Source organism: Melopsittacus undulatus, chromosome 2, assembly GCF_012275295.1.
Source record: "Melopsittacus undulatus isolate bMelUnd1 chromosome 2, bMelUnd1.mat.Z, whole genome shotgun sequence".
Taxonomy (NCBI): Eukaryota; Metazoa; Chordata; class Aves; order Psittaciformes; family Psittaculidae; genus Melopsittacus; species Melopsittacus undulatus.
Window position 1 is genome coordinate 28,379,286 of NC_047528.1, and position 288,358 is coordinate 28,667,643.

The 288,358-nt window shown below is 39.9% G+C and overlaps 4 protein-coding genes across 9 annotated transcripts; 3 read left to right on the forward strand and 1 right to left on the reverse strand.

The window, feature by feature from the left end:
* The first annotated feature begins 11,974 nt into the window (after window positions 1-11,974).
* Window positions 11,975-39,494, forward strand: HTR2A (5-hydroxytryptamine receptor 2A). Its single transcript, XM_005147668.3, has 3 exons — window positions 11,975-12,560; window positions 17,374-17,574; window positions 38,501-39,494. The coding sequence occupies exons 1-3, from the start codon at window positions 12,146-12,148 to the stop codon at window positions 39,298-39,300; spliced, it is 1,416 nt and encodes a 471-aa protein (XP_005147725.1). The 5' UTR covers window positions 11,975-12,145; the 3' UTR covers window positions 39,301-39,494.
* Window positions 39,495-55,428: 15,934 nt separating this feature from the next.
* Window positions 55,429-67,786, forward strand: ESD (esterase D). Of its 2 annotated transcripts, none has more exons than XM_031047716.2 (9): window positions 55,429-55,678; window positions 57,212-57,287; window positions 58,184-58,272; window positions 59,153-59,251; window positions 61,868-61,992; window positions 62,629-62,748; window positions 64,405-64,503; window positions 66,359-66,526; window positions 67,561-67,786. In XM_031047716.2, the coding sequence occupies exons 1-9, from the start codon at window positions 55,642-55,644 to the stop codon at window positions 67,639-67,641; spliced, it is 894 nt and encodes a 297-aa protein (XP_030903576.1). In that variant the 5' UTR covers window positions 55,429-55,641; the 3' UTR covers window positions 67,642-67,786. The 2 variants fall into 2 exon arrangements, with proteins under 2 accessions (XP_030903576.1, XP_005147726.1); XM_005147669.3 differs by lacking the exon at window positions 55,429-55,678 and adding an exon at window positions 55,889-56,089.
* A 3,302-nt stretch (window positions 67,787-71,088) lies between these two features.
* Window positions 71,089-186,400, reverse strand: LRCH1 (leucine rich repeats and calponin homology domain containing 1). 5 transcript variants are annotated; one of them, XR_004080369.2, is made up of 21 exons: window positions 186,030-186,400; window positions 133,430-133,574; window positions 130,829-130,955; window positions 125,035-125,140; window positions 124,408-124,544; window positions 123,768-123,895; window positions 121,694-121,778; window positions 117,676-117,781; window positions 116,375-116,487; window positions 114,671-114,738; window positions 113,576-113,662; window positions 111,119-111,208; window positions 110,971-111,007; window positions 110,173-110,286; window positions 107,944-107,991; window positions 106,480-106,552; window positions 94,593-94,702; window positions 91,806-91,943; window positions 89,930-90,007; window positions 82,288-82,545; window positions 73,525-73,641 (listed from the first exon to the last, which is right to left on the reverse strand). XR_004080369.2 is itself a non-coding variant. In XM_031047714.2 (20 exons), the coding sequence occupies exons 1-20, from the start codon at window positions 186,265-186,267 to the stop codon at window positions 73,528-73,530; spliced, it is 2,142 nt and encodes a 713-aa protein (XP_030903574.2). In that variant the 5' UTR covers window positions 186,268-186,400; the 3' UTR covers window positions 71,089-73,527. The 5 variants fall into 5 exon arrangements, 2 of the variants coding, with proteins under 2 accessions (XP_030903574.2, XP_030903575.2); XM_031047714.2 differs by lacking the exon at window positions 82,288-82,545 and having other exon boundaries at window positions 71,089-73,641; XR_004080370.2 differs by lacking the exon at window positions 111,119-111,208.
* A 73,503-nt stretch (window positions 186,401-259,903) lies between these two features.
* RUBCNL (rubicon like autophagy enhancer) lies at window positions 259,904-280,230 on the forward strand. Its single transcript, XM_034060123.1, has 16 exons — window positions 259,904-259,988; window positions 260,561-260,672; window positions 262,762-262,870; window positions 264,933-265,601; window positions 269,033-269,118; window positions 271,694-271,901; window positions 272,731-272,835; window positions 274,383-274,425; window positions 274,820-274,952; window positions 275,450-275,595; window positions 276,311-276,375; window positions 277,446-277,684; window positions 278,154-278,215; window positions 278,900-279,053; window positions 279,165-279,255; window positions 279,748-280,230. Exons 2-16 carry the CDS (start codon window positions 260,601-260,603, stop codon window positions 279,858-279,860), a joined length of 2,295 nt encoding a protein of 764 aa, XP_033916014.1. The 5' UTR covers window positions 259,904-259,988; window positions 260,561-260,600; the 3' UTR covers window positions 279,861-280,230.
* The last annotated feature ends 8,128 nt before the right edge of the window (window positions 280,231-288,358 follow it).

Below are 288,358 nucleotides of genomic sequence, written 5' to 3' on the forward strand. Positions count from 1 at the left end.
GGACCTGGCTCAGATGAGCTATTTCCCTCCCACACCTGGAAAAAGGCTGAAGTGAAGACAGAAGATTTTCAATTTACATTCATTTACCAGTGGTTTCAAAGATGCTGTACTCCACTGCCAAGCTTTCCTTTTCTTAGTCCAAACAGGGGCATGGGTCTAAGTTACTTGGAGAAGTTTTTCTTTATGCAGCATGCCTGAAAAACACATGGAGGTAAGGTAGTCTAAGAAATACTGAAGAATAAAAAGGGAATTAAAATCAGGACTTGACAGTATATGAAAGCCAAGAAAGGATTAAAACATTAAAGAGAGCCCTCTAGTAGCCTAAAGACTTTTGGACAAAGATATGATCTTTTTTTTTTTTTTATTTTGTGAGTTTTTGCATTTGAAGTAACAAACTTCAAACTATGGATGTGGAAAAGAGTCATTGCTGGGCTTACAAATGAATCTAACTGACCACTGGAGATAGAAGTTTTTGTCAAAGAAAGACTCATCTGACTCTGCATACCTGATACCTGACTCTTATGAATCTTCATACCATAACAGGATAGATAGATAGATAGATAGATAGATAGATGGATAGATAGACCTATCTTCCTATCCTCCACATTTTTCCTTTCACCAATCAATCAAATCCTTCTCTATTATCCTGTGTACCACTCCTGTTCTGCAGGTCCTGCTCCTGGTATCTCTCCTCCTCATCACCCTGAACATCTGCTTTCACATCTGAATTAAAAATGCTTTCCTCTTTGTCCATGCCTCTACTCACCATGTGAGAGCTGTAGTACAGGTCCTAGTTAGTTACTGGAGCACTGGGGCTATCACCACCCTGTATCTGTCAGCATGTTCCACAGAATGCTGTCACCCTGGGGGGCTCTCCTGGGTGCCTACCATAGATCCATCAATCCATCCATCCATCCACCCACGCACACATCCATCCATCCATTCATCCATCCATCCCATGGGCAGTCCAAGGGTGCCCATACATCCTCCCTGCCCTTGCTGCAGCAGCACTGATAATCTTCATGAAGCATTCCACTGATGGTATTCCATGAGGACATGTGCGGAACAGCTGCCAAGGCTACATAATATGCTATCAGCCATCTTCATGAGGGATATGTATGCTGTGGGAAGGATACTGATCTGCCCTAGTCCTATGCCTACAGATAAACACCTTCCCTGCACATCTCTCAGGACTTTATCACAGATAGAATCATATAATAAAATCATAGAATAGTTAGGGTTGGAAAGGACCTTAAGATCATCTAGTTCCAACCCTCCTGCCATGGGCAGGGACACCTCACACTAAACCATATCACCCACGGCTCTGTCCAACCTAGACTTGATCACCACCAGGGATGGAGCATTTGCCACTTCCTTGGGTAACCCATTCCAGTGCCTCACCACCCTTACAGTAAAAAACTTCTTCCTTATATCCAATCTAAACATCCCCTGTTTAAGTTTTAACCCATTACCCTTTGTCCTACCACTACAGTCCCTAATGAATAGTCCCTCTCCAGCATCCCTATAGACCCCCTTCAGATACTGGAAGGTTGCTATGAGGTCTCCATGCAGCCTTCTCTTCTCCAGCCTCAACAGCCCCAACTTTCTCAGCCTCTCTTCATATGGGAGATGCTCCAGTCCCCTGATCATCCTCATGGCCCTCCTCCGCACTTGTTCCAACAGTTCCATGTCCTTTTTATGTTGAGGACACCAGAACTGCACACAATACTCCAAATGAGGTCTCATGAGAGCAGAGTAGAGGGGCAGGATCATCTCCTTCGACCTGCTGGTCACGCTCCTTTTGATGCAGCCCAGAATACAGTTGGCTTTCTGGGCTATGAGCACGCACTGAAGCTGGCTCATGTTCATTTTCTCATTGACCAACACCCCCAAGTCCTTCTCTGCAGGGCTGCTCTGAATCTCTTCTCTGCCCAACCTGTAGCTGTGCCTGGGGTTGCTCCGACCCAGGTGTAGGGGTGCACTTGGCTTGGTTAAACTTCATGAGGCTTGGTTAAACGTCATAAGGTTGGCATCAGCCCACCTCACAAGCATGGCAAGATAACCAGAGCAGATAAGCAGTTTAACTGAGAGGTGTGCAAGAGGTTGATCTATGCATTAATTAAGTGACTCTGTGTGTATTACAGAAAGTGAAGTGCCTATATTGTATTAATAGGCATTATAAAAACTTGTGATAGGCCGAAAGGCAATAACTTTTACCATTCAACATTCTAATACTGTTCATGGTAATGTTATGCCTTCATTCCTGCTTCTCATCAACAGCTTTCAAGGAAGGATCATTAAGAAGGCATATTCCAGTACAAGACAGACATCAAGCTCAGTTCATTTAAAAGATATATTTCAATACAGCTAGTTTAACATTCAGATCAGAAGTGCCCTCAGGGATTTCTGTGCCTGACCCACAAATCTTTGATGCTCAGCATTAGACTGTGTTTATACAATACCAATGTGTAAGATATGGAGATGCCCAGTGAGTGTGGATTTCCCTAAAAGACTGTATGTGCTTCTTTTATTGAACTCCATAATACAGTAGTGTTCAGCCATAAAGTGTGGGAGGGTATAGACTGCAATACACAAAGTGATCAGATTCTCCACTTGTATTCCATATTACAGTATGTGCATCCCTGGTAGAAAGTGATAGAAAACTTGATATTTGGATCCTTGGTGGACTCAAAAATGAGTAGGAAGAAAATGAAAGCAAAAATGTTTACAGAGATATCAGACTCCACTGGAAAAAATACTTATCTTTCAGTAATATTCCACTTGTTTCCTTAAGTGATTCAGTGCTTTAAATAAACGGTTTTGATTGCTTTAAGTATTCTAAAGAAAAACATCTGGATTCCAGTTATATTGAGGAGCTAGAGCACAAATAAAGCGGTGTCTATCAAACTAGGTAAATAGTAAGAGCTTCTTTTATAAATCAAGTTGTAAGTTTTTGTGATCTCCCGAAGACATTCATGGCAGAATTTTACAGGCTCTGTAGAGAGTACCTATTCACAGAAGTACTTATGTCCAAACAAGAAGGTGGGAATAAGTTGTACCGCTAAGCCAAAAGGATGCTACATTTCCTCTGCAACACCTTAAATCATAGTAAAATTATTCTGAAAGAAATACAGCATTTGAAACATTGGAAGTAACAGCAAAGTCTCAGCACAGTCTGTTAAGCTGAGTCATTAGTTCAAACAGGATTTGCAGATCTGTCTCAGCTTTCACTGTTTTTAGAACTAGATGCTCTGAAGATACAATTTGTAGCTTGGTATGTGAACTGCCACCTTACATGACATTATTAAAGGGTGGCATATAGCACATCAGCCCAGTGAATGAGTGCCCCTAAATTTACTCCCACCAAATTACAAAATCATAGAATAGTTAGGGTTGGAAAGGACCTTAAGATCATCTAGTTCCAACACCCCTGCCATGGGCAGGGACACCTCACACTAAACCCTGTCACCCAAGGCTCTGTCCAACCTGGCCTTGAACACTGCCATGGATGGAGCATTCACAACTTCCTTGGGCAACCTATTCCAGTGCCTCACCACCCTCACAGTAAAGAATTTCTTCCTTATATCCAATCTAAACATCCCCTGTTTAAGTTTCAACCCGTTACCCCTTGTCCTACCACTACAGTCCCTAATGAAGAGTCCCTCTCCAGCATCCTTATAGGCCCCCTTCAGATACTGGAAGGCTGCTATGAGGTCTCCACGCAGCCTTTTCTCCAGGCTGAACAGCCCCAGCTTTCTCAGCCTGTCTTCAATGGGAGGTATTCCAGCCCCTAATAATCCTCATGGACCTCCTCTGTATTTGCCCCAACAGTTCCATATCCTTTTTATGTTGAGGACACCAGAACTGCACACAATGCCTTAGTTTTCCTGCCCCTTCAACAGAAGGTGCTTCATTGACTATCAATGGAAAGACTCAATTGCTTTTCCATTAAGGCAACTGTTTTTCTGTTCACTTACAATTCAGGTAAACATCTATCTTAAGCAGGCAGACTCAATCCCAGGCTTTAATGCTAACTTACACTGCTGACAAGCCACAGTCACAGTATCATGACTAATATTTAAGTATTCAGCCAGTATGTCTGTGTATGACTATGTCTGCATAAAGACAACAACTTTGCCTAATTTCACACAAAATTAGACCTACTAGGGACTGTTCTTCACAGAAGTCCTGCATGCATCTATTAAAGCCATTCTAATCAGTTAAATATAATTAAACAAAACTTGATAGCAAAAATCTTAGCTTTGCCAAGGAGGAATAACTGGGTATTTCTAGAAATATAGCACAAATTCAATAACAGACATTCATATTCACACTAATTCATGCACTGCATAATGTTTTCCACTTTGGTGGTTATGAATTACATACTGTAACTCAACAAGTTGGTAAATGTGCTAGCCCACAAGAAGAGGGGTAACAGCAGTCACCTGCAAATTTTAATAGAGAGCAGTAACAAATTGCATCTATATTTATTTTTTTTTCAGTGTCATCACTTCAGAGCTGCAGCTGTTTGGTTCTGACAGATTCCAAGACCAAGACAGGCATGCAGAGACAAAATATTTGTGATCTTAACTCTTGCCGGCTTGGCAGCTCTCTACTTATTTCACAGAATCCCAGAATCCCAAGGGTTGGAAGGGACCTCAAAAGATCATCTAGTCCAACCCCCCTGCAAGAGCAGGGTAACCTAGAGTACATCACACAGGAACTTGTCCAGGCGGGCCTTGAATATCTCCAATGTAGGAGACTTCTGGTAGTGTCTGCCATATCCTAATGAATCCAGGAGCTTCTGGGGATATGGGAAGTACAAACATGTTTGGGCTATTCTCTCCATCAGGTAAAGCTACTAAACCAGCAAAGGTGACCCACCTCTTTGGATTCAGTATTGATTTATTTTTTTTCTTTAAATGCTCTCCATCCATCAATGTCCAAGAGGAAATGTAACAAGGTCCTCATGAATTCAGCATACTCCGGCATTTCTGCTTATGTGCTACCACAGGGACAGGAGAAAAAGGAAAAAAAAAGCCCAGAGAAATATGGACGAATCCTTGCCCGGAACACACTAAAAAAAATTGAAAACAGCTTTTGGTTTCCTTTTGTAGTGTCATACTGACCTTGAGAGGGGAAAAAAACAAACTAATTGGAATCTGCAGGATATAAAATGACAAGTAAGCATCAGCAGTGAATGTAGGAAAAAAAAATAAAAGCTTTTTTATCTGTTACAAAGCAATGGAAGTTACTGAAAGAGGGAAAAGGAAGGAAGGATGAAGGGCACCCACCTTCTTCTGCAGTGTCTATCACCTGAGAAGAGGCTAAACCAACTTTTAACAAACAGAAGTGTAAGCCCCACAGATGATGGTGGCTTGGCATTAAGATCCCACAATGCCACCTTCACAATAGGGTGTATGGTTTTCATCACATTGTTTCACTGGGTAACAGCTAAGGCTTCCAGTGATGAGCAGCAATACTGAGTTAATACTGAGCAGCAAGTTCGCAAGTTCATCTTTATGCAGAAAACTGAAGCAAACCAAGAGGAAAATGCTCACCTCTGCTTGGCAGTTTAAATTGAGTAAAAAATTAGTGGAAGAGACTCTGGTACTAATGCTGGAATATAGAGCTTTATGTCCTGGGATTTGCACTGGTGTGTGTCCGGATGAAATAAAATTTTACCTGCAGAGGAACTGTCCAATTTGTAACTCAGATGATCAGAGCACAGCATATTATTGTCTCAGAACAAGCCAACCTGCCAGCATCTTCCTACCACAGCTGAAATTAGAATATCTAAAGCCAAACATGTTTTAGTAAATTGAATGTTTGCAGAGGCCTATGGTGATCAAAAATACATTGTCAAGTGTATAAAAAGTTAATAGTTAATAGCTGAAAGACATTAAGAACCTGTCTCTTCAGGTTTCACTAAAATAAAGCTAAACTAAAAACAGATTTTTAAAGATGTTTCTTTAAATAAAGGTGCAGAATTCCTCCTTAAATCATCAGAGGCCATTCATTGCTTCAGCACAAAGCTTACCAGACACTCCCCAGCAGTTTCGCCTCCAACAGGAAATAAAGTTTCCATAGAATCCACTTTTTATGCAAGAAACAATTAGTTTTGCCCAAAGCATTCAGGTTTCCTCTGGGAAAAATCAAAACAAAATATTTCCTTCGCTACACGAGCTTGACCCAAATCAAACATTTCAGTTTATTTTTTATCTGAACAATAATATTTTATTTCAACTCAGTTCAACTTCAAACTGCCTCTGGGCTTGCTGCTACGGTGGATATCAATTGTCCTGGAGAATAAGGCAATAAGACAATTTGCACCTCAGCCAGTTAGCTGGCTCAAAAGAAAACATTTTTAATCCAACAAAATGTTTAGATACTTCCAAACTGAATTTCTTCAGAACATTTCCTTCCATTAAAAAAAAAATTGCTATGGGAAAATAAGCGTTTAAATAGTCAAAATTGCATACAAGAAAAAAAAAATCTATCTCTAATTTCCAGCCAACTAATCAATACATCAGTTTTGTACCATAGCAATTCCACTGAACTCCACTGGAATCACACACTGGAATCGTATCAACCTAAAAGGCATTGCAAGTGCAATGTTACTCATCTCAGCGGCACCTTTAAGCAGATAAAGATGTGCCGTACATAGCTCTAGGCTCCCTCTCAAATTTACCTCCTTCTTGGGACTGTGATATGCAATATCCTGAAAGAAGAGTGTGGTCAGAAAGGAAGACTCTATAAAAAATCACCAGGAATACTGCATATCTTAAAAAAACTCATGGATGAATGAGACAGTCAGGGTTTTAAAAGTAAGGGATAAACCACAGCTACACCTGGGATAGCGAAGAGACTGAAACTAGCATTTGCATTGGGATAGACATGAAAGATTGGAGATTTTCAGTTACTTTTAGAATTACAGAATGTTTTGTATTGGAAGGGACCTTAAAGATCATCCCATTCCAACCCCTCTGGCATGGGCAGGGGCATCTTCCATTAGACCAAGTTTCTCAAAGCCCTGTCCAAACTGGCCTTGAGCACTGCCAGGGATGGGGCAGCAACAGCTTCTGTGGGAAACCTGTTCCAGTGCCTCACCATCCCCACAGCTTCAGTGTGCTCTCGCAGCCCAGAAAGCCAACCATATCCTGGGCTGCATCAAAAGGAGCATGACCAGCAGGTTGAAGGAGGTGATCCTGCCCCTCTACTCTGCTCTCGTGAGACCTCACTTGGAGTATTGTGTGCAGTTCTGGTGTCCTCAACATAAAAAGGACATGGAACTGTTGGAACAAGTCCAGAGGAGGGTCACGAGGATGATCGGGGGACTGGAGCACCTCTTGTATGAGGACAGGCTGAGAAAGTTGGGTCTGTTGAGGCTGGAGAAGAGAAGGCTGCATGGAGACCTCATAGCAGCCTTCCAGTATCTGAAGGGGGCCTATAGGGATGCTGGAGAGGGACTGTTCATTAGAGACTGTAGTGGTAGGACAAGGTGTAACGGGTTGAAACTTAAACAGGGGATGTTTAGATTGGATATAAGGAAGAAATTCTTTACTGTGAGGGTGGTGAGGCACTGGAATGGGTTGCCCAAGGAACTTGTGAATGCTCCATCCCTGGCAGTGTTCAAGACCAGGTTGGACAAAGCCTTGGGTGATATGGTTTAGTGTGAGGTGTCCCTGCCCATGGCAGGGGGGTTGGAACTTGATGATCTTGAGGTCCTTTCCAACCCAAACCATTCTATGATTCTGTGATCATCACATGTGGACAGCAAGGTTGAGGGATGCTGCTTCTAAGTGAATATCAGAAAGTTCATGTCAGCCTGTTTTCACACCGCTGCAATGGCATAGGTCAAGAAAATTGAAAGATCCAGAATGAGCTCAGCTGTGGAGCGTGCACTGAAAAGAGAGCATTGCTATTTAGTTATTTGTTCCAGACTGTAATAACTAGCCTCTGATTCACGTCTTGAGGCATCACAGAATTAACTGCTCCAACAGCCCCTGATAAATGTAAACAGACATGCCACATAAAAGTAGTCTTGACCACAGAACAAATTACGCGTATTCCACTTGCCTCAGTTTCAGATGTCAGAGTGAACAATTAACCTCTGTAGTTTATGCATTTACTGATTAAGGAATTCACTTAAAACATCAAGGAGGGCATTGGCAAACTCAGAAACTAGCAATTTTTATACCTGAAATAACCCTGAGAATACCAAACTTGAGTTATGTAAACTAGGTTTTTTACTGCTCCTCTTTCAGATGAAATTGTTGAAAAGCAGCATTTCCAGGAAGCAGTTATGTGCACCATACCAAGCATAAAACCCCTGCCCAATAGGACAGATTAATGACTTACAACTTTTCCAATCAGAGCTAGGGAACAGAGGCAGGGCTCTCATGAACCTCACATGTTGGTGTCTTCCAGAAATTAAAAAGTAGACTGTTTCCATGCCAGCTGTGCTTCTAAAGAATGCTTTATGTCTAACACAGTCCACATTATTGCCATTTTAAGCTAAGATTTCACTTCTCTGTCTGGGACAGATTGCAGCTGCCTGTTTTTAGTGCAGACACACTGCCTGGGTCACAATGTGTGAGGCTCTGCTGCTATCAGAGTGCAAACTTGCTTGTTTAAAAATAGAATATCAGGGGACCTACAGTTTTCCAGAGGTACTCACCTTTAGCAAAAGCAATCATCAAGGCTGGCTTTAGACATTGCTTTTAGTTAAAATGAAAAAAAATCCTGAGATAAATAATACATTATTCTTGTGCTCAGTAACATATCCAACATGCTTTGCTAGAAGATATTGTAAGATCATGGATAGGTTTCTGACACAACGGGCTACACAAAAGTGGTTTCTGACTCCTCCATGATTCATGTACCAACGTAAAAAGGACATTTAATCTACCTGTGCCTCAGTTTCACAGATGTCAAATTGTTTTCAGGGCGGTCAAAGTATTGTTCAGAAGGCACTCAAACCTTGTGGAGATGTGTCTACAGCTAGACCAAAGGAAATGGTGCAGTACCTATCTGAAGAGCTTATGACTGTACCTGCAAAGGTTTTAAACAAGGCAACATTCAGCCTATTTGCAATTACATTTTATGCTCTTGATGTCCAGAGTAGAGCTGTAGTCTTAAATGAGTCATTGGAGCAGAGAAAGGAGTGAAAAGTCATGCCATTGCAATAAAGGCGAGATGAAGCTACTCTGTAAGGAACAGGAAGGTCCTTTACACATCTGCTTCAGGTCTATAGGGAGCTAGATGTGAAATCAGGATTCATAAACCTTTCACACACAAACTATTTCTTAGAGTGTTCATTCCAGAAAGCATAAGACTGGGTCCTAAACCTCCATCCCATCCTTGGAGTGGCAGAAAGATGCAAACAGCCTTGCTTGGTGAAACTGCACTTTGCTGGCAGCTACAACCTCCGACCCACAGTTTGGATATTCACCTGCAAAAAAAGTACCTCCCACCCAAGACTGTTACTTTAGAGTTGTTAGAGGCCAGGGGAGCCACCTGAGTAAATAACAGGACACCTGGATTCCTCACAAAGGATTATAACCTAACCAAGGTGTCTTGTGCCTTGTTTTGCACAGTAGCCATGTCTGACAGAAGCAGAGCCCAACTCCTGCAGCACATCTGCACTCTCACGTCAATTGCATCTTCACAGGGACAGCTGATGAACCCTCTGGAGCATGGATGCAAAGCTGACTTTGTGAATACAGTAACCCATTTGATTGTCTTATTAAAAGAGAGAGGGAAACGGTCTCTTCTGGCTTCTGGGCAGGACTGCCAGGGCTGGAGTATTTCTTGCTAAACTCAGCACTATCAGCCTTTTTTTAACAGCTTGTGTTGCCTGATAGTCTTCTGGCTTCTCCTAAGGGACTGGGACTCATTTCCAACTCCCATGTGGGGATCAGTAGAAGCTACTGCCTGGCTGCTCCATCCTGCTGTAACTGTTGGTCTGCACTCAGCTGGGTGCAAAACTGACTCCAAAGAACCTTACTGTGAAAAGCTTTCTGTAATAGTGCCTTAATGATCTGGATGTTCTTTGGTGGGTGCTCCAAGACTCACTTTTATAAGGTTTTGACCCCTCAAGAGATTAGTACATGTCAGCTGAGCTGTAGTAACTCTTCCTGGGTTTGCACACCCCTGGGATCCCCATGGGTTAGTGGTGCTGCACACAGAGCTGAGCTATGGGTGCACGCTGCAGCTCCTGTGAGCACTTCAGGACCCACCAGTGCCCAGTGACACTTGCACCTCCCTGAACTCTCACTGCAAACTGCCTGAGCCTGCCTGTGTAAATCCATTGCTCTCTACATGATGTAAATGTGCAATATATTTCAGGATGATCAAGGGGGCAGCAGCCCCACTCAGCCGACATATTGACAACCATAAACCTCAAAAAAAAACCTGGCAGTAGGTTTTGTGTAAGGTGGCAAATTGAAGAGGTGGCTACTTCTTCATCCATGTCCTGGCAGCAGATGTAAGAGGCAGAAACGGTGGATGGCTGTTTCGCCCTCTGCTTTTGGTTTACTGAACTGCTTCATCTAGGACACTTGCTTGGGACAGGCTGCTAGGGTTAACTGTTACACCCACCTCCCGGAAAATGAGTGTGACATCAGAGTGACTTAATTTTTTATAAATATCCCTTGACAATTTGATTAACATGTCAGCACAGACCTGGAGTTAAAACGGAAGGGGATTAAATATTACTCTTTCCTTTACAGGCTGGCATAATTCCCCTTCTACATGTAAAACTTCGCACTTAACATTTTTCACTAGTATCTACCATCGCAAGCATTAGATTTTGTCTCTTTTAATCCTGCATTCTGTAAAACACTGTAATTGCATGTGTTTGCGAGCCACCCTCTGCAAATGGAAGTGTGCACTGAAGAAGTATGCAAGCAGAGGACCCCAGAAATACACACTGCAAAAGCTGCTAGTTTACCAAAAAGACCCTCTTCGGTCTGCCCTCCCCTGCCCTCCCCTGCCGTTGCTACCTTGCAATGTATGACATCCAGACAGTGGGAGGTCTGACAAACCGAACAAGGCAGTGAGCAAGAAATTCCATTCCTGTTGAAATCAGTAATTCCTCTGTGCAGGCTGCTTTCGTGTGTGTGTGTGCTTTTGTGTCACTTCGAGAAGGACTCTGATATTATTATTACTTTAAATATAGCTTGCCCTGGGGCGGGGAAATGCACAAGGAAGGAGTCGGCAAGCAGCCTATCTCTCAGAAGAAAAGAGCAAGCCTCACAGCACAGGAACTGGCTTCACTCAAGTGTGCAGTTTAGAAGTCAAAAAAACTATTCCAAATACCACCATCTTGGAGGAGACTGAAGAAAAAGGACACAAAACTGGCTAAACACAGTGAAGAACATGGTAAATCAGGGTACAAAGTGCACCTAACCGCAGTCTGAGAGTGGGCTCTGAAGTACAATGTAAGTCTTCCTTAAATTGTATTTTTTTATCATAGTATCTAGTTGTTTAATTTCAATTCTGAAACAAGGCTGGGCCAAAAGGTACGATTAGCTATAAAGATCAGAATGTGTAATCTCTGATATGAGGCTGAAAATGATACTGAAATACAAAAGAAGTCAGAGACTTATGACCATATTATGGAAGATGAACTATAAATAAGAGCATATCTAATTATTTCAAGAGAAAGATGCTGGATGGAATCTTTAATCAACTTTCTTAATAGGGAAGTGAGCGCTCTGCTGTTTTGTATGGCAAGCTATTTTAATACTGCTGTGTTTAAAACTGGGTGATTACAGTTACCAATAGCAATAAGATGTAGCTCCAGAGGGGAGTCCTAGTGGCTGCAAAAGTTTTCGTTTCTTATTTCTCCAACATTTTTGCTCTCTGAAGCCTCAAGTCCACAATTTCTGTCCCACAGCTTGGTTTTGCTTTTCAGCTGGATTTTCAATGTATGCCAACAATGGACTTCCTATGGAACTGAGAACAAAATATTTCAGCTTTTGGAGTAATTCTGGTATGTTTTTCTACATCATGCTAGTGGCAGAAGATTGTGCTCCTTCAACTTCTGGCATGGACAGCTGAGGAATATAAAGCCTGATGGTGGCAAGGGGTGAAAATTTCCTGTTTTCCACTATTTACCTCACCAGTCTCAGACTTAGCAATGGATATTCTTCCTGATGAGGAGAGCTCTATGAACCCAACTACGAATTCCCTAATACAAATAAATCATGAGAGAAGACTCTACAGAAATGTTTACGGAGCTGGAGAGATTAATATATCACATCTCTTTAACTTGACTGTGGACTCTGAAAACCTAACCAATCTTTCTTGTGAAAGCAACGTGAGTCCATCGTGCCACCCTTCCCTGTTTCAGCTTTCACAGAAAAACTGGCCAGCTTTGCTGACAGTGATAGTGATTGTTTTAACCATTGCTGGAAATATTCTTGTCATCATGGCTGTGTCACTGGAGAAAAAACTACAGAACGCCACTAACTATTTTCTAATGTCACTCGCAATAGCTGATATGCTGCTGGGTTTCCTTGTCATGCCTGTGTCAATGTTAACCATACTTTATGGTGAGTATTAGCTGTGTAACCTACTGCACGTTTTGAGAAGCTTTAAACATTGCATGCACATGTTGTTATTACTTCATTCTCTCACAACAAAATACTGTAATCACTCCATAAAAGCTGAAATATATGTAATTAGTTAATGAATGCAAGAATAGGTGAAGTATTTGTATCTTTTCCTACTTTATATTTCTAGTTACAGGCATTTTAAAGACAGTCCAGAACATTAGTTTATTACTCAGATGTTCTTCTATTCTTTTAGTTTTAACCCTAGCTCATAATTTTCAATATTCCTAATGAGAATGTGGGTTCCTGCCAGTTACTTTGCTCTGCAAATATGCACAGAAGCACTAATAACTAGCTTTAGATTCAAAGTAGGCAACCCCTTCAATTTGTTTAAATGAAGTAATACAAATGTAAATAATTCTCTTAACACCAACATCCTGCTTAGACATTTACTTAGCAGCAAATGCTGGAATAAATATTGTAGGAGTTTAAAAAATGGATGGGAATTAATTCTGTCTAATTTTTAGTAACATTTACAACTGCAAAGCTATGATTTCTTAAGAGAAGTTATTTAAGAATTAAGTGAATAATGACTCACAGTTCATACCCTTGCAGGTGATTAATAGCAGATCTTCCTTCTCATTTTCACCAAAATTACTTGCAGCAGAGCTCACACAGAGAAAAGCAGCAGCTTATGTGTTCAGTGCCAACACTGCCAGGCTGTTATAATCCCTAAACTTAGAGAAACGAGTTTTCCAGTGCCACAACTGAATTGCTACAGTTCAAGGAGAAGCCAGACAACACCAGGAGGAAAGTGAGGTTGTTTACAAAGCTTTCTATTGCCTCACGGTTTTGGAACTAACAGTCCACACATGAGCCTGTGACTTGAGAGATTTCATCCAGAAAACTGGAAGTTTATTTCCCAGTTTCAGTATTCCTACACAGATTGCCCTCAGTAGCATTTGCAAACTGCATTTTGCATTAGTGATTCAAAATTGTTGCGATTTATTGTATGACTGATGCATTTATCTTTGTTGGGAAAAACTGCATAAAACAGAGCTGCGGGAGCAGAAATCGTCCGATGTGTGAGATGAGCAAACCTTTTAAAATCCTCTGTGATTCCCTGCGACATGCAACAGGGACTCCTGCTGGCCAAGCTCTGTGCCGTGGAAAAGATCCCCCAAAATCCGCGGCTAGGAAGTGATTCAGGTCGGGAAGCAGGATTTCCTGCACACGGTGAAGATGAAACTGTTGTGGAGTAATGCTGCTTTCCCCTCTTTTGCAATCACTGGTGTGGAGGAGCGGCAGGCACCTAAAGCCGTGGGGGAGGGGGTGTGTTATCTTTGCTTTTTCCCTTTCAAGGTCAAGCAGAAGAGGTCTATGCAGGGTAACTTGGGGTGAGAAATCATCTGGTGGTGCACGCAGGTACCAGAAGAATCACCTCATCACATTGCACCATCAACCTCCAAGGATAACCAGAGGTGGCACAGAGTGAAACCTCCCTTTACACAGGACCATTTGCTCAACCTCAGCCACCCAGCCTCAGCCAGGTCACTTATGTTGACAGCCCAAACTGGGGGTCTTTGCACATACCTTGCTCTGATGAGGCACCTCCAAGGCAGCGAAACGAAGGTGCTCCACCACCCATTCTCCAGCCCATTGAAGGGTGATTGTAACTGTTTTTCTCAGAATCACAGAATCCCAAGGGTTGGAAGGGACCTCAAAAGATCATCTAGTCCAACCCCCCTGCAAGAGCAGGGTAACCTAGAGTACATCACACAGGAACTTGTCCAGGCAGGCCTTGAATAGAGAGATTATTGAAGAGAGATTATTTTCTTCTTGAGAGCTTTACAGCTGTTGTGGGCAATTCCTGTTCATCTGCCCAGCTACATCAGCCATGTGCCTGTCCCAGCCTGCAACCTTTGGGCCAGGAAGAAGGCTTCTCCATCCACTCAGCACCAGCATCCTTTGCTGGAAAAAGACACTCAGCACATGCTACCAAGCTGGATGTGTCAACAGAGCAGAAAACTCACAAAGATGAACAACAGTGCTGGTTCCCACCCAAAAACACATAGGCTGCTGGATTCCTGTTCTGCTGCCTCAGAGGCTCATCCCACATTGTGGAGAGGCAGCAACAGCATGGAGCAGCTATTAGGATTATTGGCAGATGATGCATAACCCCTTGCTATAGTGGAAGGACCAGTCATTTCAGAGGACTCCTGTCCACCCCAGTTCTGATGATGTGCTTTGCATAAAGTTCTCAGATGATGTGCTTTGCATAAAGCAGACAGTTGCTCCTCAGCAATTGCCCATGCCTACAGACTCTCTTCTTTCCTCATAGCAGTTCCTTAGCCTTTCACTCAAAACAGTTTTCTTGCACTTCCTGTTACCAACAGAGCAGCAGCCCAGACATCTTGACCAGCTTGGCTGGTTTGCCTCCTCACTTGAAAGGCCTTGTGAGAAAACATTTCTCGTCTCCTGGCTGCTATCTCGCTGCATCAGGAAGAAAATCTTATCTCATCCTAGGGACTACCTGCCCTCCCTATCAGTCTCTCAATGTGAAAATGAAGAGGTGCACAAACATCACTTCCTTATCCCTTGGATGTTACTGCCTCATATGAGCTCCTGGACTGCATGAGGTCCCGTGGACCATATGAAATCATGGAACTTGACCTGCCTACCCAATCTTTAAATTGCAGCCAGTTTTATTTTGTCTTCTTTCCCCATGGGTATATTAAGGGGTGAATTTGACAGTGGCCAAAGCATGGCACAAGGCAGAGGTGCCCTGTGCCATGCTCCACATAAAAAGTCCACATAATGTGTGCCACATAAAATGGGTGCTGTGTTACCCCTGCTCCATCCATGTTTAAAGCAAGGACAAGACATCTAGAAGGATATGACAGATTTGGTCCCAAAGGCCACTGAAGCAAAAGAACAGATGCACGTTGTCAAGTGTAAAAATACTTCATCGCTTTTCCCTGTGAAAACTGTCCTGTCCTGACAGAGAAAAGACATGCCCCTGAAAGCCAGCCTCCACATAACACAATCCAGAGACCAGATTCCCCACTGGAAGATCAGAAAACAAGATAAAACATACCCATAAATATTGTATGGCTTGTCAAGGTCAGTTCATATTACAGCAAGTCCAAGAGCACCAAGAAATAGGTCTCCTCAGTGCTTACTGAGACTAAATTTAATTAGGCACAGGCCTAGCTCCTCTGCCTTTTCTTCTGTTCCTGATATTGCAAATCTTGTACTGCATCTCCAAAGGGGTCAGGCAGTCCCAAAAATACTTGTGTGTTCTCGTAATACCAGGTTTGGCATTGCCCAATGCTGCACAGTCATGGACAGCTTGAGTAATATACTCTAAATTAAATCACCACAAGATAAGGACACGTATAACTGTAAAACTTGCTCCAAGGAGAGTTCTTACCCATTCCCTGAAGGACTATGAAGGTCCTGGAGGGCTTTGTTTAGCCTGGGTCTGCTGCTAGCAACTTGTGTAGTGAATAGCGTGTGAGCTTCCACAGCTTTCCAAAAGCTCCAAGCTGGAAGAGGTTACAAGCACTCAGAGGTACTGGCTCAGAATCACCAACAATCATCCGAATCCCCGAAGAGGAAGTCAAATGAGCAAACAACATTCAGTGAGGATAAATGCAAAAATAACAACTTAGGAAAACGATAGCAAACCAACTACAGCTGGGGAAATTTGCCCAGCCTTCAGGAATGCTGAACAGGATCATAAGCTAAGCATGCATCAGTAGTATGATATTTTTATACAAAAGGCACTCATCATTCCAGGTTTTGTAAGTAAGAACATTCCCTACAAGACCTGTGAAGTAATCTTGTATTTCACTTCGCAGCTGTGAGGCCTTTGCAAGAGTATCGAGACCTGTTTTGGTCACTGAATGATAAGCAAGATATGGATAAATTAAATAGATTCCAGGGCAGAGAAACAAGAAGCACAAAAGTTTTAAAAGCGCTGTCTGTAAGCAAAAGATAAAGGAATTGGCTTTGCTTAGTCTGTATGAGTTAAAAACTCAAACAACTAGGCAAGACACGATAGCCATCTTCCAATAGTTTCTGGAAAGGAGAGCCATCAATTATTCTTCATGGAAAGAACAAGGATAAGGGGGAGGCTTAATTTGCAGCAAGGAAGATAGATGTTGGATATTGGTAAACATTAATGAGTTTGCTTTGGATTGGTCTGTCTGGAGGAGTCTATCAATATTCATTGATAGAGAGCATGTCCTTATTCAAGTATGTGGTAGTTGCCTAAAAACAGGAGAGATAAATATCACTGGTATATGACAAAATACATTTCTTTCTTCAGCTGCCACTAAATTTAAAGTTTCAGGTTCAGAATTTAGGCAGCTGTGCATATCAGCAGGTGTTAATAATGCAGTAATTACATGGATAAAAAGTCCTAAAAACAAATTTGAGAACTTACAGAACTTACAGGTTTACAGTTGCAAAATTGCTTCTCTTTCCATAGATTTGCTGCCAGAGATGGTTAACTAGAAGCTTAGATGCCAGAGATGGATCAAGCACTAGTGTTATGCAAATAGAATTAAAAAGAAACAAACTTACACTGCCTGTAGCCTGGGAAAGGAGGAGAGTTAATCCTAAAACCTACGGAGTTAGAAGGTTGCAAGCAAATAAAAAAGGCATCTTAAAACAGTGTCAGGCAGCTTCTATTGAACGCATCATTTACTACTATCTCCTCCTAGAAGGATACATGCAATAAGACATATGTGTCACAGCAAAAGATGTATACCACATTCTTAGCTCGTGTCAACTTTCTCTTGTGCAGGATACACATGGCCTCTGCCTACAAAGCTCTGTGCTATCTGGATCTACTTGGACGTACTTTTCTCCACTGCCTCCATCATGCACCTCTGTGCCATCTCACTGGATCGCTATATTGCCATTCGAAACCCCATCCATCACAGCCGGTTTAACTCAAGAACTAAGGCTTTTGCAAAAATAATTGCTGTTTGGACCATATCAGTTGGTAAGTGAGGCAATATTTCAGCATGTAATTGCAGATTTCTGGCCTTTGAGAGGATGTGACATATACGCTGCAATCTAAAACTGTATTCTCTGCCTGCAATATTTTGCGTGCCACAATCTAAGTGCTGTAACGTAGTAATTATGCAATGGAAATCAACAGTTGGACATGGAGGAGAATATTTATTAGTGATAGGACTACTGAGTTCAGGTTTGTTGCAAAGATGTGTTTATTTCCCATACTGATCATCACCTTAACATCTAAAAAGAAAACAATTATCTCAGCTTTAAAAAAATATTTTCCTGGTTTATGTAAGTCTGTTGTTCCCAATTTCTCATAGTTTCCTTAGACATGTTTCTTAAGGGCAGATCTTTTCTGCCTTTCTTGGTGTGTATGATGGGGTATTTATATATCCTGTTTAGCAGTCAATAGACACTCTGTGTACACTGTAAATAAGAGGAGTTTCTCCACAGGACAGTTCAGAGTTACAGCCTAAAATAGTTGCCCTGAATGATTCACTGGATAAATCTCTTTTTTGCACTAGCAAAATCCAGAGGCTCAAAACTAGGCATAGGAATGTCGCTGATTCATTCCCACGGTGACAGCACCCTGGGTCCAGAGCAGTCTCACGGCACCAGGAATTTCCTGCCTCCCTCCCTCTCTCCCCCCTCCCCAGCACTGGCATCTCACTTATTCAGAAGTAGGAAAAAATCACTCTTTTGCTGAGTGTTGCCTGCAATTAAAGGTAATTAGCCGCTTCCCTGGCTAATACACATTATTTCAAGTGGTAACTGTAATCCATTACTGTTCTTCTGAGGGGAAAGAGGAGATGATGCCTAACACTTCTGCCTGCCTATGTCTCTGTATTGTCTCCTGGCCTTCCACTTGATCCTGACTCACAGGCTGAGAAAAAAACAGTCTAAGATTATTATGACTTTAAATAGCTGTATCTTCTGCCGCACAGCAAGAAATAGTGGGAGCCCTCTCACAACAAGAGGACAGTTCTGCATCCTCTAAGACCTGGTGAGGTTCAGCAGGATCACATGTGGCCCTGGGGTACATTCAGCTGATCAGATATAGATGTCTAGCACAGGCCGTGTGAACTCCACCCTAAAAATACCTATCTTTCAACTAAAAAGGAAGGCTAAAGCAACTCAGATGTGAATGTATTCATTTAAATTAGATGAATCATACCTTATATGTCTACCGTCACATTTTCATCAATCCACTAGAAAACTCTGTCCAGTTTTTCCAACTTTGGACACTGCTAAGTGCAAGTATTTTCAGTGCATTCTCCATCTAACATAAAAAGGGCAAGTATTCCTTTAATTTGTACACACTGTGCTTTTCTGTATTTGTGTGTGGTGCCTGTGGTTAGTGTGTGTTGAACTACTGTTCTTTAAACACAACTAAATTCACAGAATGACCATCCGAGGGGCAAACCAGTGATCCATGCCACTCAGCATCGTTCCTCAGATAAGGGCTCACTGCTAGAGCATCTGAATTAGCTCACTATAGAAATGAATCCAGAAAAAAAATATTATTTAAGCCCTATTAGTTACAGCATGGATTATGTCCTGTAGCAGGAGGATTTAGTTCTTTGATATCTTGCTATTAAATTTCAGAAGTTAGGACTATTCTTTGCAGTAGTAACTAATAACAACTTGCCTTTTGTAAAAACACTTTTTCTGTTCTCTGGAGAATTTTCTTATAACAGTGATCAGATGAACTGCAGATGTTATTTGTTATCACTATGGCAAGTGATAGGAACATGGTCCCTATTTATATAACTCTGAAAAATATAGTTCCTTATTTTATTGAAAAGCACTGATGTGTGTCATGACTTAAGAGGACAGAGCCCCGCTCCACTGCAGCTGAAGAAGGACACATGTAAGAGAACATTGGATAGGGAAAATAAGTGGGCTGATAGGGTAAACTCCATCTCATTCACACATCAACTGTCATCCAAACAGTGAGCAGGTAAACAGACATAAATGAATGCAGGCAAGCACACTGAGATGTGCAGGAATGAAGTGGTGCTGGGCTGGTTTGCTAGTCCCATGGAAGCAAGGGGAATGGGGAGAAAAGCTGAAAGAAGATGGGTCAGTTCCCAGCCTGGGAGCTGCATCTTGAAAGCAAATGTGATGTGCTCCAGAGGACAAATAGGGAAGCAAACGCACAGCAAGCTGTAAGGAAGCTGCTGAGCTAGTCACAGCCAGGCTGAATTGAATTTACACCATGGAATATTGCTATACTAATAAAATAAAGAAAAATACCAGTATTATAAGGAACCTTGATAGATACCAGATCACCCACGCAACTTGCTGTCAGTCAGTCTTCAACCCTGTCCTGATCTCCTACCATCCGACTCAGAATAGGCAGGAAATGGTTTATGAAAAGTGAGGTGTTTTCTATGACATTTATAAATAGGAAATGTTTTCTGAGCTGAGAGGTGCTCTGTGTATCATTTACCAGTCTCCAGGCTCTCAACGCTACTTAGAGTGGCAGGGGTATAAATTATTTAACTCTTTGCATTTTCCCATAGCTATAGCTGGCGCGGGCAGAGCCAGTGTCTGGCACAACACTCTCCACAGCACACATCGTGGCTGCCATCTCATTGACAAATTCAGAGAGGGGAATTGTTTGTTAAGGTTTTGCCTTCCAGCATCAGTTAGATAGCCTTTGGCTTCCCCTTGCTCCTGCAGTCTGCAGCTGAGCTGGTACCCTGTCAACTGTCATGGTGTATGAGATGGAGGGTAAAAAGCAAGAGAAAGAAAGGAAGGACATTATGTTGCCCTATGTAGAGGCTTATTTTAACAGGTGGAGAGGGGGGAACCTTCTGATCAGAGACCCTCAATAGCTCCCTCAGTGTCAAAGTCCTTAGTCCATCCTCTTATATAGCCCCCTTCAATGATTGTTTTACCAGCCTGAATCCAAATCTATTTAGGCTCTGCACAGCAGTATCCCATGCTGTCATGGTTTAATCCCAAACAGCAACTAAGTATCCCATATTTGCTCACTCACTCAACTACCCCATCCCTGTGGGATGGAGAGGAGAATTGGAAAAGGTAAAACCTGTTGGTTGAGATAAGAGCAATTTAATATTTGAAATAAATTTAATAAGAATAAGGACAAGAAAATAAGGATAAGAATAAAGAGAGGAATAAAAAACAAGATAAAAAAGCCAAGTGATGCACAAGAATTTGTTCTCCACCCCACTGACTAAAGTCCATCTCATGCCTGAATAGTGATCGGCTCCTCATGGCCCTCACCCCAGCAGTGTGCCCAGGCAGCCAAGAAGGCCAACGGTATCCTGGCCTGTGATACAGGATACAGTAGTGTGGCCAGCAGGGCCAGAGCAGGGATCATTCACCTGTACTGGCACTGGTGAGGCTACACCTCGAATCCTGTGTTCAGTTCTGGGCCCCTCACTACAAGAGAGACATTGAGGTGCTGGAGAGGGTCCAGAGAAGGGCAACGAAGCTGGTGAAGGGTCTGGAGAGCAAGTCTGATGAGGAACGGCTGAAGGAACTGGGGCTGTTTGATCTGGAGAAGAGAAGGCTCAGGGGGGACCTTATCGCTCTTTATAACTGCCTGAAAGGAGGATTGAGCTTGGAGCTGGATGGTCTCTTATCCCACGTAACAAGCAACAGAAAAAGAGGAAACAGCCTCAAGCTGCACCAGGGGAGGTTTAGACTGGATATTGGGAAAAATTTATTCACTGAAAGGGTGCTCAGGCATTGGAACAAGCTGCCCAGGGGAGTGGTAGAGTTACTGCCCCTGAAAGTGCTCAAAAACTGTGTAGATGAGGCACTTAGTGATATGGTTTAGTGGTGGACTTGGCAGCCCTGGGGTAGCAGTTGGGTTTGATGATCTTAAAGGTCTTTTCCAATCTATTTGATTCTACAATTCTACCCCCCCCCCCCCCCCCCCCCTTATATATTGAGCATGATGTTCTATACTATGGAATATCCCTTTGGCCCACTTGGGTCAGCTGTCCTGGCTGTCCTCCCTCCCAGCTTCCTGTGCCCCTCCTCACTGGCAGAGGATGAGAGACTGAAAAGTCCTTGGTCAGAGTAAACACTGCTTAGTAACAACTAAAACATTGGTGTGTTATCAGCATTATTTCCATATTAAATCCAAAACACAGCACTGTGCCAGCTACCAAGAAGTAAATTAACTCTGTCCCAGATGAAACCAGGACATGTGCCCAGGTCATCTTTTACTTTTCTCTGAATCTTTTCTAGTGCTTCTACATACACAGGTGGCCAGACCACAACATTCAGGAGATGGACACACCATGAACTCATGTGGTGTGGTAATATTTTCTGCTTTGTTATAAATTCCCACTTTAATAAATCCTACCTTTTTTTTAGTCTTTCAGATCATCCCTGCACACTGAGCTCAAGGATGCTCAGCTCAGTGACTCCAAAATCAAGGAATCATAGAATGATTTGGGTTGGAAGTGACCTTTAAAGACCACCTAGTTCCAATGACCTTGCAATGGGCAAGGAATGTTTCACTGGCTCAAGTTGCTCAAAGCCCCATTCTACATGATATAGAACATTTCCAGTGGTGGGGCATCCACAAGTTCTCTGGGTAAACTGTGCCAATGTCTTACCACCCTCACTGAAAAAAACTTTCTTCCTTCTGTCCAACCTAAATCTACCCTCTTTCAGTTGAAGATCATTTTCCTTTGTCCTGTCACTACAGGACTTGATAAAAATTCCCTCTCCATCTTTCTTATAAACCCCTTTTATATATTGGAAGGCCACAGTAAACTCTCCCAGAGCCTTCTCTTCTCCAGACTGAGCAACCCCCAATTCCGTCAGCCTTTCTTCATAGGACAGGTGCTCCAGGCCTCTGACAATTTTTGTGGCACTCCTCTCTTTCCTGAGTAATGACAAACAGTTTTGCATTCCTAAATAGGGTAACCTCCCCCCAGCACTGTACAATTTCATCTGCTACTTGCTATCAATTAGCTGAGATTTATGAGGACCTTTTGCAATTCTGTACAGCCAACAGTCATGTGTTGCCAGCACATTTTATTCAGTGCTAGTGTCCAAGCAAAAAGGTCATGAATGAACTAAACAGCGCTGATGAACACAGAGGGCTGTGGGACACTTCCTTCTACTGCCCTCACTATAGAAACGAACTCTTTAATCGTACCTTTTGTTTTCTGTCTTTTACCCCATTCTTTTACTTCAAGAGGATCTTTCCTCTTCTGCTATTGAGCTTTAATTTCCTGTAAAACAGTGTTGTCAGAGCTTTCTGGAAATCCAGGAACACTTTATCAGCTGTATTACCCCTACCCACCTGCTCACTGACTCCTGCAAATACTTATAGCTGATTTGTGGGACATACAGAAGTTCTCTACATGTTTCCCAATCTACCATGTCTCTTTCATTATGACTTTTAATTTACCTTAATTTACCTAAGTAATAATACTTTCATTCACTAAATTTGTAGTTTTCTTTTATTCACAAAGTTCACAAATTTATTCAGTGAATTTGATAAAAAAAACCAGTCAATCAGTGGTTTTCCTTCTGTTGACTTCACTGACATATATAGTATTTAAAAAACAACATAAACCCCCCACAGATAATTTGTTTTACTTCATTTCTGAAATATTGACTTTCTTGGTTAAAAAAAAAACAAAACCAAACCAAACAAAACCCCTTGTATTACAACATTTGTTTTTGCATTCACTGGAAGAAGAGCATTTAGCCAGCAGCCTTTCTTTCACCAGACCATGTAATGCCACAGGCAATTGGTTTAAAATGGATTCTAATTGCTGTAACAGATCCTAATCGTGTCTTTAATTCTTAAATCATCCAGTACCCAGAGTGACTAGATAATTAGATTATTTGTAGCTGTTGAAGGCAAAAGCCCATTAAACTCGCAAAATTATTCCATTTGTTTTAAAGCACAGAGGTCGTTACTGAAAACAGGTGTAAAAAGCCTATGCATTTCCCATTTCCTCTTCCTAGAAAAAATAAAGTTGAATTTTGAATAGTCTTGCATTGGAATGTATAGAAATGTATCCAGCCTATGCTGAAAAATAAGGGTAAATCACCTCTGAGTGCTAAGTTGGCCTGAGAAACCTACTGCTCTGCAAGTGGCCAAGAATACACCATTCTCTCTTTTAAAAATCCTTGAAAGTGCCGCATAAAATAATTATGAATGTTAAGCCCCTATACCTATCAATCCTCAGTCCTTACTTTTCTCTATTCCTCTGTTAATGGTCCAAGTAATATGAAGTTTGAGGAAGCCCATATCCTCTTAGCTGAGTTTTCTCTTCTTATCATTTCTCACTCAGCCTGCACATCTGTTCACTGCCTTCAGGCAGTCTCTGCTCTCCCCAGTCACTAACTTAGATTTATTCAGTATTTTTCATGCAGAAAAGAAGTCCAGGTGGAACTGGATGAAGCTGGTGAAATACCTCCCACCACATAACTCTTTAAAATGTCTCTATTGCTTTTGAGGCTTCAAAAATTCAGAAATACTGCAGCATGTGAAGCAACATTCTTCAGAGTGCAGGATGTGAAAAGCTACCTCCAGGTGTACAAAACAAGCTCACTGTAACTGAGCCCTCGATAACTTGGCATTGCGAAGCTTTATGGTGAAACAGAGGCTCACAGGCAGCCTGCAGTTTCTCTGCATGACCACTTGCTGTCCTACAGAGTACAAAGGGGCAGGGAAGCAGTTAGGACTGGTAGAGTTCAACTACAGTTGTCTCTGGATTGTGGTTTATTGACAGCTCTGGCCTCCTTCAGCTCACTCCTCCTACTGCCAAGGCCAGCTTTCATTTGAAAGTCCCTTTACTGTTTTCAAAAGGCACAAATTGCCAAGGGGCAGCAGTATGGGAATCCCTGCTCTGGATCCATCTCATCCTACATTTCTTTGAGATGACATACTTATAATTTGCTAGTTCATTCAAGTCTAATTTAGGTATGGCTTGGCATAGGAAAAGACCACTTGTTATACTGTGGAATATACTGCCAAAATACATAAAGTTGCAATTAATTACACACAGCACTGTACTCCAACAATACAGATTTAAAGTTGAGCACCTAAATTTGGAAGTGCTGGAGCTAAACTTGAAATATCTGCTACACCACTCACTTTACCATGTAGTCATTTGCTTCACTTCAATTTCTTTTTTTAAAAACCTGGCTTTGCATTCTTAATGATATTTATAACAATTTTCTTAGTTAACATTCCCTTTTTTTTTAATCATACTTATGAGATATGTCCCAAGAGTGAACGAACTGGGGGATTTCACAGGCAAGCATTGTAGGTTTTTGTGTTTGGGCAATCCCCTGGGACCTTTTCCATTTGTGGATGTTGATGCCACGATAAAAATAAAATTCCATAACTGTGTTGTCAGAAACTGTGTCACAACATATAGATAAATTTGCATTAGCTATAACAAAGGGCCATGGAACAACCTTTCATAAAAGTATGAGAGCTTCATCCCCACCTCACAGATGCAGGATCTCCATTGTTTTATTGTACAGAGACACAATGCATGAGGCTCAGTAGTCAACAATTATGCCAGTACAAAGTTCATTGCCATACTAACAACACTGCCAGCAGCAACAACTAATGACTAAAGAAGAAATTAATGCATAGGTTGTCCAAGGGAAGTTAACATTCAGTGCTGTGACGCACGTTTCTAAGTTGGCTAGCACATGTATTTTGATTATGAAAGATTGCTTAAGATGGTTCCAAGAAAGAGACATAAATATCATATTTACTTTCCTCACTGCTGCAAATTATTCCTGTAATTCCCATATAACAGAATCCTCTGGCTGATTTGTTCTTCCAAGAAGAGTGAACACATTGTCATCCACCGGACCAACACCTTACCACACATACCTCCCTCTCCTAACTGTGAAGCCTAAAACAGCTTGCATTTTGAACTTGTGTGTTGTTTACATTACCTGACAAAGAGGTGTTATTAACTTTACACTTTTCTTTACAAGAAAATGCTTAAAGGAATAGTAATTATTGAACTGCTCTATAAATTCTCCAAATCTAGAAATATGGGTATAAAGAAACAACATTAAAAAATTCCATAAGGCCACATTTCCAAACCAGAGACATTGAACAACGTAGCCTACCTCTGGATGGGGAACAATATATTCTAACAGTACATATGTATTGTCAAATGAAGAATAATAATTGTGTATACATTTACCATTTCCTTTGTGTAATTACCTGATTATCAGAAGGAGATGAAGGCTTTGCCTATTAAAAAGGCTCACCCATTCTGCGAGCACCTCTTTTGCAAGAAATACTCTGCTTTATGGGTAAACACCAAAATGAGTGGACACAACATTAATGTGTGGCTTTTCTTTCTGCTTTGGTTTCATTTTTAAGGGCAAGTTTTAAACAATAAATCTGTATTTTTAGTAGCGGGGCTATGTGGAAAGACCTTGGTTAGTCAAGGTGCTGATGATAGAATTTGTTCATTGTATACTTTTTTTGGCTTTTGGTTTTAACTTTGCTTTGAAGACCATATTCCTCCTGAATCTAATGGCGAAAAAGCATTAGGTGCAATTGGACCAGGCTGGTCTTATTAGCAGGATTGTTTGAATGAATAAGTAACTGTTCATGATCAACCAGTCTCTCTTTGTAAGATACATCAGAGTAAATGGAATGTTTCAAGAAAAAGGCAGTAACAGTACAGTGCCTATTAGAAGTTATTTCTCCTTCCCCTAAATGCTATATTTTAAGCCAGTCATGTACCCAGCACAGCATGCAATACATAAAAGGGTCCAGAATGGATTCCCTGTCCAGAGGTGAAAGGATGACTCTAGATCCTACCATAGAATGCCCTTTTCTGCAGAAAGTGCCATGTGAAGTGCTGCAAAATGCAGGAAGTTCACAGGCTCACTCTGATCTTTACCCAGTAGGTCTCTAGAACTGTACATGCTCAAAAGAGGATCCTATATTGACCAAGAAATTATCTGAGCATCTCTGATCAGAGAAACTGATTTCTGCATAGCAAAAGCTATATGCAGTATAAATGAGCAGAAATGAAGTGAAGTGAACAAGGAATTGTGTTGGGATTTAGAAACTCTTTCATTTGTACACTGTAATTGAATTTAATCACCTCCTAAATTAAAAAAGTGTTGATAAAGTAGCACAGTATCACATAAAGGAAAATGTCAAAAACAAAGACATTTTCATTCTTTTTAAAATTTTGCAGAGCAATTTTACAGCTTCTTTTATGTATTTTAAAGAACTAAATTTTATTGAAGCCAGATTTTGCATTTTATAATGTTAAGAAAGAAAAATGCATCATAGAAATCTGCTTTTAAATTAAAACCTTAGCAGGATTAGCAGGATCATTACAAACTATCACACTCAGGCTTCAATTAACTTTCCCAATGTATTTCCTGGCCCATGTCATTGGATTCATTTCTAAGCAGAAACCCAGCTAATAAGTCTGGGGTTTTGTCAGAGCTGAGACAACATATTCCTAATTACCTAGAACAAATTTAGAAATACCTGTCACCTAATTTTTCCTATGATGTCCTCCAGGCTCATTGATGGAAAACAGACTGTCAAACTCCTATGACATCCTGAAAGCAAGCTGAGGCATCGTGATAAGGGCTCTCTTTTCTGGCTGATCAAAACTGGAGCTGTTTATTTCACAGTATTCAGCCCTGTGTTTATGATGCAAGTAAATCACAACCACTGGGAAGACCTGTTTCCATCTGGTAGAATATAACTTTTATTATGATTTCATATTTAGTCTGAGTTTTGAAATGTCAAGTTGACCACTATTGCTGGGATCACTGTCTGAGATGAACTGTGAGTATCCTGAGATACTGTGTCTCAGGTGCACTGAGTGAACAGCATAACTTTTTCTTTATAAGCATAAAAATGACCAAAAGTTTTAGGTCAAATGTTCCCAGGCTAAAACCAGTGCTGCATACCACTGTAGGAGGTACCCCCAGCATTCAGAGTAGCTGTTTCTTGTTGCTAGGGCAGTTCATGTGTTTATTTTTCATTTTCAAGGTGGCTTCTGACATTTAGCAGAAAGAAAAGCCTAAGGATTATGCTGTAGCACCTTCCTAGACACTTTTTCACCTCTTCTTCAACCCTGTCTTCTTCTAAAAGTGACCAGGGCACTGATTTAACAGAAGAGCAGTTCAGTCAGGGTGAAGGGCATTACCCACTGGTTGGTCAGGGAAGCATAAAGCACAGGATCCTGAATAATAATGTTCAGACCAAAGCAGGTCTCTAACCTGCTTCTCACCTGGTTTTCCTTCAAAATTATCCATTGCATCAGAACATCTACCCCAGTAACTCTCCATCCATTTGTGCGGTTTCCTTGTGTAACTAGTAAGAAGCAGACCATTTGCTTTAACAGCAGACTCTGCAAGCGAGCACAAAAGGAGGCATGGAGAGACAAGACAAGGGTCTGGATTAAAGTGGGATCTGGTCTGAGGTCTAGAAAATCAGGAGGAATTACAGTTTTGGTTGTCTGTGCACTGCAGACTCAGTGCAGAATTGTTGCTAAAACATAATAATAATTAAACAACTTATCTGATGGTTACATTCAGTCTCCTTTCAAACTACACAATGAAGACAAGCAGCACTGCTGGAGCAATCTCAGAGAAATACCAACAGAAATCACTGTTCAGTTTAGTGGAGGATTAAGGCAGAGTTAAGTAAATTATCAGCATTCAACAAATCACATCAAGCAATAATTAAAAGCCTAGAGGTATAAAAACTGGGATAGCAGAGGTTCTTGTGACTTAGATTGCTTCAGGAGCCATCACATTAGTTGCATATGATAATGGAATATCTAAGACTTTCCCATAATTTCTAGCTTATTACTATTTTCTTCCTTTTTTTTTTAAGCATTGCTGTGTATGAGGCATGTATAGCACATAATAAGTTAGCCCTGAGGAGCCTTCAGGAGCTAGAAAGGCAGACTGATGATGTGATTTGGGAAGATCTAGTTACAAATGTATGGTCTTTCTTTCTTTCTTTCTCAAAGTGCAATTATCCCCAGATCTACTCTCCTAGGGGCCTTAACAGTGAACACTGTGAAGCCATCTGACATGGAATACAAAAAGATCCTCTGTGCTAAACAAGAGGAATATCACGAGTGGTTTGAGTTGATCCCTCTTAGAGGGACTTTTCTTTTTTAAAGTAACGCGTTTACCTAAGCCAGTGACAACCATAAATTTGTAACTCCTTTCGAGTAGAAATTAAACCATTGCTACAGGGAACTTAAAAACAGCAATGCAATCTAAACAACATTAACTGAGAACACAGAAAGGAAAACGAGTGTTTCACCTGCTTTTCTGCAGTTTGCTGAGCCACAGAAGCAGCAGGTTTGTCCATCCATGAGCTTTAAATGTGAATGAGTAGCACCTCGTCCCTCTGCACAGAGCTAGGCTGGAGACCTCGGGCACCTCCTGCAATTTTTCAGACTAAATACTCAGCTCTTTATCATAAGGTCAGTCACTTCTAATCACTTGTAATCACCATGGATAAAGTGGTTACACAGCTGTCACCAGCATACATCCCCTGAAGGAGAACATTAAGCCCAGCTCCCTCCTGACTCCCAGTGGATGGCAGGATTGTAGCTGCTGTCTGGTTACCTTGGACTTTGGCTCTGCTCAGCCAGCATCCCCCAGGCAAGCTGCTTCCTTGGCTTCCTGTTCATGTTTAGCCAGACACTGCCTTACTCTCTACTCTTTCCCGACTCAGGGACAGTGATAACTCTCAATCTCACCAAAGATCAGGCTGAGAATAAATTGGTACATAGAAGACACCCGTGCATTCCACTCCTTGTCATATTTCATACTCTTAGATTTGAAAATGCACCTCAGGTTGCAGGCAAGTCTCCCTGACCTTATCTCCTCTGGGCATATCCCCACGAGAATGTTACAGGAATAGCTGGCTTGAGGGAGGGCTACTGAGAAGGAGAAACCTCTTGCCAGATGCAAATCTAACGTAGCCCAGATCACAGCAGAAGACGATATGACATCAGTACAGATCACTGCTATGGAGTGGGGTTTGCCCTTCCCTCTGTGTACCCTCAGCATTGCTATTCTGATGTTAGCTGTCCATGTGCTCTCAGCATCATCTGGAAACCATGGGACTGAGCTAGGCAAAGGAGGAGCAATTCCATTTCAGATGTGGCATGACAATGTGGTGAAAAAAACACCACTGAATCACTCCCATTAACATTTCTTTGTCCCATCTCTAAGGATGGACTAAACTTTCACATGGGGAACACGATGGTACTTTCTCAGGTGGACAAGTTTGCTGTACATGGCACAATGACATGCTCTTGCCTGGAGATCAGGTTGACTGGATTCCTCTGGACTGGTAAAGAGGAAAAGAATTTTAGTCTCTCCCTGTTATTAGCTTTTAACTTCCTGGATATCTTGGAGCTAAACAGCTCTGTCTGGCCTTCTGCTGCAAAAATAAGCACAGATACCTTCTTGCCTCCCTCTTCCTCATTCTAGATGTGCTTATAATGACTTCTATTTGCACAGTAATCTACACAAGGTGAAGAGATTTACATTCTGTGCAAAAGCTGACACATTGAGTTTAGTGCTGGGATCTTTTGACATCGTTCTCCAGGCTTAACATCAGTAAAATATTCAGAATCAGACCACGAGGTCTAACAAAGCACAATAAAAGGGAGATCACTGCATCCATGTAAGTCCTGTGAAAGAATCTGGCATTTGATACACATTATTTCATTCTTTAGCCATATTTTACAAAAAGTTATTTACTGTGCAGTTTGGTATCTCTTCATTAAGAAAAGCTCTGTGCCTCAGCATTATACAAATGCTACAGTAAACAAGCAGCTGGAACACAAATATGCACCACATGAAAGAAAATTTCTGTATAAATTGATGAAGCCTTTCAAATTTCTGAGGTTTCCACTGATCAAGAATCATCATTATATTCTTTCTAGTTGCTGGCTGTAGAGGTGAAGGTTTTAACTGTGGTGGTTCTTTACAGCAAGTCACCAGTATGCTAACTCCAAGCAGAAAGACTTTTACTCCACAAAGACAGAAGCACTGCAGAGCTGCAGTTAAAATGAGGCCACATGCAGTCAAGGGGCAAGGAGGTCATTACCTGGGAATAACTACAAGCACATTAGGAAATAACTAAAAAAAAAAATTTAACAGCCAACCATATCCTGGGCTGCATCAAAAGGAGCATGACCAGCAGGTCGAAGGAGGTGATCCTGCCCCTCTACTCTGCTCTCATGAGACCTCACTTGGAGTATTGTGTGCAGTTCTGGTGTTCTCAACATAAAAAGGACATGGAACTGTTAGAACAAGTCCAGAGGAGGGCCATGAGGCTGATCAGGGGACTGGAGCACCTCCCATATGAAGACAGGCTGAGAAAGTTGGGTCTGTTGAGGCTGGAGCAGAGAAGGCTGCATGGAGACCTCATAGCAGCCTTCCAGGTATCTGAATGGGGCCTACAGGGATGCTGGAGAGGGACTATTCATTACGGACTGTAGTGACAGGACAAGGGGTAATGGATTCAAACTTGAACAGAGGAAGTTTATATTGGATATAGGGAAGAAGTTATTTACTGTGAGTGTGGTGAGGCACTGGAATGGGTTACCCAAAGAAGTTGTGAATGCTCCATCCCTGGTGGTGTTCAAGTCCAGGTTGTACAGAGCCTTGGTTTAGTGTGAGGTGTCCCTGCCCATGGCAGGGGGGTTGGAACTAGATGATCTTAAGGTCCTTTCCAACCCTAATTATTCTATGATTCTATGAATATTCAAATGAGATACCAAGACTAGCTTTGGGAAGTGTGACTTCTTTCCTGCTTATGAAAGACCAGACCTGGCAGCACATCTTTGTCCATCTATTTCTTAACCCCTTGGAGGCCTTCACTCTGCCCACTACAGTTAGCAGAAGGTGAAAGCAGCCTGTTCAAACCTGTGCTGGCACTAAGAGGGATTGATTGCAATAGCAATATTCTCTGTTTCAGTTTGCTGCCTACATGAATGGCATCATCTGAAATCCCCAGTCCCTAAATCCTTTTCCAAATTAAATTTCTTCAGGACATTTATAAATTTTTCTTTCTTTTTTTCCTAGCTATTTGATAAGTGTAGACATCTATATGTTTCTGTTAGTCCCTTTAGTGGGTAGTCATGCTACACAGAGGGATAACAATTTGAGATAGCTGTGAGAAGCCACTAAACACCTTGGCAGAAGCCTTTGCCCAAACCAAAGATAACGCCACTAGCTGAAATGCAAATATAGTGTTAGTGGTGAGGCTCTATTGGAAATTGCTATGCAAAATGTTGTGTCTTCCTCAAATACTCAGAATGATTGGAAAATTGAACAAGGAAAAAAGAAGGACAAGACATGAAGGGCAAAGAACTGCTGTAAACAGACCTGCAGCACTGCTAAGAAAGGGTATTTGAGGTGTGTATAGGCAGGAATAGCACTTGAAGCCAAGAGCAAAGAAACAGATTGCTACTGTTGGATTCTTACTGCCTTGAGGAAATAGGACTGCATGCACATTTTGTAAGTGAACAGGATTATACCAAAGGAATAAGTGACTCCATCAGCAGTTTCCTCTCTCAGCCCACTCTGGAGCCCTGCGTTTCTAAGTAGTTGGGTCAAAAAGGGCATCTGTCCTTTGTTTCTTGCTCTGTCTTTCCTGTAATGTTCTTCTAATTCTATTTAATTTAATTTATTATCACAGTCCTGCAAATTAATTTAAAGAGACATCTCTGTTCTTGTAAGAAACAGGCTTTGGGACTTAGTACATAAATGAGAAACGTATCTGTAAGATGGACTCTTCTGATTTTATTTTTCTAAATTGAAAAAGATGATTTATAGAATTATACTATTATAAATTATCATTTACAATAATTTTCTCACATAAGAATAATTGAATTATATGTTTCCTTAGAGATTTTCTGAGCTGCCAAGAACAAAGCCATTTCAAAATTTATAGAATAATCCAAGTATTACCTCGCACTCCCTAAGTGAATTTAAATATAAAGTTGTTTGCATTAAATAGAACATATGTAACCAAATAAAATGTTCTGAGGGAAAGATACAGAAAACCAGCTCTTTGTGTGCCCTCCCTCAAATAAAAATCTAAATTTGGTGTATAGGTAGTAATAAAGGAAATAGCTAGACCTGCTCTGACTCTAGTCCTGTGAAGATGGCCTCTTGGGATGCAGAAAGGAGACAATGCTCCAGCAGCACTGTGACTCACTTAGCTCTCGAGGAAATCCATCTGAAAGCAGATGTTATTTGGGGATTTGTGAGAAAAAGCTCCTGACCCACTCCTGTCTCCACTAACAACTCTTGTACCAAGAGCTAGGGAAGAGGTTTGTTCTTGTCTCACATGCGAAGAGAAATTCTAGACTAGGAATTTGGGGACACTGCCATGCTGACTAGGAAAGGCAGAAGTTTTTTCACATTTATGCAAAACAGATGTAGCCTCAGATGGTGATTGATGGGTCAGAGGGGATGTTGAAAACCTCTGATCCACCCAGAGCTTTTCAACATCCCCTCTCCCCAGTTGGAAATCTCTGCTTCTGCACTGCTACCCATCAGCAAACTGCATAACGTTGCTATTCGCAATGTGGCTGGCACTATCTGTGCAACAGCAAAATTGTAACAGCAGAATGTTTGTCATGACTGGAAATGGGTCAGTTAGGAAATAACATTTTCAGGTGCATGTAGAAATCAGATAAGTGCTTTCAGGTCTGGGAAAATGGTGACTCCCATAATGATGAATGCCACATGCCAAGCAGAGACATAGAGCCAGACTGAATGGGTATTCTGCAGATTAAGTGAAAGCCCATAAGTAGCTGTCACTAAACTCCAGCTTCTGATATAATGGCCAGACACGTCTGCATCCTTGATACCCAGAGGAGGACATGGTCCATGGTTCCCCCACAAGTGACTTTGTGTGGTTCATGTTCCTAGAGCAAGCAAACATCCACACAGGGCAACATGGTAGCCCAAAGGAATAAATAGTATTTTGTGTGATTATTTCAGTCCAAAATAGTCAAAATAATGTGATGTCCATGTTTCACCTCCAAACAGAATTTTTTATGCAACATGATACAGAGATTATTATAGTCATATATGTGTACGACTCTTTGTTTGAATGTGTAGATGTACCAAAGGAGAATATTGTCTAAATACAGAAAGGCACCAGACACCAGGAATGTGCTTTTCTGAAGAAATCAGACAATATTACCACACTGAAGGAGAGACTGGCCTTCTCCAAGCAGCAATCCTCTCAGATGTCCCCAGTGCCACAGCACATCTCTGTGCAGTGGCCCATGATCTAGCCTATAACATGACTATGTCTGAACCAATGTGGCTTCTAAAACTTGAGCTGGGGAAGTTTTCTTCTTTTTCAGGTGAAAGTGAAGTGAATTTTGTTGGTAAACTGTCATGACATTTCTAAAAGGTATTTTCTATCCCTTGGACTTTTATTAAGGTATACAGTAATGTATTCAAATGGATTGAAATGGATATATGTGACGTGAAAGCTTTTGACAGTCTCTGCTTGAAAGACACTTCACAGAAGGAACTTCGACTTTATCAGTTGACTCTCCCCTCCTCCTCTTCACCTTGCATAGCCCAAGTGTGCCACTCTGCATGGCATATTGTAAATTCTGGCTTTAATTTATTGATAAACTCAGCAGCATAAGGAAGCTGCAAAACCAGTTCACCTGTCCAGTTAAAGTGGTTTTATGGTCCCTGTATATGTCTGAAGATTTGCAAGCCAGCAATGTGTGCCACTAAATCAAACTTTATCAGTTTTACCAGGCTTTTTGAGAGAACAAGAAGGATGCTATCGCTTTACTTCTTAACCTTTGGTGTTTTCAAGAGCCTGTTGTCATTCTCAAGTTGTGCTCAAATGCTTAAGGTTTAATGCAGGATTTATTACTCATCTTTATTGTCTGGGTTCTGTTTTGTGGTTTATTAAAGTCCATAGAGTTTGAAACAGCCACCTGTCTATAAATCAAGCTATATAAATAAACCACCTTCTGCCAGAGGAACATAATATTTAGGGTTTGTCCACAAGGGAAAATGTCCTGAAATGAGTGGGAATGTCTATGGGAAACACAGTGCCTAATGTACCTCCAGTGTTTGAATGAATGCTCCCATTCTGTGCTGAGTGCTTCCTCGTGCCTCAGCTTAGTTTGATTTGGAAGCAGAGTAAGATAAACCATAAAAAAGCACTCAGGGTATATCAAGACTTTTTCCAGACTGACCTTGAGCCAGGGATGTGGAATGGGCAGAGTGCAGAATAGCTCTTCTGTTACAGCCCTGCTGGGTTATTTCCTACAGATCTACTGTTTGCACACAGCTCATTTCCCAAATACCTGCTCATCCCTAGCTGATAGCTCTTTGTGATCGTTTCTTGTGAAGCTCTTGATATTTGAATAAACAGGCACAGCCTTTTGCCTTCTTAAACGTCCACAGTCACCAAGAGCAGAGAGTTGGAAAGCAGAGACAATAAAACAGCAAGAAATTATACATCTGAATCATCAAGGAGAAATCACTCAGCTTCAGCCTTTAAAGAATGAATTCAGTCAGCTGCAATAATGCTAATACAGCATAGACCATAACTTTTTGTTATGTGTCTCTAGGACAAGCTTGATCTTGACCAAACCTGAGTGATGTGTGGGTGACATTCTTGGCCATGTGTGATGCTTCCTAAAAACCCCATCAAAACAATGGACATGGGTTGCACATGCAAGCTCCTTTATTCACAGTTTAAACATGACTGCCTTTGGTCCTTGTGTCCTCTCAGGGATTTACTGTCCTCAAGCTACAGAAGCCAGAAGCTACCTTTTGAAGGTACCTACCTGTTGAAGAGGCACAAACTCTATTCCTTCAGGAAGGGGAGCAATAGGTTTAGTCCCTCTAGCATCATCTGTGAGATCCTCTACATCAGCTGAACTGGGGTGCACACAAAAAGCACATTACAGCTGTCAGTGTTCTCTGCTACCAAACCTGGTACCTCTGGTATTTTCAAACTGTGCACAGGCAAGTAACCCGTGGCTGCAGGGGAAAGATGCATTGAACAGTCATTCAGAAAAACTCACATGAGTAGCAGTGTCTGCCATAGCTCTGCTGTGGATGGCACTTTTGCCCTTGGTAAATGAATGACAAAGAAACATGGAGACTCCAGCTACAAGCTGAAATTCATTTCCATTTTTTAAAGCCAGCAATCTGGATTTAGATGCCAGGCTTCAAAAGCTGCTAACAACAAAACAAAGCAGGTGGGGAACTGCTGCCCTTTGTAATTCAGGTGACTTTCGCTTTTTACTTGAAAAGGATTGCAATTAGACAAAAATATTCCTCTTTCTAATGCTGCTGCTTCTCCTCCCATGCCTCCTGATGTGGCTGAATCATAAGGTCTGTAGTAATGAAAGGCATCTTTTTACTCTGTCACTACCATTGTTTATTTTATCTCTGCAGCTCACGCTAGGTCTTTGAATTAAAAGAAAAACCAGCCCTGCTGTTATCAGTACAGGGCAGACCCATATGGGAAACTTGTGGTATTGCTCTGAGTAGTGTTGTGCCTTCATGCAGCTGAAGTGTAATGCTGGGAGGTGTTGGGTGCCTTCAGTATCATTCAGCTAATTCAAAAAAGAAAGGAAAGGAACTTCAAAGCATTCCCCATTTCCCTGGAGGTGTTTTGCACCCCAGATTATTCAGCTGTGGCTGGGCAATGTGGCTCTGATAGGTGACCTCTCTCTCTCTCTGTGCCATCAGTCAGACTGACTCGGGCCTTTTTAGGCAGCAGCTTTCCTGAAGTCACTGAAAGTTTCCATGAGCCTGACCCACACACACACGGCATGAGTCTGCATCTCACATACTGGGTTCTCATAGACAAGTTCAAGCCTTTAGGGCTTGTGCAGCAGAAACAGGGCAATACCACAAGCTCTCCACCAGCTTCTGCCCTGGGCAGATAAGAGCAGCACTTTTGTAAACCAGTCCAAGGCATTGCTATGACTCAGTTCAAAGCTGTGCAGATAAAATAAGCTACAGTGTTGTTAGGAAAATAAAGGGCAGTGGTGTTAGAAAAATAAAGAGCTTTGCATAAGCTCCAGAAGCACCAAAAAATGAATATTTGAAGAGAATAATATTTTAATATTATTATTATTACTGTTATTGTTTTGTACTGTGACCAGGCTCCATAGCCTCCCTCTAGGACTAGAGCTGTTACGTTGGGCACTAAAATGTGTGAAATGAAAACATAACCCTTAATTTTAGAGGGCTCCCTGCCTAAGAACAAGAGTGGGAAGAACAGAAAAGAAAGGAGACAGAGGGAGGTATGACTGAAATGTTGTTGTTGAGAGCATGAATTTCAGGACTCATCTGTGAACCAGTAAGGATATTCTTGGGTACACAAGAGACAAGGTAGGGCACCGCATCATCCTTACATCATGAGAAATTCTCCCCTCATTATTTTTTCCCATTCAGAAGCTAAACACAGCATCTGGGATTTCTGTTCAGAGATGTCAAGAGAGCTGAAGCTCTCGGGTTATGCTAGTTTTCCACAGGAGTCAGACTCCTAACAGCTTTTATCCCAACGGGGATGCATTATCACTTCCCTGCTTCACAATTTCAATTCTACTGTCTTCACATCATCCTTTTCACTGTGTGAACATTGCGTCTCTTGGAGAGACAGCATCCATCTGGGGGGAGGGAGGAAACAAATACTGAAAAAAACGCGAAATCAACAGCCAAAGAAACAGCAGCTGTTTGATTTTGCTCAGACACTAGCAGCATTTGCAGAAGTCTCTGAGGAAATGGCTGAGTGGGCTTGAATCAATCAGGACAGTCCAAGGAGAATGAACTTCATCACCTGGCCTTGCTGTTCATGACAGGGCAAGGACTCAGCACATGCTTCGGAGGAAGACAAAGTTTGCACACTTGCTGTTGCCTTTGCGGATGTGAAATGACCTTTGCATTCCCTCAGGGTGAACCACATCTCAGGCTGCCTCATATTGGTGTCCTTCAGTGCTTAATTTGTCTCCATTGTTCATCTGACCATTGCCATGGAAAGGGTTTTTTAGCATTTAGACTCTGTCAACTGTAATGAGATCACAGGGAGAAAAGAAAAAGACCTAGTGAAAGATTACTGTCAGACCTAGGACAAAAATTTACCTTCCTTACTAAAATCAGTATTGCACAGCCTTGTCAGAAAGCAGTGCCCAGAACACATTTAATCCCCTTATAACAAACAGCCCAAGACCACTCTTAAACCACCCCACAATGAAAGACATGGTATTGTCTTGATCAAAGTTGATAAAAGCCTTTGTTAATGTGGCAGGAACCAAGGAGCAAGTCTGGATATCATTACAGAGGGGACAAAATCCAGGAATATAAGGAGTTATGCTTTTGTTGCTACCAGGTGTCATGGAGCAGTTGGATGAAAGCAGATGTATTTACCCCTGGCTAAGGTTTCTTTGAAGGAGAGAGGGACTTTAGATTAGAGTAAGTGCAAAATCCCATGTAACTCCAGTGCTGCTCTCCCCCTGCCTTTCTCAGGGACCCTGTAAATATAGTGGTAGCACAAATGCCAGAGGCTAGCAGACCTGAAATTCAGGGTCTGCAAGACCAATGTTACACAAGATATCTTTTCTTAGTGTAGCTCCACCACAATGTCCCAAAAACAGGACTAGCATTGTGCTGCTGATGAAACATAAGATGCAGTATTTTTCCTTCCACTGTGTAAGTTCAGTTTGCTTTGGAATGTCTATCAACTGTGTCTCTATTAGTGTTCATTTGTGTCCTATATTTATTCCTTGAGAAATGATCTGTGTATAGGTAAAACTGTTTTGTTCATTTTTTCCTGGTGATTGGCAATGGTTATTTTTTATTATTGTGTTTAACCTTCTCTTTCTCTAATCTACCTTCAGGTATCTCCATGCCTGTACCTGTCTTTGGACTACAAGATGATTCCAAAGTGTTTAAGAAAGACAGCTGCCTACTTGCAGATGAGAATTTTGTCCTAATAGGCTCTTTTGTGGCATTCTTTATCCCTCTAACAATCATGGTGGTCACCTACTTTTTAACTATCAAGTTGCTGCAGAAGGAAGCTACACTATGCGTGAATGACATTGGCCCAAAGACCAAATTTGCTTCATTTAGCTTCCTCCCTCAGAGTTCTCTGTCCTCAGAGAAACTCTTTCAGCGATCTTTGAGCAGAGATGTGGGAACTTCTGGAAGAAGAACCATGCAATCCATCAGCAATGAGCAGAAGGCTTCCAAGGTTCTTGGCATTGTCTTCTTTCTGTTTGTTGTGATGTGGTGCCCATTTTTCATCACCAATGTGATGGCCGTAATTTGCAAGGAGTCGTGCGATCAAACAGTCGTTGGAGAACTACTTAATGTATTTGTTTGGATTGGCTACCTTTCTTCGGCTGTCAACCCACTCGTATATACATTGTTCAATAAAACCTACCGCTCAGCTTTCTCTCGTTACATTCAGTGTCGCTACAAGGAGGAGAAGAAACCCTTCCAGCTGATTTTAGTGAACACTATCCCAGCACTTGCATATAATTCCAGCCAGCTCCAGCTAGCAAAAATGAAGAGTTTGAAAAATGAGGCAAAAATGATGGCTAAGGACTATTCAATGGTCACGATAGGAATACCTCATTTGGATGGTACCTCCAAGGGAAGTATCAGCCCAGCAAACGAAAAGGTTAGCGGTGTGTGACAGTTGGCAGCTGCCATGACAACCACCATGCACACTCTGTGAGCTTCACCTGGCTGTGAGAAGCTCTAATAGCTGAGGAAAATCAGTCCTGTTCAAGAGACCCACCAAGAACATCACATACTCCTCACATTATCCTGTGTATGAAAAGCAGGGCTGAAATGGTATCAGATGTGCAATTTCTTTTCATACAGTACTTTGGCTGTTTTAAGCACAGGCTTTATTAAACTTATTTTTTTAATATTCTAAAGGATATATTTCTTAAAGAAAAAAAAAATGCAATTTCTTGTATTATAACATGGGCTGTGAAGAAAACCTAAGCTTTTCTTTTTGCAAATGAAAGCTACGCTGTCCTTTGATGTTCTCGCAGAGTAGGCTCCAGCTAGTTTGTGTTGCTACAATGGAACTTTGTTATCATTAAACGAATGAGCACTTTACAGAATTTTAAATAAAATTATAGTTAATTTGCTAATATATATTTAAAATAAATTTTGAAGTAGTAAAGAAAAAGTCTATTAAAATCTGTATAGATTAATGATATGAACATTTTGGTAACAGTGTTTTTATGGCCGTTTTTTTCTTCTGCGTGGCCATTCTGAAATGTCACTGGGATTTCTGCCATTTGCTCTACAGTTCAGAGATAAATTATACTTGAATGATCCTTTGTTTCTACCACCATTTTTAATCTTTATTTCATATCTTGTACTTTATTTCCATTCAAAAAGTTTCAACATTCAGTTTACAATTTGAAACTATTTTTTTCAAAAGTAATTATTTGGCTTGCTTTTGTGTTCCTTCCCACTGGTGTTGACAGGGAAATGATGTGAGAGAAGAGTGGAAAATCAGGGGCAACACTGCTAAATAATTTCAGGCAGGGGTGTTAGAACTAGATGATCTTAAGGTCCTTTCCAACCCTAACTATTCTGTGATTCTATGACTGCAAATCCATGCCTGTGTTTGATTCCAACAGAGTCTGATATAAATAATCTCCGTGGATGCTTTGCTTGAGTAAAGCCTCCAGTAAAATTTGCAGCAGATCCTCTCTCATCATTTCTCTTTGGTTAAAAAAAGCCGTTCTGAAGAATGTCCTTCCAGTTTTGCTTTAGGGTTTGTAGAGCCAGAGTTATTAGAAAACTGTTGGATGCTCAAAATTGTTTTACCTGGTTTTGCTGTTTTGCTCTTACTGTAGATTGCTCAGGAACGGTAGGTAGCTTGCACTATTAGGACTAGCCTTAATAAAATACATATGGGCAAATGGGGCCCACTTGAGAAAGAACACAACTTATAACTGGCACTGTATTTCACCTGCATAACTCCAAGGGCAGAATGCATTACATAAAGAACATCAAACACATTTCTTGAGAGAAATGCCTGGTCATGAAACTGTTTCCTTTCAGGCATCATAGACAATCACATAGAAGCCAGTGGGATGCTGCTGGAGAGCAGAAATATAAATGTTCCATCCACCTGCAAAACCTAAATACAAGCATTTTATTTGTTCCATGAATTTTGCAGCTAAAATTATCAGAAGCAGGATGTATTCCAATTTCAGATTCTGTCCACTCTGAAAAAAATACTGCCTACTCAGAAGCCAAAATCCAGTGCCTTCATCAGCCCTTCTCCTGAAGCTGTTCAGCTTCCATAGACCAATTAAATTTCCACTAAGGCAAAGAAAGAGAGAGACAGAGATAAACTGAATCTGATTACAGCATGCTAGCTGGGGGTCTTTGGGAGAGGAAGATTTCTAGCTTAGACTACTGATCTGTGGTAGAATAGGCCTTAAAATGTGTCTGGGTATTTGGCTGATTTCCAAGAAACTGCTGTTACTGTTCTTATGCCAGTATGCTAACTAAATCTGTCAGTTTTATAAGCCGTTTCGTCCAGTGTGAGATAGGTTAGAGCCACTGTGCACAAGTCATATGGGAGCTTTGCATGCACACTGTGACACTGATTCACACCACAGCCCTCAGCTTCCCCGCCTTGGTCAGCATGTGATGCTATAGCCCCACTGCAGTGATGTGTCATCCATCAGCTTATGCCCAGTTATGGTTTTCCCCCCAAAACTGCTAATTTAGGATGGCCTGATAAAACACGTGGTATAAATGCTGTGGCTTATACAGTCTCTCTGGCTCTGGACATACTTGATCACCCCAGTCCACCTGAACAGCTTCAGCAGAGGCAAAAATGAACTCACTGCTCCTACCTCTCTGTGAATATCTTGCTCCCAAACATTGCTGTGTGAGGGGTGCCCAGAAGTGATTGCACAGAAGGGAGAATCTGATAAATGCAGCTGAGCATGAGAACCACTGTAATAGTAGATATGGGGTTTGAACTAAGGACAATGGCCAGCTCACATAACACATGCCGGCCAGGCAAGGGATGGAGCACTGATGAAACACACATGATGCAGGGCATCCCAAGATACAGGGTATTCAGGTACTTCCTGGTGTCCCCATGCCTCCTCTCCACAACGGGAGTGATGGATTTGATTATCTATCCTTGCGATCAGGCACCTCAGGAAAGAAGGCAGCAGTAACAAAACCAAAGGTCTTTTCATGAGTAGAGGTCTGAGGCTCAGGATCTGCCACCAAACCAGACTGGATTCATGTCATGAATACTGACACAGGATCAAAGGTCTGCAACTGTGTTCAAGGGGAAAGGAAACACAGATGCTTCCACCAGTGGTGGGAACTGCCATTTTTGTGTGCAGTTTGTGCCCACCTTGATGCAAGTGTGTCTGGCCCTGCAAGAGTAAAAAGCCAATGGGATAGACAGCTCAGGTCCTGCTGTCCATTAATGCCATGGAGCAGAGCCTGCCTGCATACAGTGTGGTGTACACGGCACGCTGAACTCCAAAGTTCAGTTCCTCCCCAGACTCCTGAGGGTCTAGTGGCTGGTGTCCTTCACCTGCTTGAGCTTGATAAATTGAGCATTTAAAATTAACTGCTTATGCTCTCTGCTTACCGTCTGCATTTCACCCACATGGAGAAGTAAATCAACCCCCTTGTTTCTTCTTCATTTCACCTTCTGTTCCTTTTTCACAATGTCAAACTGCTCAGGTTGCAAATACTGACAGGGAACATTTCACTACAAAGACGGTTTCAATTACTTGCTTGATGTTTTATTAGAAGATGACTTTGAACAATAACTTTTTTTCCAGCTTATTAAAATAAAACCAATGGTTTGGACCCAAGAGACTTGACAGCATTTCTTTAATTGACAGCTGGAGGTAAGATAACACCTATTTTTGGCTTAGAAGCAGGGATATCTGATGCCTGACATTTTAATTCTGTGAGCACTCCAATAGGTGGTTTTATTGAATGGTCAGCAGATTTTGCCTAAGAAGCCTCTAAAAGCCAGGAATGCATGGCAGATGAAGAACAATATCTCCAGCTCTTTATGGACATCTTAGACAGTTTAGCGAGGCCCGATTCTGCCACCTTGCACCAAAATGTTAACAGTTGTGTGTGGTTTGCCTTACTGAGGATGACAGAAACAGTGTCTGAATTTGTTCTACCCACCATGCCAGATCTGCGGGATGTTGTTCATCAGTAGATAGCAATTAATAGAGTCATTATACTGCAGACAAATGATAAAGTTCAGCTGTTTTAAATAAGATATCCTAGCACCGGGCCCATGCTTGAGATGAGCACTACAGTTTAGTATGACCTGCTCCAGAGCAACAATTTCATCTTTCAAACAAAATGTGTTTTCATTATGCATCAGACTGGAGGGAGACTTTTGTAATTTTCCAGGCAAAAAAAGACATTCACACAGACTAGCTCAGAGGTTAGGGCCTTCCTGTACCTTACAGGAAAAGCATGCTGAGTCAGTCTGCTGTATCTGCATCCAAAAATCCACTTTGTCTGAAAAAAATACTTTAATCAACAATTTTTCAAGTAGAGCAACATTTTATTGCTGTTAAGATTGCATCTGAAAAATGTCCAAAGACATAAAGCTCACCATGTATCTCCTAAACTGGTGTGCATCCTTTACACACTTCAGGGTAAAAAAATCCTTTGTATCTATCCCATCCAGCCAACCATGCACTGTACTTATGTAATTATTGCCAGATGGTGAGATGCATTCTATTTTGAATACCTGAATGTTTGCTTATGTAAATACATAGAGAAAAGCATTTGCTGTATTTTGTAATGTTAATGTAAAATGGTGTTCCAACGCTTTGTTGTTTTGTCAGATCCCACTGCTAGTAAAGCAGATTAAAATATTTAAATACCATCGGTTGTTTTATAAACTGGAGATTTGTCTGAAGTAGTTATTTCATTTGGTTTAATTTCTCCTATATATATTCACAGTACGATGTGTGCCGAAGGCTAAAAGTACTTTAAAGTGTCTTGCTGGACAAAGAGACATACTGCAAAATTTAACTATCTCAGTAAACTGGTCAAAAATGAGCCATTGCAATCATTCTCTTTTTCTAAGGACAGCCATTCTTCTATTGAAAATGTATACCCTTTGGATAAGTACATGTAGCTTAAAACATTTCGGTTTCAGAAACAACATATTTGCAATAGTAATAAGCCAATTAATTTCCCTAAGAAATAGCACTGTAAGATTAAGATTAATAAGGAGCTGGTTTCCAGAGTTTTGGTAGAGGGGGCTACAAGGGCGGCCTGTGTGAGAAGCTGGTAGAAGCTTCCCCCATGTCCGATAGAACCAATGCCAGATGGCTCCAAGATGGATCCACCACTGTCCAAGGGTGAGCCAGTTAGTGACAGTGGTAGAGTCTCTGGGATAATGTATTTAAGAAGGGGGGAAAGTTACTGGGCAACTGGAGCTCAAGAAAGGAGTTAAAATACAAATAAGTGAGAGCAACAGCTCTGTAGACATCAAAGGCAGTGCAAAAGGAGGCTGAAGAGGTGCTTCAGGTGCCAGAGCAGAGATACCCCTGCAGCCTGTGGCCCAGACCATGGAGAGACAGGCTGTGCCCCTGCAGCCCATGGAGGTACACAGTGGAGCAGATCTCTGCCTGCAGACCATGGAGGACCCCACACCAGGGCAGGGTGATGCCTGAAAGAGTCTGTGATCCTGTGGGCAGCCTCCGCTGGAGCAGGCTCTTGTCAGGACCTGTGGTCCCATGGACAGTGGAGCCCATGCTGGAGCAGGTTTGTTGCAGGACTAGTGATCCTGTGAGGGACCCATGCTGGAGCAGTTTGTGAAGAACTGCAGCCCCTGGGAAGGGCCCACGTTAAAGTTTATGACTGTTTATGGGGAAGGTTATCAGGAGGGAGCCCACGCTGGAGCAGGGAAAGAGTGTGAGGAGTCCTCCTCTTGAGGAGGAAGGACCAGCAGATATAGCATGTGATGGACTGACTGTAATCCTCATTCCTCATCCCCCTGCACTGCTGCGGGGGGAGGAGATAGAGAAATTAGGTGTAAAGTTAAGTTGGGGAAGAGCAGAAGAGTGGGCCAAAGGTGATTTTACGATTTATTTCTCATTATTTTACTCTCATATGATTGGTAATAAATTAAACTAATTTCCCCAAGTTGAGTCTGTTTTGTTCATGACTGTAATTGGTGAATTATCTCCCTCTCCTACAAGCCTTTCGTCGTATTTTCCCTTCCCTGTCCAACTGAGGATGGCAGTGATAGAGCATCCAGCCAGGACTCACCACAGCAGCATAGTTAAATAGCACTGCACAGTTGAACAGACATAAATAACACCTGAGTCACAGAACCACAGAGCCATCTAATGGTTGCATTTCCTTTCACAAAGAGTATTAAGATCAGAAAACAAAATGGATTTTGTTACCTTTTTGTTTTCTCCATCTTAAAACTAAAACAAATTTAATCTTCTAACAGATCTTACAGCATACATACTCTTGCTTACAGTTGCAGTGCATATCGAAGTATAGGCTGTTAATAAGAAGTCCTCTCAAAACCCTGCTGTAATCTGAAGATTTCATCAAGATTTATAGTGTGTAGAAAAAAGCATGTAAAGGCATATTTTTCAGAAGTCAACAAAGGGAAACACACTGTTTTAGCTACAGATCTGGGAGGTGAAACATGCCAGACAAGATCCCTGAAAATCCACTCAGTTTTATCTCTGTAGTACTAGACTACTTTACATAGACTCCAAGACATCATCATTTCTTATTCTCTTTGGAAAACTCCTTGCCAGATTTACTTGTTTTGACATACTTTGCACTGATGATTGAGAGAAACTGCATTTAACTTAACCATGTGGCACTTCAAGCCATAAAAGCAAAGACATTTGGAAAAGGAGATTTTTGGTCTTCAGATTTATAGTATAATCTTCCGAGGACACTCTTTGAAATACAGCAAAAAGGTCTCTGGGAATTGCATATAATGCAGTAAAGTTCTCAGAAATACCTGCTGCTTTGACATGTGAGACCTGGCAAACAGGCACAACAATTCAAAATCCTCCTTGACTGAATCATATTCTGTTTGACGTAATTTAATCACAGACATACCATGTTACCTGATCCTGAAAACAGTTCTAACAATGACTTTGAAAGCCATAATTACTTATGTCCAAAGTTATTTAACTACGTAAAAGCTAAACGCTTTTCAGTCTGATTGAAACCTTTTTTATCCAAATTCAGTGTGTGAGTTTACATGTGTAAAGTTACTTGTATTCTTAGTGTTTGCAGGTCAAAGGTGGTTGTGGAGAAAAATTAAGGGTTCATCATGGCCATGCATTGTCATTTTTCAATTGCTGGACTTGTTTTTTTTTTCGTAAAATGTGCAAGATAATGTATTTTAAATATGACTGTTGTACCACCCAGAGTGTGCAGAGAACCAGAGCTGGTATTCTTCCCTTGGGAGATCTTAATATATAAGCAGAAAAACTTTCTCCTTTTTTTGGTTGTTTTTTAATCAGTGTTCACATGGGGATGTTTGGGCATGGTCCCATGTCAGCAGACTTCCTTAAAGTCATGTGTCAGAAAATTTACCTCAAATCAAAATGTCAGTAAAAAGATAATGAAACAAAAGTGAAAACCATACAGGAATTACATAGAAAACATAAACCAGCCTACAGATGTATTCCGTAAAAGGCGTCAGCATGTATGTGCATCAACATGCTGCCTCCTTCTTGGAGGCTCAAGAGAAACTAACCACAAGTTAAGATATTTTTCCATTCCTGCTCTTCCATAAATATTTCTGCAAGTGCATCTGCAATTGATCTAAAAAAAAATCAAGGAGATAATTCGCTAATTTTTAGATCACAATACAAATATTAGTATTTTGTGAGTTTGCTGTTTTCTTTCTAAGTGTTCTGTAGCAATAAAAAGATTGATAGTCTGAAAATCCTTTAACACATCAGCACTTCTCTCAAGAACCCAATAATAAAAATTGTATTCATGCAATCACACAACTGCCGCAGGAAATGGAAGCAAAAAAAACAGTAGTTAAAATGATGGTTGCCGAGTTTCCAAGCAGATTCACGACACACTTATTTTGTAAGGTGTCTGCTGCTGAATAATTTGAAATAACAAAGATGTTTGGGTGATCCCTGTCTCTTTGCAGAAAAAGTAAAAGGGGTGCAAATTGAAAAAAACTCATTTTTCATGGAGTCATTAAGGCTTGGAACTGCTAGGGGTCTGCTATTTAAGTGTCCAGGTCTGAGGCAATTGACCGAGCTTCTAAAGGTAATGGAAAGAGGCAGCCTAAAACGAGCATTTCAGGCAAGTGGAAAGAATTACCCTTTTGAATTGGCTACGGGAGAAAGTCCCAGCCTTCAAATCCCACGAGTATAAAATAGATTAATTCACAACTAACAACAGCTAAAATGTAGCCACAGAATATTGCTTTTCGAAACCAAATACTAGAGGTTGATAGAGTTAAGGCTAAGATGTGGACAGGGGATAAATTTCCCACTACAACAGGACTATTAACAGGCACATTTGGGGTCCTTGAGGGAGAGCATAGCCTATTTGTTGAATGGCTCTTTTGAGCACCTATCACCTGGAGGAAGGCAAAAAGATTGAACAGTGCCATCTTCTGATCTGCCCAAGTAGGTGGGTGATGAAAGATGAGCACACTGTGCCGTTTTAAGTGAGGTTTCACATTACATACTTACATCTAAGAAAAAAAAAGGAAAGAGAAACATTAAACAGATTAATGCAGTCAGTGTCAGACTACATTCATATTTATTTATCTTTACAAAAGGCATCTACTGCTGAGGAAAGCAAAAGAAGCCATTCAGGAGCAGAGCCCAGAACTTAAAGGCATGGGTGAGAGTCCCCTACCTGTATGCCTCTACTTCCCAGTGCTGAGGGAACAGAGGTTACCAGATGACATCTGGGAATCTGCAGTTCTTATTGACATGTAAAAAAAAAAAACCCTCAACCAACAACTTCCTACCAATGCAGTTGAGAGTTCTGTGTTTGAAATGAGTCAGGTTTATTTACTTTGAATAACCAGCAAAAGTAGGAAGCAAAAGCAGGTTAAAAGGCATTTTCTGAGCTGAATTACAGCAGTTGTGAGAACCTGAAAGACTCAAATAAAGATTATCCCAAAGTTCCTCTTTGATACTCCCCCTGAGAATGAAACAGTAGTCATTTGGGAAGCAGCACAGAGGGATCTGAAAATTAATCCAAGGAGGGATATCTGCTTCAGAAATAGGCTTGTGAAAGCAATGAAATATTCAGAACCAAATGAAGGTGGAAAATCTCAGGATTTAGAAGCAGACTAGTCCAGATACTGGTCTGGACTCCACCAAAGTATTTTGAATTGCACGCATAAAGTTATGGATGAAGTTTCCACAGGAACAATACTCAGCATAGCTGGACTTAAGAAATCTGTACCTCTGTTCTCCACATATGAGGTGTAGAAAATACTTTCCTCCCTTCTTATCTTGTAGATAGTGAACTCATCAGGTCAGAAGGTTTGCTTCAGTTTTTTTTTGTACAGTGATTTGCATTGTGGACCTGCTCACTGTCAATGGAAATAAGTTCTTTTCTCATTTTCTTCAATGACCTATATTATCAGTAGTGCAGAACAGCATCTTCCTTCCTTACTGCAACTTGCATTCTTTTACTAAACTCTAAAATATATTTCTGACTTGAAGTCTCTTCACAAAGATCTATTATCCTTCTCTCTTTATCTCTGTTACTGTAGGGAATACAATAATCTTTTTTTCTTTGCTATATATATCTCACATTGCACTCCACCTCATCATCTATGTCATTAATAAGGATACTAAACAGTCTTGTCCTTCGTATTGATCCCTAAGGGGTGTCACTCTGCCAGCTGGACTCTGTACTGGTGATCAATACCCTCTAAGCCCAGCAATCCAGCCAATTTTCCACCCACCTTATTATGACTCATCTTGCTAAAAGAAGACAAGGATACTAAGAGAAGTTGTTGTAAAGCCCTTGCTAAAGCCAAATTGTACAACTTCCACTGCTCTTGCTTTGTTCATTGAGGCAGACTTCTCATCAAAAGGTAATTAGACTGGTCAGGCATGCTGCGCTCTTAGTAAATCCATGTTGGTTATTCCCAATCACCTTTTTGTTCTTTGGTTACCTGGAAATGGCTTATGGGATGATTTGTTCCATTACTTTCCCAGGGATGGTAGTAAGGCTGACCTGCCTTTGCTTTGCTTGATCCTCCTTCCTTTCCTTCTTGAAGGTGGGTGTCACATCTGTTTTTTCCCAAACATCAGTAAGACTTTCTGGATTGTCCTGACCATCAGATTGTCAAGACCGTCATAGAAAATGGTCTCGCAGTAACATTGCAGTAACTCTCTCAACACCATTTTACACATCCCATCTGGTCTCATACACTTGTACATATCCACGAGCTAAGTGCTCCCAAACTTTGTCCTTTGGTCAGAAGCCACTGAGTACCTTGTTCTGTTCTTTGCTGCTTGTCAGTAGCTACCTGAATTCATTGAGCAGTGGGCTTACATTCTCTGTAGCTTTACTTTTGCCGTCAATGAACATAAAGAAACCTTTCGTGTTGCACTTCATACCACTTCTAGTTTCAATCCCAGATGAGCATTGGCTTTCCTAACTCCATCCTTGCATGCTTTAGAGTTATTTCTGTATTCTCCAAAGGCAGCCCATCCCTGCTTCCACTTTCTGTAGGCTTCCTTTTTGCACTTGGCACAGTCTTTTCTTTACCCACGCTAGCCCATGCTCATTCTTTTGCAAAGTGAATGGATTCTTCCTGTGCTTTGAGAAGGCTGTCCTTGAAGATCAACCAACTCCTCTGGGCTATCCTTTGCCTGCTAGGGCGGTCCCTCGTTGGATCCTGCCAACAACCACTATTTGCTCTCCTCAAGTTCAGGGTTCTCACTGCATTTGTTTTGCTCATTTTTAGACATTAATTGTAAAAAAAAAATCCCACATATCAGTGAGTGAAAAATTCTTCCCTTTGAGGTTTATGCTTTTCTGTGATTTCAGCTACTTAGCCTGAATAAAATTAAATGAGGACATTCAGCAGACCACTATCTTTTATTAAAATTCAGATCAATCAAGTTGTTTTGCTATGTCTCTTAGGGCAATATGAACATCTACTTTTACTTTTTCACCTTAAATGATGTCTGAAATCTTCTGACTCTTTGCCTGTACCTCCCCTAAGAACCATACATAATATTGAAATCAATGTTCTTCCTGCTGAGGATCTCATCAGTTGTTCTAAAAGCCATTTAGATATGTTGCCATACTCAATCTTTAATAGCAAAAAAATACTGCCTTTTTCTCAGCATTTTTAAAAGCCATGCTCCTTAAAACAGTACTTTAAATAAAGAGCAGAAGCAACCTAATGTGTTGTAATTTTGCATGACTCATTGTCTTACGTCATTATAGATAACAGATTTAAATAGTCCACACAAGAAGAGTTTATGATACACAATGTAAAGCTTCTATCTGCTATTTTGATCCTAAATTTGACAAATTATTGAATTGTACCCCAAGACCAAGAAAGTCCACTGTACTTCAATTAGTTCAAGGCTTATATAGGGATCAAGAAATCCTAGGAATGCCAGATGGAGATGCTATCTAAATTTATTTCCTCAGACCTACAGAAAAGCCTGTCTCCTGAGGGAAGAAACCATAAGCCTAAACAAATAGCATTTATGTCTTCACTCCTTTATGGGGCCCCCATTAATAAACAAACCCTAATGTTCTACTAAATTATTTATTGGCTGAAATGGAATTTGTGCTTTGGTGTTCTCTAAGTCAGATCTTAAATATTACATTCTTGTCAGCCAGTATCTTTCTTTAGCTGCAATTTTAACTCAAATTTTATTTGGATAGCTGAATGCAAAATATCAGCTTCAAAAGCTCAGTAAATCCAACACAAGGAATTTAATACTGCAAGTGGAAAAGTTACTCAAACAAGCAGACTGTTTGTAAGTTCAAAATCAATCTGTACTAGAAAGACACAGAAAACAAGACATAACAGAAACACCTGTAGTCAATCTACTACCAAAAATAAGCAAGACTTGCTTAATGAAAAGCATTAAGAGGAAAATACTTTCTGTCAGTGTTATCAGATATGTATACCTCACTAAATTTACTATCAGTTGTAATGTGTGCTGAAGTTTGCATTTTTCTGAAATGATAAAGTACTAATAATTCTTACACATTATAGTAATAAAAGAAGCATGCTTGGTTTTTTTCACATGGAATAGTTTTCAGTGCTTTAGCTACTCCAGAGACAATGATTTTTTCAAGAAACACTAACTTTTTCTGATTTCTTATCACAAACAGCTTATTTCTGCAACTGCAGATCTTCTGTGTATGTATTTCCTGCAGCCTCTCTGCAGAGGATTCATGAACATGCTGAACTTCATAGCAGCTCAGAGATGTTGAGACTATTCCAGATCACCAGTGCAGTGCTGCAGTAACACTGACACAAGATATGGCCAAATTAAATAGAAGCCAGGGGAACTATATTGATAAGAATGATGAAAGACAACTGCTGATCTAGAGATCATCTCTGGCCACAGAAGAGATTGTGTAACTTGACCAAAGACGAATTCACAAAGCTGGTGAGAGAAACTTCTCCATTTGCTAATCTCTTTAATCAAATTTGGTTCTTATTACAGACTGTGTATTTTTTCCCATTGAATTAGAAAACTTGTAAAGACCAAAATAAGAGGAGACAGCTAGCATCAGCACCACTGTAACTTGCATTACAGTTCAAGCAAGATCAAAGGACAATACTGTTTACAAAAAAGGTGTATGGACTCAAATGACACACACACAAAGTCTCTAACAAACAAAAAAGAAATAATGAAAGCAAGAAATAGAGCAAAGAAGAAAAAAAAACAAAATAGTATAGGCTGGTAAGTGAGGGTGTGTAGCTGTTAGTCTCTTCCATGGGTTTTGTTGGCTAAGAAGCACCTCTGGCAAGTCATGGAAGAAGTAAGGAACTGCCTCGAAGGGACAGTAAATGACATGACAAGTTGCACCCAGGTGAAATCTTGAGAGTATGGAGTGAAAGAAAAGAAACTTCAGAAGATCTAACTTCCATCTAAGACAAAAGATAACATAGATGGATGTGGTAAAGAAGGGGAAATAGAAAAATAAATCAATAACAATGAAGTGGCAGCACATTCTCCTCCTTCCTGGAAAAAGTTTCTCCTTTGAAATGGTGAAGACGTGAAGCAGATTGTGTCAATACAGTCAGCATGAAATATATGGAGAGATAATACCAGCCATATGTTGCTTGGAATATAATATAAAAATATGTTACCAGCCATATATATTGTTTGGAAATTACTGAAAGCATGGTACAAGACAGTTTAAGACAATTTAGATATATATGCCATTAGAATCATAAATGATTTAATTATGAACAATTATTATAAAGAGCACTGGAAAAGTTATTTACAGAAAAGAACAACATAAAAATAATCTCCTGGCAAAATACAGAGAAGTGTGAATTCAGTGCTCTGAACAAAGTGAAGATGAGAACACACACCAAAAGTGGAGAAAAAACGACTGAAAAGCACTAGCAGTGGAATCCACAGCTATTAGGAAGAAGACTCCCGCAACTATAACACTGGAAAAGTAGGACACAGATGTATGTCCGAGGGAAGGACGATACTGCAAAGGAAATACAAAAGAATTTAGTACAATACAGGTTGCTTTCCTACAATGGGGAAGTTTCTTGCTGGAAGCTTTACAGCAAATGTGTTTGAGTGGGTTGAAGTTAACGGTATGCCTCCCCAAGTACAGAAAGGATGGTGAAAGTGCGGTGAAAAGACAAAAGCTCTCTGACAGAATAAGAAGCCATTTTTACAGATGTCAAAAAAAATCCCAGGTAGATGAGGTGAAATCCTATCTCACCACTGGAGTAGATCAGTGATAAACAGTTGCAAGTACTGTCTGTACAAGGGAACATAGAGGAAGTATTTTGAAGTATGTGTTATACTTGGAATACAACAACAATTTGTAAGGCAAGAGTACATAAGCCAAAAGATTTTCCAAAGTGAGTACACTTTTTTTTTTTTCTTTTAATATCCTCATTTCTACTGGTTGCTCTGCTATACCATGTAAGGAGGAGCCTTTTAATGATGAAAGACAGGAAGCCCATTTCACATCTGTTTTTTTATAGATAATCTGAAATGACAGGCAGAATGATACTAAACTGAAGTCACTGCTGACAGCTGCAGACACTGTCTCAAAGGATACAGAAATGGCATCAAGGTTAAACAAAGGTGCATAACCAAAGATACTAGAAAGATCTATACCACTGCACCAGCTTGGCTCCCTCTACTTTACACTGTCCTGAACACTATCCGAGTGTCTTCCACTTCACACAATCTTACACACAACACATACTAATTTCCATGAAAACAGCTCACTGGATGGCTGCAACACAGTTCTCACATTATTTACCTACATATTTACTTCAGTCATTTTTGACTGAAAAGATTTACAACATAACACTTATATTCTTATGTTGTGGAGATGAGGGGAGGACAGGTAAACTCATCAGCAGGCTGTCAGATGGATCCTTCTGAGTATGACATTGCAATGGGAGCAAATTGGACAGAGGTTATCTAGGAGATGGGGAACACATCAAAATCTACATCAGTGCTGAGGTAGGCAGGTTTTATACCCAAAAACAATTGCAGGTACCATGAAAAATGAGATGTACGTAATGACAGCTAACTATACATAGAGGAGAGAGAAAACAGACTGGCTAAAGCTTAGATCAAGTAACTAACTGGACAGTATCTTGCTAGAGAGTAGGACATGAATTTTGTTACAAAACACACACAGAGATGGAAGGAACAATTTGAAGATAATTTGAAAAATATTAGTGAAGAAACACATTTTAACTAGATTAATGACAAACCTGGTTTGCAAAAGAAAAACTGTGAGAAGAAAGCTTAAACAGCTCAGAGACAGATTATCTGTACTAGCTACATCCAAGTACAGAGGCAGGATAGGAAACCTGTGCAGGAAGGCAGGATGAGCGGCCCAGATCCAGGGTCCAGCAGTCACGGTCCAAATGTATCTGCTGGGGAAGAATAGAAAGTAATAGGGTAACAAAGTGTTGGTACTGCTCCCTGCTAGAAATAGGGATTAAAAATAGATGAATTATTGTCACATCAGCAAAGTAACAGATGATCAGACTGTAAAATGTTACAGGAAAAAATAGTTAATGCTAATGTAGTACATAGTACCAGACTAAAAAGAGAGAGCTTTGCTGAAGGCACTCTTTTGGCAACCAAAGGGCATGCTTATGCGCTTATCAAAAAAACAACCCAAACCATTTAACAGCAGGAAGTGGGAAGAATTTGGGTTATAAATAGGATGAAAGCACTGCCAAATTTCTATTTTATTATCTCCCAAGTGAGGTGTCATGACAAAAACTACTAAACTAGAATTTGGTTTTATTATAAATCCAGAGTCCGTCATCTGGCAGCTGCTATAAAAATGTTGAAGTGCTGATGGGAGTTAAAACATTTAAAATCTAGTGATTCAGTGGTCAAAATTCAAGTCACTTTGACAACTTTTCTCCCCCATTTAGGTCTCAGTGGTTGAGGGAAAAATAATTCTAACAGAAACACTTGGTGTTCTGAAATTTTCAATATTATCAGGTCCTTTGGACTAACTTCTTATTTCTTTATGGTACAGTTTAAGATTTTCTTCTCCAGACCTGGGAAGGTAAACCCTGCAGACCTGAGTCACGGAGGTGCCAAGGCCGCTAGGAGCCATACCTTCCTCCCCCTGCCCCAACCCTAGGCTGGAGAAGTGCCTGAATAGGAGGATAGCAGTGATACAGGGGTAACCAATGTACAGGGGGGTCCAACTAATGTACATGGGGGTAGTACAGAGAGATTGTACATGGGGGTGTACAAGGAGATTAGAGAAATTTGCTTGCTTAAACAGAAGTATTGCCTGCTGTAAATACCTATCATGCCTACTAAACAGTGCCAAGGCACTAACTACTGATAAGGGGAAAATCAGATGCTTGGTTCTACTTATAAGGGGGAGAAGCAGATGCTTGGCTTTACTGATAAGGGGGAGAAGCAGAGGGTTTATGGCTTGGACACCGACCGAACCCTAAGGCCATGCGTGAAGACTAAAAGGTGAAAAGTTTAAGAAGAGGAAGACTCATTTAGTTCATCCTGAAGACCCCTATTCACAGGAGGAAGACTCATTTACTTCATCTTGAGACCCCTGCCCATGACCAGAATGGGCACTGCGCAGGCGCAAAGGACCTTCTAGCTCATTATAATACGAAGCAGGGATAGGTAATAAATATGTATAGGCGTATTGAGCAACCTCATGTCTATGCATACCTTAAGAGAAAAATGTAAAGGGAGAACAACCCTGAGGTGTGCATGCTTTGGAGGAGCTATCCCCATGCACCTCAGCGCTGAATAAAAGCATACCTACTTTACAACTTTAACTAGTTGTGGAGTCTATCCGCGCATCACTTCTAGCTAATGACCTAGCTAATCCTAGCTAATGACCTATCTAATACGAAGCAAGGATATACAGTAAATATGTATAGGCGTATCGAATAACCTAATGCATATGTATACCTTAAGAGAATAAATGTAAAGGGAGAACAACCCTGAGGTGTGCATGCTTTGGAGGAGCTATCCCCATGCACCTCAGCGCTGAATAAAAGCACACCTACTTTACAACTTTAACTAGTTGTGGAGTCTATCCGCGCATCAGCAGCACCTGCGGCCCTCCGGACAAAGCAGCCCTCCCGCTCTCCCCAGCGGATGCGCACTTGAAGCTCAGCGGGGACCGCGGCCCATCAAACACCACGGCGGGCGCCAGCAGCTGCCTCAGGCCCCCGCTGCGGGCTTGGAGGCGGGCCGGAAGCGCGGGGGGACAGGGGGAGGCCCTGCCTGCACAAGGGCCGTCCCCGCGTATGCGTTGGCTGCCGCTTTGTTCTGCTGCTCCTTGCGGTAAGGGAGCAGGGGAAGGAGGAGGTCGCCGGGGCAGCTTGGGGCAGGGAGCTCGGAGGCTGGGGTTTCACGGCTGGGAGAGCGGAGGGCGGTGAGAGGCCCCTGCGGGCCCTCGGGCCCGGGTAGCGGGCGGCCGAGGGGGAGGGACCGCTGCCTGTGGGTGTACCCGCGAACAGAGCGGAGAAAATGGAGGCACAGGAGAGCGCTTTGGTGCGGCGGGCAGGACTGGTTGTGTGGAAACGGGCATGGGCGAGCGGCTCCGGCAGCCCTGGCTCGGTGCTGCCATCGGGATAGGTGTAAGGCTCTTCTGCACTCCTCGACTCCAGCCCTGCGGGGTTGGTAGGAGACAACGAGCAGGCTCGGAGGGCTGCCCGTAGTGCGCGGCGTTTCTTGCACCAAAGAAGTGCTCAGGTATGAGGCAGGGAACGCTTTCATTCTGACATTTGTTACCCTGTCTGAGGGTACCTGGTTTCTCCTCAGGGTTTTCTTGTGTGCTAACCCTTCAGGCCTCTTCCCCTTTCAGCTGCCTATCTGGCCTTACTGGCCATGCAAACCAGCAGCGCCTTCATTTGTGCCAAGCTTCCCGAGTTTCCTGGCAAGTTCGCTATGAGTGTGCTACCAGACCTTTTTGAACTCCCATAACTCTTCATTTGCTTGTGTTTTTAATACTGTTTCCTTTGGAAATAAGCCTTTTGGTTCTCTGTGAGGCCTGTGCTTCTGCCATCCCCCAGGCTTTTAGCGGGGTAATTCTGTCAAAGATGATTACAGGCCTCAGTGTTGTGGTAGTTAGGGGTTGGATACTGGCACACACAGTGAAGGGGAGGTGGGGCAGGTTTGTCTCTTGCAGGGTCATCATGGAAGTAGCAGCCTGGTCACATAAACCAAAACATAATACTGAAAAAAGTACAGCATAAATGGTAGTGATTTTCACTTGGCTTTTCTACAAGGTCTGTGACCTCAAAAGTTAAAAATCTCAACTACAAGAATGTAAAGTGTCCCCCCAACATTTCTTTAACTTCTACCTCTACGCTTTCATTATGTATAATTATACATTAATCTATCTGCCCCATTACTTTAATGCTAGGAAATACATTCAATGCATGTACTATGTCCATTACTATATACTCTGAGGTACCTCCTAATCCACATTCCACTTTCAAGGAATAAACAGATGTACTGTACACTAGACCCAATACTAAACCTGTACACTGACATGGGCAGCTCCAGGCTAACCAGAGCACCTGAAGTTTCTTGTCCAGCAGCAGCATTGGTAGATAAAGAGCGACCTATGGTTACTGCTAAAGTAAAAGTGATAGACAATGTGGATCTGTAGGAAAGCAGACTTTGTAAGTTATGCTTGCAAGAGTTTAGTTCTCCCTCTCATTTCTATGGGGAAATAAAAATTTAATGAGACAGCAGAAAGTGTTTGCAGGTGCTTTAAGTTGTATTCAACTTTTGTGTTCTCATAACTCATGCTAATTCCACAAATATTTTCAAATTTAACTTCACCTTTCTTGGTTTTTTTATTTGCAGTTAAAGCCATGGCACTGAAACAGGTTTCCAGCAACCGGTGCTTTGAGGGCTTCCAGAAGGTCTTTGAGCATGACAGGTAAACACTATAAAAGCAAACTAGATGCTTAGCATGGGGCAGTGAATCCATACTATTGTTCCTGTAAGTGTTCTCAGCCTGAAGGGAGATGGTGTGTTCTCACCAATATCAGTATTTCAGAAAGGAATCCTGTATACTGCTGCTTTGGCTGTGTTCTTTTATTCCCATGTTAATGTTTAACATGTCTAGTATGCTTAGTACTGCAGATATGAGATGGGAAGCCAGTATTTTCACCTTTGAAAATGAAGCTCCATTACTTTGGGTTGTTCTATTTCAAGCACAGAGAGCCACCATGTTTACAAAGTTCCGTTCACTCTACTGGATATTTCAGTTGTGTGCATTTTTGAAAAATGCTGTGGGCAGATAGACACAGTAAATAGATTCTTGTTTGGTGAAGGTGGACAGAAAATCTTCCATTTCTGATCCAAAATAAAAGTCATTATTTGTGCTTAGATAAGACTTTATTGAAAATTTTAGGCTTTAGTGTTAATTGGACAATTAATAAAAAAAATCTGTAGATTTAGCAGATTGAAGACTTATCTTGCTGAGGCATGCTGTCCAGTGTATGTTCTGTAAATACAAATCACTTTCCAATTTAATAGACAAAGCTCAAGTTAAATTCTGCTGGGGTTCTTAATTCAGTTTTCAAACTGCTCCCAGTTAGCAGCACTGCAAAAATGTGGCTTATTTGTAAGTCTCTGTTTTAAGTATGTTCAGAACGAGCTTGAAACCAGGACAGAAAGTTAGCTGTTGTCAGTTCAGGAGGCTAAGGCTGACTTCTAAAATTGCTTTTCACTTTGTTTAACTTAGTAGTTATAATTCACTGAACAAACCTCTCTTTGAACAAAATGCATTGATTCAACTTTCCTCTGACAAGGAATATTTTATTAATACAGTGCAGAGCTAAAATGCAAAATGAAATTTGGAATCTACTTGCCTCCAAAAGCAGAAACCGCAAAGTGTCCTGTGCTGTATTGGCTCTCTGGTAAGTAACATGAATTGTAGCTGCTTCAAGTTATCTTTTTCAAGTTACTAAGCTTAAGCTACTGTGCTACAGTTATTGAAACCCTGATGTAGAGGTACTACAGTCGCAGCTCTTGCAGTCTACAAATGATGGTCTTCTGGAGCACACGTTTACTTTAAGTGTTTTGTGATAAAGATGGATGCAGCTGGCTTCAGGGTTAGCCTGCTGAGATGTGTTCTAAAATGCTCAGTGTTCAAAATGTTCTCCCTTTTTGTTCGAAAATATACATTCTTTTTGTTCTAAAGCATATATATATCTAAGGTTCTCCTGAAAGGCCTTCTGACTGGGACACCTCCTGTTTTTGTTTGTCTGTGACAGACTGCTTAAGTTAACAGGACTGGGAACAAAGTCTAGCCCATGGGAGGCAGCTAAATTGTTCCTCTTGATTTTCGAAAACTTTTCTGTCAAAAACCTCATAGCAGCCTTCCAGTATCTGAAGGGTTTGTACAGGGATACTGGAGAGGAACTCTTCATCAGGGACTATGGTGATAGGATAAGGGCTAACAGGTTCAAACTTAAACAGGGGAGATACAAGTTAAATATAAGTAAGTTGTTCTTTACTGTGAGGGTAGTGAGTCACTGGCACAGGTTGCCCAAGGAAGTTGTGGCTGCCCCATCCCTGCCAGTGTTCAAGGCCAGGTTGGACAGAGCTTGGAGCAGCCTGGTCTATTGGAAGATGTTCCTGCCCATGGAGAGGGGCTGGAACTAGATGAGCTTTAAGGTCCTTTCCAACCCAAACCATTCTATGATTCATTCATTCTGTAATTCATTCTGTGAAAGAGGGTTTTGAAACTGGGGTACTGTGAGCAATGTGTAACCAGTGCTGTTTTTATTTCTCTAGGGTTAACTTGCACAGAACAGAATTTTATAACGAAAGCTGGTTTTCAGCAAGGTGCAGCTGAACATGGCCTTATTGTTGTCGCGCCAGACACAAGCCCACGTAAGTTTTAACAAGAGGCATGGTAACAGTTGTTACACTGAAGTACACTGTCTTCATCCCAAAAGATTGGAGTGCTGCAGTTTACTACAAAGTAGGTTGCCCGTCTGAGTCAAAAAATGACCTCTGCTCTTGTATTGTTTGCTAGGTTATATTGTCTGTGGTATTATCTAGGTATATGTCTTTGTCTTAATAATGTGGTAGTGAAGGTTTGACATTTGAAATTCTTTTATTGTCATGGCACTAAAGCTAGAACAAAGGGGCCATTGAGTTCAGCAGGAATGAGAGGGAAGAAAGGGAAAACAAGGCACGTGCTATCAGAGACAGTAGCCTGCACTTTGTGACTTGCTGAAATTTAAAAAAATCTGCAGAACTGTGTTGTCCCACAAAGATGTAATGTTTACTCCTTGTTGTATTTTGTCTTCTAAAGCTGATAAATACATGCCTTCAGAGGATTCCAATACTTACAGAAGCAAACCAGGAGCCCTTCCCCCCTGCAGCTGCAACAGACTACTGATGAATAGCCTTTTTAAATGATTTGCTGTTATCTCTATAAGACTGAGCTTATGTGTGCTGTCAGAAAACTAAAAAATAGTGGATCTGCAGTTACAGTCTTTTGGGTATTATGTTTAGTATTTGCTGGATTCAGCTGAAGTCTCATGGAGTAATATGGAAATGAAGTTATGTTCTTTCCAGAAAATAGTTTTCCTATGTAGTTTTTGAAGTTCTGTCAGTTCAAAACCCAGAAATATGCATTGGATAATTATATTGGGACTTGTGTTTAGTATTATCTGTGTAGGTTGACTCTCAATGTGCAACTTAATTTGCATAGTCCATTGCTTTATCCATTTTCTTTTAAAACCTTTTTTGCAGCTTCTCTCTTGCCTTTTAGCAGGCAATGATCAGCTTTGCTCTGCTATTTAGATGGATTTCAGTATGTGTTTCGTGTTATGCACTTAGGTTTTAGATCAGAGACCCCAAATGTTCTTAAAGCTGTGAGCTGCCTGGAGGAACAAGTGAAGAGCAGTTCAAATGTAATCACAAATTAAGAGACAGGAGCATATGTAGTGAAAATGCTTGTAAGTGCTTTTTAACTGTGTAGTTAGGACTATGTAAGAATTACGTTCCAGAAGCTAGGAGATGTATCTGGATGGGGAAAAAGGCTGCATGAAAGCTTGGAGTATCTGTCATTACAAATCCTCTGTCAGACCTGATAGACTTTACTTTTCCTTCTTTGTAGGAGTTTGCTTTTCCAGACAGGTGTGCTGACCAGTATTTTGCAATTTCCTGTTAAAATTTACTTTTTCAAGGCTACCCTTAAGTTTCTTTTAGCAGAATCAGCATTGCCTTCATTGCCTGGCAGGACTTTCTGAGTTTGTGTCTACCCCCAAAGGACCAAAGATAGACTTCTGTATATCTAGCATGTTGTGTAAGCATCCCCAGTCCCTGTGACTGCTGGACTGTTAAGTTACAAAAGCACTCGGGTTTCAAGGGCACATCAGTGGAGCAAACTCAGCTTTGATCCTTGTAAAAACCTGATTTCACACTGTGACAGGGTGGCAGGTATTTCTGCACAAATTGTCAGGGATTGTCAAATTACATGTGGGTTTGCAGTGTAATTGACAATAGTGAAAGACCATGTAATTTGGGGTAGCAGAAACTAAGGAGATTTTGGAGAAGGGGAGGCCATTATTTCCTGTCACATCTTGAAATACTGCATTCTGTTCTGCAAACCAAGCTGGTAAATCACAGGCTAATCAAAGGGAGAATAAGAGAGGACTAGATGGGATGTATTGACTTTCAAGGAGACATCTGCAAATTTAGTTTGAAAGCGTAGCCTTGGAAAAGAGGATGCAACCCTGCAGTTAGTCACAGAAGAAATTACTGAAGTTTTATGGGGAAGTTATAGGTGGGAGCAATGAAACAAATTGCAGAAAAGACAGAGTTATATACTTTAAAAATGACAGGAACAGTAAGTGTTATTATGCTGTTGAACCTTAAAAAGGGAGGTGTAACAGACTTTATTTGTAGCACATAAACTGGTCTGGGCACACCATTTGGTGATATATAGTTCTGTCCTTCCGGGGGAAAGAAACAAGTTTCTGGTTTTCAGTTTCTTGTACTTGATAGGATGAGGTCTGTTAACTGAAACAAGCTGATACCACCAACTAATAAGTAACAACTTTTGAGTAAGTTCCTAGGTACATTGGACAAAGCTTTGCAGAACTAGTTGAGGAGAGATCTTTATCTGTTAAGGGATACTGAAACAAGTTGAAAGCTGGGTACATCTATAGATAATATGTAAGTAGCATTTTGAAAGTGTTATTTCAATAAAACTTGCAAATCCTGTATTAACAAATGAAAATCTGAATTATCTTATAGTTGGAGGAGCAGAGTCCTGTTGATTGAGAAACTTGTGTCCAGAGTCTCTCTGATGTTTATGACAGTTTTTCCAGTTGAGGACCAGTTGGATGGGGCTTTGAGCAACCTGGTCTAGTGGAAGGTATCCCTGCCCAGGGCAAGGGGATTAGAACTAAATGAGCTTTAAGGTCCCTTCCAACCCAAACCTTTCTATGATTCTATGAAAGACAGTAACTACAGAAAGAATTTTCATGGTAGGTGGCTGCAATATTGAGGGAGAAGATGAAAGCTGGGATTTTGGCACCGGTGCTGGTTTTTATGTGGATGCCACTGAAGAGCCTTGGAAAACAAACTATAGGATGTATTCCTACATAAAGGATGAGGTAACTTTGCTGCTGGGTTCTCCTAGTGTTGTTGGATAACATAAAGAAGTAATCTCTGCTGTTTCTGAAGCAACCCACTACATTTCACTGCACCACTACTTCAGTTGTATTGCTCATTCAAACTGTTCATACTGTCCTTCTTGGAAAGCTGGGTGGTAGTTTTGTTTTTGGGTTGTTTGTTTTTCTTTAAGTAGGTGTAAAAGGAGACCTTTGAGGTATATATTAGAAAGGTGAGAGTCCAGTTTACATGGAGTTTGTGTGGTCTGGATTAGAACTAAAGATGATGGGAATATAGGGAGCGTATGGGCCATTCTGGTCACTTACAGGAGCACATACATATTTCTGGGTCTATTAAAATAGGACTATTAGGAAATTACCACATCCTGCGTTACAGGGTTATGGTAGATATCTACAGAGATACTTTGAGGTACCTATTGTCAGATGCATTGTTTCATTTTTACAGTCCTGTTTCAAATTGCTTTCAGACCATGATCACAAATGTCAGGCTAGAAACAAAGATGTGCCTTTGCTTTCAATGGCTTTCTGGCACTAAAACACATTAGTTAGTTGTCTGCTTTTTCCTCTAAACGTACTCAAGTTGCTCTAACGTTTTTATTCACTGTTCTTCCTTTACAGCTGCCTAAACTAATAAATGCCAATTTTCCAACTGACCCTGAACGGATGTCTATTTTTGGGCATTCCATGGGAGGACATGGAGCTCTTATTCTTGCTCTGAAGAATCCTGGGAAGTACAAAGTAAGATATAATGTGGCTTTTATGAGGCTTCTAAGGTTTCTAGAGAAGTGAAGAAAAAAATCATAGTACCAACTTGTGTTATACTGTTAAGTGTATAAATAGTTTTAGTTGTGGCAATCCATTGATACCTATTATTAGAATATGGAAAACACTCTGGAGTGTGACTATCAGGCAAAATAAGAAAACCGTTCAAATTTCAAAGTTAAGAAAAGGCCACTTTCTTTTGGATGATGCTACAGCTCTTCCAAACCAATTGTTATATTTAAATGTAAACAGGCTCCTTCTAGCTCTGCCAGTATTGTCTAGAAGTCTGGTTGTGTGCTGTGCTTGATCTTTTCAAATCTTGTTTTGTTCATTCTGGAGCTTTTATTACCAGCAAATCATTATATGTGTGTTTGCTTGGAATTTACTACAGTCTGTTAACTCCAATTGTGTAACTGTTAAACACCCAAACTGTACATGGAAAAGTATCTGAAGGAGATTCTCCCCTTTCCCCCTTGCCCAGTTCTTTCTCCTCCAAAGATTTGCATGTCAGCTTTCCTAAAGATTTATTTTCAGTATGTTGAAGGTATATGAAGTTGTGTTCATCTATATTCTACTTGAACCTAAATCACACATGCTGGAACCGGTTTGCCTTTCCTCACACTCAGGAGGGTTGAGAGAAATTTTGTTGCTGTCTTTGGCAATAAGCTTATGTAAAATGCATTTCTGAGGGCAAATTGGGCATTGGTGTCTGGGAGATGAGGGGCTCTACCTATGTGGATCAATCCTTCCATGGGCTGTCCAGGCCCTGCACTTTTTGGTCAGCTGCTGCAAAAATGGAACTGCATTTTTGAAAATAGCATAACATTTGCTCAGTGTCATTGGCTTGGCATTGTAAGAGAGCTCCATGTAAGATAAAGCTTTATTTTGTCTTACATTTTAATTTTTGGAGCCAGTAGTTCAAAAATGTATATTTTCACTGTTGGCACTTAACTGCTGATTGTATTATCTAAAAGAATGAAACTTTAAATTGAAAATAGCAAAATCCAGGAGAGCTGGCAGTGGCTCAAGTGGTTTATTGCTGTTTCTTGCAAGATATGAGTAGAAATTTTGATGTCCCATGCACAAATCAAAAAGAATGATGTAGGAACAGGTCTTGGACTTCTGACACCAGCATATGAAGTGGTGATCCAAAATGCACTTTTCTTGACCCCTGATCCTGGAGGTATCTGAATTCATGAGACACTGTTGTATGGTTAGACTGGCTGAGCAGCACCATGCCTCAGGCTTTTGTTATGCTCTGCCAAAATACAGTTGAAGATGAAATGGTCCCATTCTGACCATGCTGACACAGCAGTAGAATTGAGATCCTTTTCTGCTGCTTAAGAGAATTCAAGTCAGCACTTCCCAACAAAGAAAATAACGGGGTGTCTAGCTCTGCATTTTGTAGCTTGGCTGATGTGCAAAAAGGAAAGCAAAACTGTAGGCCTAGAGAGAACAAATAAGAGGTAAGTATGGTAATGGTGAGGGTACCTAGCCTGGAGTGTTGAGGGAGTCCTGAGTTCTGACAGTAACTGAAACCATTTTTGGAAAGGCTTTTCATTTGCTTCTTAGTTACCTGAAATCACTCTTCTGAACTCATACAGGTTTTTTTCATATTTTCTTTTTGAATAGTCTGTGTCAGCATTTGCTCCTATCTGCAACCCGATTCAGTGTCAGTGGGGGAAGAAAGCCCTTGGTGGATATCTGGGATCAGACGTAAGCAAGTGGGAGGTATGTGTTGCAACCACAGTCCCTTAATAATACAAGAGTGATCTGATAAATATATCGCAGCAGGAGTCTGGAATAAAACTCTAGTGTGCCCCTGAGCTGGTACTGCTGGCTTACTATACACCTAAGCACGGATAAGCACTGTATGTTTCTAGTGGGTATGAGTTGCTATTTCCTGATGGTGCTTATAACAAATGGAATGAGACAGAAGGCTCTCATCAAATTGACCATATTCCTCCCATTTTTATGAAGCTCTTAAAGTCTGGGCTAAGAAGAATTATGAACAGTCTGAGACTTTCTGTAATGCATGAAAGCAGTGAGATGTTTTAAAGAGAGTTAGGGTACAGCCTGTCTCTCAAAACCTCACTTCTCAATATACAAAACAGCTGGGTTTTGTAGTAGCCTGAAAAGAGGGGCTGCTACAAACTGTGTAGAAACTGATGAATCTCACAGCATCTGCAGGGTCAGTCTGTTGGAGGCAGATAGAAGAGGAGCCCATTGGGTACTTGGAATTTGGTATCCCATGGAACAGGATGAAACCAGATGACACTGGGTGTTAGCTCCAGGGCCTGAATTTTGAAATATAAGTAGTCATTATGAAGGGCTATGATAGAAAAGTGTTTGTGTGCATGTCACTGTGTTATGTGGGCAGCCCTTCAGTATTTTTCTTCTAAGCATAAACATTGCACTGCATTGCTGGAATTAAGTTAGAGGGGATCATCATGATCAGGTATTCTGAATTCCTTGTGAATAAACACAAGCTGCAGCTTAATCCCTTGTAAATTAGATTAAAATACTCTTAGGAAGACATCAAGGTCTGATTAAAGCATTACAGGAATGGAAAGCACTAGCAGCTTTCACAAGTAATAGTTTGTATATTTAGGAAATGCTGGTTAAACTTGTTTACACTTAACATAATGAATTTATTTGGGGAAAAAACCCAAAAGTTTTCTGGCCTCTTAACTTGCTTTGGAGCTCTTCTGCAAATCCAGTCCAGTAGATCAACAGCAGGCACAGGAATAGGTGCCTGCCACCGGCACAGACGTACAATCTCTGATCTCTGTATTTCTGCTTCAAATTGCTAGGTAGGTATGTGGAAGGGTCATTTCATACCATGGCCGCAGTGCTTGGCTGAGTTCAAGCTGCCTTTTCCATTGCAGTGTCATTTCTGGATCTGGTGACATTTTGGAAGCACGGCTCTGATGCCTTGGTGTAGAACTTTGCATTCTGTTGTCTGTTGGTGATATGTCTTGTCCAGTGCCTTAAAACACTTCTCTGCCTTTTTAAGGGATTTTTATTTTGAACATGACAAGCACAGGACCCCACAGGAAACATGTTCCCCACCCACAATTACATTTTGATGCATATGTGTTAACAGTCTTTAATTTATGCTCTGTGTGGCACTTTTTTTTTTTTTCTTAGTTGTACAAAGTTTTCTTGGTCAAATTATCTTGGTAACCTTCAGGTTCAGTGCCTTCTATGAGTGTAGTTGGGTTACACCAATGTTTTGAACTTTAGCTGCCAAAATAGTTCCATCAAGGTGCCAAGTTATTTTGGCAGAATCTGTACAAGCTTATGAATCGGTACTAGATGATATTGGTGGTGTTCTGTATGAATTTAGGCCTGGCCTGGGTGTTCCGTTTGGTCAGACTGCTAGCTTGGTAATTACTTAGCTCATACTTGGCATGACTTTTCAATTGTCTAGAATTTTCTCAATTTTTTGTTCTTCAGAAATGTAATTTGATGTCCTGATCAGTATCACCCAGTACTCTCCATGTGCCATCCTTTTCTTGCAGTCAGCAAATTTAATCCCATCTAATGTATGTGGCTGAATGTTGTTTCTTTTGTATTTCTACAGGCATATGATGCTACACAACTAGTGAAGTCCTATGCAGGCTCTCCCCTGGACATCTTGATTGATCAAGGCAAAGATGACCAGTTCCTATCAGCGGGCCAGTTACTGCCTGATAACTTCATTGCTGCCTGCACAGAGCAGAAAGTCCCAGTAGTCTTTAGACTACAGCAGGCAAGTTGCTTCTCCAGTGCTTGATTGTCACGTTGTTGGTTTGTGATTTTCGGCTCTGTGTGGCAAGTAGTGAAGGGAGTGTCTCTTAACAGGTCATGCTGTCACTTAACCTGTGAGTCTGTGCTACTTGTGCAGAAGAGGGAGACAAGTGACATTTTCTTTAATACATGCTATCTGGGAGTGAATATCCATTACGTTCAGCTGCATTTCACCACTAGGTGGGGTCATGATTTTAGTTTGGAGAAGCTGATCCCTCCGTGGTCACCTGAAGAAGCAGCAGTAGTGCGTTATCATAAGCATCGCAGTCACTGTATGAGCGAAGTGACAGATGTGCTTTTGCTGGATTCCTCACTTGTACTGTGGGTAGTGCGTTCAGCATAAGCCTTTGTGATTTAGGTTGCATGTGTTTGTGTAGATTGGGAAAGGTGGGGAACTGCTTGAAATCTTACATGCATTTAAAGAGCCAGGCGACAGGATTTCTCTTTCCTATGGTGTGGTGTGACCTAGAACAGCACTTGTCTTAGAGCACTCGAGTCTGTGACTGACGACTTCCAGCCTGACCCAGAGGATCCTGATTGTAGAGAGTGAGGGATTGCACCAGAAGAGAAAGTGCTGACAGAGTGGGGTAATTCATAGGTTTGTGTGCCACTATAGCATAGTGCTGGAGCACTAATTCAGGCCTGGGCTGTGTCCTACTTATACCATGTCATTTATGAGTAGGACAACTTTGGTGAGGGGGGACTGTTCTCTCAGACTGTACCTTGCTCTGCAACTGATGCTGTTATCCAGCTCTGATTCACGTGCCCAGATTGGGGCAGGTTAGGGTACTTTCTGTTTCTTCAGCTTCCTAGTATTCTAGGTATTTCACCTGCTAGGTATCCTTGGCATTTTCTATATATAATACAGGTATTTTTGAGTTCTTAAAACACATCAAACCAGGAGATACATTAACTTCCCTAGAAGAGAGCTTAGCATGATTGCTATATCATGAACTATGTGTATTTGCTGATTTCTTTACTGTTTTTTTTTTCTAGGGTTACGATCACAGCTATTTTTTCATTGCTACATTTATTAATGACCACATCAAGCACCATGCAAAATACCTCAATGCTTGAAGCCTCTGGATGTGAGCATCATCTCACCATTGTGGATCAAAGGATAGAGATGCACTAACCAAAAATACTTTGCTGGAGCAGTGTCTGTAAAATGAAGCTCCTCTTGATTGTACTGCTAAGGAAAATAAATCCCCACTTAATTTGCTGTGTGTGCTTTAGAGTAAGTATTTTGAAGGTTTTTGCATGCTTTGAAAAATCCCCCAACACCATGAAGGTGCCTGCTGCATTCCAGGTCAGAATGGAAATGAGCTGATGAGTTAGTTTCAGGTTATGAATGTAGGTGTGCATTTGGGACCTCAAGATGAATAACAGGTGTCCTTCTTCAGCTAATTAAATGCCAGGGTTCACTTCATTGCTTAATGCTGAAGGAAGTCATTAGTGGGACAACCAATGAAGCCACTTAATTAATGTGAAGTGGCTGCTTTGTTTTTCCTCGGCCTGTCTAAACGCATACCAAGGACAGTGTGTGGTGGAGCATACAGACAACAGCTTGCTGTGCAGTGTGGTTTGCTGGCCAGTGTGTTATTAACATCAAATAAATAATCTGAAGAGTATTTCAAGGATGATACTTAAAGACCTCTTAAAAACCATTTGAAGGAAGCAGGCTGTAGTAAAGGAGGGGTTGTTGTTTTCTCCACTTGCCTTTGATTGGTGCTGAGTGCTGTGTTTCTGGCTTTCTTAGACTTAACAGGATTGAAAGGAAACTGATAAATAGATCTGAAGGAAAAAAAAGGCAGTTCTATCTCTAGCTGCTCTCTCATTATGTAGAAGAGTGTGCTTATTTGACAAAAGATAACAGGATTTTTGCAGGCCTGACAGTTGTAGGCCTAAACTAGTTCCCAGTGATAGAATTCTGCCTGGTACCTTGTGTGGGACAAGAACATTGGAATTAAATGATGTTCCAAACCATTCTAACAAACACAGCTTGTTCCAGTGAGCTGTCAACCTCATATTCACACAATTATTTGTAAACTCCACTTGCCCATGTTTCAGTTGAACCTTCATCCTTGCTCAAACCCTGACTCCCTCTTGCCAGAGGAAATTCTAGGATAGCTGTAGGATCAGTTGTTTTTGTAAGCAATGCTGAATGCTTGCCTGTTTCTCTGGCCCCTGCTAGATTGTATTGCAGGGAGGCTGATGCTGGGAACAGCCATTTCTGTTGCTGGTGACAGGCTTAAATTATGTATTGACTTCCACTGGTCTTGCATCTGCCAATTCCTGAAGCAAGCCTAGAAGGCTGGCTGGTGAGACCCTGGCAGATTGCTGAGAGAAGCTGTGGCTGCCCCATCCCGGTCAGTGTTCAAGGCCAGGTTGGACAGGGCTTGGAGCAGCCTGGTCTAGTGGAAGGTGTCCCTGCCCACGGCAGGGGGCTGGAACCGGATGATCTTTAAGGTCCCTTCCAACCCAAACTATTCTGTGAAGATACAGCTGCGTGCATTGCAAGAGTTCTCTGAAATGTTGAATACAAGGTTTCCACACTGGGTTTACAACAGACATTTAACTCCCCCTTTCTTATAAAGCAGGACATTGACATAAAAACTTTAAGCCACAACTGCTGAACATTTAGATATTTCCATTCCCAATGTTTAAATATTTCCATTCCCACAACAGCAAAATGGGCTCAAAGGCTTGTTTCATGTATGGCAGCATCTAGTTGTTCCTTCTCCATCTCACAACCAGGCACTGGCTCCGTTGTGGCTACCAAATGTGTTCCTGGGCAGCAGGTTTGGGCCAAGCACTGGGGACAGAGCAGGGCAGCAGCAGTTGCGGAGTTCAGTTTGGGGCAGGTGTTTCTAACACTAAACATTTCCATTTGTTGTCTACAAACGCACTATTTCTGTTCATTGTAGCTAAGGGAAATGGGCATGCCACTTTTTTCATTTCCTAACAGGAGTCTATGCACCTGTGTGTTACATTAGAGGAGATTAAAAAGCCCATTTAACCCTGTCATTAACTGTAAGTGCTTTTAAACCAGCATTTTAAAGCTGCTGGGTTAATGGTAGGAAGTAGCTTGCCCTTCATGGCGGGGGGAAAGCCCTCTTGTATACTTGATAAATTTATGTGGCATAAGTCTGAGTTTCCCAGCACATTGTGGATGGACTTGGGAAGCTTTGTTACCTGTATCCTTAATTTACAGTTCAGCAGATCCATTACCAAGTCAGCTTCTTCAAGCACCTGCCCAGCTATAATTCTGGAGCTGAAAATACCTGTCACATTGCTTGCTTGGCACTCCTAATGATTAGCTGTTCTCATGCACTATTTGCTTTTGTGGTAAAACTCAATGTTCACAGGCACTGCTGTCTTGCTTCTTGGGAGGGACTGCAGTTGCCTGACGTGTGAGCAGGAGCAGGTTCAGGTGAGGTTCTGACAGGCTTCACAAGTCCAGAACAGCACAAACGCATGCGAAGAGCTGGGGCACATGCAGCAGTTGCTACAGACCCCTGGTGTCACTGCACCACTGTAATGGGAATTGCACGAGGCTGTCAGATCTCCAATATTGGCAGTGCACAAGCCTTAGGTGGACATTATCTTCAGTGAAGACAGCACTAAACACCACTGTAGGATTCCTCCTGCCTAAATTAAAGAATAATAGGATAGTTTGGGGTGGAAAGGACTTTAAAGGGCATCCAGTTCCAAGCCCCCTGCCATGGGCAGGGGTGCCTTCCAGTAGACCAGGTTGCTCCAAGCCCTGTCCAACCTGGCCTTGAACACTGCCAGGATGGGGCAGCCACAGCTTCTCTGGGTAACCTGTGCCAGGGCCTCAACACCCTGTACAGATTCTCACAGAGCAACCAGTCTGTCTTGGCTCTGTATTGCAACAGCCACACAAGCACTTAAAGATCCTCAGCCTTCAAAAGCAAGATCTACCAGGGAGAGTGTTGCAGAAAGAGCTCCTCCTTCCACAATCCACTACCAAAAGTGAGCAAATACAGCCATAAAACCACCTGGTTAAGGTAAAGACACTTTGTTAGAGAAATGAGAAAATACTGAAATCTGCACTTGGATGGGAAGAGGGCTCTGGAGTAGGACCTACAAACAGTAGTTTCTACTGCCCACAGACACTGGGTTCTCTATGCCCAGGTCAGAAAGTGGCACCGTGTTCACTGTTTGGACTCAGTAGACTAAGGAAATCATCAACTTTCATTGGCAAAAGCTATGGAATAATCTCTGCATTTCAGAAGGAGGACAGGGAGGAGAAGCAGCTGCGCCATGGGAAGAAGGAAGCAATGAAAAGAACACCACTTGCACAGTAACAAGAGCAAGAGCAAACTGAAGGTGGAAGCTCCCGTCTGCCTGAGCTGAGCCCACCATGACACCCAGAAGCAAAGGGTAGTTAATGCAACCATCCCCAAGCCCTCATCCATCATTCCCAGGGCTAAGCTCTCCCAGCACCATCTCTCGTACAAGAAACTGTCAGTCAGAGGGGCAGTTGTTAAAAGGTTTCTACAAATAATAGAGTTTAATTGTAGCTACAGTAGAGATCGTCTATATACATTGTGTGTGCTGCTTAGGGTAGTAGAGCTTTGCCATGCATGTTTTATTGCACATACAAATAGGGTACAAAGGTTGATGGAGGTTCTCCTTTCAGCCATACAGGTTAAGACTGCATAAAAAAAGCTGTATTACAAAATATTTAGAGCTCTTTATTTACAGCCAACTTCAAGCAAATACTGAAAGACACTATCAGGAGAAAACAAAAATTTTAATTATGAAAAAAACCAAGATTTGTCAAAATAATAATTACAAAGCTTCATGTTGCCATATATACATTGTAAAAAAATACTCAGGAAACCTGCATTTTATCCCTCAAGATGCAGAAATCAATACTCCTATTTTTTATACTTGATCTGTGAATGCATTTAAAATTTGATAAACTCTGACTTGAAAACTTATTTTCTTTACATTGCTCGTGCTTTTTGACAAAACAGATATTTGTGCAGCTCTGTAAAATATTAAAATACATTTTAATTTAGTGTTAAAGTGCACAGTACATTTTATAGGAAACCATATGCTAGCTGCCAATCAGAAAATTACAGTTGAAGTTAATGTTCCCTCTGTAAAATAAACTCTTTTGCTTTGGTTGAAGTAACTGGATATTCCATGCATAAACTATGCTTTGTTGGCTTTGAGCCCACCTTCCTCCACCTGACACACTGCTGTCACTACATACCCGATTTGTGGTACTAATCACAGAAGTTTGCATTCAAACACTGTATTAACCCTTATAAACCTACTGTTGGAATACTGATGGGTTTAAGCACAGTGTTTCTGTGACAGGTATGCATCACCCTTCCCAAAAGTCTTTATACAATAGTCCTCTCCCCATTCTCTTGCTTAAATATTTAGTCCTCCCACCACCACCCTGATTCTTTTTTATCATTACACATATCCAACTCCCTGCCTGCATTCACCACTGACCCCGAGCTCTTCTCTTCCCCACATTCAGTTTTCCTGCCCCGCCTGCTGAAGTTACATCCCTAAGCTTCTCATAGGAAAGGAAAACAGATGTTCCAGGCATGGCAAGAATGGAACTTCTTGATCTAAAATATGTGATGTTTTAACAAAAAAATGATACTTTGAAGTATTAATAAGAACAAGAACCTTATTTTCTATTGCTGATGTGGGATAAGAGGTCTGATCCCAAAAACATCCACTGCAGAACATTGTGCTTAGTTCTGTGGGGAACTGATGGAGACCATAAGGAGAAGACCTGGATCCAGCAAATAGATGTGGAAGATCAGGTCTTTGAGTCTGCCTTTGGCAATTTTAATAACTTTATCTCCCCTGGAATCTCTGAAGAAAACAAATCAGTTTTGGCTACCTGGTGACTCTTCTCGTTACTGTTCTTGTGCTGTTTCTTACTATTTGTTCTGTAGTGCTGTAGTCTTTAAAAGAAATCAAGTTACAGTGCAAAATCCTATCTCAAGACACATGATCCTAATGCACATTGTTCATTTTCTTGAGGAAAAAGTTAAATGTCTTGTGCATAGTAAAATAAGCGATCAAAAATACTCATTCACATTTACTTTTCAAGTTTACATTTTTCCTTTGTGTTTTTTAAACATTTATATACAACTAGAATGGGTGTGCTCTCAGTTTTAGCCAATTCACTAGTCGGGGGGAAAAGTGCTACTGGAATGTAGGAAACTCAATGGAATGCTGACAAAAATGTTCCACAAATTCAAGAGATCAAGAATGGCATTCCAGCTCGCTGTCTTTTTCAGAAAAGCACCTCTTGTGTTTGCTTTTTTCTCTCTTACGTATTAGAAAGTACAGTTTATGGAGATCTAGAGCTACTGCACACCAAGTAGAATAAAAAATAACTCAATATTTATATTAAAATAAAGTGTTTAACCACAAAAAAGCAGTAATAAAATACAGTTTCCTAATTTACATTTTTGCATCCAAAGGATGAATAACAACTCACTAATAAATAATATTTATATAAATATTTGATGTCTGGATATTTTTAAAAGGCAATCATAGCCTGAAGCAACTGCAGAAAAACCTAAAGTGGTACAAGTCTGATTTACCCTCCCTCCCCATCATGACTACAGTGATTCTTAGGTTAATAGTACAAAGGTATCTTGCTGCAAGACAGCTGTGGACTCCACACATCTGTAAGTGGCAGAGAGGTGACTGTTTCAGTAAGTACTGTACAAAGTGAGCTATAAAAAGCAGTGAAGTGCCAACTTGCTCTAGGAAATGTTTCCGTTTAGTTTCTGGTTTGTCATTGGATGCACAGGTACAGTCTGACAGGTAATTTTGAAATCAATTACAAGAATACTCTTGGAGCACTGGGTTGTTTTCAATGCAGTTTAAAAAGCTGGGCAGTATTTTGACTCTTTGATGGCACAGTGGAGCTGGTAACAGCAGAGAGGAGTTTCATGTGAATAAAGCTTGTTTCGTTGTGGTTACATCTAGCAGTGCTTGAACTGTTATGCTCACTTTTACCAAGCCCTTTTCTTCTAGGATGTGATGTGGCAGGCAGAGCTTCTCCTAGAAAGAGACAAACAAAGAAGTATAGATTAGGATACTTAACACTCACTGCAGAAGGCTTTACATGATCAGGGTTGGAACACAGAGCCCAATAAGCAGGAGCCATTTCCTATTTTTAATTAAAAAAAACTTGTGTGATTTTGACAGAACATCTCTGATTTTGCTCTTGTTATACCTATGAATTAGAGAGAGATCGGGAAATATCCTGGGCCTCAGAAACCACCCTGTTCTGTTCATTACAGTATGAAATCTGCACTATGTGTGAGCATCAGCAAGCACTGAACTGACACCTACAAGGTGAGGTAACATGGTGTTTGCCTGTTATTACATACAAGTTTGGGAGAGATGGCTGGTTTTATCAGTTAAAAAAGGTTCTACCCCTGAGCTCTAGACAGGGAGGACTGGCTCCCAGGGTATGCACCTTGAAAGCCACAAAAGAGTGCATGTAATGTTGTATATTCATGGGGTGAAGCGTTTCATTCTGAGCTACTGGCAGCTTATTTTGAAATATCCAGAAATGAACTTTATTCACTGTAAGGACATGGCAATCATGGCCAGGATGAAGCCTACAGAGGCTGTTCCACCAGAAGACAGTTGAACGGTGAACACTGCATCTCCCACAGGAAACAAGACACCAGTGAATAACTGCAGAAAGCCTCGCTTAGAGAGGTAGCCTTAGGTCACGGTTGGTGCTCTCTTTAAGAGGAGGATTTTCTTGATGTAACTGAGTATTCTTGCTAATGAAATCCATGAAATGATGAAATCAGGCAGGAGGTTTGTAATAGTACATGGGAAGGCTAGAGTACATCACATAAACCACAATTACAGGTGTGAGACTCATTACCACAACACAGAAGCCAAAACTGTCGGTGGGATGACAAAAAAAAATACAGATAGGAAAAAGAACCCCAAATGACACTATTAATCACAAACACATGGCTACAGCATCTGGCTCACCAAGTCCTTAAACTGTGTGTGTCAGGTTGCTTTCTGTTTGAAAAGGCACCATCTGTGATCTAACCTGTTCCTTCCCTGACCATCCTCAGACTGGGATACTGATTCTTTAGAGGATTGTTTTGATATTCTTAGTATTGAATCTCTCAGCTGTTCAATAAACTTTTAGCTTCTGAAACTAATGATGCATTTGAGATTGTATTTTAATTAATTGCTTGTCTTCTACTGAACATTCTTCTTACTTCTGTCATGTCACATAAGGGCCTCTTTATGGAATTCATGGTACTTTTTAACACCTTCTTATACTGATTATATCTGCAATTTAATCTCTTAATCCTAATCTCTTCAACCACCCTTCTCCTGACACTTTTTGTTAAACTCATCCCTTCCCGAACCTCTCAGAATCCTTAAAACTCAATACAATATTCAGGATGATGAAACTGGTACACATAAGAACAATTAAAACAGTTTTTGTCATGTTATACACCTCTTTGACTGATTTTATCTGTTTCCACCACCACTATCCAGCGTTTGCTCCTCCAGTGGGCCACAGCTCCATCAGAACAGTGCCAATATTAAACAACTGCTTTGCTGCTTCTGTTTCAACTTCATTAATGAGCATTTCCTTGATGCACAATCAACACTTCACTTTGCTTAACTCACACCCCAATGAGAGAAAAACTGCAAAACTTGTCTTTAAATTACTAAATCTAAAAAGTGAGCACCAAACTTTCTTCACCATCATGGCATCTTATACTGGTAACTGTAGTTTATGTGTATTGTATGTTTACATTTTATATTTACTACTTAAGATGCTTTAATATTTATTATTTTATAAGATTTTATAATTTACTTTATTTTTTTAAGGTTCATGGTTAGAGCCAAGAACCCCAAATAAATATTGTAGATTCCTTCTGCACACATAGACCCAAAACCCAATTTCTAACAGATAACTTTCAAGGAGGCTGGCTGAGTTCCCTGCTGGACAGCTTACATTTCTCCACATGGAAGATGCTGCAATTCTGGGGATCTGCCAGCACTGGGTTTCCACTTCCACTGAGTTTGTGGATTCTAATTCACATTGACCAACTAGCTGTAGCAAGCTGCCACTCCTGCCTGCTGTCACCTTTGACAGACCTATTTGCCCCATCAGCACAAAGGAACATCCCCATCTTGCAGCCATTCCAGTTGATCACTCACATTCCTATTCCAAACCTACCCTAAATTGCTCATTTAAGTTAAGAGACTGAGTTCTGGAGCTCCTCCCTGTTTGTTCTTCTGAGATATCTGCTTGCAAGCTGTCAGAGATGGTTCTCACCAACTTTTTATCTCTCTGGAAAAAAGGTGTTTTTTCCAGAGAAATATGTAAGTATCTTTTTGGATGCAAACTCTTAAACTGACACCTGATCCTACTGAAATAGCTACAAAAGAAGACATAGTATCAAATAAAAAAAAAAAATAAAAAAAAAAAAAGAAACCAAAATGTATCTACTTCAAATGTACAATTTTTACTAAATTTGTTTTGCCAATCTAATGTCTTGGGACACAGTTTACATAAAAATCTACAATACTTTGATATTAGTGTTTGAAACGTATACAACTGACCTTCTCTTATTATGCTGAAGGTGAAACTTGGTTAGTATTTTATAGTTCTGCAGTTAAAGATATAGCTATGATAAACTTTCCAAAACTGACAATGAGATTTATGCCTTCTCCTAAAATTGACAAGTTTCATCTTAAAGTGTCATAAATCAATATATATCTATCTATATATCTATATCATCTATAGCACTAATCACTATCTTCAAAGCTCTCTAAATGGCTTCCATCAACCCTGCCTCACATGCTTTTCAGATCACATCTTTAGAGCAATATATTTAATTCTTCTCAGACAAATTAAAATCAAATCCTGCCAAGGATGGAATCCAGAACACCCTGCAAATCAGCTTAAGCTTTCTGCACAGCAGCAGCTACACTGGGCCAAGATCCCAGGTATCTCAGTCCTTATGCTGGCTGCTGTTGCTGCAGCACAGTCCACCTTCCATGCTCTTTCTCACTCTCTAACCACTACAACTGCTGTCTGGAAAGCACTGATAGTAGAGCTGGGAAGCTACAAGCCATGAAGATTTCAAAACTTCTCTTAAATCCTGGCATTCTGAGACTATGCCTGACTAACCAAGAGAAGAACACACCATGACTGAGGAGACTCAACCTCACCCACTTCTCAGCTTTGATAAGATTTCTGTCCTGTTCACATTGGTATCAAACCCATAACACTTCAGTATTATCGGACAAATCACCTCTAAAAATACCCATGTTGAAACCATCACCAAGCAAAACCTGGAAAGACAGATAGAACTGGCTACCACTCATCTCAAGACCAGTCTAAAAATCTTTAAAACCAACTGTGGACAGAAGGGCTGCCACTCTTCTCGTAGCAACATGAATCTCTCTCTACTACAAAAATGAAGACCTATACATTAATGTATTTTTTCTCCCCAAGAACACAGAGGAACTTAATTACATGTTGCAAACAAACCACTTTCTACAGACACACAGCCATTTTGAACGGATAAAGATGATTACAAGCTCATCATGAAGGAAAAGAACAAACCCCTTTTGATGGGAAGGAAAGAAAAGGCACAAAAGGAGGCAGCAGCCAGGAGGCCGAGTCACAAAACAACACAGAAAGACAGGACAACAGTTGCACCCACACACACAGACATATCCATGTGCTGGCCAGAGCAAGTTTCTAATCCTGGAACAAAATGCCTAATTTAGACCATGTAGAGGAAAACCAGTAACACACAAGGACACAAATCTCACAAGGATACATGACACATTACACATACACATCCATTTTCTATGACATCAGTTGACTTCAAAGTCAAGATAACTGTTTGAATTGGTTTATGCTAGGGCAAGCAGCTTGGCAATTCACATACAGTATTTATCAAAAAATATAACTGCTGTCATATCACACAGGCAAGTAATAAAATGACCACATCGTGATAATAATAGGGCCCAACTGTATTTCTTAGTAAAAATACAGAAAAATTGAGTTCTACACTTCGGCAAGAGCAATGGCTCCTTCTTCATTGTATTTTTAGAATGTGAAATTTCAGATATACAGAAAAAAAACCAAAACATATATATACACAAAACAATGACATACTGGAATGTGCATTTCTCCAAAGACAAATTATAAAAATAAACCCATGTAATGCCCAGCACAACTTTTGGAGTCAAGTAGTCTGAAAAGTCACTAAAAGAAACATCAGTGCCTTGTGATCAAGCAAACTTATGTCAAATATACAAAACCTGACATTTGTTAGGTCAAGGCCAAACTTGGTTTTTTTTTAAGAGTTAAAGAAACTATAGGAAATATTTACTTTTTCACATATCTAAGACAATTTGCAATTATGCCTTTTTATATACCTTTTCCTTATCCAGTATTCCTGTTGATGTATCCACATGCCCTGAAGTTACCATTTGAAGTACAGAAGAGCAGAAGTAAAGCACAGTAATTCAGGTTATAGGTGTATTTTTTTTCTTTTAATTCCCAATTGAAAGATTAGTGTGTTTTCTGAAGTATATACACTTATGATCAACTTGACAAAGAAAACACCAAAACCAGACCTTCAATACTGCAGCTGCAATTGTGTATTTGGAGTCTTAGCCGGTTAGATGTCTAAATATGTGCATCTTCTGAACATGCAATAAATTGCAATTACTTCTAAAACTGTATCTGCAGAGGGTGGGCTTCAGACCCTTTCACAAATTCTGGCCTTGAATCAGAAAATTTTAAAAGTAAACCATATATTCTGCCAAAATGCCTCACAGTTTCATTCTAACACGCTAAGAAAAACAGTGACAAAAAAACTGCAAGGAATAAAAAACTTAAAGACAGACACACGTGAAACAGTAAGAGAAAATTTATACTTAAAGGGGAAATAACAATTATTCCATAACCTTATACATTCAGTTCTGAGAGATAAAAGTAAAGGACTTAAGTGTGTTTTTCAAAGTAGAATGGGTCACTACCGTAAAATATTTTAATCCTGCTTTTTCTGTATAATGCAGCTTATGTGCTAGAAATGAAGGAAATGGCAAAGGTTCATGAAATCTGCTCTACTGTTTTTCTAAGCCTGCATATATGACTGCTTTCATTTTTTTGTAACAGAAGTAAAATGATGAGTATACTTCTTTTTGTGAAAAACAATTATGTGGCAATTATTAGGAAACTCAGTGTATATGGAGTAGAAAACTGAACTGAGTATTTGCTCAGGTCTAATTTAATCACTATTCACATTAAGAGTAACTTCCAGAAAACTTATTAGGAACACAATAGGATCAATATACAGCTTTCAGCTCTAAAAGCTTGTTAATAAACAAGAAAGAGGCATCTGAAGGACTATTACAGTGCATTACACTGCACTTGAACATATTTATGTTTTCTGGCTCATGGAAAAAGAGACAAATGTTCACATTAAATGCCACTTGTAATCCAGTGCAAGTACATTTTACCTGCATGTATATTCACTAGAAGTTGTATTTATTACTTTATTGCAGCATGGGTAAGATGGCCTCCACAGAATAAAAGAGAAATCTACATGATGGGCACAGTACAGACTGGAGTAGATCAGCTTACAGAGAAATCAGTTTTAAAGTCTCTGATGATCTTTGTGATGGAAAACAATGAATTGGGAAAGAAATGGGGGAGCAAATATAATTCATGTTATCAGTGAATGTATGGGTGAATTAAGATGCATACTGGTTTTAAAACCAAGGTCATCAACTTCATCTTGTGACTAGGGTGTGAGCAGCACCAGTTTTACATAACCAAATGTCTCAGTATTGGGGTTTCCTCAAAGGTGAGGAACCACCTGTCTGTTGAACCGTTGGTTCCCCAAGCACTAAATCCACAGGAATAGCAGCACAAAACCAGGACTCTGAATTCAGCAAAGAACCCAGTAGAGTAGATTAATGAGCTACACAGATGTTTTAGTTTCCACCTCCCAATTTAGTGGGAGCATTACTGGCTTTGGGGATGGGCAGACAGGTATTTTTCACATTTACATTATGTTTTAAATATATTTTGAGGGATTTCACTACATTCACACTTACAGAAATGTAAGGGTATATTTAGTATTCTTTTCCCTGTAAGATTTATGCATATTTGAAAGTGTAATCAATAACAACCTGAAAAAACACAAAACCACCCATGCTTCATGTACGGTAGTAAAGCTGTGCTTGTCACAAGGCAAGTATGTTTGTTTTTCAGAGTCTGGTTCACGATGGTTTCAGCTCCATAACTACAAGTAAGTGCTTGCAGTGTTCCACTTTAATTACTGTATATTGTCATATTGTGAATAGTGAGAAAATGTAATCAGTAGTTCAATTTCTAACCTAATGCTTAGTCTGATAAAACACTCAAAAACACTGAAGACATGAACTTCCATTTCTGCACACTGGAAACGCAAAACACTGATGAACTACCCCTCCCTCCCAAAGATACTAGATACAGTGGATGTTATAAAGTCAGACAGATGAGTACTATAGGACGGTAGCAACAACTTTTCCTACTTAATTTTCTGATTCTGAAAACCTGCTAAAATACACTCACACATGTAGATCAGTACTACATAGGAAGCACACAACACAAACCATTGACATGAGACCTTACAGAACACTTAGAGGAGCAGGAGTAAAATCCTAGCCTTAGAGAAGACATCACTTTTGTCTCAAATACCAACATCTTACAATTAATAGATCCTGAACTGATTCAAGCTTTATGCTACTTTCTCAGTTTCACTGGAAAAGCTCATTAAAACAAGACAACTAAAATCAAGACAAAGATACAGTAAAAGAGGAAGCTTAAATCTCAAGCTCTGACTCTGAGTAAGGAAGTGTTCAGTGTTGGAATCACTGAAATGAGGCACACAGTTAAAAGGCAGGCCTGTGCAGGATGAGAGCACAAATCTATAGCTACAGACTCAACTAACTAGTACCTTTTCCTCAAGCACAGAGAACCTAGAAGCACAGCCTGAACTAATGCCTGTTCACAGAAGACACTCGTTAGAAGAGTTGTTATATGCATGCACTGGAATCTGCTAGGCACTAAACCCTTTAAAAAAATTGGTTTTATCCATAGTCTGAAATGAATTTTTCCATCTTAAAATATGAATCTAATTATACATTTAATCCTTTTTATATATGTATAAATTTGAGCTATAGAAACTAGAAATAGATCTGCATTTAGATATCCTAATAAAATTTTACATGTATCTGTGGAATAGAGGTATTTGCAGTTGGCATTAAATCATAACCATATGGCCGGAATAATCAGTAACATACAAGTCCTTATGCTAGTTATCCTCTTAAAGTCTATAGGTAATTTTATCACTAGGCAGTGAGAAATGAATGAATTTATCTCGCAGTCATGAAGCTGAGGTCCTTTGGTTAGCTAGCCTGAGAATGAATTACAAATTTAGTTAACAGCATCTAGGCCAATATTGTAATGTCAACGTAGGCTTGTATCTGAGGCTCTATAATTTTCAATCAATTTGGATCTCTTATGTTGATAAGGATTAAGACAAAACCAAATTTGTCTCATTCAAGTTTTACAATAGATGAACAGAACACAGGACTGGAAGGGAAATGGAGGTCAACAGTCCAGCACCCTCACCCTCATGCCAAAATGATCCTGAGTAATGTTAAACAAACATTATTCTTTAACACCTTCTAGGACTGAAAATCTGAAGCCTTCCCCAGATGATCTACTTTCCTAGCTGTATTGTCCTTGTTACATTTGTTAGACAAACAAACAAACACTACCTGCATTTTCACAGGTGATGAAACAGTGTAAGATAGTGATGTGACTTGCTTGACATCACACATAAGAATGGCAGATACAGGAATCTAACACCTTATTGTCAAACTATCTTATTGTATTACAATGTACTCCATGATCTTCATCCTTAAACATTCTATAGTCCCCTGCATATTATGGGTTGCTCATATCCATTACTATTTTACAGTCATCTTCGGGGTGTAACATGGCAAGTGTTTAAAAGCAGTTCAACACTGCTTTATGTGGCAGAAGATTATTCTATGGAATCTGGAGGGAAACAAAACATACGTAGGAAAACATAACTACTCCAGTATGGAATTTAATTGGAACAGTAGAGATGACCAACAATCTTAATAGTTACAGTAATCTAATTAATCTAAAGGATTAAAAAAATAATAGCAATAGGAAAGGTAGTTCTCCAAGTGCTCTTAATACAATGTAGGTTGAGATAACTGGCACCAACTCAGAAAATACTATTGCCTGTTGAAGTGCCACCTCAGTTGCTTCACTATCTGCAGCATTCTTGGATTTTCATGAAAAGTAAAGAGGCTCTGTTCTCTTTAGCTTGTAATACACATCTAGCCTACACCCAAAAGTGGGATAAGAGTATCTTTACTGCTTTAACACATTTAATATGTAGTCTAGGCAACATAAAAGAAAACTATAAATAAAGAGGTACATAAATTCTTAAACTAGAGCTAGAGGGGAGAGAAGAGATGGGACTTCCCTTCAAGATGCTACTCCCTCTCTACTATTTCAAGAGATTAATAAAGATATTACAAGGAAGGGAAGCAAGGGAAAGGGAGAAGTTTGCAAGACAAAGGAAGGAAATTAAGTACCTGTAATTTGTCAGAGACAAAGCAGAAAGTTTGTGTGCACATGCGAACAGGTTATGCTGTTAGCAAATTCCAGTGATAAGTTATATACATCAAGACTATAAAAAGTATGTGGAAAAGACAAAAGCCTATTAGATCCCAGGAGCGAAAGGCAGAAGTTGATTGTGGGGTTTTCTCCCCGAGGGCGAGCAGAGTGTCAACAGTCTTTCGAATGTGACGAATATCCGACTGCAGGATGTCATACGGAGAGCAGAGGTCAGCCTATCCCGAAGGGCAGCCATTAGAACAGAAAAAAACAGTGCATAAAATTAAAAAGACAAAAATAGAAAGATATTGATAAATTATCACAATAGTCTAGCATAAACTGTAGGAATAGTTTCTTCCTAGCATTCTTTTAGCCACTAGACATCCAAGATTTCTTTTACCTCCTATAAATAGCGAGGCTATCACATAGTATCAAAATGTTAAGGTAGAAGGGTTCAGGCCTTCAAATCCTGCCAAAATTATGCCCAGATTCACAAGGGTGAGGAGATGCATGTGATACACTTATGCCACTGAGATCTGCATACCTTTGTCCACCTGGGCATTACTCAAATGCTTAAATGGGACCAGTTGTAAAAATCTAACTTAAATAATAGCAAACAGTGGGTTAGAAAGCTGTTAAAAGCACAAGCAGCAGCAGCAATATGAAGACTCAAGAAAAAATACTTTAAGAAATTGTTAGAAGTATGCAAAATTCTCTAACATAACCTAAAACTTGGTATTCAAATACCATCTTAAATGATACCCTGGGATGGAAACTGAAAATGTCAATGTAGCACTAACTATACTTAATTTTAATAGCATTACTAAACTGAAGAATTTAACACTAAATTCCTTAAGTAGCATTTTAAGTTATCAGCAGGTTAGATTCTCAGATATTTTTTTAAAGTTATCAGTGACTTCATGTAGCAATTTAGCTATATAAAATGAAGTGCAAAATGTAATAATGTCAATACATACACAAAATTTTAATTAAAATCAAACCAACCAATAACTAGTACTTTCAAAATGTACTCTTAAGATATACCATTTTACATTGCAAAGAAGGCCTTACTATCAATAAAGATGGTGAATACTTACTGAATAAAATTGTATCGAAGAAAGAAAGAGATCCCCTGTTTCAGAGGAACACTATGTTTCTTTAGTAGCTTTTCAGTCTGACAACACACCCAATAAAAACATGGAAATTCAGATGTCTGGTTTCTGTTAGTGCAAAGTTTCAAGGACTAATTGGCAATAAATTAAACTTTGGAAGGCCCTTCTATTTGGAAGTCAGAACTGGCATTCATACACACTGAAAAAAGTGAAGTGACACTTTTTTTCCTTTTTTTTGCTTACCACAACTGGTTCTAGCATTAATGGGAGCTAAAACCATTGAAATCTTCATTCTGTTTTTGTTAACTTATGCAAGTAGATACACAGAGGGGGAAACCACCCTGCCTAGCAATGACACTGCTACTTTTACAGTCATTTTGCAGAATTTTTTTTAACTCAAGATTCCAATGTAATAATAAACTTCAATGCAACTGTATTGGGCTTATTCTGAAAGGGTGAGAACTCAGAACAAACATGCTGGTCATGTTTAAAAATGGGAGAGGACTAGTACCATATTTGAAAACACAAACTGCTTACCAGAAAAACTAGTTTCAGGGCAAACTACTCAAGACTCTCAATTATAATACATTACACTTTTATCAAAACCATCAATAAACCCAACAAATACTGCATTAGTTTTAAAACAGCATACAATTCCTACTTGTTGCAAATGTATGCCCAAAATAAACATCTAAGATACACTGAAGGTTTGACATTTATTTTTTTAATATAAAAGTAAAACAAGAACTTTTTTTTTGGTCAAAAAAAAAACCCAACCTTCAACCAACTAACAAACCAACAGTCCCTACTACAGTCAAATGGAAAAGGAAGTGATTTCAGAGTGAGAGAATGAGAGCTGGTAACAGGTTGAATTTTTACAGATGCTAAAGAACTTGTTAACCAGGGATTAACCTACCAAGCAGTATAGAGAAGCCAAAGCATACAAAAACAGCCAACACATGCAGAAGAAACTTCCTATGGGAACCACCATTCTGTGTTTAGTGAAATTCAGTGAAACCTGGGGAAGGCTCAGAAAAGTCTTATATTTTCTGTTTATTTTTGTGTGTTCTGTGAAAATGGATAGTTTGGTGTTACACTCACACCTTGTTGAGGAAAATGTTTACATTGTATGTATTTTAATTCTGTAATGTAACTCCAGATTAAACAGAAAAATACGTTTTTTCAGTAATGGTGAACAAGTTTCTACTGAAGTTTATTTTATGGATGCTGTGAAATTAAAATACCAAACTAAAACATGACCTCATGAAATACTGAAAAGCACATGTCCACCACCAAAAGTCTTGATGACAACCAATCAACTACCCATCCCTCACAAGCACTGCCTTTTCTCATTTAGGAGACTCAAATTATTATACATAAGAACTAAAGAGATACATATACTTAAGTTATCACATTTATGGACTGACTTTTTTTCAAGGGCATGATAAAATCATGCAGGCAGAATAAATACAGTAAGACAGAAGTGGAATGACAAAAGCATAACCAGCTTTTTGTGGACACAAAATACCCTCATTCTACATGCTCCTGCAGTGACTGTGGGGAAAGACAGCATTTTGAAACCAATCTCCTCAAATTTTGACTCTGGTAAAAATCTCAAAAGTAAGTTTGCAGAAGTGCATTAAAGAATGAAGTCTGTAGTGCATGTGCTCAAATACAAATGAAAGAAACCTCAGAATTATGCTTTCAGCACTCTAACTGAAAACAAATGAAACCACTTAACTCCATACTGTCGGCCAAACAGCGTGCATTACTGAGTCCAGACTGAAAGGGTGGAGAAAGAAGTCATACCTGATAAAATTTACTGCAACTTCATGGATGTCTCATGATGAAACTATGGAGAAGTAACTGATTATGTGAATTGATCAGAAAACAGGCATAAGTGGTAATGAAAATATACCTTGCATTAAACTGAGAAACATGATTACCAGCTGAACAACTAAGAAGTGGATAGAAGATAAAACACTTGACACTCTGCTTGTTTGCTTCTTTTACGTTGTTCTGTCAGCTTCAGCATACCAAAATCATTTTTTTCTGTTTTACTTATTTAGCAATTCCTACACTAACACAAATCAGACTGATTTTACAGTAATTCTGACTGATATTGCAACATAGTGTACCTAGTTTTCAGGAGCAGGTGAGATGCAGTGATAGCTCCTGTTTGCAGGACTTGGAGGTCACAAGAAGGGGCATAGCCAAGCGTTTTGTAATATGAATAACCATGTGATTGGAGATCCAAAAAAGCCATTTTTTTACCATCACACTCCTTTCTCTTCAGTATGTGTACACCAAGTAGCTCACTGAAAACCTGAGAGATGTTGCAAAAGTCTCTCATTCCCACCTGAGAAATGGCTTTTCCCACTAAATCATGTTGCACCAGTACTGTTATGCTGGAACAGAAAAGCTCAATAAACCTACTGTAACAACCAGCTGTGAAAGATACTATTTTATCACTACCTTTTATCAACAGAAATTGACATTCTAGTATTTCTTTTTGACAAATACTTAGAAGGTTCTATTTTGAATAAGCCATATTTGACCATAATTGAGAACTAGAAGAAATGCAGACCAAAACTGGTAACTTTTTCCTTTCCAGTAACATACTGCACTTACAGCTTCATTTTGGTCCAAATCTCACTTGTAATAAAGTATCATTCAGCCCACCACAAATCAGTTGTGTTTTCCTTCGGACAGGAATATTTAACATTACTGAAATGCATAATAAAAATGCTCTGTAATATGGATTGTGAAGAATAACAGTTACCAAGTTTGAAAGCTAAAGCTTTAAGTTATTGATCTGCAGGTTAAAATGGGAAAGTCTATTTTTTTTTGCTACTAGCATGAATACTGATTTTAATGTGGCAACTGACAAGTTGAAGAAATGCATGTGAATATTCTTGACCTTATTTACATATACTGTTGCTGGGTTTATGAAAGAGCAGTCAAAACCAAAATACTTCCATAACTTTACATACATACTCATGTGATAAAAAAAAAGATCAGGGGAGACTGAGCTATCAATCATCACCTTTGGGATGAGATGTCACTTAGGAAAAGTAAAACTGCATTAGAACTGGTACATTTGATGCTTTGGAGGCCACACTTACAAAGAGAAGTAAATCAAAAAGGTAGATCCATTTTCAAAACCCAGAAAGTGTGAAAGGGTGGGTGTAGTATAGGTGCATTGGGTAAGTATTATAGGTTGTGTCAGTAGCAGGTTCATATGACATTAACAACCTACTCCAGTGAATGGCACCATTCAAGTACTGCTTGTCATTCTGAAAAACACAGCAGGACAGGCACCCCCTTCTTACCACACATCTACTGCCATTTGCTCATTCAATCTGTATTAGCCAAAAGGTAGGAGTGTTTGTCATTCTATTGCTATTATACAGAAGATTAGTCAATTTGACAATTTTAATTAACAGTGTTAAAATGAAATAATCTTTTTTAGGTGACAAAGACTGGGCCTTTTCTATCAGATACCTCCTGAGGGGCACGGCAGACATTTTCTGAATCTTCAAGCTTTCAGATGCCTACCTGCCACCATCCCTTTTTCATATCAAACAAAAACTTTTTTGGGTCTCAAAAAAATGATCATTTACAAAGATCTTTGATTAGGCTCCACAGGAAAAAGTCAGTGTCCAGTTTTGCCACTAGCTGACTGTCCTACAATTCTCATTCTTTTGACAGTCTGCTGCTGTAGTAAGAGCCTTGCTATTTAGTTTCTTATTAAAAGGTCGGAATTGTATGCTTAAAACATTCCTTTTGCATATGATCAGAAGAATCATATGGCCATTAAAGCAATTTCAACATGTCACACATTGTACCAGAATTCTCACCTGGCAGGTAATGGCTTTCAGAATCATCTATGTGTCAGGTCATTATAAAAGAGATGCTCATGTTCTTGAATTTTGTATTTGTGATTTTTTGCCAACTCTCATGACACATATGGATATAGATGCCAACTGCATTTTTTTTTTCCACAATTGGAAGAAGTTTCCCAGGATCATTCTGGGGAAAGCAATTTTGACCCAAGAATTGAATGCCGAAAGCCACAGAAGTAAGAGACCATGCACATCAGCACATCACAGTAACTACATAGCTATTTTTTTTGTTTCATTTTATATTATTCTACAGGATATCATTCTAAACCTGTGGAGTTCAGGAAACAGCATGGAGTCCGTTCCATTCCACAGCTAACTGAAAGAAAAGCAACAGGAACTATGAAAATTTTAAACCCTTAAAGAAAACCAAACAACTGAAAACCAAACCCATGCAGCAGAATTTCAAGTTAATTCTCAGGAAATAAGCATGGACAGAAGTATCACAGAAAAGCCTAACACCTATGGGTGTTGGGATCCAGAAGTGGAACCTATCACTTTCCCATAAGATGCTTAGGGAATAATTCCCTGTGTTCCTCAGGTTTGTCCAAAGACAGTTAGGCAATGTACAATTCATCAGTATGAAGCAACATGAAGCACACCATCTGTAATTCTTTAAAAACTTCAAGAATAGACAGCCAAACCTGCTATCATACAACTTTGTATTCCTAATACATGTTCTTCCAACACACAGCAAAGTTCTACCATCTACCAGCTAGTTCACAACATGAAGAATTTTCACAATACATAGCAAACATACACACTTGCAAAGTACCAACAGCTAATCAAAAAGAACATCCTCAGAGTACTTCAAACCTATCACAAATTTACAAGCCATTCATTTAATGTTTAAGTAAATGCATTTTTGCCCTCAAAAGAAGTTAATGCTTAGATTCATAAGTGTAATTAGGTTATAAGTCAGATCTGGCCTTGTGCTTAAGGTTCTGCACAGCTTAGCAACAAATATACTTTAATAAAATTAAAATAAAATCCTAAAAAAAATAATCTATACTAATTTCAGTAAAAGCATTAAAGATGATGGGTAATAAGTATATAAAAATGTCTATTCACAGAAAACAAAAAGGGATTTTTCCAGAAAGCTGACTGATAGAAATCAAAAATAAGAAACATTTGGAGTAAAGGCTTAGCTTACCCACCTTAAATACAGTGCTGCAAGGATCTTTGGAAATATTTCTATTCTATTTCCATTTCTAAAAGATCTCTTGACAACACAGCTCTTGGCCTTTTTTTTCCCAATAGACTATACCCAGAAAAGTCTGACTTGTATTATAATTCACAGAATAATTCCGGATGCATCAGAGGACAATGAACTCTGGAGCAGCTTAACAAACACTCCATGTCTACAAGACCACAGCACAGAGATTTTGATCATCTTTGAAGTAAATTTTTCCCTTTAACTTGAAATAATTCTAACATAATGAATTACATAATTACAAAGACTAAACCAACCATTACAACTTAGAAGTTAGCCCATTACACTGAATTCTCAAATTTATGAAGAACCGTTCACTGGAGCTGTAAGATAAAAGTCTCCCCCTCAAAATCCCTACAAATAGCAAAACTTATGTTACTTCTGCTGTCTTCAAAATCTGCTAAAATACAACTTTCAGAGAAAGAACTCAAACACGAATTTTTTTCCCAAAGTGAAATCTTGGCATTACCATCTGCTCCCAAGGGGGTGGTTGGGAGATACACACAAGATACCCTTTTGTTTCAGCATTCTTGAAACGCAGACTAAAAAGAACTCAGTCTCTATTATACTGTCATATGTAAGCAACAGCGAAAACACATCATGCAGTTTTCATGTATTCAGACTAAAAAGACCTGGTATAGCAGTTTTACCATCTTTCGAGCGTAATGCCTTTGAAATTAGCTTTTTCTTAATAGGCACTTCTAGCACATAAAGAAGCCTTTGAATTATTCCTGATGCAACTCCAGAATTCAACAGTCATGATATTTTTCCTTATTAATACGAGAATGAATTATATGATGATGCTGCCATCCTTAAATAAAAAACATAAAATGTCAAGCACTGCAATTTCCCCGTTTCCAACTTCTGTAACACTTCTATCCACATTACAGAACCTCATTCCTATATACCTTCCATACTTAACACACAGACAATTGTTTTCTTCACATCACTGCAGCAGTGCTTCAGTACAAGAGATGAGCATGTTATCAGTCACTTTCCCAAGGCATACAATACTTAATATTGAAAAAAAAAAAGGAAAGTCAATAATTAAAAAGCATGAAGCCCATATTCTAAAAGCACCAGGTAAAAATGCAGTTATGTTGTATAAGAAACAAAATTAGTAAACTTTTGCCTAATTACATATTACCTCATTAATTATCTTTTCCATGCCAAAGATAAGGAAGGGATAATACCAAATTACTAATTTAAGAAAAAAGATGCAATTTTTAAGTGCTATGACATAAGCTAGGATTAAATCAAATCATTCAGATAACTTCTTTAAATTACATCTTTATCACTAAAAAACTGTAGTTCATAAAGTTATCCTTCAGAATTTAAAGTAATTCTTGTGTTTTGCATTTTCGATCATCTAGAAATGACAGACTTAAATTACCTCTGGAATTCCCAGTTTTCTACATGCATCCAGAAAGTTTTCCACGTTTCTTCTGCATTTGGCCATGCTAAGTTTAGGCTGTAAAAGCAAATAAAAACAAGTTTATGGCAAAAGAAGTCAAAAACACTGATGAGAACATGAATTTCCGTATTTCTTCTTAAAACAATGCATGAAATTCTGCTCAACTTGTTTCTCTACTACTGTTAAAACATCATGCCTACAAACAAAATCTGAGTACACACACTGTGGATACGATGTGCTTTTACTTAGTTGTTAAAATCACGAGCATGTTTAGGTCACAAGCTAGACATGAATAAAATCCTACTTGTTCACATCTAGCTTGTGAAGTTATAAAACTTTCCTCTTACAATGACTTGTGATAGATAACACTGATTTTCTGGACAGCAAGTAAACTGATGAAGGATTTTGGCATACATTATGGAGAAGCCACTTAACTGTAATTAACAGGCTCTCTAAATTTTTTATGTACCCACAAATGTGTGGGTACACATTTTACATTTATACACACTATAAACATTTTTAATTGCCTCTGAAGAAGAAATCTCCCATTACTGTAGAATTTCATGTACTTCCATAATTTGTCTCACTCTGGACTATTCACTAAATACTGAAATATCATGCTACTAAAAACTCACCAAAAACAACTCATTATTTTACTTTTTCAGTGCAAGTCGTGAAACAATGGTACTTCCCAGAATATCCACTTAAACCAAGAACTCACTATAGTAGCAGGGATTTTAAAGAACTGATTTTCTAGGATAAAGTAATTTGAAGGATGTTTCATGAAAGAGAACACCATCAATATAAAGTTGAAACAAAATTAAAATGGATTTTAAGTATTTGCTTTTTGCTATAGAAAACATCACAAGGTGTTTATAAACAAACAAAAAATCCACAACAAAACTTAAGGTTTTACCCCAAAAATTCAAGTTTGCATATTTTAGCAATGTGGTAATTTTACCAAAGACAGAGGTAAGCTAAAATCAAGGAAGAGCAAAAGAAACTCCATTAGAGTATCTGAGAAAATGTCTTTTTCTTAACATCAGTCTTCTTGGAAGTTCTTATAGATTGCTCAAAAATCCAATGCTATTCTCAGAATTGAGTATCTGGCTGCATATGGCAAATTTCTACCAATGTGTATGTTAAAAAAGAAAAGTCTAAAAACATACAAAACCTCTTCAGAACCAAACTGGTAACAGAAATCCGAAACAATATGTCCAAGAAAGAGACATTCATAAACAGAGAAATCACAAAGAAAATTAAGTTTTGAGACATGAACACACATAGATTACATTGAAACACTTATATCATGAAATAATCAGGTACATAGGTTTGGCAAGCCAACATTAAATCACTACAGCGCATCTTTCTATGCCCTTCTGTTTGGAGATAAAAGGAATAATTTCTACATTTAACCCAAGAGGAAAAACATGCTAATAAACATGCTAATAGGTGTTTTAGTATTGTGACAACAGCTAAGCCAAATATTAATGAAGTTAACCTCATATTTTTTCAATTTACAAAGGGCTAATTTCCTTTTAAAAAGGATTTCCCAGATTAAAACCTTGCAATCACAGAATTCCATACTGTACTGAATAAAATGACTCTTATGACGAAAAAAAATCTGATCTGTTGATAAATCAGAAAGAGGCAGAATAATTTTATTTATAGATGTGTATGCATACACACTCTCTCTATATATACAGTAGATACTTTTTGCCCCTAACAGCAAAGAACAGCCACTGAACAGCAACCTTATTTATATAACCAAATACAATTTGGAAATAAACCAGTAATTTTTAAAAATTTCCTCTCTTCCTCCCCCCACAAATGCAACAAGAAACATCTAACTTACTACTGCTGGTGAAGGTACATGAATACTTGCTACAGACCGCGGACGAACATGATTTACTAAATGGCAGAGAACTACACCATCCATCAGAGCAGACCCCAGGTCTTCAGGCAAACAAATCTTTAGTCTTGTTTCAATGTTCTGCAAATAAAGAACACAAGTGCACTTTAATACAGAAATGGATGAAGTGGAAAAAAAGAAATGGAATATATATTCTCACTTTCTCATATGCTGTAGACACACAGCCAATTTGGGGGTTTTGGTTCACCGAGGACCATACTTTTTTATATAACTAGTTTTAAAAAAAAACAAACAACAACAAACCTAACCTCCTCTACCATATGTTTGTCACTGAATTATGTAAATGTCTTTAAAACAATTAAAGACTTCAAATGCTGCTTTCATAATATGCATTCATTTTTATACATACATATGAAAATATATAAGCACGCAATTAGCCACATTATTGAACTACATGTGGCTCATTCCTTTCACCAGTCCCTCAAGTCTTCTACTTATCCATCTCAAATTTGCTTTATCATTCAGCACTTTGAATCAGAACTATGCTGTGTTAAGCACTGTACAAGCAGAGAGTAAACAGCAATCTTTAACTACTAGCCTAAAAATTACTTAGGAGGCATTAGAGCAATCAGAAATGGAGGTAAAGTAAGGTAAAACATTCAGATTTAAATGAGAAATTCTGGGTAATTGTTAAGCAAAACTGAAGTCTCACTGAATAGAAATATTGCAAAATAAAACACTCAAAATATTCCAGAAAAAAAACCCTATAATAAGATTGTTATATATGATGAGTTTCCTAAATTGTCCTCCAGTCTTGAACACTATACTTAGAGATAACTCTTAGTTTAACTTTCAGGAGATAATTACTTCCATTATCTTAAAACAGATATTTCCTAGTTGAACCTTCTTAATGCCAGTACTCTCTATTAATACATTACCTCAATCTATGCTGGGTGTTTTAGACAAAAATAGATTCTTCTCTTTAGAATCAAAGGAGAGTGTAGGTAGAAAGGCATATCTGAAGGTAACCTGGTCTAACAAATTTGAATTGAGATCAGAGCCTTGGCTAGTTAAGCTCTGGATATCTGCAAGGAAGGAGATCCTACATCATCTCTAAGCAACCTTGCTCAGTGTTTTACCAACCTTATTGCAAAGAATTTTCTCCTTATAGCTACTTGTAATTTATTTCTCTGTAATTTCTGCCACTACATCTCACTCTTTGACTGTGCATCTTTGAAAAGTCTGACTTTGTTTTCCCTATTACTACCTGGGAGGCAGCTATGGACACTCTCTTTTCCACCCTAAAGAAATTCAGCTCTTATTCCTCATACATCCTTTGCTTGTGTACCCTCACCATGAAGTAACCTTCACCAAACCTACTGTGGGATTTCATAATATTTTCCCAGATTTTCTTTTACTAGACACCATAGTCAAGTACTCATATAGTCTCACAAGTGCCAAACAGGGAAGTGCATCATGTGCACTAATATAATGTGTTTTTTTCACCTTGGATTAATTTGTAGATTAGAAATCATCCACACTACAGCAGCAGCCAATTTGTTCCAATTCTCATGTTAAAACCATTAAATGTTTATCCTTTAAGCGACAAAAAAAAAAAATCAACCAGTATTTCTTGCTAGACTGTTGCTCAAGTGTAAGTGGCAAATCATTCTCAAGATAATAGGTGTCTGAAGTGACTAAGGACATATACTAAATCGAATGGAGGAAAAATAATTATGTCTCTGAAGCAAAAAGTTGTATGAAGTGGAGTAATTTCTGTAAAAACACATCATCCTAAAGAAAATGGGGAAATGCATGAAAGAAACCTCAAGGTCCTCACAATATGAAGCTCAGCTGAAGAGGCTGTGCTGAGGGCAACTGTATTTTGTTTTCTAAATAAGGAACCCAAGTACTGTAATAGCTGTTCCTTCTTGTTTAGTGCCACTTGGTTAAGGCTGCAGATTCTATACAGTCTCACTACATTTAAACATACTATGAAACATTTCAAAAGCAAAATATACTAACAGGTATATTTATTCAGTAAGTATAAACTTAACAAGTTATATGCTGTGGGCTATTTTCTCGTGCAGTACCCAGTAAGATGGTCTGGAGGTTACTTCACTCACTGTAGGCCCCAAAATAACAGAGTAAACTTTATTAATTCAGAAAATCTCTGTCTAGCTTCTGTCACCAATCCTTGACTTGTAATCAAGTTTCTCACAAGAGACAATAGAACTTTCATTTGAGGACACAACACTTCAGGGTGAGGGCAAAGGACAGTGCATGGAGCTGAAGATCAATAACAGATTAAATCAGGGTTATTTATAATAGCTAATACTAATGCAAAGTAGAAAAATCTTATTAAGACCCCATGACCATGATGAATAACCTTGTTATACTTTTCACTGTGAGGATTAACTGAACTTATGCCCAAGGCAGTAACTTTGAGGACATTATTTTTAGAAACAGTTATCTGGGGACTTGCTACATACTTGTGTTAATTCTTAAAAGAAATATAAAAAGCTGCACTGATGCTGCTGACTAGAATAAGCTCAAAAGAACTACCTCCTAGTGCAGTTTATTACTGATACTACCATTTTCCTCTCCATTACCAAGAAGTCTGTCTCATCTAATTCCTGCATGTCATCCTGCAGAAGCAGTATTGTCTCATTTAACCTTTTTAATATTCTCATACTTAGACAACTTTCCCAAAGAAAAATTAAAAATACATTGCATTAACACAGATTAATTCTACCAACACTCACGTACCTCGCGTAGCTGTTCCACAAGCTCTCTCTCTTCTCTCATCTGTTCCATTTTCCTTCGAATTGTAAATTGTGGATCTATTGATTCCAAATTTCTTTGTGGTCTTAAGAACACTACGATTTAAAAAAGGAGATTTAGTGCAAAAAACAAAAACCTTGATTTATTAATTTCTAAATTAATCAAAATCCTTAGGCACTGCCTCCAGCAAAAACTAAGGACAGGAAAAGTCTGATCCTGGATTACAATCATAAATGGGCATTTTCTGCATATTGCTCTCAATGGCATTCTGTATTACCAGTGGAGTGGAAAAATTTTCCAACCAAATCCTAATCTTCATGAACAAGTTTTGTCAGGTGATTAAGCACTGACACTGTCCCTGAGAGATTCTGATCTGTACAAAACTTTGTATCTAACATGGCAGGAACACCTCTTCTTCATAGAGCCCTCTCCTACAAGATGCTGAATTGTGTAACAAGCATCTTCCTACACAGGACAAACTGCTTACTAAGTAAGTTTATACTAAAAAAACCAAACAAAACCAAAGAAGCCAACAAACCAACCTCACCCACCAAATAAAAACTAATGTAGGCATGTTTAGACATTGAGTAAAACTACCTATGTTAAAAAGTTGTACTGCAAACATAGCATTGCACAAACTCTTCACAGTACTCCCTCCCACCAATCTTGTGGACTGTATCACTTTGCCCATATATAGCTCCTTGAAATAATTACAGGAAATCTCTGCATATATGCACCTCTATGTTTCCTTTTTATGTGATCAATGACAGTTTTGAATGGTTTGGAAGAACAAGATCATGGATGCTCAGAATGCAACTGTCACCTATTTGTCACTCAAATTATAGGCCAACATGATTGTTATGGAAAACGATACTACCTGAAAGAAGTGTTTTGCATTATTTACTTTCCCACCTCTCCACTGAATGTGACATGAAGCCCTAAGTACCAGTCAGTGGGGTGTAAAGTACAAAGCCTAGAAACCTCTGTTTTTACATACAGCTACTGCTCAGTCTGGATTTTAATGCTATTAAAGAAAGATAATTTATGGGTCAATCTATAACAGGATAGAACAGAGAGCCTTTTGCTTCGTAAAGGGCACATCAGAAAACTGGAAGTGAATGAATTGCCAACAGCACCTACTAGAGAAGTAAAACTAAATTACTTACACTTAACTGTAAGAAAGTTACACATAGGTGTAATCACAGTAATTCTGATGTTCCATTAAAAGCTGTGCCACAACAGTAGTTTTATCTAGGTTGTGCTTTGAGCTGAATTTTAAAAATCTGTCCTCAACAGATCTAACAAAATAAAACATTGAACCCTTGGTAGAGGGATTTCATCTATATTCTGACAAAAAGTAAACTATTAATGAAGTCCCCAAATCAGTTCAGGGTCAATATACAAAAGGGTACCCTCTGACATTTAGAGCAAAGTTTCTGCACGAGAAATACTTTGAAATCTCAGACAAGGCGAGTTACCAGGAATCTCACTCAGCTGTATGCAAGTAGGTTAAGTAACAGAATTAATAATCTAAATTAATTCGTGAGCCAAAGGTACAGACAGACACTACCTATGGCAGTTCAGGCAACAGGCACTAGTTCTTTACCTTATTTACTGAAAAAGAGCTTCAGGCAACAAACTCCTGACATATTCTTAGGCTACTTATCTGAGGTTACACAGGGCTAGTACATGGATCCTCAGACTGGCCTATACACACAGATACTGTTAATGTTGCTGCTTCCTGGTACAGTCTTGGCTTGTGCAAACCCACCTCTTTTCTATGCAGCGTTTAGGAATAGCTCGAGGAATAGAACAGGCAACAGACATTCCCCAAAGGCAGCTTAAATGCAGCTATCCTGCTCTCAACATAAAAGGTATGCTTAGGTATGCCTGGGATGAATACAGGGATGTTGTCCGGTAAGTTAGGGATCATGTTAGGAAAGCTAAGGCCCAATTGGAGCTAAACTTGGCAAGGGATGTTAAAGATAATAGGAAGGGATTTTATAGGTATGTAGCGGCCAAAAAAAAAAAGACTAAGGACAAGGTAGGCCCCCTCTGGAAACTTTCAGGAGAACTGGCTACACAGGACTTGGAGAAGGCTGAGGTTCTGAATGGCTTCTTTGCCTTGGTCTTCACTGGCAAAGGCTCTGACCGCAGCACCCGAGTCTTGGAAGGCGGACACAAGGACTGTGAAAATCTAGACCTTGGGCCCACTGTACATGAGGATCTGGTTCAAGACCATCTTAAGAACCTGAAAGCACACAGGTCCATGGGACCTGATGAAATCCATCCACAGGTCCTGAAGGAGATGGCGAATGAAGTTGCAAAGCCACTGGCCATCATATTTGAAAAATCATGGCAGTCAGGTGAAGTTCCTGATGACTGGAAAAAGGGAAATATAACCCCCATTTTCAAGAAGGGGAGAATGTATGACCTGGGGAATTACAGACCAGTCAGTCTCACCTCTGTGCCTGTCAAAATCTCGGAGCAGATTCTCTTGGAAGGTATGCTAAGGCACACGAAAAACAACAAGGTGCTTGGTGACAGCCAGCACGACTTCACTAAGGGGAAATCCTGCCTGACCAATTTGGTGGCCTTCTATGACGGGGTTACAAAAGTGATGGACAGGGGTGGAGCAGTTGATGTCATCTACCTGGACTTGTGCAAAATGTTCAAACACTGTCCCACACGACATCCTTGTCTCTAAATTGGAGAGACATCAATTTGATAGGTGGACCACTCTGTGGATAAAGAACTGGTTGGATGGTCGCACTCAAAGAGTTGTGGTCAATGGCTCAATGTCCGGCTGGAGACCAGTAACGAGTGGTGTCCCTCAGGGATCGGTGTTGGGACCGGTCTTGTTTAACATCTTTGTCGGTGACATGGACAGTGGGATTGAGTGTTCCCTCAGCAAGTTTGCTGATGACACCAAGCTGTGTGGTTCAGTTGATACGCTGGAGGGAAGGAATGTCATTCAGAGGGACCTTGACACACTTGTGAGGTGGGCTGATGCCAACCTCATGAAGTTTAACCATGACAAGTGCAAGGTCCTACACCTGGGTCGGAGCAATCCCAGGCACAGCTACAGGTTGGGCAAAAAGGAAATTCATGGTAGTCCTGCAGAGAAGGACTTGGGGGTGCTGGTCAATGAGAAAATGAACATGAGCCAGCTTCAGTGTGTGCTCGCAGCCCAGAAAGCCAACCGTATTCTGGGCTGCATCAAAAGGAGCGTGACCAGCAGGTCAAAGGAGGTGATCCTGCCCCTCTACTCTGCTCTTGTGAGTCCTCACCTGGAGTATTGTATGCAGTTCTGGTGTCCTCAACATAAAAAGGACATGGAACTGTTGGAACAAGTCCAGAGGAGGGCCACGAGGATGATCAGGGGACTGGAGCACCTCCCATATGAAGACATGCTGAGAAAGTTGGGGCTGTTCAGCCTGGAGAAGGCTGCATGGGGACCTCATAGCAGCCTTCCAGTATCTGAAGTGGGCCTACAGGGATGCTGGGGAGGGACTATTCATTAGGGACTGTAGTAATAGGACAAGGGGTAACGGCTTGAAACTTAAATAGGGGAGGTTTAGATTGGATATAAGGAATAAATTCTTTACTGTTAGGGTGGTGAGGCACTGGAATGGGTTGCCCAGGGAGGTTGTGAATGCTCCATCCCTGGCAGTGTTCAAGGCCAGGTTGAATGAAGCCTTGGGTGACATGGTTTAGTGTGAGGTGTCCCTGCCTATGGCAGGGGGTTGGAACTAGATGATCTTAAGGTCCTTTCCAACCCTAACTATTCTATGATTCTATGATTTGAATCACATTGTGCCAATTAGCCTCAGTGCCAGAGAAGGGTCTTTACTTCCTACCATATTAAGATACATCTTACGTAACAAACAGCCTCAGGCAACAAACTCTAAACAGAAAGGCAACAGGCCTGATTAAAAGCAGTTTTCTGTTGTAAGAGTGCAAGGTAATAAACAGCAGAATTTGCATTTGGCTTAAGATTTGAATGACATGAAGACATCTACCCCTCCCAAGTGCACAAGCAAACACCAGTCTGTGCTGCTTGTTTCATTTAGAAAAGTAAAACAGTAACAAATCCAGATAAACATAAATCAATTCGTACACTGATAGAAGCAACCTAGCTTTCCGTGTTAGAATATTCATCAGCAAAATGTCAAGTTAGTTTCATACCAACATGAACTAAATTCAGCTTCTCAGCTTACCATTACCACAATTCTTACATTCCATACTCATTTCCTTTATGGAACTGATTCTTCACATATGCTGTCTTTTATGGTTTTATAATCAAGAATACTGTGGCAATAATGAGTACTGTTAATCAACGAACTGAACTAAGAATATGGGTAGTCTAAACTAAATGTTGGCATTTATCATTCAACACTTGTGGGTTTGGTTTCAATCTGATGCTTTTGACAGTTTTACAGCCTTCAAATATCTAAACAGTCTTCTAATTCAGGACAACTGGAAGAACAATGGTCCTATATAAACAAAATACATCTGGCTATCAAATATTTATAAACAGTTTTATTGTCTAGGTTCTGTTTCTTCCATCTAACAATTCATATGCATAAATTATATGCAATATAAGACCCTTATAGCACAAACAGCCAATTTTGCATATTGGTGCCATGACCTAATGGAAATTAAATAATTAAAACAATCATATGGCCTGGACAAAACCAAAACAAAAGTAACAAAGTCCACTAATATACCTGGCCTTCACTATGCAGATTTCTGTTGGACAGAAATCATTATTTTTTTATTAGCTGATTGTTTCAGTTTTGTTTCTTCATAGATTCCTTTTCTAATTCAGTTAGTTAAGCACCTGCAGAAATAACTGCAGATGGGAGTGTGACCAGCGGGTCGAAGGAGGTGACCCTGCTCCTCTACTCTGCTCTCACAAGACCTCACTTGGAATAATGTGTGCAGTTCTGGTGTCCTCAACATAAAAAGGACATGGAACTGTTGGAACAAGTCCAGAGGAGGGCCACGAGGATGATCAGGGGACTGCAAGCACCTCCTGTATGAAGACAGGCTCAGAAAGTTGGGGCTGTTCATCCTGGAGAAGAAAAGGCTGCATGGAGATCTCATAGCAGCCTTCCAGTATCTGAAGGGGGCCTATAAGGATGTTGGAGAGGGACTATTCATTAGGGACTGTAGTGATAGGACAATGGGTAACGGCTTGAAACTTAAACAGGGGAAGTTTAGATTGGATATAAGGAAGAAATGCTTTACTGTTAGGTGATGAGGCACTGGAATGGGTTGCCCAAGGAAGCTGTGAATGCTCCATACCTGGTTGTGTTCAATGCCATGTTGGACAGAGCCTTGGGTGACGTGGTTTAGTCTGACAACCCCGTGCGCATGGCAGGAGGGTTGGAACTAAATGATCTTAAGATCCTTTCCAACCCTAACTTTTCTATGATTCTACATTTCATCAACAGTCAGTCTCTATCAAAAATAATTAAAAAATGCAGAAAAACAGTAGCAAAAATATTTGCTGTTTGAGTACAACATTTATAAATCCCTGAAAATAAAGCAACTAAATAAACCTATACTGGAAATACTTCTTGGAGTGGATATAATGGGAAAAGCTGTTTTGCTGGACTTGAAAGCAGTGACGCTCTTCACTCATTTACTTTTAATATCACATATTTTACAGTAAATTAATGTGCATCCTTTGAGGTATGTAGTCTTACAGTTGTCCCTTCAAGAGTACTGTCCTTCATCCTTAGCCACATTGGGTATTTGCCATATATTCAGGTTTCCAAAACCCACAAAATTAAGTAAATTACATATGGAACACCTACCATTGTCACTGTCTCCTTCAGATGGGATACTGTAGCTAAAGTTGTCCCATGTTTGTGCCTGTGTAAGTGTGTTGAAGGAGATAGGAGGAAGACTGAGGGATGGGTCTGCTGGAGGGGAGTGATAGCCAGTCCAACCATGGACCGGAGTGGGGATAAAAGGGGGCAGCAGCATTTTATATGGCATTAGGATTGTATGGTAATGACGAAGATGTAATTCAAAGGTGATTAATATAAAATGTATCATTTTTGAGAAAGGAATGAAAGATGGTGCAGAACAGAAAGAACGAAAAGTTACATGTTAGTACTTGCAAATCATACATTCTATGTGCAGTTAAGGCTGTTAAGCTTAGCAAGATCACTGTAACCATAGCACTTCACACAACTTGTTTACAACCAAGTGTTAAGAAAATGTACCCATAGATTTTACAGTAGAGCCTGACAAAAACCTTGACTCTGTGATTCAGAAGGTAAATATACCAGCTGGATATATTTATTGTGAATTTTCAGCAATCGTGAAGTTTCAGCAATAAAAAGTTCAGAGAATAAGTATTTCGATATTTTTTTGTAACTACATGGGAAGAACACTTTCTCCCCCAAAGAAAAAAAATAACATATCCATATGACAATATTATTACATTGCAACTTTCTAGTTGATTTTGATAAGTAACATCTACATTAGCCCTTGGATTCTCATTCTGTTGAAACATGTTCTGTAAGTACATGTACTACAGGTGTTTTACATTTGTTATCATTCACTTCATAGTACATGTGGCACTATTATTTCCTCTTGCTGACTCTTGCAGCAGTAAATCCAAACCTACCAGAGCCCAGCACCCTAGGAAATTTCTGGTGGCTGACAGCTTTTAGAGACTTCCAGGGACAAGAACACACATACAATACCTCCAAAGGGTGATCCTACGTTTGCATCGCAAGCCTTGACAAACCTGCACTGTAGACAGTCTTAACACACACAAATTCAGTAATGATGCAGCTGGGCTCCCAAAAGCATGCAAGACTGCACATTTTCACAGAAGCTGCAACAGTCTGGAGACTATTTATCAGATACCTGTAAGTGCATGTCATGCCTACAGTTCATGACAGCCCATCAACTCATCACAGAGCTAAACCTGTACAGCAATACACTTCTTATTCTCCATCCATTCTTCCTTCTCCTCTTCAACGAGTCATGCTAACAGCTCTTATTTATTCCTCAAATCCTTTAGTGGACATTTTTATTCCTTCCTTACCACATCACCTCAACAGTCCTGTCTCCTGTCATGACTGTGGCAAGGATTTCCACGTAAGTTTTCTTCAAACCTCTATTCTACAGGTGTTTCAGAAATGGACACTGACCTCCTCCCTTGCTTCTCTTCATTTTTCAAAGCTTCCCACTGGTTTCCTATTTTTTGACACAATTTAGTATCTCCTCCTCTGCCCCTCACAATGATGTCACACCTTAACAAACTTTTCCTATATCTGATCACAGCGTTTCTTACCAATTCTGCCACAAAAATTATGAACTCTCTCACTTCTTGTTTTCCTATATACATTTCAATGTTTTAACTACTGAATACTACACACAAGCAACATTCATGCTCCTCAAATGAAACTGCAGATTATGAACTACCCCTATTCTAAATGCTAAACCATAACCCTAAATCAATTTAAAATTATGGTGAAGATCAGAAAGCAGCTAAAACAATTTAATATTAGAAGAAAGTCCAAGGTAAAGTTTCAATAAGCACAGAAAGTCCCTATTTTATACAATTCCAAATTAATAATCATAAAGAACTTAATCACACAGACTTTCTCCTTCCCACAATTCTGCAATCTGTGTTAACATGATGATAATTCATATAGTGTCATATAAAACTTCACCTTAAGCTTTTCTTCACATTCAGCTGTTCAAGAGATCGCTCTCTTTAGCCATGTACTTTTTCAAACCCAGTGTACTCCAGGCTATTGGGACACCAGATTAGCTGAACCTAAGAGTCAGCACAACTGAAACTCTAAGCAGACTCAACACTGGGTAACAGAATACAGATTTATGGCAAATGATGTAACAGTCTTTAATTATGGTGGCAGCTAGGATTCTCATTATTTTCCAAAGTACATGGATAATGCAGTTATGGAAGAAAATAAATGGAAGGAATAAATATCCAGAGATTAGAAAAACTCAAAAGTTAGCACTCAAAAGAGGGAAAAGCACTGTCAAGTTCTAATGATCACTGTGTATTCCAGCCAACTTGAAAGACAGTCAGGCAAGCACATCCACTGACACTAACATTATGCTTCAAATCCTCTATAAGTTATCAAAAATGAAGACGCTGGATTCACAAGCAAGATTATGCTAAGTAAACAGTTGCAAGGGAACAACTTTTCACAGTAGAAACTACTTCTTGATTTTGAGTTTTGTCAATGATGCTTCTAGCTTCTGAAGGTATAACTTTTTATTTTGTCTGTATTGCTGTTACCTTGTGTTACCTTGTTATACTTAGGTGTTAGCAAAAATAATCTTGGTTCTACCTTTAGAGTACTTCTAGGGTGGGAGCAGGAGAGGAAGCAATATGCAGCCTCAATGCTCCTCTGTTACAGTGACCTCAAAATGGCCAGAACAAAGGCAAAAAATATTCCGGAGTACTGAAAGATTTATTAGTAAGTGTTCAGGCTTGCAGATCTGATACATTAAAGATAACGTAGCAAGAATTTTTGCAACACTCAGGTTTCAAGAATTAGCACCATTATAAGCACTGTAAGCAATTAACAAATCAAGCACAAAGACTTTACATTCATTAACTATTTTGAGTGATTCCTTTTCAGACAAAAAAAACCACTTCCCAAGGGCAGAACTATAGTTCTACAAGACCTTATTTTTTAATTATTTGTTCTTTTCAACAGTATTTTTTTAAGGTTTTCAAAATTAATGTGACTTTGAGATGCCAAACTCTATTAAAATATTTAAAATATAGGAGCAAATAGTCTGAAAAAAATAAAAAATCCTGTCTCTTTTTCCCTTCCATATAAACATCTGACCCTCAGAAAGCATCTCTCAAGAAGTCAAAAACACATTCATTACCTTTCAAAACATTTCCTTTGGGTACCAAGTTAGCCACCAAATACAAATTTTCCTAATGTTTTGCCTAGCTTTAATATGCAAGAAAAGGATCTTCAGTCCTAAACACATATCAGTATGTACTAACACAGTATGTACTAAAACACAGATGTTTAAGCCTCTGTAGTTTATCCTCTAGAAGCACTTCCATTTCTGTGTGTACTTCAAAAACCTGGAATCCTTACCAGTCTAGAACAGTTTACTTCCACCTTTCCAAGAGAAATAAATAATTATGAAATGATGGGGAGAGAAGGGAGTGGTGTCAAATAAAAAGCAATATTCATTTAAAATAGAGGAAAATAAAACACAGTGAAAATAAACTTTCAAATTTCAGAAAGGTATGGTTGCAGGTATTTTCATTGAAAATTTGCCACTAGTTTTTTCCACAGAGCATGTTGTTCACATTTTAGTTACAATGATGTTCTTTTAATCTTGCACTCTGATTTAAAAGATCCATAGAAGAAATTAGTTCAAATGTAAGATTTAATGAAGTTTTGATGAAGTTAATGAAGAATGAGTTTTAAGGTTTCCCTTAAGGCCACAAAAACTTAAATGAAAACTGCTATTGAAATAAACTATAAATTTATCTGAAAAACTTTCCCAGATCACCAAACTGCTGGGCCTCTAGACCAGATCAGCTCTAGGGCAATAAAGCAGTATATAATTAACATGTACAAATTCAGACAGTGATATGGCTCAAACTCACACAAAACACACAAAGTGTTAAAGGAAATACAGTGAAGAAACTAGAGACAAGGCAAGCAAACCAACTTTAATGGGAAAAACATGCAAGATTCACAAACATGCCAGTATTTTCAGTCATGTACTACTTTTATTTGTAAATTATTCTTACGTGCTAGCAAAAATTATTTTAGTACTATTTTTAGAGTAATTCTAAAGTGGGAGCAGGACAGGGAACAATACGCAGCTTCACCACTCCTTTAGAAAGTTTCATTTTGTTACATTGTGATACACAGATAATATACCATCTTTTTATCTTACGCTGGACCTGAAGTTTTACTATTGCCAATATCCCCTGTCTTACTAGTGTATAAATTTAAGGCAACATGACTGAAATTGGATGCAATGAAGTGAAAGATTGTGCAGTAATGGTTCTAGCTTGGTAACTGTGTAGTGTATTAATGGAAAGGAAAATAAACTCAGATTATCAAGTTTTTTCAACCTGTAGCTGTGACAAGAAGACTCTATAGCATTGGCATACTCAAAACAATTCAAATATATGAATGTGAATTGGTACAAGGCAGAAAATTAACAGATTATAATCAGCTCACTTTGGTATTCAACGACTCAATACACAGCTGCAATATAGATAGGGGAAGAAGCATAGGAGCTGCACACATCTGGTCTTCCAGCATGTGACTTGGAGGATTTGTTGCAAAGGACTGCAACCATTGCAAACCAAAAGATTCACTAGGCTATTTTGCCCTGACCTGTTGTAGTCATTAAGTATAGGACATCTTGGTCTACCAAGATTTGAGAGTGCACATTAAAACAACGCTTGAGCAAGAAGCCACATTCTTGCGTTCTCTCCCACAGTACTGCGTCAAGTCCCTGGATACAGATTTCACTGGCAGCTCAGCAGAATACAACAGAAAGCAGAAGCATGGCATGGGCCTGCTTGCCTTCATACGCCTTTCTAACAGTGTTATTGTGATGTTGCCACTGAACTGTGCAATACTACTCGATGTTTTATTTTTTCCAAATCCTGAAAGGACCCACTGTTAACCCCACACTTCAAAGATTCCAACAAATAACATCTCTAAAGTGTACAGTAATAGAGCCAGAGTAACAGTCCAAGAAAATAAGAAACGTAACTGAACAGCTCTGTCAAACTCTATATCATAACTACATAGGAAATTTAAAATATCCTCTTCATGAAGTAACATTGGTTCAATACCATTTTCTTTACTTTTTAAAACTTAAAAAAAAAAAGTCTATGGGTACAGTTTCTTAAACATTCCAATGTGAAATTGTTGCTATTACTGCCAAGATATTTTGTTATGGGAACTACAAGCCTGTAGTGGTTCACCAAAATTTGATTAAAAGCATTTGTGGTGAATGCGAGAAACCAGAATTACAGTGTTAGGATGCTGAAATATACTGAAAGACTTTCAGTTATTCTTTAGATGTGATCTGAAATGACTTGACAATACTGACTACCTGAGCACAGAAAAGATAAAAACTTGAGTTTAATCCTGCAGCTAATCCTGCTTTTACAGGAACCTGTTATCCAAGCCCTTAAACACATCCATATTTCTGTTGGTGGTGGTTTGTTATTCGGTTGGGTTTTCTTTTAATAAACAGCTGCTTGTTAAACGATTGATGGTTACGCAGATTTAGTGCATTGCAAATTCATTAAACCCAGCTGCTGGCTGAAGTAAACATCTAATCTTCCTATGATGCTTGATCCTTACACAAGCATAAACTACAGAAAAACTCACTGTAATGAACAATTTTCAGAGCAATGCATAAGAAGTTTCCAAACAAACCTAGTGTCCTGGGTTCACATACATTATTCCACAAAATCTAAATTGTATCACTACATACCAATTAAGCAAAAAACTGTATTTCAGTCAGTATGGCAGCACAGATGATACATATGTATGTATGTATAAAATATATATATATCTATACACACATTTTTTAAACATACATACATATAATTTTATCAAAAACCTAACTGATCCATATATAATGTGCCAAATACATGTTACAAATTCAACCTTGATTCAAACCTATAACCTTAAAATATTCTAATCTTCTTCTAACAGTTGCACAGAAAATATTCTATCACTGCCTTCTTAAGGGAAAAAGGCATCTTTAATAAGACAGGTGTATATATATATATATATATATATATACACACACACACAAAGAGTACACACAAATTGGTTCATTTTCTTGCCCACATTACCTGATCGTGGCTTCAAGCCAAAAGGGATTGTGGTGTTTGTAGTAGGAGACATTGTTGGACTTTTATCCTTGTTCTGTGTAATTCAAGAACAGAAATCTAAGTAAGAGTAACATCCAAAATATCTCAGCACAAGAGACTATACAAAATACAAAAGTAAACAATACTGCATGCTATAATTATTCCACCGTAATCTGTTCACAATGTAGCCTCAAACCTATGATAAACTCCCCTTTCTATTGTATCCTGTTCCTTTGCTGGAAAGGATAAGTTTCTGACCAAAAACTTCAAAATATTCTCCCTCACTACAAATAAGCTCAATTATTTCTCAGTTTTCTCCCATGTAATCACTTGGTTCCATCAAATATACATTTCTGTGGCACAGTACATTTAGAAAAACAAAGCAAAAACATGTTTACCCTTAGATACATTAATTTCTTTCACAGAATTAATTACCATTCTGCATGGTATTTTTTCCACACAACACTGAATTTCTGCTAAAGAGCAGAAAACAGGAATTTAAACATACACATCAGAGCAGGACCACCCTTGACCCAGAACTAGGCTGAGTTGCAGCAGGAAGAGCTGAGCAGCAGCACAGAAGAGAAGGTGAGGTACGATAATCATACCATCAATGGTAACATACAAAGGGACCTATTACCATACTCCATAATGGGAACCCTATTAAAAAAATTATTCATTATTTAAAAGTGATCCCTCAAGAAGGCAGGATCTATAGGAGTCCCATCACCAAGACTGGTGGAAAGTGGTTAGGTGCTCATGAATTTGCAAGTTGTTCATACACAGTATGATGTAGGGGGAGAAGCCCTATTTCTGCACAGAACATACGAAGGTAAAAAATCTCCATAAGGAGCTCCCTACACTTTCTCTTTTTGACCTTCTGCTCAGATTTGTACTGTGAAAGTGATAGGATCAATAAAATCAGACTCCTCTCTGAAAACTAATCAAGGACATGGTACAATGTGCACAAAGAAACTGCACTGAAACCACTAGAAACTCTTGTGCAATGAAGAAGAGTCAAAAAAGAGGAAAAATCGCAGAATGGTTTGGGTTGGAAAGGATCTTAAAGATCATTTAGTTCCAACCACCGTTGTTATGGGCAGGAACACCTTCCACTAGACCCAGCTGCTCAAAGCCCCATGCAGCCTGGCTTTGATCACTGCCAGGGATGGGGCAGCCACAGCTTCTCTGGGCAACCTGTGCCAGTGCCTCACCACCCTCACAGTGAAGAATACTAAACTACATAACTCAAACAAGTTTATTGGAAAGTATATTTTATACCCTAGTAAATCTTTAAGATAACAAGCCACAGGCCACATAAGACACATCACCATTACTGATGAGCTCAGTCATATTTTCTGTGATAATCAATTACATGTTTCATTCAGTATATGAACTATTTATACGAAACATATAAGAGGTAAACAAATGTCACCAGTACCTTACCTCATTATGAGAAGTTTGTCCACTTGTATTCCAAACAACTCGATCATTCTGCATATTTCGAAAAGAAGGGGGAAGGGGAGGAGGGGGGAAGGAGAAAAGATTTCAGCAACTATATTAGTGATATATCACAACAGGAGATTTTACTCGTGATACTCAGATACAAATTAATACTTAATTCTTTTTTTTACTGAAATAATATTTGTGAATAATAAACAAGACTTTTAAAATTATTCTCAAAGATTTTTCATTAATGTTTTAGTTTCAATCTTAAGTAATTATAACTGCTTTTATAAGATTTAATGTTTGTTGGTTCAAATGCAGTATCCAATTTTGTTTCAGATTTTTTGGTAATTAAACTATCATCAAGCATTTAATATGCAAATGTTTTTAATATATATTTGAAGAGGGAAGTATTCCATAAATTCATTTTATAACTGCAATATAATATACCTTTTGTTACTACTTCTGTTGTAATTAAATTAGAAACATGTAAGCCACATTAATAAACATGAAATACAATCACTAATTCTGCATCAATCATAAATCAGTAGAAACACACTCTATGTGTACAATGGCATATGTAAAAACAAATCGTAACTCAATTCAAAAGCATTTCCTTAGGGGCATTTTTTTTTAGTAGCTAAAAAATGGAAGCATGAATAAATGACAGTACTTGGAACACTTGGTCCCAACAGTCAAAGAGCTTTCCAAAAATTAGCAAGATGGGATGTAGCATTACACACCATTTTGCTTTATGACCTTTCTTCGCTACTTTTCAAGATTAAAGGAAATTCTTTAGCTTTAGACATCTTTCATAATATTATCTCAACCACTGTATTATCTAGAATAAACAGAAATTTTACTCATCTGATCTCAGCCAGTCTACCTGGGGACTTGCACGCTTGAGCACTCCTGTGCTCAGGGATTATGTTCTTGTTAAATTCCTGCTCTTTATGCCTATATTGCAGGTCTAATCTCTCTCACAGCATGCAGGTCACTAGTCAGAATTTTTAGTTTATGATGGATTTAAGTAACTTAGTAGCACAAGTAGTAACACAAGCATTTACTGTACTACATAGAATGTAGCATTATTAAAAACTGGCTCTTGCAAGAGCAGTTCCCATTTCATGGAACATGCCTAATGATTCTATCTGCACAATACAATCCAGATCAGGATCTGTACAAGTGTTTAAGAAGATTTATTTCTTCCTTTCAAGTGATTCTTAAAAAAATTAATCAGCAGTGTCCCTGTTACATGAAATCAGAGACCACACATATTTTGATAATGGATTAGCTTTATGTGTTAATCTCAGTAATGCAGTAAGAACTGTTCCACAAAGCGTAGCAGCCCCAGCATACGACATAACAAAAGATAAACCGAGTTTTTTTTTAATGTTGTATCTTAAAGAAAAAACAAAGATACATTCAGACTAACAAAATCACAAGGATATTATGGCAACATTTAATACTAGTGATGATTACATAATTATATTTGAAAAGCATCAAATTCAATCTATGTCTGGATAAGGTAGAGCATATTAAGGCACTACCAATACAGAAAAAACATTACGTAATTTTGTTCTCAGAATCTTTGTGCAAGAGCAGTCGCAAAAATCCCTATACAATCAACTTTGAAGTAATAACATATGCATCAAATATTTAAAGTAATTTTTTCATAGTTCCTTTATTTCTAGATCATTCCAAGGTACACAAAACTTAAAATATTTTTGAAACTTTAAAACTGCAATTGCAACCTATATGTTAGCTGTTTGGAATATTAAACACTTTAATGCTGCATGGCACTGCTGTTAACAAAAACATGGCAGTGTACATAGCTACAAGAGTATTCAGGGTCAGTGGGATGATGAATCAGGTAGTTTATTTTGTGGAAAAAATCTAACATTCAGGTGCCTTATTTTTGCAGGGGAATGCAGCCACTGCATCTACTATAGTTTTTATCAGAAGGAAAGAGTCTTCCATGTCTTATTAATTTCATTATATCAGTTTTTTGACCTAAGAGATGGGTCTTAATCAACTTCCCATTTATACCCAAATGTTAAGATTCATGACAAGGCAAAAGACCAAAACCAAACAAAAACTAAACAAAAAAACCACCCCAAAACCAAAACCAATGGGCCTAACCTCACTATTGTCTCCACACACAAATAGACAGAATGCAGTGATCTTTTTGAAATGTTTCTCATTTATTGCATCTGGATACCTCCATACCTGACTCAATGACCATTTTTCACCCTGTTCACAAGGTCTCATTTCAGACTTTGCTTTCTCCATAATCAACTCCCTCCTTCTCTGAAATTCTAGTTCCTCTTCAGCATTTTCTCTCTGTAAGATAAATAGCTCTTTAGACTGTGCATCACTGGAAATAGAACTATATCCTTTTTTGCAAAACATTACCTCAGAAGTATTTCTTACAAATACAGTGATAAAAAGCAAACAAAGTAAGCAGATACTATATATTTGTAGTTCCAGTGCTAACAGTTAGATAACATAATTCTAAACAAAGCAATACATAAAGAACACTTGCTTACAGGGCAGGATACAGATCAAATGATAAGCAGTATATACCACAGTGTAAAACTCCAAATCATACTTTATATACTCGCTATGACTATAGTGACAATGTTCTGGCAAAACACTAATTTTTAGTTTACAAAATATGTTGGGGCCACCTTTAACAAATGCATTGTTTTCCCGCACCAGAAGAGGGAGATAGTGAAGTGGGATGGTAGACAAGTACATATAGCTGAGCAATGAATTGGCTTACATTAAAACACAGGAAGATTAAAAAATCCACTAAGATAAAAAAGCAACTGACAAACCTAGAAAAATGTTATACATACATCTATAAAAATGAAAATGCTATAAAAACGTTAGAGAAGAATTAGTTTTGTCCTCTAGCCTACTAAGCTTTTCCCTTCCCTACTGGCAGATTAATAATAGTTAAAACTGTTGGCTTATTTCCTATCTTCCCCCCAATATTTTGTTATGATACACTCATTAACGTACCTGACCAAGGGAAGACATCTCCATCTGCATTTGACCGCTATGTATAAAGATAAACATATGCAAATATGTAATTCGTTATGTAGAAAATTTAATATGATGAAGCTCACAAATAATTTCTTAAAAAAAAAAAAAGGTAGGAAAAACACACTTTACTGTAGATTCCTGAAATTCTAAAGCTGTTGTTGGTTCCATGGGATACAGATTCACATCACTGCTCTCTGAAATATCCATGCTTAATCTGCAAGGTTTGAAATAGAAACATTGCACTGGGGTATAGCTTTGGTGACTGCTTTGTTCAGTATTTAATTTCAAACAAATGGATATATAAAATACTTTTATAGCCATGGTTTTAACCTGCTCAGTGTTATCTCTCAAGAACTTTTTTAAATGCCTCCTGATGCTTCACTGTCACCAGCTGAATCAAAGCAACAGTAATGCTTTCATCTGCAAAATGTCATCCTGAGCAATGGCTTGTATCAAAACAAAAGGACCTGTTTATTGCCAACAATGATGCCATTATCTAGACGACTGTAGATTTCTATATCCAACTTCTAGCACCCTGTGTTCAAACAGAAGCCACAGCCCTAGTTATATATTCAAATTTAATTACAGTGGATGAAAATTAAGCAGTGCAACAATAAATTCACAACTGGCAATGACCTGAAAGAAAGCAGTGAATATAAGAAAGGGAATGATAGGAATACGAAGCAAATATCTGAAAATACTGAAAGAGATTGAGTCTGAATTATTTTTGCTTTCCAGAACTGAACTCTGTTTGTGTGCACATAGGATATGCAGACGTGGGAAAAAAAAAAAAAAAAATCACATGAAAGCTTTTGTGCCTCTTAAACTAAGGAGCAATGGAAGCATTTTAATTCCTTTGTGGATCTGGATAAGGACACAAAAAATATTCAGTAGGAAAACCAAAATTTTATCACACTACTTTATACAATGCAAGCATATCACAAACTGCCATGTAATCCAGTAATTATAAAGGACATTATTAGGAAATTGTGGCCCAGAGGACTGAAAAAACCTACAGAATTATTTGGCAAGTATTATGACACCTAGGTGTATCTTGCTGGGTAAGCCTGGATGTTAACATACAGGAGACATACATTCGAAACCCTATATACTGATAAATAACTTAAAGACTCAAAATTTAAGGTTAGAAAAAGAAAGTGCAGCCTAGTACTATACAAAAAAAAAATCCAAACAGTAGAACAATAGAGACATGCATGACATGATCAGCCATTTTTAAAAGCCATATTGTGAATTTACTAGTGTTACTAATGAAAGTGCATCTGAATATACATGGAGAAAGATTAATTTTCTGTATTTTATTAAAAAAACTAAATACGTAGAAAATTTTGCAGCAATACCTGGCAAAAGCAAAATGACAATCTGTAAGGTTAACAAGTAATAAACCTCATATGAGGTTCAGAAGCAATGGAATATTATTTCACAGAAGCCACAGGAACTAAAAACCTTTCATGATTTGTATGATTTTTATTAAGCAAAAAAACTTGTGATTCAATTATAGAGTGTAAGATTCAAGAATTTAAGTATTCCTTATATGATTCAAAATAAAGTCAGACAGTTGTTTCTCTAGAAATACCAACAGGAGTGAATTTCTGTCCTCAAAAGTAAAAAGGTCTGCTAGGTGGCAAAGTTGTACCATAACAGGTATTTAAACTAAAGAACAGCATAGTCACAAGATGATCCAGAGAAGGAAGGAAGGAGACACAAGGATACTTAAGGCTGGAAGTGACATGGAGGTTTTTAGCCTTCCAAGAAATGAAGCTGTAAACCAGCTATCTCATAGAAGTAATGAAGAAAAAAGTTTTGAAATTAACTGAATCAGTTTCTGAAGGTAATTACACAAAGAAAAGCAATAGCAAGCATCTGGCCAGAACTACCTACACCACCCCTTTCAGTCCTTTTCAGTAAGACAAGCATTTGTTTTCTATTAGTTATTCCTTTATTTGTTCAAGATCCAGAGTCATATCGCTTGACTTCAACCACTTAAAACAGGCACTTAACTTATAAAACCTCGCCTTGCCTTCTGTAGTCAGGTAAAATCTACAATTTTCTCTAGCTGCCTCTTCCTCTTTTTGATTTCAGAGAGAGACTACAGAAACTCCACCACTAATTCAGGCACCTTCTTTATGTCCTCCACTGAGCTGGGATGAAGCTAGGCTAAAAGACCTTCTCCATTCCCCAAAAATAAATCAAACATGAATAAGTAGAGGAGTGTATAATCCCTAGAAGAAACGTGACAATTTGAGACAAAACTTCAGAAAATCACAGTAGTGTACACAAGATGAATGGCTAACAGATGTCTCTACCTCAAAATTTAGGTTTCTTTCATACCTGAAATCCTTTTTAATTTATTGGGAATCATGTCTAGGTACTCACTGCATTCTAGAGAGAAAATGCAAGACTCCCCCTTAACTATCTAAACACCTCCTGAAAAACACTGGCGTACTAGCAAAGCACTTCATAACTACAGAGAACTTTTAATTATTAGTTAAAGAAGAATTCTAAATTAATTCACAAAGATTTTAAATACATTACATTAAGGCATCAGCTATTGTAAGCATACCTGTTGGGATCTTGTAATAAATCTACTGCTTCTCTTAGTTGCTCTATCATTGCTATATCAATAGTTTGTTCTTCTGATAAACTTATTCTATAACAGAAAACAAAAGCATTCAAAAAAAGAGGTACAACAGCAATTATCAAGGGTAGCCTAAATTTCACTTTGTATCTTCCAAGTGGCATGCAAACAATATAAAGGGGAAAAACAGCCTCTCTGCATACCAGTATGCACTGAATTCATGCAGTTTCTCCTAAAAAACCTCCCCAGTATCTTGTCTTTAACAAAGCTCCCCAACTTAATAAATACTTACAGAAATGTGAACTTACATAACATTCAGCATTCAGTTAAACAGACTGACTTCTAAAATTGAAGATACTGAACCAATATTTGACTCTTAACTGCACTCACTGTGTGTTGTTTTAGCATAACTACTAAATACAATGATTCTTTTAATGGACCAGCATGCTTTCTTTTGCTTTTCAAGAGGTATAATTCTTATAAATCTCCTGTTAGTTCTGTCAATAAGGCTCTTTCAGAAAGGACTTACTCTTCCCTTCCTTCAGTTTTCATTTTTAAATCATATAGGACTCCACTGTCCTGATGAGTGACAACTTCACAGCACACTGTCATATTAAATCCCCTTTTCTCATGTACAAGCCTCAGCAACTGATGCGCAGTTGCTCTGCTCTTGAATTAATGTCTGTAAATTAACAATTGCTTCAGGGTTAAATTATGACAAAATAAGACGGACAACGGAGGGATTTTTTTTACACTTAATTTTTAAAAAGAAGAAAACATTACAAGTTTTTATAAAATCATCTTTTACCAAAGCCATTAACATACCAAATATCAAAATACCTCCTTAAAAACTTGTTGCTACATAGGTAAAAATATTACAGCATTACTGGTACATACAAATTAGTTTTACATAGCATCCACTCTATTCAGCAATAACGTGTAAAACATTGAGCACACATGAAGTGCAAGGCTGTGCTTCTATCATTCCTCCAAGTCTACAAAATTATTAATTGAGAAGGAAATGCCAGTTCTTTGCACATAACACAGCTGATTACTTAGAGACACATAAAAAATACTTACATTTCTTCTGTGTGCCATTGTGTGTCCTCTTCTATTCTCAACAATTCATTACACTCTGCTGCTCTACTCTGCAAGTAGACAGTGATATTGAGAACTGAACTTTGCAATTAGGCAGGCAGGCAGGCAAATACTGCCTTCAGATTCAGCACTGACCTAATTTAAGTAACAGTTTAGGGTGGCTAGTTGAAACAACTCAACAATTCTGCTCCACTCCTCTCTCTACCTCTTTTAAGATACTGATTACAAGATTTTCTATTCGCTGCTCAGATTTTATTGAGGTCAACAGCCCTTACACTCCTTTAACAGTAAAAGAAGTCAAGCAACATGAGAATTCTTTATTCTACATCCCAGATTTTATTTATAGCTTTCTGGTGTATGCAAACAATGCTTCAATTAAGCATGACCCTGAGTCTCCTCCTACTGCATCCAAATTTGTTTACAGAGCGAAGAAATTCCAAATATGCAAACAGTAGCAATTACGTACTTCATCCATAATTAACAGCATTCCCACCTGACAATTTTAACAGCCATGTTTGCCGGGGTTTTTTAAACAAATATGCATGCAAGAATTCATATTAATCAGCCAGTTATAGAGACATAAGAGTTCAAAATGTCCTAACTAATTATGACTATGAAGTGCTACTTTTTACAAAAAGTGACTCTCTTCTATGCTTTCTTTCGAAGCTTTGCAATTTTATTTTCTCTTTCATCTCAGATATACAGGAACACTGAAGTAGTTCAGCTGCCAGTAAAGACAGAATGTCTCTAAATGGATGTACATTTGCACTAGTAAAGAAAAATCAGCAGAAAACAGAGAAGCTTATCCTCTTTTGAGTCATGTGTTTAGTCGCATCAGTCACATCACCCTGCTACATGTGTCACTAAAGAGTGTACTGGCTTCTCTAGCATTCCCCAAAGATGGCCCATTTTCCAGTGCAAATCCTCAGTAGAATGAATAAAGCCATTATTTTTTCTTTTTCTTCTCCTTAGAGGAATGAAGCATATGATTTTTTTCCCACAAGAAAGGCACATTAAAGATGACAAAAACACAGCACTTATTGTAGAAGGTGATCCTCAGTTTCTGGACATAATTATGTAAGCAAGATAAAGCCATATAAATTAGGACTAGCATTTGAAAAACTACAAACTCCCCTAAGCCTAAGTTCCTCTTCTGCACTGCACATTGTACTGATTTTATGTACGGTTTGGTTAACCAGAATTTCAATTCTAGAAGACCCCCTCCACTGTCCCAAAAGACATTCTATTATATGACTTCATGTATACCAAAGAACAAAACAGACTTGGAAATCTGCACAAGAAGGAAAAAGGCCCAAGTTCAAAACCCTCAGAATAAAATGGATGTACACCCTTTTGAAGTCATAGGCTGATGATACCAACCATCATAATGTTAAAGAAAATATCAAAATTAAAAGAAATTAAACTGTTCACTCTGGCAATACCCTTACACTGAAATTCAATACAGTAACTTGTATTTTATGGAACCAGTGTCTGTAACACATTTTAGATGCTATTATCTTATAACAGAGGACATTCCCAAGAGACTAGCCTTCAAATGATTGATTACTGAAAATCAAATGATGAAGTGAGAATAAAGAGGCAGGAAAATATAAAGCATATACATAATATAGTTATTAGATAATTATAATAAAATATTTTATAATAATAAAATTGTCATAAACTTGCCTTAATGTAACTCATAAATTCAGTAGTAAGAGTATCTGATTCATCAAACTGGTCTTCTATTTCTCTTGACTTATCACTGACAATCAAGTGAGAAGATACTTGATGGAATTCCACTAACAATAAAAAAAGATAGAAATGCTGAGCTGAACTAGAAATAATTCTTACTCAACATGATTTAAGTGTACTGAGTAACAGAACTCAAAACCAAAGTCTAAATTCAAAGCATATTAAAAACTTCAAGCAAGTTAATATCTTTGCATTTTACCAAGTGATGCTAACTCATTTTGAACTTGTAATAGATCAATACCCTGGGATCATACAGTTATAGATCAGAAGCACCACAACAAGCATCGATGGAGTCAGTTTTGAACTACACATGTCTTGCCAGTACTGGTGCAATGACACAGCTGGACAGCTGCACAGTGTTACAATACATGCAGATGTGTCAGCCAGTGCCTTGCAGTTTAATGCAATTTCAGTTGCAATGCTGTAACAAGCAAAGAGTTTCTTTGCAGAATTCAAAATGATTCAGAGCCGTTACAGCCAATGCCATACTCTTACTTGCAGAAGTGAGAGGCAGTAGTAATTTTCTCCTGGTTTAAGTAGTCTGATCCTGTAATTTACCTTCTCCAGCTTGCTAATAAACACTGCAGGATGTAATGTTCTTACTATCTCACTTTGTATTAAGTCCAGCTACAGAAATGGACTCTGCTTTTGTACATTGCTAACTCAGAAATGGAGTTACCATTTGATAAGTTATTATACATTGATACTACTGTTTGGGAAGCATGGTTTAAATCAACTCTCACTTTTCTTCCCCCAGTTAGAACCAGAACTTAACTCCTGAAACAAGGTGTAATATGTTCATTGGAATTGCTATGGAAAATTGCCATAAGGATCTTGAGGGTTATGGTATGGTTAAAAATGGTCTAAGTAGTACACTTTTTTTTGCTCTTTTACATGACTGTATATACATGAGCAAAGCTTTTTGGGTAGGTAGGCATTTATTATAAAAGATTTAAATACACAGGGTAGTGAAAATACCTGTTGTTTAACTAGGATATCAGCAAGAAAATTCAATTTAATAAGGCATTTACCCCGTGCAAAATTAAACACTGAAACTTCCAAAGGAAAGTATCAGGGGATAATAAAACAGATTTAATTTAAAGATAATGTTTGTAGACTCCTGAGAGATTGATGCCAATTGGGTTGTGATTTTCACAACTGAATTTACAGTCTTATACATGGAATTATTGTCAGAATTTCTCTGCATTTAATTTCCACTTTCATTACATTCCAACCTTTTCTTGAGTTAGCATGGTGACTTGAATCTTCCTTTACAACATGATCTTCTTCCACAATGTCCGACATTGGTACATTAAAGCTGATAGTGTCTTCATCAGATGGCTAAGAAGAAATAGGAGAAACACTGGTTTCAGCTCAAATCAAGAGGGATAAAAATGTACATATTAGTAAGAGTGCTCACTAAAAGAGTGACAAACTAATATGGGAGAGGATACCAGAGCATCTAACATGACAAAATCCTGTTGTAGAAAGCTGTAGTCTTGCTGAATATATCCTCACAAGAGGCTTGCAAAACAGAGCAATTCACCTATCCTCATTTTCTATCTTCTTCACTGCACTAGTTCTCCCCTTGCAGTGGTATGGGCTGCACTGTGCTGTTCTCTGTGTGCTTTCCTGGGACTGCTGAAAATAGAGGCTCCTTCTAGACACGAATGTCTGTAGACAAACTGAGAATTGTACCACAGCCCTTTTTTCTTTCCCTCCAGGATTCTTCTCCCCTACTTTGCCATGCGGCTTGTTAATTTAATGCCAAAAGCAAGCAAGATTACATTTGTAGGCTAGCTTCTAGTAGAATTATCTTCCTACCTTCATATGTTCATATTCCACAGAGATTTTTTTTTTTAAATCATGAAGTTAAGGTTTGTAATAAAGGACAGAGCAAATCTTTGCTTTTAAAAAACTGTACCCAGATACATGTGGTTATTCCTATTTGCCAAGACTACCCTGGACTTCACACATTTTATAAATGTGGGCCACCCTATATTTTCCTCTTTATGAATAATCTGCATATTATTAACTCTATGAATTCACTGGCTGTATTCTGCTTAGAGAGAAAAAATTCAAAAGGATATTCAAGTATTTGACAAATACCTATCAAAACAATGAAGCTTTATAACGAAGTAAACTAACATTAAATAATAACTTATTTGTCAATTTTAAATTGGTATTTTTAAAATCAATTTTATTTTAAAATGGAATTAACTAATACCTCAAACAAACAAAAAAAAACCCACAACAAACCCCACTCCAAGTATTCTGAGCACAAAAGTCAGTAGCTCTGTTAGATCAGAAATAATGACAATCCAACAGCTTAAAAAAAAAGGTGGGGGGGAAGAGGGGAGACACATGCACAGTATAAATCCACTCCAGCAAGGTTACAGTGAAGTTCTCTCTTTCAGGCTGTATCTCATGTGACATTTAAGCACTAAATTTGGTTATTCTAGATCAAAGAGTCATGTTTTGTTAATTTTGCAACTATCATTGGAAAATAGTACAGTAAAATGTTCTTACACACATTATTGCAAGTTCTGAATACTAAAACTGGCAGAGTAACACATACAGCTTTTCAGAAAATATTTTGGAATGCTGGTGTAAAAAAAGGCACTGGCCATTCAATTTGGAAATAGAAAATCATTTTTTCAACAGGCTATTTCTTACTTTCAGGGTCTACAGAATTCTGAAATTGATTTTCCAGGTGTTTCCTGACAGTACACTATGAAATAGGAACTATCCAAAGCAGCCTACGATAATACAAAACTATTGCACCTTCTTAGGTGAAACTGTATCTCACTCACATGTTTTATTCAGCTAGCAACAGAAGAAAACAGACATACAAGAATCAAAAATACTTAACATTATTCCAACAATGAATTCAGATGACACATTTTTCAAAGAATTTTCATATAAATTGTTGCTGGTTCTGATGTGTCGCTCTTATGGGTAATAAGGCAGGGACACCTTCTGGATTTTAACAAGTACCCTCTTGTTTTAATGAATGTTAAGGGGGGGGAAAAAAAGGCCAAAAGGGAGGTGGAAAATGAATCAAAATGCTACACTTTATCTGAAAATAAGGTACACTACTTTAAAGTAGAATTTGCCTGCAAGTTGCCATGATCAATTTAACAGCAACACTACATGGTATCTTTGACTTGAAATGCCCAAGATGACTACAGCTCTGAAGAATTGACCCTGTAATGACCCTACCAACAAGCCAGTCAGGAACACATGAATTGTTAATTTCTTCAAGTACTATGTCCTACGTGTATGGATCAAGCTAATTAGCAAGCTTCTTTAAAAATACAGTAGCCTTTAAACAAGTGAGTCACTTAAATTCCTGTTTTTAAGTTACACAAATGCAAAATGACTGTATTTTCTGTGAAAGAGCTGAAACCCAACAGCCACTGTCCTTCAGACTAAACTATAATTTCATAGAAACAACAGAATGGCTTGGGTTGGAAGGGACCTTAAAGCTCATCTAGTTTGAACCCCCTGGCATGGGCAGGTACACCTTCTACTAGAGACCAGGTTGCTCAAAGCCCATCCAACCTGGCCCTTGAATACTGCCAGGGATGGGACATCCACAACTTCACAGGGTAACCAGAGTTCAGTGTCCCACTGCCTTCACAGCAGAGATCCTCCTAATATCTAATCTAAATCTCTCCTCGTTCAGTTTAAAATCATTCTCCCTTGTCCTGTCCCTGCATGCCCTTGCAAAACTTCCCTCTCCAGAGTTCAGTGCCCTTTAGGCACTGGAATCTGCTCTAAAGTCTCTCTGGAGCCTTCTTTTCCAGTCTGAACAAGTCCAGTTCCAGCCTGTCTTCATAGAAGAGGTACTACAGCCCTCTAAGCATCTTCATGGCCCTCCTCTGTCTGATGTCTTTATAAGAAAAAGTCCAAAAATGTGTTTAATGATTACTTCATGTCTGATAATTTATCTAGTGTTTAGAATGTAGACTTCTGACTGTAAATAACAATGTATGTGAATCCTTATTCACAACGTGTTAATATTTCTTGCACAATTCTCATGTGTAACATGGTTACTAAAAGTCACATCAGAAGATAGAGTGGTGAATTTACTACTAAATACATTTAGGATTACAGATCTCAGCAGCTATTTTCTCCTTAGTAGTAGAGCAGTAGTCAGGCAGGACGGAATAAGAAAATAGTTCTCATATAAGAAAATCTTTGTGCTAGTAAAAATTTACTGGTTCACTGTTGGTTGTCTTTAAAGCATTTTTTGCAGCATTCCAATTGCTACATTTTGGTTACAGGAAAGATGATCTATTTTCTAAAAATGTTATTAATAGCTAAAGAGGAAGTTCTGGAATAACAGTTTCATTAACAAGCTAACTCAGCTTCAGGAAGTGTAAGGAATGGCAAAACAGTTCTTATGCATCTCTGAATGGACGGCATGCTCTCACAATTAGAGGGAAAGCATTAGATGTCTGCCTGTATATCATTATACTTCATTTTCATCTAGCAATAAACTTGGCCAAATACTTGGAAATCCCTGTGGGGTTCATTTGTTTGGTTTTTCAGTGGTTTTGTATTTGAAAGACTAATGTGTAAGTGGAATCACTTTCAATTTGCTTTTTGATAACTACAAATTCAGTCTCTAAGCTTGATTCTTTCTACATTTGTTCCAAAAGCCACACAATCCATTTTCCTCAAAGGAGGAGAGAAACATCAAAGAATCAGTGTAAAGTTATTTTAAGTAGCAAGAAGCTCATTCTTTTATGAAGTTTCTACACTACAACAAACCACCATAATCACATCACGGAACTTACCAGGGCTGGGCATGCTGAATTCCTGTTAATTTGCAACAGGAAAAAGTCAGCAGACAGAAAACACACGAGAAAAAGCCAGGTACGTAACCTCTATCTACTACTTTGTTAGAAACAGCAGATGTAGATTGTGATTTCATCCTCATTCTCTAGATAATGTAAATTAACCAAACACTATTGTGAATTTTCTCTGTTGGTAGATTGTTGACCATTTTAAACCAAGTACCTCACTGCCCTCTCCAGAAAGCGTACAGACACACACACACACACAAAAATACCTTAGTCTCCTTTTATCTTTGCTTTAGCCATATGTTTGCAAGATATTCATGCCAAGGATGTGGCTGCAACAGTTTTGATGGCCAAAAATGTATCCACATTGTTACCCAAATTAAAATATAGCCAATATAAGGGTTCTGGAAGAGCAGCTGAACATGAAATTCATGCAACTTACCTCTGTTGCTGACAAACGTTTATCACCGTTATCACTACCAACACCTGAATCTGAGTCCTTTTTACTTGGATAGATGTCATCAATGCTAGATGTGAACAAAAATAAATAAATTAAAATCAATAAAAAGCTATTGTAGCATTTACCATTAGAATTTTGTCCTGGTTTCATTTAAAACAAAGCAAAATTCTAACCAGTCTTAACAGGAAAGGGTGAAGTAGCCTAGGATGGTTAAAAACTACAAATTTGAAGTCTAGTGATAGGAAAATTGATCAGATGGAATGGTTGCTTAGCCTCAGGATTAATGAAAATCACAGAATCTGCTATAAGGCTTGCTTTTGTCTATACACTAAGTAAAAGTGCTTAGTTGCTACCTAAGTAGCTCAAGAGTCCAACTGAAGTCATTTAGCCATGGGATAAGCAACTAAAGTAGTTGAACTCAAACTGTAGTCAACTAATATAATTATAACCACTGATGCATTAAAAATTGAACTGCTATCTCCCTGTGGCTTGAAGTAATTGTTAACACAGAAACCTCCTTTTAGTGCTTTAAAATAGAGTTTGAAATTTAGGTTTTTAGAAAATTACACTAACAATGGCAGCTGCTCTCTCTTCTGGTTTCATTACCTAATATGACCTCTACTTGTTTTAAAGTACACTAGTAGATTTAATACTCTCATTAACTAACTTTATATTTTTAAATATGCTTTATTATCACTTCATTTGCAATCCTGAAAGCTTTAGTCCTGAATTCAGATTGAGATGCAGCAATTTAAACAAAGAACTTTGTCAGCTTTTACATAAATAAGATATTTGATTAGTCCTAGTCTTACTTTATCTCTCATCAGTAACTGCCAAGGAATTTTTTGTAGAAATTGCCTATGGAAATTCTAACTATGTTATGTTTTTATTTCAGATGTGTGAAGTTATTCTCTAAAATAAAAGATTTGGTAGTTATTATGTGATACAGCATTAGGTGGTTAGCTACAAACTGGTATATACCCCCTTACCCTAACTTGTATGATCATGTATGAAAAAAATGTCATACAGGACATAAAATTCCTGTCAATTTTCTTGTGTACTAAATGAACAAAACAGAAAACCCACTGGTGTTTCTCAAATGGAAAAACTTACTCTTCAGCCTGAAATCTTCCTAACTTTGGTATTTATCTGACAGAACTTCACAGAGGTGCTTTCAAACATACATGGAGGAAATCAATTTACTTGAAATCTGATCTAGATGACTGAAAGGGAGATTCCATAATAATTCTTTTTTCTTTCTTTTCTTCCCCTGGGTTTTGACAGCAAGATATCTATTTTTATTTATAACAACACTTTGTTTTCTCTCAAAAAAAAAAAAAAAGCATTATCATTCTTTCTCTGATTGGTTACATCAGACTTCCCATGTTAGCAAAGACAGAGCTGGCTAAAAGCTCATTTCCAATTAGCTATGGAGATTCTCATAGAAAGGAATTCTTTCAAATCTAGTTCCTGTCCTTAAACCACAATACAAGATGACATTTTCTAGATACTTGGTGCAGGACATTAAAGATTTCTGTCTTTCACTTTGCTAGCAAATTATCACATTTCTTTTTAAAAGGGTCTCAACATTCATGCAGTTCTCTTTGCTGGATAGATAAGCCTCTGGATGAGTAAAAGTGCTTGAAACAACTGTGTGTCATATAAATCACAAAACAACACAGGAAAATAAAACTTAATGTGCTAATAGACTTACCAGAAATTTCCAACACCTAGTGATACACCTGAATTACTTTGAATATATTCCAGTAGACAATGAGTAAGAGGCTAGATTTAAACCAAGGTTCACTTTTAAGCAATTTCCTAATGTGCTGCTAACTTTAATCAGAACCGGTTGTTAAAAATATTTTGTTACAAATTCTTATAGGTAATTCACAGAATAAGCTATATCACAGCAAAATAAATCTCTGTTAACAAAGTACATTCTAAATAGCACCTAAAAAATTAAAACTCTGGCAGCTAAAGATATAAAAGTATCTTTTCCACTTTATTTATAAATGTTAGATGAAAAAAAACTAAGTGAGATTTTCATACATACCTCTCTTCCACGGGTTGTGGCAAATGCTGTTGTTCTATGGCATTAAGATACAGTGAGTCTGCTGTTTTAATCTGACAGGCCTGTACAGTCAGATATTTGAATATATGCACCTTACCCTTTGTACAAATCTGTTAGACAAACAAAACCAAAATATCCTAAATTTATAACTCAAATGAAAGAAATAACTTATTCCAAATGTCACTTTGTGTAAAACTCCCTGAAAACCAGTTCATATCGTCACAACAGATATCATGTAAAGGAAAATGGATATTTTTTTCCTTTTTTTTTTTTTAATTACTAAGAACTACTTCAATTACCCAATCAGTTATCTGTGCATACCAATATAAATGCCCTCAGAAAGTAAGCCAGAAAACATGAAAAGAATGCACTAAAAAAAAATCCAAGTGAACTTTATACTCAAAAAGAATTATAAGATGTATCGGCCTATTACTAACTGCAGATTGAATAATCATTTTCCAAAATTAGTCAATAATGAATTTATCATGTTCTTTCTACTCAGTGACATGGTTTTCACTAGTGCCCAAGCACCTTCATGATGCATTTCACATGCATTTTTAAATTATTTTTCTGTAACTGCACCCAATATTAAGGCTCAAATTAAATTACAGATATTACTTACTTGTGCTGGTGGAGACTGCAAAGGATTATTCTCAAGCAGTAATACTTGTAACTGCACCATCTTTCTAAAACATACTGGAATTACAAGCACTTTATTGCAGGAAAAGTCAAACTTTACTAAGGGAAGCTGTACAAGTTCTAAAAGTAACAAAAAAGAGAAGGTGTAATATTTGTATTTATTCTTTTTTTTCATAAAATAATATTTTTCAAGAAACGTTTTGCATTCACAAAAATAAAAATGCAGGCAGACATCAACATTTACTTTATACAAGGAAGGGAAAGAGTGTTACTGTTATACAAGATATGATAAATTTTAAAATAAATACTTTGAAATACATTTTTTTCCTGAAGCTCAGTTGACAGTTCTCACCCTGCATTCACAGGTAAGTACTTGTGCAACTTAAAAGGTGCCTAGAATAATAAAGATAACTCATTTAAAAGCTCTCACACACTGTTACTTGGTGAGTACCACTGAATGTTATATTCTGCAGACTCAAACAGAATAAATTTGATCACAAAGAAATTACTTCTTCATCATATTTGTTAACATGATTAAAAAATGCTTTCAAAATGCTAATAAAAAGAGCTACCATAGAGATATTAGGAATTTTCGTATGTTTGCTTTTACCTTGGGGTAAAACTTCGAGGTAATTTCTTCTGACATTTAGTTCTTTTAAAGATTTCAGTTGGCCTATCTGTTGTGGCAAAGCTGTGATTTCATTACAGCTAACATCCTACAGCAAGGGAGTAATAATAGAAAAAAAATGAGGTTTTGGCTCCTAAGTGTTAAATAATACAGATGTAAAATTGTAGCTAATCTGCTATTACTGTTCTAGCATTTTATTAACCTGAAAACATGCAACCATCTAAGTAGTGTCTTCACAATGCAAAACTAGGTACATGAGAAAATGCTTACACATTACTTAAAACCTAGAGTGAATTCATATTTAAAAAAAGTTACTTTTGAAAGTTAATTTAACTTCTATGAAAACATTCAAAACCATTTGCTTAAGATGTTCTACCTTTTTCTTCCCCTTTTATTCATATGAACAACTCAGTAACATGATTATATAACCAAGTATGTTTGGATAAAATATAAAACTGGTAACGTGTGGATCTGATTTTTAAAAAAAACATCCTTGTTCTTCAGAAGGGAATATTTAAACAAAATAAAAGATAAAATGGCAATATCATTCTGTATTTATGCTCAGGAAAGGCATCTATTTTATTGTCATCATCTAGTAGGTCATAAAAAAGTTGGACAGGTCTCGCTTACAACTATACAGATACTCAGTGTATTATTATAAAAGTTATTTATAAACTGCCTAGACAGATTCTAGGTAGGTCTGATTTTGATGACAAAATACAACTAGTTTAATAATCTCAATAAAATTGGAAAACATCCTCATTTCAGCACTCCTAAAGGAGTAACTGCTATAAAATTGAAATTATAGGATCTGGCTATAATGAGCATAATTTCAAGCAAAAAGTTTATACACTCTAGTATTACTCTGATAAATATTACACTTTAACGCAATTGGGAGGAAGAAACTGCTACTAATGTGTACTAAAGATCAACTCATTGAATCAAGTCAATCTAAAATTAGATAGTTTGCAGAGAGCAGCTATCATTTTTGCTGCCAAATGTGAAACCCAATCTGAAATCAAAAGGACAGTGAAATCTCTGCTTACATCCCAGGCAATCTGCAAATTTGAGTACTATCCCAATTATGCTTCCATTTCTGCAATGAAAAAAAAGGAAACTATTTCATAGCATAAGAGTAAGTGGGTTATGCCAAATTTCCCTGAATTGCCCACGTGATGCTTTTAGGACATTCACTCCTACTCTCAATTGTTTCAAATGGATTTCTAGAGATCAGGGGAGGTCCTGGACTACAAACATTCTAAAAGTCAGTCAGCCTTCCAAGTCACCTTTGTGAAAATGGTTGCTCTTGCTCTCATGCTAGGAAAAAGCATTAACTCCTTATCTTCAAGCTTAAAAACTAGCCAACAGAAAAATGGTAGTAAAAGTGAAATGTCATCTGGAAACACTGCTCTTGTATCAAGCAAGATTCTTCTTGTAACAGAATCTCAGGGCTGCCAAAGCTTCCTTCCCTTGTCAAAACAGAGTCAGGAAATTATTTTGGCTTTTAGACAAGGAAATTAAAAATCCCAGTTAATGAGTGTATCTTTTGCCCAAGTTGCTACGAAGTATGGTTAATTGCGGTGATCCCAGATCATTTATTTTTAAAGTTTTACTGTCCTATTTTTAATGTACAGACTTTAAACAACTTCATAATTAGATACTCAATTTTTAGAGCACATAATTTAAAGTCACCTTGTGGCAGAGAAACTTTAGACCAAGTGCACTTACACACACACATCAGAACAAGTCAGAAGAAGAGAATTTTAAAGGAAGTGGAAAAAGCCTGGCAGTGCATAGCCTCAAAACCAAAGTCAACTTACAGGCTTTCAAAACATCCTCAGTACGACTGATTTGTTATGACATCATGTCAGTATTCACAAGATCTCTAGAGACAGTAGTATCCTTCACCCTAGTACACTGCAGTCCAACTTTTTTTATTAGTTTGAATAGCCGTGAAAAAACAAAGGCCTGTAACATTATTTCTAGTTATACTTTTGCTCTTGATCATTACTAGACTTCATGCATGTGTACGTGACCGAGTTTATCTTTCCCATTACTTTGGCACTAATGGGAGCAATACTATCAAATCAAATGTCTAATGGCTTTCAAGATAGTAATTTCTTAAAGGAACTATGCAATCAGGAGTTTGGAACTTCACTTCATGGACATCTGCAGCCAACTGAAGTGCAAACACCTATTCAAATTCTAAAGGGCTAGTGCTTGCTGAGGGTCAGACATCTTGGTTTAATTCTACTTTGTTCTCATCAGTTATGCCATCTCCTGTCATGACAACATAATTTCTCAAGATCAGAGATAGGTAAGGGGTATTTCAGTTCAACATTTCTGTGAAAAATGGTGTAAAACCAAAATTAAAATTATCAACTTTTTTTATTTATGATTATGATTGTTTATGATTCGTCTTAACCAATGAAAGTCAGAATAATATAAATATAAATAATAATGTATTAATGTATTTATTAACACACACAGAAGAATACTTAAACCATCCATGCTGATGTTAGCTTCCTCCTTACATCCATTTTTAAATTTGGGGCTCCTGACTGAGCTGTTATTCCTGAAAATCAGGTGGATTCTGTCACAGCTTGTCACATACAAGCTATACTGAACAGTAAAAAGAAGTTACATGGTGCAAGAGCACATGGTCCTTTTAGGCAACAGAAGGCAGAAGGTCTCACTTGGTCAGCGTGCTAGCCCAGATTAGATGAATAAACTGAAGGACATGAATCCCAGCTGAGAGATTTAAAGGCTTTAAAAATGGGACAGCCGTATCCCAGAGATGGAGAAGGTTGCTACCTGAAAAAGGCAGAAGTGAAATACTGCCTGACAGGATGGAGAACAGAATTTTACTGTACATCTGATAGTTTGGGGTACAATTACTGAGCCATCTCTGCCCAACTACTTTGATGGAAGGTAAGTTTCAGATTATCTTCACACCCGACTTGCACTCATCTTCCCAGCTGATAGTAGAAGTATGATTTAAATTATGCAGCTGCAAATAAGTTTCCCACCCAAATTTTGCAAATAACCATAATACATCTGCAGGGAGAATAATGTATATGTTATTTTGATGCTTGCAAGATAGCTGACAGATCTATATAACCCAAAACTCTTAACATTTAAAAGAATTCATGTCAAAAAGTTAGGTGAAAACAAAAAATAAAATCCATTTGCTACGTACACAGACTTTACTGAATGCAGCTCATGAAACACTTCTGGGAGCTGCAGGGAACATGAGGGTGCTTGGCAAAGTCCTAGTGATACAAGAATTGCCAGCAATCAGATGGTATCTGTTACCTCTCAGGATCAATCCTCTGGGCCAGCCCATGCCAGCACTGCGTATGTACCAATATAGCAGCATGCCCTGCCAGAAGGCTGGGTGACAGTCCTACTAGGAAGCCACATATTATTGAGGTTGGCATAGCTCTCACACAGCTGAATGTTTCATGGAACAACTGCAAAATTACTTAATCCAGGGTGTTTTTTTTGTCTTTCTTCATTTTTAATCATTTTAGAACAATGATGACCTTATTATCTAAACTGTATTGTAACATATATGCCAATACAGATCTTGCCTTTCAATCCTATCACTATTTGCTTCTTCCAATACATCACAGTTTAGTCATTTCCAGCTAAATAATGCAACTTATTTCACTAGAAATGTAGCAAACATTCATGGTGGCATTACACTAAGTTAATAGGTCATCTGAACAGAACCATATCCAATTTAACAAAACCTTGTTATTCACTTCCCTCCCACTCCCTTTTAATCACATGAATCTTCCAGGCCACCAAAGAGAAATATTGCTATAGCCTCTCATTTGAAATATTTTTAGAGCAGAGATTGTTGCTTTTATCATGCCAAAGAGTAACACTGAAATTATACTGTAACTGGAAAGCAGTATGAAAATCCAGTATTCCAGAAGTTAAACATGTGATTTGTTTTAAAAAGCCAAAACAAATCCTATCTCATTTGAACATAACACTGATTTTCAAGCTTTTAACTTTTCAAGTTTTTAACTTCTCAAAATTCTAAAATAAGGATAAGGGCTACTATTAAACTGTATACAAACTCTTACTAACAAACACTTTCAGCAACTACAGTGCAGTTCACTTTCCTGGGAGGATTCAAACTTGAAACTGGAGGGGAAATTAGATATGAAAGCATTTCAGCAGCTCTTTACTGAAAATATTATTACAGACCTCAGTTAATACAAATTAAAAAAGTTATTTTCACCAGACAGAATTCAGGCCAAGTCTTTCAACTATTTCACATGAGCCCCCCGCAAGCTGGGCAGCATTTAAATTAGAAGCAATCAAGCACTACAAGGTTGCAACTGTTGTTTATTATCTATTAATGTTATCCTATCCCCTAAATAAAAATGTGTTTAATACTGCTGACTTTAATTATACATAGACTTGGAACCATAAACTTTTATTGTATCTATCTATCTTAAGCACAGCAGAAACGATGCTACAGCCTAATACTTTTTCTGAAGGTTAAGTAAATCAAAACCATTTCAATAATCTACCTAAACCCATCATGCACACACACAAATTAGAGTGTTTGATAAGATAAATTACTAACACTTACTAAACAAAACAAGCTTGGTAGTCTTTAGCTAAGGTATAAACCAGAAAGGAAATAGTAACTACCTCCCCCCATCCTCATCAATGGCCAGAGTAGTTGTAATAAACAACAGAGGCCTGATACCACAGCAGGCTGTGTACTAAAAAAATACTAGAAGAAAAACAGCCTAAAGAAAGGTCAGCTCAATTTCTGAAACATAACTTATTAGAGAGGCTACTGTTATATAAATAACAACATGATAATCAGGCAATTTCAAAGATGGGCAAGATAAATGCTGTCAATGGAGACATCAGCAGTTGGTAGAAAGTTCATATATAATTGTTTTACTATGCATACACTAGCAGTGTCAAAATGTAGCTTATTTGTCAATTTGTATCTTAAGAGGTCCAGGTGATCAGAAATAATGTAATACACGTCACAGAAAATTCAGTCTCAGCCTACAATATACAAAAGATGGAAGATAAAGGGAGAGAAAGGGAAGCATTCTCTTACACACATGCTCCGTATGCAAATTTCACAAAAACATCTGCAATTAAATTAATTTTAAGCTAAGGTACCAAACATTTTTTGCTTTTTCATATTCTCATTTACTACACAATGTTTTATAGCTAACCTACTGCTTGCAGAAACAGTAGTCATGTGGACAGTATTGAATACAAGAGGAACATAATTTTGTAGATCTGTTTAGATAGGTATTCCAGGAAAGGAAGGTTGAACAACAAAAACAGTGTAATAAAGTGAAAACAGATTGATAAGACCAGTATCAGTAGTGGAACGCAACGTGATAAGCTGATATTAATAACAGAAGGAAAGGAAGAAGAAGAGGGTATCACAGAGGCTGATACAGCTTTACAGAGCTTGATGCCAGAAGTATTAGCTTGATATAGCAAAACAGGGAAGCCAGTGGTAGAGGTGGTGAACTTAGAAGGTGAATTTTGAATGAACCAAGGGCAGTGATGTTATTCAGAAGGGTCCTGAGGAACATAAAGGGAACTATTATTGTGTTATTATTCAACACACTTGAGAAATACAAAACTTAATTTTTTAACCCACATTAATATTAGGCATTTGTTCAAATCTATCTGTAAGTGAATTTTATTGCTTCTAGTTAAATACAAATGAAGTCAAAATAAAAAGTAAAAAAAAAATAAAATATCTGTAACATACCAGTTCCATTAACTGTTTTAGCTGACCTATCTCTTCTGGAAGGGAACCTAGCTTATTGTTACTTGCAATTAAGACTTTTAGAGGAAGACCACACAGGCAAGCTGGCAAAGAAGAAAGTTGATTTCGACTGCAACAAAACAAAACAAAACATTAGAACCACCAGTGGTGTTCTAGTACATACTCACATAAAGTGTGAAAGCTATAAAATTCCTTCATTTCCATGGGTCATGCAGTTAAAATTTAAATTTTCAAATGGCAAGCATTTCAAAAACATTTGCACATCAAAAATACCTGCATTACTGACTAAACAATATTGTGGAATTTACCACTGGAAAAAAAAGTTCATTATATAAGTTTAAGTAGATGTCTTTTTTTCCAACTGAAAAACAAGTTAATAAATTGCCGATAAAATGGTTCTTTTCTCAATTTCGTTAAAGCATGATTGAAGTTTAAGTGATGACATGTGCCATTTTATTCTTCATACTATATTCCGGGGGGGAGAAGAGAGAATGTGAGAAGATTATTTTCATGAAGAAGAGTTGCAAGAAAAGGCAAAATTTGGAAAAAAAGCTTTCAAGTTTTTATTTAGGTTCTCATTCTAGTAACAAGTATTCAGGAAGCCGGAACTTAGAAGATGACAAAGGCAATGACCTTTTGTGATCTCCAGACAATTAAAAATACTTATTTCTCCTGATTTAAGGACCAATTCTGGGAAGAAACTTTAAATCAACAGAATAACACATTAATTGCCGCCTTTCCTAGAATATTAGAAGGTTTTCTTAAAAAACATTTTTTTCTTTTTTATGGTAGTTAGCCTGTAGGAAAGCAATGAACTAGTAACTTAGAGTGACACCCCACTAAGAACCATTTTAACTTCTGTGTGACTGTTAAGGTTTCAAAGAACAAATATGCATGACTGAACTCTGAAAACAGATAGCAAAAATTGTCCTGTGTAATCTCAGGGAGAGTTGCAACACCAAATTGAAACAAAGGGAAACAAAGAAACATAAACAAACAAATAAATATATAAATAATCTAAGTTCCACAAGTGTCAAACCAGTTCTTCAGCTGCCAATCCAGCGGTCTGCTACAAAGCTACATATAAAGACATATATTCATGCTTTTTAATGTTTAACAAAGCGAACTATCATCAGATCACTGTTGCATAAGCCAGGAGATAGACAAGTACCAAATAACAAACCCAGGCTTATTAAAAATGAGAAAACCAACTACTCAGCAGTAGTTGAAAAAAAAAAAAAGAATCAATGGTTATTGTGGAGCCAGGATTCCCCATTCTAGTCTCTTTACAGAAGACCAAGACAAGTTACTTAAAAAAAATAGGTAGAAATATTTTTAAAGTACTGAAGAACTCAAATCAAGAAAGCCTAGAATCTAAAAAAGTTACACTATGCAGATGATCAGACACAAAATAAAGTTATAAACTTTTCTCAAGTTCTACAGAACTCAGAAGTAATCTACCAAGAGATAAGGAACAGCACATAACCAGGGCAAGTGAGAAATAAATCATCACTTGTTTAAAAGAAATCTCTTTAAAAAATGAACATCATTCACCAAAACTCAAGGATTATGTGTATCTCTCTTGGCACCACTTTCTAAATGCTGGTAATAGGCAGAAAAATATGCATTTTAAAGCTGTAATTCTTCTTGCCAAGAAGCAACATGGTTAGAAAGTCAAGGTTGTATTTCCTCCGTCTACATACCACTTACTGTGTTCAAATAACATGGGGGAAAGGCGTAACCAAGAACAGAGGAGATTTTAAACTCAATTAAATGATCTTACTTAGTAAAACTTGAAAAAATTCCTTTTACTTTGATTTACTGTGATATCTGATAACTAACTCTGTAACTATTCTGAGTTTGTGATGATTCACACAATTCCATCACTACATTGAATTCTAATTCACTGGTTCACCACACTAAGTTCTAATTGAGTTAATTCTAACTCAGAAATTTACTAAGATGTTTTATATAAACATAATAATTTAACCCAGTCTTAGGTTCTTTATGTACATCTAAAACATTATTTCAAACTTTCACAATCTATTCCTTATAGGAATAGTGGCAGATACTCAGGACACACTATTCTGTTTCAATTTCTAGAGCCATAAGTACCATTGCAGAGTGGCCAAAACCGCAGTATAGCAACAATAGGGGAAGGCTTGAGAAACATCCTCAGTTGTTTACAAAACTGAGGATCAAGCCTTCATAGCTTGAATTTAGAAGCCCAAGAGACACTTTGCCCCCTCCTCAAACCTCATTGCCAAAGATGAGATTATTATAGTTCCACTATTGCAGTTATTATACACTCTACTGCAAAGAAACTGCTGATGTGACTGGATTCTGAATTTGCTAGAAGAATAAGGGAAAGGAAAAGATTAATATTACTTGGTCTTTCTTTAAAAACTTAGGCTTACATTTTGGCATTTACAATGAGCTGTATCTGCAGACAATGAGTTTTTGCATTACCCTTCCAATAAAATGAAAAATGTAGTCAGTTTTTCCAGAAACACATGAAGTGCAGACAGTAAAAAGCTCTACATATTTGTAAATAAACAAAAAATGTGGCAAAGTTAAACTTACCTCAAATTTAAGTAAGTGAGCATTTGCAAGTTTACTATGGCATCTGGTATAATTTTAATACAATTGTGGTATAGATTTAGTGTTTCCAGTGACACAAAATGGCACAACTCCGTAGGAACCTCTGTTAATCTATTCTTGGATAAATCTGAAAAAAAAGGCAAATTTTTTTAAACATCTAAAATACATACTTTGAAAAGCTATGCTTCTTTATTAAAGAAATAAATGCAATTCTACACTGAGACGGCAAATTAAGTCAGTGATTTTATTATGCAAAATAAAACTATTGCTAACCTTTACAATGAATCAGATTGAGTATAAAAGAGCAAACATTCAATTAAAATTCATTCAGTCTAATAAAAAGCAATTATTTGCAGGATTCAATATGCTGAGGAAATACTTGCAGACAGCGTAAAGCACAGATTGCAAAGCTCGCAGTGTACCCAAAGATACAGTTGATATAGAGCTAGACATCTGCAAATAATGACAGTGGTTAGAGAAAGCAAACAACAAGGATTATATCCTTAATTTCTTTAAATAGATTAAAAGTTTTTTGGGTAACTCTTCAAACTGACCTGTATTTCCTAGATCTCAATCAACTATAAAATAATGTTACCTATAAAAATGGTGAAGACCTTCAGGAATGGATCTAAGTACATACAAGACAACAATGGATGCCAGTTCTAGAAGTGAATGCTTGTACCCACAGAATGAAAGATTTTGATTAGTTACTCATTCTTTCTCATTTTGAGCACACAGACATAAGGAAAATCAGTAGGAAGAAATATTACTGAGCTTTGTTACCTTGCTACCACAATCTGAAAACTGTGGAATCATAATAATTATGTGAGCTCAAGTCATAAAAATAATAATGCATGCCAGCATTCAAATGAATTAACTGGGTTCAAAGACATGTTGAAACAAGTGTGGCAGAACAAGCATCTCTTATCATCATAAACCACAAAACTGCCACCTACTCATACCACCTGACCTGAAAAATGGTCACCTGCTGTATGCAGAAGGAACAGGAATGTACTTAGGCAAAAAAGTAAAACATCTGATCGGAAGGATACAATGAAAGAGTGGAACCTGATGTTCTTACTTCTTCACTGCTGCTATTTTAAAGCTTCTTCACTGATCCTTCAAAGCCTATTTTGAAGCTTACTTTCTTAAATATGTAAAGGGAGAAGCATCCAAAATATAGAATGCATATTACCAGAGCACAAGTGATCTGCATCATCTCTTTAGGGATATAAAGCAATTTTTAGCTTTCATGAACAAACAGGCAGACACCTGAAGATCTTTTTAACTTCTTTGGCAGTTCCGGAATTATCAGTTTGCTGTGCAGAGGCACAGTCTGAGAGCACAACTACTGTGAGTAGGAAGATTTTATCATTTTTATTTTTGTTCGTGTCTCCTGCAATGCAACCTGAAATTCACTGCACTATTCCCTTTGTCAGCTTCCACTTTACTTCATCACATCGCTTTAAAGAAGTTGGTTTCATTATTCCATCCTCTGCCAAAACAACAGCAGTGGCCTGTGAGTGCAGTAACTGAGAACAGCCCTCCTGACACAAACAGCACTGTTGATCAAATTGATCATCTCGACCAAAATTATTCAGTTCTGAGTTACCCTACAACAGCAATGCTTGCACTGCTCTGCTTCATCTTACCAGGCTTTGATGGCAGTTAGATGCAGCATTAACTCAGCTTCTACTTTCCTTCACTTCTGCTATTAAACTAAAGCATTCCCTATTTGACTCAATGTTATTACTGTTTCAATGGGGGGAAAGCTTTTCAATGTTCTTCTGTTTTAGTGCTTTAATCCTCTACTGTTTTCTGTTTATTATGAGAGCACTTGTTTACTAACATGGCATTTGAAAACAATTGCACTTGTTCTCTCTCCTGCTGCCTTCCAAGCTATGCTTATTACCAGATATCAACAGAGGATTGCTATACTATAACATTTTGATCCATTCAGGGTATCTTCATATTTACAGCCCAATTACAAAGAAAACCTTCCCTTTTTTTAAACCACACTTATCTGCAGTGACACTGCCACATTCATACTGCTCTTGCTTTCTCCTTTAAAGGGGAATGAACAGCAAGATCCAGAAGAGTGAACTTTAGGCCCAGGCTGTAGACAACCTGCATGGTGCTGGATGGTACAGGGAAAGTGACACCTCATCTTTCTGATCCTTCTCAAGTGATACATACATCAAAAACTGAGAACACAAAAATGTTACTTCTTCTCAAGCTATTGAAACTGCAGCCTGCCATCTTAGAATCATATAATGGTGTGGGTTGGAAGGGACTTTCGAAAGGTCATCTAGTCCACCCTCCCTGCTGTGAGCAGGGACATCTTCAACTAGTCCAGGTTGCCCAGAACTACATCCAGCCTGACCTTGAATGTCTCCAGGAACGGGCACATCTACCACCTCTATGGGCAACCTTAACTCCAACTTAATGCCTGCTGTCATTTATCTTCTTATTGAATAAAAGGAATTGTTGACACAACATTTGACTTACCCTTAAAAAAATGCTAGTGCCTTAAAGAAGTGGAAAAGCAATTAGATTGACCCTGCTCCTATAACTGAGATTAATGTGACAGTAAAATGCTTTTCTAATTATTTTTTTTATTACTATCCTTTTTTCTCAAGGGCCTTAACTCCGTTAATCTGATGAAGGACAAAACAAAAACCCTGTAAATGATAATAGACAGATTCTTTCCTGTCTTCCTCAGGTGCATGTGCTACAGGATACACTACACACGCAACAAAGGAAGTCAATTATTTGTTACTGTCTAGTTTAAGATCATTTCAACGCTGGCATCTATTGTTTCTTCCTAAATGATAATGATTAAAAACCCACAATACAGTCACAGAATAAGGCAGAGGAATAAAAACTATACTTAGCAGAAAAAGGGGAAGTTTGCTACTAGAGTTTACTGATAAAAGGTATCATTAATAGCAAATCTGAATGTCTTCAAGAAACAACACTGGAACGGAATCTGATATACAGAATGCTCATCACAGTTCTTAACTAGGGGCAGCATTTTTGTTTGTTTGTTTTTTCCAAAAACCAGACTTTCCTGATCAAATGGGAAGAAGAGGTTGGGTTTATTTGATCCTAGAATGAATGGGAGCCTCTGAGCATGATCCAGCTGTGAAGAAAGCATATCAGATTTCATGTGTCTTTGAAAGTTCCATAGAGGAAAGCACATCTTTAGAAATGAAAAAGAAAACAGTCTGCAAAACAATTTTATAATGTACCTTAAAAGTATATACAAACATGTACAGAAACTCCTCAACTTACTGCACCTTACAATTAGTCTGTATATCTTTCTAGTTTACTCAGTTTTTTAAGTTCTAGAATAAAATACAACAGTTAAGGGCTAATGAAACTGCAGAACCTTTTGAAAAGACTGAGGAGAACAGTAGGCATGTATCTTGTTTCTGTCAAAATTCATAAAATTTTCTGGAAAAAAAATTGCAAAGGCTTTCTTGGCCTCATTATTTAGGGAAAAATACAGAAACTAAAATTTTAAACCACTTCTGAAAGTATTTTTAAAATCTAGACATTTGTTGGCAAATCTTTACTTACTACAATTTTTTTCACTCTATACTTTCCAAATCACTAAGCTACACATCCCCCTTGCTTCATTAATTTGAAGAATAATGCTTCAGGGTTATTCATAAAAATTAAGTTACTGATACAGAAATTGAAATGAACAGAAGGATGGACTTTGCTGGTGTTTTAAAGAATTTTTATTAATTTGCTTATAGTACCTAACACAAACAAAATCTAATGAATTAATGAATCTATGGTAGCAGAAATATATTTCATGGTTGTCAAGACAGCATAGGTACTTTTCACCTAAGGTGAAAAATAGGCAATGCAAGCACTAACAAAGGGCCCATACACTGGAGTGAGCTTTTTGTTTTAAATTAAATATACTATTCATTCATTATTTGTGACACCAAGGCATTTTCAAACTACATTTGGCTTTGCTTCATCTTCTTCTGCCAAGAATAAGTGTTAAAACTCAAAAATAAAGTAACAACAAAAAAATAAGCCAGCCAGTTTAGAAAAATATTAGAATCTTGATCTCTAAAAGCATCAGCACAATTCTCGTGTAATGACATGGCTTTTGTATGAGAATTGTTACTATGTTGGAAACTAGACAGGAACTACACAAAATAAGCACTTCCTTAGCTGGGAGGCAACAATAAGAAAGAAAAAACTTCAGACTGGCAAATAAGCATTTAACAGAAGACTCCAAGCATTATTTAAGTGGCTGACACACTACATTGTCAGGGTTCACGCTGCCATCATACCAGTAAATAACTGACCTCATCCTCAGGGCAAAAGCTTTCAATTCCTATAGCTCTGAATTTATCTACCACTGCTGACAGGACTTTTCTGACCTCATGCTTTACAGGCAGATTACCAACTGCCACTATAAATATATGCGTAAGTATAAACCACTGCTACTGCACAACCCAAAATGGCTTTGTCAAAATAACCAGGATAATACTAGAAGTCATATAGTTCTGCTTCTTTCAGTAGTTACCAAGGTGCTCCAATTTTTCTTCCTTCCAGTTATTAATACATTAAATATAAGTTATTATATTTTAAGTAAAAATTTCAAACTTTCATGGAAGAGCTAAACAATTTAAGCCTTTAAGTCAGAACATTCATTAAATAAATATACATATGCACTATTACATCACAATTTTTTTCCAAGAATTCTAATGAAAGCAGATTATCAAAAAGCAGTAATTTACAACTTTCAGATTAGAGAAAAAGTCACTATACATTTATACTTCTAAAGCACTAACCTAAATAGACCAAAGTTGAAATTATGCAAGTAAGAATTTACCCACTATTGAGCAGGAAATTTTGTACATATATATCTGTGTGTGCATATCTGCATTTGAATTGGAGTCCAGAAAGCAAGGAATTGCATGGTAAAAAAGCCACCCAAACAACCTCAGCTCCAGCCCACCAAGTTCCTATTTTTGTCATCTTCAGCACTTACTGAAAAAACATGAATTACATTCTACCTCAAAGATGGTGGTGAACCACTGCACACACTTAGTTTCCTCTATTACGAATCTCTCATTTCAGCCACAGAGATCTTTCCTAAAGCTGTCTACTTTGGAAACCAACACCTGCCACTTCCACAGGGAAAACCCCCATGATGCAATGAAAACAGCAGTCTAAAACCTCTTCCAGCCCACAGACAACACTACCAGAAGGAACAAGCTGAATACAGTGTCAAAGGTTTTTTTTTTCACTATGTTCTCTATTTTAATGGCTTTATTTTTCCTCAGGCTGTGGAGTGAGGACACTATGCTACACATCATTTACCTCGGTGACCTGCTCAAAAAGGAGTTACCTCGTATTTACCATCTGGTAGAAGTAGCACATAAACCAGTTTCTCTGAAGCAGCCCACTTCCCTTCACTATGGATATGATTATTTTTCACACATGACAAACTAAAATACCAGATCTGTTAATTTTTAATTCATTTTTATATGTGAACTGTCTCACATTCTGTAAGAAAATGCTATAAACAGGGAAATGAACAAAAGTTATTTGATCTTTGGGTATATCAAAGACATGTGGGCACAGACATGAAAAAGCTACCTGATGCTAAATTACGGTGACATGGAAAGCCAAGTATTACTCATCTAATCACTTCCCGTTCTGGCTGCCCATCTCCCACAGCTGTCAAGGTTAATCTACCTTATCCACATTATTCATGCAGGTCTCCCACAATGGTTCTTGAAGTCAGCACAACATAATTGCAACAGTTTATCAACACAAATCTGTTTTGTACCATCAAAGCTGACTTACAGTATTGAGCACATCTTTAAACAATGAACTAATCATATGGCCATTACACAGGAGGTACAACATTTGAAAGATGTATTTCAGACTTCTAAGCAAGACAGGAATCTGTGAAAACATTACTAGAGACTGAGGTACCAGGAAAGAAAAACCTGGAATAAACATATTTAATTGTAATAAATAACCAAAATTTGGATGGCTGTTCCCAAATATAGAAAGAAAAAGAACAAACAAACAAAAATAGAAAGGCTTCCTTGCAAAAGCAAAATAAGCACAGTACATACTGTCTCTATTCTTAGAAGACCCAAACAAACTGAAAACCACTTAGCTGGAGCAGCTAGAACTATAGACCTATAAATTTTGTACCAAGATCTCTATCGTATGTAACAGTTCCCATGGCTCTTTTTTAAGTTTAAGACAATGTTTCTCAACCTTCTAATTTTCTTTCCTTCAGAATCAAAGAACCTTGCCTTCTTTGGAGAAGGCAAAACCAACAGATTTTTCAGCCAGTATGCTGCTTGTTGGTCAGGGAGAGGCTGTGTTTGATGGCTAACACATGCAACTTCTTTGTTATTTTACTTGTTTTAACAAGTCACAGTTTAAATCAGGATTTTAATCTGACATCTTTATGAGCGATATCAAATACATACACTGCAAAAAAAAACTGTGGCTGGAAGTAAAACACACACCCACATCCTCTACTTATAAACAATCCAGCATCTGTGACTGGGCAGGCAGAAACCACTTGATATTTGCCGTAATACTTGCTGAGGGACTCGGGTGGGAAGAAGCCAGTAGGCATCGATGGCACTTGCGGGTCAGTTGCAACCACATTTAAACATCCGTGCCACTGGTATGTAACAACTGCATGGCAGTGCATGTTACGAAGGGACAAAAGAATGTTTCCTTCTGGTCTAATTTTCTTTATTTTTGTTTTATTTTTTTTTGGTAAGGACAAAGCCTTCTGAGATGCACAGTGACTAATGCTCACCTATACAGTCTACTGAGTCTGGCCTACAATTCCTGCTCCTGGTGCAGATTCATTTCCATTTCCTTAATCACTGATTTTTCAAACTGCCTTTCAGGAAGCCTGATTTCCACATGCTACGTATTATGGGGATATTTTTCTCTAAGAATCATTTTAAATTGAGTTCTCTGAGGTCTAATGCTGAAGAGCCTACAAGAGCTAATTTATTCAGGCCCAAATAAGACCCATATAGGTAGATAATAAATAAGGAGTTCTATGAAAAGCAGATGAACAGCATTATTTTCCTTTAGTTATCACAGCCTGATGAGTAGAAGAAAAGTGTAGGTTGGATCTATTAGATCTTAGATTTAAGAAGTCCAGTAACTGCAGTGTTACATATAAATATATACACATATACACGCACACACTCTTATTTTAAAATAAAACAGTGTTAAATTACCCTGTCAAAGGAAACTTTGCTATACAAACTGCAAATCTGCTCAAATCAGTGATAAATAACAGTTTGATACACATACTACTGCAACCCAGGTCAGGTTTTGTGAAAAGAGGAATCAAGCCAAAAGCTTCAGAACAAGAGCTTGGGAGATTTGGGGAGTACACCTTCAACTGTGGGAGATTAAAGTGCAAAAGTTTTTATTAAGTACTTCTTGCCCTGTCTTGTTTATCCAGCATACACATTTAAAAAAACCTTTACTACAAGATGAACTGTTCATTTTTAACAGTTTTACATCAATAGGGATGCTGAACCTGCTAATCTTGGACTACCACTGCTATTACTCAATGGCTAAACTTCCACTCATATTGTGAACTCCAAGTCATCAGTTTCAGGTTAGTTCAATTTTGAAGTAATTAATGCACTGCAAAACTCACTAATTACTGAGATTTTTAACTGAACCCTCTTAAATATTCTGACTTAACAACAAATATTATTCAACAGTATCCTCATCAAGTTTGTTACTATACAGGTAAAGTGATCCATTGATAATTCAGCAGATTTTGTCACCTTTCAGGCAATATTAAAAATACTCCTATCAGGACTTTGACTCTTACCAAATGCATTGTCATGACTCAGTATTTGAGTGTTGAATACTGAGTGAGTCATGCCCAGTGAGAATAGGTTCTACCTTCTGAAAGCTGTGGTTTTAATAGAAAAATTGCACAGCATTCTGGTCAAGTTACAATTTCTTTTCTGCAAAAGAAAAGCAACAGTCTTATATTCTTACCTAACTCCCAATTCAGCCTCTTTTTACTCAAAAAAAGGAAGAAAAAAGTCCAAGAGTTCAGAACCACCTCTAAAATTTTTATTCAGATTTCTTCCAAAACTGGCTACTCTTTGTGACTGATGACTTCTCAGCTCTCATGCCTTCTCTCTCTTCCTCTTAAAAAAATCTGGATAGGAAATTCCTTGTTTTAGGAAGAACTCTAAGAGATGCACTAACAAATATACAATTATAAATGCATCTTATTTCTGGGGAAAAAAAGCCAACAAAGAAAGATTCTGATCATCCAGAAATTATGAATCATTTCAACTAGCAACACCTTCTCTGAAGAGATGGCATTACCACATACCCCATGTGCTTCCTATGCTTACTTAATGGAAGTCTCAACTCTGAAGTTTGTTTACTCAAGATTGACACAGATAGCAGAAAATCAACTCTAACAAAAACCTTCTAATGTGGCTTGCCCTGAGTCCTCTGCCAGCACACCTGCAGATATCCTGATGGTGCTAGTTGGAAGACTACATTATCACAAAGTTATATACAGGGTGAGATATTACACAACTGTTGCACTATAAATTACCAGTTGATCTGTTTTCTGTATACAACAGTATTTGATTTCACAGAAAGCTAATTTTAACCGTTGACTGAGAACAAAAATATCTACTGTATGGCATGCTTTTTTAACAAATGGAAAAGGTTAAAGGGTTGGTAAAACTCTATTAACAGGTTAATTTATGCTTTTAAGTCATGCATCTTAAGATTTTAAAATGCCCGAATGTCAGCAAGCTTAAGACATATTCTGTTAAGGTCTGCTATATCATCTCAAGTCTTCTGCCAGGAGAAGTTGTAGATAATGAATTCTTCTACAGCTCTCTCCAATGCCTCACATGCAAGAGGCTTGTTTCTTATTCTGCAGCCTACTTTCTGTATCATCTATCTATAGCAGCCCTCTATCTATATAACCATTCACAATATGTAAGGCTAAGGACGAAGACTGTCCTTTTAATAGTTCCTCCCCTATTTTTTTCCTGTGATATATTCATGAGAACAGTATCTTCTCACAGATATTTTTCTGCAAAACTAATAAACAACCCAGATTCGTCTAGTTTCCTCATTACAGTTTTCCTGACCATGCAAGTATACCTTTCCTGCACCTGTCTCAGTCTCAAGTTATCTGCCTTGGCCATGAATGGGACATAAGTCTCCGTAGGAGGATTAGGTTACACCACTGCCACATGTAACGCCATAAAGGATTTCTAGATCCTGTTAAGATACATCTTCTGATACAGCCTCACGACAAAATAAGATGCTTAAGATTTGTCACAATGGCAGCTTGAACCATCTTTAAATGTGTCATATCCAGGATTTCTTCCTTTACAAGTGATAAACTTCACTTACAGCAGTCACCTCACTTTCTGACTTTTTAAATCTTTAGCTGCCTTTCTTCTGCACTATTCTTCATAGAGCAATGAATACTTCCAACACTAAATAGACCCTGTATGTTGTCATAAGTCTGTGTTCTCACCACAAAGAAATAAAAGTGATTAAGAAACACAAAAACGGCTGAAAAAAAATACCCGTGACATTAGAAAAGTTTGTTTCTATAACAAAGTTTTCTGTCTCAGAAATGTTACCGAAAATTAAAGAAGAAATCAGAGAAGCAACCACCACCAAAAAAAAAAAAAAAAAAAATAAACAAGCTTTTGCTAACAAGAAATCTTTAAGCACCAGCAGTTTCTATTACAGGTTCATAACAGTTAAATGCTATGCAAGCTTAAGCATATCTGGCATTACAACTCTGTTTTATTTCCAAAGAAAAGAGCTACGATGCTTTAGTAAACTAAGTCATTAAACCACCTTTATCCATGGACTATTTGGAAGCATATGCTTATTGCCGTCTGTTACCAAGTTTGCCTAGGTATACTTTTGGAAGCATCTAAAAATCTTGCCCCACTCTCCCCTCCCACTAATATATCAGCCATATCTTAAGCACAAACATAAAAAAATACCCCAGTTATTTATATTTCCCACAAAGCTCTTCTTAGATGTTAAATAAACTTCTAAAATATGAGGCTGTTTAGGCTTATTTTAGGGTTTAGTTTAGTGGTTAATGAACCTCTAAAAAGAGGTGTATTTAAACAAATGTCTTTCACAGCATACAAACTCTTGAAACAATTATGAAGAGATTGAACTTACTTTAATAAAGTATGTGGGCATTACACTTGTGGGACAGTCTTCTGATGTGAAATGATACCAGTCATTTGTCAGCAACTCCCAGTCAATGTCAACAATTCTGAGGTATATACTAGCATTTTCATTTCATGTTGTGTCACTCCCAATGAAACAGAATGCATGGAAACCACCTCAACAGCTACAGAAAGTTCATTTGTTATCCCACTAGCCTTTTTTTTTTTACTAAGAAAGAAGAAAAGCTTCTGTGAGGAGGCAATTTAAATTATGAGTCTAGACACCGTTCCAAGAACATCCAGAGGGATCTTGCCAGGCTTGAGAAATGGGACAGTGCAAACCTCATGAAGTTCAACAAGGCCAAGTGCAAGGTCCTGCACCTGCATCAGGTAAACTGTGTGTGGTTTAGGGGAAACCTGAACAAATTAAGAAAAAAACAAACAAACAACAACAAAAAAAACCCAAACAACAAAAACAAAAAACCCAACCAACAAAAATGCAAACAAAAAGAGATCGCCTTCTACAAGTAAGATTTCATTATTTTAAATAGCTATAAGAAGGCTGGTGTAAGGTATGGGGTTTTTAATCTCTTTATAATTATTATACTTTTTCCTACAGTAGATACTACTATAGTCTAAATACACTAACACTGTTTTTGTTTCCTTTAAAAGAAAGTCAGTTTTAACACAGATATTGACTGCTACAAGAACAGTCTGGAAAAAGACTGGAACAAGAAAACAGAAGGGAGGAAATGTTAATCCTTGCATAATACTACGCTTGTAAACAAACGTGTGGAAAAAAACCTCTCAAAAGCACCATTATCACTAACTCTTTAGCCTAAATATTGTAAATATTATTATTTCACATGTAATATTATACATATTTGTTCGCATGAAAAAACACTCCTTAAGCACAGAAATAATTACTTGAAGTCTCTGTTATAATAAATTTCATTTCTTTTTGGCATATGAACATAAAGCAACTGATAAAGCGTATCACTGAGTTGCCTCAAGCTGCTCCTAGTTGTAGACAAGGGTATTTATTACCAGTGGGAGCAGTCTACATTTTTTAAATTGTTCTTGCATTCTCTGTATACAGATTGTCAAATTTGCATGTGGTAGACTCATGTCATTTCCAGCTGCTCTTTGGTCCTTACTGTTTTGCATCAACATATAACAACCTTCAGTACAGCTTAGTGAAACTTGGCCACTGACCAGCCACAACTAAACACACAAAACCTCTCTCTCAGTCATTAGAAAGTATAACAAATAAGAAATAAAGCCTTTCTTTGACAGCCAACAGCAGCTTTCACAGCCCAATTTGGAGAGCTTAAGGTCTCTTCTAAGCCTTGAAGTTCATTTAAACTAATGAAGCAGTATTGTAAAGTGCCTTTTCTACAAGTCCTTCATCTATTTTAAGTCATATACTGATTTTAAGATTATAATCAAAGCTTTGCAACTGATAAATGAAACCCCAACCAAAAACAAACGACTGAAGTAGGTTGGAAAGGCCAGAATCGTAAAGGATTAACACAGCCTCTCCAAGTCCAATGTGTAGGGCTCACAGGATTTACTTTTCATGCTTACTTTGTAATTGTCTGGAACTCTGATATCTCCCTACCATGCAGGGACACATATGCCAGGGCAAGAGGTTGGGGGTCTTTCATTCCATTCCTGGTCCAAGCAGAATCTGCATTTTGATCTGTAAGTGTCTGCAGATTACAGAACTCCATTTTTCATTTCATACCAGCACTATATTGAGGAATTCCTCTCCAGGACAGTTTTTAACTCATCAGTGATTACCCAAATATTTTCAATAGAGCAACATAGTCCCATTAATATTTTCATAGAACACTGCAAACTATTCTAAGTCTGAAGACAAGGGAAGTTGTCCAAAATATTAACAAATTTCACAAAACTTCACAAATGTGCTATTTTATTCTTCCAGGAACTGCTAAATCATATGCAGATGAAAGTGACTGCCCATATGAACACACTGTACAAAGTTCAGAAGTAGTCGAAAATGCCTTCACTTTAGATCACAATCAGTAGCTGATATACAAGAATGAAAACAAGACTGTTATGGTAGATAGTTTTCAATTCAAACTTCTGGACTTATTGTGCAAGTCCTTTCAAAGTGGTGAGTTCATGAGGGAAAAAATGTTAACTGTGATATTAATAGTAATACTGTAAATACATTTATTCACAGACCATTGAACTGTCTCAGCTGTTGCTCTGAATGCTTAAGCACATAGTCCAAAGCAAATACTTATGGCAAATCAACAACTCAAGAGAAGATGGAAGCTCCTAACACTGCTTAGATTCAGTGAATGCAAAGAAATAACAAAAAAAAAAATACTGCTTTTTAGTTAACACTGAACAAGGAACTTCATAAATTAACACTGTACTATACGATTTATTCCCTATAGAAAACAAACTTCAGCATCCCTACCCTTGCTGGCAGTTTGTTTGAAGTTGTTTAGATACAATACTTATTACAACTGAATCCAGTAGAACAAATTCAAACCATATTGGCATCAAATATGCCCAACCATTTAAATTGCTTTAACTGGGAATCCCCAAAAGAACGTTTTGATTTACTGAATTGTCTGTGTAAAACTGACACTTTAGAGTACTGAAACTAAAAATATCACAGAAATCTAAAACAAATTGTTCTACAGATGTTTAAGAATACAAATTAAAAAATAAACCACACTTCTAAATAATTACAGAAGAAGCTGAATATAACATTGCTTTTTCTTATCATTCCAGCACAGTATGATCTTATAACTGAAAGTTCCCACCTACATCATTTCTAGCAATGTCTTTTACCATTACATTAAAAAGAGTTTATTTATCCACCATGAACTTAGTTATAAAAAAGTGAAAAGTTAGGATTGCCTCAACATTCCCCTATTAGAAACTGTTCAAATTGGTAAGAGGATTTTGTGTGTGCATGCATGGAAGTCAATAAAAGAGCAGATCACTAGGCTATATTCCCCTAGAATAAGAAGAGGAAAAAAAGTGCATTAATTGAATGAGAAGGTGTGATAAAGTTATCAGGGTCAGATCAAAGAGGTTTTAAAATCTTTTCTCTTTCTGAGTGCAGCTTTTAAAATTTATTTTGCAAGCTGTAAAGTAATTCTACCCTGATCAAAGGGAGAACATAAGAGCAGCTGTTCAACTGTAAATATATATATATATATGTACATATGTATATTCTTGGTAAGTCAATAATACTGTTTACATTCTTTAAATAAAATAGTGACAGGCCAGATCATGACCTTGATAAGCACTGCTACTACACAACTGGTAATACTACACTTCTCACAGCTGGAAAGACAAAGACCAAGTGAAACGTTTTCAAATGACACTGAGCAACCAGTGCTACACAGGAAGATGAATGAAGCATGAAAATAAGGCATATACAGGAAGATGAATGAAGCATGAAAATAAGGCATATGGGGGTAGGAGTTTAACTTATCAAATAATGGGACTTAAGGCATGGGAATATAAAGTCTTCATACAACAATGCAGAATATAAGAATAGAATATAAAGTTCCCAGAAAAATTGAAAGCATTGTTAGTCCGTTAGCATTGTTTGCAGTATGCTTAATGTTTTTCTATACCCTTAAAGAGGTATTCAGTAAGAAAAGTTGGATGACATTTTTCCACTCTTTTCCTGAATTTTATGTTGCTTCAGAGGATTGAGCCTTTGAGTTATAATAGAAAGAGCAGCACAGTGCTTAGTATCAATTGTAAAAGTAATTGAAGCATTCAGAAAAGCAAGCAAGGAAGGAAGGAAGCAGGAACAACCATGCCACCAGTAAATCTATGGAGCAGTCTATTACAGAAACTACAAGTAGTTCTAGCAGCTACTGTACTAAAAGAATATGGCCAGAACTAAAAATGTCAAAGAGAAAAAAATAATAAAAAGAGCTTTGGAACGATTTCCATAAAAGATAAGATTGAGTTGTTTAAGATTCTTTAGGCTGGAGATAACCTTGTGGAAAGCATATGAGTGTTAAAGTCAGGACTGGAACCAATATACCCAAACTTTCTGAAAGAAATACCCACTGAGGACTCAAGAACAAAGGCGACACTGCAAAACCTTTTAAATTTGCCACGTGTTCTAGGGAGGTGAGAACACACAGCAAACTAATTGGTACTCTTCCCTAGGCACACACTAGGGGTTCAGATAGGCTGTTGGGCTTCTGCTCTTCTTTTTCATCAGGATATAAAAAGCTCACATGAAATTAAAGCCTGCAAAAATTCAGGGCAATGCTTCTGTTAAAACTGCCAACTGACTGTAGTACATTATGATTACTGACTAAAGTTCATTGATTTACCACAGTATCTTTGCTGCACAACAATGGAAAGCAAAGCTACTCCTTGTCATTTCATTGCACAGATCATACTTTTGCCGTGTCACTATGCCACCTACACTGCAAACCAGGTATACAGCACTTTAAAATTCAATGTCAAAAGTATTTTAAGATTAAAGGAGACATATAGTAACTCAAGACTTTAAACACAATACATTCTGCATGCGTGACAGCTTGATATTTTAAGAGGACAGATAAATGAATGGAACTTCTAATCGAAAACAGTTGCAGCCACTCTTGTCAACGTAACAAATGATCACTTTTGGTTTGAACGGAACATACATGCACTCCTAAAAATAGATTGGAAGAAGACCTTCGTATCATAGCAATATGCTCATTTAATAAGATAATATGCATTATTGTTTTACGGACACATCAATATAAAAAAATGCTACATCCACATACAGAACTATTTACATTCTATGAATATCTAACATCCAGCAATACACGAAATCCTATGCTAAAATTCCCAGTTTTGTGGGACTCCAGCATAGGACTGCAGTTGAGACAAAAAATAGCACTTACTTTGTTCAAACATCTGATTGAGCAGTTGAGGTGCTTTCTCCAAACTTCCCCTTAAATTACCCATGGTAAGGTAAAACATTTTATTCAATTAATTCAGCATTTTCACCTATGATGACCCTGAATCTAATACTTAAGGGAGCACTGGTTTCAAGCACAATGTTGACAGCGAATTTAACAGATGAAAAAACTGAGTTCTTATGAAGAAGGAAAGGTGCATTGATATTATAGTGGCTGCAATGTGACTCTTAGTGACTGTATTTCACCACAACTGCTTTACTACATATATTCACCATTCTGCAAATATGAGAGACCTCAAGTGTAATGATTGTCAGCTGTTTCCTCCGTTAGCTCAACCATTATCATTTTGTCCCATGATGCTCTTCTGAGGGATCATGAGCTTGACAGAAGAAACTGGTTTGGCAGAAGACCACTTGCTAAGTAATTTGGGGTAAAGTCCATCAATGCCCTGCAACAATTTTGACAACAACAAGTGATCAAACTGTAAATGTCACAATAGCCCTATGAAGGCTGATGAATTTTTATAAAGCTTTTCAAGAGCAAAATGTTGGTAAAAAGTTGATTTAAAGCATTAAAATTAAAACCAGTTTTCAGCAAGGTCACCTGCTGACAAGGTCTGAAATTACATAAATTCAATTGTTGCCAAATCAATTTTCAGGTAAAATGCTACCCAGCATGTACCTGTAACATTTATTTTTATACATAATTACTTAGATTGACAGAAGAAAACACCTGGCAGAGTCAAATTAAGTCTACCTGGCACGCAAATTTATCAATCTAGAAAAAATTTTCCAAACCAGATGACAATTGGCTTTTTACTCACAAAACCAAGAGATGTTTAAATAAACTATATCACATATAATGACAAAATGAATAAAATGTTTTATAGAAATAAGTAAATAGTAGGTTTAGGTGAAATACAACCATTTCAAACCCACTTACAAATGTGGCATTATATTAAACAAAGACAAAAAACCGTACCTATCACATCTACATTTTACATAAAATCAGTGACTAATTCAGATTGGAAAGGACCTGGAGTCAACTGATACAACCTCCAGCTTAAAAGTGAGGCCAACTATATCATACTGTATACATCCTTGAGCTAAAGCATTCTGAACACATCCAAGGATGGAGGTATCACACTATCTCTGGGCTACCTGCTCCAATGACTGATTGCCTCACAGCCACTGGAATTTCTCATTATAACTTGTGCTCACGCACCTCTTGTGTGACTGTACACCTCTATCTCTTTGTATCCCACCATTAAGTAGATGGGGACAGCAATAAGATCCCCCACCCTAGTCTTTTCTTCTGAAGTCTGCAGAAACCCCATTCTATCACCACCTTCTCATACATCCTGGACTTAGTATATTTAAAACAAAATAATCACCTAAGCACAGAAATTTAAACAAGAAAAGAACTACAGAATCAGGTAGACTGGAAAAGACCTTTAAGATCATCAAATCCAACCTTTGCCTCAGGACTGCCAAGACCACCACTAAATCATGTCACTAAGGGCCCCATCTACATAGTTTTTTTAACACTTCCAGGGATGGTGATTCTACCCCTTCCCTGGACAGCCTGCTCCAATGCCTGATAACCATCTCTGTGAAGGGATTTTTTTCCTAGTATCTAGTCTAAACCTCCCCTGGTGCAGCTTGAAGCCATTTCCTCTGTCCTGTCACTTGTCACTTGGAAGAAGAGACCAGCTACCCTTTTGCTTCATCCGCCTTCAAGATAGTTGTAGAGAGCAACAAGGTCCCAGACAAAATCCGGATAAAATTAGTATCAGAGAGGGCACCCATACGGCCCATCCTTAGCAAATGGCCTGGATGACAACACTTGGAAAGCCAGAAACATAAGTGTAAACAGTGTTCAACTGGAACACTCAAAACTGTCTTAGAGAATCTATTGTAAAAAAAAAATGGTAACTCTTCAAAAGACAACCCTGAAAAGGACTGAATGGTAACTGAGGCATTACAAAGAGACTTTTGAAACAAAGGAAGAATAAGCTTGAAAAGAAGGACAAACATTCAAGCTTCTTTTATAATGGAGGAGAGGAACCTCCTAATGGCAACAGATCAATTGCCAAAGCCTGACCAGACAATGGAGAAATCAATACACCGGCATGACGACCTCCTCCATGCTGTGGGAGCAGCCTCCCTAGCAGGTGATAAGGGCAGCTGCCTACCAACCAGCACAGTAGTGGTTCAGGATGTAGTGGTTTGAAGGAATCCATGGCTCGGGTGAGCTGCATGGCTTGGGGCAAGAAGATGCATGCTTTACTACTAGCCTGCAGATTAACAGATTGTAGGGAGTAGCCCTCATATAAAGCTGAAACATCCATATCTCCAGGAAGGGGTCTATGCAATTAGGGGAACTCACAGCCCTAGAAGAGCGAGCATTACTTGTAACCCGCACTGCCTTAGTTGTGCCATGCATGCCAATAACTGTTGTGGGAAGAGAGGTTTAGAACTTTTTATGATTAGTTATGAAAAGTTTCTAGATATTCGTAGACATTTCTTAAAATTTTTAATGGTCTGACCCTCCAGTTTATCTGTTCTACTCCCAATATCAGTCCTAAGCATACAGTTCCCTGACTGCTAATCATATAAATAAATCAATAAATTGCTTTTTTGTGGTATAAACTAAATGATCTGAGCAGTTTTCCCCTGCAAGAGTCAACAATATGTGTCTTCAAGTATATGCAACTTTACATTCATTTCTAATGCTCCTTAGCAGTTGTGCATATATAATACAGAACAAACAAGCTTTTTTGTACAGAAAAATAAGACAACATTGCCTTGGAGAAGATTCATTATTGAGCTGCATACATTTAACTCAAAAGATACATCCTTAAACAAGACTTAGGCTGAGGAATACAACCCTAAAGAGGCATTCAGTACCTCTATGAACACCCCAAATTCCTTCACCTCTGAACAAATTCAAAGTGGGCTTCTCCATCAGTTAATTCTTTTACAATCTTATGCTAGCCTGTTTTCTAGTTGAAGATGTCCCTGCTCACTGCAGGGGGGATAGACTAGATAACCTCTAAAGGTCCCTTCCAACCCAAACTATTTATGATTCTGATTTCACAGGATGACATCATAACCAGAATATTCAGAAATGCCACACATGAATGTTAATTAAACAGAAAAAAGGGGAAATATAATGAAAATCACTAGACAACAGCCACGTATCTTTGCTTCGCACTGCTGATTAACAGCTCATAGATACAAATGAAGAAGCAAGCAAGGTTAAAGGCACTTGCATTTTAACAAGTTAGTTCCAAGCTGGTTTTTCAGCTGCAAGTTTTCAGGTTTGCTCAGCACTACTGAGTAAGGCAAAAAAAAAATTTTACCTCTAGGGAAACTACCCACAAGGTCAGGTTTAGACAGAGATACAGGTCTTGCCTTAGCAAGTGCACCTTAATGAAACAGAAATACCTTGTCCTTGCTGCTTTGCCAGCACTGCCTACACAGTTACCATGGTGAAAAAAATCCAAACCCATGTCACTCCTGCTACTATTTTTCTCTCTTAGTTATGAAAACAAAGCCCCAGTCTGGCCAGATTGCTTCAGGTCACCTGAATCAAAATGTCCTTCCCCTGAAGAGCTACCTCATTATACACCTAATATTTTGAGAAAATCATGCACAAAAAAAAAAGCAGTTATGTAGAAAATGATATATCATCCTTAACATCACCTTTTCTCAATTAGCACCTCCAGAAATGGAAACTTGGTGAGGACAGCAAGGCAGACAGTTGCAAAATCCCCATCTCCCAGATCTCACAAGGTTTTATTACTCATAGTCTCCTGTCTCAGAAGTGTCTGGCAGGGAGCAGACAGAGTTCAAAATTATTCCAAAATTCTATGCAAAAACACACTATGACATATATAAAGGAACAAATCCTCAACTAAAGAAAAGACAGTAGATGACCATGTTATTTCAGAAGTAATCAATATTCTTTGGACTTTGTGCTGTATGGTGAATCTTGTAAGCAAAACTAAAGCAGCAGAAGAATAAGCAGCCCAGGTTTACTATTGGCTTTGTATCTTCTGGTTCAAGTACAATGCCCAACCCCACCTCATATGCCATAGAGAGAATGTCTTTGATACATACAGTTTTTTCTCTAGACTCAGAGTCAAAGCCATACTCTGTTAACAAGAAGCTCTCTAATAATTTCTCAGATGCAAAAATTTTAAGTGCACGAGACTTGAATAACAGTCCAACTACCTTCTGAATTCTCTCTTAGTACTTCTAACATTATAATCCTACAAACTCAGCTGTTTCAAAGTGCTTTCAGAAAAGCTTATACCTGTCATATACCTATTTCTAAAAAGGGCTATACCTGTATATACCTATTTCTAACATTAAGACTGAAGGACAGGTGGACAAAAATCATTTAAAGCAAAAATATGGAGGTATTTCCAAGTTTTACATTAGATTGGTTAAACTAAAGAAACAAATAGCCATTGTAAGCTATTAATAGTCTACACATTCAGATTTCTAAATAATTACTGGAGTAAGCAATTAGTTGAGAGAAATCATGAAGTAGTTAATACTGCACAAAAAGTGCAGTATTCAATTTCACAACATATAACTGCTTTGCAAATCTGGAAGAAGCACATAAACTCTAGGTGTGTAAACTAGTAAAATATATATGCAGTATTTTATGCTTTACAGTTGGGGTATGACTTGCACACCAAAAATCTTGACTTTTTCAACCAGTGCAACAGGTTCCCTGCAAACATTGTCTGAATTTAACCAAACAGCCTCAGTGCCAGCACTAGTTAAAAAAACCCCAACTAAACAAAACCCATTCCTTCAAGTGCAAATACAGCTGTACAATGAACATACTTAAGGCTTTGGAATTCTGGGATTTTTGTGAGGTAAAAGAAGTTGATGAAAGTCATGATTTAATTATTTTGTGCTTGACCTCATTCCAAATATAAAGATTCTCATTTCCTGAAGAACGTAATTAAGTTGTGGAACTCTTGTACCACAGCAGAATGAGTTTTATAAACAAAACTGAATAAATTATTAGAAATATATATATATAGTACTGCAAAATTCACAAGCATTTTTAAAACTATGTTAAAAATAGCTGCATGCCAAATATTGAACAAGAATCAAATTCAGTAATAATTTCAATTTTCAGCCCTGGAAGTTAGAGACAAATTGCTCTTGTGAGTTGCAGAAGACACAGTATCCTGGGAAAAAAAAAAACAAACAACATTGAAAAGCAGAAACAAAACCCCTAAGATTTACTGTACAAGCAACTTTTAATGATCATTATACATTGAAAGCAGTCCTGCGGACTAAGACTTCTATTACTGTTATGAACAAATTCTTCAAAATTAATGCCTTAAAAATCTGAGACTATCTGTAGCTATTCTGAAACCATTTTTTTGCAATTCCTTAGAAGTTCCCTGTTTAATCTCCCATTAGACAGAAAAAGTCACAAAGAATCTGTGGTATGCCACAAAACATACCATTTACATCTCACAAAATGATCAAGCCAGTAGTTTCTAGGGTGCCCTATGGGCTGTGGATTTTTTCTTTTTCATTTCTGATGAAAAAATGGTCATGGCTTTGTTTTCATCAAATTTAAATATACTTTTGAAGTTTTGGGGCACAAAAAGTAAAACAAACTATGTTCTAGCAAAATAAAATTCGTATTTTTGTGCAAGTAAACTCTGACTCTGAAATTCCAAGTGAGTCAGACTTTTATTTTGCTAAGTAAAAAGATAACATGATAACAATATGACTATTCCAAAACCACAGGGAATATTACACAAAGGATCACTGTGAGAGGAAAACCGGAGTCACTCATTCATCAGAATTTTAAGTATTTTCGGAGTACAACTGAACAAGCTACAATACACCCACAACATTTATTTTTATGAGGTCATTAGGGTTGCTTGTTCTATTACTGACAGACTTTGCTAACTATTCAAGAAAGTAAATACATTGAAGACACTAAATGTATAATATAGGCAACACACCAAAGGAAACACCAATGGAAACCAAGTTGCCTAATTCTTGGCATTTTGCAACTGTATCTGCAAACACTAAATCCCCAAGACAGATAAGCAAAACCATCAATCACAATCCCTCAGTTACACTAATAGGCTTCCACCTCTATATTAGTCGTACTCACTACATCCATATTTTAGTTGCATTAAGCTATTCAGTAATCTCATCATACAAGCAACATACTTAACTCTAAGGATACAAAATTTTACATCATGTGTTCACATTCTATAGACTCCTAAGTTTCCTTCCATCTAGTAAAACATCACACTTTGGAAACAGGCTTTTTTCTTCCTTTTTTCTGTTTTACAGTTATGAACAACTTTGGAAGATATGACAGGGCCTTAAGGCAATGGTGGTATTGCAATGCTGCGGACTTCCAGAAAAAAAAAAAATCCAAACAAAATCCAACAGCACATTAAAAAAAGCTCCATTATTTCCAAATGTTTGTCCATGAACACACAAGCATAATTTCAGTTTCCCCATATTCTATATGGGATATTTTATATAGCTCTTTGCTTACCTTAAATCCACAAATGCCCTACAACTGAAGCTCAGAAGAACTCATGTCATCGAGAGAAGCTAAAAATTTGTATTTTAAACTCTTCAAAAAGAAGAAAAGAATCCTGGAAATATGTTCCTTCAGCTGACATGGACTCACCTCTCCTGGCTGAACTGAAAACTTAATGCTGTTTTCAGAATAAACCAGCAGCACCTTATTGTCATGCAATGAAATCTAAGCACTGTTTGCATACCTATTAAAAATGCAAATCCTTCTACAAAAAGGGTGGCCAGTGCTATTCAGATATGTGATCAAACTTTGGGTTTACACACCTGCTAGAAGATGAGAAACTCCAGAGGGAAAAATCTAAGGCAAGGCTGAAACTCACAAAGTACATAATCGTGAAGCAGAGTTCATCAAGTGCAATGCAACTGCATGAACTACTGAAGGCCAAATTGCAGTTTATGTAAAAGCATGCTCTGATGAATCCATCCTTTAGGAAGAGAAAAGGGAACAGCTAGAATTGTCCATTGCTGTCAGTGCCAGCAACTAATGCAGCTGTGTGAGAACCTGGTCAAAAGTCAAGTTCATTTTTGTTAAGGTTTTTTTTTCTAAATATGGCAACAAGTGTCAGCTTGACTTTAATTGCCTTTTTTCCTCATTGTCTTTTTGGGCTCTCTTTTCTTCAGCCAGCTGGCCGGATAGCAGTCACTTCCAGGGTTACTGAACCACCCCAGTTTGTCCTCCATCACCTACTTCCTAACATGAGTATTATGTTTTGGTGCTTACAAAACCCAGTGCATCTACTGCTTTATTGCAGATCGCATGGCCTATATATTGGTCTTTTTGAGACTGAAGTATTTTGCATCTTTTACTACTAGTAAATTTTCACACTCTCTCAAACCAAGTTAACAGAAAACAATTGCATTTCTTAACCTAACAACTTTAAATGGTCCAGCAGTCATACAAGAGAAATATTTTAACTGTAGAAGTGGTGGACTACACAATCCCCCCAGCAACACTGAGTTTTTCAAAGTCATTACTAGCAGTTGGTAATATGCCCTTTCATCACCATGCAGGAATCAGGGCAGTTTGCTATAGAAGCTTAAGTAAATGATAATACTTACTGATGGTAAAATTTACCCAAACAACAAAGTTACATCTCAGACAGAACTGTACAATATGTTTAATCTACTTGATACTAACACCGAGATTTTTATCCTCCCACAGATACGAAATAGAATACAACCATCCATCTGCAATGGCTCCAAACAAGTTCTTTGAAAATCGCTGCTTTCAGCTGCAAGTGGCAAATTACTGCAAAACATGCCATAGCTCTTAGAAGCAGTTGCCTTAAATCAGTAAGGTGCAAGGAAGAGGCTCTGTATCTTGGCAGTCAGATATTTCTACAATGCTTATAGATGACATTTACTGTGTCAAATCCATAATAATGTTTTATGTCTTAACTACAGCTGGTAAGACTCACATATCTTGCAAGAGTACTGGGCAAAGTTCTATCAGTTTGTTTATTATGGAATGCTTAAATCTAGAGGAAGCAACCTGGTGCCTCGCATACCATCTAGTCACAGTATGCAACAAAAAAAGTTACTTAATAATTCCAGAGATGACAAAGGAGTTAATCTCTCTCCATTACTGAATGATAACCCAACACTCAGTCAACAAAGAGAAAGTAAACAGTGAAATGGAGCAGGACAGCACTATATTTTAAGCTAGGGAAGGAACAGATGACTAAGAACTAAGTATTCTACGAATTCAGAAACAGCTTTCTAAGAATACTGCTTCACATAAAGCTGATATAAAACAAACTGTCCAGGCTTCTGAGATAAAAATCATGTTGTAGGAAGTCTCCACTTCTGCCATTGTGTTTATTAACGAAACTAATCATGACCATAAATGTACCAGGTAAGTTTTGTTAAAATAAAACAGGAACATAATAAGCAGCAATGCCTTTTGAAATTTACTACTACTACTTCTAAGCACATCCTGTAGTGTGGAGACAAGCTTTTCTCACACAAGGAATATCTCCCATTTTCAGAAATGTTTGCAATGAAATAAATGTATTATTAAATGATCACTGCTATTTTCTCTCCAGAGAAAACCAATTTTCAGAGTTGCCCCTGAAGAATCCATCTATAAAACCATGAAAACCATAACCCTTCCCTCCTCCCCCCCATACCCAACTACATTTTGCAGATTTTACTTCCCCTGAAATAGGCGGCTCTTCATAAATCAGGTGTACAACAGGTTAATCCCTTTGGATAACTGACTTCATTGGCTGGCCTTCTTATGGCGAACAACAAATTGCAAGGAAGACATGCATACCTGGACAGAAAACTTATTACCTGCAGTTTTCATCAGAAAACACGTTTTATATTAACCACATTTCTGGAAACAGCTGGAAAATAAGAACTAGGAATAGAAGTAATACTAAAACAGATTTCTTACCTACTCATGTTTACACATTTACTAGTGTTTATGTTAAAGCACTTTTGCAATAGTTTCTCCTATGCTCTTACCTAAAAATCACTCAACCTTTCCCTCCCACTATTACTTTCTACTTGTTTCTACTAAGTAATTTTACAGCACTAACAGAGGACTACACAAAAATCCTCAAAATACTTGGCCGTTTTGCTAAGTTTTGCTACAGTAACAGTATTTATTCATTGTTACGGAAAGTTGTTAGGACTCTGCACACATTAAAATCCAAAAGTGAAAGTACCCTGACTTTCAAAGGTGATAATCACCCAGAGGGCATATCAAATTCTAGCAGAGTTCAGGGTGTTAACCATTTCCTTAGTACCAGGCCTCCAGCACAGAAAACTTTGGTTTGTGCTGTTGGGTACAATCCTGATACAGAAAACTTGCCTTGAAGGCAGTGTCAAACATTTTAAAGGATCCCCTACAGATTATTTCTCAGGGTGGCCAAACATGGTACACTGAGAGGTTCACAGACTCCCTTCTCCCCTTGCCAGGCCAATAAGAGCTGCTGCTCTATAACAAACCTTTCCAAGCAGCAATGTGGAACAAACAGTAATTTCAAATGGACAGTGACATATGCTATAGATAATATGGCTCACCACAAACAGGTTTTATATTAACAGCAATTCTAGAAACAGCTGGAACATATGGATGAATAGAAGGGAACAGTACCACATTGAACAACAGCACAGATAGGCCCTGTTCCTAAATATCAGGGTTCAGGGAGAAAAAAAAAAAAAAAAAAAAAAAAAAGCCTTCACTAGCATCTCTAATAGCTACCACCCAGAACTTCAGTTCCTCTGCTGTCTATCAGATCTCACCCTGCTTGCTGGCTAGTAGGCAAATGTATTAACCAGTTGCCTGCTTAAATGCAACTGGCCCCTTATATCCCTTCCTTCTCTTATTTCCCCCCCCCATACCTTCCTCACCACTTTGCTTTGATCCTTCTCCTTTCCACCTCTGGCTCTTACCTTAAATATCCCATAACAAATCTGTACAAAATTCTTTTGTTCTGTTCCCAATTACAAAACATTCTATGTGCCTTTATTCTACAGCTCCCCTTCCCCATTCTGCCTGGAATTCCAGAGAGTTTCTTCTAGTGAATCACCTTGGCAGGTTTTGGAACAGGGATAATGGCTTAACTGGTCACCTTTGCTGGTTTTAAGGAGCAGGTGATTCAAACAAATTAAGCTCAGTGCTCCACCTTGTCATTCATTATCTGCCTATCTGAACAGCCATTAGGAGATACCCTTACACAAAAAAAATCTCAAAAAGCAACAAGCTTTTAAGACAGCTTAGTTATTATTTCAATGTTAGCATTTTTGTTGCATTATATCATTCTTTTTTTTTCGTTTAAAAGCATTTAAGCATGATTAAATAAATACATCTGCAATACACTGTAGACATTAAAAATCAAAAATCAGAGGTGAGAAGAAAAAATTAATGACATCTTAATGCAGTTGCAAATTACACTGAGCTGTTAAAACAGCTGGTGGTGAGGAACAATGCTACGCTTTCCCACTATGATACAACCCCCATCTTTCCCCCACTTGTAGTTCCAACCTTTCTTCCATCATTCCCTATTCACTCCAGCACTTGTTCTTATATTTTGCTGACACATTTTATGAGTACTGAGGTACTGGTGTATCCCCCTTTATCACAAGTGCTCTTACCATACATACTCCTCCAGGTAAAAATTACTGTTACGTCTATTTTACAAGACAGGGATTGGAGACAGAGCAACTGACTGATTGAAATTACCTTTTCAAAGATACCACAGATTATTTGCTTCAAGTGCAGGGGGACTTCTATTACCCCTGTCTGACAAGTAAAGCAAAGCCAGAATAATAGTGGAAAAATCAAGATTTGTCTCTTCCCCAGATGTATGTTTTAAGATGACATCTTATTTTCCTAAGGGAAATGTATCAGGTAGAGAGGCTGTAAAGGGATTCAGAGGAACAAAAAAGGTCACAGTAATAGTGTAGACCATAAACTAGTGCCAATATAGACAATTTTGCTATGGCAGACAATATACAAAGTTAGGGAATAAACATCATCCCTGCTTAGCTTTCACTATTAGTTCCAACAGAAAATCTTCACCCCATATTTAGATAAGGCTACAAGTTCTAAGGTAATTATATTTTGTTTGCTATTTCTTTCAGAATTAAAAAGTCATTTGCATTGCTTTAAATGAATGTTTAGCCTTAGGTTATCTATAATTAGTCACAGTGCTTTTCTCTCTGCTTTTCTGATGTGCTCTTAAATAGCAACTGTATTCAGTAATAAAAAAGGCTCAGTTCTACTGTGAATTTAGACATAACACAGAAGAAAAAAAAAAATCACATGCAAAAGGAAGGGCTCATTTAGCCTTGGCTATCAACAACATCCAGAAACTGTTCCTATACTGTGGTTCATCTATTCACTATGGCCAGCCACGGGATACTCATTTGCTATGCTATTTGCAGGTTTTTGTTGTCCTTTTCAACATATGCCTTTGTTTGCTTTTTCCTCTTTCCACAGTGGTCACAGCTTCATTCACCTTCATTTCAGACTACTCCAGAAGGAAACCACAAGTAGTCAGAGACCTTAACATAACCTTCAGGAACCCACCTTCTTTCCTACCGTCCTTTTGCTCAAAACCTTGCAAATTCAGCATCTCAGCTAGCAAAGCACAGAAGTAGCTCAACAAGCCATGAAAAAAAAAAATTAAAAAAAAGAGGTAAGAAAAGGATTTTAAACCTGTTTCCATTTCTCAAAAAGTTTATTGCAAGTATTTCCAAACATACAGTAAAAATACACTCCTAAATTAACACACTCCTCTGTGTACAGTCAAATGAGGTCAAGACAAGAGAGACAGGCTTTTAAAACTACTTCAGAACTTATACAGAATCATAGAACAGTTAAGAGTTGGAAAGGACCTTAAGATCATCTAGTTCCAACACCCCCTGCCATGGACAGGGACACCTCACACTAAACCATGTCACCTAAGGCTTCGTCTAACCTTGCCTTGAACACTGCCAGGGATGGAGCATTCACTGCCTCCCTGGGCAACCCATTCCAGTACCTCACCACCCTAACAGAAAAGAATTTCTTCCTTATATCCAACCTAGACCTCCCCTGTTTAAGTTTTAACCTGTTCCCCCTTGTCCTGTCAATACAGCCCCTAATGAAGAGTCCCTCACCAGCATCCTTATAAGCCCCTTCAGATACTGGAAGGCTGCTATGAGGTCTCCATGCAGCCTTCTCTTCTCCAGGTTGAACAGCCCCAACTTTCTCAGCCTGTCTTCATATAGGAAGTGCTCCAGTCCCCTGATCGTCCTCGTGGCCCTCCTCTGGACTTGTTCCAACAGTTCCATGTCCTTTTTATGTTGAGGACATCAGAACTGCACACAATACTCCAAGTGAGGTCTCACAAAAGCAGAGTAGAGGGGCAGGATCACCTCCTTTGACCTGCTGGTCACACTCCTTTTGATGCAGCCCAGGATATGGTTGGCTTTCTGGGCTGCGAGCACACACTGCCAGCTCATGTTCATTTTCCCATCAATATTAATATCTCCCATATTAAATGGGGAGGTGCCAAGGAGATTTTAATACACTTAAAGAAAGTCAATCAAATAGTTAAATGGCTTACCATCCTGTTTAGCCATAAGAAGATCCTCTATGATACTACTCCAGACAAACATCCTAACAAATATTCTGAGTTTTTTCCTAAGCAATAAAACAAATTAATGTTCTAAACCACATCTGAACAGCGTTTAAGTTTTCTAATCATTGGTTGCTTTTCCACATGTGATAGAATTGCATGACAGGAACAACCTAAATGCATAACATTTAATCACACTAATAAAAATGCTTATGAGCTGTGAAAATAAAATACTCAGAATTACAAAAGAAAAATATGTTGTTCATTTCTTACATAAAAATAGTGTATCATGGTGTAAGATACAATTGCTTCTGATGTCTATAAATACACATATGTAAAAGATCACTGATATGATTCAAAAGCTAGTCACAGCTCAGTACTCTCACAGCAAAGGACAAAAGCTTCTGGTAACACAGAAGAGTTGGACTAACCTGTTTTGTTTGCTTATATTCACTTTGAAAACATTATGTATTTACCGCTATTTAAAAGCCAATCTTGGTTAAATTCATTATAATAAATTAAAGTATCCTCTTCTACTACTGGGCATAATAAAAGTAAACAGATCGTGTGAGTTCTGAAATTCAAACCTCTCTCAAGTCCAGCTAAGATACATATGTAATCTTCAAACTCTAAATATACATAAAAAGTAGCTGTATTTACAGATTCTTAGGTAATTTGGAACTTAAAGAAACAGTAATATTCTAGCAGTTACAACCACCAGTATTCCAGATAAAATTCACTTAACTTCATTTATGCACAAATTACATTCAGTTATTGTAGGGCAACGGGCTACAAAGACAGTCACTGCAGCAAAAGATGTTCCAGATGTTTTAAACCTGACACTACTAAGGACTTGCAGCATTTTTAGGAAGGTTCAATCACCACTGCAGAGACATTTTCAAACCAGTCTTTCACAGGAACTCTCTTTTTGTGAGAGAGACTTCTTTCATCAGTTGTGAAAAATAGGAGTTTTCTGTGATGTTGCTCGTCTGTGGACCATAATGAGCTCGTATTGCCACTTCTCACCTTCAAATTGAGAGATGTTTCTCATTTCTTCGAGAAATTATATGCTTGCTTTCTCATGTACCTGCTTTCCAACAAACTTATCTCATTGGAAGTTCACCTGCAATTCTGCAAGCAGCAAGCCTTGCAAAATTTGCAACTATAATCACCCTTGTAGAGTAAGAAGGAAAAACTGCAGTTTTAGATGAGTCCAGAGAAGCAGACCCACTCAGTGGGTTTAAAGCAAATGTGAGAAGGAATAAAAGTGTATACAGATAAAGCGCTCAAAGTTTTTCAGTCCCCTAAAGAGCAGCACAAATTTTCTGAACCAAGTTTACATTTCAAGTAGCAGTCTGCAGACCTCCTATCACACCAACTTTTCTGTAAAAACTGGGAATTGACATCTTTACTGTTTGCTCCTTTCATAAGAACTTCATTCTTCTACAGCTCTTTAATCCTACCTGAATAAACCTAGTCTCTTTGTATCCACGATTCATCTACCACTTTTATATCCATCTGAGCACAATCTGAAATGGGCAAGACAAGAAAAGTCTTGCTCTTAAACAAACATTTTAATTCTAGAATCTCTGCAGTAGGCAGTCTAAATGTCTTTTGGAAAACAGCTTAACACAGAGTTTGTTTTCTGGCTATTGGTTGTATTTTTTGTAGTTGCAAAGGAAAGAGGATGTTCTTTCAGGAAATCCTCAGGTTTCATGTCAAGGATCCATAAACAGTTTGAGTGGAATAGAACTTTCAAGCTTTTACAATTAATATTTTGCATTTTAGAAACTGCTGTTGCAGAGAAACTGTCCGAAGTGAAAAAATCAGTGCAAGATCTCTTCTGCCTCCAATTCTAACAAATCCAAAAAACTTGCAAAAAGTTCCTCTGATATGAAAGGTTCAGCAACACAAGTCCACAGGGGAAGGTTTTCCATACCTTTGTTTCAGTAAGAATTTATAAGGAATAACTGAGTGAACATTTACACACCCTCAAATGTTACATCATACCTGATACGATTCTTTAATGTTTTGCCTACCTTAATCTACACTGAAGGCTTTTATTTTAATTGCATAACCTATATACATCTTGCTTTTACAAAGCTACAGGCACACCATGGTTATTGCAGTGCTCCCCATTCCTGCAGCTCCAAAACATCAGGACTGTCTAAAGAGACTTAATATATATGTAGCCACCATAGTCAGGGATATACCTGTATCAGCAGTGTATCACTCTGATTCTCTGTAACATTTGTTACACTTTGTTAAATTAAACTCAAAAAGACAGATACTGAATGTTACATAACTAAGGGACAGCCCTGGAAAGTCAGAATTTTTCTCTTGCGTATTCTCTGTCACAAATATACATTATAACTTTAAAACACTGTAGTGATGGTGGAAAAGATGTCACATACTCAAGTGACACTGTTATAAAGCAGAAGAAAAACAACAGTGAATTCATGCTCATGCTTCCTGCTTACTGAAAACAGTGCTGTACTGCTGAAGACTCAACATCACTCTGTATTTAATAAAACATATCACTTCAAAGTGAATGGGTAACAGAAGTTAGCAAAATCAAAGTCTCTTCACACTGAGTAATCTTCCATGTCAACACGTTCACCTATGCCTGAATTTGTATTTTACAAGAGTTGGGCATCTATGCAAAACACTGATTTCATTCACTTCCTTCAGAAGACTTCGTTGGTTGTTTTTTTAAGTAAATGCTGATACAGAAGATCCATCAAATACTTTGCATCTATAATCAATATTCTCCAATTTCCATATTAAGAGACCCTAAGAAAGCATTGATGTTGAAACATCACAATCAATATACCATAATTAAGAGGTATTAAGGGAAAGTATCCATCAGATTGGACAACCTGAGAGAAGACAAGCTACTGCAGCTCCATGCCCGCAGGTCCAACCAGTAGTCAGGTGGAAAATGCATTCCCAGTAGGCAAAAGCACATATATGCATATATACACAACTGGCTACACAGACAATGATGACATACACAACATTCACACAAACACAGGCAGCACTAACAACCTCATTCTTCTCCCTATCTGACTCAACAGGACAGAAGTCTGCTAGGGGGAATATACAGAGATATATATACACACACAGATAAAAATGTGACCATGCAGAAATATTAGTGTAAAAATAATATACTTCCATAACTATGTATTCTGAGTTAACAACCAAGTCCAGAATTAAATATATATGTAACTTATCTGAATAATTCTGCATAAATCACAAGCTGTTTTTAAAACTGATCCTGAAAAGCTCTCATGACTATACTAGAAAGACATTTACTGCTTAAATTATGGACATAAAAAATATTCCTTTTTTTCCTCTCAGCTACAAGAAAATGGATATCCAAACTTTAACTCTATATGCCTGAAGTGTGTATATGCGCATACATAATTCTCCCACATGTCTACGACCAAGTGCTTGAACACCCCTGCAAACGAGAGAATACAATGCACAAAAATCAGGCAATTCTTTATTCAAGTGCATGCTTTTAAGAAACTGCTTTATATAAAACTCTGTAAGCAGTAATTTCAATAGCCAATATAATTTGAAATATTTTGCCTGAATATAATTATGAATCTAAAAACAAACGTGTTTCTATGTGGATAGTTACCCCAGGGAGTAGCTTGTTAAGGAAATATATTCTTATGCCTTAACTATGGCTTTATCTGACAAATAAGTACTGTACCTACCCCACAAAGGCTTAGAAAGCCTATGCTTGAGTAAGATATACCTACATATATATATATATACACACACATACAAATCAAGGATAAAAAGTAACAATGATCTATAAATTAAATTTCCATTAAAGTCTAACAAGCACATATGAAGCACATTCAGTGGTCTCCCCAAAACAAGGAATACTTATCTGACAAGCTTCAGAAATTTTGACTCAACTAGCCCTGGCAAAGTAAGCTTTCACTAGAATAAAAATCCAAGCACAAACAGGCCAATTCATTTATTCTGAAATTAAAATTAGCATTCTGGGAAATATGATTACACAACAACACTTGTCATTTGCTAGAAATATGTAATATTGTAAATCATTGGTCAGAGAAATATTAGGCTGTGGTATCCCACATAAGGTTGTTTTGTCAACTTGAACTAGTTAATCTTTGATTTTCATACTCATCTCATTCACTTAAGGGAAGGTATCAGGTAGGTAATTACAGATCACTCCACACGGAAAAGGTACATAAAAATAGCAAAAGATTTTTCCAGAGAGTCCTAAATTACTAGCTTCTGACACAAGTGAGAAGGTATTTATGTGTGCAATGCAATGTCCTTCAGTTAGGAGCTGAAAGTTACTGCTTGGTATTAAAAATTGTTTTTACAAGTTTCAGTTCCAAGTAACACAGGCCACTGAAAACAAAATAAATTAAAACAAGGTAATGATATGTTTGTTTTGTAGACTTTTATTAAATAACCATTCCAAATTACAGATCCACTGTCTTGCACAACTAAAACAGAGAAGTTCTTAGAGAACCCTCTTTTCAAAAGGTTACACCTCAGAATTTGTTTTTCTGCATAAAGAGGCGGGCTCAATTTTCTTTTCCCTTCATTCTTCCTCAGTGTCAGAGGAAGGCCAGTAGGTATTTGCAGTAAGACTTGAGTCTTCTTCTAATTAACTAGTTTTATTATTGTTAAAAAGAGGTTAGAGCAAAAAAGGGGAGGAAAAAAAAGGGAAGATACATTTCCAAACATATCCTAAGATTTAGCCTTGTCATCTCATCTTACACCTCACATATAGTACAGATGTATTGATTGTGCCATTCCAAGTTAACTACTAAACCAACCGTACAAAACAACAGATACATACTATGTAACTTACAATTTTTTCTCCAAATTAGTAAACTGCTGTAAAAATGGCTAAAAGTGTATCTGTACTTCAGTGTTTACACAGTAGTTTTATCTGAGTCCAAGAGCAAAGGCTTCTTTTGTTTTTAAGAAAAAAAGCTGTCTAAAACCTACCTACTACCATAGTGGAAAACCAGTGGACAGCCCCGAAAACTATTTCAGATGGTGCAGTCAAATGTTACTATATAAACATTTCCTCCAGTTAATTTACTGCCAGGTATACTGACTGACAAACATTTCAAATGAAAACTAAGGAACACTGAGCAATCAATCCCCCAAGGAAAATACTGATATGTTACCAAACTATATAAATGCAATGAAGGATATAAACTAAATTGCTATCCTTGCTGTACTTCCTTTTCCATTCAAACTTACAGCTTACTAGGTTTATAAAGACAACTGAATTTGAATTCAAATGAAACACTATTTAGAAACTAGCTAGTGAGAAAGTGTATCTGCTGCCTGTTCCATTCATCAACTTCTCCATTTATAACATTAAGGTTCTCACTTCTCAGACTGAAATCTACTGCTCAAAGTTTATAGCCTTTCATGGATACTATGACAATAAATTACAATAAATTAAAAAAATAGAAATACTTTTAGACGTTGCATTAATATTTTATGAGGTAGAAAACTATCAGTAACCACATTAAAGAGGAGGAAATTCTATTAACGGAAGAGAGTTTTGAGAGAATTACATTCTAAGACATCACTTGATTAAATGTTACTGCTCTTCAAGTGAATGGTATCATGCAACAACAGAAACAAAATTTCACATAAGAATAATGATGCTGAATAGCCTTCAAGTATTTCATTAGTAAACCATTTGATAATACATAGCTGACTCATAAAAATAGTCTGGTATCATCTTGCCAGAGATTAAAATCTGCAGAACTTATCTGATTAAATTCAGAGAACAGGTTTTAACTGCCTTGCTTTTAACAGCTACAGTTTCTGATGATTTGCTAGAGAAACTAAAGAGAAGAAACCTAAGAAAAACAAGTATTTGTCTTTTATAAGACTCTGTTCCTCCAGTTGGGTGGGGGAGGAGAGGAAAACTTTCACATATTAAAATCATATTGCATGAAGTTACACAGTAGAAACAACGCATACAATGAAAATATATATTGCAGTCAATATAAATATCAAAAGATATTTTTCTAACAATCAGCTACTGGAATATAAGAACAAATTTCCCTCATATTATTTACATTACTGCTGATACAGCACTACAGTTTCCCCAAGACAGTCTGAAAGTAAGAATTAAAATGGAGGCATAGGAGGGTAGACTACATATTAGCTAGTGTGCAAGAATAATTCTTTCAACAGCTCCAAATGCTAATTCACATTGTATAGACACACTACTACAATCACAGTGACACAGACATACTGAAGCTCCTTTAGAAATAAGAGCAGGTGCTGACAGCAGGCTAAATACAGCAGGGTCACAGGAGATCTTGCCAAGAAAACAGGTTGACTAAACCTGGGCTGAGGTTTATGCAGATAAAAGAATACACTAAGCTACCTTACACTGCTATAATGTAGCCCTATAAAGCATCATTTGTTTCTGAAATTCAGAACAAGGAAAATCCCAGATCCATCAGTCAGAAGGGATTTTGCCAGTAACTTCAGTTATGCCTACCTTTCACTCTACCTGCATTTGTGCAACTGACAAATTTAAAAAAAAAAAAAAAAACAAAAAAACAACACTCCAAAAAAAATCCTCCCACTCCCCCCAAAAAACCCAATAAAAACCAAACAAACCAAAACCCACACCTCAACTTACTTTGCTTCACTTGCACATGCAGCTTTTTCTTTACCTATTAAACTGTCTTTATCCCAACCCACAAATTTTCACACTTTTCCAATTCTCTCCTCCATCTCACTGGGAAGGAGTGAAAGAGGAAGCAGCTGCACGAGGCTTATCTGCCTACTGGGGTTAACCTAGAACAGATAAGTAAAACTTACTATCATACCACTTAAACAGTTCAATAATTTTAAAACACAGGCATTCCACAGTTGCAATTAGAACTTAAAGGGGGAGGTGGAGGGAGGAACTAAACAAAACATTATCTCAACCTAAACAAATTTGTCTCCTACTATTATTACTAAGCATTTCAGTCTCAAGTGCTACAAGTTCCTCCTTAATATCTTTCAAATGGAGAACCCCCAATGTACCCAGAATAGTTTAAAATTATAACCAAGACCACCATCTTCTCTTTAAAAGTGTAAAAGTGCTTTCAAAATGCTTTAACCTGATTCCTTTCTTCAGTATTCCCTGCACAGACTAGCAATGAGAATCTGCATTTGGTAATAGATGCAAAGCATGTCAGAATTTATGTCAATACACAACTGGAGCAAAACTCTACAAGTACGTTTACAGGTAAATACATAAGCAGACAAAAGTTCTCTGAACAGTCTATTTTGCATAGATCCAAAGTAAGGTTGTAAACAAAATCTAATCACCTTGGGTATTCTTAAGAAAATGTTGGGAATTCACAACAGGAGAAATACCTGGGAGTTCAAGATAATTGGGAATGCCTCACCTAAACAAAATATGCCTCAGCTGGCAAAAACAGACTGAACAAGTTCATACTTGACACAGCTTTGCACAGGTAGTTGGACTAGATGACCTCCAAGGGTCCTTTCCATCCTGAGTTACCCTATGCTTCCATAAAATTTAGATAAAAAGTTAGAATAAGGCCTTATTATATTAACTGCATATATTAACTGACGCTTGACTTTTTAATTTACAAATACTCAGTTTAAAGAAGCTAGATTTTGGAGTTGTTATATGATCTTAACCATAAGTTTCCAAAGGGAAGAGTTACCACTAAAATCAAATTACATTTGAACCAAAATTATCACATGTGAAAGAAAACCACAGATAAGAGATCCAGAAGAAGTGAACAACACAGCTTTGCCAGACCAGAAATGCAGTTGAAAAGGTATGTTGTAGAAAGATCATAAAATTGTCTAAAGTGGAACCTACACTGCAGTTATTTATAACACTTAAAATAGTATAGGTAAAAATCCAAACCACCTGTTTTTATTGCCTTAGATATGATCACCATATCACCATTGATTTCACCTGGAAATCAATACCACCAATTCATCTTGAACAGTAAGACTGTGTAGCACCAGTTCCTTTTATGTCACTTGACACTTCTGAAGCTGGTCTTTATGTACTGGCTGGCCGTAGCATCAGTACATAAAAAAATCTGATGTCATCTGCATTCCACCAAGGGTGGAGGCAGACAAACACTTTTTCAAAATGAGTTCCCAAGAAATCCACATTTCATAAAACCAAAACATCCTGTTTCTATAAAAAGAATTGTCAAGCAATCTATTCTTGCACAGCTACTCAAGGAAGAATTCTTAATTAAAAAGCAACTTTTCCTGTATTTGACTTAAAACCTTTTGCAACATTAGAAATAACCTTCTTTTTTAAGTCCGTAATTCATATAGCAAAACACCAAAGGAGGCACAAGCGTAAAATTGCTGCAAGGATAAGAAGGCTACTTTGATACCTTTAAAAAAACCCACCGTCATGTGCTACAACTTGTACACTACTGAAACAAATCATATTCTACAATCTCCTAGGAATATATTGCCTACTTGAAGAGCCTTTTTGATTTGTTCATACCAGAAAATCTGTCATTTTGATTTGGCTGCAGAGTGTTAACCTGACATCTACTCAGCGAAACTGACCAATATCCTCAAGGAAGTCCTCTGGTATGGGAATTTTTAAATGCATTTCTTCACAACCCAGTATCAGTTAAGATTTCTGAGAGTCTCCATTCAAGAACACAAAGCCACTGCTGATAAAATCTGCCAGTGATTGATGTCAATGGTGCTACAAGTAACAGCAAGTTCAAGTTATTCATAACTGAAAGACAAAAAAAAAAAAGGTTAAAGTACCAAGAAAAACCCCAAAGAAAACGAAACAAGCAAACAAAAAACCCTATGAGGATTCATGAAATGACAAGATTCAGGATCTCAAATCATATTTCACCGTAGAATCATAGAATAGTTAGGATTGGAAAGGACCTCAAGATCATCTAGTTCCAACCCCTCTGCCATGGGCAGGGACACCTCACACTAAACCATGTCACCCAAGGGTTCATCCAACCTGGCCTTGAACACTGACAGGGATGGAGCATTCACTACCTCCCTGGGCAACCCATTCCAGTACCTCACCACCCTAACAGGAAAGAATTTTTTCCTTATATCCAGTCTAAACCTCTGCTGTTTAAGTTTCAACCCGTTACCCCTTGTCCTATCACTACAGTCCCTAATGAAGAGTCCCTCCCCAGCATCCCTGTAGGCCCCCTTCAGATACTGGAAGGCTGCTATGAGGTCTCCATGCAGCCTTCTCTTCTCCAGCCTCAACAGACCCAACTTTCTCAGCCTGTCTTCATAAGGGAGGTGCTCCAGTCCCCTGATCATCCTCATGGCCCTCCTCTGGACTTGTTCCAACAGTTCCATGTCCTTTTTATGTTGAGGACACCAGAACTGCACACGATACTCCAAGTGAGGTCTCACGAGAGCAGAGTAGAGGGGCAGGATCACCTCCTTCGACCTGCTGGTCATGCTCCTTTTGAGGAATACCAAAGGTTTGTCTGTTCAAGAAGGATTCACAAGCACTTGCAACATTGACTGTGGCAGTGTAAGACAGTAGCAGCCTCAACTCTGCTCTCCACTCCTCTGCTGGTGGTTACCTTCCTAAGAACAGGGACAGCAGAATCACACGACAGCTCCTCCACACCACAATTCAGGGCTTGCCCTGGTAGCTTAAATCCACCTTCATCTCCATTTAGTCTTGTCACCCTACTTAGATGGGCAGTACCATTCAGCAGGAAGCTAAATGGACAACTGCAGTAGCATCTTAAATTAGAGTAATAGGAATTTTCCCTCATTAACCAAAGCTCTTACCTCATTAATAAGAAAGGTAAAACTTAATTTATAAACAACTGCAAAACTGTATCCACTGATACAGGGGAATTTGCTGAAAAAGATCAAATGATCAGAAGTTGAAGGTAAAATACAAAACAGTGTGCATCATTTATTTATTTCCAAAGGAAATGTATAATTAATCATACTATTATCACTAGCATACTTTAAAATCAAGACAGCACATATGAGACATAAATTTCTGATCTAGATACAAAGAGTCAGGGAAATTTATGGCCAGTATTAAGAAGAGGGTCAAACTGTACCAACATGAAAGTCTTAGTGTTAGGGCTAATCGACTACTCCATGCTTCAGTTAAGTGTAAAGAACTGTAAAGAAATGGTAAAGAACAGAAGTGACTATATATTCTTGAGATATTAGACAAATTCCTCTAAAAGAAAGCAGATTCCATTAATAAGGCAAAATACCTTAACAAGCTTGTTGTGCTACTATTTTCTTTACAACACTGCTTCCCAGGGAATAAATTACACTGTTCCACAGGAAAGACACGCAGTGGTTATTCTCACGTAATCCTAATTTAACAAGTTGATCGTAATAACTACCAATAAAATAATATCTTTCTGTGTTATGTCCCCACTTTCACACATCTTGACTCAAGTTCTACCTATCTCATGCATCAAAGGATTAAAAAAACATACTGAAAGGACTGTATTATGCATAGAGCAAGTGATTTTTTTTTTCCTCTATAATGCATTTAATATTTAATACACGGTGACATAACATAAATGCACTAAGACTGAGCACAAAACACCTGTGAGGTTTTCCCAACTGAATCAGTCACAAGCAGAATACCTTCTAACTGCAAGTATTTTTATTTCTCTATGATGAGAACGTTGAAAAAATAAGATGGTTTAGTTAGAAGCAAGGAAGAAAAACTTTTTGAAACAGTCTAATTTCTTCAAATACTTTTAACTGAGAAGGTGACTTATCTCCAGTAAGTAACATATCAAAAATAATTTAATAGCTAATATTCTGTAAAACTATTTGGCTAGAGGGTGCAAGGAAGAAATGTAAGCAGTTTAGATTAGTCAGCCATGAAAACAGGAAACAAAAGATTCTGCTTTAGAGGGATGGCTGTATTTAGGACAACTGGCAAAGTTTCTGATTAATTCAGGTAAGCAAAACTCAACATTCCTGCAGATGGAGCAAGATATGTTACAGGAGCTGATCTGGAATGATTCTTTTACATAAATGTTTTTTATTAACATCTTTTAGAAACAGTAATTTTGGAAGTAGATAGCTCTCAAACATTAGCAGTGATTCATTGGTCTAGCCATCTCAAATTTGTGTGATCACAAGGTTGATTGAAACTCATTTGATTTTGGCATATTTCCAGACTACTGTACAAACAAAACCTTACACTACAAATTTAGAATACAAAAACCCAAAACTGATTTTTCAGGAGATTTTACAACAAATGTTTTATAGACATTTGAGCTATGCCTAGAACAACACTGGTTTCTCATACAGAATTTGTCCATGTTGACTTCACCCACAAAAAGAATGAATATAATTGTCACTTTACACAAATTCTAGTCAGAAAAGTGTGATTTTCCCACAGCACTATTCATTATTCTCATTGATCCAACTTAAAAATCTGGGAAACAGCTAACAAATATGGGAGTGATGTAGAGGGAAGCAATATGCAACCTTTTCGTAAGTCTCCTTTTCAGCCCTTATACTGGTGTAAGATTTTTCAGCTTTAAAGAACTAGCCTCTCAATATTCTCCTGACTGTTCCAAACTCCAAGTTATGTAATCATCCAAATTATCCAGAAATCATTTAGAAACCTACATTTATTATAAGCACAATTTCACATATAGTAACTGGTGCACTTGTTTCTTGGGCAAAGAGTCTGATTTGGTTGGGTTGGGGTTTTTTTCCACTTTTAAAGGCAAATCCTATTATACTGGATAGAAACATAAGGGAACTTCACAGACTCATTCTATTCCCCATATGTATAGTCTCAGCTGCAATGCTTGTGCTTCACTAATTCCCATAATAATACAAGGATTCATTACTTCATTTTAGAACATTTCCGTGCAGATGCTAAACCTTATACTCATTCTTACTTCCCTTTAACAAGTACTTGCAGAAAAGCCTGGAGGTTTTTTTCAGGCTACCACTGCTTCATAGATAAACATGGCTTAAATTTTTCTGATAAACTGGATGTTGGAGGGATCACATGGCCACATCTCCCACAGCTTAACATTTAAGTGCATAACTAAAATGCTTTAGTGAGACTACCAGTTACTGCAGTTATGTTACCGCACAGAACTGTTCAACACCAAACTGAACTATAAGATTCCAGAAGCCATTTTTAGCCCTGGGCACTAGGCCAAAAATAACCTTTTCAGTTCTCTAGGAAGCCAGATGTACAAGGATACAAAAACTGACAGAAGGCGTACAGCACTTCTTGCCAAAATGCTAGTGTTTCAAGTTAATACTCTCATATTATTTGATTCTTAACTGATTGCAAATCTATAGTGATATTCTTTGAGAGACTGAGTATTTCTGAATCATGCTATCATGCTTCTGTGCCAGATGCTGCTATAACATGAGCTCTTTGTTTCTGTGTTAATGCATCTAGAATCACTCTCAGGACTTCAAAACATAATGAAAGCTTAAAGGTTTCAGTCTTTAATACTATCCCAACATCTTCCAGAACAAAGCTTCAATCCAAATGTCTCAACACCCATTCTTCAAGGTATCTTATGCTGTCCTTGTGGAGACATTAAAAAAAAAAAGTCAGAGAACCAAAGCTGGATTCCTTCCACAGTTCTATCCTCTATCTCTTATGAGATCTGGATTAAGCCATTCAAAATTTCTGTTCCTTAGTTCTTCCAATCTGTAAAACCAGGTATAACCTGCACCATTACAGAACAATGAAATAACTCACTGAAAAGAGGAAAGCTTACACAGTAATTTTTAACAGAAACATAGAACAAGGTTTCTGCTAGGATCACCTAGAACTAGAAATCATCTCTTAAACTCATTATATTAACACTCAATTCAATTTTATAAAAGGTTTTGAAATTAATCAAAATACAAGAAATTCAAAAGACTACTTTCTCCCCCCTTAGAAGTGACTTACTGGTTGACTGAACATCAAAGTTACACACAGCACATTTTAACATAGCAGTAATAGCTGCAATACCATAATCATAGAATGGTTTGGGTTGAAAGGGACCTTAAAGACCATTTAATTCCCACCCCTGACATGCCATGGGCAGGGAGACCTTCCACTAGACCACTTTACTCAAATCCCAGTCCAACCTGGCCTTGAACACTGCCAGGGACGGAGAATCTGGAGTCCAGTGTCTCATCACCTTCACAGTAAAGAGCTTCTTCCTAATACCTAATCTAAACCCCTCCTCTTTCAATTTAAAGCCATTTACCCTTGTCCTGTCACTACACGCCCTTGAAAAAAAGTCCCTCTCCAGATTTCTTGTCAGCCCCTTTAGGCACCAGAAGCTGCTCTAAGGTCTCCCCAGAGCCTTCTTTTCTCCAGGCTGAACAATCCCAAGTCTCTTGGCCTGTCTTCATAGGAAAGGTGTTCCAGCCTCCTGATCATCTCTGTGGCCCTGCTCTGGACTCACTCCAATAAGTGCCTCTCTTATTTCTACATTCTCTTACAAAAATTTTAGCAAACTGAATTTGGTATTTTATTTTAGCTGACCTTTTTCATTCAAATCATAACTTCCATACCACATGCATCAAAGAGGGCAGTTCCAGAAACAGTGAAGAAATATGTCATTTTTTTAAAGCAGCCTCTTTCATCCCCAAAAAATATCCCAGAAAAATAATGGATGAAACGACATTGTCAAACTAACATGATAGTTTTCCATCATATTTGAAAATTCAGATAATGGAAACATCCATTATAATACATCTGTAATTCCATAAAGCATTCTCTTTGTCAAAATGTGCAGAAACTAATAAACTGCATCATTTTCCGATGAAAGATTTAAAAAAAGCTATCAAGAACTATATATAATGAAAAGATATGTTGATGTTGTGTACAACTATATACCAGTAGTGATAAGGTCTTAAAATATGACAAAGTATGGAAGCATAAAACATTTTAGATGGAGCTCCCCCCCAGAAAAGAATATATTGGTCATACATCTTTCTTCAACAACATTACTAAGAAGGGGAAAATACCACCTCTGGTAAAACTTGCAAGTGACAGGACATATATCAGTGAGGGTTAAAAAAAAAAAACACCAGAAAAAAGTCACTAAAGCAAAGCAACCTGAACTGGCTGATAAGGCAAAGAGTAGGCATTCAGCCAGACTGCAATTCAAATCTTGGAACAGGGATCGCAGGCAAAACTTAACGAGTAGGGAAATGACACTGCACATGGTGGAAAGCAAAAAGACAAGTTTTCTTGAACTGGGATGAACTCCAGAGAAAAAGTAAAAATAAACCCTAGCAACACAACACACAACAAGCATGGGAAACCTGGGTTTAAGCTTCTCCCCTTAATCAAGCTCAGCTGCTCTTTAATAGCCAGGACACCTTCCCCCCAGCTGCCAAGAAATCTCCTTTCACCTTGGACCAGAAACGCCACCCCAGAAATCTGCATCACTGTCTGTATTTTTTAATTATGTAACTTACGAATGACACCATGTTCTTCCTTCTTCCCTACCAAACAAATGCACAGCTTTGTTGTTACTACACTTGCCGTGCCTGGAAAAGACCGAATTGAATCAATTCATCCAGGCCTCACTATTCAACATACAACATGACAATGGAAATGGTATTACCTGTCAAGTAGTCAATAGTTTTACCCCTTACTTAACTTTGCACAAACATTTTATGAACCTGTCTCTGTTCACCAAAAACAACAGATCCAACTTTTCATGCATGCTCTTCTCTTCATGTTTAGATGTGGAAGGTTTTTTATTTATCATCTAACCTTTTTCATTTTTACTTTTTGCCTAATGTAGTGCTGCCACTACAAATAACACAACCAAAGATGCAGACTTCAGATGTCGAGAAAATCTGACATGTCTGTAAACACACAATAAATTGAAGTGAAATTGCCACTTGTTACTCTGCTACTTTCTAAAGATGCTACTTTATAATATAATCTACGGTATAAAGAAATCAAGGCATGTGCCATGTTTAAATGAACTTCCAAGATGGTTTTTAATGAATATAGTTTCATTCAAAAAGTTATCTACCTTAAATCCTCCACCCACATATTAATGTCAGCTGTCCCAGCAGTGCCTCTTTCTATCAGAAAGAAGTATTTATAGGACTGCATTAATAGAAAACTCCTAACTACTCTATGTAGTGAAATTAAAAAATAAGACATTCCATTGGTTACCAATGCTGCATTTTACAACACTGCAGTTTTGGAACGAAATAAAAGCTCTATTTTTAAAGCAGGTGTTTCAAGCCTACTTTGATATTGGCAACATGGACTTCAAAAAGGATTTTCAAGAAAGTGTAGAAACTATTGTAGGGAAACATAAAACACTCATAATCTTTACAAAATTTGTAATTTATATATGGAAGCAACTAAAATATTTGAATACATTAATCTATTGAAAAACAGAAAAGGTAACAGACAAGTATCTACTGACATATTTTCCTGGTTTTCAGCACAAATAATTCTTTCTACTCTCCAAAGAGCATTTCCAAACCAAGAAAAAGCAAACCATCTGTGCAAGTTCAAATTCTCCAGACTCAGTATCTCAATTACTGCACCTCACAATAAGGAATAAAATCACCCAGCTACAGAATACCAACAGAAAAACCTTATCCATTCTGCAGCACAGACCACTTAACATGGTGCTCAGCTGTTTGTTCTTGTTCTGCTTCTCGTTAATATCAATTCAAGAACTCAACTGTGATACTCAAAACCTCCAGCTACTACCAGTAACTCCTCTAACCATACCTACAAAAGTTACCTCACACTGGCATCATGAAAGTTATCAGCTAACTTTTAACTAAAGAAGTCAGAATTCCCACAAGCTCAACATGAAACATTCCAAGCAGCTTCAAAACTGAGTGCAAACCTCCAGCTCCAAATTAAAGTAAAACTAACTCTCCTTTAGCTCTGCCAAGATCATCGCCTTACTCACAAGTTTTGACTTTTTTTTTTTTTTCTAACTTTAAAACTATTTCCCCTGTGGACTGGGACAGGACGAGAGACTGTTATTGTAATTTCTATTTTTAAATAGTTAAGAGGTTTACAGATATTATGGTGTTCTGCACCATACAAGGTAGAAAAGGGATAAAAAGGCAAGCTGGCCAGCAAGACGCCCCTAGGGGAAAGAGGCTGGGGAGAAGCCTCAGAATTTTAGAAGTGAACTCCTCCCACAAGGATACATCTACCCACAAATTTAGGGGAAATTAATTACTCTTCCAGAAGCTTAACTCCTCAGTACCTTTCCAAAGAACTACCCTGATGTGTGCATTATACCTTGCAAATTATGGTCAGCAGAGAACAGTCAGAAGTCAGGAAATATAATTCCCATTTCCACTTTTGACAGTGATTTGCATGCTATTGAATACTGCGATAACATTTCTGGCTCTTTAGTTTTCAACCCAGGAGATAAGTAGCTATTTTCATAATTCTGGTCTCAGAGAACATGTTGCAGATACCTCTCTGGTTTCAGAAGTGACATTTAAATTATTTAAATCATATTGATTTTAATTGTGAATTTGGGATCTAACCAGCTTGGGAATGTTCAGAAATCTAGTAGATGCTTAGTAAGAGAGCCAGAAACAACCGAGCAGGCAGAATGAACAGTCTGCAGCCTGGGGAAGTTATTCATCCTTCCTAGAATGGACATTTTAACATGCAAAACACATGCAAAACATACATCCATCTTGGTTGCTCTTTTAACAATGTAAGCAGCAAAAATGTCACTGGCTTTTCCTTCTGCAGACAAATGGTTGCTAAGCTTCCCAAAGTTACATTCAAGAGTTAATCTTTTAAAGTATAAATTCTAAACTGCTGTTTGTAGCATAAAGCCTGTAAACATCATGTATATTAGTCAAATCATTTGCCTTGTTTATCTAATTCTCTCTTCAAAAAATTCTAACAATTATTGTAGCTCCTCAAGAAATAAATTTTTCCTCAGTTTTACAGAGAGCAGAATAGTATTCCAAGCCATTACACTCAATCAAGAATATAGAGCTTATATCCCTGCTTCTACACTTTTCCTTCTTTCACTTCTACCACTTCATATATTTTCATTCAGTCATTCATAAATTTTCCACTCACTTTTTATGACATTTTGGCTTTTAAATAAAATGTTTATTATATCCATTTTCTTGTTCAAACCTATATTACACTGTCATTAGCTACCTTCCTCTTCCAAGTCACAGTTCTACTTTGTCATATCAAATTCTACCCTGGTCTTTTCCCCTCACATAAAAGTATTCAAAACTCTACAGTAGTAACTGTGTTAAGATTCACACCATCTCTCATTTTACAGATGTCTTCACAAATTGCTCCATCATGGGTCCCTTCCATAGGATGCAGTCCTACAGGAATAGACTGCTCCAGCATGGGCTCCTCTCTCTACAAGGTCACAGGTTCCATCAGGAGCCTTCTCCACCTGAAGCCCACTCTGGAAGCCAAGTGCAGCCTCCCCATGGTGTCACAGCCTCCTTCGGGCATCCCCATGCTATGGTGTGGGGTTCTCCACGGGCTATAGCTGGAGATCCACCTCAACATGGTCTGCATGACAGGCTGCAGGGGCATCTCTGCTCCAGAGCATGGAGCACCTTCTCCCCTCCTTCTGCACTGACCTTGGTGTCTGCAGAGCTGTTTCCTTCATATAGTCCCACTTCTCTCTCTTGTAACAGTTACTGTTGCACAATGTTTCCCCCCCACCAGGCTTCTTGAACATGTTATCCCAGATGTGCTACCACCATCATTGATGGGCTCAGCCTTGGTCAACGGTAGGTCTGTCTTTGAGCTGGTGGACATAGGGGAAGCTTTGGGCAGCTTCTCACAGAAGCCGCCCCTGTAGCCCCCTGCTGCCAAAACCTTGCCACACAAACCCAATGCACAAAGACACACAAAGTGATAACACTTCTACAAAATCAATCGGTTCTCATCCATTTACATGCACAGCATGGCCAAACATGGTTTTGGCAGTTCTAGGTAAAACTGTTTAAAAAAAGGCCACCCTAAACTGAAAGTTAACTTTCAGGGTAGAGGTTTAATAAACAGCTGAGGTTACTCCTGCTGAAACTGAGGTGTTTCACCCTCCCTCCTATTACGTGATTTCTAGGCTGTCATCTGCCTCCTAGCCCTTACACTAGTTTTGAACTTCTATACAAATGAAGCCAGCAAGCCAAAAAAGAAACAAACAACATAACACCACACTGGGGAAGAAGATGGACCAACACACAGAATCAGTAGTAGAAAGCCATTAATCTACACAAGCCACATTCTGACACAGTAACCAGGCAATTGAGTACTAATTTGTTTCAAGAAACAAAAAGCACTCTGAGCTAATTCACTTCATTTTGTTCCGAGAAGAGCCTAACAGCACCTGCAAAGTCACTGACTGCATTTCAGCTATGGAGGCATATATCTCCAGACAAAAGAGGTAACTTTCAAAAGCACAACTGACAAGATTCAATATAGCAGAAGAACTAATAGACTCTTTCCAACAGGAGTTAACAGCCTTGATGTTTACATGATCCACAAGCAAGAACACTGCCAGACTTGGGGAAGAAAAAGGGCCAAAGTGGTTTGTAAGCGTATTCTGCAGTCATAGGTTGCTAAGCACATCTATGCTTCCAAGAAATTTATTTAGTTTAGAGCTCTTTTACAAAACCTGCTTATCACAAAAAAAAAGACAAAAAGCCCCACAACTAGAATATATTAACACAGAGGTGTCCAGATGGAAAACATTATGAAGCGGCACAAACTGATTTATCTTCATTTTTTTAGCCTTGTAAAGACACATTATATAGTAATCCCTAAAAAGAGTTACATCCCATAAGTTTTGGATGCAGGGTAATAATCAATCCATTTGTGAGGATAAACAAATGTATTTCCTCCTCCCTCGTTGTCCTAATATACTTGGGATATTATTGGTATAAGAGGCAGAACAAGTAAGGCTATAAATCTTCAGATAAACACAGGAAGCTTGTAGGAAGGGACTGACTATATAATGTAGAGAAGAAACATAGGTTTGGGGTTTTTTTTCCCTAACTAAAAATGTTATTTTTATTGATATGAGTTTAGATAAAATTAGCAAAACAAAGGGTTTTCAAGAAGCTTCATTTAAAAAACCCACAATGTAATCAAAATACAAATTCAAGATGATGAACTATTCAAAGCAATAATTAACAGAGAATATTTTTAAAAGAAGGGCCTATAAAATCCTTTTTTTTTCCCTAGTGACCAAATAATAACCAAATTCTAAACAATAGTTCAATTGGCAGTTCACAAAATTGTGCAGTAGCACAAATTAGGCTGTATCTGTGACATTCTTCCCAATGCAACCTGCATTTATAATAAGCAGAATCAACTGCACATCTACTGCTATAATTAGGATAATTCTCCTAAGTGAAGGAAGAATTACATTAATAAAGAAGCTGGAGAAAACCACAGAGAATACATTATGGCAACCTAATATACATAGAATACTTTCGGTTGGAAGGGACCTTTAAAGGCCATCTAGTCCAACACCCCCTGCAATGAGCAGGGACTTCAACTAGATCAGGTTGCTCTGAGCTCTGGCCACATAGAATCATAGAATAGTTAGGGCTGGAAAAAACCTTAAGATCATGGGCAGGGACACCTCACACTAAACCATATCACCCAAGGCTTCATCCAACCTGGTCTTGAACACTGCCAGGGATGGAGCATTCACTACCTCCCTGGGCAACCCATTCCAGTACCTCACCACCCTAACAGTAAAGAATTTCTTCCTTATATCCAGTCTAAACCTCTGCTGTTTAAGTTTCAAGATCATCTAGTTCCAACCCCCCTGCCATGAGCAGGGATACCTCACGTCACCCAAGGCTCTGAGCAACCCCGCCTTGAACACTGCCAGGGATGGAACGTTCACAACTTCCCTGGACAGCCCATTCAAGTGCCTCACCACCCTTAAAGAATTTCCTCCTTATATCCAACCTAAACTTCCCTTGTTGAAGTTTCAACCCATTACCCCTTGTCCTATAACTATAGTCCCTAGCAAAGAGTCCCTCACCAGCATCCCTATAGCCCCCCTTCAAATACTGGAAGGCTGCTATGAGGTCTCCATGCAGCCTTCTCTTCTCCAGCCTCAACAGACCCAACTTTCTCAGCCTGTTTTCATACAGGAGGTGCTCCAGTCCCCTGATCATCCTCGTGGTCCTCTGGACTTGTTCCAACAGTTCCATGTCCTTCTTATGCTGAGGACACCAGAACTGCACACAATACTCCAGGTGAGGTCTCACGAGAGCAGAGTAGAGGGGCAGGATCATCTCCTTCGACCTGCTGGTCACGCTCCTTTTAATGCAGCCCAGGATACAGTTGGCTTTCTGGGCTATGACCACACACTGCTGGCTCACATTAAGTTTCTCATCGACCAACACCCCCAAGTCCTTCTCTGTAGGGCTGCTCTGAATCTCTTCTCTGCCCATGCCTGGGATTGCCCTGACCCAGGTGTAGGATCCTGCACTTGGCTTGGTTAAACTTTTTATTAAATAAACATAGGTGTTTATTTAAAAAGGGAAAGAAAAAAAGGGACATAAGATGTTATTATTATTATTATTACTATTATTAACTGAAAGGAATGGATCTCACCTGAACCAGTATCAATCCCCAAGACACGAAATAATTTTGCAGAAAGACAAGCAGAAAGAACTTCAAACTGCTGGGTACAAACATATGCATTCCTGGACTTAATTGCAATGGAAGACAACTTACAACTTCGTTATTTTTTTACTTTTTCCCTTTATATAATCCCATAGGAAGCACTTAGATGTCAAAACTCAAGCTAAGGGCCCCCAAAAACTACAGGTTCTCAGCCTGTTGTTCAGGTGATACTGTAATTTTTCAAGAATTCTGAGAACAAATCCCTGGTTATACAATCCAATCAACTATTTCAAAGATGATGCCAAGCTAAAGTGTCTCCACTACAGCACTGCCTTTTACAAATGTTTTAAAATGCAGACGGTAGGAGAGCCTTCATCTAGTGAGCATACTAAAGCATAAAAAAAATAAATACATATCCTCCGAGAATTTCATAGTGTCCAAACTAGCAAATACTTCAATTAGTGTTTCTTTCCAAACAATCTAACACTTGATGAAAACAAAAATATTGCTTCACTTTCATGTCATCAGAAGCAGCAGCAAGTAATCATTCCTTATGTGCCTAATTCACACAATAGAAATGGGTGGAACAGGTATTCACCAGTAAAGGTTGAGAGCATCTGTCTTCAGAAAAACGGCCAAAGTCTACAGAAAGAAACTGAAGTGATCCAGGGAGACATGGTTACACATTTAAGTAACAGCTTTGGGGCTTTTTCTTCTTCTTTTATAAACTACCATGCTTCCAGCATTCCCAGTGGTTTTGAGGAATATAATTGTATGCTATTACTTAAGAACTATGTGATTACTGTGCCACTGTCTTCTGCATAACTCAGTCTGTAATAAGAGTGATAAGAATAGCATTTATTATTTTCAAAATGGATTTTGCAATGCATCCACACTAATGTGGGTTTAAACATCTGACTAAACTCAGGATGCTTTACATAGAGGTTTTATTTTCTTCTTATAGTACCACACACCATTCAAGCTCCCCTCTGTGTGCAAAGACACTGCCTGAAAGTTCATCTGACCGGGTCACTCAGCTCTTGAGCAAAACTTGCAAAGACTGAGGAAAAGCATCCTATCATGTCTCTGTAAGAAAATGTGGTTTATGCAAAGTAAAGACACAGAAGAAAAAGCACACCAAGAATGGAATGTGCAATAAGAACTAGAAAAGTCAAACCATTCAGTCCCAGCTATTAAAGGCAACAAAGCTACATCCCTTTTATAAGTGTATCAAATGCTATGTAATATCTGATTTCTAAATTCTGGGAAAAAAAAAGAACAAATAAATGCATGAACATTTTTGAAGAATTTACAGTTTAACACTTTAGTCTTCTTCAGGCCTAACTAAATCACTCCAAAATTTTCTAGAAAACAAGCTTATTAATATTTTATTTGATAGCAGCTGTAGATTGTTATTTTCTGAATTCAGAAAATATTGAAATATTGAAAATATTGGAAAAGAAAACAACAAACAAACAAAAAAAAACCACCCAGGCCTTTAACAGTGAAAGGCTATCCTGACCCCAAAGTTTCAGGGCTTCACATATGTCAGCACATCAAAACCCATAAATAAAAAGCCACTCAGTGCAAGGACATAGCTCAAGTAGTACAAGAAAGTACTGGTTTTATACTATGCACATTTATGGAGAGGAAGCTAGAGAGAAAATTCCCATCAAGAGTTTGCCCCAAGAGCTTCAGAAACCTGGGCTTAAGCCAAGCCTTTCTTCTGTTTATATATTCTACTTATGTAATGTAGCAAGTGAAAAGGAATACAGCTTTTTCAGAAATGCAACAACACAGGACAACTCACAAGGCAAACATTTCCTTTCAAACAGTTGCAACATGCTGTTAAAAACAAAAATATAGATTAACACATGGTTCTCCCGAAAACGTACTGTGAAAAAAGGGCTGCTGCTGTTATGAGATTGAGACATGGACTGCTCCATGCTGCTGTTTATAATAAAGAAAAAGAGAATGAAAATCTCATTCTACATTTAATTTCATATTGAACACTTTCCATGAAAACTCTGACAAAAGCACATTAATGCTTGAAAGCAAACACTACTTCTTCCCTGAGCTCTCCTCTGAACCTAAAAATTACTAGAAGAGGTAAGCATGTAACACCTATACATACAACTCACAGCTCATGCTTGTACAGGCCACACACGATATACAAAGACTAACATGCTATAGTCGCCAAAGTTTTTTCCAGTACATAATTTTGTTTTACAAGTTTGGATTGATATTCGGGCAAACCAAACAAGCTAACTTTCTGGATTTCCAAACTATTTATTTTGCATCACAGCATGTTTTCATTAGACTGTAACTTTTAAAAAAGAAATAAATGTCTTGCTGGGGAGCCAAGCTAAAAGTCATTCTTCCAAACCACATAGAGTTCCACTACCGTAGATGCCTTACCCCTTTCACATCTGCTACTGAGTTGGTCAGTGGCAAGTATAGCAATACATACTACCAATTCATGGCAGTTTCATTCATCAAATTTCCTTCATATTTCTCCTTTATTGATACCATGATACAGGTGTTCACATGGACCACTGTGAACTCCGTTCAACAAAAGCAAATAAGCAATAGCTCTAAGGGACAATTTCACACAGTGTCTACTACACATGTGAGACATTACTCTGTTCCCTATAGCTGGGATAGATACCAAGTATGCAGTCAGCACACATGTCTCCACATACCGGGAGGCACAAATACCCTCATGTGCAGGAGCAGTTGAGAGCTTAGGTTCATGTTATCACATGCTTGCACACAGGTATAGCACCTGCTGTTTTGTGGGTCAAGAACAAGTGACTACTTGTCTGCCTCTTTGCTGTTACAACACAACTATCTTCAGCAGGCAAAGGGGGACACAAAAGGGCATGTGGAGGTGGTACACTAAAGATCTTAGGAATACACTAATATATTCTTCTAGTGCAGGTTTTTACTGCTCTCCCAAGTGGCACTATTTAAAGAGTGGATTAGATTCAAACCCCTGGCACAAATAGGGACAAGAAAACAGATAAAACCTTCTGCAAGGGTCTGCCTCCTTAGGTGAGAAGCAAGTGTGCCTTTTTTCATGTTCGAAAGAGGATGTGAGGGCACGGTAAATGCAGACTGGATATACCTTCCCTCACCACTCTTGCCTGCCCAGTTGTCAGGCCTGTCCCCTCTGCAGATTTATGTAACGATGGTGTCCCCCACTGTAGAATATGTACAGTGCCTGTGGAGCCAGAGTTTTCTCTCCACAGTTGTCTTGGAAGATTACAATGCATAGAGAGCCAGAACTTATCTGACTGTAAGGATACAAGAGTAGATGTCAATCCCAGTATTGAACAAGTGTCATTTGCGAAAGGCAGCACACTGCCTGGGGTAGCTGCAGAACAGAAGTGTTCCTATGAATGTCTCATCTACAGGTGACATGTTCAGAGGTACACGAGAGTCTTAATGTAGTTACATTACCAACTTCTATCCTCTCCATGCCAGGTGGGTTCGCCTACAAGCAGTCAGGTGGCAAAAGCAGGTATCCACCCCAACACACGTATGCATTCCTCCTGCTACCGATGCCAAGGTGGGCTGTTTGCCACCTCAAACCTCAGTTATCAGGGAAGGGTGGCACAGAGACGCACATTACCCAGAGGGAGATGGAGACAGGTGCGAGCAAGAATTTTCCCCACACACATGCACATTCCCCCAGTGTGCCTTGGGAGAGCCACTTCTGCCTCACCAAACGCGGGGGGGATGGAGAAATCCAGCCATATGGGAGCAAACACCTACCTCACACACCAATGCGGGGGGAGGGAATAAAGAAAGCATAGGGTCCACGGGGAGCTGGGAGGGGGCTCGGTTTCCGTGTAGGACGTACCGTGGGGAAGGCGAATACCTCATGACACGGAGGTCGAGTGGAAGGGTGGGGAGGGGGGAAGCGGATCGCTCACAGGGAGACAGAAGACACTAGGATGACTAAGGGGGCGGGGAGGGAGAAAGCGGGTCCCCGGCGATTAAAACCACCTTCCCCTCCCGTCCCGCCCCTCAAACAGATGCCGACCGGGCCCCCTCTCGGCGCCCCCAATTCCTCCCCTGGCCTCACCTGCCCGCACCGTATCGGAGAGATCGTGGCTGAGGGCGGCGGTGCTGCGCGGGAATTCCTTCAGCTTCCTGCCGCTCAGGTTGAGCCCCCCGGAATGCGCCGCCTCCTCCAGCGCCCGCTCCAGACCGCGGTTCAGCGGCGCCTGCAAGCCCAGGGACCCGCCGCCGCCCACCCCAGCCGTTGCCGCCGCCAGAGCCGTGGCGGGGAAGGGCTGCGACTCGCCTCCCAGCGTCGCCATCTTTCCCCTCGCCCGCCTCGCCGCTGGGGGTACCCAAGAGGGCCGTCGGACCTGCCTGCCTGCCTCTCTTCCTCCTCCTCCTCCTCCTCCCGCTGGCTGTAGTGGCGGCACAGCCGCCGTGACGGAGAGGGGGAGCAGCGGCGCAAGCAGGAGGCGGAGGCGAACAGCCTGGAAGAGGCACGCCCACTGCGCATGCTCCGACTCACACCGCCCTCTTCCTTCCCCCCCCGTTTCACCGACACCGAGCCCGCGGGCGGTGCGGGGGGCGGACACTGTTGCGCCCCCTAGCGGCAGCGAGCAGCGCACCTCCGGCCTCGTCCTGCTTCAGGTGCAAACGCCAATGCCCTGGTGCTCCCTGGTTTCTAAGAACCATAGAATTACCTAGGTTGGAAATAACCTTTAAGATCATCAAGTCCAACCATTACCTCAGCACTGCCAAGGCCACCACTAAACCGTGTCACTGAGGGCCTCATCTACATGGTTTTCAAACACTTCCAGGAACAGTGATTCTACCACTCCCCTGGGCAGCCTGTCCAATGCCTGAGCACCTTTTCATTCCAATCTAAACTCCGCTAGGGCAGCTTGAGGCCGTTACCTCTTGTCCAATCATTTGTTACTTGGGAGAAGAGACCAGCTACCTCCTCATTCAATCCACCTTTCAGGTAGCTGGAGAGAGTGATAAGTTCCCAACTGAGCCTTCTCCAGACTAAACAACCCCAGTTCCCTCAGCCGTTCGTCATCATACTTGGGCTCCAGAGCCTTCACCAACTTCTTTGCCCTTCTCTGGACCTGGTCCAGCACCTCAATGTCTTTCTTGTAGTGAGGGGCCCAGAACTGAACACAGGATTTGAGGTGCAGCCTAGCAGTGCTGAGTACAAGGGATGATCAATGCCCTGGCCCTGCTGGCCACACTATTTCTTGTCACAACATTCGCCACAGCGTTCCTTTTTTAAAGCCTAGCCAGGGAAGTCTGCCCACCACCTACTTTGGCCCCTTCTCCTGAAATCCCCCAGAGCTGCTCACCATGCTAACTGTGCCGGCAATTTGTGGTTGGGTGGCGTGAAACCACCATGCACATGTGCAGGCAAGCATGCATGTGCTCAGGCAGCAGGTCTCGTTTGAAAATTAAAAGCTGCAGTGGCTGTTGACACTGAGCTGGGCCCTGGGGAGCATCTGCCCTGCAGAAGGCCTTTCTGTAATGCATTTCTCACACACAGGCTGGCTTACACATGTGCATGGCCCTCGGGGACAGTCTGCCAAAGACAGATCCTCAGAGGTGTGATGTGTAGCAGAAAACCACGCACGGAATGATGACCAGTTTTCAATAGGATAACATTTCTGAGTGGGTGAGGGTGTTGGCTTTGGTTTATTCTCCCCCTCTCTTCTGCAGCTTTGCAAAGCCGAGCCCAGGGGTGGGAGAGGAGCGAGGCTTCATGCTTCCACAGGACTTACAGAATTTGAAGCTAAAAAAGGCCTTGTATGTTCTGGGTTCAGCAGTAGCAGTCATTTTTCTCCTTCTTGATAGCTGGTGCAGTGCTGTGGTTTTGACTTTCGGCCTGGGAACAGCGTTGATAGCACCAACGTTTTTAGTTACTGCTCAAATGTTTGGTCTGACCAAGGACTTTCTGAGTCTCATGCTCTACCAGGGAGAGACAGGACAACTGACCCAACTAGCCAGAGGTATTCCATACCATAGCATGTCATGCCCAGGATGTAACTGAGAGTTACCCGGAAGGGCTAGGGCTCTAGGGGGTTGGAAGAGGTATCAGTCGGTGCTCGGTTGGGTGGGGTGAGTTATCAGTCGGTGGGTGGTGAGGTGTTGTATTCTCTTCCCTTGTTATTTCTTTTATCATTATTATTATTATTAGTGGTAGTAGCAGTAGTGAGTTGTGTTATACCTTAGTTATTAAACTGTTCTTATCTCAACCCATGGAAGCTACATTCTTTTGATTCTCCTCCCCAGGGAGTTGGGAGGGAAGAAAGGAGGGAGTGAGTAAACGAGCTTCGTGGCTGGGTTTATACCATGACATACATCATCACCTGTATTTTACAGGCCATTACATTTCATTCAGTTACCCTGTGTTGTGATCAGTGGCTGACATTAAAACAAAGCCATCCTGGCTCCAGGAAGTTCAGCCACTGAGTGCTACAAGGGCAAGGAAGACAGAATTGCCATAAGGAAATAACTCAGTTTCTGAAAAGCAAGAGAGATCATAGCAAGTTTAACAGTCACGACAAGAAACAGCACTGGTTCAAAGGGAAAAAGGGTGTTAGAGGTAAGTCTTTTCACATAACAGTATCTTAGTATCCATTAAAAACTTGCCCTTTATGATTACAGTATGCTCTCAGTAGAGGCACTTAAAATACAGGCCCTGAGCTTAAACTTCTGTCCAAACTCCCCTCACATCTACAGCTGCTAGTTATTCATGTTTGATGTGGAGTTCTTGGGTTTTGCAATGACAAATTCAGTGTCCTACTAGTTCAAGAAAAAGTTGGGTGCACCAGACAGCAATACTTGACACCATTCTTTGGAACAGCCCCTAGCTAAAGAGGAAAACATCAGTTACCACAACAACAGTGGTGCCACAATGTCAGTTTACTTTTGACAAAGCTTTCTGATGGGTTATTACGATAGTATTCCCCACAAATTTCCACTAATCACAGCACGTTTTGGATTTGTTAAAAGGCTTAATTCCAGCTTGCATGCAATCTTTGTGTTGCTACTAGAAAGCATAAAGAAAAGTTGAGTAAATTGTGAGTAAGAGTAACTGCTAGGCTTTCCTTATAATGGATTAATTTTTCTAATGCAAGTTTAATGAAACAGGTATGACATTCTTTTACACTCAGCGATGTCTGAAATATCGTAGGTTTTATAACAGTAAATAACTTTGCACAGGAGATTTCCTGTGTATTAAATAATCCAACATAATGGAACTCTATTTTGAAACTAGCAATGTAGAACTAAACACCATATCTGCAGAACTCATCTTCCACCATCAGCTCTTTACAGTCAGGTAACAGGCCTGTCATTGGTGATGTTCGGGAAGTTTTCTACCAGGAACATCATGTTCCTTTCTCCCCCACTTCTGGTAAGAAAAAAATTATTTCTAGTGCTGATTTTGACAAAAGCAAAGAGGTGTTTTTTTTGCTCTTCGTTGTCCTCACACCATACTACTAGTCCTGGGATTTGATTCACAGCATCTTGTGTAAGGGGGGCTAGCAGCAATACCTTTCTCAATCTCATTGGAGGAAAACTTGCCCTCCAAGAGGCACCTGAAGTGCCAAGAAGCCATCAGGCTGCCCTGCTTGCAGGCAGGCACAGCTTGCCCAACTCAGCTGTCCCATTGGGTTAGCATGAAGAGCCCATGGCTGGCATAGGCAGGTAAGTCAGCCCAGCATTCCCACTTAAGACATCAACACCAGGACAGCTAGGATATAGAGAGGGTGCAGCTACACTTGTACGTGGTCTAGCAGGGGTTAAAGTTGTAGGTTCCCCCTGATAGCAATGCATGGACACACACCAATAAATCTGTTTGTTTTAAACTTCTTTTTTATCTAAGCAGCTGAGGTGCAACACAGGCATGACCCATGCTTATCAAATACTGTGTAGAAAGTCCTGGAAGTAGCACTCTGAAGACTGCTAACATTATCAAGGTTGTGGGGGGGGGAAAAAGGATGCACTGAAGCTGTATTGCCTTGAGTTTCTCTGCCTGAGAGCTGTGCCAGATCTAGCTCGGTTCCTATAGATACAAAGACGAGAAATTGGAAGCACTACAGAAAAAGATCAATCACAGCAGCGCCAGTTTCCTACCTATGCAGATGTATATAAAAGATCACGCTGTTGACTTTGGTCAGATCACAGTGTGCACACAGCCTGGCACAGCAGCTAAGCTGAACTAGTGGCAAGCTGTCATTGCAAGCAGCCCTTTTATCCCTTGCCCCCAGCTTGATCCTTGATCCCCCTAGTTCCTATCTGAAGGTATTTTCATTTGACTCTTCAATGAGACCTAGAGGAATTTAAAAAGTAAGTCTGGAAGGAAAAGAAGACAGTGGAAACTCTTCAGTGAGCAGACACAAGAGTAGCAGATGAGAGAAGGAATGCAGAAAGAAGACTTATGGGTGCAGCACAAGGAAAAGACTGCAGAGGTGACCATTCTGCAAACTGGATCACACATAGTGGGTGTGACTAGAAAAATCTTATCAGAGATATACAGAAAGTACCATACCTGAGGAAGAACATGAGCCTTAGAGTGTCAGATTGAATTTTGCAGAAAAGAGGCAAACAACAAGGCCCACATGCCTTGTGAAGATCAGAGCAGGATGAGGACATATGTGCAGGGAGCCGGTGCCTTACGAGCTAGCACATGACCTCAGTGTCGAGTACCTCTCCTGTACTGGACATGGGATTTTCACAGTGTGGAGTGGGAGAGCATCACTTCACTTCAACATACAGACATATGTACCTCATGCTCCATGTGCTCTAAGACAGTCCTGAAGAGGCAATAGCATGTAGTAGCTGATACACAGTCAGGGTACACCAAAGTAAGTGAATATCCAAGGTGGACAAGCTGTCTGGTGCAAAGAAAGAAAGAACACACAAATACTAAGTCTAATGTCAAACAGAAAGTGGGCATCACTCAACTTGCAAGACTACCTCCATTTGGTGCTACACAAAACACCAGTCAGAACTCAGAAAGGACACATTATACACCCCTGGTAGCATGACCATAACAACATCAGGATGAGGGAAAATACTATATGAATCCCAACAGAAAAAGCATGTAGACTGAAGCTTCATGTAGCACAGAAGGTGCTCCTTTCAATTCTAGCACAGACTTCTGTACATGCCCACAGCATGCCTCAGACAAGCAGGTCATAGCAGACACACCAGTAGAATGAATAGCCTACACAGGGCAGACAATGCACTGCAGTTTCCTTGCAGCAAAGCTGGTGAAGAGAGTTAGAAGAGTGGGGAAGCTATATCAGGAAATAGCTCAGAAAAATCCATTTATATAGCACCTGCCTCACAGACAACCAAGGAGGGAGGAAAAAAAAAGGAGGAAAAAGGAAGAGAGCAATTCATTTATAGGAGGCAGTTGCTGAGGGAAGCTTATATGCAAAGCAGGAGCTCAGACTGTAGGTAAGCAGCATGATCACTGCTCAGAAAACATACAAGGTTCATTCTCTTATAGATACAAACAAGTTCATTGCATAAGGGGACACAAATATTTAACTGCTATGGACAAAGAAGCACTTCTCGGTCCTGGTGACTGATCATGCCAAGCATTAGGAGCTCAGGAAATCTCCCTTGCTGTGTCTTGAGACCCAGTGGATGGTCAGGCTCAAATTACACTTGAGTGATAGTTGTCGGGGGTCAGCTACCACAAGATGGATCCTGAACAGCATTGTGTGCACTAGATGTCTTGGCAAGTTCACTTTCAGGGTTGTGATGATGCTGTACAGACGCAGATGTAGTGGGAGAGAAGCTGCAAGAGACCATGACCAAAAGCCCAGCTCTCAGCCAAGACCTCATGAAAATAGACCTAAGGGTAAAAACTGAAACCAAAATAAAGCTTAGTACCCTGAAACACTTTACCTGACTAAACATTTAAAGGCAACAAAGTAACATGCCCATACCTGAAGTATTAATTTACTTCAAAGACTATTAGCAGTTGTAAACTGGCAGGGTTTCTCTGATGACCTTGAAACATGTAATGCGATAGAGTGGTAACTGCGTCCATGCTTACCTTGAATCTACTGCTGAAATACAACTTCAGCAGATATTCAGGGGGCTGTAACTGGGGTGGAAGCCTTGCTCTTGAAACAGGAAGAGCCAGGAGGTTTTTATACCATGATCAGTAAAACAAAGACATACCAAAGCTGGGAAATTAATGTCTTGCAGGAGTTTGCCTTTGAAAAAAATTTGAAACAGTATCTGATAGAGGAACAAGCTACCCTAGTAAGAAATAACCTGTCTTCTAATAAAAATAGAGGAGACAATTGGTTATTGTCACTACCAGTGATGCAGCATTTACAAAGAGAAATGCTGTTGGCAGTCTCACAATGCCTCCAGAGTATGCTGTTGAAATACTACAGTTTATATGTCTGTTTCAAAAAAAAAAAGAAAACCCCAAACTGTGCAAACCTGATTTCCTACTCACAGCAGATTATTAACTCAGACACACAGAACTGAAGCAGAAATACAGAGTCCTCAGTCTATTGCAAAATCCAGAAAATGGAAGATAGAAGACATCAGCCAAGCAGTTGAACTCTGGTTTCTAGGTGGAGCACACAAACCAAAGTTTTTGTAAGATCCATGTTCATGATTATGGGAAAGACAGCAGGTAAAATGCTTTATATCCCTGTTAGAAAAAGCAAAAACACTAGGACCAACAAGAAATACTGCCTGGTAAGTGGTTGTTATATATAAGGTGAAAATGAAGGCCTAAAAGCTAAAAGCAGCAGTGGAAACAAAAGAACAGCTCTACCTGAATGCAAGCCCATGTATTTTTCCTGCTAACCACACAAGCCACCTCTCTGGTATAAACAAGTTTCAGTAAGATCTGTGAACTAGCACCAGCATGGTGGTTGCAAACCACTCACCTGCCCTGAGTCAGGTAACTAATTTTTGTTGACCAGTGCTGTGTTTATGCCTTTTCCCCACTTAGTCCAACCATATTGCTGGTACCAGTTGACTGACAGCAGTAAGTGTGAAGATAAAATTGCAAAGAGGGTGTTCAGGTACTTGTCATTAGGGGGAAAAAAGCATGCATGCAGTTCCTGAGTGGAGAATTGTATCCAAGAACATGTTACTAGCCAGATATAATGCTTTGATAATACACACAAATATGGATCCTTGCAACCACCAGCACCTCTTTATCAAGAAGGTATTTCACCCTTAAGGGGTATCTTTGCTTTCCAATATGTGCCGAAGCCCACTGAAGCAAAGGTTATGTGCAATAACAGCACCAGCAGGATACTAGCAAAAGAGTAACCTCCTTGAGTGTCCTAACAGGCACTAACCATCAGCAGGATGCCAGTATGCAACAGCCTGTTGAAGAGCAAGTTCACGTGGACCCTCAGTGTTAATCACTTTGTTTCAACCACTTTTCATGGAAGTGAAGCTGTGTATGTCACAGATAGGGAAGATATGGCCCATGGGGGAATGCTGCCTTGGTATGCAGCCAAGGGAAGTTCTGGATTAGGAAGGGGATACCCAACATACTTCAAGAACTGTAGGCTGTATGACACACAAAGAAAATGCCTTCGAGCAACCTTCAATTCTGTTCTAATTCATGCATGATGTTGGATCAGCTGATAGTGTCAGATCCTAGGGTGCTCAAAAGTAACTTAAATATACATTTGCCTTTTGACTGCTATGCTTCAAGTACTGTGGGATGGCTCTTGAGAAAGAGCAGCAAAGAATCAAGATCAAAGTCTATGATTTAACTGCAACTTTTATCCTCACCTCTTTCATAAAGATCAAGGCATTCAGCAATTCATGCTAAACATCCCAACAACAATAATTTTGACATAACTACCAAGAAATATAGCACTGGCTGGTTTATTTGAGAGAAAAACAAAGACTCAACTTGTTTCGTCGTAAGTCACTAACACATCTGAAATAACTATAATAACTCTATACCAATTAAGTTTATAAACAATATTTTAGAGACATTTTTACTCCCAGTTATTACGAGATACAACACTTTGTTGAGAGCAGTCTTGTATTCTTCCAGCACATGACAGAACCTCAATCCTGTAGTCACATAACATTAGCTCCCAAACTGTGAACTGGATCACTGGAGAGGAGCACATGGTGAGATGCAGTGCAGCAGGTATACTGAGGGTACCTGAGAAGAAGAGGTGAGAACTGCTCTTCCATGCGTGGCTTTGCTACTCCACCTGCAGCAGAGAGCACTTCCTAGCAGTGAGCTGCAGGCTTGCAGCACCTGGGAAGTGAGCAGGACCCTAACAAAGCAGACTCCTGCTACCTTTCAGTGAGATCTGGATCCTGCAATCAGAATATGGGCTGAGAACCTTCCACCATTCCAAAACTTCATGTGTTATGTACCACTGCTCAGACACAACAGGAGCTGGGTGGGAGCCACCAGGGCTCAGATGAGCCCTCCTAGAAAGACGGCAGTCTTCTCTGCAGCCTCCTTTCAAACTCTGGCGTGTGACATCCCTTTTCCTTGTCCCTTTTCAAGCACACCATTATAAGAGAACATCACAATCTTTGCCAAAGATGATACTTGTAAAAACCAAAGTAACTGATTGTTGATAAGGGCAAGTTCCTCTTATTTTTATTAAAGCAAAACATGCTGGATATACTTATTAAACAAGAGCATCATTGCACTACACTATGCAAGAAGACAGCTACTGGACAGAAAGTCTTGCATTATAAGTATCAAATCATATTTTATACACACATGTTTGCATGTTTGGTGACTGAGTGCATAGTGAAGTAAGAGGCATAGTATCAAGGAGCACAATAGAAATAATAGATTCCTCTTGGGAAGAAATAGTATGTGGTGTTCCTAGTTAAGTCTGACTGCCAAAGGCAGCTCAAAAATTGTTGACATAGGGTAAGTCCAAGTTCTTGCACTGCTGGGCAGGCAGCACTCCTCCTTGAATCTCCTTCTCTTCCTCCAGATAAACACTATTGGACTGGGCAAAGCACACCTAACAGGATTGCTTTCCTTCTCAGTGGCAGGTGAAGTTACAGCCTGCTTTTGGGCATGACAAAATAAAGGCAATCCAGTTAGCTGAAGAGTTTCATACCCTACATGTAGTGAAAGCCAGGGAGGTGCCCAAGGATGCAATTTTTTGCAACACTTTGGCTCCTGGGAGATGCTGGCAGGTCCTCCCTTGCTGCAGAAGCTGACAAGAGTGGAGAGTTCTAACCTTTACGAAGAATCCATCCATAATGGCATACATCCTTATATTCTCAATGTGCATTCATTTAAGGACACCTACCTCAATGTCCTTTTCTGTTCTCTCCTAGTTTTGTTTGAGCCTTGTGCCTCCAAGTGCTTTCTTAGAATTAATGCTTCACACTCTATTTTTAACAATAGGAGCTGAACAGTGAAATGGCAGAGCTAAGTGAAGCGTACTTGGAGAGAAGGGGAAGGAAAAGCAATTTTCTACCCATCCCCCCATCTGTGATCTGTACATCACTGTTAATATGTAAAACACAGAGCAGCCTGTACAGCCTACATTACATGTAGCAGTTAGAATAGGGATGTTTTTTCCATGTGTTGCCTATAGCACTGAAAACACCAAAGCAGTAATGAAGATTACTGGTCTTCAGTGGTTCTAACAAATGAAAGAGAAACAGCACAAGCCCTTGAGAAAACCATTTTGGGGATCTTGCTACCTTCCCTTGAATTCATCTGAGCATATAGACAGCAAGGGTATATCTTTTATCTGTTTCATGGAAGCCTAGGGAGCTATTTAGAAAGGATGGAAACAGCTAGCAAACAAAGTGAAATAAATGTTTTCAGTACTCTGAAGAAAAGGAAAAATAAAGCAAGAAGGAAGGCACTGGTCAGGAAAAGCATTCAAGTTCTTCCACAACAGATAGTCAGGGGATAAAGATTACTTTTACAGAAAAAAAAATAGAAATTAGGGATTGTGACCAGCACTTCCACCTCCCCCAGCAAATTATTTCCCCCAAAATATTCTGCATTCTCCATGCTTGCAAAGAAGCAGTTGATTTTCCCAACATATTTAGACGTGAAGTTATTAGGGTCATTGCAATGGTAATGCACATACCTTCTGCTCTGACAAGATTCCCTTCTCTGTAATTACTATATAACATATTCCCCAATATGTAATATATTCCTTTCTCTGTAATTAATAAATATAACAGTCCATGAGGCATATTTCATAAGCCATTTCAGAAGTTTTATTCTGAATCATAAATCACCTTTTTGTGTGTATAGTACAACACAGCTCAGGCTCACACAAACCAGCATCAAGCTCCTCACACCTTTCATCTATGGCTATTTAGTTATCCTTCAGGCCAGCAAGTCCTACTACAGCAGCACCTCTTACATGACAAGTCCCATGGCTCCACATCTATCTGAGCAAGCACTGCCCATCAGCACTGGAGCACGGGGAGCTTTTGGTCCAGTCTCTAAGTACATATGGCTTTATCTTTTGTATGGGACAAACTTCTACACATCTGTAGGACCTCCTTGGACTGCCTCTCTGTGGATGGTTATGCCAAGTGTGAATGATTCCAGTCACTGCAATTTGTTAAAACTGGGATTCAGGGAGGGAAAAATTAGCAGAAAACTTGCAAAACACTTTCCCCAAGCTCTATTGGAGGTATTTATTTATGTATGCTAGGCACTTATCCACAGCAAAACTGCATCTTCCTTCCCTTCACAGCATCTCCAAACTACCTAGTGCTTCACATACATACTGAGTGGTCAGCCCACAGATGTTTAACCACATTAATGAAGAAGACTGACTTCAAGACAAGCCAGTACTTAAAGGCTAAATAGTAGATACACTTCACATTTGCAACATACTTTAAATAAAAACTGAAAATTGGCTAGCACTGTTTTCAACAGAACACTACCCAGTAGTAAGTCAAAAGTCTTAATAAATCTAAATAACTTACAGTACTTTTTATCAGCCAACTATATAAGTTCCTCAAGTGTGGAATAAAGCTTGCTTTACAATAACTCATTTTCATTAATCTATACTGATGGGTAATAATTATATTTGTAGATGTCAGTTTCTTTGAAGCCCCATGTCATTTTTCTGTCATTTTGCCTATAATTGCTGTAACAAGATTATAATTAATGGCTTTTAACACCCTCTGAATTCTGGCATGAACTTGGTATTTTCCCCGTCTAATGGAATTTATTTCTGATTCCAAGGTGCTTTCTGAACATCTTTAATTGCTTTTGTGTTGAAGGTTGTGTATGACTCTGCTAGGATGCAAGAATAAACCCTGCTCCATTCTGAATAAATATTTTTATAGTATTTCTGCCTGTTCTGCATCACAGATATCAGATTTACCTGCTGGTTCTAGTGATGGGTCTAAAATCATAGAATCATAGAATAGAATCATAGAATAGAAGGGCTGGAAAGTCATTGATAAGTGTAGTTGGACATAATTTCAATGCTTTTGCACACAAACGACTGTGTAGATACTAATGTGAAGAGAAGTACAGTGCAGAGTGCAAATACAGTAATGCGGTAAAGTGTAAAGGTTTAAATCAGCAAGAGAAAACCACCAGTTTTTCTGTGAATCCCAAGTTAATGTGTAACTAAAGCTTCTAGTTTGCACCATTGCATTTTTTGTATATGCCACATATGATCTGTGCAAGATACTTTAGAAATTTTTCAGGGATGAACAAAATGCTAATTTCTGAGAAAGTTCACATTAAACATTTTGCATTAACACAGGAGACCTCATAGCAGTCTTTCAGTATCTGAAGGGGGCCTATGAGGATGCTGGGGAGGGACTCTTCCCTAGGGACTGTAGTGATAGTAGAAGGGGTAACGGGTTCAAACTTCAACAGGAAAAGTTTAGATTGGATATAAGGAAGAAGTTCTTTACTGTAAGGGTGGTGAGGCACAGGAATGGGTTACCCAGTGAAGCTGGGAATGCTTCATCCCTATCGGTGTTCAAGGCCAGGTTGGACAGAGCCTTGGGTGACATGGTTTAGTGGGAGGTGTCCCTGCCCATGGCAGGGGGGTTGGAACTAGATGATCATAAGGTCTTTTCCAACCTTAACTGTTCTATGGTTCTATGATTCTAGGTTCCAATCCAATCTAGGGTTATATTTCCCTTTTCCCAGTCGTCAGGTACTTCACCTGACTGCCATGGTTGTTGGGGGTCGAGCATGGGCGCTTGAACAGGCCTACAGCAAGTTGTGAGAAAGTGAACTTATGACCCCAGGTTAAAAGAAGAAGAAGCGTCAAGATCAGCAAAACAGGAATGCAATAACAAGATGCCAGAAGCATGATGTAATGCTAAGCTGAAGCGAAGGTGTGAAACCAATCAGGAGAGGTAAAGGGGAGCGTGTATCCCTCGTGGGCAAAGTGAAGCAGCCAATCAAGTAATGCGTGATCGCGTGTAAGACAGTATATTAAGAGCAGCCTTGTAATCAATAAACGGAGCATTTTGTGAACCTACATCGTATCGGTGTTTTCTCCCCTCCACCTGGCCGCGGCACATGGTGTCATCGTTGCTCCTAATAATTGAATGCTTTCATGTTACCCTTAGCTGCATTTGCGTACTTTTCCTGAAATCTTTAATTGCTTTTCAACAGATGATAATTTCTTACTTATATGGATTGTTCTTATTTCTTCACTATAGAAATTTTGTTTTCAACAGCTGATTTCCTTCTGCTGCTGAATCATGGCTGATGTTTAGTCCCTCCTTGACAAAATGAGAAATTTGACATTTTACTCCAAATAAACTTCTCTGAAATAAATTCCTGTGTTTATTTTAACTTTTCTACCTATATTTTACCTCCCTACACTTGGCTCAGAATTTACTCTTGCTCGAGGAATTCAATTTTCAGGACAGCGAATACACATACTCTATTGGTGGCCAGTGTGCAGTGCTTGCCCATATTGAATGTAATTAGATCCTGATCATTGGCCCTGAGGCAATTGAAGCTTTCCAGTGTAGCCATTAATTCTTTTTTATAAACAGAGACTGTAACATAAAGACTGAGCCAACAGGTAAAGTCACAGAGATTATATTAACTCCAGAAGTTCATACCTTTTGAATACTTGATTTTGTAACAAAACCCCATGTTCTTCTATAATAATGCTTAAGGGAGGAGGTAGGACAGCAGAGAAATTCTTTAACTATTTTTTTGTTTTTAAAAAACCCTGAAAATGCTGATTTTCTGCCCCCTGATTTTGCCTTCACAAAGAAGGGTCAGCATCAATGCTGACTGGCATACCAAGTGGTAGAACAAGTCTGCAGAACATTACAGAGTTTTTGATAGGTGATTGTCTTCTCAGGGGCCCTGTCATAGACAGGCCAGATGAGAGTCAAAACTATCCATGGACTATACAAAGTCTATGGCCCTTCTCATGTTTTTCCCAGGGCTTTGCAGGGGATCATATGCAAGTAGCCACACATTTTTCTCCCAAGCCCCTTTCAAATTTGACCTCTTTTGTTCCCGCTCCTCCCAGCCTCACCTCTTCCCATTCCTGGCTCCTTGTTCAGTCCCAGCCTTCTACATTTTACCACCCTGTTCCAATCTCCTTTTATTTCCCTATTCTCCCTTTCCTCTTTCCTTGTCCAAAATTGCTCACAAGTCACGAAGCTCTAGCTCTGCTCTTTCCTATATTTAAACCAAACAACTTCTCTCTTCTCACTACCAACAGCCAGAAAAAGAGGGATGTTGAGAGGCCAGAAAAAACAGGACCCAAGGCCATGGTAGCCTGGAGTTGTAATTACACAGTCCAGGAGGAATAATGTCCAGTTCAGACAGACTCTCCAAGGTATTTAGCTCACAGCTGCAGCAGAGATCTACAAGGCATGTAATAACTGCATTTTTTTCCCCTAAAAGGTCTGTAACTTGGCCATATTTGGGTTCATTTTTCTGAAGATACAAAATATACAAAATAGACATCTTCAGTTATTTTCATCAAGGGGGCCAACTAGAGCTTCCAAATGAAAGACAGAAATTAATATCATCAAAACAATACATACTTTCTAGCCACATTCTTGGAAGTGACTGAACTGTTTTATTTATGCACTTAAATTTCAACTAAATGAGCAGATGCCCTGCGGGGAAATTTTTATTCCCAATTGTTACCATTTGGCAAAGTTATAAGCAACAGAGAACAGGAGCTCACCATGGAAAACATTGGACAAACAACAATAGACAAAGCCACTATTAATACAAATAATTTTTATTTTTAGCTTTTCTATAAATTCTTTACTATGTATCTAAAGGATTTGTTTTACTTCTATTTCCCACTGCATATACATGGACATTTGACTGCAAGGTCTGGGGAACTGAGGAGAGCCAATAGCACCAATAAAGTGCTGAGATGAATACAAGCTCAGGAGCTTTTGGAGACAGCTTTGTAACAATAGATAGGATGTTATGAAATGAGACTTTCTAATTAAAAATACTGAAAGAAGAGATAGAATGCACCAGAAAGCTAAGGGAAGTAAAACCTCTGTACCTTTTAGTTGAGTTTATATGTCGCTCCCCCCTATGGTAACCAAGAATCTGTTTTTAATGCATGTAAGAAAATGAATAACAACGAGAATACTTTAAGGTTATGAACAGAAAGAGTGAACAGGGAATAGGAAATAAGAGAAACTTGTAGAAATTATCAACTTGGGACAAAGCACTGTACTCTAAGATTTCTAGTACAGTAACTACACAGATGGACAGAAATCCAAAAGTGAGAAGAAAAGAAGAGATGGGAAGTTCACTTTCTATGTTCCTGTAGTCACTAAATAATAAGAGCATTAAAGTGCAGCAGATGTGCATCAATATAATTCTCATACATGCTCAAGTGCATCAGAGCTGGGCTCCTTCAGCGAACTGAGAATTGCACCAGTCATGACCAAGTGCAGCTCAGGCCCCATTTTGTGCGAGTTGAGCACAAGCGGCTTTTATTTTTAGATAACTCCCTTTCCCAAATCCTACACAACAAGAGTAACAAAAAACCCTCACACAAAAACATTGATTATTCTGTTTGCCTCTTTGGAACCACGTTTTACTTTTTATAAACCTTTTCTCCTCTTAGAAGCTCAGTTACTCTTCTGGAAGAGCAGAGATACTTTTAGCTGATTCTTTCAGCATGAAAATCTGAAAGTGGGTTATTGATCAAGATCTCTGTTGTATTTTTGTCTGAAATGGCTAGATAAACTGGTGGAAGAGAAATCAACCAACAGTTAGGAAATATATATTAATTTTTAAAATGTTATTATGGACATAGTATATGGAAACTTTCCTTTAAGGAAGTCTGTAAGTTGGAAATAGCCAGAAGATTACTGAAAAGAAATATCCTTTGTGTTTGTCTTGTTCTTATGTTCTTTTCCAGGTACCTACTGACAGACATTGGTGAAGATGGGACACTGACATAAGTAGACCTGAGGTCTAACCTAGTAAACCCAGTCTTATGTTTTGATAAGAGCTGAAAATAAAGAATCCCTCGCTGAACAACAGCCTTGTGGCAACGGTGTCTCTGCTCATCAGATAGAAGCAGCAAACAGACAAAGCTCCTGAATCAGCCTTGTTGTTTCATGACAAATGCACCTTGGTCTCCTAAGGAAGTTATCATAAAGGTTACAGAGATGTTTGCCCGTGTGCATGGTAGTATTTCCACTATGTTTTACTGGTTATTGGAGTTAAAGTTGCTTCTGCTGTTTGAGTTTGTTGTTTTCTAACACTATATCCAAGAGAGCTCTCTGCTTCCTCCCATGGTCTGAACCACCCATTAATCCAGATCTAGTCTGGTTATTCAAAGATATTGGATTCTGCGGATGTTATTTTGTCTCTCTTTTAAAATTGCTTCCTAAATGAAATATAAATCCAGAGGTAGAGCTGAAGCAACTTCTCAGGCAGCTGCAATCTCAAGAATACTTACCAAGTTGCTGTTGTCCTGATTTTACTTACTATATTTATCTACCTTGGGAATTCAACTACCTTTTACCTTTTACCCCACACCATATTTGAGTTCTTGATAGCAACCCAGTGAGGATGGGAAGTCTCATTTTATAAAGAGAAATCTGGGAGAGCAAGACAAAGGTACTAGTAGGAGACCTTAAGCAAGAAGTAAGCAACCATTTCTGTAATATTTTTCTCTCTCTTCTGAAATGATTTGCCCAAAGATACAGAATAAGTGGCAGAACCCAGCTCTGGTATGTCCTACCCTAATGTCATAGTGACCAGCTTCTGTTCAAACATATGCAATTGGCAGTGTCCTGACACTGCATTTCCACATAGGCTGACAGCTCTCAGCTTCAGGAACGAAAACCTCTTGTGAAAGTGTGTTGATTTGTCAAAAAAAAAGATCTTCTCTTTGGGAAACTAAAAAAAGAGTGTGGCAAGGAGAAAATTTGCAATTCAGACTGCTTCAGAATAGTTGGAACAAAGTGGTTGAATAATTCAACTTGGAACAACAGTGAGGACTCCACAGTGTTGGAGTCAGAAACAGATTAAGATTGTGTCCTATCTCCCACACCACCGGTGAGAAGACGCCCAGTCGTGATGAGCATCTCATATTGATGCAGATATGTGAGAAAGCAAATTCTCTCTTTCATGGAAGCAGAAAGCTATTTCCTGCCCAGCTCTGCTGTGGCCACTCAGTAGGATCCACAGTCCCACTCAAGGATCAAAGTCATTTGGCTTGGGCTGGCTGCTGCTGTAGCGGGGTGATTGCAGGCACCTAAGCTATTCTTAGCACTTCAGTGCTTCTATTCAGGGTCACTTCAGTGCATCTGCATTGCACTTATGGCTCTGAATGCAGTGTAGGCATATGCTTCAAAAGTGGGTCATAGTAAGATGATGAAATCTAAATCATACAGCAATTATGCTCGGGATCTAATCTGCTGCACTAAGACTCTCAGTGCACTTTAACACTTAAAATTAGAATCTTAAAGCACAAAGAGGATGTGCTCAAACATAATAGCAAACACTGTGCAATACTAGTTGAAAGAGCTGGGAGTCAAGAGAGGTGAATTATGTTCCTGATTCATAATTGACTTTCTGTGCATGATGTTCCTTGGCCTCTGCTATCCTTCTTTATAAAAATTAAAAAGTTAGTTATGTATATAGTCTCAGAGCAATTAGTTTTAGATAAACTTTAGGAATGCATTCAATCTCTAGCTATTAAAATAGGGCAAGTGTCTAGTGTGAAATAGTAGAAATAATAACAGCAACTGGGCACAAGTCTGTAGCAATACCCTGTGTTGCTGCACATGTCTATATAGATCAGGCCTTTTGCAGAGCTGCTGCTTACCAGGACCTCAAGACAACCCCTGGTATCAGGTGTTGCTCTTCCACTACCTGGCTACTCCAGTGGCAGAAGGATGTGATAGTAAACAACAGCCCTCCCTGCAATAACTCCTTTCTCATTACATTTCCACCTCTGGAGCTCTCAATGCAGGTGATGTCCCACCCACTCCAGCAGTGCTTATGTCCATGAGCTGAACACCTTCTGCAGAAATGAGAGGTCAGAGCAAGACTTTTATCACAGCAGAACTGCAGAGCACAGTTTATAGAATACAAGCAGAAAGACATCTAGAGATACCAGTTTAGCTCTGAGTCAATTATAGCCAAAACACATGGAAATGATGTTTAACATTTGCATTTCCATTATATTTAATTCCACTGTCTGGGTCTTTTATCAGTAAATATGAATACAGATACATTCAGAACAATAGAAGTGTGAGCCTGGGTACTGATAATCCCTTGTTAATTTTTAACAGAGACAGCAATACAGCATTTAATTCCTGAATGAAAGTGACTCAGAACCCATTTGTTTCAAATGAGGCAGTTTAAAAGATGCCATAGAAATAGATGTTCCAGTGTTTGATATCTTGCAAAAGATGGATTATGTGCATGCTTGGTTATAGCTGAGTGCATCAGAATTTGAAAATGATGACAGAGATTGGGCAACTTACAAGCAGTTATCTTCTATCATCCTCTGAATGCTTGGCTCTCTATATTTTTAATTAGTGCTGCTTTTGCAAAGGTATGAGGTATGACTGATTAGGCTCATCTGTACATGTTACTACTAATAAAAGTCTCCTTTATGTACTATCTATCAGGTGCTTTGAGAAAAACACACAATTTTTGTTTGCCTCCAGTAGAAATGTGAGGTCAACACAAGCAAGATATAGGCAGAGAAAATGATGTTAATGTTGTTGCCCAGAATCAACAATATTGCTTCCAGCTTTGAGACCTGGAACACCATTTCCATATTCCTGTCTATAAAAAGACAACAGTGGTTCAATAACCCTCACATAATAAAGAAAGCAATTCCTTTATTTTTTGTACAGCCTGTAGGATGGAAAAAGGCCATAAAAGGGTTATTTTTATTATTGCTCAGCACATTTTTCAAGTCCAAGACAGCCATAAGCTTGCTTTTTGTGATGATCTCCATACTGCATAAAAACATTAGCTTGAAATTTAAGCTAAAGGCATTCTGGAAGAAATAGTTTCAGTAGTTCATGGATCTTTGAAACCTTAAGTGTAGCAAAAATGCAAGGCACATAGAATACCTCCCCACTAGTATCAGATGCAAGCAGTAAAGAGCTTTAAGGAAGGAAATTATAAATTTAAAGTGAAGTAAACAGCTTAGTCATGAAGTAGAAATTTTTGTGAGATTCCAATACAATACAAAGCATCTGTGGAAACTTTGCCACACACAGAATCATGTACTGCCAGAAAGGAGCAGAGCAGCTTCAAGTCCTTCTGCCTCTCTGCATCTTGCAGTTGCATGCAGTTGTCTAACTCTTTATCTTTCTTACACCAGCACCATACGCTAGCCTTGCATGTCTCCAATATGTGGTAACATCAATGTGTTTTCTTACATTTTGAGTTCTATAATGCAAGTCAGGTGTAAGGAAAGCAGGATTCTTTACCCTGTGGAGTTGGGCCTGAGTCATGGTTCACCACCTCTCTGGGGATTAAGGTGCTCAGGAGCTACAGGATGGAGAAGCAAGTAAGATGTCCTGTCCACCTTCAGCTTTACAGCAACTGTTGTTGGGCTTTAGCAATACCAGGCATGGCTGCAGTTTGAATGACATTTTAAATCATTCCCCCAGCTATGGCTTATCTACAGCCTCTCAAGGCTCATTTGATATCTCATGAGGAGGGAGAGCCACAAAGATCAACCCTCAGGTAGACATACAGCAAGGCTGCAGCCACGCAATGTGATCTGCTCCTGTAGTTAATGCAATGCACAGCAAGCATCACCAAGGGACAGGGATATCCCAGTTACTTTCTGGCCTTAGAAGCCTATAATGGTTGCTTTTAGCTGCAATGCCAAAAACAGCCATTATGGTGACAGAGTGGCTTGAAGAGCAGCTCCTTCCAGTGTCAGTAATAGATTAGTCCTACTTATTCTGCCTTCCCCAAGTTACCTGTGCAGCCATGCAGTGAGCCACACAAGGGAATTTATTGAAGTTTATAGAAATCTATTTTTTAATTAATTTCATGTTTGAGGGAAGGAAGTCAGACTGGGTGTTTGGACTGGAGGAGAAGACAGAAAAAATGGTTTGGGGAAGAACAAATAGCTAGGAGGGTGGCTGAGAAAGCTGCTGTCAATTTAGCCTTCCACATGCAACGATGCCATGGAAGAGACTGCGAGAGATCCACTATGCAACTATTGCTGGCTGGAACACCATGTAGCCCCCCTAACAGATTAATTTTATCAGCAGAGTTAGTGATTTTTTTTTTAGTCTGGATTTTTACAGCACTTTAAAATCTCCAAACGAGTACTTAAAACTGCCTTAGCTTAACATTATATATGCAGGAAACAAAGAAAGAGAGGAACAGTCTGTTTTGCTTAACAGCTAGTTTGATGCTTCTTGGACCAATGGTGTTGATCTTGTAGTAAGCGTTGCTGCATTTATAATTCATAAGCACAGGGAGTGCCAAATCCCACTACAAAGACAGAGGTAAGATTAATTAGGTGCCTTAGCTGTAATATTCCATACAATGCCATGTTTTGTTTAGGTTGTTTTCTGGTAAGTCAATTCTTTACTTTGAATTTTCTTAGTTTCCTATGTACACTTGTGCCGTAAGGAAATTACCTCTGTGTTTCATTTTAACCCTCGATAACCTATTTGTATCCTCAAACATTGCCTCAAATGTATCTCATTCTTAGTTTTCTGTTTGGCTTCATTTTTCCAAGCAATTTTCAGCTTTACATTCAAGTAAAAATTACCCCACTTAGAATAGCTTCAGATGGCTGAATTTGGGCTAAGAACTGCCTCCGGCTGAATGCTGCCCCGTGAACACTTGCTGGCAGACAGGAAGAATCATCACCTCCCTGCAGTAAGGATGCCCAGACAGACTGTGAAAGGCTTTCTGAGCCTTGTTCACCCTTCATTTTTGTTTCGGTTTGTTTTTAAACATGCAGAACATAACAAAAGAGAACCAGTTGCTTTGTTTCATTGAAACATTTCTGAACTCTAGGAGGTTTAGGATAACACATGGGAGCTACTGCTAGCCGGCAGCTCCAGCTTTTCCCCAGGGCTTTGTGCCTGCGGCAGGAACAACACTGTGAGAACTCCCAGGGCACTCAGTGGGGCTGGAGGGGAGGAGTAGTGATGCACGGAGGCAGGGCTATACTTCAGCCTTAGGGATCTCCCACCGAAGTTTTCCTGCCAGGCTGCAGGCTGTTTCTAGCTCCAAACACCAGGACCTCTGACAGTAGCAAGTTGTCCCTCACAGGCAGTGCAGCAGCTGGGAAATCAAAGGTAGTTCCTTGTACTGTGGTGGCACTGCCAAAAAGAGGATACTTCTTACACTGTGTGTTTGGCATACATAAATTCCTATATTATAATATTATGTATATATATTTATATATTGCATAACAGTAAACTCTCAGAACTGAGAAACTTGAGTTGTAGATTGGTCCAAAAAGAAAAACCTGAAACCAAAAGCATGAACTTTTCTCAAGATGCCTTTAAACCTGATTTATACTTTTTTTTAAGTCTTTTTTGAACCAGAAGTGAAACTAGGATGAAAAACTAGCATCCAGATATTGGTTCAAAGCAGTGGTTCAGTGAAGAATGATGCGGTATGACAGATAATTTTGCCTTTTCCTTGCTCTTTGCCCCACCTCTCTAAAGCCAACCACAAGCTAATTCAACAAGCTGAGATGTACCAATCTGCTTATTAAATCATTATATGCCCATGTTGAAACAACTTCAGTCACAGCTGAAGCTGAATCAAGGGTTCATACCTAAATTTTGCAGGCTGCTATGGGAACGTATTATCATCTGCTCAACAAACATAAAACCCGAGAATGTGCCATGATATTATTATGCCTCTGTCAGATAAAAGGACTATCAGATGTAGGATACTTAAAGGGCTCCTTTCTCCCCTTCACTTTCACTGAACTTTAACTGAACTCCACTGATCTCCATGAATTTACATTGCTGTAAATGTAAACTAAACTGGATCTGTAATAATTTTAGCAGAGGGGTCTTTTGGCTACAACAGGTCATGTCCCAGCTCATCCACTGAAAACCACCTTTCTGATAACCTACATTGCTCATCATTATTTCTTCACCCTCAAAAGCTTCACCACTCAAGTGTGCAAGTTTAGAGGCCACTGAAAATGTACTACAGTCTGTGAGGTACTGTGAAAAATTATATAATGAAATGACAGATCATAAAGCTAAGTATTGTCCAAACCCTTCCTTTAAATCCTGGTGTTTGGGGCTGTTGTACTGGTTTATTTTGTACTAAAAAGTTCCTGAAGTTCACTCATCAAGAGCTCCCTTTTTTTTTCCTACTGTTGGCTGCATATGGGCTAAAGCTCGAGAATGTGGGTCTTTATTTATGTTTGTGAAGTGGAAAATCAGCACAGATCTAATCTTATCTAATCTTAGCTCAGTACAGATTAAGATTTGCGTATTGAAACCCCCTAATTATTGCAAGCAACTGCAAAAACATGTTCTATCTGCTTGACAAGAGCACAGAAAGTGAAAACCGTGCCATTGGTGGAGAACAGGAGCAGAGTGCAAAGGTCGGTCTCCCTCATATTATCATTATGTGTCTACCAAATGAAAGATCCAGAGGAGACACAGATGTCTAAAACTGGTCTTTGTGACCCAAACCCAGAGCAGCAATGCTGGAAAGAGCTGGTCAGTCCCCACTCATCCTGGTATGATCTCTGCCTACAGAGACTCTGCAATTTCAAAACTTCCTTGGCTGACACAGTTGTTTCATCTGTATGTGAGCATCAAACGTGCATTTTGGCTGTGCTCAACACTTGCTGGAGAGCAACCACCATCCCAGAGAAGGGACTTCCCCTGAGCAGCTGGGACGGAAGTCCTCCTTGTTGCTCCATGAGCTTGTGGGATGGCCTTTATTGAACTGGGCCCCAAGTGACCCCTCTCTCCTCATCGCACTTGCTTACCACCTTCTCTGCCTGTTTCATATGCCCATGAGATTGTTCCTTAACATAATTCAGCCAAAATTAGCTGTGTTACTTTAAAAAATATCATAAATAGGCCTTTCCTATTAAAGCCTGACACACTTCAACTGAAAGGGAGTGAATGCAGAAGCAATCAAACCATATGTCCAGTGTTGGCAAGGACACAGCAACAGTCAGAAGTTTCTGTCTACACCAAAGCAAGACAGAAGATTTTGATGGGTCTTCGTTGTGAGAGCAGGGCCACATCTACCTCTGCCTGGGCCACATCCTCTGGGATAGTGTAAGTTGACATCTTTATGTAGAGATGCTTATCTATGAAGTGACATCTCTATAAGCAAAGGAGAAAATAAGGCATATCTAAGACAGAGATGATCTCATTTTATATGCTGCCATCTGCTAAGCCCCAGTTCTCTCTCTCTTTCTGGCCCTCACCATACCTCTAGATCTGCCTAGCAGGGAAGCCAGAGCTTCCAGGATTCCCTGCTTGCATATAGGGCCCAATACTAATCATGGTAAGAATATGAAAATCCATCCTGAAACAACCTGCTTATACCTGCTGCTCATTATAAAGTCAAAGTATTTATTGATAGCTTCCAGTGCCACCTATCCCACCCCATCATTCTTGTCATCCTAAATCCCTTCACTATTTGCGCTTTTTAATCTTGCTGGATTTTTTTCCCTTCTGTAGCTGCCAATGTCTAGTGGGAGCCAGTTGTGTTTAAGCAGTTGCTGACAACCTGTTTTTCATCTTGTGAGGGTGTATTTTGTCACTCCCTTCCCAGATACTCTTCCCCACTTGCATTTATACTGCCTATCTTGAGGAGTACATTGGATGAAATTGCAAGAAAAACTCTTGCCTTTGACTGCTAAGCCCATCACATCTACTGAAAGTCATGTATAAATGAGAAATGAGAGACGAGATGGATCTGGTGTTCTCTGAAGACCAAGGTACTGCCAGCCTGTTCTTACAGTGTGTGTGTATGAAGGGCTTGGCACATTGCTGTCCTTACTGGCTCACTCTTTCACCTGGTAATTAATTTCAAGAGCCCAGTAGGGAACTGACACAAAGCCCAAAAGGAGCTTGTTTTCCCAGTCACCTAATACTCTTGCCACAATATCTGCTCTGCTCCCTGTATCCTCCCTAGTCCACCCTCCCATTGCCCTGTGCTGTACACCCACCTCCTCCACTCCAGCCCCTGCAGCAGCTCTGACACAGTGCAATGGTTTTGTCCCAACATGAACTCTATATTCTGTCAAGTCCATGCTACCCAGCTCATCCCCATGGCTTCTGGGGCTCTGCACGCTCTGCCCCAAGGGCTGGTGAAGGGAGAAGAGGGCAACTACAGGGTCACAGACAACTACTCCCCCTTCCAAGCTAAAGAAGGCATTGAAGAAGCATTTTCAGTTTCTCTCTGCCTTTCCAAATGAGGTGATGAAGGGGAAGGGGGGTATCACAGGACAAGGAGGAAGTCTGCTTTGCACTCACCCCTACTGCAGCCCACAAGAGCAGGAGAGCACCAGCCCCAGCAGACCAGGTTGGTGGAAAGCTATGGGAAGGGTCTTTCCTCCAATAGGGCCAAAAATATATTCGACACTAAGTGATCCTCAGAGCTATTTAAACGTTTTATGTTGCCCTCCACTGAGCACTGGCACCATGTGGTCTTGGATCAAGCAGAAAAGGTGCCTTTTAAAGAAATGACTGAATTTATGGGAAGAGCAGTGGTCTTTACCAAGGCAATGGTGCAGGGTTTGTATGTACTCAGGTACCTCAGATGCCTCATGGCAAGGCATGGGGAAGTGGCCCTTCCCAGGGACTTTTCAGAGCTGGCCCTTTGGTTATGTTCCATCCCATACTGGCAGGGTACTGACTTCACTGGGGTGATGCCAGGAGTTAGAGTGCCCATCAGTCCTTCGCCACAACAAACACAGCCATCCTGAGCCTGTGCAGCTTGGAGCTGACATATTGAGCATCACAATGGCCAGGTTTACCCTCAAAATAGGAACTGGAATCAGGACACTTCCCCACTCCCCCTATCCTTATCCTCCATCAGCTGTACACTCCCTCCCAACCTGCTTCTCCCTACACTGCGTGCTCCAGGAGCCTCACGGCTCCCTGGAGCTGGCAGATTTTGATCTGGCTCTTCCAGTTTTGTTACATTCCCATCAGAAGCCAACTAATCGCAGCAGGTGTTTTAACATGATCTGTCACATACATCTGCGAATCATGGGCTTCGCATCCTGTTGGGCAGCTACTGCGTCTGTCACAGGGTAGGGAGAAAGCCACTCTGGGTCTCACGGATGCTATGCAATTTGTTTGCATACAGCTTTCATCTTCTCTGGACCATGTCCTGTTGGCTACATTTATGCAAAACTCCATCTAGAGCCAACAGGAGTCTTCCCTATAGAAAGAGGAGTTTTTTCCATAGCTTCCCAACCAATTTCAAAGCAAGCCTTTATCTAGCCCAGGCTGAACCAGAATGGTCTGTTTAGGGAAATCTTAACATTTCGGTGTCCCTCTAAAAAGCATCCTTGCCTACCTTCTTATCCCAGAAAAAGGTGCTTCCTTTACCCCTGAGGGTACAGGAGCAATCTTATGTAACTAACAGAGAAAGAAAAAGAAATAAAGTTGGTTTTCTTTCCCTCTATTATTTTATTCCCCAAATATAGAAGGATGGACTCATTAGCAATCATGGGGTTTCCTGGACGAGAACACAGGCACTCAAGGCATGTCCTTACTGCCTCATAGTTGCAGAACCTGCTTCTCTGATCAGATCGGGGCTGTGCTGGCTGCTGGGATGGAGGGCAGGGTCAGGAGATAATGAAAGGCTTCCAGATAATTTTCTTGGAGATAGGACACCATGGCTGCAGCACTTCTCATTCGTCAGTAAGGATCAGCTCTGCAGGTGACATCCCACAGCAGTCACAGTGTAGGTCTTCCACTTACAGGGGTGGAAGTAAAATGGCCTCTTTAATAAACCTGACTGAAACATGCATTGAAAATGGCTATAGATGTCTACAGGCATTACCATGACTACTCTATTTCAGGAAAGGACTTGATATCTCAACAAATAGCTTCAGTATACCCAGGCTGCATCTGAGGCATGGGGTGCTGGTTCTCTATGGTGCAGCCTTCAGACCTGCCATGGTCTTATCCCAGCAGAAACAACCACATGGTAGAGGTGCAGCAACAAGGACAGCAGATAACCACCCTCACCATGGCTCACCATGCAGTCAGCAGGCATGGGACCACCAGGAAGGGCTGCTGGATTTCATGGGTGAAGTCTGAGAGGTGGTGATGTGTAGAGACAGAAAATGACCCTGTAGCAGTCTCCTACAAGGACCAATGTAATTCCTCCTCCCACTACCCAGCACACACACTGTCGAGGGCTTAGGAGCAACAGCCTTGCTCCTTCCAGCTCAGGGTGAAGAGGATGTCAGGACTGCCATTTAAGGAGGGGTTTTGGAGCTCCCTGCTAATACACCTACCAGAACACCTCTTACCATCTTTTGCTAAGGCTGACACAGACTCCGTCTGCATTTCATGCAGAGGAGTTTGCTGTGACATGCCAGAGGTGTTCAACAGCAGGAAACTGCAGAGTTGGCTCCAGAACCCCATTAGTGCCTCAAAGGCAATCCTCCAGTGCAGATCAGGGGTCCCCAACGCAGTCCCTACATGGCACGCTGGCACAGCTACTTCCCACCTCCCCTCACACACAGCCCTTGATTCACCTGCTCACAAGAAGATTCACGCTTTCCCGCTATTTTTACACACAACAGTCATCCTGGTTGTGCACTGGGTGCATGATGCACACTATCATGACCTGCACACTTGACTAGACCATGCAAAATCCCATTGGATGCAATTTTGAGTGTCAGGTGTGCATTCAAATCTCTCATCTCTTGGGACTTCTTTTAGGGTAAGTTTATGTATATATTCACAAGCCATTATATGATGCTCTATTATACCTGGATGAACCAGACATTCCAATTAATTTAAATTCATTTATCCATATGCTACTGTAAACCCTAGCCACAGGAAGAAAGCAGTGCATAGAAAGGTCGCATCCAAAATTTTCAGTGGTGACCCTTGATCTTGGGAGCCTACCCTGCAAGTTTTTCCTCTTGTTCCTCTCTGCTTGCATTCTGAGGACACTGCTATTTACTGTATTTTACATATAAAGCTTCAATTGATGTCAGTAGAAGTTCTGCTTGCAGATAAGGGAGGAATATTAAACAGATCTGCAGTGCAGGGAGATGATATTTTAGTTCATTTCATGTATTTTTGTTAGAAAATAACACTGTAGTTGGTTGGTGCTTTTAACTTCCAGAGATTTCAAAGTACTCTGCTCAATACCCAGGCACGAAACTTCCCACCTCTGGTGGTGATCAGCAGCTAAATGACAACCTGCCTTCAAGGAAAAAACACTGGAAAAGAAAATTAGTGCAATTGAGATGAGCTACACTCTTACCCAAATATCTTCCATGTCTGGATGAAACAGGTAGGGTTGCTCAGATCTGGCACCCCTGAGCAGAGCAAGAGTGGGGGGGCTGAGCTGAGCACACAAGAGCAGAGTACAAGAGTTAAATCTCAGGTAGAGGTTCACAGAAATGATCGAATATTTTTTTGCCATTGGGGTAATGAGCATGGAAGCTCATTTATCAAACATCTTTTTTCAGACCTCCAGTATCCTTCACTGAATATGCCAGGGAGTAATTCAGATGTTTTCTGAGCACTGAACTGGAAATAGCCATGGACTTCCATTCAAATAGAAGATGAACATGCACCTCCAAACTCCCTTACTGCTGACTGCTGTGTTAGTGCAGTTTATTTGACTGGACTTCATCTGGAGCAGTAGGGATGTGCTTTTAAACAGAATTGCATTAAGACTACCTTCACCTTGGCCTTACAAAGCCCACTGTGTATGCTCAGTTGTGGAAATCCTGTGCTAAGAAGCCAGCTCCACTGTAATGAGTAGTCAGGTCTGGTTTTGTCCTCAGACCTCATTTCAGGAAGGAATCTGGGGCTTTTCATGCCTGCTCCCAGTCACAGCAGGACAGTCTTGCCCTCCTTTGAAAAGCAGAAAATCAGAGGAAAACAGCATTTTAGTGATATGCACATGCTGGCAGGAACACTGCTGTAAAACTTGCAACAAAGGCTTTATGAAGCCAGTGCAGTGCTGTAGCAATTAGATACACAGCGTCTATCAAATTAGAATCCTGGCGGCAGTGAGGGCAAGAGAGCTTGTCATACAGGGCCAGCACCTCTTCCCACCTCTCTGAACTCCTTTTTTGCCAGGGCAGTTTGACTGGTAACAGAAAGGCACTTTGGTATGGCCAAAGCCACTCCCTTAGAAAACTAAGACAAATATTTGCAGGCATGTTGCATAAATTGCCTATATCTGTCCCTATGTCCATCTAGCCATTTGCTTTTAGTACTGTTATCAAACAAGAACAGGACACAAAGGCATGTGAGCCAGGGAGAGGAGGGACGGCAGTGCCTGCTGGAGGGGCAAGGGGATGGGCGGTGGGAAGGCAACCATGCCTCTGCAGGAGGAAATGTGATGTATGCTATTACCTGCATGGATACAGCAATGGCAACGCAAGGACAGCTGTCCTAGCACTGTTTTCTGGAGGGGTCTTCACAGCCTTGCCCTAATCCCCAACATGCCAACCCCTCCACCAGGCCAGAAGGGGGCTGCCCACTTTGTCCATGAGGCCTAGCATGGCAGGTAACAGTGCAAAGAGCTGAAGATGAGGAGGAGGTAGCTGCTGTGGCAGAGAAGGAGAAGCTGTTAAGGGCACTGGGGACTGTCTACAATGCCACAGCAGCTCCCCAGGATTTCTGGGCTGGTGACATCCCTTCCGCTTTTGGGTTGCCTTAGCATAATTCTGCAACTGGTTGCTTCTTTGCAGCTACATCCTAGGGAGAAGTCCAAGAAAACAACTGTAGAAACAAAAAATAAGTGAAAAGCAAAGGGGAAGGAGGTAGGAGAATTGTGAGTGCTGAGCATCTCACACCACTAGGAAAAAGAAGGGAGCAAGAGATCGGGAACTGAGGAAAGCATGATGCTGTTACAGGGAGTTGTGGCACTCCTGGAAAAAATACGTTGCCAGCATGGAGTAGGCAGGGGCTCAGTAAAGGAGTACAACAGGTTTCACTTCTGAGTTTTTGGGTTTATCAGAATTGTCAGGCCCAGGATTTTGAACCACATGTATCAGACCCCCAAGTAGTAGGAAACAGGCTTGAAAACCATGAAAGGTTTTTGGGTTTGATTTGCTTTGGGTTTGGTTGTCTTTTAATAAGTGGTGGGTTCTTCAATTTACCTTCTAATTTCTGAGGCTTTAGTGCCTATTGAGTTTTCATTTTCATGTCTTTCTGTGTAATACTTCAAGCCTTTTAAAATGATCTTTTAAAAGCTCTGATTTTCTTAGAATCAAACCACATCAAGTAGTGGCAAAATGACAAATATCGCAATGGTAGAGATAAATTAGCAAGCTAAATTTAATAAGAATTTTCTGATAAAGAACAAATCATTAATAGAGTGATTACATCAATCTTTTTTATATGTTGTTGACCAGAACACCATTGACCAGAATGCTGGTTTATGTGTTGTATATGTGCTCTAAGTATGGTCTGGTAATGTTGCAGATACAGCAGGATGTTATATAGAAAACTGATAGTATGCATAGACACCCAGTATTCTGAAATCTGGAAGTTAATCATATGCTGAAGAACAGTTACATTTATTTGGTGAACTTTCCATGTGGCCTCTATTTTTAAATTCATTTATTTCAGCCTGTGACTCCCCCTAAGAGGGCATCAAGCAGGGGTTGGAGCATATATATACCGAATGTTGTGTGAACTCAGGCTACATGTTCCACAGACCTCTGGAAGATATCATCTAATAAGCAAATAACTATGCTTGAATAGTTTGGGTTTTTCTTATTTTTCAGATAAAACATATATATATGTATATACATATATATACGAATATATATATGCAAAAAGCAAAGCAAACCCCTCTGTTCAACTATAAGGACAAGTCTATGCCTCCTTGCAGTCATCCAAGGATGCTGAAGAAGTAAATCAGTTCAAGAACTATGTGGTGTCTTACAGGCAACCATGGGCACAGACCATTGTTTTAGTGGGAAATCAGAGACCTAGAAAAGGGTAGGGGACAAATGCCATGTGACATGATATCCACTACACCGATCAGCTTTAAAGCAGCTCATCAGTGGTGGAATTATTGCCTCCCAGCAGAAGGATACTTCTGCCTTAAGTCAGCATGGGCTTCAGCCCCAAATAATGTTGGCATCATCTTTACAGACTGTAAGTGAATAGAAATACAATGCCAGGCAGCAGAAAAGAGAGGGTGAGGGAGAGGCCAGTGGAGCCACCAGTGTTAGTGGGAGGATGGCAGAGGAGGAAGGCAAACCAGAATGCACCAGAACCCTTTGGGTAAGGGAGGACAAGCTCCCTCCTACACTGCCCTGGGGATGAGGGAGGGCTGGAAACACCCAAAAGAAAGGAGGCATCAGGAGACTGGGATTGTGACACATGTTTTTGGAGGGATGCCTGGGGGTTATCAGTGAACAGGACTGAATGTCACAGCAGGAAGGGTGACACCCTGCCTGCCCTTCTTTAAAACTGAGCTGGCATTAAAGGAGTTAGCTGAGTTACAAGCTGACTTCGCAAAATGAGCAAGACAAATGAGTGTGGGCTGGAGTGGAAAAAGGATATTTAAATCCTTTTCGGTAGGATGAAAGGTTTTCTTCCCAGTCAGGACATAAAGCTAAAACAGGGCCCAGTGCTAAGAGGCAGTGGGAAAGGCACCATCCATCCAAGCTGTAGCCCAACAGGCAGCCTGTAACATCAGTGGGAAGAACCTGTCTCTGCTGGGTGTTGCTGTTGATTGTTTAAAAATAGGGACGTTTTCATGGACTTCATTCTTCACTGACAAGTTTCAGTATCACTCAGGAGCATACACAGAATCTAATCCAGGCACACTGTAGATCAAAGTGCTGCCCCAGCTGCTGCATCATAACAGATACGGCTTTCATAGCAGGACTCTGGTTTTACTTTTTTAGATAACTCTGCCTCAATAAAAAACAGACCAAGAAAAAAAAATACCAAAAAGTAGTGTTATTAAAATGAAAACTTCCCCTGTGAGCTCACATGCCAAGAGATATGCAACAATCAGCAGGAGAGAATGCAGCAGCTCTTTACCTTCAAAGAAATAGAAGCATCTCTCCCTGCTAGCTACTTACATGTCCTCCTTCAAACTATCAGAGCTACCTGTGTAATGATGTTACAGTGTCTTTACCAAATAGCATAACATCAAAGGGATCTGAAAATATGACTGTTAGAAATGGTAGGATACATCTTCGAGCCGCTGACCTGTTTGAAATTTCACTTAGAGCTGATGTATTAATCAAATGATGATGAATGTCCGTAACTTGGACATTCCTGCAGCTTCCCTGTCTCACTGCAGTTAGTTTAATTCTGGTGTTGCTAGGATATGTCGTCTTAGAGAACATAAACCCACAAAGCCCTCACTGACAAGAGGATTAAAAGAGCCTGTCTACCAGTGGATTATGTATATGACTGAAATGTAAAATTGAACATAAACTGCTTCATTTCTGGTTAAATTTATGTAATTCTGTGGATGCAGAGATCAAACGGTCAGGCTGGTTTTATCTATTGTGCACCCTCAAACAATAATGCTCTTCTCCAGCTGTTGTCTCCAGACACATCTCTGCAGAAAGTGAGTGCTTGTTCAGGGAACACCACAGACTTCTGTCATCTGATTAAATGTACAAATCCAAAGTAAAGGTAAGAGGTGACTGCTCAAGCTAGTTACCCTCACTTCCCATTTATTCAGTGGTGAGAACCACGTGCTTTTAGAGAGTGAGGCAGCTCACCCTAAGACAGGTCAGAAGTTTTGCTGTTGGAGTGCCCATTGATCTCCACTGGTTGGAAAGGACCCTCCACTGACTGTAAAGGACACCATCGGGGAACTAAGTCCAAAAGAGACATCTGGGTTTTGCCCCATGATCCTTCTAGAAGCAGAGATCACTAGGCCCTTCAGATGCTGTGACCCAGGGCCATGCCTCAGAGGCCGAATCAAACAGACAGGACTTGACCTGCTTGTGCTTGCAGCTGTCCAGCTGCAGACTGGAGCCACACCAGAGCAGTTCAGCTTCCTTAGTGGGGCATTCTGCCAACCCCTCCCAGTCCCATAGGGTGGGATGCTGCAGAAGTTGTGCTTGCTCACCAGCCCCTACCCAACAGCATCAGCAGAACAAAGACATAGACACTGCTCCATACGTATACACATACACATAAAACCATAGAATCATAGAATCACACAATCATGAAATGGTTTGGGAATTTAAAGATTATCCGGTTCCAATCCCCCTGCCACAGGCAGGGACACCTTCCACTAGACGAGATTGCTCACATACACATAGACATATAGACATATTTATGTACATATATATAAACCCCGAACAATAAAGGGCCTGTACGTATACATGTGTATATATTTGCATATATGTGTATAAACTGGTCCTATAATGTTTTATTCATCAGATTCAGGTATCTCCAATTTTATGATAATTTCATAGAATCACAGAATAGTTAGGGTTGGAAAGGACCTTAAGATCATCCAGTTCCAACCCCCCTGCCATGGGCAGGGACGTCTCACACTAAACAATATCACCCAAGCCTCTGTGCAACCTGGCCTTGAACACTGCCAGGGATGGAGGGATTTCCCCTCTAAACATTAAATATGTCATTAGAGGAAACTTGCCTATATCCACTGGGCCTTTTACCTGTTTCCTGATACCACCTAACTGCTCAAACATTAAAATGTTTGATTTCAGCAGTCTGTCTTGGATTTGGCATCTGTATATGGATTGATGTGACTCAAGCAAGCAGGGTTCAGCAGGATTTGAAGCTGCTGCTCAGTGAAGTGTAAATGCACACACAGAGATAAGCTCATACCAAAATGAACAGGATTATGTTAACTGATTGCCATACAGACTGGTCAAAAGCATCATATTTAATCCATTAAAGAATTGAGTAAATTGCTTGTAAAGCTAGCAACAATACTGTTCATATCCAAGCCATGTGTTTAGCCTGGGCTTAACTCCAAGTTTTCCTTCCCAGGAATACTCTCCCATCTGTGACACCCCTAAAATTTGAGGGCAAAGTGAGAAAGTGATGTAAACTAGTGACAAAGGCCTAATAATATGCTACAAATATCTGTGCCTAAATGCTTATGTCTAAAACAGCATTCACTGGTACTGAGAAAAATCTGAAGACATGGAAGGTGAAGAACTGGAAACACCTTAGATTTGGTGACTGAGTCACTAACTGAATCTCCAGGTGTTTCTCTTCACTGCAATGTCTGTCTCTGCATCAAAAGGATGGGGTGTTTGTTTTTCTCTTTGACTTTGGCCTTTGACCTACACTTTGATTTTTTCTTTTCCATTTACTGTGTTGACCATGGTCTGTTTGGGAGCTCCAGGAATCACAGAATCTCTCTGATACTCACCTCTTTATGTGACATACATGCCCTACTAATTTGCTGCCACACTGTTGGCCATATGTCTGTGCATGGGCACTTTTCCATAAGACCATGCATTTGTTCCCTCTGAATGACCAGGATATTACAAAGTCTCTAAGAACCCACTTTTTTTTTTCTTTGCACCAAAAAAGCCGAATAGTAGTTACAGAATTTTACTTCTTGTTTTCTTCTGAGCTTCAGTTTTATTTCCTGATTCAGGTTCTCAATTTCTTTAATGTTGCAAGTTTGGGAATTTACCTGTCATGCAGCTCTCCAGCCCCCTCCTAGTGCCCCACACATCTATACCAGAAGTCTGCTGATTACTTGCAGCATTAAATAGCATGAGAATCTCACATAGTTTGGGTTCTTCCTTTCCCCCAGTCATTTCTATAGACTGGGTGAAGGAAACCCAGTTCTTAGACTTTAGACATGTCAGAGTGTTGACTATGGCAGTTCAGCTCTTCCTGAGGACAGTATACCTTTCAGACCACCACAGGGAGATGCTGGGGAGGATTCAGGTAGCAGCAAAGACTGGTAGTTTTTGGCAAACCTAAACCCAAGTTCAGCTGGCCAAGCCGGAAAAACCTGGTGTGCTTCCTCACACCTAGTCCATGCACACTTACAGTCTGCATCCGGCTTAGCTGCAAGGACACACATGCAAAAGAGAGCTCAGATTAAGGCATCTACAAATCCTAGTTATCCCTGACAGGCAATGTCAGGATGCTTCCCAGGAAGAATGTGACTTTCCCATCAACATGTGACAGGCTATCAGGACAGAAATAGGAGTAGCTAAGACAGAGAACTCCCAGAGCATTCATACACCCTGGTGCATGATCCAAGCTTCCTCCATCAGTCCAAGTTGAAGCCTAGCAGAAACCTGTGTCTGAGCAATACTCTGGTACCCAATACCCAATGTCTCTGTTGGGAAAGAATAGTCTGAGGTTAGTCTGGCCATAATGAAGATGGGTTTCCAAGATTTGCTGGACAGAAAATTGTTTCCTATCACAGTAACTGGAGTTGTCAGTCAGGACTGAAGACAACTGAAGAAATCCTGGGACAAATGGTTCTACTTCAGATAGGCCAGGTTGGACACAAGATGTCTTGCAGCACCTGAGAGCCCTCACTATGGTTAAGGCAAATGAAAAACTGTCCAGTGTGTTACTACATAAACTGGCTTGAGGGTTGCTTGTTCTTGTCCATCTAGCTCTGCTCAGCAAAACGCAGGCTCATTTCAAGCTCATTAGCAGATGTCCTTGAGGTGTTTGAGACTGGTGCTTCAAGACAAAGGAAGAGGTTTGCAGATCAAAGGAGAGCTTTGATCATCCAGGACATTATTTTTACGAGATGTGCTAAAAAAAGCTCACAAATTCCACGAATTCAAGCATAATGAATAGCGTATGGGGCAATAGGTGACATAGCTGAAGACTCAATTATTAAATTCAGAGGTGGCTTTCTCAACTTAGTGTCTGTTGGGCAGCATAATTTATGGCTTTGCTTGTAGGAGGTAACCTCCTGTTAATAGGAAGTGACCTATTAGTTAAACAGAAAAGCAGGGTGTCTGTGTCCCATGGTCCTACTTCCCACATCCTGGCTTTTGCTGCCAGCATTATGCTTCAGATCATGACTTCAAAGGTTTATAGGAAGCTCTGTGTCTGAAGAGCTGGGAACCCAGCACTGGCACGAGAATGATATGTTGTACTGGGGAGCAATGGGAATCCAGCTTCCCCCTATATATGAAGCAAATGGCACACACAAGGGAAGGGACTGGTCCTCTGCAGGGAGGGCTGCAGAGTCAGGAAAAGGCCATGGGGCTTTGTAAGGAACCAAATTTCCTTTGGCTTTCCAAGCTGTTTCATTTTACAGAATATATAATGTGTGAACACCATATTATTTGGGTGACCTCTTTGAAAGAGCCAGAACAGAAGGCACATGCAGGAATGATGTATCACTGATGGAAGAACTGATACAAGTGCTGATGTGGAAAATACATTTTTCCAAACTGCTTTCTCTTTGCCCTAAAATGATACTGATCTTGTCAAGGGAAATGTTTACAGAGTTCAGCTCTATAGGTTGTAATATACCTGCTGTTATCCTCCAATGATGTTAACAGTTACAGATATCTCTTCTTTTGACACATACATACCCATAGACACCCAGCCTTATGACTTGTTCTTGTAACAGTGCTGTTGCTGAGCTGAGTTTGACTTTGGCAAGTGTTTTTTTCTTTAGTGAATGTTGACCATCTTTCCTAGAGCGTAATGAGCCCAAAGAGTTTTAACAGGAATGATCACAACCTCAGCCAGCAAGAAGTATGACCAGCGCTGGGTAGAAACGCTATTTGTTGTGTTCAGAGAAATATTAGCAAAATGTCCTCAAAACTCAGTGGAGCGTGTTGCTGTAGAAGCCTCAAACTACTTCACCAATGCACTCCTAGTTCACTGAGTGACACTATCTGTCATCATGAGGAGACATCAACATTTTGTTCTGACCGCTCACTGGGTTCTGTGAATACCCATCATTCAGCATTCATAGCTTTGACTGGATGTATTTTCACATCACCCTGACAGATGCAAAGACTGGAGGCCAAGCTTTCAGCCATGTCTCAGCAATTGCAGATTAGCAAATACCATCTGAGTAGCTGCTGTGACAGTTGTGTTTGCAATGTGACTGCTGCTGGGAGCGACAGAGCTATACAGGTCTGATTTGCCACAGTTCTTCCACTTGAAGGCAATGAGGAATGTTGAAAAGTTTGGCAGAAATGCAGTAACTGCAAACATGGCTTGGAAAGGGTAGGAACCACTGACCCAGTTTTATGTATGTCCGGATAATTGCCCACAGGAAAAATTCACACTGAGAACGAGAGCTTTGTTTTTTTTAAAGCTGGAGTTACTCTGGAAAACAATTTCAAAAAGAAAGAAGTTGAGTGGAGCGGGTTTCTTTTCCTGACACTCTCAAAAACAATCATTGTTTTCCCTCTTCCTGCACTGCTAAATCACATTGCGAGTCTTATCACACTTTGGCTTGGTTGGGCAGGTCACATGTCAACATCAAGATAAAGTCATACTGCAAACAGCACAGCCCTTGCCTGCAGACGGAGCTGTGCCTGTGGCAATGCCAACAAGCCACAGCCTCTGCTAAAATCCTTGCAGGAGTTGCTTCCTGCCCCTGTAGCCCAAAGTATATTTCCTAAGTCAGGAAAATAAAAAAAGCATGTAAATAATCTCCTATGAATCACAGAATTGTCTTTCAAGTGGTGAAATGGAAGTAATCAGTGCTGCAAACCTCCCTCCTTGTCTCCAAATAAAGGAAAAAAGAAGGATGTTTTGGTTGTTCCTACGGAGCCAATAAATGTGCTTCAGGGGTCATTAATTTCAAACCCATTCTTTTGGAAAAAAGATTAAGTGCAACACTGTACCTTATCCTGAATCCCCTGCCAAGCTTTGTTTAGAAATGGCATTTTACTGATATCTTGTGGGTTATTTTTCCCTATGAGAAAAGTCTGCTCGCACAGGGCGGAAGCTGACTGCACGCAGCAGAGAACCCGGCTGCATAGCAAGTGCTACCCTACACTGCATAAGCACACTAGAAAAGCCTTGCTTCTCTTTTTACTTTAAGATCTGCTCTGGCAGTAGCAAGCGTCTGAATCACTGCAGCCCAGCGAGCAACACAGCATAGGAAGTGAGCCGACGGTCCTGCCAGCCACTTCAAGGTCCCACATCAGCATCCGGTGGCTTTGGGCCACCCGCATCCTGCTGCCGAGGTTCACCCAACCCTTGCTGCAAGATTTCTCCTCCTTTAACCCTTTCCTTCACCGTGGAAGTGAGCAGAGAGCAGTGATTAGGGCTTTGCAGGAGGTTTTGAGATCAGAAGTGCTTGGCAGGAGGCAGGCAAGGGGAATGGTGCCTTGGTGGGGCAAGACATGTGGGAGCCCCATTTGGGGCAGGGATGAGTGTAGGTTTCCATGGCACATGTGTTCATCTCTCGTGAGCAATCCACGACTGATATGGGATTACTTCAGGGAGATTCTATTTTCCATTCAATCATGGATGTGTCTCTCAAGCATTCATTTCAAATACTGCCCAATATCCAATTAAATTACCATGAGCTTCAGGGCACCGTTTACCTATTCTGAGACATTTCAACTTATCCTCTGTGTCTTGAAATCAGTTAATGCAATTCTTACCAGAAAAGCTAAAATTATTTTAGTTTGAAGCCTTACGTTTATACAGTTTTAAACAGGTTCTCTTGTGAAAAGTATTCAGTGTGGCTCTGTGTCTGAAGTAGAAATGGCATCATGAGTTCTGAGAGGTTTAAAATCATGAGAGGAGCAGGATTTAGCCTGTTTCCTAATACAAGACTCCTGAAACGCATTCAAACAGCTGTGCTGAGACTCTCGGATTACAGTAAATTTTATGCAAATACACCATATCAGCTTTCCATCAGACTGAAGCCACTCAGGAGAACTTACAGTGTCCTGAAAGTCAGTGGTTGGGTGCTTTTTCAGATAAAGCATCTTAAAGCGAGAACTGAAATTAAAATGTGATGTCAAGTATTTTTTTTATCACTAAGGAGTATTTTAGATAAAATCTATCCTTAGACCGAGGATCTACCAACTGTACCTTGTGACTCACCTCTCCATGAGTGCATGATACAATTCATATAATTAAAAAACTCTTGTGGCACATTGTGAAAAACATGTTAAACTTTTGGTAATACCCCTCTGTCAACTGCATCTAAGTGATCCTTCAAGAACTTCAAAGTGAGACTGGGGAATCATAGAATCATAGAATAGTTAGGGTTGGAAAGGACCTTAAGATCATCTAGTTCCAGCCCCCCTGCCATGGGCGGTTATCTAACATTCAAAGAGATAAAGAAAGAATTTCTTTATTTGCTTAAAGAGCTTCGAAAGCATTTCCAAATTATTTTAATGCAAATGGAGATAACTGTCAGCAGGAGATACACCTGGAATGGTGTATGGAAAACTGTTTGACATTTTTAGTTGAAAGTATAGAGAAAAAGAAGCTGCATTGAGCCATATCTCCACCGTTTACTCAGTTGAAAAAGAAGTCCAGATCTGAGGACAACACAGAAAACTTTTATCCTACCAGACTCTATCATATCAAATCCTAGACAGCCTTGGAACCAGTATTACTTAAGTTGCAGTCATGTCAGCCTGGTCTGCACAGTTAACTACAGCTAATACTGCTCTAGCAGCAGCCACAGCTACCTCACTGTTAGGAACAGCAAAAAATCAAGAATTTCACCCATTAATAATTCCTCTTGTGATCATCTCTCCTTGCTATCAGTCTTCTTTCTGGTTACAGCCTCTTAATCTGCTCTATACACTATGCTTATTGGAGCAACATCACCTACAGTGCCTTATTCAGCACAGTATTTATCCCCTAATAATTGCACAGGATAAATTATCTTTAGATAATAAAAGGCAGGGTAGGGAGGATAATCTTAGCTGTTCTTTCAAGTAAGCTAAAGCTTCCTGGAAATGTATTTCAAACTGATCTTTTCACATTTGTATGGTGCTTGAAATCATTTCTATATGAACAATAGAAATAAACATAGGATGAAACATAGGATCCTTTGGTTTCACAGGTACTGATTATACATTAATATATGTTCAAGATAAAGTGCACAGAGCTACAATAGGAGAGTCTGTGGAAAATTAAGTGATCTCCAGTCAAGATAACCTATGGTTGCTCGTTAGCAGTCCTGCTGAAGGGGTGAGTATGCTCAGTTCCGAAGGAACTCTGGTGGTTACTTGTGTTTAACTAGTTTTCATTGGGTGATTCCCCCCCCCTCTTTAATATGGCTCCAACAGCAAAGCCACTGAGATATAAATATATAATTTTATACATTTACAAAACATAAAGCTGAGTGTTAAGCCCTGTCAGGGCTCGGCAGAGGTAGGGAGCAGAGAAATGAAATCCAGTGCGATCTCTGGCTGGATGGATCCTTGCCTGGGATGTCCACAGCTGCTCAGCCTCTCTCAGAGGTGCCAGGATGCACTCTTCTGGTTATAAACACAGCTGCAAAGAAGTGCCGCTGGCCAGACATGTGGCCTCCAGCCAGATGTGCACCTCCAACCAGATGTGTGTTGCCTCTGGAGAAGGGGCTTAGCGGACCCCCGTAATAGAGATGTGAGGCCTTCCACAGCCACAGGTGGTACAATTGAAAGGGACAGAAGGACTTAGGTCCATTCTGAGAGCAAACTAGGCACCTGCCTGGGACAGACAAATTAGAGGCAAGTGTTCCCAGAGCTGCAACCTGTTCTGACTATCTGACAACCACGTGGATTCCCCTCACAGAAAAGTCAGTGGGACATTTTTGGTTCATCAGTAACACAGACTCACATGCAAGGCTTGCTGACCAAGTAGTGTGCTGCCTTCCTGGGACAGCTGTAGCAAGGAAAACGTTGGATTACACATAATGGGACCATGGGAAAGGAGCCACAAACTTGTGATGCAGAAAAGGAAAAGCAAAAGTGGCAATAAGAATGGAAAACAATTTCTTATTACAGGGACTCTAAAGTCTGTGAGAAAGAAATCTGTTTGCCTTCAGCTGCCCCAAATGGCTCTGCAGACCAGATGATCTCACCAGACCATTTTATGATGAGTTAATGATCTGTGGTCTGTCCTCAAGGTACATTTATGCATTCGTGTTTCCTTCAGCAGAGTTGTGACTACATAAACTGAGGGCTGAAATCAGCCCATCTGAAGTCAGTCAAAGCAGAAGAAACTAGTTCCCCCTTTGGGCATGATATTAAATAGATCTGTCATCCTGATGCTTATGCTGGTGCTCTACAAGAAAAATGTTCCTCCACCTCATGGCTAATGCCTGCCTATATATTTATAAATGCCCTTTGGCTTGGGCAAATTAAATGGTCAGAGTCCAAACCTAATAAAAGCCCACATGTCACTGATACAGTAAAAAAAAAAACCAAAACCAAAACAACCCACCTGTCATTATCACAATATTTCTTGCTGTAAGTCTGCTACATCAGGATGTGGTCTTCCTCGTATTTTTTCTCAGTTTTGTTTATATGACATGATTTATGCAATAACCAGGGTGCTATGAAAATCAAAGGAGATGTAAATCATTCTAATGCTGGCGTGCCTTCTTTAGTGTCGCAAGCTACCAGTAACACACCTGAGAAACACTGATAATTAAAGTGCACAGGAAATTCAGTTTCTATGAGAATCTTAAATCAATCAGGATGCTGCTGATACCTTTCACAGCCTTTTCTGTGGCTGTGTACGTTGATGTGGATCTAGAACACCTGCTGTCTTGTTTGCCTGTGACTGTGAGCTAATTTTGGTGTTATTAGTAATAGATACAGTCCTGGCACAAAGCATACAGAAGTTGAAAGATATACACCTTTTGTAAATTATAAACACTCCTAGCTAAAGTGATTTTATGATTAGTTACGTTATTCTAGTTTATATCTCAGTGTGTTGGAAGTTGGAGGAGCTTCAAGGAAATCTATTTGAATAGATAGAGCTTACACTACTGTAAATACAGAAATATTGGATTTTGTGCACTTCAGAGGGCGCTGCTGCTGTAAAATACAGTGGGAAAGTGTGCGGAGCACTTACAAGGTGTCCTTACTCACTTATGCTAGCCTGGCCTTTGGTTATATGCTAAGCTGCTGTATAAAGCATGGGTACTAATTTGGTTTCAGGGTTGTCCTGCCTTCAGTGCAGTCTCTTGCAGAAGTCCACAGCAGCAGTGGTGGGGGGTGCTCTGCTCATTCCAGCACTGAAACCTTCCTCATGAGAAATGGAGCATTGTTTTCCACGGGAGACTCTCCACCATCCATCTGGGCTCACCTGAGCCAAAAGGGCTGGTACTGTTCTTCCTTCTCCATTCCCCTTGCACACTGATGTCCCCACACTCATCATCACACACCTACACACACCACACACATGATGCCTACACAGGCCACACAGACCACAGCTCCCATCCCATCTCTGCACTAGTTCTGCTTCTCACCTCACTCTAAGTCAGGCTCTGGTTCAGGGAGGGATTTTCAAGAGCACTGCCAGGAATAAGAGTGAGGGTTTGATGGAGGAGCTGAGTGTTTTGTACTCTTCACCTGGCTCCAATCTGCAGCATCATCCTCCCATATGAGAGGAACCCAAAAGAAGTTTTTAAGTTCATTGAAGTGCAAAGGTATTCTCAGAATATCTCAGTGAATATTCTCAGAAAGATTTCTCCCAGACTCCCTTAATTAGCAAAGCAAGAGGACTGTTTTCTTTTAATTGTTCAGAATGAAGGAGAGATCTGCAGAGGCGTTGCCTGGGGATGTCTTCCTGATTATAGGTAAACCCTATCAACATGTCTGTCAGAAAGGCTACACTGAGCAGTCCACCAGGCATGATTTATATCTGAGATTTCTATCTGTCAAACCCCACATTACCCATATTGCGTGTGTGTGTTTCTTCCCAGTAAGGGAGGGCTTCTGACATCCTTCTCATTGTGTTTCTCCTCTTGCTAAAATTATTTGAAACATTTTAAGCAGAGTTGGTAAGATTTAATTTTTATTTTTTAATAGCCCTCAGAATTTGTAACCTGTTATTATTCTTCTTGGCACTGTGCGCACAGGAACATGATTTGACCTTTTCCTAGCCAAGCAGTCTTAGACGGCTCTACCATCATGGTGAGGGTGGAACCCTGGTTTTGGAAGATGCCTGCACAGGATAGGGTCATCCTGTAGCACCACCTTTCCCCAAAGAAACACAACAGATATGCAGGAAGAGACATTATGGTAACACCCACAGATAACATAGGTTATCAACACCCAGCAGCAATGGCATGTAAGACCACTGTGACCATTTCTTCTGAATGACGCAGTGTTCCCTGGGCTGGTTCTTGTTTCATATCCCTAGATACATGACTGTGCATCTGGAGCTGCCCTGCTCCATACTCTCCTGGATCAAAATGCACCAGACAAGCATGTAAAATACACACCCTTCCTGCCAACACAGTCAGGCCAGCCTAAAAGCTGCCTTCAGTTAGACTGACATTTTCTAGTTATTAAAATCAGCTAGGGACTTGTTGCTCCTCAAAACAGGAACTCTTCTACAGTTTAGTGTCAGCTTACCTTCTACCTGCTAAGCCAAACCAAGCTCAGTGATGATTATAGCAGGATTGGTTCAAAGGAAAACAGCCTCCCTGCTCCTGCATAATGTTGCCCTAAGTGCATGTACATATACCAGGTTTTTTATTCACAGCATCACACTTAAATTCAGCTGCTTATTCCCTGTGGTTCCTACTGTATTTTTACTTGGACATTTTCCTATGGACTCCCTGCACTGTGATCACTGGGACTTAGTGCCTGCGTGACTGTAGAGGTCAAGGGCTGGTGGGAATCCATTTCTGTCTCTGCAAACAAGCTATAGAGCAGGGCTGATCAGTTGGGTCCTGTAGGAAATGGCCTGCCTGTGAAATCACAACAAACTGATGGATTACTGTAATTTGAGTAATCTCCCAGCTGTATAGTTTGTGTAGGCTTATCAGTGCAGCTGCCAAAAAGCAACATTCCTCTTCTAGGCATTGTATGATACCTCTTCCAACAAAATTCATTACTTTTCTGCCCCTTTACATCCTCCTTCAATACTGTCTTCCTCAACAGCAATAATTTTTTTGTATCTCAGAAAGATAACCAAAATACTGCATATTCTTCCTGATTCAAATTTTCCTCAGAGAAAGGAGAGAACTTCAGCTGATGTTCCACATCTGTGCTCTGGAGAATGAGTGGGAACTTCAGACTTAAATGAAGCAAGTTAGAAAAGTCAAGCTGTTGAATATAACCCAGTGTAATATCTCAGGATGTCGTTTAGTACACAAATACTACTTTATGGTAGTGGGAAAGCACACAAACCATAAATCATTATAAAATCTGCTTCATTGTGCTTCTTGACTGAAAATCCAAGATGCTGAGATTGATTTATTTCATTACATTGGGAACATTTCAATGAAGGTTTCATTTTTGTTTTGCTTTAAATAAAAAAATTTAATATTTTCATGAAACCTTTCTGTTTCAGTGAAACTTCAGTCAGGAAGACCCTTAGTTCTGGAAAGGTCTTTGTGGGCAAACAAGAGTTTCCACTGTCAAATAACTCACATATCTGTGGGTTAGTGCACATTGCACACAGAAACACAAAACACAAAAGATCCTTTGTTTGAATCCATTTTGAACTTTATGTTTTAAATCCTGGAAAATGTTTTAGGTTCCACAGAAGACAAGCAATTCACACTTTAGACTTCACTTCAAGACCCCAGTGAAGAGGCATCAATCTCTTTCCTTTGTGTCTTGTTGCAATAGTGAGAGACCTCCTGTAAAAACCCCTGCCTCATTTTTAAACCTTGTTTTTTTAAATTAGTTAAATTAGAGTCATTTGTTTCTGTTAAGCCTTGCTCTCCTAAAGTTTTGCGTTTTCTTTCAGTCAAGGTACTTAGGCAGTGCACTGCTCTCATGTCCTCACTTTATTCCTGTAATGCTAGAAGACGTGTTCTCTTTGCCATATTTCAGGTATTTTTTCCAGTTCCTCAAAATTTCTCTGTCTCTCCTCTCTCTGTGGTTTTTAACAGTCTTTTTCAAATGAGCCATGTGTATCAGATGCCAGACTGGCTTACTGGGGCCCTCAGCTCCTGGCCCTAGATGCTCCTAACTAGCTGACTCCTTCCCAGCCATGGTCTGTACTCTTTGTTCTTACTTGGATGTCCCTTCATGTGGCTGGGCCAAAGCAAATCAAAGACTACAATAAGACCTTTCAACAAAATTGTCATTAATATGTATTACAGCAGTGCCCAGAGTTGCCAGTTGAGATGAAGACTGTATGTGCTGTCTAGCTAGACATTGGGTAAATCCCAATCCTTGGGTAAAGTCTGCCACACTCCTCTGAAGTATCTTGTTGCTCAAAATCACCAGCCCATTGAATTCCGTGGCACCATCCGCACATCAAAGTACTCTTTTTCATGAATGACAGCAGCAGCAAACAGCCAAAGCAATCTGGTTAAGTTTAGAACTACCCTGTTCCCTGGATGTGTGGTATTTCTTGAATTCATTGTTAAAGATGAGGTGAAGGAGAAATAACACAAAATCTGTGGAGCTGCTTGCAAATCCTTTGTGAGAATTCTATTTCCTCTACAATGGAAGTAAGAGACATTTTAAAATTAGGATTTTGGAATGCTGATTCATTAAACTGGTAGACAAGGGCATATGCATTTGTGGCTCATAAGAATTCAAATGATTCAATAGATAATGCATAAATTAACTGATTTTAAACCTTACTGGAAGACTAGTAAATCAGAATGGGATGTGGTTATTCTGTTTCAGCTTTACTCCATTATTAATAAATTCTGGCTATTACTGAGGGCATATCACTGTGCAGGGCCCTGCTGACCTATCAACACCTTTAGAGTTTAATTAATGAAAATAGATTACTGTACATAAGTCTTTCACATCAGGTAGTAAATTGCATTTGAGCATGAATAAATGATGGATTTTTTTCTCATCAGTGATACACCTTTCTCAACAGGGCAAGCCCTTGGTCCATGGTTCCAGGCTGGGCCTTCCAAGCACTTCTGATTTGCTTCAGAAATGTGGGTGGAGGCACATGGGCCTGAGAGCCAACTTGCAAAATGAGAGAAAGATCATGGAGCATCCTGTGTAATGATCTAGTGTTGTAGTTCCATTGTCTCCACATTAAGTTGTATTCAAAATGGGTGGATAATACTGAGGATAAATGAACCATTATGTTTAATTTACCCTCATTTTCAGAAGGGGTTGAAGGCTTCTGTGACCACTGCAGAATTCCAAAGTTCTTATTAACCCAGAGTTTTATAAAATTAATTTATACACAATTGTTAAATATAGACAGAAAAATAAAGAAAGATCAGCAGTGTTTTTGTCTGTTTTAAGACTCTGGTAAATTAAGTCTTCCTCTTGCAGACTTGCTCAGCTGCAGAGAAGGTTGGAACATCCAGATTTCTTAGCCTAAAAAAAAAATGATAAATCAGTTACTTCATGCTTTGTCTTTTTCTTTATTAAATTTGTAAAAGGCTCAATTATGACAGAGATTTTTTGGAGCTACAGTGTCAAGTGGAAATCAGATTGATTCTTTACCAGATTAAATGGATTTACTGTGTGCTTTGGGGATTAATTCAGAGAAGACAGAAGCTGAGGATGCCAAAGCAGCTACTAACCTGGAGTGAGAACCACAATGGCCCTCAGGTCCTCTGATCTTTGGTGCTTCAACATCTTGCCTATAGCACCCTAGGCTTTTGAGAAGAAAGCAGAGTCCTGAACCTGGAGCCAAATCTCTCTCCAACAGGACTAAGCCAGAGGGTTCAGACTCACATCTCCCCACCCACCCAATAGGAAGATCCTGCTTTGCAGCAAAGACTAAAGGCTTGAAGGGGACAACGAAAGAGCTGTGGTCCAAGGATTAAGCGACTCACCCAGAAGGGAAAAAAAAAACGATTTAATCCTTACTTTAAGGGCTGCTTATGCAGATGAATGCAAAATAGGCAAGCTGCTTCTGGAACAAGGACTGGCATGAAAGTAGTACTCTTCATTCAGGCATTCAGCTGTGATGGGTTTGGGGAGTGAGGATCCCGGAAGGGAGGTCCCTTCAGCAATGCTGGCCAGCATGAGGTCTCTCTGCTGATGGATAGTCTGTCATAATTTCAGCACTGACTGCAATAGTAACAAGCTTAAGCCCAAGGATTTTGAAATATTTTAGGACGAAAGCTGCCATGCACAGTCAAACCACTGTGCAACAAGGCATCACTTTAATCCATTAACTCTCCATTATGGGCTAAGTATGTTTCTTAATTACTGAGGGTGACTTTGGAGAGTGGCTTAACCACATGATTATCATTAACATGACTGAAAAGTTTATTGTTGCAAGCCAGACTTTGCCTAATATCTTAATTTCACCCTTAGAGCTGTGCCTGCAGGCAACAAAGTCAGATGAGATCCATTTAAGGAAAAATGTGTTTAGCGTCAGCATTCAGGATTTAGTGCACAGAGCTTGATCCTCTCTTTATTTGCAATTCCCTGCTCAGTCATTTCTCTTGTACACTGTGAGTGCATTTTGTGCTCTGAAAAGGCCAGGCTGAGGGATAACATGTGGTGCAATTACAGCAGAGCTGCTCTTCCTGAAGTTAAGGAATGTGAACTCAAGGCTTCCTGGGCCTGTCCAGTTTTTAAAAATCAGTTGTGTCAAGCACAGAACGGGAGGAAAGGAACAGACAGGGCTTTGCAGCTTCAGCTTTACAGCCTCTTTCTACTCCCTTGGGCTGCCCCCAGCGTCGCCAGTGAACAAGCTACAATCTCAGCTCTCCAATGATTAGTGTTCAGATGCAGGGAGCTGCCACATCCCTGCCCCCCTGCAACCCCTATCAAGGGCAACAGCTGAGAATATAAGGAATGCAGTAGCTCAGGTCACCTTTCTCTCACCCTCCCCTTCAAAATACTCCCAGAAAGGAAAGCAACGGCAGCACTGCAGCATTCAGCAAATCTCCTCAAATTCACAATAATCAAGGTTGTGTGAGAAGAGTTTACAGGCACCAGTGCAGAGAAGGCAGTTGAACCCTTAGAAGCTGAGGGTCTTGGTCAGGAAAACCATTTCTGTCGGTGTGAAACTGGTTTAAAATGTTGCTTCTGTCTCTGTATCAACCTCTTTCTTCCCATTCACATGCTGCAGCTCATGCTCCCCTCAGTTGTGCCAGGGCAGCTGCTTTGAGGACTGTGCTGCAAACAAGATCAGCTCCATGACCAATGCTTAAAAATAGACCTTTTTCTTTTTTTCTTTAGTTATTCTTTAACGTAAATTATGTCAATAATCTGCTTTGCACTCCAGCCACACAAGCTGTTTTGTTGCTTAATGGAGGAGGCAGACAGACATGGTGTCGGGAAGGGAAACTCTGGCTAAGGAACTGTTCCATTGAAATACAGCCCTGTTCTCTCATCAGGTTTCTGTAGTACAACCTGGATACTCCAATGTGTACGGGGCTCTTTGGCCAATAATACTGAGCTATGCACTGCCTGGTCAGGCAGCAAGATAAATTTATGCCCAGTGAAACATGGATACACCATTGCACGTCTGCTGAATGGACTGTGTCATCTTTCAATATTCATGCTGACCTTATGCGAAGCAAAGCAATACCTTTCCCCATGTAAAGATTCCAAGGATGAAGTTCCCTTATACACATTCCCACTTGTCTGGAAAGAAGTTCAATAAGCAGAATTAAGCATGTAATTCAAGCCTAGTGTTTTTGAAGGAGACACTACTGGAAGACCCATGGCTATTCAGCACTGGTGTCTTCTGTTTTGGTGTATCTGTAATGGGGGGGAGTACCCCATGCTTGTGTGCTGGTCTTAAGCTCAAGTGCCTGAGTGTCAGGCCCAGAGGTGGTAGTGTGATATTTTGCTGTATCTGTGGCAGCCTACATAATGGTGAGAGAAGGAGAAGGAGAAGGAGAAGGAGAAGGAGAAGGAGGAGAAGGGGAAGGGGAAAGGGAAGGGGAAGGGGAAAGGGAAGGGGAAAGGGAAGGGGAAGGGGAAGGAGAAGGAGAAGGAGAAGGAGAAGGAGAAGGAGAAGGAGAAGGAGAAGGAGAAGGAGAAGGAGAAGGAGAAGGAGAAGGAGAAGGAGAAGGAGAAGGAGAAGCTCTCACCTGGACCTTCTCTATGTAAATACCATGCTTAGAAGTACTAAAACAGGACTGATCTCAGATGTTGGGACACAGACAGGAAGAGCAGGGAGAGGCAGGGCCTGCCTGACTAGTGAAAGAAGAAAACAGTTCATTTAGGTCACAACTGGAAGGAAATGGTCTGGGGCCCACTGAATGCATTAGTTGAATAGTGTGTGGTGCAGAAAGCACTGGTGGAGATGAAAGCTTGCATATGAAAACAAGCCTGAGCTAAAAGAAGTGTGTATTTAACTGCTAGTCTTAATACTGGAAGTCCTCAGCTGTTGTGTACTACTGGGTGACTTACCTGGTTCAAGGATTAACTGTACTTGATTGCATGCATCAACAGCTCAGGTCCAATCAGTTTTACTGGATTAGAGGCACAACTCCTGAAAATGTAGCTCTTCTTGGATCTGGAAGACATACAGCTGATTTAGTGTAAAGCTGAGCTTGATAAACCATGCTGCACTGAGGCTAGCTCTGTGAGAAATGAGCTTGGGCATCTTGGTACAAGTCTGTGGAGAGCATACTCAGCCAAGGTTATGAACCTCAGTGAACTGCATGGATCTGCTGCTCCTGCTCTCCCCAGCTCCTACACAGTCAGAGACGTCTCATTGCTCAGCTTCAGCTGTGACAACCAGGCCAAACGCACCTCAGTTTAGATTTGTCACAAAACTTGGCATTTCCACAGATGTCAGCAGAACCATCCAAAGGTTACTCGCTAGAAGGACACATGAACATGTAAGTAAATGTATTATATGCACACATACACCACCCCATGGAAGCACAGGATGGTTTTGGATTTCTCAGTGGTGGAAACACGCGTAACTTGAGGCAATGAAGTTAAACTAAAGAAAGAGAAATTTAGATTAAATAACTGCAAAATATGCTGGATTATGTATTATCTTGCATAATAACCTGAGTTTCTAGTATTCAACAAAGACTGGACTAAATAATGAAAACAAAGCATAGAGATTATTTTTTCCCAGGTGAGACAGGCAGAGAGATAAGCTTACTGGTCTTCATCCCTTTATACTTTCCATGAATCTGAAAATTATTAATGGTTTATTTCCCACAGAACATGTAAAAAAAAGTACTTTTTTACCACTCATAACATAACTGAGCTTATTAAATACTTCACTGGACTCAGATAACTGTTCATATGAACAAGGCAACAAATATTATCCAAAGGATGGCCACTTTCTGATTCTCCTGAAAACACCGCTGTAGTAAGGGCCTTTGCAGCTGAGTCTGAGCCAAGGCAAATTAGTAAACTGGATTTACAGCATAGCCTGCTTCACACATATTTTACACTGATTTTAACTATTTTGACTCAAGGCACAGCTTACCCTGAGGAAGTTAAGTGACACTGCCCTGGGGCAGATGTCCTACTGGAACTTGTGGTTACCTTAAGGAGGGTGGGCTATTGTAACCACAGTACCATCCAAACCAAGCAAGGGCCTGAGACCTTGTGTTTAAGCAGCCCTTAAATGATTACTGACCCAAAGCCAGACTTTTTCTGCCTTTTTTTCAGCTGAGGGGCCTGAGCTTGGTTGCTTTGCCCTGTTGAGCAGGACAACAGCATTTACACGAACATTAGCAGATAGCCCTGGGCACTGCATTTAAGCAGGAAGAGAACTTGTTAAAATGAATGTCTACTCTTCAACTAGTCAGATAACATCCTCAGCCACCTGCACCTCTCTAGTTATCTCACTCTTTTTAAAACTGGGAAAACCTTCCTCAAAAGGACACCAAGAGTTTGATTCTTAAACTGCAGAGAGGAGATGAGTGTTTCCTACCAGCTATTCTTTCCTTGGGCCTTCCCTGCACAGGAGCATTCTAGATATTGATTCTGAGGTACCTGTTATCCTCCATTAGCAGGAAAAGAGAGCCTGTAAGTCTAAATAAGGAGTTCCAGATCTTCCTGCTGGGGCCAAGTGCATTATTTTTAAGCTTTGGGCTTAGTGCAAGCACCAGACTTGGACAATCTGAATGCTGCTTTTGCCCTTGTAACTCCCCATAAAACTCTCCTTATTTGACATTGCAAATGTCAAATCTCATTACACCATTGTCAGCTCAGAAAAGTATTTATCCCTATGGATATTCTCCTTTACTCCATCTGAATTCCTCTTAAACCTTTTTCTCCTGAAATTCACTATTGATAAGGCTGACATAATGATGTAGTTTAACATACTTGCTACTGAAACAAAATGTCTAGGTAGGGTGTAGATTAAGTCTAAATTTGAAGGGAGTAACATTTTCTGCAAACATCCCAGTTTCATATGTGAATGACAGTATTAACTGGGGACTGGCAATGATTCCTGTGGAGACAGTGTTCTCACAGGAAAATGAATATTTGGTATATGAGCTCTGAATAACTCCGAGGGATACAGCAAGGCCATGGGAGGCCCGAGGAAGCCTAAACAAGCAAGATAAGAAGAAGCTGTAATTCACTGAGTTATGAGAACTGTGGACTGTTGGCAAGCGTTCGAGGTCAAGTTCTCACACCTGTGCTTAACCAATTATATGTTAGTCACTAAGGGTCTTCAAGACAAGTATCCAATCATGATATGCCAAATTGCTGTAGGTGTGTATAAGCAGTAGTATATAAGGAGTTAATGCTTTGTAATAAATGGCTTTTTGTCTGATCACATTGATCTCTGACTGAGTCCGTTCCGCGGCAAATGGCGCCCGAACAGGGACCCTCTATAAGTTCACATTGAAACGGAGGAGGGTGTGAATCGCTGGGCCGTGAAGAAATCGGCTGGAATCGATCTGGCTGGACCAAGATCGGGAGGCAGAAGCCTCGGAGGAGGGAATCCTCGGATCGGAGCCTTGTGAGCCCGGAAGACACTGCGCAGTGCAAATAAGGTAAGCAGCCGGACGGTTGGAAGGGAGCTTAAGGATGGGAAACCAGTTAAGTAAAGAAGATGAAGTAATGCTTAAGCCTTTCCAATATATCCTCTCTGAGAGAGGGATAAAGTATGATGATGAAACTCTGAAGAGGCTTTTACTCTGGTGTAAAAAGAAAAAGCTAATTGTGGAGGTTGGTGAAGATTTTAAGACTGAGACTTGGGAGAAAGTTGTTTTTGCGTTTGCTTGTGTTTGTTGTATTTGGGGTTTTTGTTTGTTTTTTGTTGGTTTGTGTTTGTGTGTGTTATGTTTGTTGTGTTTGTGGGACGATAATTCCCAAGGGTCAAAGGAGGCAAGGCCCCTTGCCACACTGTGGCGACTGTTAAAAGACACATTAACTGCTATGAAAGCTGAGAAGGAAGTAGCCATGTCTGCCTTTCCGATGTTTTCGGACTCGCCTGAGCAACAGCCGGCTGCTGCTGGTGCGCCGGTAGCAGCCGGAGTGTTGGTTTCGGGTGAGGCGGCTCCAGCTAGAAAGCCCGTGCGTCAGAAAGTACGGATGTTTGAGGACCCAGTGCCCCCCTCCTACCCCGTAATATGCGATGAGGGGGCTTGGGAGAGGGAGGGTGTGCGACCACGACCACCTATGGTTAATCCTTTTCGTGATGCTACTGCCCCAGAGGCAGACAATATCTCTCCCCTGGCCCACCACCCCCACCCCCCACCCTCTACGGACAGGGAGAGAGAACCTTTTGAGGAGTATAATAAAACTCCCACTTTACAACACCCCCCTTCGCCTTTGACACCAGCACTTGCATCGCTCCCGTCAGAGCCGCAAATTAGCCAGGAATGGCATCGCTGGTTAAAGCTGTTAGATCAAAAGCTACAAGATTTACGAGACCGCCTGGAGGAGCTGGGGCCTAAAGATAAGGAGCAAGCTCTCAAGCAATCCACAGAAGTTAACCCTTTTCAGGTGCCGCTACCACCAACTCCGGCACTCTCTCAGCAAGCTGCTCCCAGTGCCCTGAGATGGCGTGGTCTTATTCAAGATGCGATTATAGATGGCACTATTTTACCGATTGATGTCCCTTCTGCATTTCCAGTTATTGTGAATGCCCAAGGGCAACCTCTCTGGACTCCTATGGATTGGAAGGCTATGAAAGCACTAAAAGGAGCAATTGCTCAATATGGGTTGTCTTCCTCATATACTCAACAGATGCTAACTGCCTTATTTTCTAGTATGCTGTTAACTCCTAGTGATTGTTATCGAATAGCTGCAATTTTATTAACCCCCTCTCAGGTCTTACACTTTAAGAGTGGGTTTGAAGAGTTAGCTGCAAGAGCTGCTGATGACAACTTAGCTCGCAATCCCACTGACCCTTTACATGGTATCACAGCTGACATGTTACTAGGGAGGGGCCAATTTCATCCTGATGCAGTACAGGCTCATATGAGGGTTGAGGTTTTACGGCAAGCACAGCAATTGGCATTAGCTGCCTTAAAAGCTGTACCAGAGGCAGGAAAACCTAATCCCTCTTATACATCGGTAAAACAGGGAGCTACTGAGCCTTACATGCAATTTATCGATAGATTAACAGATGCTATTGGAAAAAATATTGATTTGGCATCTAATGCTAAAGAGTCTGTGCTTATGTCCTTAGCTATGGAAAATGCTAACCCGATTTGTAAGCGTATTTTACAGGCTTTGCCAAAATCTGCTGGATTACAAGAAATGATGGATGCATGCTCTAAGGTGGGCACAACAGAGGAAAAGGCGGAATATATGGCACATGCCTTTGCCGCTGCTCTCAGACCTCTTCTACAACAAGGTCAGGATGATCGAGGGGGCATGAAGGGTGTAAAATGTCATAATTGTGGACAGCTGGGACATGTTAAAAAACAATGCACTGCAAAGAAACGTCGCCCCCCCCAGGGCAGCAGCTCAAGCGTTTGTGTCAGATGTGACAGACGTGGTCACACAGCAGCAGCATGTCATTCTAGGTTTAAGAAAGATGGAACCCTGTTGGGAAACTTGGTGGTGAGCGCAACACCACCCCGCGCGATGACACAAAATCAGGGTGTCTGGACTGCGTCCCCTCCGCCACAGCAGGGAGTGCCGGAGTGGACGTGGCAACAGCAATAGATTTTACCATTACTGATACTTCTGTCCATTGCGTTCCATCTACATTAAGTGGGCCCCTTGGTCATGGGTTATGTGCTTTGCTATTAGGACGCTCATCAACATCCAGGACAGGAGTCTTTGTATTACCAGGCGTAGTTGATGCTGATTATACTGGAAACATTGGGATCATGGTGCAGACACATGCACCCCCAGTACACATCCCCAAGGATTCTAAAATAGCTCAATTAGTCCCATTTGAAGCAAAAGTTCCCCAGATGGGGCAAAAAATCAGAGGAAATCAGGCATGGGGTTCCACAGGAATCCTACACATTTTGTTTGCATTGGATATTGCAAAGCACAAACCCGAGGACCAGATCTCTATACGGGGCCATAATAATCAAATAATTAAACTGCCTATGCTAATCGACACGGGGGCTGATGTTACTATCATACCATATCGTCAGTGGCCAAAAGCTTGGCCCCTACAAGCCGTTGCCACAGGAGTTATTGGAATCGGAGGAATGCAATCGACAAAAATTAGTACAGAATTGGTGGATGTTTTTCTATCTGATGGCAGTCATACACGCATCAGACCATATGTCATGCACTCTCCAATTGTATTGCTCGGACGGGATGCTCTTAGTCAAATGGGAATGAGATTGACTACAAAAAATGTTTAATGGTGGCCATTGATGGACGGCCAACCTATAAATTATGATGGCTTACTGAAACACCTGTATGGGTTGATCAATGGCCGCTGACAAAAGAAAAGCTGTCCCATCTTCATGAATTGGTCGCTGAACAATTAGAAGCAGGCCATATTGTGCCTTCCACCAGCCCATGGAATACTCCTATATTTACCATCCCCAAGAAAAGCGGAAAATGGCGATTGTTACATGACTTGCGGGCTATAAATGCCATCATGCAAGACATGGGTGCCTTGCAAGCTGGTTTACCTAGTCCCACTATGATACCCGAAGGATGGGATTTAATGATAATTGATTTAAAAGACTGCTTTTTCACAATTCCCCTGCATCTGAGTGATCGGGAAAAATTTGCTTTCTCTGTCCCAGCAATTAACAAAGGAGAACCAGTAAAAAGATATGAATGGGTTGTGCTGCCTCAAGGTATGAAACATTCTCCTACTATTTGTCAGCTTTACAGCCAATTCATCAATACTTACAGCACTGTTTAATTTACCACTATATGGATGATATTCTGATTGCAACGCAGGATTTAAATAAGGACCACCTACTTGGACTATTACAATCAGAGTTGGCCACTCAGGCCTTTCCGGAAGCCTTTGCGATAAATTAGTTGCTCCAGCATGGGCAGGGCCACCAGTAGATATTTTTCAACAAGCCCGGACATCTCATGCCTTCTTCCACCAATCGGCAAACATGTTGGTTCGACAGTTCGGCCTGTCCTTGACAGATGCCCGAGGACAAGCTATCATTGAATGAACACATCAAACACTGAAACAGTTATTGGAAAAACAAAAAAAGGGGGAAGAAGGGCTTACGCCGGTACCAAGAATACAGAAAGCTGTATATGTTATGAATTTCTTGCGACTAACAGGAGACTTTAATGACCCTCCTGCTGTAATACATGGCCAGGCATTAGGGTCAGGTTATATGAATAAGACTCAGGGTATCCTGGTCCAATACAAGGACATGGAAACTGGTGTTTGGAAGGGTCCTGTGGAAGTAAAATTAAGTGGTCGAGGATACATGTGTGTAATTACGGACTCCGGCCTGCGGTGGGTGCCAGCTCGGTGGGTGAAGCCCTGGAAAGAGCCAGCAGCACCAAAGGAGAACCAGGATATCCCCCTTGTCAACAGCTGAATGAGTTAACTGGACGAACTCTGAACTTCTTTACTGTGAGAGTGACAGAGCACTGGAACAGGTTGCCCAGGGGGGTTGTGGAGTCTCCTATGTTGGAGATATTCAAGGTCCACCTAGACAAGTTCCTGTGTGTGACGTACTCTGGGTTACCCTGCTCTTGCAGGGGGTTGGACTGAATTTTTCAAGGTTCTTTCCAACCCTTGGGATTCTGTGATTCTGTAATTTATCCAATACATGGGTCTTGTGAACTGTGGGTCTCTCATGAGTGTTTAAAATATAAATTACGATTATGGGTTAGGTTACCCTTTTGAATATAAGTATATCCATGTTTCCAGTGACCTTTGGAGACCTTTATAGATATGGCTGACCACTTCTTCCAACATAGGCTGGCCACCTGTGTTGGAATGAGTGTGCTTTTTGGTCAATATAAAAGCCCAAGCCTCATGCAATGTGAGGGAGGCAGAGCCTCTGCGGGGACGCCCGCTAAGGTTGAGCCTGCCACCTTGCACTGCGATGATGCTTCTTGGAGCTGATTTCCTGATACTCTTCACAAGGTCCTTGTGCTATGCTCTCTATGTGGGACTGTGTAGAGGGAGTAATGATTGTATGGATTTTGTGTTTCAAATATTGTAGTTGGGTGAAGTGTGCTTGTGGGATCCCAAGCGTGTGTGTGTGTGTGTGTGATGAGGGCAGACAGTGTTTTGTTTTGTTGTTGGGTTCATGCAATAGTTTCTACAACTATTGGGTAAGAATTTTATGCATGCTAAATAATTAACTCACTCTAGCTGTTATTAATGACTGCAGTTTTGATGTATATTGCTTCAAGCTTGTTTCCCAGACAATATGCATATCTGATAAAAAAAAAAAAAAAAGAAAAAAGGTAATGCTATGGCAAACTTGACTGTTAACACTGTACAGTTGACTTCTACAGCTGCTTCACATCCCCTTTGCATTAGAATGCTTCTGCTTTAAGGAGTCACTTTAACCTGTCTACTTCTCAAGAACTGATAACCCGGAGGAAGGGGTATATTTCTGTCCTACTACCTACAGGTCCACGGTGGCTGCCTGCAAAGTTTGTCAAGCCTTGCCATGAGCTGAACAGATGAGTGGAAGAACTCGATGCATCAGCTACAGGAGCTGACCTTGAAAACCCCAAGCAGAATGAGATAGAGAGAAACAAATGATTGTAAAACATCACTTGAGGGCAACTGAAAATTAACACCTTGAATATGTATGCTTGTAAAGTAGCTATTATTAGAGGTTGGGATTTCGCATATAAAACCACCTGTATTTACTAGCCAGTTGCTAATAAGAAACTATACCTTGTATTGTATGGAACTGTCACTTGTAAAAGAGATGTTAGAATATACAAATTTGCAGCAGCTGCTAGAAGATGCTAAGGCAAAAGGTAGAAAGATTCTAATATGATGGTACTGTTACAAAGCAGGTAATGGAACAAATTAAGAGGGTGGGAGAACTCCACTGGTAAGAAGTTTCTTTGGTTAGTCCCTCACTGCCATTGGCATCTTCAGCATGCTGATGCACTCTGTGATAGTTACTCTGCTAATGTAAATCTGTGTGTGCTTTGCTGTAGTAGTGACTTGTTACTGGATGAAGCAGGTGAAACTCTGCATTGACAACAATGTTCAAGGACTGATATTGACCAAATGCCTGCTACCACAGTCAAGGGCAAGACTGGGTTGGCCTCTGTGTCTGCCACCAAGAAGAACCTTTAGCTCCGCTGCTGGCTGCAACCCAGCAGGCGTAGAGCGGTGGAGGCACATGCCATGCCAGACCTTGATGTGAGGGATGGCCTCCGCTGTTATCAGAGAGCCATCCAGGGGAAAAGGGCAGGCCCAGCTGTGTACAGCTATCAACAGGACCATACTGGCTGCCAGCGAAAAGTACAAAGCCGCAGAACTCAGCAACATAAAGAAACAGCAATGACAGAAATCTTTGTAATATCTGTTCTATTATTTGTGATCGTGGGTAATGGACAAGTATACTGAGCACATCTGTTAAATCCCCATTAGTCCATCCTGTTACATGGTGTGTAGGATTCACTGGTATGCCACATGTTATAAAGGTGACTTCAAGTGACTTCAAGTCAGACCAATCTTACTGAAATAATGCTACCTAGAGTAGTGGGTTGTTATGTTACACAAGTCAAGCAGTGATAGAGCAGACAATAAATTGTCAAAAACTTTTAATAAAATTAAAAAGGGGGAGATGTGGAGACAGTGTTCTCACAGGAAAATGAATATTTGGTATATGAGCTCTGAATAACTCCGAGGGATACAGCAAGGCCATGGGAGGCCCGAGGAAGCCTAAACAAGCAAGATAAGAAGAAGCTGTAATTCACTGAGTTATGAGAACTGTGGACTGTTGGCAAGCGTTCGAGGTCAAGTTCTCACACCTGTGCTTAACCAATTATATGTTAGTCACTAAGGGTCTTCAAGACAAGTATCCAATCATGATATGCCAAATTGCTGTAGGTGTGTATAAGCAGTAGTATATAAGGAGTTAATGCTTTGTAATAAATGGCTTTTTGTCTGATCACATTGATCTCTGACTGAGTCCGTTCCGCGGCAGATTCCAGTAAACTATGCCAGAGCAGCTGAGGTATGAGAAACAGGTGACCTCATTTCTCTCTTGTCTGCCAGTAATATCAGCACAATGGCTCATTATTCCTCTGCTTACTTATGGGCTTTTGGATACAGAACTGGCTGGATGGCCGCACGCAAAGAGTTGCGGTCAATGGCTCAATGTCCGGCTGGAGACCAGTAATGAGTGGTGTCCCTCAGGGATCAGTGTTGGGACCGGTCTTGTTCAACATCTTTGTCACTGACATGGACAGTGGAATTGAGTGTGCCCTCAGCAAGTTTGCTGATGACACCAAGCTGTGTGATTCAGTTGATACACTGGAGGGAAGGAATGCCATCCAGAGGGACTTTGACATGCTTGTGAGGTGGGCTGATGCCAACCTCATGAAGTTTAACCATGCCAAGTGCAAGGTCCTACACCTGGGTCGAAGCAATCCCAGGCACAGCTACAGGTTGGGCAGAGAAGAGATTCAGAGCAGCCCTGTGGAGAAGAACTTGGGGGTGTTGGTCGATGAGAAAATGAACATGAGCCAGCTTCAGTGTGTGCTTACAGCCCAGAAAGCCAACTGTATCCTGGGCTGCATCAAAAGGAGCATGACCAGCAGGTCAAAGGAGGTGATCCTGCCCCTCTGCTCTGCTCTCGTGAGACCTCACTTGGAGTATTGTGTGCAGTTCTGGTGTCCTCAGCATAAAAAGGACATGGAACTGTTAGAACAAGTCCAGAGGAGGCCACGAGGATGATCAGGGGACTGGACCACCTCCCATATCAGGACAGGCTGAGAAAGTTGGGGCTGTTCAGCCTGGAGAAGAGAAGGCTGCGTGGAGACCTCATAGCAGCCTTCCAGTATCTGAAGGGGGCCTATAGGGATGCTGGAGAGGGACTATTCATTAGGGACTGTAGTGATAGGACAAGGGGTAATGGGTTGAAACTTAAACAGCAGGGGTTTAGATTGGATATAAGGAAGAAATTCTTTACTGTTAGGGTGGTGAGGCACTGGAATGGGTTGCCCAGGGAGGTTATGAATGCTCCATCCCTGTCAGTGTTCAAGGCCAGGTTGGATGAACCCTTGGGTGATATGGTTTAGTGTGAGGTGTCCCTGCCCATGGCAGGGGTGTTGGAACTAGATGATCTTGAGGTCCTTTCCAACCCTATTCTGTGATTCTATGATTCTATATTCACCCTTGCAATATCAGGCCATAACAGTGCTGAGTCTTGATTTCCATACCTCTTCCTGTGACATAAAGTGGAAAAAGGCTATTAGCTGGCCTTTAAAAAGCACAGTTATTATGAGTCTCCCTTCCCTTATCTTACAGACGTCAGTACCCAGGTTCAAAACTTCTGAAGTCGAATGGCTTTCTGCAGATCTTTGTCTATAATGAAATAATCCAAACTGACACGAGACATTGTGGTCTATAGGAGAAGCTGGTAAGAGTGAGGTTTGGCAAACAGATTTCCCTTTCTCACCGGTCGGAAACAATCTCAGTGATGGTTTGAATCAACGGGAGGGCCAGTGCAGGAGGCTTGACTTCAAGAGCTACATGTTGAGGACAGGCTGGTTTGCTGGACACGTGGGAGGAGCATCGCCAACCCCGGCACCTCTCTGCACGCTTTCACCACCCGGGTTCCCAAGGACAGGACCTGCCTTAGAACCCCGGAGCGGATGGATTCGGACGGCAGAGCACTGAGCAGTTGTGTGAATCCCCCTCCGCGCCGGCCCAGACCCGGGCTCTGCCTCCCTCTGCTGGGCACTGCTCCGCCGCACGCGTGGCCGGCCGACGGGGTGTCTCTTCCGTGACGTTATAATGACGTCACTGCCGTCAGGCACGGCTCGTGTCTTTAGGGCTCGCTAAAGCTTTCGGGGTTCCCCCTCCAGCCGTGCGTTGAGAGGAGGGTGGCGGTCACGCGCGGGGTGTGCGCGCTCTGGGTGTCCTAACAGGATGTCTGGAACACAATGGACTGTCCTGGTTTCTGTAACACATGCGGTGGGGCCATAGGCACCGGACAGCAGCATGAGCTGGGCTCAGGGGCCCGCGTCAGTGCACCGCCTCTGACTCTTCTGTAACTAATCGGGGCAGAACTGGAGTCTCCAGCGTCCCACCAAACATGGGTTGTCCACCCATGCACTCACCAGCCTACAAGATACCAAACCAGGTACCATCAGGATCTCAATTCCAGTAGCTTCTCTAGGGAAAATGAATATCCAGTGTCCACTTTAGAAAGAGCAAAGAACAATATTTTTGATGAAAGCAAAATGCAATGTATGAAATGTAGGACAATAAGTAAAATGTTGTATCAGTATCAGAGGGAAGTATTTGCAGACTCTGCTTGTGCTGCTGGAAATGAAAGCATATGTTATTAATGACCTACAAGTCAAGACATTGGTGTCAGGATTCCTCCTTAGATGTTTCCCCTTTCTCAACCTCGAAATTCCAATTTGGGGAAGTCCATGCACAGACATGACATGGGGCTAGAACCCAGAGCTGTGCACTCCCAACCACTCACCCACCAAAGCAAGTGGACACAGCATGAAATAAAAAGTGACAGTTCCACTATGGTTTAAATCTGTCTCATCTGAGGCTGCCATGGTCATCTCCCTCCTTTCCTTCCCTCTGTAACCCAGCTGAGTCTGAGGAGGATATCAGTTTAGTTTAGACATGACCCTGGAACAGCTTTTGCATATGCTTTTTTATATGGATGTTCTAATGATCTCACACTAACCCCACTGACATCAGCTGTTCTCCAACTACAACCAACTTACCTGCAACAGCGGGTAAAGCATTACATAACGCTCCCTTTATGTGCTTTCTGATTAAATTAGTGCTTTGCCTAAATAAAATTGGAAACACTGGCATACTTTCTATTCTCAGGATGACAGTGCATTTTATTGCACAGATTGATTAGATACCTAAGTCAATTGACCTCTACAAAGTGGGGCTTGTCAAAAATAGAACAGAAAGGCTTTTGGAGAACTCATTACCCTCCCTGGGAAAGCAATAATTTGAAATACTATTTTAACTAGCTACCTAATTCATTTTAATATTCAAATTTTAATTCCTCCTTTCACTGCTATAAATGCCTAAACTACCTTTGTTATCAGCTCCTTAAATCTAGCACATTCTTTCTCAGCTATTAACATGTATCTCACTGCTGCTAAGCAGTGCTTAAAATTGATGGGGGAACTCTGCACTCATATGCCTCCACAACAAGAAGCCCATACTGCTGCTACTATATTATGCCCAGTGATTTGTTTCATTCAGGATCTCAGCTGATAATGCAAACCATTCAGTATTGTGGGATGGCTTTCGTTCCCATGAAGCCTACCAGCCTTTCTGTCTTTGGCCATCACTGACAACTGGTAGTGTTATCAGAGACACCAGCAGGTCTGGAGGTGACCTGAGGTATCTGTCACGGAGCCACAAGAGTTGGGGTTTTCCACAGGATATGGGGTAGGACTGAGGGGTAACATTTGCACAGGCAGGCCAGCCACGAGGCCGAGTTCTTATCTTAATACACGTCAACCTCATTCTCTGAAATATTGGTCTGCTGGGGATGGTTCACCACAGCTAAAGTACCAAAATGGCAGGAAGCCTTTGCCAAGAGTGAGGTTACCAGACCTCCCCACAATGCCAGCCTTGGCAACACGCTGCAGAATAGTTATTTCATCATGTACATCAAGATTTTTAACTCGGGGCTTGGATCTCATGAAGTCACAGTGACTCTTTTGTGTGCACCCATGTGTCATTAGTTATCACACACTGTGTAGACGAGACCCTCAGTACCATCGGGTTAGTGGTGGCCTTGGCAGTGCTGGGGTAAGGGTTAGACTAGATGATCTTAATGGTCATTTCCAACCTGCTTTTTCTATGATTATAAAAAGGAATCAAAATGTCAAGCAAAGGGAAGAAAGAAAATAAATATAAATGATTTAAATAAATAGAAAGTGAATAGAAAAAATTGGCAAAAGAGGATGTAACAAACACTGTATGGGGGCAAGAGATCAAACCCAGCATTTACTTGTGGTATTCAAATACCGGAAAAAAAATCTACTGATTCCACTGAGAGCAAAATCATACCTTGGCTTGATGCCTGTGAGATTGCAAGAAAAGATATCTATGTTTTCCACCTGAAATAACCCCTGCATACTGAAAATTCACTACTTTTCACTTTAGTAGCTCCTGACTGCCAACAGTTTTTTTCTGTCATATGGAGGGATTTGTGGTTTCTGAATTGTATTTCAGGGATGTTTGGTGACCTATGAAACCCTCCCATATTTCTGACACTACCACAGTGCAGGTCTCTTTAAGTAACACAGCCATCTGCCAGGACTTCCTCCAGCTTCAAGGACTTCAGTGTTCACAGAAGTCATATAAAAACCAAGTAGCTTCACTTTTTCCCAGAGGAGTAAAGTCTTTAGGCTTATTTATTAATATTGAGATCTCTGTATTCAAACTAGATCATTAGTTTTCTTTGAGGAGTCTGTAGACTGTTTTAGCCTTAAGAGGTAACTAGGAAAAGCAAGCATATGAAGAGCAGGCTTCCTTCCATGCACCACATAAAATTACTCCTCCTTTGAAAGAAGTGTAGGATGCCTGCACATCAGAACTGTTCAAAAGCACTGCAGACATAACTGGGAAGAAAACCAAATCAAAACTAAACTGGAATGAGAGAGAGAGGGAAAGATTTATGAGGAGAGGCAGCTCTCCTAGCAGGTCAGCATTATAAACAAGACAAGAGTAGGATACACTGAAACGAGTCCTGTCACTGGATTTCACCAAATTCATTGTTGAATGTTGGATTCTTCATTAACAGATTAATACCCTCTCAAGTCATTGAGGATGTCTTTTGTCTCTCCTCTGTTCAGCCATTAATACAGCAGAGGCAAACACACCCTTGTCAGAGGATTTCTTGTTAAAAGTATTTTAGACTGTGTATGGTTCAAAGCAAGGGCTGACTCCCAATATCCCATCCATCATGTGAAGTCACTGACTGCTAAGCTACAAACTCAACTTGCTGTGTTTTTGGGTTTTCAATGAATTTTTGTTTCACATTACTTCATTTGAAGGAGACCAAGCACACACAGGCGAGAGCAACCCAGACCCTGGTGCTGAAGGCCTTCCACTGCAAGCTAAGCACAGTGTGTGAGACCTTGTACAAAGAGGAAGGAACTGCACTCGTCAAACCCGCAGCCTTCTCGGTTAAGATCCATACCTGAGAACATGGCCTAGCTCTTTGCTTCCTTGTCACTGAAAGGTAGCATTTTCTCCAGTTCCCAGGGAGGGGAGAAAGGCGAAGCAAAACTGAACTATTAACATTTAATATTTTGACAAACAAGGTAAAACTGTTGCTCTTGTTTTTTCAGCTGTTCAGATGGGCAGCCAAATGCAAATATGACTTTTTCAAGTAGTCCTACCTAGGTGTCAATTAGCTGTGAATTTGCAGATTCAAAGGTTTTAGTTATTGACACAAACCCACTTGTGGTTAATGTATTTAATAATGTGCTGCAGTACATTTCTAAGAACTGCTAAAAGACTGCAAATGCAAAAGGTAGCCTGTTTTCACTCCAGCTAATGCCAGCTCTCCTAAGCAAGGAAATATACCACTCCCTTCAACCTTGCCCTTTCCACAAACTGGAGCTGGCTGGACTAAATGTTCTTTAAAAGTCACTTCTGACACCAAATATTCTGAGATTCTACAAAATCCTACCGGTAGTCCAATCTTCAACATAATTCACACACTCTAAATGTTAAATGCTCTGAGAATAACACAATCTCAAGCCCTCCTTCACAAAACTTTCTTCCCTGTTTAGTGGTGTTGCTTTGCAGTGCTACAACCCACACAGGTCTAGCTGTTCCAGTGAATCCCTACATGCACCCAGCTAGTGTAAATAAGAAGACAACCAGGCTGCAAGACACGTATTTTGAATGAAGTTTCCTGTGAAGAGCTATTAGCTTCCCCTTATCCATTTTTCTGTCCTGGTTGGTGCTGTGAAATGAAGAGCCGATTTGGTCTGGCTTTTGGCCATGTGCATAGGTCTTATTAATGAGACTTTGGATTTATTTGAATTTTGTTTCCAACAGACTCCACAGCCAGTATAAACCCTACTTGTGCACACACAGTGAAGCTCAGTGACAAGCCTGTACTTGTACAACTTCAAAGCCAAACTCATGTGGCAACCTGGGCACACCCGGTATTTTACTCCTCCAACTTCAGCCTTGCACCACCCGCTGTGGATTTACAAATTGATGTCTAATTGGCAAATAACTAAGTAGACACCTGAATTCCCTTTTGTGTGTTGTGAAAGAACCTCTCTCTAAGCTGGTTGTCCGACATCTTACAGGCACTTTACATTTTGTCTGGACTGAAGGATTTTGCCAGCTGAAGTCCTGCCAGCACAGGTTTCTGATGGTGGTTTTGAAAAGCTGCCCAGAAAGGGATCTTGAAGCAGCCATGGAGAGTGAAGAGAGGAGATGTGGCAGTGATATAGAATCATAGAATTATAGAATAGTTAGTGTTGGAAAGGACCTTAAGATCATCTAATTCCAACACCCCTGCCATGGGCAGGGACACCTCACACTAAACCATATCACCCAAGGCTTCATCCAACCTGGCCTTGAACACTGCCAAGGATGGAGCATTCACAACCTCCCTGGGCAACCCATTCCAGTGCCTCAGCACCCTAACAGTAAAGAATTTCTTCCTTATATCCAGTCTAAACCTCTGCTGTTTAAGTTTCAACCCATTACCCCTTGTCCTATCACTACAGTCCCTAATGAATAGTCCCTCATATCTAGCGAGACTCACACAGTTTACTCACACAGAGTAAAAAACTACACTAGGGTGAGACAGTCTGAAATCTGATTACTTAAATTTAGTTTATACCAGGTCAGTATGCAAATTGTTCTGTAATTTTTAGGGTGTGAAATAGGTGGTGGGTTCCAGGGTTTGGTTTCACTGGTATGAGCTGCATGCACAGTAGGAATTTTTTTCTCAGTTTAGCTGTACCCATCTAATACCAACAGAATTTTTCAGCTACAGACCTGGCCTGAAAACCAGCTGGTTTTAATATCTTGGTAAAGCAATGTGGCCTCATGCAGCAATATTAGAAGCAGCTGATATTCTCATTTGTGTAGCAGAAGAAAAAGAAAATGATTTGATTTGGTCCTAAGAACAGTAGTGCCTAATATGCTATCTCAATTCAATGAAATTAAAATTAAACTGAAATTTGGACATTCTTTGTCACTCTTTTTCCTTCAACAAGCAAAAAAAGAGGCAACTAATTTGTTAGCAAAATTATCATGATTTCATGGAAATGGTTTTCTTTCGGCAGAGGGCAGTTTTGAAAGAAAATAATACATATGGAAAATCACTATGACCTGCTCAAATTAGCAATGAAACAGTATCGATATTTAAGGGAGGACAGCAGAAGGCTGCTGCTGCTAAATATTTATCCCCTGACATTTAGCTCTGTATTTAAGTGGAAATATCAGTGATACATTAAAAAAAAGTGATCTACCTTTTACAGGGCATGTGACAATTTGGAGTTACAGCCCAGCTCTCCAATGGACATAATGGGGTTAAACAAGAGTAAATACTGAGGTAACTGTTATAAAATACGTCTCAGAAGAAGCCATTAAACAGTAAATGCTCAGGCATTGGGTTGCTTATGTAAGTGTGCGGCTGCTGCAATGGTCATTTGCTATATACCACTACATCCTTTTTTACCAGAGCATATGAACTAGGTTTGCAGCATGCTGCCTGGTGACTGTGCGCTCCCAGGAATTACTTTTAGCATTTGAGCCCTGGGAAGATAGTGACCACCCATGAAGTACTGCCAGATCTCAGCCTCTCCTGAAAGCAGCAGGACTGAGAAGCTCAAGATCTGTGCAGGGTCAGACCTCTCCAGTAGCCCTTCCAAATATTTGGGAGTTGAAAAATCCTGTGCAGTACATCCCACAGGCACGGCTGGAGCTTCACTAGCAGGGGTGCAACACCTGAGGGATAACCCTAGCAAGATTTTCTCATTCATTTAAGTAAATTTATGGCCTCAGAGGACATGGTTCTGAAGACTTTGTTTTGAATGGTAATAGTGCCTTATGGATCTCCTGTTCACCTTGAAAATTCTCAGACATTATTCCTTTATTGAGCGAAATCAGGCGCATGTGTGCAGCCACATGGTAAACTGATCTGGCTGGAAAACAACCCCATTTTCATGAATCATTCCAAGCTGTCTGCATTCCACCACTTGGTTCACTACCTAGCTGTGCAACCTGCTAAAAAAGTAGCTCAGGGAGGAGATGGGAATGAGTACTCATGAACAGATGGTAAAGCAGCTTAGGCAGTGCTACTACCGAATATGAAACTAGGGTCTGAGGCTGTATGTTTTGCAAGGAAATTAAGGGAACCCAATAGAGTGCAAGCAAGGACTGGCTTACAGACCCCTAGCACAGACTCGACCGTGTGCAGGATGCTTTAAGACCAAACCCTAGATCCCTCAAATAGCTGTTACAGAAGTTCTTGGGGCACACAATGAAAAGTGGGAGGAAATCAGAGCTGTAACTAAATTCAATGAAGTTGGGTCACTATATAAGCCACTTCAGGAAAGCAAGTTCTCACGATGCAATCTTGGTAAGGGAGAGACAGCATGAAGTATGCAGCTCACACACTTCTTGCAATTAGCTTTATCCATGCATGACAAACCAGGCCAGCCTCATTTCTGCTTTCCCATTTTGTAAAACGTTTTAAACAAAGTATTCATTCTTTAAAGGCTACAACTGGGAGCCTAATTTAGATGTCTACAGTGTAGGTTTCTGGTGTCTTTTAGCTATTTCCTCTTAGGGGGAACAGAATTGCATCCTATGTGTGTATGAGTGCAGCTTGGCTGAGGACAACTGGCTCAGAAATGGTGATGGAGGTGATGGGTGAAATGTGTGGCTCCTTATCTGGGAGGTGGGGCCAATGTGCATGGCCCCATCTCAAGGCCATGAGGTGGGTAACAGCTGCTGAAGTGAAACAGGATGCAAGTGTATGTGAGTGAACAGAGTCCCTTAAAACACCTGCAAGGGGAGTTTGTCCCAAAGCAAATTGTGCTGAAGAGGAAAATAACAATAATCAAGGGTGCTTAAGACAGGGCCATCACCTGGATTAAACAGTACCTAGGAAATTACCAAGAGACTTCTGGAGGAAAAAAAAAACCCAACAAATGGGAGTCAGCTTCACAAAGAAGTCTAAACAAAGCATGTTCATGGTGAGGGAAGAGAAACCTGGCCGGACAATAAGAGACATCATCAGCATGGGGTCTGTGAGTGATGGGTGCCTGTAGCTCTGTGAAATTTGGAGGAGGTTGAAAAGCGGGGGATTGTTCATAGAAGGGTACTCAGGCATTTGCAGATATTTGTTAACGTTCTGGGTTATCTGTTGTATTGCTGATACTGATCCTGAATGTGTAAGTACACTGATCATCAGGTGATTAAGTGTCATTAATAAATCACTGGCCAATTGTTAATGAATCCCTGTGAGTAAAACCTTGTGGGTTGAGCAGATTTTTGCTGTGATGGGAGCTAGCAAATTCTACCTTTCTCCCACTGGCAAAAATACAGACCTTAAATGTAGGTGTATTCATACAGTTCTTCCCTGAGACAAACTTCCTGGAATTCTGAATTCCTTAATAATTCTGGATTTTAATTCTTCTCCTCCTCCAGCAGCATTTCACTGCCATTCAAGGCAGACAGGAGCATATTCATTAGCCTAGATCAAGCGAATGCATCTATGTGGGAGGAATTTAGCTCCATAGCAGTACCGATAATGTTCTTCTATTGCATTTACCCCAATATTTGTAAAAATACAGCAAGGCCTGTTTGGATGTTCGGATAAATTTCCCTGTGTAGAAAAGTATCATCAGATGTGAGCTTCACTAAATGTGTTTCCTTTATTTCACACCCAAAACTGTCTTTCTCTGTTATTACTAAATTCAGTGATGGTCACAAGGCTGTTTTTCCATCTCTAGTCTGAAGTACAAAGTTTCAGCATACTACTGCCAAGTTCATTTGCCTTTTTTAAAACCAGCACTTCATTGAGAAGTAGCACAGGATTTCAGTGTGTTTATGTGCACAATTCATCTTTATTTAGAATGAAAAACCTTTCATAAATACCACAAGTACTTTGGTTTTAGACTGTGTTTTCTCATTCATTGGTGCAGGATTTGTGCTGCAGTGTCACCCAAGAGTACAAACTTCATCCACATGAAATGCAAACACACATTACCACTTCTATCATGTTAGAGCATTGGAGATGGTGTTTATTCCAGTGCTGTGGTCCCTGGAAGCTGAGAGTTGATATCTGATAGACCATAAAATCTGCTTGGACAAAATTGTCTCTGCAAAATATGTATTACACTTCAGCTGGGATTATGAGTTTGTACCACTTTGTGTCAAGTAACTACAGTTGTTTTGATCCTGTACTTTGGGCTTTAGACGCAGTTTTCATCTTGTGCAATCATGGCTTTGGAAGAAATTCAGGCTCCGTGAACTGGGCCACCACCTCAATAAGATGAAGGGCTTGTGTCCATAAAAAGCCAACCTGTTCTTCACCAACGCATCATCTGGTCTAATAACAGATATTACTTTTCACTGTAGGCACTGCCTCTTTTTAAGCACTTGATAGTTCAAAAGTTTCCCTCTCTGAAAGAGCTTCTTGACATTTCTTTGTTCTCTTTTGCACCAGAATGTTGTGTGAACAGAGTGTGTTCATTACATAAGCGAGACAGTTCTATCACAACAGGAAGGCTTCTCTAGGAAGGAGCCTTTGACTGCATTGTTCCCACTGGGTTTGTCTGGGTGACAGCCATATCTCCGTACACTCCTCACAATTTCTGGGGGTCTCTATGTTTGTGAACACTGTTCCAAAAGTGAGACTTCTTGACTCTGCCTGCAATGCAAACACCACAGCAGCTCGTAAGCCAGTCTAATTAAACAAATGCACAACTATACTCGAGAAAATTTCATCTGCTTCTGAAAGACTTGGTTAGTTAAACAATTTAATGGTGCAAATACTGAAAAGCAGAAGTTAATAAAATAAGCTTAACACACAGATTGGTCCATGTTACATTTGAAAGGACAGTAATGTCTAAATAGCAGAACTCCTGTTTAAAAATGGAAGGGAGAAGTAAGCAAATGACTAGTCATCTGTTTCAAAGAACTGAACTGTGAACATCTGCATTTCCATCAACATTGCTAACCAAAATAAAATGTACTGCCTATAATTACTTTACCATCTACTATGAAGAATAGCCTGGAAGCTAAAATGCCTGGAGGAAAAAAAAGAACATTTTCTTGAACTGGTTCATGTTTTGTGTACTTATCCATGTAGATAATGACCTAGAAGCTTGGTGACAGAGGCAACAGCAAGTAAGCTGAAGCAACTGAAAATATTTTGCAGTCTGATGCCACTTTTCTTGCTTCTGCTCTATCATTCAGCAGTCTCTTTCCTACCTCCCTTTTTTTTTTCCCCATAACAAGCAGCAGATGTCACCAGGATGTATCTTAGAAACTGATTTTTTTTAGCAGTAGCCTATGCAGGCTTAGGAAATGGCAGGAGAACACTCTACAGCATGCTTTCCAGCATTATGATACGGAACCTTTTAAGGGTCTGCCTCTGACAAGTGGACTCTCTAAGCAGCCATTCTTACATTTTGCAGGATAAGAGATCCTGTGAAAATACTCAGTTCTTCCAGCATGTTTCCTGGGAACTGCTGCTCACTAGAACAGATGAAGCGTCACTTCCTCATCATGCAGCTCTTTGATGCAGCAATTACACAGTTCAGACGTCAGAAGTCAAACTTGTGACTCTGGCAATAAAACATTTGTCACTTACCTGTTGAGTTCTGAACATTTGAATCAAAAAGATCTATGTCTGTCCTTTTGTGCTGTTTAAATGAAGGAGAGACCTTAATTAAGTTTGGTGCACTGACTTCACATTTTCCTTTGATTCACGTAGTTCTCCCAGCAAAGACTGGAGGAAAAGAAGCTGTCTATCAGGCTTGACTACTTTAATGACTTGCAGTGACTAATCCTGCTTGATCTTTTACTTTCTCTATTTGCAGCTACTGTTCTTAGTGTTTTTACTTAGGGTGACTTCCTGCATTATTTAGTGCAGATGAAATAATTTGATTTGCTACTTAAGTTTTGTCAGAGGAGTAAATTATTTCCCAGTACTGTTATTCAGTATCTGTGATGGGCAAAACAAAGAAGAAAAAAACATCTTTCTAGAAGTGACTAGTCTAGTGATCCAGCTGTAACTTCTTGATCCATTTTCTTTTATGACAAAGCTGGTTTAACAAGCAACCAGTCCCATATTTTGCCCCGAGTACTGTTCCTTCTCACATACACACTTCCTCATCTGTCTCAGTCTTGTGGAGCTGTGATGTACACCGGATTGCCAAATAATGCAATTTCATAATAAGCTATTATATGTTTTCTTTTTTTCATTTTAATTTATAGTCTGAATTACAGTGGCACTGGCAACTGAAGGAACAGTGTAAATGTGGGAACACGGTATTATGAGACATGATAGCTGGCAGCAAGGATAAGAACTTCTTAACTCAGTTTTGCCATCCAGGAAAATACACGAGGTATCTATTCAGCTGGGATATGGAGCAGTATATTCGGTGTTCAGTTTCTGTTCTCTATGTCACACATTTGTGTGAGGAAACCACTGTCATTGGCAAGCAGGGTGTAAGCTTGGTTCTCTACCCCACATAAAGAGGACCTTGCACATTTAAAAGTTAGTTCTTAAGTGTCTCCATTTCCTCTGTCTTTAATCTCCTGTGTGATTCACCCTTCTCCCCTTTTCTACATAATCCACCCTTAAACACACACTTCACTTTGGAAATTGCTCTGCAAACTGTATTTCCAAATTATTGGGGGGTCTGGTTTTGTTTTGTGTTTGTTTTTTTGTGTGTGCTTTTTTTGTTGTTTTGTTTTCGAGTTTTTGGTTTTGGGGGTTTTTTGGTTTTGTTTTTTTTGTGGGGGTGGTTTTTTTTCTGTTTGGTTTGGTTTTGTTTTTTTTGGGGGGGGGCAGGGGGGTTTTGCTGTATGTAGGGAATAGTTGCATCCTGAGCTACACAACAGGTTAAAACCAGAAGTTACTTAAATATACATGTTCACGTGGTATTTTACTGACTTTAAAGACCCTGTATAATCCTTGCCTCAGCAGTTATACTGGTACAGAGTTTACTATTAAAAACATCCTAAAGTGATTTTTAACTGTTTCTCATGTTCGGTTCATAGCTTTAAGGATTAGCCTTTTTCCAAGATGCCATTTTCCCATCTGCCTTGAAATGGACAGTATTGGAAAGCCTTTTAGTCTGATTTTAATGGAAAACTGCAAGGTCTTTTAATTTTTCTTTCATTAACCTCCCAAGCCCAGCTATACTCTTCCTGAGATCAGCTCCATTCTGTCCTTTTCTCTACTCCACAATATCCACTGCTTAAAAGAATGTGTGGATGGACACTTGATTGTGTCTTCTAATGACAATCATTTCACTCACTATAGGGTCCTTAAAAAAAAGCTTAAGATCATCTAAACCATGAATGGGTGTTAATTATGGCAGCTGCATAGTACCACTATGTCACCGTTTAACACCATCTGGCTACTAAGTATCATACTCACTTCCCTCCCCCCCCCCATAAAAAGAGTTATCAGACTACTAGGATTAAATGAGTTGTCAAAGATGTTATGGTCTTTGGCTGTAGTAGCATTTACTCATGTAACATATTAATGTAAAGAAATACCCAGGATGTGCATTGCTCTGATGGAAATGTGCCTCAGCACTGTAAGGTTGATCAGCAAACTGAGGCTATGGTAGCTCACTCAGAAGCAGCAGGCCAGCAGCCCAGTAGCTGTGTGGAAAGCTGAGGACACTGTCACAAGCTGTCCTCCTCTGACAGGGTTCCAGTATCTTCAGACATGTTTTGTATTTTGACTGGATGCATGTCTGGAATTCTTTAGAGGGTCAGCTGACCACCCATTTCCTGGGTATATTCTTGGCTTGGGATAATGATCCTTGTAATTATTTTGGTTTTACATGCAATTATTTTAGACTTCCTTCTTTTAGCATATTGATGATATTTTTAACTTTGAGCCCATTCCAAGGAGCTCTTTCCTGGAGAATTAGGAATAATGACTCCTTTCAAATGGTAAAATTCAGTCATTATGCAACATTGGCCTTAAAACTTAAAACCCAACCAAACAAAAAAGCATTTTGGGGGGCTTCTCTGCAGAATGTTTTCTAAATAATTGCCAAGTTGAAAAATTTTAATTGTGTGATAAAAAAAAAATACTCCTCTCCTTGATTTAAAAAAGCCTATTACCTTCAGGCAGTCTGATGGAAACATTATGAAGTCTTGGCCCTCTATCAGGAACAATGTCTTGAACATGTTTAAATTATCTGTATTAGAGACACCAGGGATATCTGCTGTCAGTTGTCCTCAGTTATTCTTTTATAGTGCAAAGATCTCACTGTGGTGTATATCTTTGTTACTGCTGAAGTTTCCAAGCTACTTCCATGCGCAAGATATGGGAAATAGGAAGATTCTTCTACAGAAGCCCAATGATGTGAGCTTTTAATCCTTTCTTCTCCCAACATCTCTGTTCTGGTTTTTGACTTTCTGCTGGAATGTTTTGGGCAGATTTTTGTGATGCTTTTTGTTTTGGCATACACTAGACAAAATGGCTCGGTTTTCCTAAGTCAGTGTGGGTTATTCAGGTATTAGGGCAAGATACCAGTTTCGTGCACCCTGGTCTGTTTGAGTTTTCCCCCTTGTCAACTTTTAAAACAGTCCAGCATTTTTTTCCTCTTTTCCCTTGTCATTCTTTATCTGTCCAGTTTTCTAGGATTTCTGTTGGTGCTATCTGCAAAAAGTAGAGAGGTTTTTAATAACATCCCAGGCAAAGGGTCCGACACAATATGAGGGTTCCTGGCAATACACATATACACAAAGAGTGCAGCATGGAGACAAAAAAGCACTAAGTGGAAATGAAAATGTTCTTTCTGTGCAGCCTTTTCAACATATTTAGTATTTTCCATTTGTATAATTCTTTTCATGTAAGGATTTTTGAAAACTTTATGGGAATAAAGCACAAATTCCCTAGCTGGATTTTTGACAAGCTTTAGTAAGTACTACAGATAAACCTCTAGGCTTTTCCACCTTACTGCTTGCTCTTCCCCACATGAATGTATGTCCCAAAAGTAGAGTTTGTTTTTACAAACTACCATTTTGTAGCTGGGAATTAAAAACACACACCATTGGATAACACAGAATCATAGAATAGTTTTGGTTGGCAGAGACCTTCAAAGGTCATCTCATCCAAACTCCCTGCAAGGAGGAGGAACATCTTCAACTTGATCAGGTTGCTTAGAGTCCCATCCAGACCAAGTTCAGACAACAACTGTACAGCTTGGCCAGCAACTACCTCTAGGTTTCCACAGCCCAAATCCACTGCCCCATTTACTGGCTAAGTCATCATCTGTGCTTAAAAAGGTAGGCAGTTACTCCAGAGCATCTGAAAGCCAGATTGTCAACTGCAACTCTGCTTTGCATTCTGTTTACTGCTTCTATTTATTTCTCCATGGCACCATCTGGACTCTACCTCCTTTCTACTTCCTCATGGTTTGCAACTTCCTAAGCTCCTGCACATGTATGCATATATATTCCATTTTACGGACAATCAGCAATTTTTTTAGCTCCACAAATACAGCTCAGCATTCTTTCACCTTATTTTTAGCCCAAACTGACTACTAGGAACTGAAGCTTACTCGCTGTGAGCCCTCTAAGGCAGCTGACTCACAGACAGGCCTGGCAGGTGGCTTAATTCCTTTCTAAAAGCTAAGTGAGACTAGATCTGTCATTTCCAATATGCCAGCTGGTTGCAAATCCTCGTGTACAGCTGATCCTTGAGGTGTGTCTACACATGTTGCCTGCGGGCCTCTATCCCCCACCGGCTTGAGGAAACATCCTCCATTCATTCCCAATCTTTGACTTGTTTGGGTTTAGAATAGAGTAGAATATACTATTTAGTTGGAAGGGACCTATGAGGATCACGTAGTCCAACTGCTTGACTACTGTAGGGCTGACTAAAAGTTAAAGCATGTTCAGATACCTCTTAAACGCTAACAGGCTTGGGGCATTGACCACCTCTCCAGGAAACCTGTTCCAATGTTTCATAGAATCACAGAATAGTTTGGGTTGGAAGGGACCTTAAAACTCACCCAGTTCCAACCCCATGCCACGGGCAGGGACACCTTCCACTAGACCTGGCTGCTCCAAGCCCCATCCAACCTGGCCATGAACACTGCCAGGATGGGGCAGCCACAGCTTCTCTGGGCACCCTGTGCCAGGGCCTCAGCACCCTCACAGTAAGAACTTTCTAATGTGTAATGTATATCTCCCCTCTGTCAGTTCAAAGCCATCCCCCCTTGTCCTGTCACCACATGCCCTTCCCTCCTCAGAAGGATCAGCGCCTCCCCCCCTCAGGAAGCTGTAGGGCGCACTGAGGTGGCACCTCAGCCTCCTTTTCTCCAAACCGACGAACCCAGCGTCCCGAGCAGCAGCTTTCGTTGCGGTTTGCGTTTACTTTCCCCAAGCTCTGCTGTGGCACCGAGGATTGCCCTTCTCTCACCAGAGGGGCGGGCTAGATGAGCCATCCACCCACCCACCCCCGGCCAGGCCGCACCCCCCTCACCCCTGCCGTGGCTGCGGAAGAGCCCCACCCTCCCTCGCGAGGCCCCGCCCCGGGGCCTGGCCCCTTTCTCAGCAGGGGAGCGGTGCTGACCGTGTTGGCGGCAGTGCTGGTGACCTGAGCGGTGCTGTGACCGGCGGCTACGGGAGCCAGGTACGTGCGGCGGCGGGGGAAGGCCGGTGCCTGTCAGGGAGCTTGGTGCGGCCGCTGGGATGCTGTTGGGGTGTTGTTTGTGTTGTTGGGGTGCTTCTCTCAGAGTTAATGCTCTCCGAAGCTGCCCAGCGGGCTGGGCGCTTCCGTGGGAAGGGATACGCGGTTTCCCAGTGCCGTGTGGGGACGACGGCGCCGGGGTTTGTTCACCGCCGGTGCCTTCCCCTGCCCAGTCACCGGTGGAGGGGAAGGAGCAGCCCCGCTGCTGTGGAGCCTGGCGCTGCCAAGTCCGCTCCCTCTTCCTTACACAACAAACGGATCAATACCTTCCTTGATGCCTGTGGTAGGCATTCCCGTTTGTTTGTGTTTTGTTTTGGCTTTTTTTTTTCTTGGAAATCTTTTCTCTTTAACACGGAATTCCACTGCTGCTGAGATCTGCTTTTCTCTAAGCTTATAAGCGTGCCAAAGCCAAGACCGCAAACAGTTTCCAGTATGAAATGTACAGCCTGGAAAACACATGGAGAGTCGCGGTTAACGTGGCGGCGATTGTAATTCTTTCTCTCTGTCGCTTCCAGGCGCTGAAAAACAGCAACAGACCAGGAATGCTGCCCCATCATGTCTCTCCATGCGGAACCTCTGGCCAGCTATAGCAGACCGGGAGTCTTCAAGCACCCCAGCACTGAAAAGGTAAGGAAGAGGGCAACGCAGTGGAGGCTCAGTGTTTCCTTTAGCTGCGGCAGCCTCTTTCAAGAAAGAGCTTTTACTTGTCAGGGGTTGTGGTAAATACTTTAAATGCTGGAGATTTCATTATAGTGTTGGAAATATATTCCCAGTGTTGAGGGAGGGAAAGGCTGACTTGCTTGTGCTATGAAAGACATCAAAGTGGGGTTTATTAGTTATGGCAGGACGTTGTAGTACTTTTCACTCACCTCTGTTGTAATATTTACTTATAAGTGCTTCTTAATTTCTTGGTTTGTGATTACTTTTTTATATTTTGATAATTACATACTAGATGAGCTCTTTCATAATCTGTGATGTCATTGAAATTGTAGCATAGAATCATAGATTTGTGTTGGAAGGGACCTGAAAGATCATCAAGTTCCAATCTTGAAAGTAAATGAGAATCTTTATATCCAAATTTTCAGAACACTAATTGCTTCTGATAAGATCTAAGGGGGGGGAGCACTGTTTTAAAAAGAAAAAAGATAAAATCTGAAGACTCTTTAACATCTACTGATAAAGTCCTTACATGTATCCTGGTGTCAAGTTGTTATTTGATGCATCCTAAGAAGTAGAGCTTGTTAATAACTGGTATTAAGACCATTAAAAAGAAGAAAATAATTAAAGACGAATTCTTGTAAGAACTATTTTACCCAGTGATACTAACTATATGATATTTATATATATAAAGCCATTTCTCCAAATGAAAATGCATGGAGGGGGAGAAAAAGTGCTGATACTGAAGAATGTATGTTCTAAGCACTGGCATAATCAAGCACTAAATATTTGAGATTCAGCATACTATTTTTGCTTCAAAATGTTTTTTTTTGTGTTTTTTGGGGTTTTTTTTTCGGTTGAAAGGGGATTTCTTTGTTGGTTTTATTTTTTTCTGCTTTCCATGAGTCTGAGGGGTTTCTGGACTAGATCTGCTTGCTGAGTCTCCTCACTCTCCCCATGGATGGAATATAAAGATGAGCACAGGGTGGCAGAGGACAACACACCTTTTAACTCCCTTCTCTTTGTGTGGGACCACAGGGTGCAGGGGAGGGTGAGAGACATCCTGGAGATGCTTCTGCATGGAGACATCTCATCTATGTCATGAGTGGGCAGAAGGCAGGAGGTACACCTTAGTTAATGCACCTTCAGATGGCGTGCCCAACAAATATGTGACCCTCACAAGGTTTTGTGAGCTTGGGGAGGAGACCTGTTGCTTCACTGTCCTGAGTGTATCTTATTCCCTTGCTGGAATTAGCCCCTTGGTATCTGTGCTAAACTGTTTGCCCTAGTTCAGCTTAACCTGGTTTGGCAATATGGTAAATCCAGCTCTGGGGTTAGAAATACCAAGCTGTAAGCGTCATGTCCGTACTAAGTGAAATGCCAATCTGGTATAAACCTGCTCAGTCAGTTCAAATGCATTGAGAATTTTTGTCAGCTTCTACTGTCAGGCTCTATGCCAGGTCAAGTATTATCTATTTGTGTCACTTCTTGCTTTGTTCTGGGTCAGCTCTGTTGCTGACATGAACCGTCAGGTAGCAGTGTGCTATCAAATTAGGCAGATGTGATTATGTGATCACACTTGCACCAGTTAATACAGCTGGGAGATCAAGCAGCACATGCATCAGGTGTTTGTGGAGTCTGGGCCTCACAGGTTTAGGTTTGCATACATCTAAATGGGCCCTTTTTTCCAGCTGCAGATTAGTGATTCCTTGAATTCTTTTTAACTTCATTGTTGCTGTTTTGACAGATATATAGGCATATGATTCAGATTTTGTATCTCTTACATGCCTTAAACATATGCATGGCTCTCTTACGATGGAGACCTTTGATAACCTGCCTTTTGGAGTGAAATGCAAGATGCAGAGTTGAGATGCCAGTGCTCTTTCAGATGGTGCATGCTTCTGGGGGAGTTTGCAGACAATGAGAAATACAGGCAGTGTTTAGGTGACTGTCAGCAGGCTTTAGCATGGTGTTCTTCCTGCTGGGATGACTGTGAGCGTCATTACCAGAGTATTGCTGTTTTATAACCAAATTGTCTGCCTGTGTGTTCTTGTTCTAGTTAAACCACAAAAGCCTAAAGGTGCCTTTCACTGAGACAGCATATTCTTCAAATTCTTCAGCAAGGATTAGCTGCCTCGCTCCGACACCTCAAGTATCTGTTCTCTCAGGTATGTCAGTTTGTTCTAAAATGCCTCCCTCTGGGGAGGTTTGTTGGTACTTGTAGTGGTAGCAAAAGCTATCAATGGTTGTGTTACTAAACAAGTATAGTTTGGTTGGAGAGAAAATCTTGGTTACTGGCTTTGAAGGTGGGGCAACATCAAGGTGTATTTATACAATTTGAAAGGATGGGTTTTTTTTGCCTTCCAGATGGTAGTTTGGCCATTTTAGTTATGTTGGCATTTTGTGTGCTCGAGAGTAAAATACTTGAACCATTCAGATGATTCTTGGCTGTTTAAGTCTTTGTTCATTCAAGAAATAGTTTCTCAGATTTTAATAGATTACAGCAGCTACTCACATGAATATCAGTTACAAAACAATTTAAGATTTTTTTTTTCTTTGTTGGAACTAACCTGTTTCTGGAGGTAGCTTAAAATGTGGGGTTTGGTGGATTTGGCTTTGCAATAGGAGAGCAAGCAGAAGAGTTGAAGACAGTAAGACTAAATGTTTTGTCTTGCACAGAAAACATGCAGTCTGCAGCCCAAGTTAACATATTCCTCTGAAATTTAAATATCAATAGCTACCAAAATTGCTTTATTTTAATGAAAACATCAAAATATGTTTTAAAGTCAGCTAGCTCTTAGTTTCCTATTCCTGCCCCTTACACTGCTATTAGCTGGCTACTTTGGCAAGGTGTTTCTTTGCAAATCAGCCAGTGAAATACGCAGTTTTGTTGCTATTTCTGCAAGAGCTTTCTCCTGGTATGGCAGGTGGCTGATCCCAATTGCTGGTGAACTCAGATAATTTTGGCTTGGCTTTACTACCACAAAATTGCTAGCAGCTTGTGCAGTATAGGTTATGTGTGATGTTGGTAGTAACTTTTCAGCTGCCTTTTGACAGGGACTGCTATTTATATAGACTTGCTTTTCCAAATTATGTGGGTTTTGTTTCTATACCTTCATTAATAAACTTTCCTATCATGTAATTTGAGTACATGCTGGCTTCCAGATGAGTAACTTGTGGAGAGGTTTACTGATTTCCATTGAGAGATGTTCAGGGAGAGCAACCTGTGGCCAAAGTCTGTAGGCTGCAAGACTTGCTAGGTTTTTTTTTTTTTTATTTCACCAGCAGTGTTTAACGTTCCTCCTTGGACCTAACTAGTTCTTTGCCCTGGAAATGCATCGTCTTGATTGTATCTATTTTGAGAGTTTTACAACCTGCTTATCTTCCCTAGACAGTTGTTAACTTCATTGTTATGTTGTCAATAGCTTCTTTTTGAGCATAGTCTTTGTGTCTAATCTCTCCATTGTCTGGATGATGGCAGTTCCCATGAGGCTTTTTGTTCAAGGTATAGGACTTTGATTTATTCTTGAACAGCTACTGGCAACAGTGCCTATTTCTACATCACACTAATGTTGCCATGTTTGCCACTAAAAGCAGTTTGTCCCTTTTCAGCTGAACTGCTACTTTGTAGTAGGTCACAGAATCTTGGCAGGTGGTACTTTTGATTCCTTCAGAGACATTATATCACAATGAACTCAGTGACAGCTGTTTTTCTTTATGGGTTCATGTAAATGTTACCACCCCTATGCATAGTGTACTGAAAGTTACTTTAGCCTTTTCCATGTGAGGAAAAGTGTCTGACTGAACTAAAGCATGCAAGCACATGACCTTTAATTCTTAAGTGTCTATTTTTTGTTCCTGCTGTATTGAACCTCTATATATCTTGCTATAATGTGACCTTCTCTTTACTGGCAGTGGAACCAGTACCAGTAGCTGTACCTCATCCAGTTTTGTAGAACAATGATGTTTTTGAGCATGCTATCAGTTACCATTAAAGCTTAACTAATTGTGTTTGGCTAGCACCAGCATAATTTACTGTTTGTTTATTACCTAGCCTTATCAATGACGAATTCCTTCCAGACTGCAGAAAACTAGAGCTTTCTTGCAGGAAGAGGCAGCAGAGAATAGTGTCTCCTCACATATGTCAAAAATAATGTGTATTTTACATTTTAAATTAAGCTTTTCTTAGGATTGTTTCCTAATCTCTCTGTGCTTCCCTTTCCTGAACAGACAAATATTCAAGGCCAGCAGTGATTGGACATGCTGGAAATTTTGGATCATACCCAAACAGTGCTGAAGCTATCAAAGACATTCTAGTGTCTGTTTTAACTGCATCTGGTTTGAAGCCCTCTTTGGTGCTGGAGCAGACTACAATGCAAGGAGCCAAACATCCAGACAGTGATGTGGAACAGTGGGAAGAAAGCAGTGCTGGGGATAGCCATGATGACAGTGACAGTGATTCTGCACGTTACAGCGCTGCCTGTACACAAACAGACGTTCGGTTTACAAGGCACCAGGCATGTTGGGACAACACGTGCTGTGATTCCTCTAAACCTTCACTGGATACTTGCTTTAGTTCCCGTTCCTCTGATGATGATCCTGCTGCTTCCTCCTTGAATAGCTTCAGTCTTTCGGACATGTCCCCTCTGAGGCAGGACTGCTTTACCCAGGTGACATTAACAGGAGGCACTGTCACATCGGCTGTTTTGTGTTCTGGCAGAGAATGTTATACCTCCCCCAAACAGGAGTTCACTTTCACAAAGTTTCTTTCTGATTCAACTGTGGATAAGCCAGCAGATCTGTTGAAATATCCTGATGCTTTGGAGTCTGTGCCTGTCAGCAACAGTGACAGCAATTCTCCCAGTAGACTTTCCCAGTCAGAGCCAGTTAATCAAACAGGTAACTTTATAAGTCTATTTTTGTTTTACAATTTCTGTGCTAGGAAAGACAGCTGTAACTGAAATGGGCTTTGTTTATGGTGATCGTGAATTAGATAAATGCTGTCATTCGAGAGGGGAGAAAGAACTTAAAAACCAAAGGAGAACCAGAGAGTTGGACTGTGGTTCCTGAAACAGGAAACACTCATGCTTGCAGTAGTCTGGCTCATGATGCAGAAATGCTTCTGTAATATGGAATCTTTGGTGAAATGTAAAAATTTCTGATCTGTGAGCAATGTAGAACGTCCACTGGATGAGGCTTGCACCACCTTCATCTTCACTATTACCCTTCTCCCAGAAGCACACAGTGTGGATCTGGGCGTTTGCTAGTGATTAATTGGGGTGTGGGGGCTCTCTGGGACATCTTGTGTTTGATCTGAAGGAGAGGGAGTCCTTTGATTCTGGGAATTTGGAGGCAGGGCATTAACATCCATTCTCATTAGTATTAAACTGGCTTGTGGCAGTGCAAGACTATTTTTCCTCTTCCCCTTTTCAAGTGTATCCAGAGTCTCAGAGACACATAGCTCCATCCCGTACAGGTTGGGATCTTTTATCAACCATACTGATAACCCACATCTTTTTGGTAAAGAGATGCAAATTGGGGGCTGCTGGCAAAGGGTGACTCCTGTTGATGCAGTGGCAGGCAGCTCAGGGTGGTGCAGGCCTATAGGTGAGGTCATGTTCAGTGGGGATGTTCATTGTGGTGCCCCCAAGTTGGCCTGGAGCAGCTGGCTGGGCCCTGGGGTTGTGTGTGTCTCCATGAGGTGTGCCGGCCTTTCTGGGCTGCAGGGCAGGGCCCTTGCTCCTTGGCTAGGATAAGGGAGCAATCCTGTCATGTTTAATACCTAACAGCCTTTGCTACAGTGAGATGAAGCATCTTTGTTCTGTAAAGGATGTTATCGGTACCTAAGGGATTATTCATAGAATTACAGAATGGCTTGGGTTGAAAGGGACCTACCTGAAAGATCATATATTTCAACCCCCCTTATGCTAAACCAGGTTGCTCAAAGCCCAGCCCAGTCCAGTCTGACCTTGAACACTGCCAGGGATGGGGCATCCATAGCTTCTCTGGGCAACCTGGGCCAGTGCCTCACCATCCTTGTAGTGAAGAACTTTTTCCAAATATCTAATCTAAATCTACTCTCTCAGTTTAAAGCCATTCCCCCTTGTCCTGTCACTACATGCTTTTGTAAAAAGACCCTTTCCTGATTTCCTGTAGACCCCCTTCAGGTATCAGAAGGCTGATACTCTTCCTAGATACTGAGCCTTGGAAGGATGGTGCAGCTGATTTTCTACTGGAAAGAAGGCAAACAGCAGAGAATAGTTAGCCTGCCCTTTGTATTATAAATGAAAATGCAAAGCCTGGGTGGTTGGTTTGTTTTGATTTGTTTTGGTTTTTTGTTTTGTCTTCCTCCTTTGGTCAGTTGTAGTCCTAGTGGTGACGCTCCAGTGAGCTTCACTTCCAGGCTCTGGTCCTTCCTAGCTATTCACTCAGCTCCTCCAATACCTCATGTTGGCTACAAGATCAAATAGGCACGTGCTATTGCAGAATTGGGAGCTCTTAATAACAACTTTGTCATTTGGGATAGGCTGTCGTCAGCAGTTACTATGGTGATGGTTATAATGGTTTTGTTATGCTAGGTGTTTTGTCAGCTCCCCTGCATTTAAGAGGTGCCCATCAGGGAGAAGAAAACCGCACCTGGCAGTTGGAGCTGGCTGGGGCCAGTCTCACAGGTTTGGTTCGCCAGGTCTGGAGAACACAGACCAAGCTCCCAGTGTCAGAGGGGACCCTGAGGCATGTGTGTAAGAACAAATAAATTGTGTGTGAGTTGGCCTTCTGGCACGAGTAGGATGCGTCACAAGCTTGCATTGGGTCAGTAATGCTGCTGGCGCTTCAGGAAGCAAATGGAGGAATATGGCAGCCAGATGACTGGGGAAGTCTTGCCCTTGGTCTTACTAAAAATACTTTTCACACAAGCCAGGATCCTGTTAGATGCTGTGCTGTGTGGTGGACTCTATCTGCATTAGACTTTGGTCTGTTCTGTACAAAGTGAAAATTAATGCATTTCATCATTCGTTCTTCCTCCCAACCATTTAACTCACCAGTGCTTAGCCTGGAGCAAAGGGGAGTGAGGTTTCATTGTGCAGGACTATGAGGATGGGAAAAGCAAATGGCAAACTGACAAAGAAGAAATAAAATGTTTAGTTTTAAGGCAGAAATTATACAAGAGCACCATTTGACTTGTCATCCTTTCCATTGCTGTCTCAGAGATGGTGGTTTCTCTCTTTTGTTTCTTGCAGAAAATTGGTGAGACATAAGGAAATAACATAACTTAAATAATAAGAAATATTTTTTTCCAGTGCCATTGAATAGTTTTTGTTTGTTTTGCTGTTTGTTTTTTAATGGGATTTTCTGGTGGTCTTGTGAGCTCCTGTTTGACCTTTAAAAGTATAAAAAGGACTTTTCTCCAGTGGCTTCATGCAACCTTCTGGAAATGCTTTCATTATTGTTAATGAAGAGCCTGTGGCTGAACTGGATGTTTTCTGGGGGCTTTGTTGTGGCTGGTGTGTCACTGGCAGTTCATAAGGTTTGTTCTTGCTTTTAACCTGCATGTGCATTAAGGTCACCTCTTTCTGTGGCTCTTGAGGGTTCTTTCCCCAGCCCCAGCAGCCTCCAGGCAACAGTGCTCAGGAGCAGAAGGGCAGCCAGACCATTTTTGCATCAGACCGAGACCTGAATTTTGTTTCATATGCTCATCCTACTTGGCAGCAAATGCCAGGAAAATAAAAGTACTATTCTGGGAAGCTGGGAGTACTGTGGCTGATGTCTGCGCCAGTTGTACATACTGCCATGCAGTATGGGATCCATTTGGATGCAGGAGGGAGATTTTCTAGAGGCATGGAAACAGAATGGCAAAGTTTTTTCCAAACTTGCTATAGTCACATGACACCAGCAGCATCTCTCTGCAAGCCCAGACACTTCTTCCAGCAATTGTGAATGAGCAGAGAGCAGTGTTACCTGGTTTTGTTGCAAACTGCAGAGCATCGCTGTAATCCCAGCCTGAGGTTCTGACTATGCTTGTCAGGAGCAAGCTCCTGGACTATGCAAGTCCAGGAGCTTGTAGTGGGGAGAAGGTTGGTGTTGGGAGCACAGTGGTAGTGTCACAACATGGCATTTAAACCATGCTTCTCTGGTCACTCATGCTTCAGGCTGCCAGGGTAGTTCAAATGCCAACGTGTTCCTCAGATATCTCCTTAACTTCCACTACAACCTCCAGGCCCAGTGGTGTTAAGTTTTGCAAAAGAAAGTTTGCTTTGATTTCTGGAAATCGCCCTGTACAAATCCTGGAAGCTGCAGAGAAAGAAATAATAAAGTTCTTATTATACCCACAGGTTCTACTTCACTTTTGAACATAAGTGTTATACCCTTGAATCGTTCGTTGCAGGACATGTGCATGCTTCCAGAAGATGTGGAGAAGGTGAGGGCAACAAAGACTATTGTCATAATGTAATTTTTTCCATTTTATAGTGGCAAAGCTAAATGACAGTAGGTGTTTCTCAGTAACAGAAATCTCCGATAGATTTTCAGATCTATCTTTAGAAATCTTTAGAAATCCTGTATTTCCCCTCTTCTTCCCCTCTGGGGGTGAACTTACAAACCTAAAATGCTTACTGCTTCACTTACATTGAGTCTTAATCCATTAGTTAAATATTTTAATTATTTTAATGTAATGGAAATATTTTAGAATGCTACACTTCCACTTTTCATGCTATCATTTTCCAGCACATTCTTCCAGACCAGACTTTACAGTCATTATAGTCACCTTAAAGTTACATTAGAATTTACATAGAATGTGTTGCAATTACATGCTTATGGATGGGATTTACCTCATGCTTTTACTGTTAGGAGATAGGGAGAGGTGTTGGGTTTTTTCTGTATGTGCTTATGATCCTGTGAGTTTGCTGTAAAAAAAAAATGACAACATACATAACAAGCACAGTAACTGTAACATCTGCAGTGATTTAAGGAGTTTCTCATGGTTTTTAAGTTGGAGAAGGGACCCAAATGGTATTAGGTGTGTGGTCAGATAGGCAGCCCACTTGAGCTTATAAGCAAAGATAAAGTTGAGAATATAACGCTGTCATGCATAATTGTGTGTGCTAAATGTTAATCTTTTTAGAAAGTTTGAAAAGAGAAGTTAATATTATAGTTACTGCAAAGAGCAGCATTTAATACAAAAGAGCTTCAAAAATGTGCACAGCACTGGTTTTGTTGGAGTGGGAAGTTCTGCATTTGACACGAAGCTCTTGGTGTCCCTGAAGTGCATTTTAAAACAAAAAACGCCCAGTAAATCACACACCAAAGCCAACAAATTTGTAAACCAGCTTTAGATATTGTTTGTTGTGAAAAGGTGTTTCAGAAAGGAGTTGAGGTTTCTCTGTAATGTGTGAACCAAAAATAATATGCTTTCAACCACAGGAGACCAGTGAAGGTAGATATGCGTATTAGAAACCACAGAGTGAGAACTTCTGAGTGAGGCAAGTTCACATCAGCTACCTCTCTTGTGCAGATGACTGGGGACTGATATGATTACAAGAGATACCAAGAGCTCAATGATTATGAGTGAGGTTGTCTTTTTAAGAAAAACAAAAAACAACTATCTGAAACAGAAAACCAAACAAAACCCAAAACACTTTTGGGTTGTAAAATAGTCTCTTTGAAATTTATAAGCCTGAAAATTTAAGGTAAACTAGCGTCAGCAAGTCTGAGAACTGTAGTTGTGTGCCAGGAAGGAGATTGGTCAGATAACCAGGAGGGACTTCCCACTGATGCAAGTGGGAGACAAGTGAGAAGGTTGGGGTGTCACAGCTGAGCTTCACAGTGGGACTGCTTCCTAGGGTGACAGGCTTACCAGAAGGCAGAGCTGAAAGCTGATAATCATGATAAGTACAGGAGTGCCTGTATCCTGTTCCATCTTTTCACAGTGCAGGGTGCTCAGATATGCTCATAATTGCTTCTATCAACAGGATGTGCTGCTATGCTGTGCTCTGCCACAATCTTGGGGTTAACCAATGCCACATGGGCTTTTTTTAGCCTTCAGGGTAGGATGTGTGTTCTTTATCTGCCAAAAGGGAAGGGGCTCCTTAATTCTTTACTTTTCTAATAGTATGTCCAGAAGTTCAATGAAAGTTGTCTCTGGAGAAACTGTACACTAAGCAAGTGCTGTTAGTCGGTGTTACGGGAAAGATAAAAAGTCTCTTGAAACACCCCCAGTGACTTGGGGGACCTCTCCAATGTTGAGATTAATCTCTTCTAAATGTATTTGGCTGTGGACAAAAATAGAACACTATACATTTCTGCTTTGAGAAAAATAAGATACTTTATATCCATACTAGATAATCTGATAAGAAAGCAGTGGTGTCTGTTGTGCTTTGTAAGTTTTAGCTATTTCTAAATCCTGATATCTGTCTTCATGCTTCTCTTCTGCAAGCTTCATGCTTGTAGGGTGTCATGGATATTGATGTTGTGTGGTACAATTTTCTGAGGGTAAGCCACTTTATAAAAAGCCTTAATTATTCTGTATTTAGAATCTCTAGCCTTAGGTACTGCAGGTTTTTTTAGATGGAGGTTTAGCTTTGCACAATGCAAACACATGCAGTTGAGGGGATGCACACTGACTTGAAATTAAATCCTATTAATAGGATTCACACTTGCATGCTAAATAATGCAGTGTAACTGGAAGGCTGTCTCTAAAATGCATGCATATTCATCAATTAGGCATGTAATCAAGTTTCTTTTTATCTAATAGATGGGTAAGATAATTGTCTCCCCCTTGATTAGAGAACACAATTTACTTTTATCTGGGCCTTTTGCATGTTGTCTCTGAATTGCCCTTGGAGAGATGGTTTGTTGTTTGGGATTTGTTGGTGTTTACATGAAAAGTGAGATAGCCATACCTTTTTATTTCTTGAGTTGAAAAAGTATATTTCACTTTGTCTTAAACAAGTATAAAATATGCTGTGTACTAATGAGGGTTCCAATCCTGCGTCCAGGAAAACGCACACTTTTTTGTTGCAGATATGATTATAGCATCTTTAGAAAAAATGAAATGTAATATCCTAAGCCAACAAGCAGAGTCCTGGGGTGTGGAGGAAGCAAGTGGATCAGATGGCAGCTATCACACTGATTCAGAGTTCTCATCTTACCCTGGAGTGAAGAAGTCCGATTCCTCTGTTGCTTCCTCAGACAGTGGTTATGAAGGCAAGTTACTTAGTCTGTAATGCATTCTTGTCTGACAGCCTTTGCCATTTATTTTTGTGCAAGAAAAAAGTAAATGAATTTGGGCATTGCTTGGAACCAAATCCTCTGTTACCTTCTTTGAGTCTCTTGAGAGCTCTGTGCCCTGGGGATCATTATGCCACAAGAGTTTTCCCTGTGTGTCAAATTCTTCCTGTTGAATGCTCACGTTTTCTTTTTCAATACTAATTATGATAAATAAAACATAGATGGAAGGTTTAAGTGCTTGGCATGTGGCACAACTTTCTATATAAAAGTTCCTGTAGTTGGCTGATTTTTCTTCCTGCTTAAATCCCTTTTTGCAGGATTTGAAGATTGGTTCACTCTTTCTGTGCTTACTTCTGCAGTATGCAGATCAGGCCACATAACTGATTTGAGTGAAACTGCCTGAAGTATTCATTCACATGTAGTTTGAAGCAAGATAGTAAATGCTCCTGCCATTGTAATGCTTCAGTCAGTACATGAGTGATACGGATCTTTGCAATGGAACTGAAGTCTGAAGTCTAAGTGACATAACTTCTGGACAAAAAAGAGTGGTGCACTTGTATGTGGAAGGGGAGAGATCATTGATAATATAAAAGCTTTTGGTTTAGTCTCTAGAAGCTTCTTAGCTTAAGAAACTGAGGGATATGCTGTATGACGGAATTGGCTTTCTGTGCGTATGTAAAAATGGCTCTGTAAATACAGGCTGTGTGCTAAAGTTTTGTTAAGTGCAGTAAAATACAAATATAACTTGAAGCAGCTACTGTATAAATGCTGGAGAAGTTTAACTGGTGTTGCCTTTGTTGGACAGGCTGTGCTCTGCTGCCTGTCACCTCCCCAGTGCATCTACCATCACATCATGGGGTTACCAGATATCATTGCCACAGTGACTCAGAGGATGAATATGTAATTATTGGTAAGACTTTAAAATTATAACTCTATTGTTCAACTGAATCTATTTCATTGTTTGGATAAATCTGTTGACTTAGTAGATGTTACTGCAGGAGAAATAACATGAGAAAATGGGCAGAACAACATACATGTGACTCCTTACTAGAACACACGCAGAAACACCAGACTAGTGCAGGATTTCCTTTCTATAAAAGACTATCTTTGCTGGTGTGAGGGTGTTGTGGGTTGACCCTGGATGGATGCCAGGTGCCCACCAGAGCTGCTCTGTCACTGCCGCCCTCAGCTGGACATGGGAGAGAAAATAGGACGAAAAGGTTGTGGATTGAGATAAGGACAGGGAGAGATCACTCCCCAATTACCATCATGGGCAAAACAGACTCGACTTGGGGCATAGGGGAAGTTTCTGCCATCTTCTCACAGAAGCCACCATTGTTGCCCCCCACTGCCAAACCTTGTCATGCAAACTCAATGTGGGGACTGAAATTATGTTTAAGGATTAAACCCAGTGAATGTGCATGAGCGAAGTGTAAAACAGCCACAACTTCAGCCAACTACAGCAGCATTGTTTGAGAGAATTTAGGACATGATTATTTCCAAATTAAACAGGTTGGTTAGGTTTTAGGCAGCCCTATTTCTGCTTTGAAACTAGAGCAGAATGTCTCCGTCCCCTTACAGTCACCAGTGCTCTGCTTCTGTGCAGTACAGTCCTGAGTTTCTTTGGTTAGCTTCTGGTTTTTACGTATTACAGAAATAGAAACTGTTAAAAGTAGCTTGAGCAACATTTAACCTCCATCTTATTTTCTCCTGTTAACAAATGCGTTTTTATTGCTCCCTTTGGTTTTAGAGGTTGAGGGGGTTTTGTTGTTGTGGGTTTTTTTGAGGGCAGGGTTTTTTTCACCTCCTTATTCCCCACTCTGATAATGAATAACGAGGTCCCAAAACTGCACTTCCAGTAGCAAGCATTATTTTAACATGCATGAATGGGGAAGCATGTGACTTGAGAACAGTATGCATGGCCAGAAATAATGCTACCAATGTGAATGCTTTGTCTGCATCAGCATATTTTGTCTGTATAAACATAATTAAGAAGTGTGTGCTTTAATTCCATTCATCTCACCTGTTATTAACTTGTTTCTAGCATTACCTGCCATGTTTGTGATTGGTGTCTCCAAGTATCTGTCAGTGTCTGAAAAAGTCAATGTGCACTCTGCTAGTTCTGTGTGTGATTACTTATATTGGCCTTATGATTAGACATGGTCTAGTAGGCACTTAGTCTCTCCTTACCATTTCTCCTGCTCTTGAAGGGAGGCTAAGGTGATGATATGATGCATCTCTTCATCAGCAGATGTCAGGGATCTGCAGAGGTGATAGAATTCTTATGCCTCTTTACAACTAGGGCTGAGGTTATTTCACATAGCCAGCAAAAGTATTGTAAAACTGAATATATTTGAAGCTGACACCGTGGTGATGCAGAAGTAGATATAAAACAATGCTGAGTAACAGAAGCTTTGTTTCTTAGATGGCTTAATAAAATTTTCTCCTTTACCACAGAACTTGAAGACCTTGAAAATCTGTCTGTCACCCCAGATGTAAGGTACTGCTGTTTATCTTTTCTCTAACAGCCTGGTGGCACTACCTTTTCTGCTGCACCAGCTTCCTGGTGACTCTTCTGGCTGGGGTGGTGAAAGGTGTGGGAGGGGTAAATTTGGCCCTCCCAAGGAAGGGGAAGGAATGCTGCTTGACAGCAAATGTCTGTGGTGCTTGGCTTAGCAGAGCGTTTCTTTGGTCCTTGAGCCTCCCTGGAGGCTGGTGGCTGTGGCTCTGCGAGCACGTGGGTGTATCAAAGCAAGGACATGGGAGTGAAGGGATGGGAGAAAACTCTTCAGGGATGCAGAAGAAGCAGTGGAGCTGCGGATGACATGCTGCTATTTTTCACTGTATTGCTTGTGTTGTATTTCATTATATTGTCTGTATTGCTTCACTTTCAGATCATCTTTTGAACCAGTCAGCAATTCTGCTGAAACAACAGCCCAGGAGTTGTGCAGAGCTTTCAGAAGACGCTGGTTGCAGACAGACTCTACAGTTCAACTGTCTAGTTGCCTGAGCTCATCGAAGCAGAGAGTGAGTCTGAGCTGAAAACAGCAGGCTCTTTATTTGGTTCTCCAAATAATCGTCGTCTTACTGCAGCTGCTTCACTGTTAAGGAAAGGGGGAAGCTGCATTTAAAAACCAAACAAACAAAAGACCCCAAACCCTTGAGTATTTACAGTTTATTCATTTACCTTAGCTAAATTTTTAGAACATTTAATTACTGTGAGGGTGGTGAGGCACTGAAATGGTTTGCTCAGAGAAAGTGGTAAATGCTCCATCCCTGGCAATGTTCAGTGCCAGGCTGAACAGAGCCTCGAGTGACACAGTCTAGTGTAAGGCATCCCTGCCCATTGCAGGGGGGTTGGAACTACATGATCTTAAGGTACTTTCCAACCCTAACCGTTCTATGATACTGAGAAAAGACTATGTGCCGGTGAAACTTGAACTTTAAAATCTTGGGGTATTAAACATTTAACACATGTCCAACTGATGGGCTGCTCACCTTCAACAGTCTGTCTCTTCCAACAGTCTGTGCTGAAAGAAGAGATTCCCAGAGAGCTTGAGTCCAGTTTGAATCTGGCTGAAGAAATAAAGATTGTATCCAAATTAAGAGGATCTTCTGGCTGGGCCCCACCGAGATCACAGATTATATTTAATATTCACCCTTCAGTCAAGTAAGTCTAGGGCATCTGAGCATTATGGTTTAGTACAGCATGGGGATTTGTCTGAAATCTGCTGAAGTTGATGGAGGGAGCCTGGGTGATTGAATAGAACCTAAGACTAGAACTAGTGCATGGCACACCCTTCTGCAGTATCTGTCACCAGCTTCACTAGAAAGCAGATGGCATCTTTATTCCCTTCTCTTGGCTGCATTAATCTCCTGATTAATGTGGCATGTGCACTTTTACATGTGATAGTACATAACTCTGTGTGGTGTTACAGTGGCAGCATGCTTAGTTGGACTCCTAAGAACTCATTATCTAATACTATCTGGAGAATATTCTTAAGAGTTTCCCCACTTGCCTGCTGATATTTTATGGGTAGTAGGTTTTCAGAAAGTGAAATGGGTCATGTTTGGGAAAACTGCTGTCTCACCACATAAAGTGCTGTTGAATGCACACAGTAGGCAAACTGGCTAATTCCCTGTTGCTGCAGGTCAGGTTGCTTTTTCAGTTGCAGAGGTGGATTTCCCCCTTGTACCCCCTCCTTGGTTTGGACACCAACCTAAGAAATGGAAAATAATCTGATTTTTGCAAGAAGCCATATTTAGAAGCAGTAATTGATAATTTAGACACTTTCACTGGTGCCAGTTTAGTTCTCTTGCACTTTGGGAGAATGTTAACTGTGTTTTGCATGCTGAAAGGTATAACTATTTGCCTCTGTATTCAGGAGAGATGCAGTAGTGGCTGCCCAAAACTTTACGTGTGTTGGCTGTGGAACCCCAATAGAAAGCAGTAAGTATTATTGAAAGGAATTAAACCCCCCTAATAAATCCATTGCTATTAACCAGGCTGTAATCTTTACCAACAGATGTATTACCATTGTATAATTATCTGAGCTAAGGGAAAATCTCACTGTTAGATGTGCCTGCAATAAAACAAGCAGTGGGATCTTGCCACTGCCTGGAATTTCTCCTTGCGGACAGAATGCAGTACTTGCTAGATGTCCTTCTCATGCACAGTGAAAATTCAGGACAGTTGACAACAAAACAGGAAAAGCTATTAAAAATAAAAATAAAAAATATAGCTTCCAGGCTGGATAGTGCTGGTGTTACATCCTCTGATGTTTTCTTATATAGTTCTTCTCTGTGCCAATTTACACATTTCCAAAAATAGCTTTTGAGAGACTTTAAGGAAGTTTTATGCAGGCTTATGGGATGTGTGCTTTTGCTCTTTTAAAAAGCATTGGTGTTTTTTTTTCCCCCTTTGATCTTGATCACAAAATTCTAATCACATTTTATCTGTGCTACTTTGTGAGAACTGCTTGAAAGCATGATGACTTCCAGGTCTGACAGCCAGATCTTACCTAAGAAATCTTTGAAGTGGCTTTCAACACTTCTTGTGCTGCCGCTCACAAAAAAGTGGCATTTGTGATGGCCTGTAAAGTGTCTGCAACCTTGGATGCTGTTATAGCTGGGAAAAATCCACATGAAATATGAAATATGAAAAGTATTACACAAGTGTGACACCACGATCAGCTTGTCTTTCCATTTGGTGGAAGTGTTTTATTGTGTGTTTTATCTGATATCTCCTTTTTGCAGGTAAAGTGACAGTGGTTTCTCTGATCTCATGTTGATAATCAGTTTGACAGATGTGGAAATGAGGAAAGCATTTCTCTTCTAATGCACAGTACAGACCTTGTGCTGCATGTATTTATCACTATAATAAAATCCCCTACTTATAAAAATAATCCCTAGCCCCTCACTCCAGTATATCAGAGTTATTTAGGCAGAATAGGCATACAGACAAGAGGTATGACCTGTAAGTATTAAAGTATTCACAACTTCATTGCTCTTCACCTGCAGAATATATCAGAAGACTCCGCTATTGTGACTACCTGGGAAAATACTTCTGTGACTGCTGCCACAGCTATTCCCAGTCTCCCATTCCGGCCCGAATACTTTTGAAGTGGGACTTCAAAAAATACTATGTATGCAACTTCTCCAAACACCTCCTTGACAGCATATGGCAGCACCCAATTTTCAATGTGTCATGTATTAACAAAGCCATCTACACAAAAAGTAAAGAAATGGACAGAGTGAGGGTAAGTGTGGCCTTTTATTGGGAATTTGTGGGTCTATGGGAAGAACTCCTTAGGGCAGGTTGTCCTTTGCCATGGTGTATATGGGAAAGATGCGAAGTTGATTTCTCTGCACTTAGACTTGTCCTCTCACAGCTTCTGGGATTTGCCCTCTCCCCCCTCAGATGAAGGAGAAGGGAGAAGTTTCCAACTTATGCCAGAGGTTGGAGATGTTTCCTCATTGGTTTTCTATTTAAGTTCATGGAGGAGGGAGCTGGGCTTCTGCAATAACTGTTTACTTGATGATTGGCTGTTGGGAAGCTCCAGAAGTTTTGATTAACTTCTTAAGTTTGTGGGCCATTAGAGAAAACACCCTTGGCTCATCTAGGAATTGTACCTATTCTTACACAGGTTTGGGTGTAGCATCTTGGTGTGCTGACATGGAGCCACTAGTAATTTAAAAATTGTTTTGTTTTCCCCCTTTGTCTTGTAGGAGGTGCAAGAACAGCTTTTTCATTTAAAAAAGCTTTTGAAAACCTGCAGGTTTGGAGAAAGGTATGGGCCGTGACTGTGCATGAAAAATTTTGTTAGAATGCATGTGGAGCCTTCTTATAGAACCTTCTTCTAGACACATTTGAGTGCAGGTTTAAATGAGTTGTCAGAATTTTCTCTACTGATATTAAAACTTCCTTCTATTACAACATGTTCTTCACTCAACATCTGTATGTATGTGGTGGCTTTGCTTCTTGTACTGTATTTAGATATCTGGGTTTAAATGTTAAATGTTTTTTTTTTTGTTAGGTGTATTTTCTTTCCTGCTCTGTCTCTTTTAGGTTTTCATTCATTCTTAAAAGGTGGAAGATACTCCTGTATATCTGCAATATGATTTGTCTTAAAAAATAAGAAAATTAACCAATGTGTTCCTTGAGGGTTTAAAGTTTTCTTCCAGAAATCAGTCATAATGCTCAGTTCAGTTTATTTTATAAACACATTCAGATTAAAGTAGTGACCAAAAGTGGAAAATACCAAAACATGACCACGCTTGTTGCTGTAAATTAAAGGTTTGTGGTATTCACCTCCCCAGACTATGGGCATAACTAATAGGTAGATGTGTGAACTGGGAGGTGAGGTAGGCTTTAGCATGAACTTGCATTGTGACTAGAGAAGCAGAAGAGGCTTATTCTTCAAAGATACTAGAATAGCAACTTCTTGTGACTCAATTTTCCTTTCTCTTTGCAGTGTACTGAAAGAATTTGAACAGGTTCCCAGCCATCTGACAGAGGAGCTGCATCTCTTCTCACTGGATGATCTGGTGAAGATCAAACGAGGGCAGTTACTGCCTCTTCTCAAAGACATCCTGAAGAGCTCCACTTCCCATGTGGATGGCTGTGAGGTAGGAAGCCAAGGCTCTTGATGTCCTTGCAGCTGCTAGTGTGAGGAATATTCATGCTGACATTTTTTTTCTTAGATTAAAAGTAAATCAACTCTTTTGCTGTCTTTGTAGCTCTGTCAAGCAAAGGGGTTTATCTGTGAATTCTGTCAGAGCGCAGATCTGCTCTTTCCACATCAGATTGCCAAATGCAAAAGATGCACAGGTATGTTCCGGACAAAACATTTTTCTTTCTTCCTTAGGGAGGATGTTGTTTTGTAAAACTGTTCAGACTTATTAAAGGAAAACATTGAGAATTTGCTTCACTGAAAGCATGTGTATTTGAAAACCATGGGTAGCATGTATCTTTGAAAACCAGGCTGTGGCAGCTGTCTTGCATCAGTGCAGAGAGCAAAGCCAGGGACTTGCTTGAACATAACTATGGCTTCAGGGGGAGGCTAATTTTTTGGGGTCTGTGCATGAAGGGAGACCATGGGACAATGCTATACTGCTGCTGTATCAGATCTTGTTCATTGTAAATCCTGTGAACCTTGCAAAAATGTTTAATCATAGATACTGCAGTAGTGGTGGTTGTCCCTGGTATACTTTTTATACTTGGGTTAACTAGGTAGAACATCCTTCAAGGAACTCGGCCGTTGATTCTTCTTTTATTTTTATTTATTTTCCCTGAATGTTGAACTGCTGTATGTATGAGCAGAGTGCAAAACATGCTTTCATAAAGCATGCTTCAAGTCTGGAGGCTGCCCCAGATGTCTGCGGATTGCAGCTCGGAGGACACTTTCAGAAACTCCATCACTGATGCCTCCATGAAGCTGGATTCCTCTGATGACTGCTGATTTGAGAATATACTCAGAGCAGACTCTTCAGGTGCCGGGCTAAGAATTAAATAATGTTGTTTTAGACATTACTATTTTTAATGGTTGTCTCCTTTTTGGGGGGTAAGGGTGGAAAAAAAAAGTAAAGACAAAAAAAAGACTTTAATATCATCATTGAAAACTCACCGTAAAGGAGTTTTCTCTTAAGTGGTGATCGAAGGGCTGGATGTTAATTCTGTGAGCAGCCTTTTGTTGGTGTGTTTCGTTCTTGTATGTAAGATTTTTGATATTATATTTTTGCATTCAAAATTATTCTTCCCTGTAATTCTGCAAACAATGTATAGATAGTAAATGAGTGTTCAAAAGCCTTGCCTCTGTCACATTTTGGGAATGTGGTAGAATATGAAATCATTCTCTCAGAAGCTCTTAAGCTTCTCTGAAAGCTTTAGGCATATCCAGGTCTGAAATTCTGTTCTGACAAAAGCTTAATGTAAACTGATGAATTTTAAGTTTCTTTTAAACATATGTATGAAACAACCTGTGGGTTGACCTTAGCCTGCTGCTAGATGCCCACTTCACTAGGTGATGCTCACCTCACTGCTGCTAGTGGCTCTCTCACTCCCCTGCCTAAAGAGGATGGGGAGAAAATAAAGCTTCTGTACAGGCTGTCCAGGAGAAGCAGTTTTAGGAAATATCCACATACTCCAGTGGGGTGCTTCCCATGGGCTGCAGGGGAATCTCTGCTCTGGCACCCAGAGCACTTATTTCCCCTCTGCCTTCACTGACTGGCATTTGTACTGCTGTTTCTCATTCCCCTTTCTCCTCTATGATGTTTCTCTGTTCTTAAATACATTCTCTCAGAGGTATGACTATCTTGGCTGAGGTGCTCAGCTCTGTCATGGAGTTGGTCCGTTAGAGCTGGCTAGAAGCAGTTGTGTTTGATGTGGGGCTGTCCTGGCTACTTCCAGTGGAGGCCACCCTGCAGCTCATCCCACTGCCAACTCCATGCCACCTACACCCAGTACATTGCTCAAGAAATTTCTTTCCAGAGCACTTAAAACCATGAGAAGAGTCAATGAGTGAGCAGGAGAGATGCTTCTTTTTAAATCCACCCTCACGCTTGCAGACCGAGTCCTTGCTTAAAGATGAAGTGCTCGAAGTTGAAAATAGCTTTCTTTTCCTGCTTTGTTCGTTATTTCTGATGGAACTGGCTGGGGAAGCATCCATGCCATCAGAAAGCCAGAGCAGCTGTTGAACCTCTAAAGCCATTTTTCTGTTTGTGCCACATATGAAGTACCAATGAACAGTAACACGCCAGAACTTGAAATCACATACCAAAGTTCTGATCTCCCCAGTGGAGTGCCCTTAATATTTTGAAACTGTTCTCATTTTGTGCTTTGTTTCTCCTCACCTGCTAGATTCAGCTTTTAGCATAGAAAAGATTGGCTGGGTGTTACCAGGGTCTGTGTAAATTCACCTCCACACTAATGCTTACAGTAGTTGTAGGCTCACTAACTCTTCCACTTAGCTATTTCTTTTAGTGGCTGAAACAGCTTACCTACTTACTGCTTGGAAGTGAAATTATCCTCTCTTACTCAAGATCACCAAAAGGATACTGATGCAGTGTACAACATTGATGATAAGGAGCCTGCTTATGCAGCTGACCATAATTAATGTTATGCAAGGGTAAATTCTCAAGTTGGGTGCATGAAAAACTGAATCACATGAAAGACCTTCCTGTAGGGATTTTCTGCTTACAAAAGAGCTCACTTGAATAATCCTTCTGTGGGATAAAACTTGTAGGGCAACTGAATACACCTTATTCATGAATTTAGAAAAGGTGATCTAGATTCTGGCTCTATCAGAAATGTTCAAATCTCACTAAACAATAGTGGTAAGCAGGAAAGGGGGAGTATCAGACAGTGAGTTTCATGCATCAAGTGTTGATATTTTATATCCACTCAGTTCAGCCCAGGCCTCCATAGAGCCTGTACAGCCTATAATAACTGTTATTGCTACATACCACAATGTATATCATGGCAAGAGAAGACCCTTAGTGAGTCTGAGTAGCTGGTGGAAAGCAGAAGACTCAAGAGGATCAGCATGCCTGTAATCTAAGTGAAACTAGTTAAAATGTTCTGCTGCTGAAGGTAAAGTAAGGAGGACCAAGTTGTGAGGAGCCAAGTTGTGAGGTTGGTCACAAGTTGGAAGGAAGCTGCTATCTGTTGCTTTTGACTGTGGTGCTCTTGACTGTTAGGTCTGGAGGAGGGTCATACTAAAACCACATTCCTGTGAGATGAGCCAGCACAAGAAACCACAGGAACATGCTGAGGTGAATGGCATGAACACCCTGGATGTCTTCTCTGGTGAGAAGGAAGGCATTGGTGACTAGACCTGTAGTCATGAGGTGTTCTCAGGGTTGCTGAGATGAGTTTCTTCATATCAGCTGCTATCCTGGGAATAGCATAAAGCAACCACAATAAAACTGAAAGCATGTGCTGTGTCTTTCTGTTGTTGGTGATAAAGTGCCTTGGACAGGAAGGGTGGCTTCTGTGCTACAAACCTCTAGATTTCTTTAGGGTATAGCCATGTTCTTTGAATCGAGTTTTTATTAAGTTTCTTAAATCAATACTATGCATAACTCTATGGAAAAGTACTGAGTTTGACCATTTCCAGGGTTAAACTGGATGACAAGGCAGATCCAAGGTAAGAACTTTTTAAGAAAGAAAACTTATATAACTACAGTGAACTTCACAGGAAGTAAAATCCAACAGGTGGAAGCTCTGAATTTTCTTCAGAGAAGGTATAGAAGGGTTACATTCTTGTACCATGGAGCTGGGTCAGTTCCAAATAGGGTGACTGCTAGCTAGAAAGCAGTATCCTTACACAGAGAACAGTGATGAGAGACTTGATGCACTTTTCTGTTTCCCTAAGCAATGAGGACCAATGCTTATTCTTAAGAGCAGGTTTCCATGATGCCATGTGGATGCAGTGGGAGCACCTGATGACCCTCCTGAAGGAGTGCTCAGGGACATAAGAAGCCAAGAAACCTATTCCTAGTTAACTGCTTGCCTCACTCAGCAGGCAGAATTCAGGTCAAAGCAATTTTATTAGGAATTTCCATAGGAGAAGGTTTTCAAAGGAACACTATACCATACTTCACTCTTGCTGCTAACAATTTCACCTGCTTTTCCATGAGTTATTTCTTTATACTGATTTGTTGTATTTTCCCTCTTAGTTTCAAGTGTGAGTTGTCTGTGTATGGTACATTGCAGCCAGGATCTTTCACAATACATCATACAACTGTTACTGTAAATAATAGAATAATACTAATTGCCAGGTGTAGTATTGACTCACAAATACAGGACTTGTTGCAACTGTAAGCAAGTATGTCAAGTAATTAGGTAGCTTTATGGGCCCATATAATTCCAAGGATGTTTGTCACACCCATTCACTTGAAGAAAATGTCTTTTATGAGAAATGATGCTTTGTCTGGTTTTGCACAGAGTGCACAAACTTCTACAAGGAGCCCTTTCACCTATTGATGTGCCTATTTTAATGTTTTTAATTTTTTAAAAAGGAATTTACCACTATTTCACCATCTTTACTCTATGACTGCTGCTTGACACAGGTTTCTTTTTTGCCAGCAATCTGAATACTCTCAAAACCACCTGAAGTCTTCTGTCTAGGATATCAGTTGTACTTGTGTAGTTCAGTATTAACACAATCATCCATATGCTTTGGTCTTGAGTATTTGCCTTGCCTCATGATTCAGAATAAAGCAGCAAGACCCTTTCACTCTGTACATGTGAATGCCAGGTTCCATCACACATTGTGTATCTGTCTGACCACAGACTGAAAAGTCTTTTGAAGGCTGCAAAACCAGGAGATCATTAAGGGAAATCTAATCAGTAAAGGAGGGAAAGGAGAGCTTAGGGGATGGGTTTGCAAGAAAGGCTTGGATTGCGTACACTTTAGTGGGTTGTGGAGAGACCTGAGCAAGACTGGCAGCAGTAAAAGTTCTACATCAAATAAATAACCCATTCTGTCTACAAAGGATGACAATACATTTGACTACATTAAATATAAAAATTCAGGTGAAGTCTGTTACCAGTGAAGTTAAACTTGCCCAGGGCTGGTTTTGGATACTGAAAGCAAATGGTGGAGATGGGCTGAGCTCAAATACTCCATGGTTTTGTTCACCTAATCCAACATGACCCATGTCCATGCCAACTCCTGGTATTTGTTTGCTGTCATAGGCTAGAATTGTACTGTTGAGTGTTTACAGTTTGCCAGTGTAGATGTCCATGATTTAGTTAGGCGGTCATTGGTTAGTGTAACTGCTTGATGCTCAGGAAATCTTACAGCTTGGTAGCTGCCAGTTGCTCACCTTCCATAAAATGGTGGCATCTTCCTAAATATATTTTTCCCCAGCAGACTTCCGCAGGTTTGTTATTTTAGGGGGGTTGATAGAGTGTAGCTGAAGGCAGAAAAACAAGGACGTATTTTTTTCTCCTTGGTGTGCAGATTTCCCCTCAGTGTATCATTTAAGGTTCATGTATTTGCAACAAAACCAAACCCAGTGCCAGCCTAATAACAACTGCTCCAAGGGTGGGGCTGGATAGCAGAAGGGTCTGGGGGGCAAATGAGTTCCCTGGTTGCTGGATATACAGCACCTTCTGTCTGAAAAAAACAGCTGGTTTATACAGAAGAATCACAAACAGTTGAGGAACTGTCCGGCTGTTTCTGGTGAGCAAGAGCCAGATTCTTGATGACTTTCACAGGCCTAAGGGTGAGTACCTGTGGAAACAGAATGGAGTACCTGTGTAGGTGCAGGCATACATGTATGAGCAGGTCACCACACAGGGAAACTTGACACAAGAAGGCAGCAAGACCTAGACACCAAAGAAACTGAGTGTCCAGCTGTAGGAGCTACATCCATGGCACAGAGTTTTGTGATGACAGTGCCCTTTCTCTGGACCTGGGGTGGACACTTCACTCTTGGTGCATTGAAAAGGAGCCAGATGCCAATGGCCTGGATCCCATAAAAAGTGCTGAAATTGGGATTAGGGAGGAACTGAGTAAAATATTGCCATCTTATGGGGGCCTTGATTCAATGGTCCTTTCAAGTAAAAAGTTTTCCATTCCCTGGAAGTCTCCTTATCAGATGCAGAACTTACCTAGGCTGATTTGAGTTTCCTGCATATGCCTGCCTGGGATTTGGAAATGGGAAATTGTGCCTGAGTGATGGACAGATGCTTGCAGTAAGAGAGAGCTCAGAACAGGATGAAATGCTTGTGGAGCATCTTTCAATGTCAGCTCTTAGCTGAAAACACAGTTTTATTCAAGTGTCCATCTAGTGCCCCAGCACTGTGTTGCTGATGGTGTGAACAGTCCAGGATCTGGGTCTCCACGCAGCCTTCTCTTCTCCAGGCTGAACAGCTCCAACTTTCTCAGCCTGTCTTCATATGGGAGGTGCTCCAGTGTCCTGATCATCCTCGTGACCCTCCTCTGGACTTGTTCTAGCAGTAACATGTCCTTTTTATGTTGAGGAAGGGATGCTGGGGAGGGACTGTTCATTAGGGACTGTAGTGATAGGACAAGGCGTAACGGGTTGAAACTTAAACAGCAGAGGTTTAGACTGGATATAAGGAAGAAATTCTTTCCTGTTAGAGTAGTGAGACACTGGAATGGGTTGCCCAGGGAGGTAGTGAATGCTCCATCCCTGTCAGTGTTCAAGGCCAGGTTGGATGAAACCTTGGGTGACATGGTTTAGTGTGAGGTGTCCCTGCCCATGGCAGGGGGGTTGGAACAAGATGATCTTGAGGTCCTTTACAATCCTAACTATTCTATGATTCTATGATTCTGTGCACCCAGAGCTGTTTGGACAATGGATGTCTGTGGGAGCCAAGCTGGACTGACTTTTGACAGCTGCTCCTGCTATCCCTGTGTCACTTACCTGAAATAATCTAACTCACCTTTCTTCCCCAGGCAGCACCATCAGCATCAGTTCCTCTTGGATTCCTTTCCCTTCTATTTTAATCAAGAACCTTCCAGTTGTCTATAGAGACAAAATGAAACTGAGAGGTAAAGCTCCAGCGGTACCAGCCCCTCTTCTCCTAGGCCTCTTTCATTTACTTTCTAAACCATTCTTACTTCTTTACAGCCCACATGAATTTCTTCATAAGATGTGCTCCCTATAATAAATAATATAATCAAATACTTTTGTTATTCCACAACCTAAGGATGACTGAGGAAGATGTTAGCAAAAGCAAAAAAAAAAAACAAAAGGAAGCAAATTCATTGAGGTGTTGTCAGCCTGAAGAAAAGAAGTGTTGCAGAGTAGCACAGACAGATCCTTGGAAAGGCCTGCCTGCTGCCTTAGGAGACGACACCAAGCATCATTCCCTGGAAGAAATAACACTGTCTTGCATAAAGCAAAAGGAATGTAGTGTTGTGGTCACTTCAAAGCAAGTCAGTGACTGCTGAAATGCTGTTGTTGTGCATCAAGGAGCATGGTGCAGGAGAGGAGAATTTATTTCCCTCACCTGGAACTGGGAGATATTTTACTGTGTTCTCATCTTGGGCCAACAGTTTCTATAAATCAAGCTCCCCCTCCCTGGGTTCTCCGAAGGTGAAACTAAATCAAAGCAGGAATGGTTTTACTGGAATAGAGTATGTTTTCAGGCCTCCTACGCATTTCATGGCTGAGACAAAAGAATGTGAGTAGTAGTTTATGTGCAAACACAGCACTGAGGATATATCCATGCTTCTGTAGCAGAGATTTCCTAAGCTAACTCAGAACCTCATAATTTCTGTCTGCAATAGCACAGGCACAGGCCTGAGCCAGAGGCAGAGGGGCTGGACCCCTTAAGCCCTGATCCCCAGGATTTCTGTATTTGACAGGCTGATGGGAAAGCAGAAATAACTACCAGTATATTCTATATGCTTCTTATTTCAGGAGCAATTTCTGGCTAGTGAACACATGTGCTTCCCCTTTTACACAGCAAATGTGCACAGCTGCTGCTCCAGGAGGAGATGACTGGAGATGGCCATGATACTCCCCCAGGTCAGCCCTTCAGTTGCTCCTGCCAGCAGGTAGTGAAATCCATAAACAACCCACCTGATGGTTCTGGATCTGGCTTCTAATGCTGGGTCCAGGACCTGTCTCCATGATGGTCTTTTCCCAGTAATGTGCTGAGTGCTCACCAAGGGAATATGATGACCATACTCTCATACTGTTCCAGCAATTTTCCTCATATTTGTGTGTTCCCAGATCTCCTTTCCATGGGGAAACTCTTCAGGCCATCCTACCCCACCCTTTTGTCTCTGAGTTCTTGCAGACGCCTCATTTACTCCTACCTTCCCAACGGTTCTTAACTTTCACAGCCACATCTTTTCCTGCTAGCTTTTCCTCCCTTCCTCCTCTAGCACATGCCATCAGTGGTTGTCAGTCTTAAGCATTCTTTCCTTTGCACCTTACCTGCCAAGAAGGTGCACCTTGGTGCCTCCAGCCACTATCTTTCCTGGGCACTCATCTCTACCCTGAGTACTCCCCTGCTCTCTTATTCCTGTCCCTCCTCCAGAGGAGCAACTTGATTTAGTTAAAACTAATTTTCCAGCACCTGTCACGTGAATCAGCCTTCCACTCTTACTAAGGGACTTCACTTTCCCTAGGTCTGAACCCCCCACCACTCTCTGCCAGGCACCTTTTCACCACTTGCCCTTTCTTCCAACTTGACCTGACTTCCAGTAAAGCCTGAAACACCTTTCAACAACTTCACTATGACTCTGTTTCCCTTCGACCCTTGTTCGGCTATGTAACTTCCTAGTCCAAGGAGTTCAGAATTCCAATCAAGCTTACATGAAAAAGCCCTCTTTCTGATGGTGTAAGACTGACCTAGTTCACATTTTTGCTTCTCACATCCTCCTGAGGTCAGAGTACAAGCACATGCTTTCATCTCAGAAAAAGGAATTGATTGCAAATCCTCAGTTTTTATAATCCAGGGAATTCCACCTGCTCTAGATCTAGAAATGCCATTTACCATGGGTCATGGAAACATGACACTTTGTCTTTAAAGGTGGTCTGTGACCACATGTGCTGTAGTATCTAACTGTCCATAGGGTGCTGTTTGCCAAGTTGACAAGTCTTCTAGTCTTATGTGCACTGGGTCTTACCAGGAAAACAAATGCTGAAACCATGCCAGCACCTAAGGGCAGATTTCTCAGACAAAAAATACTCTCCAAATTGGAAAGCAGATGGCATAAAACTTATCTGCTGGCCCTGCCACTGCTATGTCATAGATCATGTCAAGCATTGCTCATGCAGGCACAAGGAGTAGATGGTATTTACTGTTTGCTGCTAGCTCATCCTGACAGACCAAGGATGTTGTATAAAACCTTGTCTAATGAATAGGTATCTGTGGCTACACAAGAATTCTCTCCAGAGCTCTGCCTGAGTCAGGGGAAGGAGGAACAAGAGGGAAGTTACTG

Bases quoted from the DNA above. Each gene is read 5' to 3' on its own strand.
- HTR2A (XM_005147668.3), top strand. From the start codon at position 12,146: ATGGATATTCTTCCTGATGAGGAGAGCTCTATGAACCCAACTACGAAT. The intron at 12,561-17,373 runs GTGAGTATTAGC...TCTCTTGTGCAG, and splicing joins AATGTTAACCATACTTTATG to GATACACATGGCCTCTGCCT. The intron at 17,575-38,500 runs GTAAGTGAGGCA...ATCTACCTTCAG, and splicing joins TGTTTGGACCATATCAGTTG to GTATCTCCATGCCTGTACCT.
- LRCH1 (XM_031047714.2), bottom strand. From the start codon at position 186,267: ATGGCGACGCTGGGAGGCGAGTCGCAGCCCTTCCCCGCCACGGCTCTG. The intron at 125,141-130,828 runs GTATGTTACAGA...CCCTTGCTGTAG, and splicing joins TAAAACAGTTAATGGAACTG to GATGTTAGCTGTAATGAAAT. The intron at 94,703-106,479 runs GTAATGTGGGCA...TTTAAATCGTAG, and splicing joins TGGCTTGAAGCCACGATCAG to TGTTCTTAAGACCACAAAGA.
- RUBCNL (XM_034060123.1), top strand. From the start codon at position 260,601: ATGTCTCTCCATGCGGAACCTCTGGCCAGCTATAGCAGACCGGGAGTC. The intron at 260,673-262,761 runs GTAAGGAAGAGG...TTCTTGTTCTAG, and splicing joins AGCACCCCAGCACTGAAAAG to TTAAACCACAAAAGCCTAAA. The intron at 274,426-274,819 runs GTACTGCTGTTT...CTTCACTTTCAG, and splicing joins TCTGTCACCCCAGATGTAAG to ATCATCTTTTGAACCAGTCA.
- ESD (XM_031047716.2), top strand. From the start codon at position 55,642: ATGCGTTGGCTGCCGCTTTGTTCTGCTGCTCCTTGCG. The intron at 61,993-62,628 runs GTAACTTTGCTG...CTTCCTTTACAG, and splicing joins ATTCCTACATAAAGGATGAG to CTGCCTAAACTAATAAATGC. The intron at 64,504-66,358 runs GTATGTGTTGCA...GTATTTCTACAG, and splicing joins CAGACGTAAGCAAGTGGGAG to GCATATGATGCTACACAACT.